The sequence below is a fragment of the Moschus berezovskii genome, chromosome 27 (assembly GCF_049115385.1).
Source record: "Moschus berezovskii isolate FMDL1 chromosome 27, NW_MosBer_1.0, whole genome shotgun sequence".
In the NCBI taxonomy this organism is placed as follows: Eukaryota; Metazoa; Chordata; class Mammalia; order Artiodactyla; family Moschidae; genus Moschus; species Moschus berezovskii.
In genome coordinates, this window is record NC_142486.1 from 26838932 (window position 1) to 27127289 (window position 288358).

The 288358-nt window shown below is 43.1% G+C and overlaps 1 protein-coding gene across 1 annotated transcript; it reads left to right on the forward strand.

Moving 5' to 3' along the window:
* The first annotated feature begins 207177 nt into the window (after window positions 1-207177).
* Window positions 207178-207647, forward strand: LOC148773679 (26S proteasome complex subunit SEM1). The gene has a single exon (XM_088832958.1). The coding sequence runs from the start codon at window positions 207285-207287 to the stop codon at window positions 207495-207497; it is 213 nt and encodes a 70-aa protein (XP_088689084.1). The 5' UTR covers window positions 207178-207284; the 3' UTR covers window positions 207498-207647.
* The last annotated feature ends 80711 nt before the right edge of the window (window positions 207648-288358 follow it).

Genomic DNA, 288358 nt, shown 5'->3' on the forward strand with positions numbered 1-288358 from the left:
TTTTGCTGCAATAGCAGAGAAGTATTTGGCCTGAGGCTTCTACTTCTGTGGTTCCACATGACCTTGACATTTCTGTTCTCTGTTCCTTGAACCTTCCTTCAGTTGGATGAGGGGGGCCCGACAGCTAAAATAGTAACTGTTTATTTTCTTTTCTTCCTTGATTACCCATTTCCTGAGATTAAGCTGCAGACTGTAGAGCTGGGCTAGATCTGGGAGTTGGCTATGGAGAAGTCAGGCCCTTACCCTGCTGGGGATTTTGCTACAGATGAAGCAGCATCTTTTACTTCTTGAGGTAGTCAGGGGATTTCTGTTAACTTTGGAAAAAGTAAGCCTGCCAAGAGACATGGGCAGATATTGTTTCCTTTGGCGTGTCCCAACAATTTACAAGGAGCCAGGCCATCTCCTCCCCAACTGACTCACTCCTGGTGCCAAATGAGATCCAGCTGCTTCTGCAGCCATCTCCAGTCACCCGCCAGCTCTGCAGTGAACAGCCCCCTGGGAAACTGAATCCTGAGCCTGGTGTGTGCATCCTCCTGACCTGAGGGCTCAACAGATCTCCTGCCAGATGCCCCCTTGAAGCAGCCAAGGGACTGGGAGTAAAGCCACCAGGTGCCCGTTGGGGTGACCAACCATCCCAGTTTGCTGAGATGATTTTGATTTTAGCACTGAATGCTCCATGTTCAGGGATTCCCCTCCATCCAGGAAGAACTGACTATGTAATTTTGCAGGGCCTGATGCAAAACGCAAGTCCAGGGCCCTTGTTCAGAATGTCTGAAGAATTTCAGGACTGTGACTACAGGGCATTAAAGGAAATGTGGTCTCCTTCTGAGTGTGGGACCCTGCATATGTTTCAGGCTCGTGAAGCTGGCCCTGCTCCCAAGCAAACCACGACTGCTGGTTACCTACTCCAGATGCGGAGTCCAGACAAGAAAACGTAGTGTTATTTCCACAAGGTTGTTAGTTTCTCATAGCAACCTGTGCTGTTGAGACAACAGAACCTTACACTTCCTGAATTTTCTGAAACAGACTTCAGCCCTTCAACGCCCTCCCGTCTGTCTACAATATTCTCAAATGTGAGTAATAATGATACTACAAAAATTGCAGACTCCTAGTATTGACCTAAATTATGTTTACTATTATATTGTTGTTTAAATATGTACCAACATAAAGCTTGGCATATAGTCCACATGCTAATAGCTCTTATACAACAAAAGCCAAATTTGTACATTAAAAAAACATAAGACCATGAAACCCATAACATTTAAATTAACAACATTAATTTAATGGGATGGATGATGTTGTTGTGCCAAAACTAAAGTGCCCTTGGCAGAGAGATTACGGCACCCTGCTGGCTGCGGTGATGTAGACTCTTTCTCGTGGAGATTCTGCTTTGTGCTCTGGTCCTGAGATGGCTCAGTCCTCCCATCACTTTCCTCTGTATGAACAAGATGGAGCACCTTTTTTGAACACCATACCCTGACACTATTGGAACCTCACCTGCTACAGAAACACCCTTGATGGATAAAATCCACCTTTGTTCTTTCCCCGTTAATCCACGATGATGAAAGATATGCTAAGTGGTGCCAGTGGGATCAAAAATACTAATGCAAACACAGGTATTGTAATCCCATTGCTGTCCCAGGCTATAAGTGGTCCACCCAAATGACCTAAAAGTGCCACCCAGATTCATTTTTTAAACCTCACTGAACTAATAACGATAACTGGAATTTATTGAGCAACTATTATGTGCCACGGAGAAGGCAATGGCAACCCACTCCAGTACTCTTGCCTAGAAAATCCCATGGATGGAGGAGCCTGGTAGGCTGCAGTCCATGGGGTCGCTAAGGGTCGGACACGACTGAGCGACTTCACTTTCACTTTTCACTTTCACACATTGGAGAAGGAAATGGCAACCCACTCCAGTGTTCTTGCCTGGAGAATCCCAGGGACGGGGGAGCCTGGTGGGCTTCTGTCTATGGGGTCGCACAGAGTCGGACACAACTGAAGTGACTTAGCAGCAGCAGTAGCAGCATTATGTGCCAAGCTCTGTTCTTAGTACTTGCCACATAGTAACTTATTTGATCCTTAAAACCCAACAAGGCAGGTGCTATTATTATTGTGTTAATGGCCCAGACAACCAGGATGGTGTGGTCACTCACCCAGAGCCAGAGATCCTAGAGTGAAGTCAAGTGGGCCTTAGGAAGCATTATTATGAATAAAGCTATTGGAGATGATGGAATTCCAGCTGAGCTAATTCAGATCCTCAAAGATAATGCTGTTAATGTGCTGCACTCAATAAGTTAGCAAATTTGGAAAACTCAGCAATGGCCACAGGACTGGAAAAGATCAGTTTTCATTATAATCCCAGAGAAGGGCAATGCCAAAGAATGTTCAAACTACCACACAATTGTGTTCATTTCACATGCAACCAAGGTAATGCTCAAAATCCTCCAAGCTGCACTTCAACAGTATGTAAACTGAGAACTTCCAGATGTACAAGTTGGATTCAGAAAAGGTAGAGATCAAATTGCCAATGTCTGTTGGACGACAGAAAAAAAAAGGGAATTCCAGAAAAAGATCTACTTCTGCTTTATTGACTACACTAAAGCCTTTGATTGTGTGGATCACAACACACTGTGGAAAATTCTTAAAGTGATGGGAATGCCAGATCAACTTACATGCCCCCTGAGAAACCTGTATGCAGGTCTGCTGCTGCTGCTGCTGCTGCGTCGCTTCAGTCGTATCCGACTCTGTGCGACCCCATAGACGGCAGCCGACCAGGCTCCGCCGTCCCTGGGATTCTCCAGGCAAGAACACTGGAGTGGGTTGCCATTTCCTTCCCCAATGTGTGAAAGTGAAAAGTGAAAGTGAAGTCGCTCAGTCGTGTCCGACTAGTAGCGACCCCATGGACTGCAGCCCACCAGGCTCCTCTGTCCATGCGATTTTCTAGGCAAGAGTACTGGAGTGGCTTGCCATTGCCTTCTCCGCAAGAAGCAACAATTAAAACTGGACATGGAACAATAGACTTGTTCAAAATTTGGGAAGGAGTACATCAAGGCTGTATATTGTCACCCTGCTTATTTAACTTGTATGCAGAGTACATCATGTCAAATGTGGGGCTGGGTGTTTCACATGCTGGAATCACGATTTCCAGGAGAAATATCAACAACCTCAGATAATGCAGATGATAGTATTCTAATGGCAGAAAGTGAAGAGGAAATTAAAGAGCCTCTTGATGAAGTTGAAAGAGGAGAGTGAAAAAACTGACTTAAAACTCAGCATTCAAAAAACTGAGATCATGGCATCCAGTCCCATCACTTCATGGCAAATAGATAGGGAAAAAATGGAAACAGTGACAGATTTTATTTTCTTGGGCTCCAAAATCACTGCGGACAGTGACTCAGTTCAGTTCAGTTCAGTCGCTCAGTCGTGTCCGACTCTCCGCGACCCCATGAATCACAGCACGCCAGGCCTCCCTGTCCATCACCAACTCCCGGAGTACACTCAATCTCATGTCCACAGAGTCGGTGATGCCATCCAGCCATCTCATTCTCCGTCGTCCCCTTCTCCTCCCGCCCCCAACCTTTCCCAGCATCAGAGTCTTTTCCAGTGAGTCAACTCGTCGCATGAGGTGGCCAAAGTATTGCAGTTTCAGCTTTAGCATCAGTCCCTCCAATGAATATCCAGGACTGATCTCCTTTAGAATGGACTGGTTGGATCTCCTTGCAGTATAAGGGACTCTCAAGAGTCTTCTCCAACACCACAGTTCAAAAGCATCGATTCTTCGGCGATCAGCTTTCTTCACAGTCCAACTCTCACATCCATACATGACCACGGGAAAAACCATTGCCTTGACTAGACGGACCTTGGTCGGCAAAGTAATGTCTCTGCTTTTTAATATACTATCAAGGTTGGTCATAACTTTCCTTCCAAGGAGCAAGCGTCTTTTAATTTCATGGCTGCAATCAGCATCTGCAGTGATTTTGGAGCCCAAAAAAACAAAGTCTGACACTGTTTCCATTGTTTTTCCATCTATTTCCCATGAAGTGATGGGACCAGATGCCATGATCTTTGTTTTCTGAATGTTGAGCTTCAAGCCAACCTTTTCACTCTCCTCTTTCACTTTCATCAAGAGGCTTTTGAGTTCCTCTTCACTTTCTGCCATAAGGGTAGTGTCATCTGCATATCTGAGGTTATTGATATTTCTCCCAGCAATCTTGATTCCAGCTTGTGCTTCTTCCAGCCCAGCATTCCTCATGATGTACTCTGCATATAAGTTAAATAAGCAAGGTGACAATATACAACCTTGACGTACACCTTTTCCTATTTGGAACCAGTCTGTTGTTCCATGTCCAGTTCTAACTGTTGCTTCCTGACCTGCATACAGGTTTCTCAAGAGGCAGGTCAGGTGGTCTGGGATTCCCATCTCTTTCAGAATGTTCCACAGTTTATTGTGATCCACACTGTCAAAGGCTTTGGCATAGTCAATGAAGCAGAAATAGATGTTTTTCTGAAACTCTCTTGCTTTCTCCATGATCCAGCGGATGTTGGCAATTTGATCTCTGGTGCCTCTGCCTTTTCTAAAACCTGCTTGAACATCTGGGAGTTCACGGTTTACATACTGCTGAAGCCTGGCTTGGAGAATTTTGAGCATGACTTTACTAGCGTGTGAGATGAGTGCAATTGTGCGGTAGTTTGAGCATTCTTTGGCATTGCCTTTCTTTGGGATTGGAATGAAGACTGACCTCTTCCAGTCCTGTGGCCACTGCTGAGTTTTCCAAATCTGCTGGCATATTGAGTGCAGCACTTTCACAGCATCATCTTTCAAGACTTGAAATAGCTCAACTGGAATTCCATCACCTCCACTAGCTTTGTTCGTAGTGATGCTTTCTAAGGCCCACTTGACTTCACATTCCAAGATGTCTGGCTCTAGGTCAGTGATCACATTATCGTGACTATCTTGGTCGTGAAGATCTTTTTTGTACAGTTCTTCTGCGTATTCCTGCCACCTCTTCTTAATATCTTCTGCTTCTGTTAGGTCCATACCATTTCTGTCCTTTATCGAGCCCATCTTTGCATGAAAAGTTCCTTTGGAATCTCTAATTTTCTTGAAGAGGTCTCTTGTTTTTCCTATTCTGTTGTTTTCCTCTATTTCTTTGCATTGATCACTGAGGAAGTCTTTCTTATCTCTCCTTGCTATTCTTTGGAACTCTGCATTCAGATGCTTATATCTTTCCTTTTCTCCTTTGCTTTTCGCCTCTCTTCTTTTTACAGCTATTTGTAAGGCCTCCTCAGACAGCCATTTCGCTCTTTTGCATTTCTTTTCCATGGGGATGATCTTGGTCCCTGTCTCCTGTACAATGTCACGAACCTCTGTCCAGAGTTCATCAGGCACTCTATCAATCAGATCTAGTCCCTTAAATCTATTTCTCACTTCCACTGCATAATCATAAGGGATTTGATTGAGGTCATATCTGAATGGTCTAGTGGTTTTCCCTTTCTTCAATTTAAGTCTGAAGTTCGCAATAAGGAGTTCATGATCTGAGCCACAGTCAGCTCCTGGTCTTGTTTTCGCTAACTGTATACAGCTTCTCCATCTTTGGTTGCAAAGAATATAATCAATCTGATTTCGGTGTTGACCATCTGGTGATGTCCATGTGTAGAGTCTTCTCTTGTGTTGTTGGAAGAGGGTGTTTGCTATGACCAGTGCATTCTCTTGACAAAACTCTATTAGCCTTTGCCCTGCTTCATTCTGTGCTCCAAGGCCAAATTTGCCAGTTACTCCAGGTGTTTCTTGACTTCCTACTTTTGCATTCCAGTCCCCTAGAATGAAAAGGACATCTTTTTTGGGTGTTAGTTCTAAAAGGTATTGTAGGTCTTCATAGAACCGATTAACTTCGGCTTCTTCAGCAGTACTGGTTGGGGCATAGGCCTGGATTACTGTAATATTCAATGGTTTGCCTTGGAAACGAACAGAAATCATCCTGTCATTTTTAAGATTGCATCCAAGTACTGCATTTCGGACTCTTTTGTTGACCATGATGGCTACTCCATTTCTTCTAAGGGATTCCTGCCCACAGTAGTAGATACAATGGTCATCCGAGTTAAATTCACCCATTCCAGTCCATTTTAATTCACTGATTCCTAGAATGTCGACGTTCACTCTTGCCATCTCCTGTTTGACCACTTCCAATTTGCCTTGATTCATGGACCTAACATTCCAGGTTCCTATGCAATACTGCTCTTTACAGCACCGGACCTTGTTTCTATCACTGGTCACATCCACAACTGGGTATTGGTTTTGCTTTTGCTCCATCCCTTTATTCCTTCTATAGTTATTTCTCCACTGAGCTCCAGTGGCATACTGGGCACCTACCGTCCTGGGGAATTCCTCATTCAGTATCCTATCATTTTGCCCTTTGATACTGTTCATGGGGTTCTCAAGGCAAGTATACTGAAGTGGTTTGCCATTCCCTTCTCCAGGGGACCACATTCGGCTGTGGTCCATGTGATTAGATCAGCTAGTTTCCTGTGATTATGATTTCAGTTTGTCTGCCCTCTGGTGCCCCCTAGCAATACCTACCGTCTTATTTGGGTTTCTCTTACCTTGGTCGTGGAAAATCTCTTCACAGCCGCTCCAGCAAAGTGCAGCCGCTGTACCTTACCTTGGACGAGGGGTATCTCCTCAAGGCCACCCCTCCTGACCTTGAACGCGGAGTAGCTCCTCTCGGCCCTCCTGCGCCCGCGCAGCCACTGCCTGTTGGACGTGGGGTAGCTTCTCTCGGCCGCCGGCCCTGGCCTCAGGCGTGGGGTAGCTCCTCACGGCCGCACCTCTTTGCGTGGTTCGTTGCGCCGGGGCCGGCGTCTCTCGCGTCGCGTCTGCGCCGCCGGGGCCGGCGTCTCTCGCGTCGCGTCTGCGCCGCCGGGGCCGGCGTCTCTCGCGTCGCGTCTGCGCCGCCGGGGCCGGCGTCTCTCGCGTCGCGTCTGCGCCGCCGGGGCCGGCGTCTCTCGCGTCGCGTCTGCGCCGCCGGGGCCGGCGTCTCTCGCGTCGCGTCTGCGCCGCCGGGGCCGGCGTCTCTCGCGTCGCGTCTGCGCCGCCGGGGCCGGCGTCTCTCGCGTCGCGTCTGCGCCGCCGGGGCCGGCGTCTCTCGCGTCGCGTCTGCGCCGCCGGGGCCGGCGTCTCTCGCGTCGCGTCTGCGCCGCCGGGGCCGGCGTCTCTCGCGTCGCGTCTGCGCCGCCGGGGCCGGCGTCTCTCGCGTCGCGTCTGCGCCGCCGGGGCCGGCGTCTCTCGCGTCGCGTCTGCGCCGCCGGGGCCGGCGTCTCTCGCGTCGCGTCTGCGCCGCCGGGGCCAGCGCACACACACAGCCATGAAATTAAAAGATGCTTGCTCCTTGGAAGAAAAGCTATAACAAACCTAGATAGCATATTAAAAAGCAGAGACAACACTTTGCCAACAAAGGTCTGTATGGTTTTTCCAGTAGTCATTTATGTACGGATGTTGGACATAAAGCAGGCTGAGCACCGAAGAATGATTCTTTCAAACTGTGGTGTTAGAGAACTTTTGAGAATCCCTTTGGACAGCAAGGAGCTCAAACCAGTCAGTCCTAAAGAAAATCAGCCCTGAATATTCATTGGAATGACTGATGCTGAAGCTGAAGCTCCAATACTTTGGCCACTTGATGGGAAGTGCTGACTCGCTGGAGAAGACCCTGATGCTGGGAAACATTGATGGCAAAAGGAAAATGGGGTGGAGGATGAGATGGTTGGATGGCATCACTAACTCAATGGCCACAAGTTTGAGCAAACTCCAGGACATAGTGAAGGATAGGGAAGCCTGGCATGCTGCAGTCCATGGAGTTGCAAAGATTCAGACATGACTCAGCAACTGAACAACAAACAACGGTGATTATTATTGTCATATTACAGATGAGAGAAATGACGCTCAGAAAGGGGACATTAACTTTTCCCTAATTATCCCACCAGAAATTTTCTAAGAAAAATTCTCAAAGTGAACTCACAGACCTCTGATCAAGCATAAGGGATCTTTAGGAGTTCCTGGACTCCAGGCTGGGAACATTAGTTCAATTACTAGTTGAATGAAGTTCAGACTTCTGAGTTTGCCAATAAAGGGCCTTCTTTATCTTGCCTGTTGACCTCATCTTAACCTCTTGCTGTTCCATCTCATAGCATGTCTTAACTGCTGGGCTAGTGAAACTCCAAGAGGGAATCAAGCTCTGCCACACTTTCTGTTCCTTTTGTTTAAAGGTCTTCCTTCTGGTACCAAATCTCAAGTCTATGTGTCTGATGCACAGTGAGGCCCATCAATACTAAAACACTAGCATCTGGAGCAGAGAAAGGTTTGTTACAGATTTAAACAAGGAGATGGGTGGCTCATGGCCTAAGAACCCCAAAGTTACTGAAACCTTTTGGCAAGCCCCTTTAAAAGCAAAAGGTGAGGGTGGGCAATAGTGGCAACTGTCAGTGAGGAGCCACTGGGGAAGTGATTCAGTCAAGGGTCAGTGTGTGGTGGTCATCAGGTGGATAGTGATGTTAGCGGCAGATTCAGGCCTGCTCCCAGAGGCTCTCCAGCTCATGCAGCCTTGGGCCAGTGGGTGAGCTGGAACAGACTGGGGACTACATCCTGCAGGGCTCCAGAACCCTCACTAAGGCCCCCCACTACTAGCCTTGGCCCAGGCCTTGAGGCAGCGGTCAACTTCTCCTTCACTCCTAGCTCACTCCTGTTAGTTGTTGCTAACTTCTTTGGTGTCAGAGCCTTTGTTCTTGAGGTCAGGTCATGGTCAGGTAATGATTTTCCTATAAATTTCTACAAAACCAGTGTTATTCTCTGTTCTGACCAAGAAAGGACAAAGTCCCAAAGCACAGCTTTCATCCTCCAAGGTCCCAGTCCTGGTTAAGTGCAGGCAGATATCAACTGGCAGCTCCTTCAGGGCCAGGTTCCCACCTCCTGCCCAGCTGTCATCCCTGAGGGAGCCAGGCGCCCAACCCAACTGGCCCTCAGTCTCCTCAGGCCACCTTAATGGGGAGACTGGTTTCACAGACTGAGACCCAGGCAGATGGCCTCTGCTATTAGGTCACAGAGACAGGAGTGAGGGACAGGTTCACCGCTGCCTCAAGGCCTGGGCCAAGGCTAGTGGAGGGCCTTAGTGAGGGCACTGGACCCCTGCAGGACGTATTCCCCAGTCTGTTCCTGGGCCCTCCAGCTCACCCACTGGCCCAAGGCTGGGTGAGCTGGAGGGCCTCTGGGAGAAGGCCTGAATCTGCCTCTAATCTCACTCTCCACCTGATGACCACCACACCACTTACCCTTGACTGAATCACTTCCCCAATAGTCCCTCATTGACAGTTGCCGGTAGGCAGGGCCCACTGCAGCGCTGTCCAATAGCTGAGCAAGACAACTAAGGGTCGCTGATTGACAGGTGGCTGCTTTTGGGCGGGGTGCACTGCGGCACTGACCAATAGCTGAGCATGACAAGTAATGGTCGCTCATTGACGGTTGGTTGCTTGTGGGCGGGGCCCACTGAGAGACCAAGCAATGGCTGAGCAAGACCTATTGCCAAGTAATGCAGTGTGGAGTAATGAGGCGTGCTAAGGGCGGTGCTCATCTTGCTCTGCTACACTTCTGCCTGGAATGCTCTTGCCCTCTCCCTCCTGGAAACCCCCGGCATGTCTTCAAGATGCTCAGTCTCACCTCTCTGTCATGCTGTTCCCAAATAAGGCAAGGCAGATGCTCTTCTTTTGGGTTCCCACAGCACCAAGGTCTCCCCTTCCCAGAGGCACCATTAACCTCCTCACAGCCCCTGCACTGACAGCCCTAGGGAGCCGAGGAAGCCAGATCCTCTTCCTCCTACCCAGAGATTTAAAACTAATGAGGACTTGAGGTCAAGGCAATGCTGTGATAGCAGCCAGTATGGATTTATTTAGTGCTTACTTTGTGTCAGTTCCTGGTCTAAGGCCTTTTGCACATTTCGCCTTATTTCAAACTCACAGCAATCCTACACGGTGGGTACCACTGTCTCCCTATTTTACAGACTAGGAAGCTGGTGCACAGAGTAGGACAACATCCCTACCATTGTATTAACAGCAACGGTGACAGTACCACTATGTGAGTCTGGCTCCATGCCCTGAGCCATGGTGCCTCTTTTACTCCAGGAGACCTGGGGCTGGGGCTGGCTTCGTGGTGAAAATCTGGACAAGGTGAAAATAGAGAAGGATTAGGAACCAGTGGGAAAAAGGAGAAGCCAGTTCATAGGGCCAGAGAAGGCAATGGCAAGCCATTCCAGTACTCTTGCTTGGAAAATCCCATGGACGGAGGAGCCTGGTAGGCTGCAGTCCATGGGGTTGCTACGAGTCAGACATGACTGAGTGACTTCACTTTCCCTTTTCACTTTCACACATTGGAGAAGGAAATGGCAACCCACTCCAGTGTTCTTGCCTGGAGAATCCCAGGGATGGGGGAGCCTGATGGGCTGCTGTCTATGGGGTCACACAGAGTCGGACACGACTGAAGTGACTTAGCAGCAGCAGTTCATAGGGAGTCGATAGAGGCACAAATAGGGCAGCAGCCAACATCAGGGAGACAGGCAGAGAGTCCTCTTTCCTCAAACTGCTGATGCCCCAGCTGCTGCTCATGGAGACCTGCCGCACAGCTCATCCTGCAGTCCAGGAGTTTCCCAAGTACATTTTCCACTGATGTTTTAAAAATCTGACTTAGATGGGGTGATTTTTTTCCTTTGCTAGCAATACTAAAAAAATAAAAACACTAGAAATCCACCCACCTTGTGAAGTCTAAGTTCCTTAGAGCTGATATGCATTTTTTGCTGTACCTAAAAGGACGTTCCCCTGTTAATTCACTGTGTGATATTTGGGTCATACTTATACACATTTTTCTGAGCATAAGTATATCTCATGCATCTATATTTAGAACATATTATACTAAAAACTTACTTGTTTATATGAAATTTAGATGTAATGGGGTGCTCTGTGTTTTAAGGGCTTCCCTAATAGCTCAGCTGGTAAAGAATCCGCCAGCAATGCAGGAGACCCTGGTTTGATTTCTGGGTGGGGAAGATCCCCTGGAGAAGGCAACAGCTACTCACTCCAGTTTTCTTGGGCTTCTCTGGTGGCTCAGCTGGTAAAGAATCTGCCTGCAATGTGGGAGACCTAGGTTCAATCCCTGGGTCGGGAAGATCCCCTGGAGAAGGAAACGGCCTCCCACTCCAGTATTCTGGTCTGGAGAATTCCAAGGATTGTATAGTCCATGGAGTCGCAAACAGTTGGACACGACTGAGTGATTTTCACTTTCACTTTTCTGCGTTTTATCTGGGAACCCTAACCTAGAATCATGTGAGAATTGTAGAATCTCATCCCTCCCTGGATCTCCCAAATCAGAGTCTGCATTTTAGCATAAGATTAGTATGTACATTAAAGTTTGAGAAGTCCAGCTAAAAGATGAATTAAAGGCAGTCTGAGGTCTTCCAGAAGTTCCGGGTCATCAGGGACCCAAAGTCTTCCTATTTTTTCACTCTGACATCCTTATCTAATTACTGGGCCGGCCCCGGCGGCGCAGACGCGACGCGAGAGACGCTGGCCCTGGCGGCGCAGACGACGGGCCCGGCGCAACGAACCACGCAAAGAGGTGCGGCCGTGAGGAGCTACCCCACGCCTGAGGCCAGGGCCGGCGGCCGAGAGGAGCTACCCAACGTGCAACAGGCGGTGGCTGTGCGGGGGCAGGAGGGCCGAGAGGAGCTACCCAACGTCCAACAGGCGGTGGCTGCGCGGGCGCAGGAGGGCCGAGAGGAGCTACTCCGCGTTCAAGGTCAGGAGGGGCGGCCTTGAGGAGATACCCCTCGTCTAAGGTAAGGTACAGCGGCTGCGCTTTGCTGGAGCGGCTGTGAAGAGATTTTCCACGACCAAGGTAAGAGAAACCCAAATAAGATGGTAGGTATTGCTAGGGGGCATCAGAGGGCAGACAAACTGAAATCATAATCACAGGAAACTAGCCGATCTGATCACATGGACCACAGCCGAATGTGGTCCACTGGAGAAGGGAATGGCAAACCACTTCAGTATACTTGCCTTGAGAACCCCATGAACAGTAACAAAGGGCAAAATGATAGGATACTGAATGAGGAATTCCCCAGGTCGGTAGGTGCCCAGTATGCTACTGGAGCTCAGTGGAGAAATGACTATAGAAGGAATAGAGGGATGGAGCAGGAGCAAAAGCAAAACCAATACCCAGCTGTGGATGTGACCAGTGATAGAAGCAAGGTCCGGTGCTGTAAAGAGCAATATTGCATAGGAACCTGGAATGTTAGGTCCATGAATCAAGGCAAATTGGAAGTGGTCAAACAGGAGATGGCAAGAGTGAACGTCGACATTCTAGGAATCAGTGAATTAAAATGGACTGGAATGGGTGAATTTAACTCGGATGACCATTATATCTACTACTGTGGGCAGGAATCCCTTAGAAGAAATGGAGTAGCCATCATGGTCAACAAAAGAGTCCAAAATGCAGTACTTGGATGCAATCTTAAAAATGACAGGATGATTTCTGTTCGTTTCCAAGGCAAACCATTGAATATTACAGTAATCCAGGCCTATGCCCCAACCAGTAATGCTGAAGAAGCCGAAGTTAATCGGTTCTATGAAGACCTACAAGACCTTTTAGAACTAGCACCCAAAAAAGATGTCCTTTTCATTATAGGGGACTGGAATGCCAAAGTAGGAAGTCAAGAAACACCTGGAGTAACTGGCAAATTTGGCCTTGGAGCACGGAATGAAGCAGGGCAAAGGCTAATAGAGTTTTGTCAAGAGAATGCACTGGTCATAGCAAACACCCTCTTCCAACAACACAAGAGAAGACTCTACACATGGACATCACCAGATGGTCAACACCGAAATCAGATTGATTATATTCTTTGCAACCAAAGATGGAGAAGCTGTATACAGTTAGCGAAAACAAGACCAGGAGCTGACTGTGGCTCAGATCATGAACTCCTTATTGCGAAATTCAAACTTAAATTGAATAAAGTAGGGAAAACCACTAGACCATTCAGATATGACCTCAATCAAATCCCTTATGATTATACAGTGGAAGTGAGAAATAGATTTAAGGGACTAGATCTGATTGATAGAGTGCCTGATGAACTCTGGATGGAGGTTCGTGACATTGTACAGGAGACAGGGACCAAGATCATCCCCATGGAAAAGAAATGCAAAAGAGCGAAATGGCTGTCTGAGGAGGCCTTACAAATAGCTGTGAAAAGAAGAGAGGCGAAAAGCAAAGGAGAAAAGGAAAGATATAAGCATCTGAATGCAGAGTTCCAAAGAATAGCAAGGAGAGATAAGAAAGACTTCCTCAGTGATCAATGCAAAGAAATAGAGAAAAACAACAGAATAGGAAAAACAAGAGACCTCTTCAAGAAAATTAGAGATTCCAAGGGAACATTTCAAGCAAAGATGGGCTCGATAAAGGACAGGAATGGTATGGACCTAATAGAAGCAGAAGATATTAAGAAGAGGTGGCAGGAATACGCAGAAGAACTGTACAAAAAAGATCTTCACGACCAAGATAGTCATGATAACGTGATCACTGACCTAGAGCCAGACATCTTGGAATGTGAAGTCAAGTGGGCCTTAGAAAGCATCACTACGAACAAAGCTAGTGGAGGTGATGGAATTCCAGTTGAGCTATTTCAAGTCTTGAAAGATGATGCTGTGAAAGTGCTGCACTCAATATGCCAGCAGATTTGGAAAACTCAGCAGTGGCCACAGGACTGGAAGAGGTCAGTCTTCATTCCAATCCCAAAGAAAGGCAATGCCAAAGAATGCTCAAACTATCGCACAATTGCACTCATCTCACACGCTAGTAAAGTCATGCTCAAAATTCTCCAAGCCAGGCTTCAGCAGTATGTAAACCGTGAACTCCCAGATGTTCAAGCAGGTTTTAGAAAAGGCAGAGGCACCAGAGATCAAATTGCCAACATCCGCTGGATCATGGAGAAAGCAAGAGAGTTCCAGAAAAACATCTATTTCTGCTTCATTGACTATGCCAAAGCCTTTGACAGTGTCGATCACAATAAACTGTGGAACATTCTGGAAGAGATGGGAATCCCAGACCACCTGACCTGCCTCTTGAGAAACCTGTATGCAGGTCAGGAAGCAACTGTTAGAACTGGACATGGAACAACAGACTGGTTCCAAATAGGAAAAGGTGTACGTCAAGGTTGTATATTGTCACCTTGCTTATTTAACTTATATGCAGAGTACATCATGAGGAACGCTGGGCTGGAAGAAGCACAAGCTGGAATCAAGATTGCTGGGAGAAATATCAATAACCTCAGATGTGCAGATGACACTACCCTTATGGCAGAAAGTGAAGAGGAACTCAAAAGCCTCTTGATGAAAGTGAAAGAGGAGAGTGAAAAGGTTGGCTTGAAGCTCAACATTCAGAAAACAAAGATCATGGCATCTGGTCCCATCACTTCATGGGAAATAGATGGAAAAACAGTGGAAACAGTGTCAGACTTTATTTTCTTGGGCTCTAAAACACTGCAGATGCTGATTGCAGCCATGAAATTAAAAGACGCTTATTCCTTGGAAGGAAAGTTATGACCAACCTTGATAATATATTAAAAAGCAGAGACATTACTTTGCCAACCAAGGTCCGTCTAGTCAAGGCAATGGTTTTTCCCGTGGTCATGTATGGATGTGAGAGTTGGACTGTGAAGAAGGCTGATCGCCGAAGAATCTATTCTTTTGAACTGTGGTGTTGGAGAAGACTCTTGAGAGTCCCTTATACTGCAAGGAGATCCAACCAGTCCATTCTAAAGGAGATCAGTCCTGGATGTTCATTGGAGGGACTGATGCTAAAGCTGAAACTGCAATACTTTGGCCACCTCATGCGACGAGTTGACTCACTGGAAAAGACTCTGATGCTGGGAAAGGTTGGGGGCGGGAGGAGAAGGGGACGACGGAGAATGAGATGGCTGGATGGCATCACCGACTCTGTGGACATGAGTTTGAGTGTACTCCGGGAGTTTGTGATGGACAGGGAGGCCTGGCGTGCTGTGATTCATGGGGTCGCGGAGAGTTGGAAACGACTGAGTGACTGATCTGATCTGATCTGATCTGATCCTCAAGGTCACTTCATGATCCAAGAGAACTTTGGGGGGCGGGGTTGGGGTTCCCCTCACAAGTTTGGCCTCCAGATGGAAACGAGGATAAAAGATCAAGAGTCTTTCTCTAAATCTCACCCAATGGCCTCCACTCCCTTCTCATTGGCTGCTCCTTCCTGCAAGGGAAGTTGGGAAATGTAGTTTTTCATCTGGGTCCAGGGTCCTCCTGTGACTTAGAGGGGGGTATGTGTGTGTGTGTGTGTGTGTTGTTGAGGGGTGTTATTCAGCACGTAGCTCATCTCTGCTATTCCACTCTCAGTTAAACAGATCTGACTAGGTTGACAGGAGGCTCTGACCAAGTCAAATGGGCAGGTGAGAACAAGACACCTGAAATTAGATTACTTTAAAGAAAGGGGAAGTCCTAGCTGCATTATAGCTCTGAGATCATTATAGTTCTCAGCTCAACGATAGAGTCTGTGGTTTGATAAAGAAGAGCTATTTTGGGTATAGCCTTGGTAGGTGCAGTAAGCTCCCACCGACTCAGACACCCTAATACCATGCTCTGTTCCTGATGCCAGTGGCTGATTTCTGGAGTGTTAAAGAGATGCAGTTTTACAAAACTGAGCACAAAACTCCATTGGCTATGCTGAACCTTTCAGAAGTGGGGTTGTTTTTCCTCAAAGAACCACTGAAGTTCTGTTGGGATTTGCATTCCAACGTGGAGCATCTCGGAGCTGTGCAGAACTGATCTTCAACAGTGCTATCTTGTAGCTGCAACAACAGCGATGGCCTAAGGAGGCTCCAATACTCTGCTCCTTGTTGAAGATGCTTGACTCCATTTGGATTGGATAAGCTGCCTAAGTTTTAGGACCACTGAGGTTGGTCCTAAGTGGAGCAAAGGTGTGCAAGTGTTTAACTGCAAACAAAAATGAGATATGGACTTATTGGCCCTCTGACAAACAGAGAGAATTAGTGTGTTATTGTAATGAGAAAGGAGATATTTTAGTGAGGAGAACTTTACATCCTCATAAAGTCTCACCAAACCCAAGGACTCATTAAGGTGGACAAGGCCAAACTCAAAGCTACTCTCAAATCTTTTCAAGCCAGATTGCTCTCAAGTAATGCCAAACTGGATTGAATCAGGATTTTTGAATGTCTATTATACTATACACTCTGCCAAAATACACTTTCCAAGTGCAAAGAAATGCAAGAAGCATTTCTCTTCAAGCAGCAGTTGAGCACGCTGGCAAATGGTGACTTGTTCCACACTGTGCAGCCTTGTTAACACACCACTTCTCTTTAAGGGACATCCCCTTTGAGGTAATTTACAGAATAAAGATAAAAATCCCCAAATTACAAAATCTGCCAAATTATAGCTTCTCCCAGGAGAACCACAAGCACCCTCGCCTACTGTTTGTTGTGGGTCCGGCAGACATGGGACTGGAAGGGTGAAAGATGGAGTGAGATGTCTTTCTCCTGGCAAGGAAGGGGACTGATTGGACAAGAAGCCAGTTTGGAGGTTGTGCCAAGTGGCATTAGTAGGAAGAGGAAGGTAGGGTCCTATCTGTGTGTGTTAGTCGCTCAGTTGTGTCCGACTCTTTGTGACCACATGGACTATAACCCGCCAGGCTCCTCTGTCCATGGAGTTTGCCAGGCAAAAACTGGAGTGGGTAGCCTTTCCCTTATCCAGGGGATCTTCTCAACCCAGAGATGGAACCCAGTTCTCCTGCATTGCAGGCAAATTCTTTACCAGGTGAGCCACCAGGGAAGTCTAGGTAGGGCTCTGGTTGGCCAAAAAATAAAACAACCAACACACTTTCTATCTCTGCATGTAAGAAGAATATTTATAAGAAGAAGGAGGAGGAAAAAGAAAGAAAAGGAAGGAGATATTAGGATAAAAAAAGCTGAAATAGCAAATGAATTATGTCAGCATCTGTGACTCACCGGTGCCACATGGCTTCAATTTCCTTTGAAATCCAGATGTGTTTGAAAGGAAGGCAGAACCAGGGCAGAGTGAAGGGGAGCCTGAGCCTCACAGTTTCCCTCAAAATCAGGTTTTTGGTATTTTGGGTTGCCCCCCACCCCGGGTCCTTGGTGCCAGTCCATCGTCTGGAGAGAAAGGGTTGGCAGATATTGGACCATGGGCCTCAGGTCCTTTAAGGTGAGCAGAGATTGCAACCAACTGGATTCTGCCTTTTCAGGGGCTCTAAATTCAGATTATCTGGAGACTACATAAGGAACCCTGCTCACCATACAACTTGTCAATGTTGTTACCAACTGCGTAGGGCTCCGAGCAAACATGCCAGCACCTGTAATTTCCTTTAGTGCTGTTGGTCCTAAAGCTGGTTTGAAGAATGCGAGCTTTGTTCTTGACCGCCCACAGCTCAGTCTTTCTAGAAGTCAGATTGAATCAATGCCTTTACTGTGAGCTCCTTCATCTCTCTGACCTCACCTCCCCCATATTCACTCCAGACACGCTGATCTCTTCATAATCTCTTGAGCGTGGCAGACAAGCTCCCACTTCAGGGCCTCTGAACCTGCTTCAGGGCCTCTGAACTTCTGCTGAAAGTTCTTTCTTTAGACACATTCTTGCTCCTTACATCCTTGCATTTCCTGGGAAAATCACAATCTTCCCCAATCTAAAGTTCTCAACTGCCTATCTCTTCCCAACCCCCTTGTCTATGTTATCAGATTTTCTCCCATGCACTTACTCTTACCTCATATAGTATATAATTTATTACTTTTATGTATGTCTCGTCTCTATCTCCTCCCAGTAGGAATGAACACTCTACAAGGACAGGTATTTGGTTTGCTTCCATTTACTGCTCAAAGCCCAGTGCTGATGAGAGAGCCTGCAACATGGTAGACCCATAATGAACATGGGTTAAATGACTAATGAAAGAATAAATGGGAATGAGCATTTAGGCAATTCTAGAAGCTGAGAGCCCCGCAGAGTCTGGAGCTGGGCAGTCAGTGGAGGCCTGGGACTCATGTTCACTCAGTTTCATTTCCATGAAGAACCACCCAGTGTACCTGTTATAATGCGCCCAGACTGGTCCATGGCCAATGCCAGAACCTCCCTGGTTATGGCACGTCTGTCCCCCATTGTGCCATGCCTTGCTTGGCCAGAGCCACTGATGGGTTCTCCAAGGCCATTTGCTTCAACCTGGCATTCAGGGCCCTCCCAAGCCTGGTACCAATCAGCTTTTACGTCCGTGTCTCCTATACTTTTCTATTTAATGTTCATTCACTAGACAAGATGTCTCAGGGTTTGTCTTTAAAAAAATCCATCCTAAGGTTGCTTTCAACTCCATTGTGGAGAGTTGCCAGTAGAATATTAAAATGATATTTTTGCTGCCAAAACTCCTACTTGTAACTCAACTTCTCCACCTTTGCTCATCTAAATGCAGTGTCACAGTATCTCATAGATTCAGGGATTCAGATTTTCAACATTTAGGGTTCTTGACTATACTAAGCATGGCTGAGTTTTCTTTGCTGGCATTTGTAAGCAACCCATAAAACATAATCTTGGAGGCCAGGCAAAGGCAACATCTGCTGGTCATTTAACCCATAATGCACGTCAGCACTGACATACACACAGGCCTGAGGATCAGACACATACAAGGCACAATCATTGTAAATACATACGTGGTATAGACATATATGAGGCAAACATCCATAAACACATTGCATTTCTTGGTCTAAGTTCAAGTAGGATTTCAATTCCCTCTTTAGACTGTCCTGGAAGATAAAACTGAATGATTTCAATAGCTTGATGCTTAATAAGAAGAGGTAAGAATTTTCACCCTCATAGGTAGGTCTATTCGTTTTTATCTTCCTAGAAATGACTGTCTTGACCAAATCGAACTTTTGACTTGGTTTTGTGTTGAAATAACCATAGCCCGACCTATACCAGGGCTTTCCCAGGTGATGCATATAGTAAAGAACCCCCCTGCCAGTGCAGGAGATGTAAGAGATGCGCGTTCAACCCTTGGGTCGGGAAGATCCCCTGGAGGAGGGCACTGCCATGTACACACACTCTAGTATTCTTGTCTGGAGAATCCCATGGACAGAGAGGAGCCTGGTGGGCCACACAGTCCATAGGGTTGAAAAGAGTTGGACACGACTGAAGTGACTTAGCACACATGCGCACAACCTATACCAGGCTATTCTGATATGCCCTTACTTAGCTAAATTGTTAAATAGCATATATTAAGGAAAAGTGTTTGCACTGGGTGTGTGCTGCAGATACAGTAAGAAATGACTATATTCGGGATTCTGCTTTGAGAAGCAATAGATAATCATAGGCAGGGAAAAATCAAAAGAGGGACATTCTGTAACCCTTTTTATTTTTTTGATCCTTGAAACTGGGGCAGATGTTCTAAGGATGGTTTCCCTGATAGCAAAGTCACCATAACCGATCTGATAATGGAAGATAAAAAAGGAAACATGTCTGTTTCAGGGGAATCAGGAATAGCTTTGCCCTCTCACTCGCTCTAGTCTCTTGTGTCCTTCACCTCTTCTAGCTGTTTCTTGCTGGAAACAATCTCAAAAGGCTTTCTCTGTTAGGTACAGAATTATTTATCACAGTTTCATAACTCTGGGATAAAATGTACCCATATCCATATGCACACACGTGTGTGCATATAAAATCTGGGGTGCTGAAAAGGTTCCGAAAAGGTTGTGTTTTTTTTTTTTTTAATGAAAAGCAACGCAGCATTGCTTCCAAACTTGTTGATAAGAGGAACATCCATCTAGTTGTGAGAACTTTGTAAGGAAAGAAGGCATTATTCTCATTAAGCCCTAAAAGAGTATTCTTTTCCATTGATCAGCCAAACCAATTTACTCTATGTAGAATCATTGTGTTAAAAAAAAAAAGAATTAGCTGTTGATACCATTCAATTCCAATTAGATGGATTTTTCCCTCAACATAAGGTGCACTTGTAGTTTTCCTCAATCTCATAATTAAAAGAAGGTGATAAGCTATGTGTTCTGAATCAATTCACTTAGATTTCAAGGAGCATAATGGAACGCCTGTTGTTCCTGAAATAAACAACAAAATCTTAACAATTCAGTCAGCCTACCTGAGCGTTAGTCTCTCAGTCGTGAATTCTTTACAACTCCACAGACTGTAGCCCCCCAGGCTCCTCTGTCCATGGGATTCTCCAGGCAAGAATACTGGAGTGGGTTGCATTTCCTTCTCCATGGGATCTTCCCGACCTAGGGATTGAACCCGGGTCTCCTGCATTGCAGGCAGATTCGTTATTGTCTGAGACACCAGGGAAGCCTAAGAGGGTAGGCCTAATGGATATCTGTCCCAGCAAGGGTTCTCACCTCTGGACCACTGACCCACGATATCTGTGAATAGAATTCAGGAGTCTGCGCATTGAAAGAGGAAGTTTTACATATCAGTTTTAACTAACTTCCACTAAAAATTAGCATTTCAATCAGTTATGAATACAAACAAAAATGATAATGGTATGAGTAGTATCTGTGACTTTTACTTACAAAAATCATGAAGAAAGTGAAGGTTGCTTGGTCATGTCTGACTCTTTGTGACCCCATGGACTATATAGTCCATGGAATTCTCTAGGCCGGAATACTGGAGTGGGTAGCCTTTCCCTTATCCAGGGGATCTTCCCAAACCAGGGATTGAACCCAGGTCTCCCACACTGCAGGCAGATTCTTTACCAACTGAGCTATCAGGGAAGCCCTATAAAAACCATAGCTTATGTCAAATTATAGGCTTCTTTTGTAATCCCATGTAGTCTGTCTATGCATTTAAACACATCATTGTAAGAAGGAGTCATAGGCTTTCTGACTGCAAAGGGGTCCATGACTTGCAGGGTGAAGACCCCTGTTCCAGGAGACCTGGGTCTTGAATAAGGGTCAGAATCTGGCACAGCTGGTGGAGGTGCCCAAGATCTCATTAGGATACTCTTACCTTTGGGTATCGAAAGCTTCTCAACCACCTGCAACATGCTCTTCCTAACACTCCAGGGTTGAAGGTGTTGTGAGGTATTTGAGGTTTTCTGGAGCTGCACCAGGGGTTCAGGGGAAGGAGAAGAAGGAGCTTTGTACCCGTTCCCCTTCCTCTGCATATTTGAGAAATGAGATCATGCTCTATATCAGTATTTTGTAAACTTCTTGACCTTAATATACTGATAGTAAACCTTGATTTGAGAGCTGACTCTGTTCCAAGCACTTGAGCTGTGTAATCTCATTTGCTTCTCACAACCACCCTTTGGGGAGTTAACTGTCATGAACTCTTATAAATGTTGGCTAAATGAATCATCGTTCTTACATATTGAATACTTATGATGTGCTGGGCACTGCTCTCAGAGCTTAACACATAGTCTCATCTACTCTTCCCCCAAGAGCTTTTATTATTATACCATTTTACAGAGGATAGAACTAAGGTGCAGAGAGAGGAAGTGCCCTGTCCAAGATCACATAGCTAACAGGTCACTGGTGGAACATTCTGGACCTCAGGGGAGGCACTTGCTCTTAACCAGCATACAATCACCCCAATGCTGAACTTTGGTCATAGAGATTCTTTGAGCATAGTTTAACTTTTACAATTGCTGCATCATTTCTGGAATTGGATGCAGTTTTTTCTTTCATATGAGGTGTTGCAGAAAGGTGAGTCTGCCCTAAACAGAGTACCATTTCTTGAGAAAAAGCCGAGAAACAAGGCAGTGATATTAGCAGTTTCTCTTCTGTTAGTCTGTAATCAAGGCCATGACTTTAGGCTGCAGCTCAAATACCTGATTTTTTTTTTTTAATTCCAACAGCTTCTAGTCTAGGATACCCACTCAGCTTTGCTTCCTTCCTAGGAAGTCACCCACCACCTTAGTGATGAAATGCACCTCCCCTTGGCCCAGAATGGAGATCAGAGAGGAAATATCAGGTCAGATGAGGCTGAGCACTGCCCCCCTTCCCATGCTGATAAAGTAGAACCACTGCACTCAGCATGTGAGTAAGGTATCTATACCTCCAGTCAGTCTTCTCTGTGAACATATCTGGATGCCTGATGGAATTATTTCATTGGCACATCTCGCTGAGTAGGTGTAACCACAGCCAACACTTCAAGTTCAGCTTTTCCCAACAAAACTAACCTCCCAGGGAGAAAAAAATGCATAAACATAACACACTTGTAATTTGCTAAATCTAAATTATTCTGATAAGCATATTGCTCTTTTTATTGAGACTTTCTGTTTTATGCTACGCACTGTGCTAAATATTTTGCATACAGACTCTCATTTGTTCTTGTTTTTTTTCTAGCAGCTCTGAGAGCTAGAGATGAAACTATTCCTGTGATGAAACTGAAGCTCAGGGAAGCTAAGACATTGATAAGGCTCTCACAAATGGCGTGTGACAGAACTGGGAGCTGAGTGCAGATCTTTCTGACTTTGGGAGATTTTTACTCCCAAAGCCTGGAGTAGACTTCTGTGCTATACTGCCTCAACCACACACACACACATACACACATACGTATGGGCACAGGCACATGCAAGAACATATATATGTTTAAGAATATAAAAGATCAGTTATTTAAGCTATCGTGTATACTGCAAAGTAAAAATATAGTGCAGTTGCTAGGAGGATAAGTTAGTTATATGTAGGCAGAAGATAGAGAGCCCCTGTTCATTACAATGTGGCTACAGTGGATTTTTGAGGATTGACTTTTATTAAAATGTTAATTTAAATCAGCAAATACTACCAAATAGAATCTAACAGCATATTAAAAAGATTATATATCATGGCCAAGTGGGATTTATCCCAGGAATGCAAGGGTGGCTCAATGCAAGAAAGTCAGTCAATATAACACATAAAACTGATAGACTGAAGAAAAACATGCAATCATCTCAGATGATAAAGAAAAGGCACTTGATAAAATCCAACACCCTTTAATGGTTAAAAAATCTCAAAAAACATAGGATAAAGGAAACTTCCTCAACATAATAGAGGGCATTCTTGAAAAACTTACAGTTAACACATTCAATGGTGAAAGACTGAAAACTTTTTCTCTAAGACTAGGAATGAGACAAGGATGCCTGCTTTTACCACTGATGATTAACATTGTACTGGAAATTCTCATCAGAGCAATTAGATAAGAAAAAGAAATGAAAAGCATTCAAATTGGAAAAGAAGATGGAAAATTATCTCTGTTCACAGACAACATGACCTTATACACAGAAAATCCCCAGAATCTACAAAGAAGCTACTGATGAGCTGACATGAAATTGATCAAAGTTGCAGGGGACAAAATGAACACAAATTGAATACATACACCTGCAATGAACAACCCAGAAAGAGAATTAAGAAAGCATGCATGCCTGCTAAATTGCTTCAGTTGTGTCTGACTCTTTGCAACACTGTGGACTGTCCATGGGATTCTCTAGGAAAGAATACTGGAGTGGGTTACCATGCTCTCCTCCAGGGGATCTTCCTGATCCAAGGATTGAAGCTGAGTATCCTGTATCACCTGCACTGCAGGTGGATTCTTTTCCACGAGTGCCACCTGGGAAGCCCAATCCCTTGTATAATAGCATTTAAAAGAATAAAATATCAAAGGAAAAAATTTAACCAAGGAGGTAAATATTTATATCTTGAAAACTACAAAAATGTAATTATTTTAACTACTGAAAGTAATTAAAGAAGACCTAAATAAATAAAAATATATCCTGTGTTCATGGACTGGAAAACTTAACATTGTTAAGAAGTCAATATATAGAAGTGATGTACAGATTCAGTGGCCTATGAGTTTTATAATGGCCTTTCTTGCAGGAATGAAAAAGTTGTCCCTCAGATTCATATGGACTCGCAAGGGGCCTGAGTAGCGAAAATGATCTTGAAAAATAATTATGTTGGTGAACTCATACTTCCCCATTCCAAAACTTATTACAAAGCTATATTAATTAAAATAGTGTGCTTCTGACATAAGGATATACATATAGACCAATGGAATAGAATTGAGAGTCCAGAAATGAATCTATATATCTATGGCCAATTGATTTTTGACAAGGGTGCCAAGTCTATTCAGTGGAGAAAGAATTATCTCTTCAACAGCTGGTGCTGCGACAACTGGATTTCCATGTGCAAAAGAATGATGTTAGATCCCAACCTCACACCACAGACAAAGTTCAACTCCAAATGGATCAAAGACCTAAATATAAGAGCTAAAACCATAAAAACCCCTGGAAGAAAGCATAAAGGTAAAACTTCACAATCTTGGCTTTAGCACCAAATTCTTAAATATGATACCAAAAACATTAGCAAGAAAAGAGGTAAATTGTGTGTGTGTGTGTGTGTGCATGCATACACATATCTCCAGGACAAGGGGAGGACAAACAACAAAAATAATAACTTTTAGAGCACCTCACCCAGGAGATGAGTCACAGCTCAGGTGTTAGACAATGTCAAGAATATGTGTAGATCATTTTCAGTATATTGACATCTTAACAATATTAAATTTTCCAATCAATACATACAAGATGTTTTGGAATATGTTCAGTTCAGTTCAGTCGCTCAGTCGTGTCCGACTTTCCGCGACCCCATGAATCACAGCACGCCAGGCCTCCCTGTCCATCACAAACTCCCGGAGTTCACTCAAACTCATGTCCACAGAGTCGGTGATGCCATCCAGCCATCTCATTCTCTGTCGTCCCCTTCTCCTCCCGCCCCCAAACTTTCCCAGCATCAGAGTCTTTTCCAGTGAGTCAACTCATCGCATGAGGTGGCCAAAGTATTGCAGTTTCAGCTTTAGCATCAGTCCTTCCAATGAACACCCAAGATCGATTGGAATATGTTAAGATACTGAAACCCAGACAGAATAGGTGATTTATTCAAGATGAAACAAACACATATGGGAAAATATCAATTGGAACCCAGTTGAGTTCTCTTTCCCAGGGCTCAAATTTGAGTTCTCTCTTCCAGGGAGTGCTGGGATAATTATTAATTTGTGATTTGTTACAATTCAGGCAAAGGGTTGGTCTCGGGTTTCCCCAGTCTTGAGAAATGTAAACAGCAAGGAGGAAAGGCTGCAAAGAGAATGCCTGAACTACTTAGAATCAAATTGCTTTTAAGCATACTTCAGACTTTAGAATAACCCATTTATATATTAAGAATGAGTATGCTAATTGCAAGCCATCCTTATGGGTCCTTGAGGGATCTCTATTGCCATCTTTGGGTGTCCTTGAGGGATCTCTATCGGGCAAGACTCATTTGAATTACTCTCTTCCTTTAACAAACATCCATACTTGAGACTTACTGATTTTTGGTATTGAGCCTGAATCACCAAGATTTTTTTTTTTTTTGTAAAGGCAAAATGATGAAGGTAGAAGGGGAAGGGAACTAACTGTGGGTTGCCATTCCCTTCCTGACCCAGGGATTGAATCCAGGTATCCCGCATTGCAGAAAGATTCTTTACTGTCTGAGCTATCAGGGAAGCCCAACTAGCATTTACTGAACCTTGAATGTGCCAGGCAAGGGAGCACTTGTCCTCAGCTCTTGCCTTAAAGCCCCCTAAAAACAAATGGATCCAACTCCCCAGTGCAGTAATAAGAAAGTCTCATAGGCGGTGAAGGGAGAGATTTTATATCAGATATCACATACAGCATGGAAATCCATTTCAAAAACCTGTTTTTATTTTTCTACCAAAATCTTCTCTTCTTGCCAGTTGCTTCATCTTTCTCTCGCCTCTTTCCCTAAAGCATTACAAAGAATGTCATCTGTCGTCCTGAGCAATTCAGCTGTGCCTCTAGACTGTAAACATCACTTGGGAGGACAAAAGCCAGGTTGTTCACTGAGTACTGACAATCAAAACTATTTGTAGGGCATGTGCCTGCACATGTGTTTACATGTTTGCTGGGTGATTCTCACTTCACCTGGAATCACTTAACATTGTCTCCTTTGCTCTTTAAAAAAACCCTAAGGGATTTTGTTCCATTTTATAGGAGAAATAATTTAGTAACTTGTCCCTGGTAGCTCAAATGATAAACAATCTGCCTGCAATGTGGGAGACCTAGGTTTGATCCCTGGGTCAGGAAGATCCCCTGGAGAAGGGAATGGCAACCCACTCCAGTATTCTTGCCTGGAGAATCCCATGGTCAGAGGAGCCTGGTGGGCCATAGTCCATGGGGTCATAAAGAGTCAGATGCAACTGAGTGACTAACACACATTCATGGCTGCCTACTTTGTCTGTGGAGGAAGCTGTAATAGATGACAGGCTTGATTCCAACATTTATGATGTGAAAGACTTCTCCCAGAAAAGGAAGATCATGGAGAGGGCTTTCTTGATCGCCACAGCAGTGGGTGAATTCTCATCTCTACTCTATTGGACCTTCTTCAGTGGGCCCTTAGTGAGTGGTGGCCAGCCTCATAGTAGTAAGGTTATTCCTGAAACTTGTAGTTTAAACAGGATTTAGAAAACTGTAGCCAGTGGACCAGCTCCAGCCTGCTGCAGGTCAATAAAGTTTTATTGTCAATATGAGGCCTGTTCCTTTACATGTTGTTTATGACTTTTGCACTCCAATGGCAGCGTAGAGTAGTTGTGACAGAGACTGAACACCTCCTGGAAAAGGCAGCATGGGTTCTCTGTCTCAACTACTGAATGGGGCAAATGTCTATCATCCGGCCCTTTGCAGGAAAAGGATACCACGTCCTCATCTAGAGAGTCGACTGACAAGCTGGAAATTAACACCAGAGCATGAGGGAGGGGGCAGAGAGCTCAGCAAGCTATGGTGCTTCTCATGAGTGGAGCTTTGTTGTAAAACCACTCACAAAGGATCAGCAGCCCTCAATTTCCCCATTCTCCACCATCTTCTTAAGACTCTGAAAATAACCAATTAATTGATCAAGTCAACACAGTAAGTACTTGCTATGTGCCTAGCTCTGTCATAGTGCTGTGGATGGACTGTTAGCCAAACAAGACTTAAAAAGGCGAGTGAAATGTGGGAGGGACAAAGGCCCAAGCGATGGGAGCCAAAGAAGAGTTTGGAGCAAGGTACTAGATAAGGAGGTGGTGTGGAGGACAGAGCCAGGTCTTGGAGGCTTTTGGGGATTTTCTGTCAAGTAGAGTGGGAAGCCACGGGGAACTTTAAGCATAGTGGAAGTTGGCATGATCTGATTTAAAGTGATCTCTCTAGCCACTCTGTAGTGAATGGATATTGAAGGTTGAGAGTGGGAGCAGGGAGAACAAAGAAGTTGCTTTGTGCTAGCTCTTGAGGCGTGAAGTAGGGGTAGCTTGAGAAGGCTGGAAACATGGGAAATAGAACTGTTTGAATTCGGGATAGATCTGGAGCTAAAAGCTTAGCAGACTCAAGGATATTTAAGAGACAGAGTGGATTCTAGTAAAGAAGCTTGAAGCTTGATAAGGCTCTCCAAAGAACTGAGGATGGTGTGGCAAGTTACAATGGGATTATGGTGATTCCACCCGAATGGCAGGGCGGAAGCAGAAGGCAGCGCCCAGGGGCCCTTGGGGTAGAGGACTCCATTTTGTTCTCCGCAGGCTCTTCCGGAGCCCGTTCACTTCCCCACAGCAGACCCGGGCAGACGCAGCATCAGAATAAATGAACCCCCTTATGCCAGGCAGCTGGTCTCTTTGTAAAAGGATGGATAGGACTGGTTAGAGAGAGCTTGACACTTGTGTTGCAGATCCATTAATGTCAGCCACAGGTTAATTCTGAGCAATTTCCAGGTGATCCAATAATTCATTAAAGTGACGAAAACAAATCTTTGGAAAATCGAGCTGGTGACAGATAGAAAGCCAATGATTTATTGTCTGGAGAGGAATAAGTGTCTCCTGTTCCATTCCTCAGTCTGCTGAGTGAATCGAACTGTGCAGCAAGTACAAGGGAGGTGTGAATTCCACTTAATGGGCATTGTTCCGGCCCAGCGTGGCGTGCCCTTCATAATGCTTGTTTCATCCAGTTTTTAGTTGGAGGCAAGCATGATGTATAAAGAAGACACGTACACTGAGATCAGGCAAAAGTTTGAATGCCTGATCTGCCAGTTTCTAGCTTCTGTGACCTTGGGCAAGCACTTCACATTTCTGAGCCCCCATCTGATTCACCTCTTCCATTGGAGTCATAATACATTCTCTCCTATACTCAGAGGTGATTCTCATAAGTGAAAACTCTGGAGCACAGAGCCTAGAACATTATCAGGGACTCCATATATAGCCAATATGACAGATAGTTATTGGTGATAACAAAGATGAGTGAGCTTTTTTCCTTTAGTGAACATAACACATTCAATGTGAACAGTCATACGGCTGCTGCAAGAACGTTCAGAATGCTGACTTACACCTGCAAAGACAGCAAAGTTTTCCAAGGAAAGTCATTGGGGAAACGAGGGAAATCAGAAAACTAGGAAGATGAGTGATGGGATTTGGGGTGGTGATGGAGCGCGTGAATTGGAAGAAAAGGGTCCTTTGTTTGAACAAAATAGTTAATGAGGGACAACTTGGGAGCTTCTTTCCTAGTGGCAGTGGGGAGAGTGAGTGGTGTAAAGGAAAGTGTCATACTTAGAAAATGATTTTGCAGTTGGTTTGAAGTCTGGGTAGAGGAATTAATTTTTAAACTTAGACTTAAAGCATCTTAGATGTGGAAGAAATTTCAGGAACCAATGGAAGAACTGGTGTTCCTCAATCCTTGTAGTTTTGGCTGTTCACCATCCTTTTTATTATTTGGTGACAGCATTTCTATATTCCTTTGGGGCCCACTCCTTCCAAGGTGCATACATATCCCATTTTCTCTATGTGTCCTTTGATGAAAGGACTTTACTAATGTGAAGTCTATCATAGCCATGAAAGAAAGTGAAAGTGTTAACCACTCAGTTGTGTCCGACTCTTTGGGACCCCTGGGCTATAGCACACCAAACTCCTCTGTCCATGGAATTCTCCAGGCAACAATACTGGAGTGGGTTGCCATTCCCTTCTCCAGTGGATCTTCCTGACCCAAGGATTGAACCTGGGTCTCCTGCATTGCAGGCAGATTCTTTTCATAGCAGTAGCAAGTCTAGAAAGAAATTGTAATATTACTCTGCTGAAAATGCCTAAAAGCCACAAAGATACCTGAAAAAGATGTTGTCGTGGGTTATTGTCCTCATAAATGGATACCTCCCTGCTCTAGCTAAATAACTTTAGAGATTTGTGGGATCTGTTGGAAATCTGTTAGAAGGACCCTCATTGGAGTCCATAGACCCTAAGAACCTTCAGGAGGAACTTTGAGAGTTCGCCTTCTCATTGTGTGTATAAGAAGCCTTTCACTTGGTTTGTCTTCTCAAAATTGAAAATTTGAAATCAGAGAAGACTTGGAAATGCTTGGAGCATAAGCCACCTCTACCCCACAAACAATTCAGAGATGTGTCCTTATATATTTACTAGTTCTTTCTGTTGCCTGACCCATTGATGTTACAGTTATCCTCACGACTTGCTCTGCCCAATGGCATATGAGTAGATGTAATTCAAAGCATGTTCAAAGAACAGTTTTAAAATTGTGCGTTTCAGTCAGATCTCTTTCTCTTTCCCTTTTCCCCATGATTGTCATGAGGCTTTGTTTGACAGATGCTGTTTCTTCAACCTGTATCCTGAAATGAGAATATATGTGGAATAGAGCTGAAGAAGACCTGTGACTCCAAGAATATAAAGAAATGGTGAAATAAAGCTAAGTTGTAAGCCACTGAGATTTGTGGGTTGCTTTTACATAGCATTACCTAGTAAAAGCTTACTGATACAGGAGGTGAAAGGGGTCATTAGCCAAAGAGCTGATAACTATTTTAATAGAGGCTTGGGTCAGGAGGATCCCCTGGAGGACGGCATGAGAGCCCACTCCAGTATTCTTGCCTGGAGAATCCCATGGACAGAGGAGCCTGCCGGGCTACAATCCATAGGGTTGCAAAGAGTTGGACCCAACTGAATCGACAGCGCACACACACACACAGATTAGTTTCTCATGCTAAACTTAAACTTACTCCTATGGAATATTGCTTCTGTTCTTCCCTCTGATTCACGAGTTTGGTAGCCCAGTGGATCTGACTTTTCAGGCTGATCACATGTGCGTGTGAATTGTGTGTGGTGAAGCTTCCCAGACTGAGCTCATCATCAAGCTGGACACTTGATCCTGCTTAAAGCTAGCATGGACTCAGACTTTAGGATCTGTGTTTCCCAAAGTGATTATACATAGTCAGATGTTTGTTATTCACAGACTGACTATTCTACCTCTTTCCTTCTCTTAATATACATCGAGACCAACTCATGTACACGAGCTCTATTCTTCAATCGTGAGAGCAAGAAGCTAAGGGAGAAGCCCAAAGCCACTTCTCTGCCTTCTGACTCATCACTTTGGCAAAAGGGAGCTGCCAGGCACTATCTAGATGCTTAATAGATATGATTTCGTTTAATCTTTATGGAAATCCATGAGATAAGTGGTACCACTCCCATTTTAAAGATGATAAAACTGAGGCTGAGACATTAAAGCTCTTGCCCAGAATCACACAACCAGTGGTAGAGTTGGAATACAAAATTGGACATTTGTGTATATTTTTCGTTGCTTCAGTCAGTACCCAAAGAACCCCAAACTGATTTAAATGGGAGATGAAGTCAAATGATACGAACACAGTATATATGTGCCAGGTAGAAGTTGGGCTGGAGAGCTTCTACAACAATATAATGTAAAAACTTGAAGCTAAGAGGCATGCTCACAATCCTGAGACCACAGGGAGAAGGAAAAAGATAAGCTGACTCTGAGGGCCAGTCTTTTTTGTTTTTTTGTCCACTGTATGTAAATTGACTCCTTGAGAATATCTTGCAGAAAGTGGCAGGATTGGAGGGTGAGCAGACTCTGTTTCTATTTGGGGAGATTCCTCTTTCCTTCAACATGAAAAGCAACAGCTTTTGTTTAAACCCCTAAACAAACTGTTTACGCTTATACCTCATGTGATACGAAACTGAGAAACGGGTAACAGTATACTCTGGTACTATTGTCCTCAGCCAGTGCTACTAGTGATGCGATGGAGGTATTTAATTAATTACCACTGACATATGTTTGTGCTAATTTATAAGACTGGTTAGCTTGCACATTGCATTTGAACTCTTGCCTGCTGAGAGAGCTTCCTGAATATAAAGTGATTCCTAAATTGAAGCTAAAGAAAAAATGAAAGAAATTATCTCAGAATGTTTTAAGTTTGGCAAGTCCTGATGGGCGACTGCTCCGTGTTTCTTAACCAGGAGAGAGTCTGTCCTCCACATCTATGGTTATCACAGTGGAGAAGGGGGTGAGAGGAGGGCTGTTCCTGCCATCTAGTGGGCGGAGGCCAGAAATGCCGCTCTACATCCTACGGTGCCCTGGACAGGCCCCGCCACTGGAATGTCAGTAGAGTGAGGCTTGAGAAATCCTGACCCAGCTCATTACTTCTGCTTTAACCAACACCCACAGAGGGAAGCGGGCTGACTTGAGGTCACACAGCTATGTGGTGGTAGAATTGGGCAGCAGAATAATCTGCAGGCTTGTTAGAAGCAGGCTCTTGAGTCCAAATGTGTGTGGCTCCCAATCGTGGATTTGCCTCTCTCTAACTTGGAAAACTGTGCCTTAGCTGTGCTTTTAGCTGTGCCTCAGTTACCTTGTCCAGAAAATAGGAAAGGCACCACGAGTAGGCTTTCGAGGGTAATTCAGAGGAGATAAAGCATGTATAGTCTTGGCACAGAAAGTGTGTTCTGTTTGTCGTTAGAATTCTGTACTTCTTATCAGTAACATTCATGGTAACATTAATGATTACATGTATTATTGTAATGATTACTGATACAAGACAAGAAACTTCCACGCAAACCTTGTTAGCGCCTTTTCTGTCCAGTGGTGGAGAGGGAAGATTGGAGTGGGTTGCCATTTCCTCCTCCAGGGGATCTTTGCAAGCCAGGGATTGAACCCACATCTCCTATGTCTCCTGAATTGCAGGTGGATTCTTTACCTGCTGAGTCATCGTGGAAACCCTAGATGTGTGCAACAGCTTGTAAACATTTTTCTTCTTTAGTTTGATGACCTCAGCACTCCCACTCTCTTTTATAAAGTGGTGGACAGTGTGGTGGGCTGACTGATGCCCCTTCACCCACCCAAAAATACCGAAGTCCTAACTCCTGGATCCTCAGATATGCAGATGACACTACCCTTATGGCAGAAAGTGAAGAGGAACTCAAAAGCCTCTTGATGAAAGTGAAAGAGGAGAGTGAAAAGGTTGGCTTGAAGCTCAACATTCAGAAAACAAAAATCATGGCATCTGGTCCCATCACTTCATGGGAAATAGATGGAAAAACAGTGGAAACAGTGTCAGACTTTGTTTTTTTGGGCTCCAAAATCACTGCAGATGCTGATTGCAGCCATGAAATTAAAAGACGCTTGCTCCTTGGAAGGAAAGTTATGACCAACCTTGATAGTATATTGAAAAGCAGAGACATTACTTTGCCGACCAAGGTCCGTCTAGTCAAGGCAATGGTTTTTCCCGTGGTCATGTATGGATGTGAGAGTTGGACTGTGAAGAAAGCTGATCGCCGAAGAATCGATGCTTTTGAACTGTGGTGTTGGAGAAGACTCTTGAGAGTCCCTTATACTGCAAGGAGATCCAACCAGTCCATTCTAAAGGAGATCAATCCTGGATGTTCATTGGAGGGACTGATGCTAAAGCTGAAACTCCAATACTTTGGCCACCTCATGAGACGAGTTGACTCACTGGAAAAGACTGGGAAAAGATGCTGGGAAAGGTTGGGGGCGGGAGGAGAAGGGGACGACGGAGAATGAGATGGCTGGATGGCATCACCGATTCTGTGGACATGGGTTTGAGTGTACTCCGGGAGTTGGTGATGGACAGGGAGGCCTGGCGTGCTGTGATTCATGGGGTCGCGGAGAGTCGGACACGACTGAGCGACTGAACTGAACTGAACTGAACTGAACTCCTGGATCCAGGGAATGTTCTCTTATTTAGCAGGAGGAGCTCTTTTGCTCTGGTAAGGATCTTATTGGGGAGGGAGTGATCATGGATTATCTGGGTGGGCCCTAAATGTAATCATATAGAAGGGAGGCAGGGAGGTCAGAGGAGGAACAGGTGGATGGATGGAAGCGGAGGGAGAAAAGGCCATGTGATGCAGGGCCATGAGCCAAGAATTGAGGAAGCTTCTAGAAGCTGAAAACAGCAAGGAAACAGACTCTTTCTTGGCGCCAACAGAAGAAATGAACTCTGCCGACACCTCGTCTTTAGCCTACAGGACTCAATTCAGAGGTCTGACCTCCAGAACAATAGAGAATTCATCTGTTTGAGGCCACTCAGAGTGTAGTTACCTGTTACAGAAGCAAGAGAAAACTAATACAGAGGGTTGTTACAGGGAGTAGGGCACAGCTGCCCAAGGGGCTGAGACCCCTTCTGGGGAGAAAGGGATTGACACACTGACCCCTGAGTACCTGAGGGTCAAGGTTATAGGATATCTCTGCTGATTCATGTGTTGTTGGTTTTTTTTTTTTTTTTAAGTATTTTATTTATTTCACTGTGGGGCACAGACTCTCAAGCTGTGGCTCGCAGGCTCAGTAGTTGTAATGTGGGCTTAGTTGCTCCACGGAGTGTGTGATCTTAGTTCTCTAATCAGGGATCGAACCCCCATGTCCCCTATATTTGGAAGGCAGATTCTTAACCACTGGACCACCAGGGAAATCCTAACTCATGTGGTTCTGCCTGATGTCACCACAAATCCCGAGGGATGCCCTGAGGGTGGGCAGTTGGGAGACTCACTATAGAGGGGGAGAAACTGGGCTGGGGAGGGGGCTGAGATCAGCTTGTCATGGGAGGCAGGTTGGTTCCGGGCAAGTGTGAGGCCATGACTGAAACCTTTCTAGAACCAGATGCCCTGACACTGCAGGGCTGAGTTAGGAACCAAGGCCTCGGTCATGAAAAACTTGGAACAGGTGTTGCCCTAACAGGGGTGCAATGACTATAAATGGTGGACTTGAGAAACCCTGGTCTGGGGTGGTTGGGGCCAATGACCAGTGGAAGTGTGGGGTGGACTTGCAATGGCCATACTTGAGCAACGTCACCATGAGGGCAGGAGCTTCAGTGAGACTGGGAGAAAACGGAACCACACATGATTTCCAGTAAACTATCGGGTGAAGCTGAGGCTGAGGGCAAACTCTCTTGCCACAGATGCATAGTTAGGCTGGACACCACATCATAAAAACACGAGGATGCCCACTCAAACTTAATAGCCCAGGAGGAGACGCACCAGGGGCCAGAAATGAAGACAGAGATGAAAGTAAGGGCAGGGCTTGGGGAGTGGGTGTTGAGACCTGCTTACAGGCAATAAGGGCTGGGTTGGGGTTTTAAAGCAGAATAGCAGAGGTGAACTGAGGCTGATGGAAAGCTGGGAGAATGCTACCTGAGGGTAAGACCAGCAGTGCTCTGCGGAGTAGCATTGCCCCTTGGGGGACATTTGGAGGACTTGGGAAGAATTTTTTGTTATCATGATGACTATGGAAGGGCCCTAGTCATATTTGGTAGGGAGAGGCCACGAAACAAGGCCACCAGTGATGCCTGGGGCCATCCTGCCATCCTGCACAATGTTCAGCAAGTTTTAAAGGCGAAAAATCCATTTATTACTATCCAAGTCTAAAACTGAAACTCCAATACTTTGGCCACCTTGCGACGAGTTGACTCACTGGAAAAGACTCTGATGCTGGGAGGGATTGGGGGCGGGAAGAGACGGGGATGACAGAGAATGAGATGGATGGATGGCATCACCAACTCGATGGACATGAGTTTGAGTGAACTCTGGGAGTTGGTGATGGACAGGGAGGCCTGGTGTGCTCTGATTCATGGGGTCGCAAAGAGTCGGACACGACTGAGCGACTGAACTGAACTGAACTGAACTAAACTATTGCTAAGAGAACTCTTTTAAATTTAAACATGGTATTTTTTGCACTTTTAATAGATATCAAATTTTCCAGAAAGTTAAACACTCTTAAGATACTGTGAAAATCAAGGCAAGTGTGTACTCTATATGTTCAGAACTGTAGTAAGAGTTATTCACCATCTCAGAAAACCATGTTGCCACTGGCCACACTGCTCGTGAATTTGAATCACCAACTACAAGCCCCCTAACACTTGTGCTTGCAGTTGTCACAGTCATGGTGTTGGTATTTGCAGGGTTTTGTGTGTCCATGCATGCTAAGTCGTTTTAGTCACGTCTGACTCTTTGCAACCCTATGGACTGTAGCCCCCCAGGCCCCTCTGTCCATGGGATTCTCCAGGCAAGAATACTGGAGTAGGTTGTCATCTCCTTCTCCAGGGAGCCTTCCTGACCCAGGGACTGAGCCCGTGTCTCCTGTGACTCATGCATTGGCAGGTGGGTTCTTTACCACTAACGCCACCTGGGAAGCCCATGCAGGTTTACACATTTCATTATTTCCCTAAACTTTCTAATTGCAATCATGCCTGAGTAGTTACACATTGAAATACAGAGTCTAATAGATTATTTTTGTGTAACATGACATTTTTAATAATTTTGAGTAGAGATAGGCTCTACTACGTGTGGATTTCATTTGGGGACAGTAAGGAGTCCATTAATATTACTTATTATAACAAAGGCCTTTGGGTTAGATAAAATTGGCGGTTCTTGGTCCAGAGTCTCAAAGCACTGTCCTATCCATTACAAAGGAAATGGACAGATTCTGTCAGCCAGACACAGGAGGAAAGAAGGCAGTTGGCTATCGTCTGTCTGAATCCTTTAGATGAAATCCTCAAACACGAGAAAGTCAAGCCTCCAGTCACAGACGCTCGGGCAGCTGGAGGAACTGCAGGCTGGGTAAGAACCGACTTGAATGAAGTTAAAAAATCTTGATGGGCAAGCTGTGGCCAGAGAGGGGTTGGGAGACAGTAGGACCTTGGGGCACCGTGCAGGGCTATCTGGCCTTCTGGAAGGGTTCGTGAAGTGGGGTACTGTCTCTCAGAAACATAGTTGCCAGCCTCAGAGTTCTGTGACAACCAACAGTGTTAAAGGCTCAATAGTTCAGTTCAGTCAGTCAGTCATGTCCGACTCTTTGGGATCCCATGGACTGAAGGACGCCAGGCCTCCCTGTCCATCACCAACTTTCAGAGATTACTGAAACTCATGTCCATTGAGTTGGTAATGCCATCCAACCATCTCATCCTCTGTCGTCCCCTTCTCCTCCTGCCTTCAATCTTTCCCAGCATCAGGGTCTTTTCAAATGAGTCAGCTCTTCACATCAGGTGGCCAAAGGATTGGGTTTCAGCTTCAGCATTAGTCCTTCCAGTTAACACTCAGGACTGATTTCCTTTAGGATGTACTGGTTGGATCTCCTTGCAGTCCAAGGGACTCTCAAGAGTCTTCTCCAACACCACAGTTCAAAAGCATCAATTCTTCGGCGATCAGCTTTCCTTATAGTCCAACTCTCACATCCATACAGAACTACTGGAAAAACCATGCATGGACAAAGGTCTATTGACTAGATGGACCTTTGTCAGCAAAACAATGTCTCTGCTTTTTAATATGCTGTCTACGCTGGTCATAACTTTCCTGCCAAGGAGTAAGCATCTTTGAATTTCATGGCAGGAGACCTTCTTCAGTGATTTTGGAGGCCCCCAAAATAAAGTCAGCCATTTTTTCCACTGTTTCCCCATCTATTTCCCATGAAGTGATGGGACCGAATGCCATGATCTTAGTTTTCTGAATGTTGAGCTTCAAGCCAACTTTTTCACTCTCCTCTTTCACTTTCATCAAGAGGCTCTTTAGTTCTTCACTTTCTGCCATAAGGGTGGTATATCTGCATATCTGAGGTTATTGTTATTTCTCCCAGCAATCTTGATTCCAGCTTGTGCTTCCTCCAGCCCAGTGTTTCTCATGCTGTACTCTGCATGTAAGTTAAATAAGCAGGGTGACGATACACAGCCTTGACGTACTCCTTTTCCTATTTGGAACCAGTCTGTTGTTCCATGTCCAGTTCTAACTGTTGCTTCCCAACCTGCATACAAATTTCTCAAGAGGCAGGTCAGGTGGTCTGGTATTCCCATCTCTTTCAGAATTTTCCACAGTTTATTGTTATCCACACAGTCAAAGGCTTTGGCATAGTCCATAAAGCAGAAGTAGATGTTTTTCTGGAACTCTCTTGCTTTTTCAATGATCAAGAGGATGTTGGCAATTTGATCTCTGGTTCCTCTGCCTTTTCTAAAACCAGCTTGAACATCTGGAAGTTCACATACTGTTGAAGTCTGGCTTGGAGAATTTTGAGCACTACTTTGCTAGTGTGTGAGATGAGTGCAATTGTGCAGTAGTTTGAACATTCTTTGGCTTTGCCTTTCTTTGGGATTGGAATGAAAACTGACATTTTCCAGTCCTGTGGCCACTGCTGGGTTTTCCAAATTTGCTGGCATATTGAGTGCAGCACTTTCACAGTATTGTCTTCTAGGATTTGAAATAACTCAACTGGAATTCCATCACCTCCACTAGCTTTGTTTGTTTGATGCATTCCAGGATGTCTGGCTCTAGGTGAGTGATCATACCATTGTGATTATCTGGGTCATGAAGACCTTTTTTTGTATAGTTCTTCTGTGTATTCTTGTCACCTCTTCTTAATATCTTCTGCTTCTGTTATATCCATACCAGTTCTGTCCTTTATTGAACCCATCTTTGAATGAAATGTTCCCTTAGTATCTCTAATTTTCTTGAAGAGATCTCTAGTCTTTCCCATTCTATTGTTTTCCTCTATTTCTTTGCATTGATCACTGAGGAAGGCTTTCTTATCTCTCCTTGCTATTCTTTGGAACTCTGCATTCAGATGCTTATATCTTTCCTTTTCTCCTTTGCTTTTCGCTTCTCTTCTTTTCACAGCTATTTGTAAGGCCTCCTCAGGCAGTCATTTTTCTTTTTTGCATTTCGTTTCCATGGGGATGGTCTTGGTCCCTGTCTCCTGTACAATGTCACGAACCTCCATCCATAGTTCATCAGGCACTCTATCTATCAGATCTAGTCCCTTAAATTTATTTCTCACTTCCACTGTATAATCATAAGGGATTTGATTTTAGTCATACCTAATGGTCTAATGGTTTTCCCTACTTTCTTCAATTTAAGTCTGATTTTGGCAATAAGGAGGTCATGATCTGAGCCACAGTCAGCTTGTTTTTACTGACTGTATAGAGCTTCTCCATCTTTTGGGTGTTAGTTCTAAAAGGTCTTATAGGTCTTCACAAAACCGTTCAACTTCAGCTTATTCAGCATTACTGGTTGGGGCATAGACTTGGATTACTCTGATATTGAATGGTTTGCCTTGGAAATGAACAGAGATCATTCTGTAGTTTTTGAGATTGCATCCAAGTACTGCATCTTGGACTCTTTTGTTGACTATGAGGGCTACTCCATTCCTTCTAAGGGATTCCTGCCCACAGTAGTAGATATAATGGTCATCTGAGTTAAATTCACCCATTCCAGTCCATTTTAGTTCACTGATTCCTAAAATGTCGACTTTCACTCTTGCCATCTCCTGTTCGACCACTTCCAATTTGCCTTGATTCATGGACCTACCATTCCAGGTTCCTATGAAATATTGCTCTTTACAGCATTGGACCTTGCTTCTATCACCAGTCACATCCATAACTAGGTGTTGTTTTTGCTTTGGCTCCATCTCTTCATTCTTCCTGGAGTCATTTCTCTATTGATCTCCAGTAGCATATTGGGCACCTACCGACCTGGGGAGTTCATCTTTTGGTGTCCTATCTTTTTGCCTCATAAGCCCTCTTGGAGGAGGTTGACATTAACCCCACCATAGAGCTGCCAGATCTTACACAGGACTGGGAAGAAGCCTCTTGCAGGGTACAAACAGAACCTTGTGCACCAGGACCCAGGGGAAGGGAGCAGTGACCCCACTGGAGACTCACCCAGACTTACCTATGAGTGACCAGGAGTCTCCAGCGGAGGCTGACGTGAGTTGGAGGTGGCCTGCTGCAGGGTGGGGGCGCTGAGTATTGCAGTACATGCATGGGATCTTTTGAAGGAGGTCACCATTATCTTCATCACCTCCACCATAGTTTGGCCCCAGGTAAATAGCAGAGAGGGAACACAGCTCTACCCATCAACAGAAAATTGGATAAAAGATTTACTGAGCATGGCCCTGCCCATCAGAACAAAACCCAGTTTCCCCCCTCAGTCAGTCTCTCCCATCAGGAAGCTTCCATAAGCCTCTTATCCTTCTCCATCAGAGGACAGAGAGACTGAAAACCACAATCACAGAAAACTAACCAATCTAATCACATGGACCACAGCCTTGTCTAACTCAATGAAACTATGAGCCATGCCGTGTAGGGCTACCCAAGACAGACGGGTCATGGTGGAGAGTTCTGACAAAATGTAGTCCACTGGAGAAGGGAAAGGCAAACCACTTCAGTATTCTTGCCCTGAGAAACCCATGAACAGTAGAAAAGGCACAGAAATGAAAAGGTTTGGTAGAAAGGCAAAGAAATCAGTAACTCATAAGTTCTCACCCTGGGCATGCAAAAGAGGTTCTGGTCATAAATTCGCTTCCTAGCAGGTGGGCTGGTTGCTTGACTCTCTAAATGTCATTTATTCATTTGAAAACAACCATGAGAATTACAGCTGGCATCACCGACTCTGTGGACATGAGTTTGAGTGTACTCCGGGAGTTGGTGATGGACAGGGAGGCCTGGCGTGCTGTGATTCATGGGATCGCGGAGAGTCGGACACGACTGAGCAACTGAACAGAACTGAACTGAAAGATGATTTGAAAAACTGACTCATTGGAAAAGACCCTGATGCTGGGAAAGATTGAGGGCAGGAGGAGAAGGGGGTGACAGAGGATGAGATGGTTGGATGACATCACCAACTTAATGGATGTGAGTTTGAGCGAGCTCCGGGAGATAGTGAAGGATGGGGAAGCCTAGCGCGCTGCAGTCCACGGGGTCACAAAGAGTCGGACACGACTGAGCGACTGAACAACAAATGATGTAAAGCAGAGAGACTCTCAGTGCGGGGAGACTTTGCCCCCGCACGTGGTGGGAACACATGGCGGTGTCTGGAGACACCTATGATTGCCATGACAGCAGGGGAGGAAGGGCTGCTCCTGGGATCCAGTGATTGGAGGCCAGAGATATTGCTCAGCTTCCTAGTGCACAAGACAGGTCCTCAGAAAAGCAATATTTGGCCCTGATGTCAACAGGGCTGCAGTTGAGAAAGCCTTGCGAAAAAAGCAAATGTTATGAGATCATGCTTGCAAAGAGCTGGCCTGGCTCCTGGCTCATGGAAGGGGCTCAGGAATTAGAACCTTTTTTTCTGGAGTTTTAGCCAGCTACAGGTGGCTGTTTCCAGACCTGGGGCATGAGCTGAGGCTTGGGAAGGAAGGGAACAACACTCTCACATTGCTTTTACCGCCACTGTGGTTATGACTATTGCTAGTGACTGGTGTTTGCTGAGATCCTCCAGAGCCTTGTTTCCGGTGCTTTCCGCGTAATGACTGACAACTCCACAAAGGACCTGCAGTCGATCTTATTATTACCTCTGCTTCACAGAGAAGAAAACCAAGTGCCTGTCATTGTCTGCTCAGGCTGCTGTAACAGGGAGGGAGCTCCCTGGGGTCATTATTGTATGCTCAGCGTGCTCAGTCTCTCAGTCGTGGCCAACTCTGTGGCCCCATGGACTGTAGCCCACCAGGCTCCTCTGTCCATGGGATTTCCCAAACAAGAATACTGGAGTGGGGTGCCGTTTCTTACTCCAGGACATCATCGAACCCACATTTCTTACATTTCCTGTATTGTCAGGTGGATTCTTTACCATAGCACCCCCTGGGGTCCTTATTATAAGGACACTAATCTTATTCATAAGGGCTCCATGCTCATAACGCAATCACCTCCCAAGGGCCTCACCTCCTGATGCCATCACTTTGGGGGTTAGGTGTCACCTTATGAATTTTGAGGGGACACAAATATTCAGTCCCTAACAGTATCTGTGTGTTAGGGACTGGTCACAGAAAACACTCATATGTCCGCTGCCGATACAGCCGTTCACAGGATCTCTTCCAAATCCTTTCTCTGATGATTTCAATGTTCAGGAAACAAGATCCCCTCCTGATCCATCAGTGCTTTTCCAAAAGATCATGGGGCATTCCTTTGGATGGAGAGTGGAATTTAACATCTAAGTTATAGCTCCCAGGGCTTCCCTGGTGGCTCAGCTGGTAAAGAATCTACCTGCAATGAAGGAGACCTGGGTTCGATTCCTGGGTTGGGAAGATCCTCTGGAGAAGGAAAAGGCTACCTGCTCCAGTATTCTGGCCTAGAGAACTCCATGGACTGTATTGACCACGGGGTCACAAAGAGTTGAACACAACTGAGCAACTTTCACCCACATAGCTCCCAGGGTTCAAAGAAGTTAAGCCCTATGCCTCAGGTCACAAAGCTGGTGAGAGAGCTCTGCCTCTGACCAGTGAGACAAATTCCACTCTAGAAGCCGTAAGAAGAACTGCTGATGTTCTGTTTATCCGGGGCCTCATTTCTCAGAGGAGGGAGGCAAGGCTTATGCTAAGACCTGCCTGCATTCCAGCTGCAGTCCTTACTGCCCAAATCAGGCAGGTGGCCGTTAACCACACACTTCCTGTGGCACCCCTCAGGTTGTGAGGGGCTGCTTATAATTCTCATCTTAATTAATTTTCAGCTGCTGTTGGTGTTTGTTTGTTTCTTTGTTTGTTTTCCACTGTTGACAACCTGGGATTGTACATGCTTGTCTCAAATTTCCTTGGTTTCCCAGTCATGTCTAGCATATTATTGAGAAAACAGAAAGAGGGAAACTAAGCATTTATTCAGTTCTAAGTACACCCTATTTCAACACAATCTCATTATTTCCATATTCTGTATCTGCAAATTTGCTTACTCGCTGCAACTTACTTGTTGTTCACTGGCAAAGTCGTGTTTGACTCTTCGCAGCCGCATGAACTGCAGCACGTCAGGCTTCCCTGTCCCTCACCATCCCTCGGAGTTTCTTCAAACGCACGTCCATTGAGTCAGTGATGCCATTCAACCATCTCATCCTCCGTCGTCCCCTTCTCCTCTTGCCCTCAATCTTTCCCAGCATCAGGGTCTTTTCCAATGAGTTGTTTCTTCGCGTCAGATGGCCTAAGGATTGGAGCTTCAGCTTCAACATCAGTCCTTCCAATGAATATTCAGGGTTGATTTCCTTCAAGATTGACTGGTTTGATCTTGCTGTCCAAGACAATGTACCCGTCATCCCCAAATCAAAACTTGCAATACTTTGGTGATCCTTCACAGCCATGCACAGAGTTGCAAAAAGTTCCAGTCACTCCATGTGCATATTCCAGCTGATGTACACAGCTTTGACGAAACAGCCAGGTTTTGTCGTTTCAGTTCTTATACTGTAAGCAAGTGCTCTTTTTGAAGCCTGTTTAGCACCACTGCTGTTTGCAGCTTTGCACTTTTTATTGGGGATTTTACTGTTTACAGTGATCCCCATGTGTCGAGCTGGGGTGCTGTCTGGTGAGCAAGAAGGTATGGATGCGCCTTATGGAGAGAATGGCTGGATTACACGCTGGGGTCACAGTGCTGTCGGCCCTGAGAGCAGCATTATTGGATCACCATTAATATTAAAGTGTTTTTAAATACACACACTGAAAACAAAAGGATACATTGATGGTTTGATGAAAATGCCGTGACCAGAGTCTCACAGGACCCTAATCTGTTTCCCCTAACGGCAACGGTTCAGTGTTCACTGAATCGGTTTCCTTACAACTTTATGGCACTTGACTCTTGCAAATAATGAGAATCACCTGGAGACACATACACACACCCCTCTTGGTCTCATTTTATGTTCCTAGTAGCCTGCAAGGTGGGTACCATTCCACCCACGTGACGGTGGAAGACAATGAGTCTCCAAGAGCAAGAGGGTTAGCAGCTTGCCTGTGGTCACACAAAACTCGAAGTCCAATGCAGCTCTGCCAGAATGAATCATCCATGCTCTTTCTATACAGTTTTGCTGAGTCCAGAATTTTCTGGTTGAATTGAATCATATTGAACACTTGAAAGCGCCTCATTTTTAAATTGGGGTTCGGGCATACCTTGGAGATACGGTGGATGCAGTTCCAGACAAATGTAATAAAGTAAGTATTTCAATAAATTGAGTCACATGAATTTTTTGGTTTCCCAGCACATACCAAAGTCATGTTCCCACTATACTGTAGTCTATTAAGTGTGGGAAAGCATTAGGTCTAAAATAGCCCCATGCTGCTGCTGCTGCTGCTGCTAAGTTGCTTCAGTCGTGTCCGACTCTGAAAGACCCCATAGACAGCAGCCCACCAGGCTCCCCCGTCCCTGGGATTCTCCAGGCAAGAACACTGGAGTGGGTTGCCATTGCGTTCTCCAAAAAAAAAAAATCCCATGTACATGCCTTAATTAAAAAATACTTTATTGCTAAAAAGTGCTAACCATCACCTGAGCCTTCAGTGAATTATAATAAGATCACAGATCACAGGTTACTACAACAAAGATAATAATAACAAAAAAGCTTGAACTGCTTTGAGAATTACCAACCTGTGACCCAGAGATGTGAAGCGAGCAAACGCTGTTGAGCAAATGGTGCCAATAGACTTGCTCAATGCAGGATTGCCACAAACTTTCAGTTTACAAAACAAATAAACAAGCCATCTGGGAAGTGCGGTGAAATGATGCTCAAGGAAACAAGGGATCCCTGCAGCTTCTTCTTGTTTCTATCTCTTCTCATCTCAGAAAGACGTCAACTACAGGGTGATGAGCCCAGGCAAAACAAGACACCCTCAGACAAGACTAAGTGCTTATAATATTTTTTAACTTTACAATATTGTATTAGTTTTGCCATATGCTGACATGAATCCGCCCCGGGTCTACATGCATTCCCCATCCTGAACCCCACTCCCATCTCCCTCCCCATCCCATCCCTCTGGGTCATCCCAGTGCACCAGCCCCGAGCATCTTGTATCATGCATCGAACCTGGACTGGCGATTCGTTTCACATGTGATAATATACATGTTTCAATGCCATTCTCCCAATATATCTTTTTAGGAACTTCCCTGGCAGTCCAGTGACTAAGACTCTGAGCTCCCAGTACAGGGGGCCCGGGTTCGATCCCTGGCCAGGAAACTAGATCCCACGTGCTGCAACCAAAGATCCTGCATGCTGCAACTGAGAACCAGAGCAGCCATATAAATATACAAGTGTTTAAAAAATAACGCTAAAAATAAGTAAATAATACCTTATTTATATAGAAAGGAAAGTGAATCTTAAATCAGTACAGCCAGTGCATTCTTGCCTTTTATATTGATTTCTTTGTTTCAGTTAGCAGGAATTTTTTTTTTAAGTTAGTTAGGCTCTAAGTTTTTAGGTTGAGATTTTTATGCTTTCACTTACTTTGTTTTGAGCACCTAATGTCTTCTTTTATTGTCTTTTATGTCTGACTGCCCCAAAGAATCATACGAATGGTCCATAAACCATTTCCTCCTGTGATCCATGTATTGCAGTGTGAAACGTTACAAAGGAAAGGGGCATGTGACTCACAATTCATCTGAGAACACCCTGCCCTGTTTTCTTACTATTGAGACAAACCCCCACTCCCACCCCGAAGCCCAACCTGTTCCCACACTCAACTGGAAAATGCAACCTCCACTCCAAGATTTCTGCGGATTCCAGGGTCATATATTCTTAGCTTATCTTTGAAAGTGAGTGACAGTGTTAATGGTTCAGTTGTGTTTGACTCTGCAACTCCATGGATTGTAGCCCACCAGGCTCCTCTGTCCATGGAATTCTCCAGGCAAGAATACTGGAGTGGGTAGCCATTCCCTACTCCAAGGGATTTTCCCGACCCAGGGATCAAACCTGGGTCTCCCCCATTGCAGGAAGATTCCTTACCATCTGAGCCACCAGGGAAGTTACCTCTACTTACCTGTTAATCTCATCACAGTCTCACTCTGAGGATGACTCTGCAGATATGGACGCTAGAAACTTTTCCGAGGCCTGGCGTGCTGTGATTCATGGGGTCGTGGAGAGTTGGACATGACTGAGCGACTGAACTGAACTGAACCCACAATTCACAAAAGATGTTTATATGGTGTGTAGACATCTAAAAAGAAAGTTTAAGGTGATGGATGATTTATACCCAGCACACAACTTGAAAATTGACTTTCAGGCACATGTGATCTAAAAAATCCTTAAGTTATGCCTATCTGATTTTTTTAATTGGCCATTCCTGGATTCTCTTCAGGATTTCTTCTGTGATTTTTCCCATTTCTTCTCTCTCTCTCAGTTTTCCCAACTCGAAATGTCTTGTGTACAAGCTTGGTCATCTATCTCTCTTTTTAAAATTGTCCTTCTACAGTTAAAGCTTATCAAAATGTTTTTCCAAAAATGATAGGATCCCCTAAAGAGTATTTTAGTACCTGCTATAAAAATAACATGTCACTCCTTTTTATGGAATAGAAGCTTCATAGAAGGGAAAATGTGGATGTGTTTATCCAAAGAATTTGGGATTCTTTGGGATTTAAAGAATCAAGATTATGAAAGTAAGTAAAAAATCCTACCAGTGGAGAGCAATTGGATTTTGCATCTTTGACATTCTGCCCCCTGCAGGTCAAACACTAACTGTTCACTTTTCTCAGAAGAATGTAGGCCCCATTCCCAGTCTTAGGTGCTGTTGCTATTGAAGAAAGATGGTCACTTTCTTTGAAAATTCACTTCAAAATGATGGGATTACATAGAAAATGTAAGCAAGTAAGTACTTGAGTGGTTAGTCCATTTGAGGCATGTGCTTTCTCACCATTTCCCAGAGAAGTGGGACAGATTTCAGTGGAGAAGATCTGATCCAAATAACAATTAACAATATTATTCCAAATAACAATATTAACTCCAATAATCACCAATGCTTATGTAGAGTTTATGAGTGTTTCCCATTATTCAATGATTTTATTTCACTCATTTGATCTTCACCGGGAACCAACAAAAAAGGAAAGTGAAGTCGCTCAGTCGTGTTTGACTCTTTGCGACCCCATGGACTGCAGCCTCCCAGGTTCCTCCGTCCATGGGAATTTCCAGGCAAGAGTACTGGAGTGGGCTGCCATTTCCTTCTCCAGGGGATCTTCCTGACTCAGGGATTGAACCTGGCTCTCCCACATTGCAGGTGGATGCTTTAGTAGGTGCTATTTTCATCCCCATTTTACAGATGAGAAAGCTGAGGCAGAGAAGTCACCCACGGTGGGTACAAACCAAGGCAATTTGGCTTCAGAATCCATGTTCCTATCTGCCATGCTGTTCCATCTCTTTCTGATTTTACAAGCAGTCATGCCAGGGAACTGCTGAACCCAGTGGCCCAACACACAACCATTAGAATACCAAGGTCATAGGCTAAATCCTGCCAGATCCTTCCAGCATCAGCTCAGATGCCACATCCTTAGAGCAGTCTTCCCTGGCTCCCACACTGGACCATGTACTGTTTGGTGTCCTGCACCATAACTGTTAAGTAATTATTTGTGGAGTTACTTTTTCCTCCTCATCTTACAAATACTCTCCATAAGAGTAAGGATCATCTCTTGGTCACTGCTGCCTTTCTGACATGCAGCAGAGTGTTGGGCACATAGTGTGGTTTCAACAAATATTGGTTTAAAGGATGCGTGTGTGAGTAAGAGTGGACACGGGAGTGCACATTGCCAACTCGTTGCACAGCAGGGCTTCTCAGATTCCACACTACTGACATCTCAGCCAGATAGTTCTTTGCTGTGGGGGGCTGTTGTACACATAGTAGGATGTTTAACGGTATCCCTGGCCTCCAGCCATCAGACGCTGGTAGAAACCTCACACGCAGTGTGACAAGCTGTCCCCAGGCATTAGGACTGCCTGCTCATCCACAGCTGATCACAATGCCCTGTCTTATTCTAGGGAAGCAGAGAAAAGAATGATTGAATTTTACTAATACCACCAGCCTTTTTGGTTTTATTTTTTTTGGTTGCACTGGATCTTTATTGCTGCAATTGGGCGTTTTTCTAGTTGCGGCGAGTGGGGGCTACTCTTTGCTCCAACGCTCGGGCTTCTCACTGTGGTGGCTTCTCTTGCTGCAGAGCATGGGCTCTAAGGTGTGCAGACTCAGTAGCTGCAGCTCGTGGGCTCAGTAGTTTGGAGCTCCTGGGCTCTAGAGCACAGACTCAGTAGTTGTGGCACACGAGCTTAGATGCTCCGTGGTATGTGAAAGCTTCCCAGATCAGGGATTGAACCTGTATCTCCTGCATTGGCAGGCAGATTTTTTACCACTGGGCCATCAGGGAAGCCCCTCTTGCTGCCTTATTTTTACACCTTATTTCTTCATTTATATTCATGGAAAGTCATCTGAAGACAGAAGCACGGATCCTTGCACCTAGAGCAGTGCCTACCACTTAAAGATGTTTGTTGAATAGATAGATGGTTAGAAAAGCCTTTCCCACTCTATTGTATGTTGTTAAAAGAAAGTTCCCATTGTTTATTAAAGGGTATGTCTATTCTTTTCTATGTATTGTCTGTTTCTAAACCAAGCAGTTGAGCCAAGTCTTCCATCACTGGAGATTCTGTAGTCTCATGCCTTCCACCCTTGCCCTTTATATCTAAAATATTTACCAAGATATTTTCTCCAAAATGAGACAGTCTTCTCCCAACTAAGGCAAATTCATACATCCCACTCCTCACACACACATTCTTTCACGCAGTTGAGGCATCTGCCCCATTTTAACAATGGAAGAAAACAAAGCTGGCCCAGCATGTCTTCTAGATTCTCAATAGACATATATATATATATATATATTTGCAGTAAACTCTTTTCTGTATTTCCTTTGCAAGCCACGGAAATGAGATATGTAGATGTCTCCCAGCAGTAGGGGGCTTCCCAAGTGGTGCTATGGATAAAGAACCTGCCTGCCAATGCAGGAGACAGAACAGATATGGATTCCATTTTTGGGTCAGGAAGATTCCCTGAAGGAGGGCATGGCAACCAACTCCAGTTTTCTTGCTTGGACAGAGGAGCCTGGTAGGCTCCAGTCACGTGTAGAGTCAGACACACCTGAAGCAACTGAGCACACACCTAGCACACACCTAGCCGGACAGTCAGGATGTTGCTCTCTGATGGTCTTGGTTTCCTCTTGTGGTGCAGATGACGCTCTGAGATGTCCCTCCCCGCCTGATTGCTGCTTCAAGACAGCGGGTGTGAGCCAGGAAAATCTACTCAGCCATTTGTTAGCCCCAAAAATGGCATCAGTGAGATAGAAGGCCTCCAGCTACAGGGCCCCAAATGTGGATCTGAACATTCTGGTGCTTCTATTTTCAGAGGTGGAGCGGAGTAAATGGCACCCATGAGGGTCTGGATAGAAAATCTGCAAAAGAACAATGAAAATAGCTCTTGCTGTTGTCCCCTCCCCCATCCCTAATTCCAGCCTGGGCCGGGGAGGGACTTAAGTGAGTGAGGAGGAAACAGAGGCGTCACCAGAGGACAGGAGCTTCTTACCCTGAGCGGCCCCACGAGGCAGGAGGTGTTCTTTAAGCGACTTACTCCTGTGACGAAATTAGCACAGATAGACTACTCTCTCCAAAGAGATCTCTCTGAGCTGAACACTTCTAGAAGAAAGTAAGCCACAAAAGAATACAATGACAGTGTCAATTCTCTGCTCCCTGGCAGTAAAAACCTGCATTTGAAAGCTATAAAGTATAGTCTTGGGAGCTTGCACAGAGCGCCTGAGTATCATTTGTAAGTTGCAAGAGTGTCTGATGAGTATAATGTCTGTTTGGGTACTTGTGCCCTTTCTGGAAAACAGGGTCATTGGGAGAAGAGGCTCTGGCTTGCTCATTTTAGAATCAAAGTTGCACTGAACACAAGGGCCAGATAAATAGGATGTGGTCATCAGGGAGGGAGGGCGGAGGCAGGGAGAAGGACCAGGTTTGCAGAATCATTCTGGGCCTGGCTCCTCTTCAATTTTCTTTGTTGATTCTTCAGCCATTAAACCAGAAAACTGAGCCTTTTTTTTTTTTTGGAGGCTTGGACCTCTTTGGCAGGCAGACAAAGCTTGTGGATATCTTTGCAGAATAATGATTAAAAAAAATCCATAAAATGCATTGCCTTTGCAAACAAACTAATTTCATTTAAAAATAGTTACCAAAATATTTAATGAAACAAATGTGTGAAATGGTAAAATATGGGCTTCTTTACTAACACATTAAAGGAAAAGATTCAGTGGCAAGTCTAAAGATTTCCTAATTTTTAAATAGTGATAAGTGTGAATGATATTTTGAAATATTGGTAACACTAGTAACATGATAATTAGCTGTGATTCCTATTGGCAACATGGTCACTAATACTTAACGCTGCTGTGTTTTTTTCCCTCATTCATAATTGAGGGGCACATCAAATTTCAGTTAGGAGTCAGTGGAAATGAAGATGCATTTTATTTTCCCCTTCTGAGTTCATGGCCTTCCTGGCAAGAAGCCTCTGCTTTTAGCACTGCAGTGGTCCAGGGAGCAATTCCTCAGAGCTTTTTTCTTCTTTGTCTGACTTCATCCAGTCCACGGTATCTTCTAGTCTCAAGGGTTTCAGAGTGTTTGTTTGTACATTGTTGCCGTCCAGTCGCTAAGTCTTAAGTCATGTCCAGTTCTTTGCGACCCCATGGACTGCAACATGCCAGGCTTCCCTATCCTTCACTATCTCCTGGAGTTTACTCAAACTCATGTCCATAGAGTCGGTGATGCCATCCCACCATCTCATCCTCTGTCATCTCCTTCTCCTCTTGCCCTCAATCTTTCCAATGAGTCAGCTCTTTGCATCAGGTGGCCAAGATGTATATACATTAATGGTTCTCAAGTTTCTGCTTCCAAATCTGGATGTCTCTGCCAAAATTCCTTCAGGAGCTCTGCAGGTGCCTTGTTGGCAGCTCACACCAAGTGGTCAAATGGGTTCCAATCTACCTGCTTCCCACCTGTCTAACTGTAGCCTCTCCCATCACCGAAAACAAGGCTCCATCCTTCTGGTGGTCCAGGCAAAACACGTGGGTCTCCTTGTCTCTTCCTTTCCTTTGACCCACATCCAACCAATCAGCAAGTCCTCTCAGCTCTACTTTCAAAACCTTCCTATTCTACCTGGCTACCTGCCACCTACTACGGGACTGACACCTTGGCTCAGGGCACCTTTATCCCTTGCCCAGATTCTGGCAACAGCTTCATAACCAGTTCTCTTTCTCTTCCTTTGCCTCCCTGAATTCTGCTCTCAGCATGGCAACCAGAGTAATCTTCTAAAAGCAAGAGTGATGCAATCTGTATCACCCTTTTGTTCAAAACTCTCCAAAATCCCTTCCATTGCACCAAGAATAAAATGCATGTTTTAAGCACAGACTATAAGACTCATCCTCCCTGGCGGTCTCTCTGACCTCATTGCTCAGTCAGCTTGAGTTGCTCTTGTCTCCTGTTCTTCAAAGTCACCCGGTCAGTTCCTACCCAAAGCCAACCCTTGCTGTGACTCTGCTGGAAGACGCTTCCCAGTGTCCACATGACTCCTCACTTCCCTCAAGTTCCCATCACATGTAATCATATGAATGAGGCCTTCCCTAACCTGTCACAGACTGCATGGCATAGACTCAGATTCATAGACTGACATTCTAACCCGCAGGCCCTCAGCATGCGACTGTGTTCAGAGATGAATGCAGTTAGAATGAGGCTGTTAGGGTGGGGCCGGCCTAATCCAGTCTGACTGGTGTCCTTATAAGAAAAGATTAAGGCACCAGAAGAGACCTCAGGAGACATGTGATGGAGAAGCAAAGGGCCACCATCCACAAGCCAATGAGAGAGGCCTCAGGAGAAAGCAACGCTGCCGACACCTTGATTTTGGACTTTTGGCCTCCAGACCGTGGGAAATAACTGCGGTTTAGGATCCCCAATCTGAGGTGCTTTGCTGTGAATATAACACAGTATATACGTAATAATTCCACTCTCCCTCCTAAGACTCATCTTTCCCACCTTATCCTGCTCTATTTTCCCCTGTTAGGACCCATCACCATCAAGTCCATTAAATATTTATGGTGTTAGTTACTAAGTCGCGTCTGACTCTTGGCAATCCCACAGACCGTAGCCCATCAGGCTCCTCTGTCCATGGGACTCTCCAGGCAAGGATGCTGGAGCCAGCTGCCATTCCCTTCTCCAGGGGCTCTTCCTGACCCAAGGATCAAACCTGGCTCTCCTGCATTGCAGGCAGACTCTTTACCGTTTGACCTGAGGCATGTTCTTTCTTACCTAGTCAGATAGCTGAGGAGCTATTTCTAACTGCTAATGATACTATTTTCCTTTTTTTGTGCATGCATTCATATTTACATAGTTCTTTTCTATACTTTTAGTTTAATCCTCTCTCCTACGTCTCAGAAAAAATTGCTTATTAACTCAATATTTGCATACAATTTTATTCATACTGTGAGCAGAGCACTTTAAGTCAGTTATGTGTTTATTTACCTCTTCTGCTAGTCTGTGAGTTTCTAGAAGGGAATGTTTGTATTCTCAGTGCTGAGTGTAGTGCGTGGCAGATACCAGGTACTGGCTGAATGTTTGTTGATGGTACTATTATCTAATGTTTATTGAGTTGTTCCAATTTTGTTATATTAAAATAGGGATATTATCAACACCTCACAAGGTTGCTGAGTTTATGTAAGTAAACCACTGAGAATATGTCTGGCATCGAGTAAGCACTCAACAAGGGCCAGCCATTGTTGTCCCTGGTGTTGGTAATGGTGCCATTTAAGCATCTATTTCACATACTAAAGTGTTTTCTTTGCAACAGTTATATGAGATGATAAACAAGCCATAATCATAACAGTTAACAGTTATTGGGCATTAAATAAATGCCAAATTTGAGGCAATCTATATATTAAAAAAAAGCCTTATCTAATTTTCACAGCAATCCTATGTCGTGCATATTCTTGAGGCTCAATTTAGAAAAGTAGGAGCAGATTCAGAGGAGTTAAGTGACCTGCCCAAGGTCACACAGCAGAGAAGTGGCAGAGCTGGGATTTGAACCTGAACCACACTGACTCCAGGGTCTTAACCACTATGTTGTGGTGAGAGTTACAGTTCTCACTGCAGGAAAAAAGAGAAGTAGCGAGCTCAGCTAAGCAAGCTTGTAGGCATCAGAGCAGAGATTTGAGATGGGAGAATTTCCTCTGAATTGGTGGGCGAGGGTGCTGGCTGGGGTTCGGAGTGCCCTTCACAAGGACATGAGATGACTCAGGGGGTGGTCAGATGTCTGGGTGGGCCCCAGGAGTGTGTTAATTCAGGGCTGTTAGATAAGTCTTAACTCTGAAGGCAGCCTGAGCACACCAGGCATGTCTCCCATCCTAATGGGACATTGCACAACTGCCTACACGATTAATTATTTAAATACAGAGTGATAAGTACTCGAAGGTGTACGGGGCTCTGAGAGGTCAAAACAGGAAGTCCTGACTGAGGCTGGATCAGAGGAACCACAGCCATGAGGAGCAGGGCTTGCAGAGGGAGGCTGGCGGTGCTCTGCACAAACCTGGCTCCTGGGGGCGGGGGTGGGAGGCAGAGGAGATGTATCTTCCCTGGGAAACAGACTTTGGAGAATTGAATGATCCCTTGCATTGCCTCTCAACCGTATGATTTAATTACTAGGAAATGCCACATGCATCTTTCTGTATGGACAGATGTGTGGAAAGAAAGGCAGGCAGGTTTAATACTTTTTCTTCTGGTTTATGAGTTTCATTGATTTTTCTAGAAGGAAGGGTGTCCCTTTGACCTTGCTCCCACAAAGCAGGTTTGTTTGCAAGGAGGAGCCTGGCAGCCACTCAGAGATGGATGACCCTGGCTCCATGTCCCAAGAGAAGTCAGGAGGCAGCCAAGCAGGAGGGTGAAGGTAGAGACAGCCCTGCGTGTCTGAAACTGTCTCACCTGCTCCCCAAGCTCCCCATTCAACCTGTCACTGAGTCCTGTCAATTGGACTCCCAAACCTTCCTCCTATCTGCCTAGCCCAATGCGGTCTCCCCAACTCAAGCTGTCATCTTTCCCTGAAATAGACTCTTAACTTGACCTTCAACTTTCACTCTTGTTTCCTTCCAATAACTTCTCCTCAGAGCCAGCAGAGTGACTCTCTTAAATGTAAATTAGATCACTGTCACCCCATCTTCCTGAAACTATCCAGTCACTCCCCATTGCACTTGGGAGAAACATCAAAAATCCTTTGCAGGTGGAAACAACCGAGATGTCCCTCAACAGATGAACAAAGAAAAATGTGGTATAGGCAAACATCACTGTACTGTTCAGCCTTAAGAAAGAAGGACAATGTGCAATTCTGCAATCACATGAATGAACCCTGAGGATATGGTGCTAAGTAAAATATAAGCCCATCACAGAAAGACCACTTATAGAAGAGACATCAAAAGAGGCAAATTCATAGACTCAAGGAATGGCATGATGGTTCCAGGGTGTGTGGGGAAGGACACTGCTGCTGCTGCTGCTGCTAAGTCGCTTCAGTCGTGTCCGACTCTGTGCGACCCCATAGACGGCAGCCCACCAGGCTCCCCCATCCCTGGGGTGCTCCAGGCAAGAACACTGGAGTGGGTTGCCATTTCCTTTTCCAATTCATGAAAGTGAAAAGTGAAAGTGAAGTCACTCAGTCGAGTCCGACTCTTCGCGATTCCATGGACTGCAGCCTACCAGGCTCCTCCGGCCATGGGATTTTCCAGGCAAGAGTACTGGAGTGGGTGCCATCGCCTTCTCCGGGGGAAGGACACAGGAAGTTGCTAATCAGCGGCTCGAGGTTTCAGTGAAGTCACGTGAAGCAGCTCCGGAGACCTGCCGTGCAACGTGGCACCTGTAGTCGACCATCCTCTGCTGTACATTTAAATTGTGTTAAGAGGCCAGATCTCACTTTCAGTGGTCTTCCCACCATAAAATACTTTATTTATTCATGGCTGTGCTGGGTCTTCACTGCTGCGCTCAGGCTTCCTCTAGTTGCAGTAAGTGGGGACTACTTTTCGTTGTGATGCATAGGCTTCTCACTGCAGTGGCTTCCCTTGTGGCGGGGCACGGGCTCTAGGCGCTCTGGCTCAGTAGTTGCAGCACACAGGCTTAGCTGCCCCACAGCATGTGGGATCTTCATTCCTGGACCAGGGATCGAACCTGTGTCCTCTGAATTGGCAGGCGGATTCTTAACCACTGGACCACCAGGGAAGTCTCACCATAAACATACTTTAAAAATATTAAACCAAATGTCACCACAGCTCGTTATTTTAAAACTGACATTTAAGATGAACGACCAATGTTTTGTGTGCTTCAGTTCCTCTGAGAAATAGATGCTAATTCATTCCAATAATGAGATAAGCTACGTGAACATTATGAATAAATGCTGGAAAGGTATTATTGATGTGATAATTTGATAATCGATGTTTTCTGTACGTCAGGATTATTGGACTAAATTTATTTAAAACATACACCACGTGTGACACAAGTGGACATTTTTAACATGAAAAACATTCACTTTTTATATTAAAAAGAAAAAGCCTTCCCACAGTCTTCCAAGCCCCTGTGGCCTGGCCCCTAGTCACCTCCCTGCAACCCCTCCATCCCTTCTCCCTTCCTCACTGTATTGCAGCCCCAATGCCTCTTTTCCAGCTCTTAGGAAAAACTCAATTTCTTCCCCTTGCGTGGCCTTGAGGGTTTTAATATACATGAGTGTCTTCCTCAGGGAGCCCTAGTCTGACCTCTCCTTCCACATTCTAAATTAGATCCTGTGTTACACTCCTCACAGCATCTGCTAATTCCCTTTGCAGCATCCCCCACACTGTCCAAGCTTAAATGTCTGCATTTGTTTACTGAGTCTCTTGAGCTGGAGTTGGTAAACCAGAAGCGTAGAAGGGGCCATTCTGTCCTGGTCACCACTTTATCTCCTGTGCCTTGAAGGCTGAGTTTTTTTCCATGAATATTTATGGAGTTCTTAGGAGGTGCCAAAGGCTGTGCTAGATGCTCAGTTCACAAAAGGAGTAAGAAGTAGTCTCTGACCACCATCTACCTGGACAAACAGGTCTCTACTGAGATACAGGTACCGTGGTGGAAGAGACAAGACTGGATGTGCTTTCTGGTACACAGACTATTTGAGGAAGGAAGGAGAGAAGGGGGAAGGAAGACTCTGAAATGTACATGGAAACAGTACCACCTGTGGAAAAGGAGGAGGGAGCTGTGAATTTTCCTGGGAAAACTGAGATGGATTCTCAAAAGACATGGTGATTAATTTTTGGCCCTAAATGCTCCTAAAGGTTGAATAAGCATTTGTCAGATGCACAGATTGGGAAGGAACATTATAGCACAGAGGCTGCTGAGTGGGAGATAGTCTGGGTGAGATTGGAGGCAGGGAAGCTGGTTAAGTATCTGAAGCAAAGGCTCAGGTGAAAAGACGAGCAGATCTGAAATGGCAAGGAACAGAGTTTGGTGAGGAAGAGATAGCTTCTGGGAACATTACAGGGGGATTGAATTTGAAAGAGTTAGAATTCTGTTTGGCTATAAGTAATAAAAAGCCTCTTGATGAAAGTGAAAGAGGAGAGTGAAAAGGTTGGCTTGAAGCTCAACATTCAGAAAACAAAGATCATGGCATCTGGTCCCATCACTTCATGGGAAATAGATGGGGAAATAGTGGAAACAGTGGCAGACTTTGTTTTTTTGGGCTCCAAAATCACTGCGGATGCTGATTGCAGCCATGAAATTAAAAGACGCTTACTCCTTGGAAGGAAAGTTATGACCAGCCTAGATAGCATATTAAAAGCAGAGACATTACTTTGCCAACCAAGGTCCGTCTAGTCAAGGCTATGGTTTTCCCCGTAGTCATGTATGGATGTGAGAGTTGGACTGTGAAGAAAGCTGATCACTGAAGAATTGATGCTTTTGAACTGTGGTGCTGGAGAAGACTCTTGAGAGTCTCTTGGACTGCAAGGAGATCCAACCAGTCCATTCTAAAGGAGATCAGTCCTGGGTGTTCATTGGAAGGACTGATGCTAAAGCTGAAACTCCAGTATTTTGGCCACCTCATGCGACGAGTTGACTCACTGGAAAAGACTCTGATGCTGGGAGGGATTGGGGGCAGGAGGAGAAGGGGACGACAGAGAATGAGATGGCTGGATGGCATCACCGACTCAATGGACATGAGTTTGAGTGAACTCCGGGAGTTGGTGATGGACAGGGAGGCCTGGCGTGCTGTGATTCATGGGGTCGCAAAGAGTCGGACACGACTGAGCGACTGAACTGAACTGAATAGAATTCTAATCAACAGTTGCCTAAACAATGTAAACATCCCTTATCGCACTAACAAGAAGGCTGGAGGCAGACACTCCTGGTTTGTTTCAGCAACTCAATTATGCCATTAAAGATCCAGATCTCTTCCAGTACGGACTCCAGTCTTTAGCTTATTGGTTTTTTATGCTCATGTTTGTTGTCTCATGGTTGTAAAATGGCTGCCACAGCTCCAGGCACTATGGCTGCCTTCCAAGAGAGAAACAAGAGATTAAGATGGGTGAGCCAGGGTATTGAGAGAGGATCATTCTTTCTCTTTTTTTATGAAAGAGGGACTATTTTCCAGTTTTCCAGCAGATATCTGCTTATGTCTCCAGAACAGTGTCTAGGACAGTGTCTTATGATCACTCCTATTTGCAAGGTGAGCTGAGAAATCAGGTATCCAGTAAAGGCAAAAAGGGGTACCTGAATGGCTTAGACCAGTCATGATTCATGCCCTGGAGCTTGCAGAATGCCTCCCTTCAACAAAATCAAGATTCTGTTACTAGGAGGCCTAGCTTTGAGCAGTATCTGTCATAAGGTGGGAGGTGGGTTTCAGTTTTATGTAAACTGTCTCCACCTGGAAATGAAAAATGGCAGCTCCCCCTTGGCTTCAGCGCTGTGAAAACGACCTCTTGTTCCAGCTGAGCCTGCTGTTCTTTGCTCATACATCCCCAAGAAGATGATTATGCAGAACAGTGAGAGCTTTCTTGTTTCCCCGAATATTCTCCAGAAATAAGACTGCATTAATAATTTGTTTTCTTGGTATGGGCCATTCGGTTGCAAAACGACATTCCAGTCATAGCACGATACTTCCCTTCCTCATTTACATTCACCGTTGGTTTAATTATGCTTTTCAGTCAGAATACTTATTAATTTTATAGACCTACCTGAAAATTAAATTGGATAAATTCCTTTTGGTCGGTACCTTGAAAAATACGTTTTTCCAAGCTGCTGCTGGAGCCCACTTCGGCCCTGTGCAATTTTGTTCCTCTTTAAGTTCATTTGCAAACAACACTGTGTTGGTTTAAAGGGTATTCATCATTTCTGAGCAGGAGAAACACTGCAAAATGCAGCCCAATTCTAAGCAAAGTCGGAGGACAATGGAGACAATGGTCAAATATTTTATTTTCCCATTGAGGGGAATGCCGGGGGTGAGGCATGAAATCTCCCTTCAGATTCAATGAAGTTGGCTTGCTTGTGAGGCAAAAGACCTCTATGTGTCTCTGAAAAAAGCCAGTGAAACCCAAAAAGGACCTGGAGTGGCCCTTCTCTACTAACTGGGGCTAAAGCGGCAAAATGTGATGACAGCAGGTGGAGCATTAACCGTTTACCAACCTGCACTGTGTCTCTGACACCACAGGGCCAGAAACACAGTGAAGACAAGTTACCTCACTCAAGCCACTCGCTGTTCACAAGACGGACTGGTAAATAGATGCTGATGATGAAACACGGGGAGTGTTATGGCAGACAAAGCACAGAACACTGGGAAAGGCCAGAAGCAGGGAACCAGACCCCTGGGATCAGACCTGAGCTCTAGGGGCTGGGATTCCACTGCCCTGTGTATGAATGCTCAGTGACTTGTTGTTGGGGTGAATTGGATTCAAATGAATCAGACCCAGTGCCGTGTATTGATTAAGGTCATATTAGCTGCTGTAACAACTAAGCCCCCAGATCACAATGGCTGTAACAGAGTAAAAGAGCGTGTGTGTGTGTGTGTGTGTGTGATCTCTAGCTTGCTGACTGCCAGTCTTAGGACTTCTCAGCCTCTAAAATTGCATGAGCTAATTCCTTATAACAAATTCCTTTATAAATGTATCAGTTCAGTTCAGTTCAGTCACTCAGTTGTGTCCAACTCTTTGCGACCCCTTTAATCACAGCACGCCAGGCCTCCCTGTCCATCACCAACTCCCGGAGTTCACTCAAACTCATGTCCATCGAGTCAGTGATGCCATCCAGCCATCTCATTCTCTGTCGTCCCCGTCTCTTCCCACCCCCAATCCTCCTAGCATCAGACTCTTTTCAAGTGAGTCAACTCGTCGCATGAGGTGGCCAAAGTATTGGAGTTTCAGCTTTAGCATCAGTCCTTCCAATGAACACCCAGGATTGATCTCTTTTAGAATGGACTGGTTGGATCTCCGTGCAGTCCAAGGGACTCTCAAGAGTCTTCTCCAGCACCACAGTTCAAAAGCATCAATTCTTCGGCGATCATATATATATATATAAATTTATATACATGTGTATAGATATAACATCACCATGCTGTTGGTTCTGTTTCTCTGGAGAACCCTGGTTAATATGAATTGAACAAATGAATTGACTTTGCTTAGTGACTAATCATAAGATGACAAGGTTATACTGATCATAAAAAAATGCTGTATTTGGGAGAGGATAGCAGGACAAGTGGGGCTTACTGGTGGATCAGTGATTAAGAATCTGTCTGCAATGCAGGAGACCCTGGTTCGATCCCTGGGTTGGGAAGATCCCCTGGAGGAGGGCATGGCAACCCACTCCAGTATTCTTGCCTGGAGAGTGCCATGGACAGAGGAGCCTGGAGGGCTACAGTCCATAGAGTTGCACAGAGTCGGACACGACTGAGCAACTAAGCAGTAGCAGCAGCAAGACAAGTGAAGTAAAAACCAAAAAGGTAACTGGTTCCACATCTTGACTTTCACCCAAACCCTGAAAATCCCTAAGAAGGTATTCAAGTCTATGAAGTCTAAGTTATGCAGCATGAACGAGTTCTGGAAATCTAATGCAGTGCATGGTTACTATAGTTAACAATACTGCATTGTATATACTTTATATTTTAATTGTTCTCACCAAAAAAAGGGTAGCTGTGTGAGGTGACATGATCAGTCACTCAGTCATGTCCAGCTCGGACCCCATGGACTGTGTATCCCACCAGATTCCTCTGTCCACGGAATTCTCCAGGCAAGAGTAATAGACTGAGTAGCCATTTCCTTCTCCACATGTGAGGTGGTGTATATATAAATTAGCTGCATGTAGTAACCATGTCATATTGTATACGTTTATCAAATCATCACATTGTACACCTTAATTATATGCAATTTGTATTTGCCACTTATACCTCAATAAAGCTGAATAAAGGTAATATTTGTTAAAAAAAAAAAAAAGAAGAAGACACAAGTAGCCCAAGATTCTAATCCTGGCTGTGCCTCTGTATTATTTGTCCAAGGCCCAAAGGTGATCAGACTTCCATTTCCTCTGTGTAAAATTAAGGAACTAAATCACATGGTCTCAGATGCCCCTCCAGTTCTGAGAATCTCTCACTCCTAAGGAGTTTATGATTTTTCACAAAGTGTGGGTGGGTCCTGTCTACTGAATGAAAGAAATCAAGTGAATTCTTGTTTGTGGTGGGACTCAGGGGACGGGGTGAATCCTGCCGGGGGTCCCAGCCTGGCTCCATCACTTTGTGGCATTAACTTTGAGCAATTTACACAACTTCCTCATGCCTCAGTTCCCTCAAACATAAAATATTAGTAGTACCATTAAGATAATAACAACATCTCCCCCATGGTGGGGGTTGTAAAAATTAAGTGAGATGATGTTCGTAAAGTATCTATGGCAGTGCCGGGCACAAGGTATGGGCTCAGTAAATGTGAGCCGTTATGACTGCTACTGTTACTAATCTCATGACTAGATCCTTGTTTAGAAAGCTTCATGGTTATCAGTTTGGTTTTTAGTCTATTTTTTTTGTTGTTGTTGTTTATCCTAAGTATTTTATCTTTTTTGAGGTTGGTCATTTTTAAAAATATTATTTCTTTTTGGCTCCTTGGTCTTCATTGCTGTACACAAGCTTTCTCCAGTTGCATCAAGCTGGACCTGCTCTCTAGTTGCAGTGCTCAGGTTTCTTACTGAAGCGTCTTCTCTTTTTGCAGAGCATTGGCTCTGGGGCACTAGGGCTTTGGTAGTTATGGTGCATGGGCTTCGTTGCCCCACAGCATGTGGAATCTTTCTGGACCAGTGATTGAAACCATGTCCCCTGCATTGGCAGGTAAATTCTTAACCACAGGACCACCAGGGAAGTCCCCACCAACTATTCTATACGTTACTCAAGCTGGGGAATGATGTCGTACATGCGGGGTGGTGGTGATGGGGAATAAAATAAAATACAAAAGTAGATTTCTAGATACTTTGAAAACAGTAGAAAGGAGGCATAACCACAAGCTAGAATAAAAAAAAAAAAATAAGGGCACTGTTGTATATCATTCTCAAAATGTCAAAATTATTGTGATGGAAAACCAATCAGTGGTTGCAGGTGATTAGGGTTCAGGGTGTGGCTGGAAAGGGTAGTGAGGGAATTTCTTTGTGCCAATGAAACAGTTCTGTACCCTGCTTGTGGTAGTCACATGGACTTATTCACTTGATGAAATTTCATAGGTCTACACACACACATGAATGAAAACATATAAAGATGAACAAAATCCAAATCAAATAATACCTGTGGTCTTATTGACAGTATTATACCAGAGTCACTTTCTGGATTTGGATGGTGTAGTCTGCTTATGTGAGATGTTACCATTTGAAGGGTACACAACAACTCTTTTTACTACATTGCTGCTTCTTATGAATCGAAAATTGTTTCAAGATAAAGGTTACAAAATTACAATAGCAGTAGAAAGCTTTAAACTATCCTTTTAACAGGAACAGGTGAATATAAGATATAACAGAAAGTAAGTGCTCAATTTTTCCAGTAGATTTGACACAGACTCGGAATGGGCTGGGTCACAATGGAAAGGAAACTGATTACCTTATGTTATCGAGTGACAGACTTGATAGGCATCAGAGTGGCAACAGACACCGAATGCCACCTGCGGATTGCCAGAGCAGGGCAGTCGTCCAAGAAGCAAGGCCTGGGGGAGTGGTTCTGTGGGACCTTTCTGGGATGAAGCACGTGGTCCTGCTGGAGACGTGAGGCAAATTTGGGCGGAATCAGAACAGGAAGCAGAAAGGAGAGGGCTTCAGATTTTGCATAAGCATCCAAGCCAAAGTGTGGGTGTTGGAGACGGTGGGGTGCTGCAGGAGTCTCTCCCGGCGCCCCGGCGCAGGCTGCGTGCACCACCAGGGCTTGCTGACTCCCTGCACCGCATGCCAGCATCTTTGAGGGACTGGGTTTGCACGGGGATCAAAGACACGGTGAACGCTTTCACTCCTTTGCTGTGCGTGGCTGTTAAACGATGTGGATGAAACTGATGAGGGCACCAAATTCAGAAATGGTGCAGGTGTGCCTGGTAGAGTTCTAAGCACACTGCGTATTCCTACTGATTCAATCCTCACAATCACCCCCTGAGAGTGGGTACTATTATCCCCATTTTAAAAGCAGAGTCACTGAGGTTCAGGGAAGCAAAATACATTGCCCAAGGCCATACAGTTTACCGTTGACACCATTGAGTTTACTCTCATCTAAGCCTAGAAGGCAGGGCTGGGGGACCACAAGGATTAGAAAGCCTGATTAGCAACCTAAATGGTTGGCTCTTTGCATTTCAACCTTTTTATGGCTCTTGCTTCCTCCAACTCTTTTCTGCATTCCTTAAAAGGTAGAGGGTGTCATTGTATGTAATGAAGAGTAAAATAAAGGAAAACATAATGTATTAATTAATGTAATTATAATGGATTACATATTAATATATTACAGAGTAAAGATAAGTTTAAGGATACTTTAAAAATAAGTAGACATAACTGGGAAACAGGCATAACCAAAAACTAGCATCAGATACAAGCACACCATTTGCAGCAAATGGGTGTATCTAGAGATTATCATCGGAGAAGGCAATGGAAACCCACACCAGTACTCTTGCCTCGAAAATCCCATGGAGAAGCCTGGAAGGCTGCAGTCCATGGGGTCGCTGAGGGTCAGATGCGGCTTCACTTTCACTTTTAACTTTCATGCATTGGAGAAGGAAATGGCAACCCACTCCAGTGTTCTTGCCTGGAGAATCCCAGGGATGGGGGAGCCTGTTGGGCTGCCATCTATGGGGTCACACAGAGTCGGACAGGACTGAAGTGACTTAGCAGCAGCAGCAGCAGAGATTATCATACTAAGTGAACTAAGTCAAACAGAGAAAGACAAATACTATGTGATATCACTCATATGCAGAATCTAAAATGTGACACAAATGAAACTGTCTATGAGACAGAAACAAACTCACAGACCTAGAAATTAGACTTGTGATTGCCAAGGGGAAGGGGACTGGGGGAGGGAAACAATTGGGAGTTTGGGGGTAAATGACAAGGTCCTACTATAGAGCACAGAGAAATATATTCAATATCCTGTGACAAACTATAATGGAAAAGAATATTAAAAAATGAATGTATATATATGTATGTATATATAAAGTTATGTATATCCATATACATGTACAACTGAATCACTTTGCTATACAGCAGAAATTAACACAAAATTGTGAATCAAATATACTTCAATTAAAAAAGTATAAGGGCACCATGTATATGACATTCTCAAAATGTCAAAATTATGCTGATAAAGAACAAAATCAGTGGTTGCCAGGGGCTAATAAACCCATGTGAACTTCCTGGGTAAAGATGAGAATCTCAACTCCTTCTCTCAGTCACTTAGAGCACTCAATCCAGTAAGTGCCTAGCCCATATTCTGTAAAAACTGGTTAAAAAAGGAAAAGAACAGAAAACTGAAGCAACTTTAAATCCAGCAACAAGAAAGTAATTAAAACAGAGTACTGACTTTCCAAAGCAAACAAAAGCTAAAAGAAACCCAACCCAACCTCTTCACAGAAGTTCATAAAAATTCCAATGTACTCCAAGACTTAGAGGATTTTCAATTATAAATGAGATGTTAAAAGGTAGACAGAAGCCCCAGAGTCTGCACACACCACGAAGCATTGTGTCGGATGGAAGGAAAACTGTCTGCCTGTATCGACAGTGTATTTATAATTGAAGAGTTGGAGAATGCAAATGCAAATGAATCACCGCCAACAGCTATGCCTAAAAGATGTAGGTGAGAATTACAGCAATTAAGAACATTGTTGCAAAGGAAATTAGACTGTCCATTAATTACTATGCCTTAAAGGGAAAGAGGGACCAATGAAATGCAATAAATTAAAATATCAAAAAGAAAATTAGTGGGAAGAGAAGATGGAAGTGCCAACAAGAAGCTAATCACAGAGGTGGTGATAAGGATGTTTGTCTTGGATGTGATAATTTCTAAGAGCCAATGACAAACTAGGAGAAAATTAGAATGTGCCTTAGGCCCTCCCTAGCCTACTGCTGTCTGATCGTCTCTCCAAACTTCACCCTTTAAACCAGCTGCCAGGATCACCAAGGTGAGCAGAAGTCACCAGGCTGTCCCAGGTGATTGGGTTCCTGATGTCCCTTACTTCAAGTTTTCAAAAATTATGTGTATTTCCTTGTCTCCTCAGCTTGGTAGTGAAAAGCAAGAGCTTATGTTTTACATATTGATGCTAATTGATAGGGATTGATATTCGGGTTTTTTTATATTGACCTAGACCCTCTGGACGTGGTGTCCCCTCTACTCTGGACTTTCTCACTCTGACTTCACCCCTTGGAGACTAACTCCCTTTGTTCCAGGCAGGAATTATGAGTCCTCAGTTCAGTTCAGTTCAGTCGCTCAGTCGTGTCCGACTCTTTGCGACCCCTTGAATCACAGCACGCCAGGCCTCCCTGTCCATCACCAACTCCCGGAGTTCACTCAAACTCATGTCCATAGAGTCGGTGATGCCATCCAGCCATCTCATCCTCTGTCGTCCCCTTCTCCTCCCGCCCCCAATCCCTCCCAGCATCAGAGTCTCTTCCAGCGAGTCAGCTCTTCGCCTGAGGTGGTTGGAGTTTCAGCTTCAGCATCAGTCCTTGTAACCTCTGCATTCTCAGTCCTCATCTAGGACTCCATAAAACATTCTTAAGTCTCTCCGTGATAGAGATAGTTGCTTTCTGTAATGAAAACTGTCCAAACTTTAATTGTTCATGATTTTTGCTACAAATACTTATCACCCGCAGGGTGATTTATTAATATGGCTCTAAGAAATTGCATTATATTTTAGAGTATTTAAATACTGTAGCCTCATCTGAGGCAGTATTTAAAATATTTAAATATTTTAGGCTCATCTGAAGTAAAAATGGGCTTCCTAGGTGGCACTAGTTGTAAAGAACCCACTTGCCAATGGAGGAGACATAAGAGATGTGGGTTCAATCCCTGGGTCAGGAAGACTCCCTGGAGGAGGGCATGGCAACCCACTCCAGTATTCTTGCCTGGAGAATCCCATGAACAAGAGGAGCTTGGATGCTACAGCCCATAGGGTCACAACAGAGTCGGACATGACTGAAGCTACTTAGCATGCACACACGAAGCAAAAATATCTGAAACCAGGGCTTTGTTATACTAACTATGTGTACTTTTTCTTATAAATATTAATATAAACCCATGATGACTCAACCTTAAAATGCCCGTCCAGGGGCCACTTGCCTCTCTCTATAGGAAACAAGGTTGGGGTGAGAAAGCATGGGCTTTGAACTAATTACAATCAGATTTGGCTTCACCACTTGCTCTGGGACCTTGGGAAAATTTCATATTCTCTCTGAAGCCACTGCTTTTCCATCTGTACATAGGGTGATCTTTCTAAGGGCTGCTTTGAGGCCCTGATGGATGTATTAGGCTGTATGTTTATTTCCTTGATCGGAGCTTCTGTCTCTCTACCCTCTGTGTTCAATTCGTTGAGAAGCTTGGATAAACTTTGACACAATTTTTATTATAAATATTGATCAAATGTCTATCTCCATATAGCATGCTTATTTCTGGTGGCTCTTGGTAAAGAATTCACCTGCAATGCTGGAGACTGGAGTCGGGGAGATCCCCTGGAGAAGGGAATGGCAACCCATTCCAGTATTCTTGCCTGGAAAATTCCATGGACAGAGAAGTCTGGTGAGTTACAATCCATTGGGTTGCAAAGAGCTGGACACGAGTGAGTGACTAACATAACACACACACACACATATTCAGTGGAAGAGATGAGGACATTTGACTTTCTTTCATAGTAGAACATAAGCTTCTTGATACATGGGCAATATTTCATAATTCTTTGCATCACCTGGTGCCACGCATATGGCAGTGTTCCATCAATACCCGCTGACCATGTTGACTGATTTCTCATCCTGGCCAGAACCCTGAATATTACCAAGGTGGGGCTCTGCTGGAGGTGTGGCAGTGAGGTGGTCCAACTCACGTGTTCCCTGTAACAGTTCTGGCTTTAAGACAGGGCCATAAGCAGATTCCCCAGCTCTCTCCCGGGCTTGCCAACTCCGGTACCATTTCCCATCTGTGTTTCTATTTTTCCTGCAAGAGTAGCTTTATTGATCTCATTAATTCTCTTTTCCATCTTTGGCATCGGGAGGTGATACTACTCATGCTTTAATGCCCCCTGTGTTCTGAAAATTATAAGACTATGATGGCTAGAATGACAAGAAGTACTGTTTTCACCAAATCACAGTGAAAACCACGAACTGCCCTTCATTTAAATGGTGGGAAATAATCTGTCCTGGGGGCAGAGGGTGGTGTGTTCACCAAAGCGGGAGGGCTACAAACACAGATGTAGAATTTCTTCTCAGCTGAGATATTTCCAGGCAAAGCCAAGCAACAATTCCTTCACTTGAAAATTTTTATTTTTGAATTCCTAAGGCAGATATAGATTTCCTAATAAGGGGATTTCTTTTCTTTTACAGAAATTACATTTGGGTATTTTTTTTTTCTTCCTTAGATTGAAAATCAGTTTGAGGATGTCTTAAAAGGAATTATCTGAGGGATGCTGGGGCTCATGATTTAGAGCTCAATAAGCACTTTATAAAAAAGATTTCTCTCCTCTGCTGTAAAGACAAGAAAAAGTCTCTCTTATGCAAGTCCTTTTAGTTCGATAACTAATTAAAATCACAGCTACCACCAACAGAAAAGTTTCTCCTGATCTTATCGGGTTACTTAGAACTCTTTGCAAAAGAAGGAGAAAGAAGAAAATCAGTAGCTTCGCCATAGACTGGGACCTCAAGACCAGGGGTTCCTTCAGTTGTATGGGTCTCCCCAGAGCTTAGTATGTAGGGGGAAATGGCAACCCATTCCAGTATTCTTGCCTGGAAAAATCCCATGGACAGAGGAGCCTGGCGGGCTACAATCCATAGGGTCTCAAAACTCAGACACTACTGAGCACACATGCACTCAGAGCTTGGTAGGACATCTAGAATAAAATTGGCTTCTAGTAGATATTGACTACAGAACAAAATGAAAAAACTTTCCTTTAAAATTTTTTATTGAGGTATAATATTGTATATACTCAAACAGGCATGCATCCTAAATGTACAATTAAATGAATTTCTACAAACTTTGAATTCACCTGCATAGCCAGAGCCCAAATCAAGAAACAGAAGAGTTCTGTGATCCCAGAAGTCTTCTTTATGTCCCTCTCTCATTGTTTTTCTCCAAATATGACCACCATCTTGACATCTAATAGCACAGATAAGTTTTGCTTATTGTGAACTTTATATAAATGGATCACAGAGTGTGTCTTCTCTTATGACTTCCTTCATTCAACATTATGAATCTAAGATTCATTCCTATGGATGTATGCAGTTACTACTTGCTTATTCTGTGATGGAATGTTCTATATGGGTGCTTTGGAATCAATACATGGTTTATGCCCCTGCTTTATACATTGAAGCCCTTATCCCCAGCTTTATGGTAATTGAAGGTGGGGCTTTTGGGAAGTAATTAGGGTTGGATGAGGTAATTGAGAGTGGGGCCTTCAGGATGAGACTAATGTCTTATGAAAAGGCCTCAAGCCTGAACAAAGAAAGGCCATATGAAAATATAAGAGAAGATGGCTGCCTGCAAACCAGGAAGAAGGCCCTCCCCAGACACCAAAGCTGTCTGCATCTTGATCTTGGACTTCTCAGCCTCCAGAATTGTGAGAGGTAAATGCTTGTTGATTAAGACACCCGGATTACGGTGGCTTGTTAACGTAGCCCACACTGAGGCATGGGATATACCACAACTCACTTATCTGTTCCACTCTCAATCCATTGGGCGGTTTCCAGTTTGGAGCTATTATGAAATGTACTGCTTCAAATCATCTAATATGTATGTTTCTCTTTTGGATTATATTCCCAGGAAGGGAAATGCTGGTTACATATATTTCAGCCTAGGTAGAAACTACCAAAAAAATTTTCAAAGTGTTTGTATCAGTCCATACACCCAGCAAGTGTGTGATTCCAGTTGCTCCATATCCTTGCCAACCCTTAATGTTGTCTGTCTTTTTAATTTTAGTCATTTTGGCAAGTGTGTAGTGGGATCTCATTGTGTGTGTGTGTGTGTTTCTTTTATTTTGAGAAAATGGAAGATTCACTAGCAGTTGCAAGAAAGAATACAGAGATCCCACATATTCTTTACTCATTCCCCGCAGTGGTAATATTTCTGTGATTATAGCACAATATCACAACCAGAAAACTGATGCTGGTACAACTTTACATGGATACATTTGTCAAATGTCACCAGTTTTACATGTACTTATCTGTGTGTGTGTGTTGTCTAGTTTTATGTACTTTTACCATATACATAGACTCAGTGACCATCACCATAGTCATAACACAGAATAGTCTATCACAAGGATCTCTCTTGCTGTCTTTTATGTCCACTGCTGCCTCCCTCCCTTTCTCACACTCCCTCCCCTGCAACCATTACTTTGGTCTCCATTTCTTTATTTGCTATTTCAAGAATGTTATATATACCATGAAATTAAAAGACACTTGCCCCTTGGAAGGAGAGCTATGACAAACCTAGACGGTATATTAAAAAGGACAGACATCCCTTTGCCCACAAAAGTCCATATGGTCAAAGCTATGGTTTTTCCAGGAGTCATGTATGGAAGTGAGAGTTTGACCACAAAAAAGGCCGAACACTGAAGAACTGATGCTTTCAAATTGTGGTGCTGGAGAAGACTCTTGAGAGTCCCTTGGACTGCAAGGAGATCAAACCAGTCAATCCTAAAGAAAATCAGCCCTGAATATTCATTGGAAGGACCGATGCTTAAGCTGAAGCTCCAATACTTTGGCCACCTGATGCAAACAGCCGACTCATTGGAAAAGACCCTGATGTTGGGAAAGATTGAAGGCAGGAAGGGAAGGGGACGACAGAGGATAAGATGGTTGGATGGCGTCATCAACTCAGCGGACATGAGTCTGAGCAAACTCCAGGACACAGTTAAGGCCAGAGGAGCCTGGTGTGCTACAGATGGGGTTACAAAGAGTCAGACACGACTCAGCGACTGAACAACAGCAATATACATAGAGTTATACAGTAGGTAAATTTTGAGATTTTAGAAAAATCTTTACTCATTTATTTTGGCTGCATTGTGTTATAGTTTCGGCATTTGGAATCTTCGTTGCAGCACATAGGTTTCTTCTCTATTTGTGGTGTGCTGACTCCAGAGTGCGTGGGCTCAGTAGTTGTGACATGTAGGCTTAGTTGCCCCATGGCACGTGGGTTCTTAGTTCCCCAACCAGGGATTGAACCCACATCCCCTGCATTAGAAGGTGGATTCTTAACCACTGGTTGTTGTTATTGTTCAGCGACCCCATGGACTGTAGCCAGCAGGCTACTCTGTCCACGGAATTTTCCAGGCAAGAATATTGGAGTTGTTAGCCATTCCCTTCTCCAGGGGATCTTCCCAACCCAGGGGTTGAACCCGAGTCCCCTGCATTGCAGCCAGACTCTTTACCTTCTGAGCCACCAGGGAAGCCCCTTAACCACTGGACCACTAGTTTTTTATACTTAGCATAATTCTCTTGAGGGCCATCCAAAGTATTACATGTATCAGAATCATTCCTTTTAATTGCTGAGTAGCATTCCACGAAAGAGCTTTTGAAAAAAGAACAAGCATTCTTTCCCAAACAATCATAGTAGCTTAATTAATTTCTTTTATATTCAAGGGACAATAAGCTAGGCTTTCACATGTTCTTTCGTTTGTTTGTTAATTCAACCAATATTTTTTGAAGTATCAACCGCATGCCAAGCATTGTGCTAGATCCTGGGCATACGAGAGACACAAAAGGGCTCCACCTTGTAGGGGATTTTCTAGAGTCTGCATGGGGAGACAGACATACATTTAATGAGACAATACAGTATTACAGATGCCAAGAGAGTTGTATATGTATTTTATTTAGGAATGAAGAAGGAAATCACTGACTTTATGAGGGTGGGGATGGAAGATAAGCCTAGCAGATATTTTGAGGGGCATGACACATAAGCTAAGTCTTGGAAGATAAATGGTTTCCCTGATGGCTGTTGATAAAGGAGGAGGGAAGAGAAAAAGGACTGTCAGAGCAGAAAGAGCCGCTTAGGAATAAAATGGAGGTGATAAGTCGTCTATACTCACTTCCGATCTCAGCACACCGTGACTAGCTAAGCCTGAAAAGTGGGTGAGGGTGTTGAAGAGATGGAGAGGTGAGGAGTATTACCATCTTTCAGGAGCACAGTCTTAAGGCAGACAGTCCCAAGCTGATGCCTGAAAACCATCAGAAGAATCCTGATACTTCACGATCTGTCGACTCCGGCCACGCTGACTTTGCAGTCCCTCAAAGACCCCTGCGTTAGACGTGGCCACACACCTTTTATACCTCTGTCTCGGGAACACTTACCTCTCAGTGGTGCATAGCAACATGAAACACGCATACACACATCCATCCACCTACCCTGATGTTAAACAGTAAGCTTCTTTTTATCTCTTTGCCTGAAGTGGAAGTGAGGAAGATTCTCTGAGTAATAATCATATAGGTCTTCTTGCTGCTCCTTCTATAGGACGGGTGCTGCCCCATGCCTCCCATCTACTCCCTCCCCCAAGTAGCCCTCTACTCTAAGGTAGGCATTGCCATTATGCCCAATTTTTAGACAAGAAACCTGAGGCACAGTGAGGTTAAGTGAATCGGTCAAGGTTACAGAACTTAGAAAAGCAGGAAGTGAAAGCCGCTCAGTCGTGTCCGACTCTTTGTGACCCCATGGACTATACAGTCCATGGAATTCTCCAGGCCAGAATACTGGAGTGGGTAGCCTTTCCCTTCTCCAGGGGATCATCCCAACCCAAGGATCGAACCCAGGTCTCCCGCATTGCAGGGGGATTCTTTACCAGCTGAGCCACCAGGGAAGCCCATATACATGATTAGTCTCTGGAGTTCAGGCTATAGGCAGCCTTGGGGGAAAAGGGCATGGGAGCTCTTCCTGAGAACTGCGAGGTCTCTAGGGCTCTGGATTCAGCCAAGGTGGGGACAGTTCACCTGGCAGGAAGTGCTGCCAGGATGAGAAATCCAGAGACACATACTATTGCATCAAAGCAAGCTCAGTCCTCCTTTTAAGAGGCTAATAGGGTGAAAACACAGCTCTCACTAGTCTATGCATCTAAACCAACACACTTGAACCAATCCTCCTGCTTTCATGACAGTATTCAGCCTACAATTATTTCTCAGTCATCTAAAGGGAGTCCATTACTTGTATATAGGAGTGAGGCAAAACATACCCAAGGGGCGTTTCTGAATACTGGCACATGCTGGCCCTACCTGGATTGCTCTGCCTTTCCCTCACCCAGTTTCCTCTGACCTCCTTAGGATCCCAGCCCATGTCCACTGCAACCCCCTTGCCCCCCAATATTTACCTTGATTCCCCAGGCTTGTTCAGAGCTCCTTTATATGTGTTTGCAGAGTATATTTTTCCCTCTGAGTTCTGATCATAATTTATAACATTATTATCTACTTAATAAACATCTTTTCAACTAAAATATAACTGTAGTAATGCTGAGACAGTGTTTAGTTTTGCTTATCATTGTATATCTGCGGTGCAGAGCCTGGCACATAGTAGGCACTCAATAAATGTCTCCTGAGTGAATGAATGGAAAACTGAGGGAACGAATAAATGAGTTGGCAAAAGCTTCACCCAAAAGGACCAGGTGTCGGGTAATGACGTCAGTTCCCTGCAACATCTTGGCCACTTTGATGCTCTGGCCTGCCTGGACACCCAAAGCACGATCTTTCAGACCAACTCATGAGGTTCCCAGGCTTCTGGGAGCCCAGCCAAGCCCAGTCCCACTGGCCTGGCAAGCCTGTATTTCAGTTCCTTGGTTTGATTTCCATCATCATCCATTGCAAGTGGGAGTTGTTGATTTTCTTTAATTAAGGCTGGAGGGATGGCTTCCTGAGTGGGTAATATATTTCCGGAGTTCAGCATTTCATCCGCACAGCCCACATTTCACTCAGAAATGGGGCAGATGCATTAAAAGAATGGCCAGACGGCTTCCTCTTTGGTTGCTTGTTTGCCTACGTTTAATGAATGAATAAATAACGTGCCTATTCATTACCAACTTTTGAGTGGAAATAATTGCTGGGTTCCCTCATCTGCCTGGAATAATGTTCTTTGCATTTGGAGCAGCTTCTGCCATTGGTCGCTGCAGTATTTCCCCATCAATGGGCCACAGGCATCCTCCAGGGGCTGACGTTCACCTCCAGCTCACCTCTGTGAGAAGCAATCGCTCTTCCAGCCCTCCAGGGTCCCATTTGGTTGCACTGGGAATGCTCATTTGTGGAAGGAGACCCTAGGACCCTAAGAAGTAAATGAGACCGGTAGGTCCATTGATTCTCTGAGCACACCCTGGGGGTCCCTGGGGCATGATAGTGTAATTACTACTGAGAAAGTCTAAATTCCTGTGTACTTTGCCAAAAAGCATTTTCCAGACAAGAAAGTACTCAGCTGTGTCCTGCCTGTGACCGTGTGCTTAACTTTGGCTACAGGAAGCCTAGAGGGTGGTCATGGTGACCCTTGATTGATAAAAGGGGCAAGTGACCCCTGAGACTTCATCATGCATCTCAGTCACTGAAAATTATCGGCCAAGTGCCTACACCAGGCATGGAGTAACGATTACTAGATCCAAATGGTGTGAAGGATTTACAGGGCAGTGATGGAGAAAGAGACTCAGAGAATAGACCTATGGACAGGGGAGAGGGGAGGGGAGGCTGAGATGTCTGGAAAGAGTGACATGGACACTTACATCACCATATGTAAAGTAGACAGCCAATGGGAACTCGCTGCATGTCTCAGGAAACTCAAGCAGGGGCTCTGTGTCAACCTAGAGGGGTGGGATGGGGAGGGGGATGGGAGGGAGGTTCAAAAGGGAGGGGATATATGTATACCTATGGCTGATTCATGTTGAGGTTTGACAGAAAACAAAATTCTGTAAAGCAATTATTCTTCAATAAAAAATAAATCAATTAAAACAGAAAAGATTCCCGGATCCCTCATCTCTATCTGGGTCTGTGCTGCTGCTGCTGCTAAGTCGCTTCAGTCGTGTCCGACTCTGTGCGAACCCATAGACGGCAGCCCACCAGGCTCCCCCGTCCCTGGGATTCTCCAGGCAAGAACAGCTGCTCAAAGGGGCTCCCAGCCTCTTCACAACTTTGCCACTTTTATTATCTTCGTGGATTCAAGGTGGTCTTTCAAAAACACAGGTATCATCATCACAATCCCCTGCTCGATTTCAGGATTCAGGACAAAGTCCTTTGCACGACCCACAGGCTCTCCATGAGTAATTCAGCCCTCACCCGTTCTCCAGCTTCTCGTCTGCCTCCTCTCTGTCTCACTTTGTCATCTGCCTGCCCCATGAAATGACATACAGTGCCTTGAAGGTATTCCATGTTTCCCACCTCTAAGTTTCTGCCTACACATTATTCTCCACCTCTGCCCTGTGCCCATCATGTATGCTTTGAGATGCTAGATCAAAGACTACTGATTCAAATCCCTAGAGAGGATAGGCAAATCACGTAACTTTATGATGGGAGTCATGCGTAAGGTGATAGGGAGTGGTGGGGAGTGCGACAAACTGGAAAGTGCCTGCCCTTTCTAAAAGGCACAGCTCCCACTCTGCCACATCTAACTGCAGCACACTGGGGTGTGGACCCAGTGTTTTCAGATTCATGATTTTTCAAGAGAAGTTGGGAATCTGAATTGTTATTTGAAATGTTCCAGTTTTTTAAATGTGGGAAACTAATTCTTATTAATTTAATTTTTAAGATTGTGGGGGGGGGTGAGGGGCAACCAGAGTGGATTGGGGCTCTAAGCATAGATCACAGAGGTTAATCCTTGACTCTTACCCAAAACTCTTCCTTGTCGTGGAAAGTTAGTAACAGGGAGCCTCCTTAGTGAAGCCACTGCTTCTTTGTGTATGCCTTACAATTTATAGCTCAGTTGAGTACTCCACAGGCCAATCTTTGTGCCTCTGGAAGTTAGCATCCTATATGGTGTATGCCATGCTCAGTCAATGTAGGATGGATAGACAAATACTTGAAAGAACAAACGAATAAAGACATACTTTTTCCCATCTGTAAGCTTATAAGTTACACCCACTTCAGAAAGACTGAGGGATATTGTCATATCTTTTTTAATGGTCAGGAAAAGAACAGTCTTATACAACCAACCTTCAACTCTGGTCATAAAAGGAGCTGGCACCCATCTGTGAAAAGCTATTTGAGAGAGAACACTCAAATCCCACTGCTAAAAATATCTACCATCTTTTGGATCTGAAATCCCACTATTAACACCCAAATGATTGCACCATAGAATATTACCTTCGGAGGCCTCCTTGGGCAACTAGACCTTCCCTGGCAGGAAATGTGGGAACTATGGTCTGCTCCTGAGAGCTAATATAAAAATGTTCGCCATCCTTTTCCCACTTATGTCTCAACTCGTGGTGTGACCTTAAACAACCTTCTTCCCTTCTTATGACCAAGTTGCCCATCTATAAGGAGAAAATTGAGAACAGGTATTGTCTGAGGTCTCTATTATTCTTGATGTTTGATGTGAAATGAGATAAGTGCTAAATTAGAAACTCAAAATCAAGAAGGAATTGGGTGAGTGAATGACACGGGCTGGGCGTGGAAGCCAACAGTCCTTGATTTTACATAAAATATATCCATTGTTTAGATGTCAACAACTAAACATTTAAACAAGCCAACAAATCAAAACAGTTGTAGCAAACAAAATGTGGATATTGATAATATTGCCTCCATCTCTGAACCAGTCACTGGGGGTGCGGGGGATGAAAGCTGATTGGCTAAACCTGCACTGCAGGTCCACTTCTCTTGAGATGATTCTCTAAGTCCAAATCAGGAAAAATTAGACAAAAGCTACAGATACTTTCTATAAGCCACAAACTGAAAAGAATAATATTACCAGGCTTCCTGAAGGTTTTGTTCTTCCTAGAGTCATGGGTTGTTTGGCTCAAAATGGCTTGATTTGAAGAAACCCATATACCTATTTTAAGTGGATCTTTCCTTCCCCACAGAGGATTTCTGCAGCCTCTTTTCAAGGAGGCGGTGGTCCTTAATGATCCACGTACCCTCACTGCTAGAACTGCCAGTCACGGAGCAAGTCTGTTCTGGGAGACTCTGGTTCACTTCTCAATTATTCTGGGAACTAGCTTTTGTTTATTTTCTTCTCTCCAAAGCATCTATATTTCACTCCTGCAACTTTTCCATATCAGCACAATCTGTGGTACTAGAACCAGATTCCTCTCGTGTACTGCCTCCTTCCTGATTAACTCTATTTATACTGATATAATTTATTTTGGTTGCCTGTTTTCCATCTGGGAGATCAATACACATACAAATGAGAAGGGAGAGTATTTGCAGCCACATCAACTGTTGAACAGACACAGGGCCCGCTGCTTGGTTCGGTCTTGCAGATGAGCCCTCAGTGGGATTGTCTGGATCTCATCTTCCTACAAAAGGGGAGAGATGGAGAGAGAGGAAGAGAGGGAGAAAGGGAGGAAAGAAAAGAGGGAAGCGGACAGTAAGGAGAAAAGGAAAAGAAGGGGGGTGTGTAAGGAGGGAAAAGAACAAAAAGGAAAAGGAAAGGAAAAGGTGGCCAGACTAGCTTTCCAGTTTTCTTGGCAAATGCTGAGCACTTCTAGCCTTTGGTTAAACTTCTATCCAGGTTGTTGTTGAGACCTGACAGAGGATGAGATGGTTGGATGGCATCACTGACTTCAGTTCAGTTCACTTCAGTTCAATTGCTCAGTCGTGTCCGACTCTCCGTGACCCCATGAATCACAGCACGCCAGGCCTCCCTGTCCATTACCAACCCCCGGAGTTCACCCAAACTCATGTCCACAGAGTCGGTGATGCCATCCAGCCATCTCATTCTATCACTGACTTAATGGACATAAATTTGAGCAAGCTCTGAGAGTTATGGACAGGGAAGCCTGGTGTGCCCCAGTCCAAGGGGTCACAAAGAGTCAGACACGACTTAGTGACTGAACAACAATCCGTAAATGCCTATATGCTTGTCCCCGGTCCTAGCCACTGGTTTTCCTAATAGCTATTGAACCAATGAGACGTCGATTCCCCCATGAATGGTAACCTCCTTCTATCCCCAGTAGTGAAGATTGCTGCCATGTCCTTGCGCTGTCCGCCATGCATGGTGGGGTGTCTCTCCAGGAACTGTGATTTCGACGTGTAAGATTTAGATATGTAAGGCATGTAATACTCGTTCAATAAACTGTTAATGTCTCTGTTGCTGTCTCCTGGCTCCTCCTGCAGATTCAAGGCTGGGCAACTACATAGGACTTCGGGATGCAGTCCTTCAGATGATCTCAACAGTGATGGGTTTGAGGGCCAAGTCCTCCTGACTTGGACCAAATCCTGGGTACCTGGGGGTTGTGGGGAGACAGGCCTTTTGCTTAGACTCAATGGTCCTCTTTCACTTAGTTCTCACTCTAGACACTGCCTGCTTTTGAAAGAGGAGCAGATGGTTGTAGCAGGCATTTTTCCAAAGAGAAGCCAGCCAGGTCTAGCACATGTGGTCAATCAGAGGAGTGAGGAATTCAGAGTCATGGTTTGACTCTGCTTCTCCGAGCTTCCACCCAGGCCTGTGATTCTGTCCTCAGAGTTGGCTGTGGCATTTCAATTGATGGGGAAGTTATGGTTAATTTAATCAACGGAATTGTATATTTGGTGCTCCATCTGGATGAAAACACAGCTTCACACATCAAATCAGATATAGAAATCAATTCTGAATAATTGAATATGTAAATATATAAAAGAAATCGGAAAGAAAATAAGAGACCATATGTATAAACTTGTGATGCGAGAGACCTTCTTAAGCTAGACAGAAAGTCCAGAAGATGTAAAATAGATGATAGAAAAACAGATTACAATTTTTTTTAAACCTGTTCAACCAAAGACCACATGAAAACAAAAGGCAATATTAGATACAAATTGAACGTTTGCAATACACGTGACTGATGAAAGGTGAATATTCCTAACAGCTAAAGGGCTTCTATAACCCAGTAAGAAAGAAGGTAAACAACCCAGTTTAAAACTGGGCAAAACACATGAACAGGAACAAGCAAACTGTGAGCAGGAGGCCATTAAACCTACGAACATTGGCTCAATCCCACTGATAATCAGAAAAAGGTAAATTAAGATAACCATGTGGCATCATCCTTCTCCTATTTGTGGTGTAATTGATAGATCGATATGTGCCAGTGTTGGTAAGGGTGTGTGTGTGTGTGTTTAACCACTCAGTCATGTCCGACTCTTTGCAACCCCATGGACGGCTGCCCACCAGGCTTCTCTGTGCATGGGGATTCTCTAGGTAAGAATAATGAAGTGGGTTGCCATGACTTCCTCCAGGGGATTGTCCCAACCCAGGGATTGAACCCAGGTCTCCCGCGTTGCAGGCGGATTCTTTACCAACTGTGCCACCAGCTGGTTAGGGTGTGGAGGAATGCAATTACACAACCCCACGTGCAACTCATTGGAAAAGACCCTGATGCCGGGAAAGATTGAAGGTGGGAAGAGAAGGGGACGACAGAGGATGAGATGGTTGGATGGCATCACCGACTCGGTGGACATGAGTTTGAGCAAGCTCCAGGAGTTGGTGATGGACAGGGAAGTCTTGCGTGCTGCAGTCCATGGGGTCGCAAAGAGTCGGACACGACTGAGTGACTGAACTGAACTGATGTACAACTGGGGGCTTCCCTGGTGGCTTAGATGGTAAAGAATCCACCTGCATTGTGGGAGACCTAGGTTCAATCCCTGGGTTGGGAAGATCCCCTGAAGGAGGGCACAGCAACCCACTCCAGTATTCTTGCCTGGAGAATCTCCCTGGACAGGGGAACCTGGTGGGCTACAGTCCATGGGGTCACAAAGAGTCGGACACGACTGAGACTAAGCACAGCACATTTACAACTGGTTGAAACTGTATAAGTCTTTTGCAATATAATTCTAGCAATATTTATTAAAATTCAGTATGTTTTACCATTAGGGCCAACAATTCTTTTCTGGAAGTACATATTCCAGAAATAAAAGTTGTACAAAGGCTCATTTGTAGAAGGACACAGAGGCAGATGAGAGAATGAAACAGAAAGGCTGAGAACTGTTCTGAAAGTCTATCAAAAGGAAGAAGACTTAATAAAACATAGTAAACGCTACAAAACAATATGATAATAGTCACTTAGAAGAATGAGTCAGATCTATAACAAAAAGCAAAGAGGAAACGATTTATTTAGCTTAGTTCCTGATACTGAAGGTGGAGGTTCGGAGCCAGCCCACCTGGATTTGCTTCTCTCCTTCAGCATTGATGGCTCAGATGGTAAAGAATCTGCCTGCAATGCAGGAGTCTGGGTTCGATCCCTAGGTTGGGAAGATCCCCTTGAGAAGGGAATGGCAACCCACTCCAGTATTCTTGCCTGGAGAATCCCAGGGACAGAGGAGCCTGGTGAGCTCAGGCCCTGAGGTCACAAAAGAGTTGGACACGACTGAGCAGCTAACACTTTCACTTTGCCATTTATTAGCTTATAAGGTAATTAGCATCACTGTGCCTAGGTTCCCTCTGTCAGCTGGGAAAACTACTGGGGAGATCAGAAGACTTATTATGCAAATTGCTTAGAACTGTGTCTGGTACCTAGTAAGCTTCAACAGTTGTTAGGTATTATCATTCATGACGCATGACTCCACTTTTTGTGATCCAGCTGAAAAAAAAAAAAACTACCCATAGATATATATGTTCCTAGTTGCAGAAGGAAATGGCAACCCACTCCATTGTTCTTGCCTGGAGAATCCCAGGAACGGGGGAGCCTGGTGGGCTGTCGTCTATGGGGTCACACAGAGTCGGACACGACTGAAGTGACTTAGCAGCAGCAGCAGCAATGTTTGAATGAGGAGCAATGTACCAGATTTAGGACAAATGAGATTTAAAGGGGAAGATGAATCACTTTATCACTATAGTCTCACTTTGAAATGTTAAACCAAGACGGTTGATATTCAGGTTAGGCAACCTTTGGGCTATAGCAGTTGAGAAAATACTGAAATATTTTTGTACCAGTCAGGAAAGAACATCCCTGCTATCCTGACCATGCAGGGCCCTTTCCTAGAGTCTCTCCCTGCAGCCTTCCCCGTGATCCAGCAGGGAAAGGGTTACTGCTTTGTCTGCCAGATCCCTGCTCCAGTCTCAGACTTTGAGCCCGTGTCTATCATAGTTGTGTACTCTGAATATTGCCCTTAAAGACAGAGATGTGTTTAATAATGTAATTTAAAAATAAATCAATAAACTGTAACATGGGACACGGTGCAAGCCTCCATTTCTGCATCTTGGTGATCTTCACCAGAGCCCAGGCTGACTTGTGTGATTTGCAAACTGCTCTGCTCTCCACCCTCAGTTCCTCCTGACAGTGATATTCAAATTACTCTCCACCTGAAGCTAGCATGGTAAATAATTGAACCTCTGAAAGAATATTAAAGAACTTAAAAAAAAAAAACCACCTTAACTATTACCTTCACACGCTTTTACTGCAACCTACAGGGTGTCTTCCTGAGATTCACTGCTCAAAATCTCTTGAGCCCCAGAAGTCTTTTAGAATAATACCAGGAAATGAATACCTACCTGGTAATGCATTATAATTTCTAGGTCTGGCTGTGGATGGAAGCCAAGCCCAGGTTTGTACAAGTTGGAAAAGGATGAAATGTCCCTGGCTCCAAATAAACAGCAGTGCCAATAAGAGATTTTAATGTGCTTTATCCCCAGAAGCCTTGAAGAAGTGAGCAGAAAAATTAGATAATCAGTCTGAGAGGGCAAAGCAAGCCCCTCTAAGCTGTCTTTTTGTTTGGGGGTGGTGAGCAGTGGGAAAGAGGGGAAAGCTTCTGTTTAAAAGCACTGGCGACACCGTTTCAATCCTGGAAACAATGTGTCAGGGCTTCTGAGGATACTCTGAGGGGACCCATTTCACAGATGTGGAAACTGAGGTAGAAGGAAGGTAACTCTCTTGCCAACAGGTCTCAAAAGCAATACACCCTGATAGGCAGGATGTGAAAGCTGTTGCCTCTGTCACTGAAGTCTGCACTCATCCTCTAAAAAGGTGTTTTCGTCTCCAGGAAATAGAGAGCCACAGAAATGATGGCGAGACAGGTAGGTCTCTGAGATGTTTTAGGATCAGGTTCATTTGCTGCAGTCCCTGGATTAAATCTGTCTAGTCAAAGTTATGGTTTTCAGTAGTCATGTATAGATGTGAGAGTTGGACTATAAAGTAAACTGAGCGTCGAAGATTTAAACTGATGCTTTTGAACTGTGGTGTTGGAGAAGACTCTTGAGAGTCCCTTGAACTGCAAGGAGATCCCGTCAGTCAATCCTAAAGGAAATCAGTCCTGAATATGCATTAAAAGGACTGATGCTGAAGTTGAAGCTCCAATACTTTAGCCACCTGATGTAAACAACTGACTCACTGGAAAAGACCCTGATGCTGGAAAAGTTTGAAGGCAGGAGGAGAAGGGGACGACAGAGGGTGAGATGGTTTGATGGCATCACTGACTCTATGGCCATGAATTTGAGCAAGTTCCGGGAGTTGGTGATGGACAGGGAAGCCTTGAGTGCTGCAATCCATGGGGTCACAAAGAGCCGGACAAGACTGAGTGACTGGACTGAACTGAACTACATTAAAAATTAGTCCACTTCCGGGTGAAGATATTTCTAGCTCATGATGTGTCTAAGTTAATTCAGGGCTGGCTGATTCATTTGTTTATTTGGCAAAGCTTAGTCCTCCCCCAGGAGCACACACACATACCAGCCTTGTTCTGGCCATATTTACCTGCCCTTTGCCACTGCGTGTGCGGGGGAGTGACTTTGCATTGAAGATACCACAAGGACACCAGGAGTTCCCACCGTGGGCTCCAGTGTGAGATTGAAATGAGAGGAGAGGAGGAAAGATCCCGTGGGCACCTGGTGCTCCTTGGAAGAGATGTACCATGATTATATTTCTATAGGACAGTAATTCTTCACCTCCTGAAATGCAACACAATCTTAGGCAAAAGTTCATTTGTATGCTCCAATTTCTTAGGAGAGATCTTTCCTGGGGCTATATTTCCTCAAATTCTCAAGGTGATCTGTAGCCCCCTAGAGGTTAAAAACCAACTGTTGTGGGGTCTCTCAATCAAATATTAGGACATTTACCTCCATTCAGTCCTCTTTTTTACCTTAACAGATATTAATTCTTCCTATGAGGGAGTCCAGGTTGGGTACAAGGATTATTATGGGCCATCAGACTGATGCTCCCTCTTTTATGGAGCTTGCATGTGAGTTAGAGAGACAGACATTAAGTGATTCACCTGGTGGCTCATTAACATGATGGTGTGAAGAGCTTCAAAAAATAAGGACAGAGAGCAATGGGGATGTTTCCCGGTCTAGTCTGGTTAGGGATGGATTCCTTGAGGCGGTGATATTTAAGCTGAGCTCTGAAGCATGAATAGTTGGGAGATGAAGGGAGAGCTGAGTAAACAGTGCTCTATATTCTGGCTACTCCAAATGTGGTCTTCAGACCAGCAGCATCACCTGGGAATTGGTTAGAAACGCAAAATCGCAAGCCCTTTTCTGGAGGCAGTAAATAAGAATCTGAAGTTTTTAACAAGATCCCCAGGTGATTTATATTTGCATCGAAGGCTGAGAAGTGCTGCTCTGAAGAGAATGAACAGCATCTGAGGGACTGCAGGAAGGTTGGGTGTTCCGAGAACTTGGAGAGAAAGAATTGGTGGTGATGGCAGAGATGAGGTTAGAGAGAAGAGGCGAGGGCAGACTCCATCAGATTCTCGTAGCCATCTTGAGGAAAAAAAAGAAATATTTGAAGGCAAGTAAATGATTAGGCTTTGGGCAAGAACTTTTGAAACCCTAATTTGGCAGCTTGAGTGATGGGGCTGTAGTGGAAAATAGTGAATACTGTGGTCATCCATCTTCCCTACCATACTTACCACACATCACCAGTTTCCTCATCTGTAAAATGGGGATAAGAAAGCCTTCACTTTGGGGTTATTGGTTTCCCTGGTTGTTCAGACAGTAAAGAATACGCCTGCAATGCGGGAGACCAGGGTTTGATCTCTCGGTTGGGAAGATCCCCTGGAGAAGGAAATGGCTACCAACTCCAGTATTCTTGCCTGGAGAATTCCATGGACAGAGGAGCCTGGCATGCTACAGTCGATGGGGTCACAAAGAGTTGGACACGACAGAGCGACTATTTCACTTCACTTCACTTTGGGATAGTTTAATGGATCATTGCCTACCACATTCAGATGAGGGTTTGATGTACAGAAAGTATTTCACAAATGAGTTTGTTTCTCACTGATTCAACAGATATTTGTCCTGGTTCTTCATCTTAAACCCTTGAAATAGGAGCTGAAGATGCATCAAGGAACAAGATGTGACCTATAGCCTCAGGGAGCCAGCATCACGGTAGGGTAACTGGGACTCAAACAGGCAATTAGGATAGAGTGATAGGCATGCAGGCAGGAGAGCAGAGGGGGCTGGAGGAGTGAACACGAGATGGATAACACAGACTCCAGGGAGCTTGTGCACTGCCTTGCGGAGGAAGGGATGTCTAGGCTGAGCCTGGAGAATCCTGGGGAGCTGGAGTCAGGTAGCCCCAAGAAGAGGAGGTGAGCATGAGACCTGGAGAGTCACTGACAACGTCCAGAATCAACAAGGGAACCCAATGGAAAGATGCAAACAAAGAAAGCAAGCCCATGAACAGAGGCTTCAGACAACGAGAAACCTGAATAGCTCTGTGATTGGAAGCAGAGCTCAGACACTTTCCTATCTAGAGAAATGCAAAGTGAAGCTGTGAGCTGCCACCTATCCATCAGAACGGCAGCACAGTAAGACAGGAGGCAAATGCCAAGGAGCATGGAGCTGGGAACCCTCCTTTCTTCCTGGTGGGGATGTCAACTGGCCAAGCCATTCAGAAAAGCTGTCTGGTGGGATTTGGTGAACTTAGGCATGCAGCCTATCACCTGTGAATCTCTCCCCTATGTGTACACCCTGGGAGAGTTCTCACATAGATTCACAAAGGGATGAGTTTATAGCATCGGGTTTGTTTGTACTATCAAGAAACTTGAGGGAACCCAGGTGTCCATCATTAGGAGACTGGGTAAATAAAATGTGATAAATGCACATTACAAAAAAGCATACAGCATAAGGAATTCACAAGCTAAATATATAGAAAGCAATACAGATAGATCTTAAAACAGTGTTGAGTGAAGAAAGCCTCAGGATGTGGGGTATAACACAATGCTATTTATGCTAATTAAAAACACATTCACAATCAAAATAACTCTGCATATTTTAGAATATTTGCAAATATCTATCAAACAGATGAGAGAGGCAAATGATATTGGGGACTAGGTGTGCAGGGGAAGAAATAAATGAATAATACAATAAGACAGGGGCCATCCATTGACCAAGTATGATGATGTGCCATGGGCTAGAGAATATGATTAATTCAGCTCTGAGCTCCTGGGATCCAATAAACAAACAATCAGTCAATAAAAGGAAAAAAAAAAGGATGGGAATAAAGTGTTTCAGGCAGAGAGAATAACAAGTATAACACAAGTACAGTTTCCAGAGGTGGAATAGAATGTGATGCGTTCTGGACGCAGAAGAGCTCGGTAAGGCTGGAACAAACACTGTAAGGAGAGACCAGACTGTGGAGGGTCCCTGAAGCCATGCTAAATAATCGAGATTTATCTCAAGGTCACAGGGTATCACTGGAGGATTATAAGTTATATGATTCTGTTTTCAGTCCAAACTCTAGCAACAAGAGAACAAGGCATTCAACTTGAGTCAGAGGCTCAGAGCATTTATTTGTATTCACGTGGTGTATCTATCAAAAGTTAATGAAACAGGCTTTGGGAATCTTAGCATCCAAACTATGGACTTAACTTTTTCCCACTTTTAAACAAATTATGAGACAGTTGTTGACATTTACATGAGTAGCAACACAGAAGAGGCAATGCACAGAGTCATACTTATTATGTGACCTTGAGCCTAAATAAGTTGCTTAGAGAGTAAGGACAGCAACAGGACACAAGCATGTCCTACCATCCAGTCACTACTGACATCACGTGGACATTCACCCTAAATCTCCACAAGAACCTTATGAGATGGATATCATTTCCATTTCATATGAACAAGAAACCAAAATGGAGACAGAGGTATTAAGTGACTTGCCCAAGGTCACTAACATGAGCTAGGATAGGCCGAAACAAGCAATTCCATTATTAGGCTGTTTAATATCTCATTATACTACCCTTACATGGCTCACTTCAGGGTTTAAGCCTTGAAACAGTTCTTGCTATAGTCTGCCTGGCACAATAGAATCCAGAATTCTAGAACGAATGATCTCTGGGCTCTACTGGAACTGTACATGTGTTTTATTCACCCTGAATAGTATTTTTTTTTAAATGTTTTTGTATTGATGGTCTATATTTGAAATCAGATTTTACACAATAATCCAGAATTTTATTTTCTTGTAAAAAGTTAGAAAATTTGGCAGGATTGGTCTCTGGAAAAATCAGTGAGAGCTGAGTAGCAGCTACTTATTTATCAGGACACACACTTTCCAATTTCCCACATTCTTCACTCTTCCCTAGTGCTCCAGTAATATTTTCTCATTCTCTTTAACCACCTATCAGTAACAGACTTTGACATTATGATGTAGGCAATAACTGATCTAATCATAGCGCAGATAAAGTAGTCCATGATTTTAAAAATCCAAAGACTGACCTATCCTAAAACGTGAAAATTGAAATCTTCCTGGAGACTTACTTCCCTGGTCTCAACCCATATTGGTCATTTTCTCTTTGGCCTTAATTTCCTCTTTTATAAAACAGCCAAGTGCTACAACAATAAGTATCATCCAAGCATGAGCATTGGAATTGTTCCTTTAGAAGCTGAATGCTAGGCTCAACTTTCCCAATAACTCCCTGTTCATTCAAGTCTAATTACAAAATGATTTTTAATCATTGTAAAATAAATTCACTCTTCATGTCTGGAAATGTTAAAGCCCTAATTTAACAGCAACAACCAAAAAAATACCTTTTAATGGATTTGCACTAAGAAACAGAACATGGCCTGTGTTGTCAGATGTTCAATAATTTAACTGCAAATGAAGTGTGCAAAATACAATATTTGTGTCATAAACCACCCGGCTTGTCACATAATAGATTTTTGAAGCGTCACGTTTCATGACACTGAACCATGTTATGTTGGAACAGTGGAGTAGCCAAATTGAGGTTTATAGGTTCCATTTGCTTATGTAGAAAAGGATTGAGTCTCATTTCATCCAGTGGCAAGGAGCATGGAAATGCAATATTTCTCTGGATCCTGGCATTTGAAAGCAGTGGCTGGAATCTTTCCAAACAAATTGGAAAATGTAACTCATGTTCAAGCTTTCCTATATGATGAGATGTGGTTTGGGTTACCTTTACAAGTCTAGAAGGATTTTGTGGTTTCTTCGGTATCACTGACTGTGGTTGGCAGAGTAACAGTCCTCCCAAAGATGCCCTAGTTTTAAACCCTGGAACCTGTAATTATGTGAGGAAGTGGAAGTGAAAGTCACTCAGTTGTGTCTGACTCTTTGCAACCTCAAAGAATTCTCCAGGCCAGAATACTGCAGTGGGTAACCTTTCCCTTCTCCAGGGGATCTTCCCAACCCAGGGGTCAAACCCAGGTCTCTTGCATTGCAGGCAGATTTTTTACCAGCTGAGCAACACGGAAGCCCAAGAATACTGGGGTGGGTAGCCTATCCCTTCTCCAGGGGATCTTCCCAACTCAAGGGTCAAACCAGGTCTCCCGCATTGCAAGCAGATTCTTTATTGACTGAGCTACGAGGGAAGTCCTGCTAAGTCTATAGCTGGAGGTATTGTCACAGCAGCAATAGAAAACTAGTACACTGACATTAAAACCATGCCCATAGAAAGAATAATAGAGGAACACACAGTCTCCTTTCACTCAAAATTAGTAGATTAGTCCCGGGTGGGTCAGTAGTTAAAGAACCCGCCTACCAAAGCGGGAGACGTGGTTGCATCCCTGGGTCGGGAAGATTCCCCTGGAGAAAGAAATGGCAACCCACTCCAGTGTTCTTGCCTGCGAAATCCCACGGACTGAGGAACCTGGCGGGCTGGTGTCCATGGGGTCGCAAAGAGTCAGACACGACTCAGCAACTAAACAACTACATACAAATATTACCGTATTTCCTCAATTTTGCAATGCCTATTTTGTTTTTCAAATTTTAGCATTTCTCAAATTAGGATATATCTTACAATGGAAAAATACAGTTGCTGCTGCTGCTGCTGAGTCACTTCAGTCGTGTCCAACTCTGTGTGACCCCATAGACGGCAGCTCACCAGGCTCCCCCGTCCCTGGGATTCTCCAGGCAAGAACACTGGAGTGGGTTGCCATTTCCTTCTCCAATGTGTGAAAGTGAAGTCGCTGAGTCGTGTCCGACCCTTAGCGACCCTATGGACTGCAGCCTACCAGGCTCCTCCATCCATGGGATTTTCTAGGCAAGAGTACTGTTAATAGAGGGTTTTTCCCCAAATCTTTCTAACAAAATTGAAAGATGTTATTAAATAGATTGTACATTTTAAAATCTTTAGCACCTTAAAATCGTACAAAGAGTAGTCATTTCATGAAGCAAACAGGTGGAATTCAATTCAACAAGCATTGATTGAGTATTTTTTCTGTGCAAAGCATGTTGCTAGGCACCTAAGTGGGCTGGACCTGAAAAGAGGACCACTCCTTTCTCCAAGATTTTCTCACAAAAATGGAAAAAATGACCTCTGCATGATTAATTATACTAAAACACAGACTCATATTTATTATGGCTTCAAACATAAAATGCTAGGCTCAGGGACCAGGCCTGGCTAGTTTATCTCCAACTCCCTGGATCTAGCCTGGGGTCCTAGCACAGAGAAGATGCTCCTTTGACTGACTACCTAAGTGTTTTAGAGCAGCAGTCCAAAACCTTTATGGTGCCAGGGACTGATTTCTTGGAAGATAATTTTTCCACAATCCGGGGTTTGGGGGTATGGCTATGGGACAATTCATGCACATTACATTTATTGTACACTTTATTTCTAATCTAATGTCACCACTGACCTTACAGCAGGCACTGGTCTGCAGCCTGAAATTTGGGGACCCCTGCTTTAGATGCATCATCTCATTTTCCCACCAGGTGGATTACACTGTGTCTCCATTTTACTACTGAGGAAATCAAGGCTTAGGATGAGTAACTAATTAGCCCAGACACACAACTGCTAACAGCTTATTCCAGGGTTTCTCAGCCTCAGTACTACTGATACTTTGGGCTAGAGAATTCTTTGTGGCGGGGAGGGGCTGCCCTCTACATTGTAGTATGTTTAACAGCATCCATGGCCTCTCGTCTTGGGCTGTCAGTAGCAGCTTGGGCTTCCCTCCACTTGTGACAACCAAAAACGTTTCCAGACACTGACACATGTTTCCTGGCAAAAGTCTCCCAATCAGGGACTTAAAAGGACACCAACATGAAAGTAGGAGAAGCCTTAAGAGATTAACATGTTCCCCAGATCTTTCACGCTCTTCCTTTAAAGAGTGGGAGTCTAATTCCTACCCTCCTGAGAATGGGGAGAACTTAGTGACTTGCTTCTCAGAAACGGAAATATGGTGGACATCATAGGGACGTATGAGGTTAGTCATAGAAGCCACTTTGGGATCCCCTTTGTTCTCTGAAATTCCTTGCTCTAGGGGAGGCTGCCTGCTATGTCAGGAGAACACATAGGCAGCCCTATGGACAGTGAGGAATGGGACCTCCAGCCTACAGCTAGTGAGGAGTTAAGGACCTAGTTAATTGCTTTGGAGTGAACCGTCTTGCAGTTAGGTCCTTCAGCCCCAGTCAAGCCTTCAGGTAACTGAAGCCTCCGCTGACATCTTGACGACACTCTCTTGAAAGACCCTGGGTCAGACTCACCCAACTAAGTCAGCCCAGGATTCCTGACCCTTGGAAACTCACTGAGGTAATAAATGTGTGTGTTTTAAGCTTTGCTAAGCTTTAGACTATTTGTTATGTGGCAAAAGTTAACTAATACAAAACCAATGACATGTTGAGGGAAGGAGGAGATGGTCTAGAAGGTCTAGTATTTGGGGTGCCTAGCAGAGGGGGGTGGAAAGAAGGCAAAGAAGAGAAATTGGAAAGGCAGAGAGAAGTCAGGTTGTAAAGGATCTTGAAATGCGTGCTTAGGAACTGACCTCCTTCTGATGGCAACCGGGACCACAGGTCTTGTGCATTTTTCATCTGTGGTAACACAAATCTGGACACTCTTCTGTTTGTCTCCCAAAGGCATCTCCTTGCTTTAAGCATGGAAGATAAGCACTAAGTAAAGTCGGGAGGGCCTTTCATTTTCTTTCTCCTAACAAGTCAGCCCAATCTTCTGCCACTCTGCTGCAGTGTCGTTCCCATCTGAACACACACACACACACACACACACCCCAGACACTCCGTCTTGTACCCCTTCCACACTTTCAGTTCTCTTATATATTGGTTTCCTTTCTGTTCTTATATCCTTGGGCCTGGATACCTCTCCCTGTCTCTTTCTTCTGGATTCTCTGGACCAACTGTCCCTGTTTTGAAACCCTTTACTGTCCTTCCCAGTCTGGGGAGGTGTCCCCCAACCCCCTGCCCCCAAACTCCCGTACCCTCCCATTTTAGTCTAGGCAGATCATTCTCCCAGTCCTTCTGCAACTTTTCGGGACTAAATGGGTTACAACTTATCCCTTTCTGTAATTCTCTCCCCTACCTCGACTTGACATGGTCATTGACTTCATTTTTTTTTTTTAAATCTCTGAAGAGGGTAGGTGTTTAATAAATGTTTGTTGAACGAGTGAAGAGATGACAGCTGAGTGTTGCTGACTGCTGCGTCTGGAGAAATCTGTGTCCTTTGGTAGCTGGGTGATTTGTCTTTGATGGCTTCTGAAGAAAAATAAGTCCGGTATTAAGGAGTCTTATCTTGCCCAATGGATGTATGTACCCTGTATTTGTGCTGGACATAAACACGGATATAGCAATTGCAGGCTCTTTCTCCACAAATCACTGGACCAGTTCCCCTCAGAGCAGACCAAGAGGCATTACCCTCACTTTGAAACATGACCTAATTTCACTGACTCATGGGCAGAAATCCTGAGATTCTGGTCCCTTTTCACCAATGTCCCCAATTTTTCCTCATATGACAGGGGAAAAAAAACCCAACAACCTACCCATAACCTGATCATTTTCAAACAAGTTTGTTCCTATTAACTCTTTGTTTAGTTGCTGAGTTGTGTCTTACTCTTTTGCGACCCCCGTGGACTAGAGCCCACCATCTCTGTTCATGGGATTTCCCAGGCAAGAATACTGGATGGGTGCCAGTTCCTTCTCCATGTTAACTCTTTAGAGTCCATTAACTGTTGTGGGGTCTGTACACTGGATTTGTTTCTGTAAACTGGGTTTGGCTTTAGGATATGAGTTGGGAGAGGCTCTGAAGTGCAATTAAGTGCTATTAAGGCAAATTGGTGAGCCCAAAATTTGAGAATTATGTAGGACAGAGGTCAGCAGACTAGTACACAGGCCAAATCCAGCTCTATTTTCATGACCTTGAGCTGAGTGAGTTTTGCATTTTTTTAATGGTTACATTTCAATGATTATATAAGTACCCATGAAATAGCTTCAATTTTACCTCTTTGCTTGCAAAGCCTATTTACTATAGATGGCCATTGAAGAAGCAGCTTATTGATCCCTGATGTAGGAGAGAGAAAGATTCCATCAGAGACAGAATTTGGGGAGTAGACATGTATGTCATGGATTTTGAAGTTGTCTACAATAGGTGTACCATGTAACACCCTCTTTGTCCTCTAGGGAATCTGTGTTATGTCTATACAGTAATTCCCTTACATGTGAACAAGGCCCACTCCAACAGCATATCTGTGAGTCCAGTTTGTTAGTAAGTCCAATAAAGTTAGCCTAGGTGCCTGACTAACACGATCAGCTTTATAGTTCTGTACTACAATAGGTTTATAATACTTTGCACACAAATAATACATTAAAAACAAACACACAAAAAAAAAACAAAGAAAACAGTTTTAATCTTACGATACCTTGAAAAGCACACTAGTGTGGTACAACAGCTGGCACACAGGGGCTGGCACATTCGCATCTTTAAGAGTTCACAGCTTGAGTGTTTATATGTAGGGGATTTATTGTGCTGGTCATTGAGACTTGTAAGTTATGGGTTCTTTGGTGGAGGGTGGGGGGCACTCGATGAATGCATCTGAAAACAGAGATGGGGGATGCAGAAGCAGAGGCTGGGGTACCAGAGGGTAGCCATCATCTGGTCACTTACAGCCTCCCTGTTTAGTGTCTGTGGGGTCTCCGATCAGGCTTGGAAGGAATGACACAGACTCATCACCTTTCTCTTCTTCCTACTGCCTATGGGGGCTCCAGCTTGCTGGGTCTCCATGACACTGTCCTTTGAGAGGGTGTGTCTGGCCTCCACTTAATCACGGGGCCCTCTCCTCTCCCAGCAGCCCATCATCCAAGCGCACTGCCACTTCTCACAGAGAGCCCTCTTACCCATCAGGGGACGATAATGCCTGGCAATCATTTTGGCTTTTCCAGACTTAATGTTCTCTCTCCTCAGGTCCTTCCTGCCCCAGTGGAAAGCGTAAGCATGCTATTTTAAGACATCCTTTAGTACCAAAATACCACTTTGAGACACTCGTGTCCTTCCTTCCAATAATGTCTTTTGTTTAAAGCATAAAGAACTTATCAGGCAGGGGCGAGTCTTGGCTTCCTACGGGAAGCTAGCCAAAGGGCAGGTGGAGCCTCTGACCGGATTTCTGCTGCTCCAGGGCATCCAGGCTTCCCATCGCAAATGCTCAGGGCAGTGGAGATCCTTTGTCTTCTTCAATTGCTCATTCTCAGCTTCACAGACTGAGGACTAAGGGGAGGGCGTCCCTGGGGACCAGGCTTCCTGTGGGTGGAGCATCAAGGTGAAAAAAGGCAGACTGGCGATAATGCACCAAGTGGGCACTCAGCCTGGCCACAGGGAAGGAGCTGGAAAACATGAAAAATAAGCGAGGCCAGGCCATATAAAGAGGTTTTTCCTACAACACCAAAGACTATTGAGACTATCTGAAGGTAACATGAGTAGTGGGGGTCCAGTGACATCATACAAACCAACGGCTATTTGGGAGAATGAATTACAAGCAGAGATCCCCACAGTTTGAAGTCTTACTTCCAACACTGTATTCCCCACTCTTCCTGGTAGCTAATATTTATTGGAGTTTCAGCTTTAGCATCAGTCCTTCCAATGAACACCCAGGATCGATCTTCCTTAGAATGGACTGGTTGGATCTCCTTGCGGTACAAGGGACTCTCAAGAGTCTCCTCCAACACCACAGTTCAAAAGCATCAATTCTTCGGCGATCAGCTTTCTTCACAGTCCAACTCTCACATCCATACATGACCACGGGAAAAACCATAGCCTTGACTAGACGGACCTTTGTTGGCAAAGTAATGTCTCTGCTTTTTAATATATTATCAAGGTTGGTCATAACTTTCCTTCCAAGGAGTAAGCGTCTTTTAATTTCATGGCTGCAATCAGCATCCGCAGTGATTTTGGAGCCCCAAAAAATAAAGTCTGATACTGTTTCCACTGTTTTTCCATCTATTTCCCATGAAGTGATGGGAAAAGACTCCGATGCTGGGAAGGGTTGGGGGCGGGAGGAGAAGGGGACGACCGAGAATGAGATGGCTGGATGGCATCACCGACTCTGTGGACATGAGTTTGAGTGAACTCCGGGAGTTGGTGATGGACAGGGAGGCCTGGCGTGCTGTGATTCATGGGGTCGCGAAGAGTCGGACACGACTGAGCGACTGAACTGAACTGAACTGAATATTTATTAGCTAATATGCTAATAAATACTTATTAGCTAATCAATATTTATTAGCTACCTATGCTAACTATGTGTCTAACTATTGATGGTTTTGAACTGTGGTGCTGGAGAAGACTCTTGAGAGTCCCTTGGACTGCAAGGAGATCAAACCAGTCAATCCTAAAGGAAATCAACCCTGAATCTTCTTTGGGAGGACTGATGCTGAAGCTGAAGCTCCCATACTTTGGCCATGTGATCTGACGAGCTGACTCATTGGAAAAGACCCTGACTCTGGGAAAGATTGAAGGCAGGAGGAGAAGGGGGCGACAGAGGATGAGATGGTTGGATGGCATCACCAACTCAATGGATATGAGTTTGAGCAAGCTCCAGGAGATGGTGAAGGACAGGGGAGCCTGCTGTGCTGCAGTCCGTGCAGTCGCAGAGTTGGACACAGCTGAGCAACTGAACAACAACTCTGTGTCAGTTACTATGCTAATCCATTTATAAGAGTCAGCTTACTTACTGCAAACAACAATCCTACTGTGTAGGATTTATTGTTACCCATATTTATAGAAGAGGAAACCAAATCTCAAGAGGTTAAGCCACTTGCCCATCGTCACACAGCTCATGGTGGCAGAGCTCAGGCTCACATCCAGCCCCGACCCCAGAACCTGAGCTCTGGATTTCTCCGTGAGATCAGCTTTCCCAGGGAGTTTGCGTCTAGGATCTCATCCCCTGTGTGAGCTAGGCACCAGCATATGCTTTGGAGGAACCAACTCCCATAGACAGCTGTCTAGATGGTGTTGATATTATAAATGGTATTGTAAAAAATCAGGATATGGCTTATAAATCAGGCAAAGGGAAGTTATGATTCTTCTGGACACTCTAATCTATCTCCCTATAATTGCTTGTATATGAAACGCCTGCATGAGGTTATCGGAGCCTTCCCCGAATCGTCTGCGTAGGTAAGATTGCAATTTCAGCAACCCTTGTTACACAAACTAAAGCAATCTGTTCTCCTTTGACACTCTGACACCACTGACTTGCAAAAGGGTTGGAGCCAGGGATGGAGAGGAATTTGTTCACGTTCCTGTTTCCAGCGAAAGTATGAAGGGTTAACTATGGAGCATCCTCTCTGCAGGTGAGGGCTCTGGTTTCTCAACAAACTAAGGAAACAATCTTGGGGATACTTAAGAAGAAAGCCACAGCTCCATTTCTTTAAAACATCTTTAACCTTTAGTTCTAGGAACTCTAATCAAAAATCAATTCTGTTTTTTGCAGTCAATTTGACAGTAATTCTATCTCAATGGCAATGGCAAGAGAAATAGTATGTCAGATAAACTCAGCAGCAAAATGACATATTCATTAGCAATTTACTGGGTGTGAAATTTCCACCATGAGAAAGTATTCCTGAACAATACAGGGTCACCATCCCCCTAGGGCGGGTGACCCATTCTACTAATTAATGGGGAACATTGGTGGGATTAAATGTCTGCTACCCAAATTATTTGAGTGTTTACAGCAGGGTTATTTTGTAGACACCTTGCGCTCCGAAAATAAGTCAGGACCTAAAACAATAAACAAGCTGACATAACAAGATGATTGCAGCCTATTGTAGCCCAGAAAAATCTAATCTGGTCTCCTAACAGCATCGCAATCTTTATTGAGACTGTATGTGCCCCAATCCATCAGCCCACTTCGGCAAACTCTCCCTGCCCGCAATCACTCACTTTCAGGGTAGCCTCTGAACAGGTATCGACTTTGGAGCCTGGCAATCCATCCCCGCTTCTGCATCCCTCCATCAACATTCTTTGACAGTCTCTGAAGCAAGTTGGGAGAGAAAAATGTGGCCTCTACAGGCAGGACCTCCGGAGAGACTCTGGGAGCAAGGAAAAAGAGGGCAAGCAAAATTCTCCAGCTCAGTGCAAGGGGAGGACAAAACACTGGTGTCATATCTTGTCACTGTTAAAATCCCAACAACAATGCCTGTGATCTACAGATCAAGTGGAATCATGAAATATCAGGACAAAAATGTATACAAGGGAGAGATGCTTATGTTTAATGAAGGCCTTCAAAATCACTGTCTCATTTCAATCTTACATCCAACCCAAGATATAGACACAATTATTAACCCCTTTTCCAGATGAGGAAACTGAGACTGAGGGAGGTAAAGAGATTCACACAGGCTAACAAGTGACTTTTAAACAGATTATTTAAACTAGCAGTTTTCCAGCTTTTTTAATTGAGGTAAAATTGGCATGAGATAAAGTTAACCATTAACCATTGGGAAGATCCCCTGGAGGAGGGCATGGCAACCCACTCCAGTATTCTTGCCTGGAGAATCCCATGGACAGAGGAGCCTGGTGGGCTACAGTCTATGGGGTCGCAAAGAGTTGAATACGAATGAGCGACTAAGCACAGCACACACAGGGTCCATCCAGCAGCTTTTGGTGCATTCACAGTGCTGTGTAACCATCACTCCTATAGGGCTTAAAATATTTTCATCGCTCCCAAAGGAAACCTCATGCCCATCCCCCATTCCCAGTCCCTGGATCCATTAGTCTGTTTTGTGTCTCTATAGATTAAAAAACAAAAACCCAATCTACAAAACAAAAGTTGTTACTGTTCAGCCAATTAGTCTTGTCTGACTCTTTGTGACCTCCACAAAAACTGCAGCATGCCAGACTTCCCTGTCCTTCCCTATCTCCAGGAATTTGCTCAGATTCATGTCCATTGAGTCAGTGATGCCACCCAACCATCTCATCCTCTGTCCCTCCTCCTGCCTTCAATCTTTCCCATCATCAGGGTCATTTCCAATGAGTCAGCTCTTTGCATCAGGTGGCCAAAATATGGGAGCTTCAGTTTCAGCATCAGTCCTTCCAATGAATATTCAGGACTGATTTCCTTTAGGATTGACTGGTTTGATCTCCTTGCTGTCCAAGGGACTCTCAAGAGTCTTCTCCAGCACCACAATTTGAAAGCATCAATTTTTTGGCGCACACCCTTCTTTATGGTCCAACTCTCACAACCATACATGACTACTGAGAAAACCTTAGCTTTGATTATATGGACAGAATAAAAGCAGAGCTGCTAATAGGAATTGGGGGCAGCATCTTGGAGCGTTATGCCTTTAACCTTCCCAGACTCTAGTGGGGTCCCACTCTGAGCTCTAGAGGACTATTTTGGGGGACTCTTGGGAAAATCTGCTATAAGGGTTTCTGTCACAGTGCCATAATTATTTTTCCCTCAAGGGAACAGATGAGACCATTAGACTGTGCGAAGTGTTGTTAAGCTGAGACATGGCAAGGTTTGCTGCACCCCTGCTGAGCAGGAGCCCACACATCTCCACTGGGGATAGATAAGTGACACCCCAGGGTGTAGACCTCAGTCAAAACACCATTTTTAGGAATCCTGCTGGTCTGCTTTGATTTTTATACACATCTCAGTGGACAGACGGGGAAGGAACTTTGGGTCTTACTTAGATAAGACAAAAGGAAGATTTCATTGGATTTTGCCATGGACTCAACATCTGGGCCACAAAAAATGTCAGAATATAGCCCTCTTTCTTGCTGGAAAGGTCACCTGATATTCCAACCCGTCGGGTTTGGAGTTGAAGTTGGTGCAACTCTGTGCGATTTCCTTCCCGCCTGTATTTATTAATGGTGAACAGGAGTCATTCATGTAGCCCTAATATTGACCACGTGGTATGCTGTACCTCCCCAACTCTATCTCTTGGTGAGCTTCCACTGAGCCTGCTGAGTGGAAAATGACCCTTGCATCCTGCCCCTTGACTACAGATTGGGCCAAGGGTAGACATAAATCTAAGTCTAAATTTGGATAACAGCAGCATCGCTTGGGGATTGAGAATGCGGCTCAGTCTAAGTAATAAAACAAACAAATGTACATAACAAAACAGAGACAGACTCACAGACACAGAAAACAAGCTAGTGACACCAGTGGAGGGGAGTGAAGGGGGAAGATAAGGTAGGGGATTAAGAGATAAACTACTATGTCTAAAGTGGATAAACAGTGACAACCTATTGTGCAGCACAGGGAAATACAGCTATTATTTTGTAATAACTTCAAATTGCGTGTAATCTGTAAAATATTGAATTACTCTGCTGTACACCTGAAACTAATGTGATAGTGTAAATCAACTACATTTCCATTTTTTTAAAAAAGCATGTGGCTCAGGAGCTCCGCATTGTTGCTGTCATGCACTTGAATGAAGAGCCGCACGATTCTGAAACCTGCCTCAGAAAGACAGAGCTGCTACCAGAGAGTGAAAGAGGAGAATGAAGCAGACAGGCCTGTAGAAAGACACAGGGTGAGAAATTTGGGTCCCCATCCAGGGGAGACGGGCCCCTGGGAGACGAGTCCCTGGTCCCAGTTCCAGGCCCCTGGAGACACGGCTGAAATTCCTGCTCTTCGTCCTGCATGATGCCCTGCCATTTTAGCCAGGGTTGCTTTGCTTGCAAGTGCCAGAAACACAACTCAAACTCACTCAAGCATCCAAGGAGGCTGTTAGCTTACGGAGCTGCCAAGACCAGGCACGAGGGCTGCGGTTACCAGGACAACGTCGTCAGGGCGCTCCTTCCCCAGCTTCCAGGTCTGCTTTCCTCGAGGTAGGCTCCATTCTCTGGTGGGTTCACCAAAAGCTCCCAGATGTTCTGGCTGAGGAATGGCCATGGAGGAACTGCTCACATTCCCAGGAGGTTTAGAAAAACTGGGGAGCTGATGCCCATTGGATGGTTTTGGTCATAAAAGCACCAGGAAACCAATACATTGACACTGAGTTATATGTTAACTCATCAACCCATCCTTAGAACTCACCGTGAGGTAGAATCAGACCCACCCAAACCTTGAGGACTAAGGGAAAGAATGCAAAGGGATGCCACTCAAAAGGACATTAGGATGCTGTTCCAGAACATGGGTGCTAGGCAGCAAAAAGAGGGAACCTCTGCCATACCCTAGTCTCCCTACCAAAACACTCCCCACAAAAAAACCTGTTTTAAATTAGTCCAATAGGTTTCTGTTTCTTGTCATCAAACAGCCCTTGACCAAATATCTAGAAAAATATGTGGGAAATAAAAATTATTAAGACAGATTTCAGCTTGTCAAGGACCTTATCTTTTTATAAGGAAGGTAAAAACCAGTGTATACAAATTGTACATCACAAGTAAAAGTTGATTCCAGAGGCACAGAGAACCCTAGAATTTCAAAGGCAGTGATATCGGCTAAGATAAGCAGGAAGTTCCTTATGGTATTTATTTGGCTTGGGGTTTAAGTGAAGACCATAAGGTTTCAAACAGACAGTGTATTTCTCGTTAGAGACAAGGGTGTCATCAAACACCTAGAGGCTGACAAGTACAAGGTGTAAAGAGAGATGGTCAAGTTTATCTCCTAAATATCTCTTACATCTATTTCTCCCCAGTTCTCCTACCTCCTGCTCAGCCTAATGTCTCACCCAGATTCCTGGGGCAACCACTTTTGCTCCATTCTAAGCCATTCTCCACTTGTCTGCTAGAATGATCTTTTTCATCTGTTGATGACATACCCTACTTGCCTTCCAATAAGTCTTCCATTGCTCTAGGCTAAAATTCTCCTGCCTCCTCTCTTTGCACTCCAGTCCACCATGCTCTCTGAGTTATATGAATTCTCCAAAACTTCAGATGTGCTGGGAAGGCCATCATGTTGGGGAAATGCTTTCATCCCCACCCTTCGTGTGGTGATTAATTTACACCCTACCTTCAGATCTCTAGCTGAGGAAGACCACTTCAGCCAGGCCGGTTCAGATCCCACTGTGATGCACACTCAGTGTCACCGAGTATTTATCATTATTGCCCTTATTTCAGTGAGTAAATAAAACTTCATTTGAGTGATTATTTCATCAATGCCTCTGCACTCTACAGCAAGTTTCTCGGTCTTGGTTCTATTGACATTTTGGACCAGATCATTCCCTGTTGTGTGTGGGGGAAGGGGCTGCCATGAGTGTCGCAGGATCTTCAGCAGATCCCAGGGCTCTGCCAGCATCCCTCAACCTTGAATACTCATTGGAAGGACTGATGCTGAAGCTGAAACGCCAGTATTTTGGTCATCTGATGCAAACAGCCAACTCATTGGAAAAGTCCCCGATGCTGGGAAAGATTGAAGGTAAAAGGATAAGAGGATGAGATGGCTGGATGGCATCACCAACCCAATTGACAGGAACTTGGGCAAACTTTGGGAGATGGTGAGGGACAGAAAGGCTTGGCGTGCTGCAGTCCATGGGGTCACAAAGAGTCAGATATGACGGGGCAACTGAAAAACAACAACTGGCCTCTGCACCCTAGGTAACAGGAGCACACGCTTCCCACTTTAGTTGGAACAACCAAAAATATCTCCAGACATCACTCTAGGTCTCCTGGGTAGGTGGGTGGGTGGGGACCAAAATAGCCCCCCATTGAAAACCACCACTGTACAGTCTAGTCCTACAGACTCCATGAGGAAAGAACCAATCCAATGCCTGGTAAATGTATCTATTTGGTTTTCAATACCAGAATTTCACTTAGAGAGCTCTAAAAATTAATAATATGATTCATGATCTGACCCCCATACTAAGTAAATAGGAATCTCTGAGGGGATGAGGTAAAGGGATTGAGATCCAGGCATCCATAAAAAACGGAAAACTTCCCAACTGAATCTCTTGTGAAGTGGGGGTTGATAATCACAGAAGCTGGTGACCATTGCTGAAATCTTGGCTTACTGAATGGAAGGGCGGGATGGAAATAGTGAGAGAGGAAGTGATGGAAGGGAGGCGGAAGAAGGGGAGAGATGAAAGGATACAAGGAGAAGAAGCAAAGGAAGTAGAGAAAGGAAGGAAAGGGAAAGACACTCTGGTTAGACTGCGATCACAAGAGAAATCGGGCTTATTGAGGCTGGAAATCTAATTTGGACTGTATGTGAAGAGCTACGAATATTATTGTGCTGTTTTGGCCTGTAGGCGATAGGAAGCCAATGAACATTTCAGAGCAAGGATGCTTTAAGTTCAAAGCAATGTGTTAAGAAGTTGAATGGGCCATGCAGCACAAGCGGAACTGGAATGGGGAGACCCAGGAACCAGCTGTATTGTATCAAAACATTTGAGATGATGATAAACGGAAAGGAAATAAAGAACACCAAGGAAGGTGATGTTTTCCACGGGAAGAAGAATTAGGTGATTATAGGTGCCAAGTACTGGGCTGTATTTGAGAATATGACAGCCATGTGCCCATCATTCTGCAGTCTAGTGAGGAAGATGGACGTGGAAAACCAGTCCTAACGTAATGTTACAAAGGGAAGCAGAGGGTGCCCCTTGAAGCACAGAGAATGTGCCTAATCTGGTCTCAAGGAGCAGACACACTTCTCAGCGGGAAAGCCCTTGATGCTCAGATCTCTGGGGTGAAGGGGGTTGGGGTGGATGAGTAAGAGTAAGAAGGAAGGGAATTAAGAAAATATAATTAGGTTGGGGTGGGCAAGAGCAAAGCTTAACAGTGGCAGGTGAGGCAAGAGAAGACGTGGATGATCCTGGAGGGCCTTGTAAACCATGGCTCAGGATTTTAGACTTTATTCTTAGGGTCAGGATAAGCCATAGAGATAAGTGTTTCTTAAATTTTTATTTATTTTATTTTTTATTGGAATATAATTGCTTTACAATGTTGTGTTACTGTCTGCTGTACAATGACGTGAACCAACCGTTTGTTGTTCAGTGGCTCAGCCGTGTCCAACTCTTTGCATCCCCATAGACTGCAGCACGCCAGGCTCCCCTGTCCTTCTCTGTCTCCCAGAGTTTGCTCAAACTCATGTCCACTGAGTCAGTCATGCTGTCCAACCATCTCTTCCTCTGTCACCCCATTCTCCTTTTGCCTTCCATCTTTCCCAGTGTCAGAGTCTTTTCCAGTGAGTCAGCTCTTCGAATCCAGTGGCTAAATTATTGGAGCTTCAGCTTCAGCATCAGTCCTTCCAATGAATATTCAGGGTTGATTTCCTTTAGGACTGCTGGTCTGATCTCCTTGCTGTCCAACGGACTCTTAAGAGTCTTCTCCAGAACCACAGTTCAAAAGAATCAATCAACCATATGTATACATATGTCCCCTTCCTCTTGGACCTCCCTTCCACTCCCCCCATCACCCCTCTAGGTCTTCACAGAACACCAAACTTCCTGGGCTTCATAGCAGGCTCCTACTAGCTATCTATTTTACACATGGTAGTATATATCTGTCAATCCCAATCTCCCCATTCGTCCCACTCTCGCATTCCCCAGCTGTGTCCACAGGTCCATTCTCTTTGTCTGCATTTCTATTCCTGCCTTGGAAATAGGTTCATCTGTATCATTTTTCTAGATTCCACATGTACGCATTAATATATATTTCTTGTTTGCGGAGAAGGCAATGGCAAGCCAGTACTATTGCCTAGAAAATCCCATGGATGGAGGAGCCTGGTAGGCTGCAGTCCGTGGGGTCGCTAAGGGTCGGACACGACTGAGCGACTTCATTTTCACTTTTCACTTTCACACACTGGAGAAGGAAATGGCAACCCACTCCAGTGTTCTTGCCTGGAGAATCCCAGGGATGGGGGAGCCTGGTGGGCTTCCATCTGTGGGGTCACACAGAGTTGGACACGACTAAAGTGACTTAGCAGCAGCAGTCACTCTGTATGACAGACTCTAAGTTCATCTATGTATCTGCAAATGACCTTATTTCATTCCTTTTAGAGACTGGATAATATTCCATTGTGGATATGTACCATATCCTCTATCCATTTATCTGTCCTTGAACATTTAGATTGTTTCCATGTCCTGGCTATTGTAAATAATGCTGCAATGAACATTGAGGCGTATTTGTACTTTTAAATTATGGTTTCCTCAGGGTATATTCCCAGTAGTGGGAATGCTGGGTCATATGGTAGTTCTTTTGTTGTTGCTGTTCAGTTGCTAAGTCATGTTCAACTCTTCATGACCCTATGGACTGTGGTAGTTCTAGGTTTACTGTTTTTAAAATATTTATTTTTTTGTTGTTGTTGAAGGATAATTGCTTTACAGAATTTTGCTGTTGTCTGCCAAACCTCAACATGAATCAACCATAGGTATATATATATATCCCCTCCCTATTGAAACTCCCTCCCACCTCCCTCCCCATCCTACCCATCCAGGTTGATACAGAGCCCCTATTTGAGTTTCTTAGCCATGCAGCAAATTCCTGTTGACTATCTACTTTACATATGGTGATGTAAGTTTCCGTGTCACTCTCTCCATACACCTCACCCTCTCCCCCTTCTCCCGTGTCCATAAGTCTTTTCTCTATGTCTGTTTCTCCACTGCTGCCCTGCAAATAAATTCTTCAGTATCATTTTTCTAGACTCTGTATATATGCATTAGAATACAATATTTATCTTTCTCTTTCTGACTTACTTCACCCTGTATAATAGGTTCTAGGTTCATCCACCTCATTAGAACTGACTCAAAGGCATTCCTTTTTATGGATGAGTAATATTCCATCGGGAGAAAGCAATGGCAACCCACTCCAATACTCTTGCCTGGAAAATCCCATGGGCAGAGGAGCCTGGTGGGCTACAGTCCATGGGGTCGCTAAGAGTCAGACACGACTTAGCGACTTCACTTTCACTTTTCACTTTCATGCATTGGAGAAGGAAATGGCAACCCACTCCAGTGTTCTTGCCTGGAGAATCCCAGGGATGGGGGAGCCTGGTGGGCTTCCATCTATGGGATCACACAGAGTTGGACATGACTGAAGCAACTTAGCAGCAGTAGCAGCAGCAATATTCCATTGTGTATATGTACCACAACTTCTTTATCCATTCATCTGTTAATGGATATCTAGGCTGTTTCCATGTTCTAATTATTGTAAATAGTGCTGCAATGAACAATGGGATATATGTGTCTTTTTCAATTTTTGTTTTCTCAGGGTATATAGGCCTAGTAGTGGGATTGCTGGGTCATATGTGGTTTTATTCCTAGCTTTTTAAGGAATCTCCATACCATCTTCCATAGTGGCTGTATCAATTTACATTCCCACCAACACTGCAAGAGTATTCCCTTTCCTCCACACCCTCTGCAGCATTTATTGTTTGCAGACTTTCTGATGATGGCCATTCTCATCAGTGTGAGGTGATAGCTCATTATACTTTTGATTTGCATTTCTTTAAGAATGAGTGATGTTGAGCATCTTTTCATGTGTTTGTTAGCCATCTGTATGTCTTCTTTGGAGAAATGTCTGTTTAGGTCTTTTTCCCACTTTTTCATTGGGTTGTTTGTTTTTCTGGTGTTGAGTTGTATGAGCTGCTTGTATATTTTTGAAACGAACCCTTTGTCAGTTGTTTCATTTGCTATTATTTTCTCTGATTCTGAGTGTTGTCTTTTCACCTTGCTTACAGTTTCCTTTGCTGTGCAAAAGCTTTTTATTTTAACCAGGTCCCACTTGTTTCTTTTTGTTTTTATTTCCTAGAGCCAGACATCTTGGAATGTGAAGTCAAGTGGGCCTTAGAAAGCATCACTATGAACAAAGCGATTGGTGGTGATGGAATTCCAGTTGAGCTATTTCAAATCTTGAAAGATGATGCTGTGAAAGTGCTGCACTCAATATGCCAGCAAATTTGGAAAACTCAGCAGTGGCCACAGGACTGGAAAAGGTCAGTCTTCATTCCAATCCCAAAGAAAGGCAATGCCAAAGAATGCTCAAACTACCACACAATTGCACTCATCTCACACGCTAGTAAAGTCATGCTCAAAATTCTCCAAGCCAGGCTTCAGCAATATGTGAACCGTGAACTTCCAGATGTTCAAGCAGGTTTTAGAAAAGGCAGAGGCACCAGAGATCAAATTGCCAACATCCACTGGATCATGGAGAAAGCAAGAGAGTTCCAGAAAAACATCTATTTCTGCTTCATTGACTATGCCAAAGCCTTTGACTGTGTGGATCACAATAAACTGTGGTAAATTCTGAAAGAGATGGGAATACCAGACCACCTGACCTGCCTCTGGAGAAACCTGTATGCAGGTAAGGAAGCAACAGTCAGAACTGGACATGGAACAACAGACCGGTTCCAAATAGGAAAAGGAGTGCGTCAAGGCTGTATATTGTCACCTTGCTTATTTAACTTATATGCAGAGTACATCATGAGGAACGCTGGGCTGGAGGAAGCACAAGCTGGAATCAAGATTGCTGGGAGAAATATCAATAATCTCAGATATGCAGATGACCCTACCCTTATGGCAGAAAGTGAAGAGGAACTCAAAAGCCTCTTGATGAAAGTGAAAGAGGAGAGTGAAAAGGTTGGCTTGAAGCTCAACATTCAGAAAACAAAGATCATGGCATCTGGTCCCATCACTTCATGGGAAATAGATGGAAAAACAGTGGAAACCGTGTCAGACTTTATTTTTTTGGGCTCCAAAATCACTGCAGATGCTGATTGCAGCCTTGAAATTAAAAGACGCTTACTCCTTGGAAGGAAAGTTATGACCAACCTTGATAATATATTAAAAAGCAGAGACATTACTTTGCCAACCAAGGTCTGTCTAGTCAAGGCAATGGTTTTTCCCGTGGTCATGTATGGATGTGAGAGTTGGACTGTGAAGAAAGCTGATCGCCGAAGAATCGATGCTTTTGAACTGTGGTGTTGGAGAAGACTCTTGAGAGTCCCTTGTACCGCAAGGAGATCCAACCAGTCCATTCTAAGGGAGATCGATCCTGGGTGTTCATTGGAAGGACTGATGCTAAAGCTGAAACTGCAATACTTTGGCCACCTCATGCGGCAAGTTGACTCACTGGAAAAGACTCTGATGCTGGGAAAGGTTTGGGGCGGGAGGAGAAGGGGACGACCGAGAATGAGATGGCTGGATGGTATCACCGACTCTGTGGACATGAGTTTGAGTGAACTCCGGGAGTTGGTGATGGACAGGGAGGCCTGGCGTGCTGTGATTCATGGGGTCGCTGAGAGTCGGACACGACTGAGCGACTGAACTGAACTGAACTGAACTGAGGAGGTGGGTCATAGAGGATCTCACTTTGATTTACGTCATCGAGCGTTCTGCCTATGTTTTCCTCTAAGAGTTTTATAGTTTCTGGTCTTACATTTAGGTCATTAATCCATTTTTAGTTTATCTTTGTGTATAGTGTTAAGAAATGTTCAAATTTAATTCTTTTACATGTAGCTGTCCAGTTTTCCCAGCACCATTTACTGAAGAGGCTGTCTTTGCCCCCATTGTATATTATTGCCTCCTTTGTAAAATATAAGGCACCCATAGGTGTGTGGGTTTATTTCTGGACTTTCTATCTTGTTCCATTGGCCTATGTTTCTGTTTTTGTGCCAGTCCCATACTGTCTTGATGACTGTAGCTTTGTAGTATAATCTGAAGTCAGGAAGGTTGATTCCTCCCGCTCCATTCTTCTTTCTCAAGACTGCTTTGGCTTTTCGCGATCTTTCGTATTTCCATATGAATTGTGAAAGTTTTTGTTCTAGTTCTGTGAAAAATGTCCTTGGTGATTTGATAGGGATCACACTGAATCTGTAGATTGCATTGGGTAATATAGTCATTTTCACAATATTGATTCTTCCTACCCAGGAACATGGAATATCTCTCCATCTGTTTATGTTGTCTTTGATTTCTTTCATTTACTTCAGTTAAGTCGCTCAGTCATGTCCGATTCTTTGCGACCCCATGAATCACAGCACACCAGGCCTCCCTGTCCATCACCAACTCCCGGAGTTCACTCAAATTCATGTCCATCGAGTCGGTGATGCCATCCAGCCATCTCATTCTCTGTCGTCCCCTTCTCCTCCTGCCCACAATCCCTCCCAGCATCAGAGTCTTTTCTAATGAGTCAACTCTTCAAATGAGGTGGCCAAAGTATTACAGTTTCAGCTTTAGCATCAGTTCTTCCAATGAACACCCAGGATTGATCTCCTTTAGAATGGACTGGTTGGATCTCTTTGCAGTCCAAGGGACTCTCAAGAGTCTTCTCCAACACCACAGTTCAAAAGCATCAATTCTTCAATGATCAGCTTTCTTCGCAGTCCAACTCTCACATCCATCCATGACCACTGGAAAAACCATATCCTTGACTAGACAGACCTTGGTTGGCAAAGTAGTGTCTCTGCTTTTTAATATGTATCTAGGCTGGTCATAACTTTCCTTCCAAGGAGTAAGCGTCTTTTAATTTCAAGGCTGCAATCAGCATCTGCAGTGATTTTGGAGCCCCAAAAAACAAAGTCTGACACTGTTTCCACTGTTTCCCCATCCATTTGCCATGAAGTGATGGGACCAGACGTCTTATAATTTTCTGTGTATAGTTCTTTTGTCTCCATAGGTAAGTTTATTCCTAGATATTTAATTCTTTTTGTTGCAATGGTGAATAGGATTGATTCCTTAACTTCTCTTTCTTATTTTTCATTGCTAGTATACAGAAATACAAGTGATTTATATGTATTAGTTTTGTATCCTGCAACTTTGCTAAATTCACTGAGTAGCTCTACTAGTTTTCTGATACTATCTTTAGGGTTTTCTGTGTAACAGTATCATGTCATCTGCAAACAGTGACAGTTTTACTTCTTTTCTTATCTGGATTCTTTTTATTTCTTTTTCTTCTCTGATTGCTATAGCTAGGAATTCCAGAACTATGTTGAATAATAGTGGGGAAAGTGGTCATCCTTGTCTTGTTCCTGATCTTAGGGGCAACGCTTTTGGTTTTTCATCATTGAGATTAATGTTTGTTGTAGGCTTATCATATATGACCTTCACTATGTTGAGGTAGGTTCCTTCTATGTTCATTTTTTGAAGAGTTTTAATCATAAATGTGTGCTGAATTTTGTCAAAGTTTTTTTCTGCATCTATTAAGATTATCAGTTCAGTTTCTCAGTCCTGTCTGACTCTTTGTGACCCCATGGACTGCAGCACCCCAGGCTTCCCTGTCCATCACCAACTCCTGAAGCTTACTCAAACTCATGTCCATTGAGTCAGTGATGCCATCCAACCACCTCATCCTCTGTCGTCCCTTTCTCCTCTCACCTTCAATCTTTCCCAGCATCAGGGTCTTTTCAAATAAATCAGTTGTTCACATCAGGTGGCCTAAGTATTGAGATTATCATCTGGTTTTATCTTTCAATTTGTTAATATGATGTATCACATTGATTGGTTTGTGTATATTGAAGAATCCTTGCATCCCTGGAATAAACTCAACTTGATCAACTTTTTGATGTGTTGCTGAATTCTCTTTGCTAAAATTTTATTGAGGATTTTTGCATCTATGTTCATCAGTGATATTGGCCTGTGGTTTTCTTTTTTTGTGTTGTCTTTGTCTTGTTTTGGTATCGGGGTGGTGCTGACATCATGGAATGAGTTTGGAAGTGTTCCTTCCTCTGCAATTTTTTGAAAGAGTTTTAGAAGGATAGGCAATAGCTCTTTTCTAAATGTTTGATAGAAGGCTCCTCTGAAGACATCTGGTCCTGGGCTTTTGTTTTCTGAGAGGTTTTTGATCACAGCTTCAATTTCATTGCTTGTAATTGGATTGTTCATAATTTCTATTTCTTCCTGGTTCAGTCTTGGAAGATTGAACTTTTCTAAGAATCTGTTCATTTCTTCAAGTTATCCTTTTTTATCCATATAGTTGTTCATAATAGTCTCTTATGATCCTTTGTATTTCTGCATTGTCTGCTGTAACCTCTGCTTTATCATTTCTAATTTTGCTGACTTGATTCTTCTCTCTTTTTTTCTTGATTAGTCTGGCCAAAGGTTTGTCAGTTTTGTTTATCTTCTCAAAGAACCAGCTTTTAGTTTTGTTAATCTTTACTATTGTTTCTTTCATTTCTTTTCATTTATTTCTGCTTGGATGTTTATGATTTCTTTCCTTCTATTAATTTTGGGGTTTTTTGTTCCTCTTTTTCCAGTTATTTTAGGTGTGAAGTTAGGTTGTCTATTTGATGTTTTCCTTGTTTCATGAGGTAGGATTGTGTTACTATAAACTTCCCCCTTAGAACTGCTTTTGTTGCAACCCATAGGTTTTTGAGTTGTCGTGTTTTCATTGCCATATTTCTAGAAATTTTTTGAGTTCCCTTTTGATTTCTTCAGTAACCTGTTGGTTATTTAGGAACGTATTGTTTAATCTCCATGTGTTTGTGTTTCTTACATTTTTTCCTTGTAATTGATATCTAGTCTCATAGTGTTGTGGTCGGAGAAGATGCTTGATATGATTTCAAGTTTCTTAAATTTACTGAGGTTTGATTTGTGATCCAAGATGGTGTTTATCCTGGAGAATGTCCCATGTGCTCTTGAGAAGAAGGTATATTCTTCTGCATTTGGATGGAATGTCCTGAAGATATCAATAAGATCCATCTCATCTAATGTATCATTTAAGACTTGTGTTTCCTTATTAATTTTCTGGTTTGATGATCTGCCCATTGGTGTGAGTGGATGTTAATGTCTTCTGCTATTATTGTGTTACTGTCAGTTTCACTTTTTATGTCTGTTAGTGTTTGTCTTATGCATTGAGGTGCTCTTATGTTGGATTCATAGACATTTACAATTGTTATGTCTTCCTCTTGGATTGATCCCTTGATCATTATGTAGTGTCCTTCCTTATCTCTTGTAATATTCTTTATTTTTAAGGTTTATTTTGTCTGATATGAGGATTGCTACTCCAGCTTTCTTTTGCTTACCATTTGCATGGAATATATTTTTCCATCCTCTCACTTTTGGTCTATATGTGCCTTTAGGTCTGAAGTGGTTTTCTTGTAGACAGCATATATAAGGGTCTTGTTTTTTTATCCATTCAGCCAGTCTGAGTCTTTTGGTTGGAGCATTCAATCCATTTACATTTAAAGTAATTACTGATATATATCTTCCTATTGCCATTTTCTTAATTGTTTGGGATTAATTTTGTAGATCTTTTTCCTTCTCTTATATTTCTTGACTATATATGTCCATTTAATATTTGCTGTAAAGCTGGTTTGGTGGTGCTGAATTCTCTTAACTTTTGCTTGTCTGAAAAGTTTTTTATTTCTCCATCAATTTTGAATGAGGTCCCTGCCAGGTACAGTAATCTTGGTTGTAGATTTTTTCCTTTCTGTACTTTAAATATATCCTGCCATTCCCTTCTGGCCTGCAGAGTTTCTGCTGAAAGATCAACTGTTAAACGTATAGGGTTTCCCTTGTATGTTACTTGTTGCTTTCCCTTTGCTGCTTTTAATATTCTTTCTTTGTGTTTAGTCTTTGTTAGTTTGATTAGTATGTATCTTGGCGTTTTTCTCATTGGGTTTACCCTGTATGAGACTCTTTGCACCTCTTGGACTTGATTGACTATTTCCTTTTCCATGTTGGGGAAATTTTCTTTTTATTTATTTCTTTTATTTTATTTCTTTATTATATTGATTGGTTTTGCCATACATTGACATGAATCCACCCCGGGTATACATGAGTTCCCCTTCCTGAACCCCCCTCCCACCTCCCTCCTCCCCTTATCCTCCCTCTGGGTCATCCCCGTGCACCAGCCCCGAGCATCCTGTATCATGCATCGAACTTGGACTGGTGATTTGTTTCACATATGATAATATACATGCTTCAATGCCATTCTCCCAAACTTTCAACTGTAATCTCTTTAAAATTTTTCTCTTCTTCTGGGACCCCTATAATTTGAATGTTGGTGCATTTAATATTGTTCCAGAGGTCTCTGAGGCTATTCTCAGTTCTTTTCATTCTTTTTACTTTATTCTGCTCTTCAGAAGTTATTTCCACCATTTCATCTTCCAACTCATTGATTCGTTCTTCTGCTTCAGATATTCTGCTATTGATTCCTTCCAGAAAGTGAAAGTTACTCAGTCGTGTCTGACTCTTTGCAACCCCATGGACTATACAGTTCATGGAATTCTCCAGGCCAGAATACTGGAGTGGGTAGCCTTTCCCTTCTCTAGGGGATCTTCCCAACCCAGGGATCAAACCCAGGTCTCCCACATTGCAGGCAGATTTTTACCAGCTGAGCCCCAAGGGAAGCCCAAGAATACTGGAGTGGGTAGCCTATCCCTTCTCCAGAGGATCCTCCTGACCCAGGAATTGAACTGGGGTTTTCTGCATTGCAGGCAGATTCTTTACCAACTGAGCTATGAGGGAAGCCCGATTCCTTCCATAGAATTTTTAATTTCAGTAATTGTGTTGTTTGTATAATTCTTCCGAGTCTTTGTTAATTGATTCTTATATTTTCTCTATTTTGTTTTCAAGGTTTTTGATCATCTTTACTATCATCATTCTGAATTCTTTCCCAGGTAGTTTGCCTATTTCCTCTTCATTTATTTGGACTTCTGTATTTCTAATTTGTTCCTTCATTTGTGTAATATTTCTCTGCCTTTTCATTGTTTTCGTTTAACTTATTGTGTTTGAGGTCTCCTTTTCAAAGGCTTCAAGGTTGAATTCTTTCTTCCTTTTGGTTTCTGGCCTCCTAAGGTTGGTCCAGTGGTTTCTGTAAGCTTCCTATAGGGTGAGATTTGTGCTGAGTGTTTTGTTTATTTGTTTTTCCTTTGAAAGGCAAGGCTGAGTGAGGTGGTAATCCTGTCTGCTGATGACTGGGTTTGTATTTTTTGTTATGTTTGTTGTTTAGATGAGGCGTCCTGCACAGGGTGCTACTGGTGGTTGGGTAATGCTGGGTCTTGTGTTCAAGTAGTTTCCTTTGTGTGAGTTCTCACTATTTGATACTCCCTATGGTTAGTTCTCTGGTAGTCTAGGGTCTTGGAGTCAGTGCTCCCACTCCAAAGACTCAGGGCTTGATCTCTCTCTTTTTTTTTTTTTCTTTAGTGCTTAATCTGGTTTCACTTGCTAATGCAGAGGCCTTGCACCCAGCCCTTCAGATCAGAGCTCCTTCTGGAAAATGGCCAAGTGGACACCCCAGCTCATATGTTTACTTTTTTAAGGGAATCTCCATACTATTCTCCACAGTGGCTGTATCAATTTACATTCCCTCCAACAGTGCAAGAAGCAAAGTAGGGACACCAGGCAGATTTGCAGTTTTTCAGCTCTCATTTTTGTTCTGGGGTGCAAAATAGAAATTTGGTAAAGAAAGAAGTCAGCAAACAATTTCCGAGGCTTTGGACCCAGGTGAGTGGGAAGGAGAGTGGCCATATTAGCAGCAGAGGGGAGAAGAAACCAGGAACAAGAATTTCGGGACGAAAGGTAGTTGAGCATTCTCTTCTGTTATTTTACAAAAACGGTAGGTTTCCAACATGGAGTTCCCATGTTAAAAAGAGGGAAGTGGCCTGGGATGAAGTAGGTCCTGCAGACTGCAGGTGCTCATTTCAGTAAGGAGAGCCTGGTTTGAATAGGCCAGGACTTCCTTCCACTCTGGGCAGTCAGGAATTTCTCCTGGGCAGTCTCTGTGTCTCTCAAGGATCTCAACAAAGAAAGAACATGGGCTACAAAGCCAGAAAAGCCAGAAAAATCCAAATTCCAATCCCTGCCCCATAGCTGATCAGTTGGACCATTTTCTTTCCTACTCTGAGCCTCAGTTTCCTCATTTATAAAATAGGGTAACAATCCTCACTGTGTGGCCGTGAGCATCACATTTGCTATGTTATAACAGATAATAACAAGTGGACAGCACCTAGAAAAGTGGTCAGCAGTGGACAAATGGTGATTTTCCTTCCTCTCTGAATGGAGTCTTCCAGATCATGTGGATTCATAGGCAGCCTGGGCTATTTGCTGCCACAAACTGTTACACCATGGACTGCCATTTCCACAGAGGAGCATTAATTCAAGCATCTGAACCCCTGCTTTCAGTCTGAGATTCTTTTCTAGGAAAGGCTTAGGAGAAAGACTCCCCCGTGTTCAGAAGATGGAGGAAAAATTTCAGGAGTCCAGGCAACAGAAATATTTGAATAACGACAGAGTCAGAACATTTGTAGCAGGTCAATAGACTGCTCTTCTCTCTCCAGTAAATTCTCCATCTTGAGTTTCTATAATATTGGCATCTTTGTTACAAAGCGACTTCTGAGCTATTACTCTTATGAAGGTGTATTGAATGCATTTGAAGGAGAACGTTGCTTTATTACAGACCAAGGGCCTTGTGTTGATGATTTACAGTGTGGCAGTGTACGCCTGCCTGATACCATCCACAGAAGTGACAAATCAGGCAAAGGGAATGAACTTATCTTGATGCCTGGCCTGTGTGTTCAGCCAGGACTCTGTTGACTGCAACTGACAGACACACAACTCAAAACAGTTTAAGGAAAAATGGAATTATAAGGATCTGGAGGGAATCTCATGAAGAACGGATGAATCAAGCCCAGGAAAAGGCAGGAATGCAGGGGGACCTCAGGAACCATAAAACTAAGTTTCAGACACACTGAGATTCTTCTTCCATTTCCTATAGCATCTGTCTGCTTGTTTCCTTTTTTCTTCTATCTCATTGTACATGGGTTGTAGCTGCACAGCAAAAAACACAGCTCCTGCTCTTTGAGGAAAACGTAGGTCGCTGCTGCAGCGGAGCCCCAGGCCGCCCGCTCCTGTTCCTGACCCACCACTGTTCACTCTCCCTAGGAACAAGTTGGTCAGGAAGCCTCACCTCACCTGTGGCTTTTAAAGATACTGTAAGTTGGAGAAGGAAATGGCAACCCACTCCAGTGTTCTTGCCTGGAGAATCCCAGGAATGGGGGAGCCTGGTGGGTTGCCGTCTATGGGGTCACACAGAGTCGGACACGACTAAAGTGACTTAGCAGCAGCTTAGCAAGTTGGTGCAGTGGTAAGGAATCCGCCTGCCAATGCAGGAGACATGGGTTCAATCCTTGGGTTGGGAAGATCCCTGGAGGAGGAATTGGCAACCCACTCCAGTATTCTTGCTTGGAAAATTCCATGGACAGAGGAGGCTGGAGGGCTACAGTCCATGGGGTGTAAAGAGTCAGACAAGACTGAGCGACTGAACACACACACACACACACACACTACTCTGTGGAGCCAGTGGTGGTGATTCACCAGATTAGAATCACCCTCAGCCGCAACATGAGTTCTTTGGAGAAGGTTAGTGCTGAGCTGACCAGAGGTGTGAAGGAAAAGAATCTCAAACTGAAAGCAAGGGTTCAGATTTCTACTGAGACTCTGAGAATAGCTACAAGGATCAAGGAGGACTTGGAAAAGGTGGTTCTAAGACTTGGAATTGTTTCCAGGCAAGGATCCACAAGGATGCACATTCTGAGATTGCCAAACAGATCACTTATCATCACTGAGTCAAGAAGTCGAGGTTGAAGTCACCATTGCAGGTGCTTAAATCAACCTTTTTAATAAATTGATAAAGTGAAAGTGAGAAGTGAAATTGTTAGTCGCTCAGTTGTGTCTGGCTCTTCACGACCCTGTGAACCGTAGCCTGCCACTCTCATTCCTCTGTCCGTGGAATTCTCCAGGCAGGAACACTGGAATGGGTGACCACTGCCTTCTCCAAGGATCTTCCCAACCCAGGGATGAAACCCAACTCTTCCATGCTGCTGGCAGATTCTTTTACCATCTGAGCCACCAGAGAAGCCCCCAATAAACTGATAATCAGTTGTTTAAAAAAAATGGCTCCTGCTAACTCCTGAGTTTTCTACTTATGATGTCAGTCATTCTAGAGAACTCATTCCCTCAATGCTAGTCCAAATGTCCTCATGAATGGACTCACTGGCTTAGCAGGGGTCAGGTACCCCTTCTTTGATCACCCGATTGTTTCCGGTGCAGAGAAGTATGCTCTGATGGGCCCATTCTAGATCAGATGTCTGCTCCTGGACCAGCTACCAGTGACAGGAGATGCAGGGTCATTTGAGAACATGGTCCCTCTAAAGGAAAACAAATGGATATTATAGGTGGAGGGACGATTTGGAGAAAAAGAGCCAGGCTGGCCAGACAAAACCAAAGATGGAATTTACCCTTCTCTTCTGGAAGTAAACACAGGAAGAACTCATTTGTTTCAAGTTTTACTCACTTATTTACTTCTCTTCCCTTATGCATTAATTCATTCAAACGCTAAACACTTGTTAGAGCACTGTCTGTCAGGTCATGATCATTTTCTCGGTTTAGAGTAAAGGAAAGATTCCTCCTCCTACTGTGGCTACGTTCCCCTCACACTTTTCTGTCTCTGCTAGAGAAACTCTTACCCCACTTGCCAGCGAACAGCAGCTTCTAGACCACTTCAAGTCCATGACTACCCCCAAGTCAAGCAGTCTGTTCTCTTTGAAACAGCCTGTAACGGGCAAACATCACAACAGATCTTGCCAGTGTCTCAATAGTCACACAGATGCACATACATATACACAGACAGACAGACACACACACACAGAGGCCAGGATGCAGTACAAGAAGCTGAGAAATCACTTTGTTTTCCTCTGGTGAATACAGCATTTTGTCAGCCACATTCAGTTAATTGTATTTATTTGCCTCCTATAGGAGGCCTATAGGCTTCCCAGGTGGCGCTAGTGATAAAGAACCTGGCTGCCAATGCAGGAGACAAAAGACATGGGTTCTATCCCTGGGTTGGGAAGATCCCCTGGAGGAGGGCATGGCAACCCACTCCAGTATTCTTGCCTGGAGAATCCCATGGACAGAGGAGCTTGGCGGGCTACGGTCCATAGGGTCACAAAGAGTTGGACATGACTGAAACGACTTGACCTACACACACACACGCGCGCGCGCGCGACCTATAGCATAAAGAAACTCTGAACTCAGGGAAGACTCACTGGGTTTCTTTGAACAAGAGTTACTATCTCTTTGTCTTCAAATTTTCTCGTCTGAAAAGTAAAAAGATTAAATATGAAATAAATCCTTACAGCCAGTTTTGGGAGAGGAAAAACTAGGTCCTAAATTTTCAAAACTCTGAGTCTCACAAAGGAGTCTTTCTGATATTCCAGGCTGTGTTGGGTGGCCAAGTTCTACTCTGGCTTTTCCTTCCTTCCTTCCTTTTCTTCTTTCTTTTCCTTTGCTTCTTTTTTTCCATCATTCTCTGCCATATTCGCTTCTCTCTCTGTGTGTGTTCTCTGCCACACTGTAACTTCTAGAAGACCAGGACCAACACTTATTCATTGTATCCCAAATGCCTAGGGCATAACTTGGCATATAATAGACACTGAATAAATGTTTATTGGGCTTCCCAGGTGGCACTAGTTTTAAAGGACCCACCTGTCACTGCAGAAGACTTAAGAGATGTGGGTTTGATCCCTGGGTCGGGAAGATCTCCTGGAGGAGGGCATGGCAACACACCCCAGTATTCTTGCCTGGAGAATCCCATGGACAGAGGAGCCGGAGGGCTGTAATCCATGGGTTGTACACAATCAGGCACAACTGAAGTGACTTAGTTTGCACGCAAATGTTTATTTAAAAAGGATGGATAGATACGAGACATACTGTGCTGGTCAGCCTCACTTTTCCACAGAGGTATCTTATCCTGCTGTGAGCAAGACGTGTGATTACACTGACTATTGTGAGTGTACAGATTAGGAAATTTAGGCTATCGGGTCACACAAAAGCCACCAGAATTCACATCTCCTTAGATGTTCTTCTAACCTGGATCCAGAGACAATCCTGGTCTAGCGGGTACAGCAGAGACCCATGAGCATACATTCAACCCACTATTAATGAGAAGGGTCCAGGCTGCTCAGATACTTTTTAAAAAGAAATCTTATTAACAGTTACTGAGCCCTTACTATGAGTCTGGCACCATCTAAAAGCCTTGACAATATTATCAAACCAGTGGGTCTTATTCAGAGTGACTTTGCTTCCAGGCACGATGGGCAAAGGCTGGACACAAGTTTGATTGTCACTCTGGAGGGATTTGATGCTGGTACGTAGTGGGAGAGGCCAGGAATCCTGCTAAACATCCCGTAATACATCAGACAAACCCCTACAACAAAGAGTCCATCCCCAAGTCAACAGTGCCAAGGGTGAGAAATTCTGATCTAAATGAATCCCATTGACAACATTATTATTATTATTTTCCTGATTAGACTAAAGAGAAATCTGATAAATATGTTATTTGCCCAAGTACCAGATCTGGAATTTGAACCTCAGTCTTTTGGGTTGAAACCCTCTGCTCTTACTGTTGAGCCTATAACTCTTGGCCGGTCTTACCTACAAGGAAGAACTAAACAGGGAACTTGACAGTGACAATCGTGAACCTACTTAGCATGCTGGGCCTTGAAGATCACCCACTGCTCCAACAGCAGATTTTTTACCTAGTTTCACTGAGGAACTGAAGATGGTATTTTGGCCAGACCTGGGAGTATCTTTAAATTGAATCCAGTTCCTCCTATTGAAACATAATAACTTTCAAACTAATCTAGTCTCTTCATTACCAGTGCTATAGCCAGTTGTCGAAATCTCTTTTGAGTTAGTAGTTAAAAGGCCCAGCCACACATCCGTAACATTATTGTTGCTGGCTAAAATCCTTTGCAACAACACAAACATCACTCAGAATCAAATTATCAGATGTGCCGACAAGATGCTTCTCGATTTAATAGTGTGGTAAATGATGGCTGGGAGATGTTCTTTGAAGCTGTGGAGGCAAATGTGAAAGCTAATTCAATTCTCAAATGAATAAAAGTGAGAAACTGTTCTTATAAACCTGATATTACCAGAGATAGGGCCAGAGTCTGCTGCTGCCTTGCATGGGGGAGGAGAGAAGTGTAGAATTTACTTTATTTCTGATAATAAAGAGTTGGGCTCTGCGACCACACAGCTTTGACCTTCGTCCCCGGCAGAGGACTTGAGCAGGAGTGTGGGCTCATTTCCAACTCAGTTGAGAGGAGGGCCTCATCTGTCATCAGTTCCCCTGGGGCCTCTTCAGAGAGGAAGGGGCCCCCTGAAGCGGCATCCAGGGCCTCGGGGAAATCACATCCCTGCTTATTGGACTTGGAGAGTATATAATAGGATTTCCTGAGAGCAAAGGGGATCTCAGATCACCGAGGCCACTGACTCTCCAATTACTCACCAGGGCCCTAGGTTTTCACATAGGCATCTCAGGGATAAGGAGAAGGAATCTTTGGAAGACACTTGGGGCCTGGCATTTGCTTTAATTTATTATACATACAGCTGACCCTTGAACAACATAAGCTTAAAGTGTGCAGGTGCACTTAATTGTGGGTTTCTTTCTGCAGGAAATCAATTCTAAAACACTGTGTGATCTGTGTTTGGTTGAATAGCTGGACATGGAACCATAGATGTATGTGGACTAGAAAGCCGTATGTGGATTTTTGACTGTGTGGGGGTCAGCACCTCTATGGCCTGCTTTGTTTGAGGGTTGGGTGTATACATATTGGACTTTGTTTCCAAGTCACTCAGTTGTGTCCAACTCTTTACGACCCCATGGACTGTAGCATGCCAGGCTTCCCTATCCTGTCACCTCCTGGAATTTAGGCAAACTCATGTCCATTGAGTCGGTGATGCCATTGAACCATCTTATCCTCTGTCGTCCCCTTCTCCTCCTGCCTTCAGTCTTGCCCAGCATCAGGGTCTTTTTCAATGAATCAACTCTTCACATCAGGTGGCCAAAGTACTGAAGTTTCAGCTTCAGCATCAGTCCTTCCAATGAATATTCAGGACTGATTTCCTTTATGATTGACTGCTTTGATCTCTTTGCTGTCCAAGGGACTCTCAAGAGTCTTCTCCAACACCACAGTTCAAAAGCATCAATTATTTGGCGTTCAGCCTACTTTTTAGTTCAACTCTCACATCCACACATGACTATTGGAAAAACCATAGTTTTAACTATATGGACCTTTGTTGACAAATAATGTCACTGCTTTTTAATATACAGCATCTATTTTGTCATAGCTTTCCTTCCAAGAGCAAATGTCTTTTAATTTTATGGCAGCAGTCACCATCCACAGTGATATTGGAGCCAAGAAAATAAAGTCTGTCACTGTTTCCATTGTTTCCCAATCTATTTGCCATGAAGTGATGGGACCATATGTCATGATCTTTGCTTTTTGAATGCTGAGTTTTAAGCCAGTTTTTTCACTCTCCTCTTTCACCTTCAACAAGAGGCTCTTTAGTTCCTGTTCCCTTTCTGCCATAAGGGTGGTGTCATCTGCATATCTGAGGTTATTGATATTTCTCCCCTGCAATCTTGATTCTGGCTTGTGCTTCATCTGATAGACAGAGTGTCTGAAGAACTATGGACAGAGGTTCGTGACACTGTAGAGGAGGCAGTGATGAAGAACATCTCCAAGAAAAAGAAATGCAAAAAAGCAAAATGTTTGTCTGAGGAGGCCTTACAGACAGCTGAGAAAAGAAGAGAAGCTAAAGGCAAAAGGCAAAAGAAAAGATATACCCATCTGAATGCAGGGTTCCAAAGAAGAGCAAGGAGAGATAACAAAGCCTTCTTCAGTGATTAATGCAAAGACATAGAGGAAAACAATAAAGTGGGAAAGACTGGAGATCTCGTCAAGAAAATCAGAGATACCAAGGGAACATTCCATGCAACAATGGGCACAATAAAGGATAGAAATGGTATGAACCTAAAAAGGCAAAAGATATTAAGAAAAGGTTGCGAGAATACATGGAAGAACAATACAAAAAAGATATTAATGACCCAGATAACCACAATGGTGTGATCACTCACCTATAGCCAGACATCCTGGAATCTGAAGTTCAGTGGGCCTTAGGAAACATCACTAAGAACAAAGCTAGTGGAGGTGATGGCATTCCTGCTGAGCCATTTCAAATCCAAAAAGATGATGCTGTGAAAGTGCTGCACTCAATATGCCAACAAATTTGGAAAACACAGGAGTGGCCACAGGACTGGAAAAGGTCAGTTTTCATTCCAATCCCAAAGAAAGGCAATGCCAAAGGATGTTCAAACTACTGCACAATTTCACTCATCTCACACACTAGTAAAGTAATGCTTAAAATTCTCCATTCTTCAACAGTGTGTGAACTGAGAACTTCCAGATGTTCAAGATGGATTTAGAAAAGGCAGAGGACCAGAGATCAAATTGCCATCATCTGTTCGATCATATAAAAAGCAAGAGAGTTCCAGAAAAAAAAATCTGCTTTATAGACTACACCAAAGCCTTTGACTGTGTGGATCACAACAAATTGTGGAAAATTCTTAAAGAGATGGGAATACCAGACCACCTTACCCCCTTCCTGAGAAATCTGTACGCAGGTCAAGAAGCAACACTTAGAACCAGATATGGAACAATGGACTGGTTCCAAATTGGCAAAGGAGTATGTCAGGCTGTATATTGTCACCCTGCTTCTTTAACTTATATGCAGAGTACATCATGTGAAATGCCAGGCTGGATGAAACACAAGCTGGAATCAAGATTGCCGGGAGAAATATCAATAACCTCAGATATGCAGATGATACCACCCTATGGCAGAAACTGAACAGGAACAACCTCTTTATGAAAGTGAAAGAGGAGAGTGAAAAAGTTGGCTTAAAACTCAACATTCAGAAAACAAAGATAATGGCATCTGGTCCCATCAATTCATGGCAAATAGATGGGGAAACAATGACAGACTTTATTTTCTTGGGCTCCAAAATCACTGTAAATGGTGACTGCAGCCATGAAATTAAAAGATGCTTGTTCCTAGATAATTGCCCACCAACACAAACAAAAGAAGAAGATATAGGGAATTTACCTGATAAAGAATTTCAAATTTTGATGGTGAAAATGATTCAAAATCTTGAAAGCAAAATGGAGTTACAGATAAATAACCTGGAGAAAAGGATTGAGAAGATGGAAGAAAGATTTAATAAGGACTTAGAAGAAATAAAAAAGAGTCAATATACAATGAATAATGCAATAGATGAGATCAGAAACACTCTGGAGGGAACAAACAGTAGAATAACAGAGGCAGAAGACAGGATAAGCGAACTAGAAGATAGAATTGTAGAAATAAATGAAACAGAGAGGAAAAAAGAAAAACGAATTAAAAGAAATGAGGACAATATTAGAGACCTCTGGGACAATGTTAAACGCTCCAACATTCGAATCATAGGAGTCCCAGAAGAAGAAGACAAAAAGAAAGACCATGAGAGAATACTTGAGGAGATAATAGTTGAAAACTTCCCTAAAATGGGGAAAGAAATAATCACCCAAGTCCAAGAAACCCAGAGAGTCCCCAACAGGATAAACCCAAGGCGAAATACTCCAAGACACATATTAATCAAATTAACAAAGATCAAACACAAAGAACAAATATTAACAGCAGCAAGGGAAAAGCAGCAAATAACACATAAGGGGATTCCCATAAGGATAACAGCTGATCTTTCAACAGAAACTCTTCAGGCCAGAAGGGAGTGGCAAGACATACTTAAAGTGATGAAAGAAAATACCCTACAGCCCAGATTACTATACCCAGCAAGGATCTCATTCAAATATGAAGGAGAAATCAAAAGCTTTACAGACAAGCAAAAGCTGAGGGAATTCAGCATCACCAAACCAGCTCTCCAACAAATGCTAAAGGATCTTCTATAGACAGGATACACAGAAAGAGTGTATAAACTTGAACCCAAAGCAATAAAGAAAATGGCTACAGGATCGTACTTATCAATAATTACCTTAAACGTAAATGGGTTGAAATTTTCAAAAAGGCTAGGAAACAATTCTCATAGCCATCAATAGTTCAGTGTTGAGTTCATGAATAGTTTTTCAAGTTTGGGACAAACTGTAGTATTTGCTATTTGAAGTACTATTTGTAATTGGCATATTATGATGTAACATTGGTCTTCATTTCCATCTTAAAATGCCTAAAAATGCCTAACAGGTTTTTAGATTTGTGAATTTTAGTTGAAATGTATTTTACGATGTTACTAAACCTGCAGAAATATTGAAATATTTCAGAGAACTTATTCACTGTACATTTAATTTATTTTATTTATAAAAGTTATGAACTGTAGAAAGTTTTACTTGTTGGGTCAAATGCTTGTTGCTTCAAATGCTTGTTGCATTTGAAGTGCTAGTTACAAGAAAATCAAATACCTTCAATGTATAAATGCTATTAAGGTTTTAAAGGACTCTGGAGTATAAGTAAGTTTGTTTAAAGAAATTTAGTCTGTTCAACTTGAAAAAAATAAATAAATAAAATTGGAAAAAAAAAAAAAAAAGATGCTTGTTCCTTGGAAGAAAAGCTATGACCAACCTAGACACCATATTAAAAAACAGAGACATTACTTTGCTGACAAAGACCCATCTAGTCAAAGCTATGGTTTTCTCAGTAGTCATGTGTGAGAGCTGAACCATAAAGCAGGCTGAGTGCTGACAAATTGATGCTTTTGAACTGTAGTGTTGGAGAAGACTCTTGAGAGTCCCTTGGACAGCAAGGAAATCAAAGCAGTCAATCGTAAAGGAAATCAGTCCTGAATATTCATTGGAAGGGCTGGTGCTGTAGTTGAAGGTCCAATACTTTGGCCACCTGATGTGAAAAACTGACTCACTGGAAAAGACTCTGATGCTGGGAAAGATTGAAGTCAGAAAGAGAAGGGGCCAACAGAGGATGAGATGGCTGAATGGCATCACCAACTCAATGGACATGAATTTGAGCAGGCTCCTGTAGTTGGTGATGGATAGGGAAGCCTGGTGTGTGGCAGTCCATGGGGTTGCAAAAAGTTGGACATGATTGACCGACTTAACTGAACTGAAGCAGGGTGACAATACCAAACCTTGACATACTCCTTTTTCAATTTTGAACCAGTCCATTGTTCTGTGCCCAGTTCTAACTGTTGCTTCTTGACCTCCATAAAATCTCTCAGGAGGCAGGTAAGGTAGTCTGGTATTCCCATCTCTTTAAGAATCTTCCACAGTTTGTCGTGATCCACACAGTCAAAGTCTTTAGTGCAGTCAATGAAGCAGAAGTAGATGTTCTTCTGGAACTCTCTTGGTTTTTCTATGATCCAATGGATGTTGGAAATTTGATCTCTGGTTCCTCTGCTTTTTCTAAATCTAGCTTGTACATTTAGAATTTCTCCATTCATGTACGTTGAAGGCTAGCTTGAAGGATTTTGAGCATTACCTTGCTAGCATGTGGGCTTCAGGATAAGATATTATCTAGAGAAAAAGATATTTTGCTGCTTAAAGTCATAAACTCCACTAATCTCTTCACTTAGATGAGAAAAACTAGGCCCAAGGCCACTAAGCCAGTCAAGGGCTACACTCCAACACCGGTTCTCTGACAGCAACTGGGTGTCCAATGATTCAGCTCAAGTTTGATACTAACTGCTTGGAATTTGCTCAAACTGCTGATGCCGGCCATAAATCCCAAGAGCCACCCACACATCTCCCTGACCAATGTGGCTATAAATTTGGTGGTCCCTATGATCCCCTGTGAAGGACAGGGAAGCCTGTGCGCTGCAGCCCACGGAGTCACAAAGAGTTGGGCACGATTTAGCAATGGAACAACAACAATGATCCCCCTCCAGGTGTGATGATTACCTGTTAACAGAAGGACTCGAAGATCAAGAAGTAACGTTTGCGATTATTATTTTAATATAAAGGATAAGAATGTATGGCCAGATGAAGAGATTCATAAGATAACAAAGTTTGGAAAGACCCCAAGTACAGGAGGTTCTGTATCTGTGAAGTCTGGGGATGTACCATCCTACCTGTACAGCCACAACCAGGAAACCTCGGTGTCTTCTTAGAGTTTTTGTCCAGGTTTTATTGCTGTTGCTGCTGCTGCTGCTAAGTCACTTCAGTCGTGTCCGACTCTATGCGACCTCATAGATGACAGCCCACCAGGCTCCCCCGTCCCTGGGATTCTCCAGGCAAGAACACTGGAGTGGGTTGCCATTTCCTTCTCCAATGCATGAAAGTGAAAAGTGAAAGTGAAGTCGCTTCAGTCATGTCTGACTCGTAGTGACCCCATGGACTGCAGCCTACCAGGCTCCTCTGTCCATGGGATTTCCCAGGCAAGAGTACTGGAGTGGGGTGCCATTGCCTTCTCCGCCAGGTTTTATTAGTTAGGTGCAATTGATTAAGTCATTGACCATGTGATTGAACTCAACCTTCAGCAGATCTCCCTTCCCAAGGAGGTCTGAGCAGAATGGGCTGAAACTCTTGAGCACATATTTGGAGAAAACTCTAATTTGAAAAGATAAATGCGCTCTAATGTTCATAACAGCTTTATTCACAATAACCAAGACATGAAGACAACGTCAATATTCACTGACAGATGAATGAATACTGAAGATGTGGGGTGTGTGTGTGTGTGTGTGTGTGTGTGTAAATGGGTGCTCAGTCACTCAGCTGTGTCTGACTCTGTGTGACCCCATGGACTGTAGCCCGCCAGGCTCCTCTGTCCATGGAATTCTTCTGGCAAGAGTACTAGAGTGGGTTGTCATTTCCTGCTCCAGGGGATCTTGCCAACCTAGGGATCCAACCCATGTCTCCTGGGTCTCCTTCATTAGCAAGCAGATTCTTTACCAGCTGGGAAGCCTACACACACACACACACACACACACACACACACACACAGTGCAATATTATTCAGCCACAAAAAAGAATGAAAAAAAAATCCATTTGCAGCAACATGGATAGACCTGGAGATTATCATCCCAAGTAAATTAAGTCAGATAGAGAAAGACAAATATCATTTAATATCCCTTATGGGTGTGCATGCTAAGTCACTTCAGTCGTGTCCAACTCTTTGTGACCCCGTGGACTGTAGCCCACCAGGCTCCTCTGTCCATGGAACTCTCCAGGCAAGAATACTGAAGTGGGTTGCCATGCCTTCCTTCAGGGGATCTTCCCCACCCAGAGACTGACCCCGCATCTCTTACATCTTCAACGTTGGCATGAGGGTTCTTTACCACTAGTGCCACCTGGGAAGCCCAATATCACTTATATGTGGAATCTTAAAAATGATACAAACTAACTTATTTACAAAACAGAAACAGACTTACAGACCTATAAAGCAAATTTATGGTTACAAAAGGCAAGCGGTGGGAGAAGAGATAGATTGCGAATCTGGGATTAACAGATACAAACTACTATACATAAAATAGTAAACAACAAGTAAACAAACAGGGACCTACTATGAAGTACAGAGAATTATGCTCAATGTCTTATAATAACCTATAATGGAAAAGAATCTGGTAACGAACACAGACACACATGCATATGTAACTGAATCTCTCTGCTGTACACTTGAAACTAACCCAGCATTTTAAACTAAATTTTAAGAAAAGAAAAATAACAGAGTGGGGCTAGAAGTTCCAATCCTCTAATCTTACACACAGTGTTTCTTGTGTGGCCAGATCCTCCCTTGAAACTGAAGGGAAACTATCTAGCTATCCTCCATGAATCACCTCTTTACATAAACTCAGGTGCACTCAAAAGGGTGAATAACAAGGTTCTCCTGCCACTTAGGAAATTCCAAAGGTATCTGAAGCTCTGTGCCAGGAATCAGAGACAAGGACTAGATTTTTCCTCTTTATAATCATACCCCCAGGGCAGAGTTTGACACCATCACTCTTCCTTTCTCTCACCCCAGATTTCCCCCTGAGAACTGGCTGAATGTTTTTCAGAGTGTAGTGATCTGTTGTTTTACAGAGGAGTGAAAGAGACCGAGAGACGCTGAGACCTTCGTGGCTAAGCTGGTGTGAAACTTTGGTCTCTAAATCTGAATTCATGAGATTCTCTGGAGGGTTCCATGTTTGTCTCCCATGGTTACTCTAGCCAGTTATCACAAACTTAGTGACTTTAAAACACATTTATTAGCTTACAGATCTGAAGGCTGGAAGTCTGAAATGAGTCCTCAGGGCTATGTTCCTTCCAGAGGTTCTGTGAGAACCTGTTTCCTTGACCTTTTTGTCTTCCAAGGCTCTTTTGCATCTTTTTATTCATGATCTTCTTCCTCTGTCTTCAAGCCTGCAGTGTAGCATCTTCAAATCCTTTCTTTCTCTCTCCCTCTGTTGCCATCATGACATGACTTTCTGTCTAACTCTGACTCTCCTGTACCGAGTAATTAGCCTCCAATAAAAAATAAAAAAATAAAAAAAATACAAACATTAAATCCAAAGAAAAAAAAAAAAGACATTGTGATTGTATCAGGCTCACCAGAGCTTCCCTGGTGGCCCAGATGGTAAAGAATATGCCTGCAATGCAGGAGACCTGGGTTCAATCCTGGGTTGGGAAGATCCCCTGGAGAAGGGAATGACAACCCACTCCAGTATTCTTGCCTGGAGAATCCCATGGACAGAGGAGCCTGGTGGGTTACAGTCCATGGGGTCTCAAAAGAGTCAGATGCGATTGTCTAACACTTTCACTTTTCACTTTCATAAGGATGATCTTCCATCCCAAGATCCTTTACTTGATCCCCTTTGCCTTATAAGGTAAGATGTAGTTTCCGTGCAAGAGGACATAAATATCTTTAGGAGGACACTATTCAGTGGACCATGGTTCTATGCTTCCACCATCATGGGCTTGAATTTTTTGGCCTCAGCCCATTTTTGTTGCATCACAGATGATGCAACCACTGTTGCAGAGGAGGGGACCTTGTCTCTTTTCTCCAAGTTTGTTTCTCTGGCTGGCCCATTCCAAGTTTTGCTAAGTGGTAAGGATCTCTCACTTGAAGGGAGAGAACTTCTTTCAATGCTAATGTGCTCTTCCTTTAACTCCCCCAGACTCTGTGTTGCTGGTCTGGGTTGCATTCCTGGACATCCCACGTTGTAGGTGGGATAGGATGCTAAGAAATATTGTCCAGTCATCCTGAATCTGCTAGCTCAGCCCTCACTGGAGTGTCCTGCAAAACATTTTTGGTATTTTTCTGACTAAATCAATTGGTGATTTATTTCCTACTTGGACAAAGTCTGGCCCAAATGGTTAACTGCCCAAGCAGCGTTTGCAAACCCATTTTTTTCCCTCTCTCGTCATCCATTGATTTGCTGTGTGAACTTCAGGAATTTCCTTCTTCCATTTTTCGAAGAGAAAGCTGTAGTGAGAGCTCATGAGAAATGCTTTTACTCCCACGGTTCTGCAGAGGTCAGTGGTTTTTGACTCCCAGGGGGTTTTGCATGCCCTCCCTGCCCAGGGGATATTCGGCATTGTTTGGACTCATTTTGGTTGTGATGACTTGGGGAGGGGGTACTCTTGGCATCTCGAGGGTAGAGGCCAATCTGACAGTGGCAGAACAGACCCCACAACAAAAGAATTATCTGGTCCAAAATGTCAGCAATGCTGCAGGAGGAAAAAAACATATCCTGATAATTTCAGTCTGTGTGGATTTACTTGTCCTCTCCATGGGAGGGAGTGAGTAACCCTGTTTGTCAGATTATCAGACAATTATTGAGGCACATTAATAAGCAGGCAGGGTCTTTGGGCTCCAGAATCTTCAAAACCAAGAGCCAGGCTGTCTACTTCCTCTGATCTCATCTGCCCCCAGACGCAGTAAGTCTTCTTTCTCCAGTCCTGTTGCTGACCCCTGCAGTGAAAACAAGAAGCAGGGCATCGCTGCGGAAGACAGCGGCTGAGGGAGGAGCCTGCGTTTCACTGGTATCTGTGAGTGTGGACTCCAAGTCTGTTCGGTATGTTTTGCTTTCATACACAGAAATCATGTCCCTTTCAGGGTTTAGATTTGGGGAGGGGGGGTCCATGAGCCCCTGTCTGAGCCACTTTCTAGAATACAGTTTTATCGAATGATGAGGATTGGGTGATGATGGGAGTGGGAGAGTGCAAACCATCCATGAAGCTCATGGAAACTATACTGTGTATAAAGCTCATGGTCCCAACTCTTCATGTCAGTTTTCATTAACCTGGAGCAGAGGGAGGAAGGCACTTGAATCCCTTGCATTTGGGTGTCTTGGTGACTTTGGTGTGAGGCATAAAGAAGGATAAGTACTCAGGGTTATTTATTTGTTTTTATTCCCCAGGCCCCAGCGAAGGCAAGGCTCTGAGCAGAGTCAGGTAAAGCTCTCCTCCAAACAAGCTTTTTCTCAAGCGAGGCTATAATCCTCATGGGCTAGGAGAAACCAGCAGATTCCAGCCAGGCAGACTTCCTTGGTCTTTGTCTCGGCTTGAACTGTGACTACTATCCAGGGAAGTCAAGTCCTTACTCAGCTAGCAGAAATATAAATGGTCAAGAGGAATTTTTACATTAGATTGAAGCAGAACATCCTTCCTTCTACTGATGACAGAAAGAAAAAAAAGGGAGGAAAAAAAGATAGGCCACTGCTATTTAAAAGATAAGTTATGTTGTCACACAAGCTATATAGTTATAGAGGATTTTAATTCTTCCTTTAAATGCAAAGGAAAACAATAATTTTGAAATGGCTTCATTGATCAGAAAATAACTACCGGCTGCAAACATTTATTCCCACTACAAAAGGCACAATCCTCCTTTATCTTAACAAGAATATTATCTTGTTACAGTTAATAGTTATTGAACTGCCGGCTATGTCCCAGGCACCGTTTGAGGGTGCTGGGAAAATAATATCTAATTGAATTTTCACTCTAATCCTTAGCCATAAGTGCTGTTATTACCTTGATTTTATAGATAAGGGAACTGAGGATCAGAGAGGTGAAGCAACTTGTCCAAGGTCACATAGATGGAAAAGTGTCAGAGAAGGACTTTTGAACTTAGACTGCGCTGAGAGAATGATCCCTCTTAATCATTGTCTTATAGAACTTTTATCCAGACTGCTGTTGTTTTTCAGTCACTAAGTCATACGTGACTCTGTGACCCCACTGACTGCAGCCTGCCAGGCTCCCCTCTCCCTTATCATCTCCCAGAGTTGGCCCAAGTTCATGTCCATTGCCTCAGTGATGCCATCCAACCATCTCAGCCTCTGTGATCCCCCTTCTCCTCCGAACTTCTATCTTTCCCAGCATCACGGTCTTTTCCAGTGAGTTGTCTCTTCATATAGGTGGCCAAAATATTGGAACTTCAGCATCAGTCCTTCCAATCATTATTCAGGGTTGATTTAACTTTAAGATTGACTGGTTTGATCTCCTTGCTGTCCAAGGGACTCTCACAGGTCTTCTCCAACACCACAGTTCAAAAGCATCAGTTCTTGGGTGCTCTGTCTGCTTTATGGTCCAGCTCTCACATCTGTACATGACTACTGGAAAGACCATAGCCTGGGCTATACAGATCTTTGTCGGCAAAGTGATTGATGTCTTTGCTTTTTAACGCACAGTCGTCTTCTCATTTCACGGCTGCAGTCACCAGTTATCCAGGTTGGTCCTCCATATTTTCACATTCAGACTCTGTCTTGAGAGTGATTAGAACCTCACTCCATGATTTTGTTTTCTTGTAATGTCTTTGGTAAAGTTTTGGTGTCAGGGTAATATTGGACTCATACAGTGAATTAAGAAGTGTTCTTAAACTTTTCAGAAGACTTTGTGTAGAATTGATATTATTTCCTTCTAAAATGTGTAGGAGAATTCACCAGTGAGGACATCTGAGTCTAGAGTTTCCATTGTGAAAAAGTTTTTTAAATTAATGGATTAGTTTTATTTTTGGTTGCGTTGGGTCTTTGTTGCTGTGCATGGGATTTCTCTAGTTGTGGTGAGTGGGCTTCCCACTGGGGTGGCTTCTTTTGTTGCAAAGCACAGGCTCTAGGGAGTTGGGGCTTCAGTCGCAGCATGAGGGCTCTAGAGAGTGGGCTCAGCGGTTGTGGCCCACAGCTGGCTTAGTTGCTCCACAGCATGTGGAATCTTCTGGACCAGGGATTGAACTCATGTCCCCTGCCTTGGCAGGCAGACTCCTATCTACTGTACAACCAGGGAAGTCCTGTGAAAGTTTTAAGCTATGATTTCACTTCAATAGATATCACTATTTACGTTACCAATGTCATCTTGAATGAGCTTTTCTAGTTTGTGTCTTTCAGGAAATTTGTCCGTTTCAACCAACTTGGTGACCATATGGACATAAAACTGTTCATAATAATCACCTTCTTACAGAATCTGTAATGAGGTCACTTTTCTCATTCCTGATAGTGGTATTTGTGTCTTCTTTCTTTTTCTTGATCAATCTGGCTAGATGTTTATCAAATATTTGATGGCCTCAAAGAATCAGGTTTTGCTGTATTGGTTTTCTCCCCAACCCTTTTTTTTCTGTTTTCTATCTAATTTGTCTCTGCTCTCATATTATTACATCCTTCCTCCTGCTTACTTTGTGTCTAACTTGCTCTTAATTTTTATTTTAAGGTGGAAACTGAGTTCATTGATTAAGACTGTCATAGCTTTCTAATGAAGGCATTTAAATACTTCAAATTTCTCCCTAACTACTGCCTTAACAATATTCAATATCTTACCATATGTTGTTTTCACTTTCATTCAGTTCCAAATACTTTCTAATTCCTTGTTTTTATTTCTTTTTTGAACCATGGGTTATTTAGATGTATGCTACTAAATTTCCAAGTGCTTGGAGTTTTCCAGAGATCTTTCTGTTATTCTGTTAATATCTAATTTAATTCCAAGAGAGTCAGAAAACCTATTTTGAATAACTTGAATCCTTTTAACCATATTGGGACTTGTGCTTTGGTTCAGGGTATAGTCTATATTGCTAAATGTTCTGTGTGGACATTGAAAACAATGAAAAGAACATGAGCTCTGCTACTATTGAATGTTCTGGAAATGTTAATTCAGTAATGCTGGTTCGGTGCTGTTCAAATCTTCCATTTCCTTGCTCTATCAATTATTGAGAGAGAGTTTTATTTTTCAGACTATAATTGTGGAATTCTTTATTTCTCTTTGCATTTTCCTATTTTTGCTTTGTGTCTTTTAAAAGTCTGTTTATTGGGTGCATAGAAACGTATGTCCTCTGGAGTAATCAACCCCCTTGTTACTGCAAAGTAAACTTCTGTATTCTTTGCTCTATTTTATCTGATAATAATAAAATTGCTCTGGCTTTTTATAAAGATAGGGTTAGCATGTTATATCTCTTTCTATATTGTTACTTTTAACCTATTTATGTATCTACATTTAAAGAACATTTATTGTATTTGCAGCATATAATTAGGTTTTTTTTTAAAAATCCAATCTGATCTTCTTGCCTTCTAATAAGGATTCTTAAGCCACTTAAATTTAATGCAATTATTAATACAGTTAAGTTCATGTCTAGCATCTTGCCATTTATTAGATCCATTTGTATATATTTCCTTTCTGCTTCTTCCCTTTGTTGGGTTAATTGAGTATTCTTTACGATTTCATTTTTTAAATCACAGCTTTATTGAGATATAATTCATATACCATAAAACTCAATCTTTTAAAGTGTGCAACTCAGTTCAGTTCAGTTCAGTCGCTAAGTCGTGTCCACTCTCTGTGATCCCATGAATCACAGCACGCCAGACCTCCCTGTCTATCACCAACTCCCGGAGTTCACTCAAACTCATGTCCACAGGGTCGGTGATGCCATTCAGCCATCTCATTCTCTGTCGTCCCCTTCTCCTCCCGCCCCCAACCTTTCCCAGCATCAGAGTCTTTTCCAGTGAGTCAACTCGTCACATGAGGTGGCCAAAGTATGTGCAACTCAGTAGGTTTTAGTAAATTTAGAATTGTTCAACCATCATGACTGTCTAATTCCAGAACATTGTCATCATCCCCCAAAGAAAGCCAAAACCCATGATGTAGTCACTCCACACTGCTTACTATCCCCAGCATGAGGCAACCCCTACTCTACTTTCTGTCTCTATGGATTTGTTTGTTCTGAACATTTCACATAAATGAAATCACAAAATATGCATCCTTTTGTGATGGGTTCTTTCACTTTGCATAATGTTTTCAAGGTTCACTCATGGGATAGGATATATCTATATTTCAGTCCTTTCTATAACAGAATAATATTCCATTGTATAGATATGCCACATTTTACTTCTGCTTTCATAAGTTAATAGATACTCAAATTATTTCAATTTTTTGGCTAATGTGAATAGTGCTGCTATCATTGTTTATATACACATTTTTACATGACTGTATGTTTTCAAATCTCTTAGAGATATACCTAAGAGTAGAAATGCTGTCATATAGTAAATATATTTAACATTTTGTGAAATTAGCAAACTGTCTTCCAAAGTGGCTGGAATCTATAATCTCACCAACAGTATGTTAAGGTTCATTACTCCAGATCCTCACCTACTCATTATTGTCTGTCTCTCTGATTATAGCCATTGATGTAGGTATGAAGAAGTATCTCATTATGGTTTTGATTTGCATTCCCTAATGATTAATGATAGTTAGCATCTACCCATCCATGTACCTGGTGGTCATTTGCTTATCTTTGCTGGAGAAATGTCTGTTGAAATCCTTCCTTCATTTAAAAAAATTTTTTTAATGTTGAGTTGTAAGACTTCATTACGTATTTGGGACACAAGGTCCCTATGTGATATAAGATTTGCAAATATTATTTCTTAATCTGAGTACTGCCTTTGAACCTTTCTTCATGCTGTCTTACAAAGCACAGAGTTTTTTTTATTTCAATGAAGTTTGATTTATCTAATTATTTTTTGGTTACTTTTGTTTAATGTCATATCTAAAAGACTTTGCCAACATAAGATTACAAAGATATACCCCTATTTCTTCTAGTGGTTTTATACTTACAACTCGCACACATAATTTGAAATGTTTTGAGTTAATTTTTGGTGTGAGGTAGGGACAGAGCTTCACTCTTTTACTTGTGAATATCCAGTTATTCAGTATCATCTGATGAAAAGACTATTCTTTCCCACATTGAATTGTCTTTGTACCTTTGTCAAAAATCAATGGACCACAAATGTGAGGGTTTATTTCTGGACTCTCAGTTCTATTTTCTTGATCTATATGTCTAGCCTTATGTAATATCACACTGTCTTGATTCTGTAGCTTTGAAGCATGTTTTGAAATCAAGAATAGTAAGTCTAACTTAGTTCTTCTTTTCAAAATTGTTTTGGCTATTCTAGGATACACACATTTTCATATTAGCTTGGAAGTTCCTGAAAAAAGTCCAGCTTTGACAGTGATAAGTAATGAATTAACTCTGTGGATCATTTTAGAGAGTGTGGTAGGCATAATAATGACCCTCCAAGAAGTCAGCCATGTGGTAGGCATAATAATCTTAACCTGTGAATATGTTACCTTACACAGCAAAAGGGACATTGGAGATGTGATTAAGTTAAGGATCTTAAGATGAGTGATACTGGATTATCCTGGTGGGTCTAATGTCCTTGGGCAGGAAGGAGGGTCAGAGTCAGACAAGATGTATTGTTGGAGCAATGGAGTCACAAGCCAAGGTCTGTGGGAAACCACCAGAAGTTGCCTAAAATGTCTTAAATTGGGCTGGAAATGGAGGATAGGGAGGTGAGCAAAAATAAACAACAAAACAATCTACACCCTAGTGGAGCTTAATCAAATAAACTTATCTATTTACAAAGTGCTTGCAGGGGAAGATAAGAGTTTATAACAACTGTCTTGGATTTAATATGTTGGGAGAAGGCGGTTGGCCTCAGAGTTAGTTGCCCAGAGGAAATACGAAAGAAGAGGAGGGGCTAACCGATGGAGCAGGTGAGGGGCACACTCCAGGCAGAAGAAACTAAACATGCAAAGAGGCCAGGAAGCAAAAAGCAGACTTCAGCTCTGCCCCCAGGCTTTCATCTCAGAGCGTGTTGTAGCAAGAGCTACTCCTTGGCTTCGTTTTGCTTCATCACCTTGGATGCCCCAGCAATGCTGGAGTGAGCTAGGGGCTGGCTTGCTTGCTTTTGGAAGACAAATGTCTCTTTCCCTACCCTCTTGTGACACCCCCTACCCTAAATCACTTTCTGCTGCTCACAGGGTCCCACAAGCACCTGGCTTCCAACACGCCGTGTGAACTGACGGAGGGTCCTGCGTGTTATTTCTTCTCTAATTAGCTAGTGCACCTGTGCTCCCGGAGACTTCTCCTGAGCCAGTGAGGCCACCAGAGGTCGCATTAACAAGCTCGCTCTAATAAGTCTTTGCCATGAAAGCTCAGGGTAATTAATTCTAACACTGGGAAGGGCTCAAGACTAATTCCACTAAACTGTACTGTGAAATCAGGGCACACACACTCACACACAAATCATACTGTCACTTAGCAACTTCTTACTTTTGATGCTTTTTGTTACATATCTTCCTTTTCTTCCTATAATCAGCCCATCCATTAGGTACAATAGTATTCATGGCTCTTCTTGTTATACAGATTCTAAGAAACGAAGGCCCAGAGAGGTCTCTAAAGTCACACAGCTTCAGTGCTGGAGTTGGGATTTCATCTCAGTGCTAAGTTATTACCAAACTCATGTTCTTTCTAATATCCTCCATGAGCTATGGTTTTGGTACTTTGAACTATGTTTTACATTCAGAACTTAACTACTAACCCTTCCTATTACAGAGAATTGATGCAGCAGGCTCTTGCAGTTGTGCATATATATATATGTTTAGTTGCATGATGTCTGTCTAAATAAAACCTTTTGGCCTACTTCATGTCCTGGCACTGCTGAATGTCTGATCCAGGGACAGACCCTTGGAGTCTCTGTCCAAAGCCTTCTGCCTCTCAGAGACCTAACTAGGAAAAAATGGTAACAGAAAGTAACTTGCTGATCCTAATTGCTTTGCCCGCTCTACATGTCTCAGATCAAATACCATTTTGTCCTCTTTTTCCCCTTTAGGGGGGAATTAATTAAGCTCTAATTACACTGACAGAAAAAAATAGAAGCTACAATAAAATTTTTTTTTTTTTTTTAAAAAAAGCTATTAACAAGGTCTGTGCACAGAGCTTGTTATAACCCAGGGAATGAGTCTCATTTGAATTTTATGGCCTTTCCATTTACATTTTTTTATTAAACCTTTTCTTACAATCCTCAATATGTCTTCCATGGTATAATCATCCTTGGGAATTTTCAGGTGTTAAATTAGATACCTAGGGGCTCCCTGACTCCTCCTGCCTTTGGTCAGAGCATGTTGTATTCCATGAGGCAGATTAATAATAATTTTTTAAAAACTGATTTAAGAGTTCACACCAATTTTTTGTTTTCCAACTAGAAGGAAGTCTAACTTGCAGAGCCCCTCTGGTCCAGGCAAATTAGATGGGAGTGAACGTTTTCCTTGTCAGAGAGAAACTTTAGAAGTGGATTGCAATCAGGACATGCCACTTTAAGGGAGGAACACAATCCTTTCTCTCCCTCAAAGGGAAGCCAGCCATGCAGACAGGGCTGGGCTGCTGTGAAAGTGGGAAAGAGCACCATGCTTCACAGCACTTTCCTGAACATCAGAGCTTGAAACATAAACCATCCCAGAAGGAGATGTGACCCACCAACTGACCCAACGAAGGGTAGAACTGTGACTCAACACTAGACCTGGACCCATCCTGTGGTTTCCCTATCACATGTGGCTGGGTCACTGGGGTAAGGTCTTCAGAATTCGGACTGTCAGTCCCAGGTCTCCATCTGCTGAATCAGAGCATCTAGGATTGGGGTCTTGGAATCAGTATTTTTTCAAATGCCTCCAGGCAGATTCTGATGACTAGTCAGACATGGGAGTCATCTGATTAAAATGTCAAGTGTTAATCACTCAATTGTGTCTAACTGTTTGTGACCCCATGGACTGTATGTAGCCCACCAGGGTTCTCTGTCCATGGAATTCTCCACGCAAGGATACTGGAGTGGGTAGCCATTTCCTTCTCCAGGGGATCTTCCGGACCCAGGGATTGAACCCAGGTCTCCCACATTGCATGCAGATTCTTTACTGTCTGAGCCACCAGGGAAGCCCTCTAAAATGGCAAGAGTAGATGAAAAACACAAGCTTTCAGGGAAGAGAAACACACTACATGTCTCAAATATCAGAGAAGAATGAAACACAGTCCCAAGAAGTTGGAACTTTGAGCCTAGACATTCCCACAGGGGAATTTCTTTGAAACTTTCTCCTTTATCCTAAGAATGATATAATTTTGGATACTACTTTAATACTAAGAATTATATACATATATGCATATCTTCATGTGCATATATACATATATATGTATATATGCATGTATATTCATATCCCAGATATTAGCTGGCTCCAGAATATGTTACCTTTCCTAGAATAGCCCATGCTCTAGCCAATGCACACACACAGACTTTCCTCAGATTTCTAAAAGTCCCTAGTGGGGTAAGGATGGGTGCTTACACCCTTAGGTTCATCTCCAGGCTCTAAACTCCTTCTTCCACTAAATTCATTTCTGGACCCTCTCACCATTCCGTGGTCATCATCTCTACTTTTTGATGCATGTAAAGTGACCCATATTTGATTTCCACTAAAATTAATTCTCAGAGGATATTGGTCTGTACAGTACATGCTGCTAATAATGATTATTTGGGAAAGAACAGGGGCAAAATACAAGGGAGGAGGAATAGTGATGTGCAGGAGAAGACTCATATAAGCTCACAAGAGCCAGCTATTAAATTTTCAGGATTTTTGCGATTGGTTGGTAAACAAGTTCAGTTCAGTTCAGTCACTCAGTTGTGTCGGACTCTTTGTGACCAAGTCATTATTAAAAATTAAATTATATAAACTTATAATTAAACTATCCCAAACAAATTACCTATTATTCATTTCACTACATTTCATTATTATCTATAGCACTGAAGTTGTCTACTATACTTGGGTGGCAGAAATATTATAAAATTAGCTGGTATCACATCTCTTCCCAATTCCATGTTTAGTGGTTACATTGGTAGAAAGAAATTGGCCATGGTGAGAGTCCTTATACCACATAAATTGGCAAATTCAATAAACCAAATTCTGTTCATTATCTAGACTTAAAAATTCATGAATTCTATATTAATAAGGTCAATTAAACTTAAAATGTATTGTATGTGTGACTCACATAAAAGGCTGAAGAAATTTTTTGTCAATATTTGAAAACTATTACTTGTGTCAACAAGTAGTCACTCATGTCACTGACAAATGAGTGAAGTTCTGACAGGGCTGTTACCCTTGTTTCACTTCCATCTTATTCATCAACATAAATGAAAATATCAACCAACATTCATGTCAGAACTACACTTGTAATCAAGTATTTATTTTTAGCCTGGTTTTGTCGAATCATGGTTGAATTGCAACCATTGATCAGCTAGAGATACAAGAATTCTACAAAATTCGTGAACGCATTTTGTGAGAATCAAGTGGTTAGATGGGAAAGAATAGCCCATATTTTGTTCTCATTTGTAAATTGTGCTCTACACATCCTTCATATCAGTAAAGATTTGAATAAGCTTACATGTTTCCCCAGAGAGCTAGTTGTTAAACATTTAGCAGCCCACCATAATAATATAAACACATTGAATAGTGAGTGTATATATATATATATATATATATATATATATATATATACACTCTCTCACCTCAAAAATAGTTAATTTTTCTTCTCCCTCCCTCTCTATCAGATACAAAAACTAATTGCTTCTTTATCTTCTGCAGAACTATTTAATCTTCTCTTTTATTGGGGTTCCCAGATGGCTCAGATGGTAAAGATGCTATTTCCTGCTTGCAATGCAGGAAATGTGGGTTCGATCCCTGGGTTGTGAAGATCCCCTGGAGAAGGGAATGGCAACCCACTTCAGTATTCTTGCCCAGAGAATCCCACGGACAGAGGAGCCTGGCGGGCTATAATCCATGGGGTCCCAAAGAGTCCCACACGACTGAGCAACTAATACTTTACCTTATTAGATATTGGGTGTTTGTGGGTTACCACCCCAACATCCATGTCCCTTTCCCCATCAACAGCCTATTACATTTTCAATGCAGAATGCACCCCTCATCCAATCTCGGTTTTATGTGAGAGAATAAACCCTTCCCCAGCTGCAGGGATTGGCTCTGAGAGACTTAGCCAATCAGCATGTCCCAGCTTCCTGGCTACAGTGATTGGTTCGGAGTTGAATATGACCCAATGCAAGCCAATGACAGAGAACGAAACCCAGGTCTTAAGGAGGTGATATTAGAAGAGATGAATTCCTTTTCTCTGGATGATGTATCTTGAGATAGGAACTACTTCAGCCTCTTTATTATCCCAAGGAGAGAACTCAGAACTGGGGGATGAGAAACTACCAGAATTTGAGGGTGAAGCCGGACACCATGGAAAGTAAAGTGTGTGTGTGCGCACGCGCAAAGGCAAACTCAACCCCTCAGTCATGTCAGACTTTGTGCAACCCTATGGCAATGCCAAAGAATGTCAAACTACCGCACAGTTGCACTCATCTCACACGCTAGTAAAGTCATGCTCAAAATTCTCCAAGCCAGGCTTCAGCAATATGTGAACCGTGAACTCCCAGATGTTCAAGCAGGTTTTAGAAAAGGCAGAGGCACCAGAGATTAAATTGCCAACATCCGCTGGATCATGGAGAAAGCAAGAGAGTTCCAGAAAAACATCTGTTTCTGCTTCATTGACTATGCCAAAGCCTTTGACTGTGTGGCTCACAATAAACTGTGGAACATTCTGAAAGAGATGGGAATACCAGACCACCTGACCTGCCTCTTGAGAAACCTGATGCAGGTCAGGTAGCAACAGTTAGAACTGGACATGGAACAACAGACTGGTTCCAAATAGGAAAAGGAGTACATCAAGGTTGTATATTGTCACCCTGCTTATTTAACTTATATGCAGAGTACATCATGAGGAACGCTGGGCTGGAAGAAGCACAAGCTGGAATCAAGATTGCTGGAAGAAATATCAATAACCTCAGATATGCAGATGACACCACCCTTTTGGCAGAAAGTGAAGAGGAACTAAAGAGCCTCTTGATGAAAGTGAAAGAGGAGAGTGAAAAGGTTGGCTTGAAGCTCAACATTCAGAAAACTAAGATCATGGCATCTGGTCCCATCACTTCATGGGAAATAGATGGGGAAACAGTGGAAGCAGTGTCAAACTTTATTTTTTTGGGCTCCAAAATCACTACAGATGCTGATTGCAGCCATGAAATTAAAAGATGCTTACTCCTTGGAAGGAAAGTTATGACCAACCTAGATAGTATATTAAAAAGCAGAGACATTACTTTGCCAACAAAGGCCCATTTAGTCAAGGCTATGGTTTTTCCCGTGGTCATGTATGGATGTGAGAGTTGGACTGTGAAGAAAGCTGATCGCCGAAGAATTGATGCTTTTGAACTGTGTTGTTGGAGAAGACTCTTGAGAGTTCCTTGGACTGCAAGGAGATCCAACCAGTCCATTCTAGAGGAGATCAATCCTGGGTGTTCATTGGAAGGACTGATGCTAAAGCTGAAACTGCAATACTTTGGCCACCTCATGCGACGAGTTGACTCACTGGAAAAGACTCTGATGCTGGGAGGGATTGGGGGCAGGAGGAGAAGGGGATGACAGAGGATAAGATGGCTGGATGGCATCACCGACTCGATGGACATGAGTTTTAGTGAACTCCAGGAGTTGGTGATGGACAGGGAGGCCTGGTGTGCTGTGATTCATGGGGTCGCAAAGAGTCAGACACGACTGAGCAACTGAACTGAACTGCACTGATGGGCTGTAGCGGCTCCTCTATCCATGGAATTTTCCATGCAAGAATACTGGAGTGGGTTGCCATTTCCTCCTCCAGGGGAATCTTCCCAACCCAGGGATGGAACCTGGGTCTCTTGTGTCTCTTGCGTTAATAGGCAGATTCTTTACCACTGTGCCACCTGGAAAGCCCCCACACTACACTTGATCTCAGCCAAAAGGCAAGAAAGCAAAGAAGATACACAAAATCTGGGTCCTTGGTAAAATTATTTGAAGATCAAGCTTTATCCAAAACCAAATTTTCCTGACTTGTAGGTATAAGAAGTAATAAATTCCCTCTGTTTTTAATGCCAATTTGAGTTCATTTTTCTGTCACTTGAAACCAAAAATATCCTTCATTGTTATATTTGTTTTGACTCTTTACTTCAGGGTCCTTACTTTCTACCCCAGGAATTTCTTCTCTAAGCGAAATTCTATTCAAGCTAATAAGATTAAAAAAAAAATAACTTCAGTACATAAAAGTAGTGTTTCTAATAACATTGTCAAGCAAAATTCACATTTGGGAAAGTTGCACCATATTTATTCCATGGCTTCTGAGTGCTTGTTAGCAGAATTGTATCCTAAGGGACATGCACACTTCAATTTGAGAAGCCTGGTGCTTAAGCATTAAGACACCACTTACATCTCAGAGAGTCAACTCTTGGTTGACTAGTCATGTGTGTCATGTCAGTCACAGAGTAGGATGTTGAGAGTTGGATGTACAATGCAGTAATTTGAGGAAGATGAAGGATAATGATTATGATAATAAGAGCAAAAACTTACATAGCTCTTGCTTTGTGCCAGGTTCTGAGTCAAGTTCTTTCCATGAATGAATCCTCACTGCCATCCTAGGAGGCAGGCATTTCCCTCCTCAGTTTGTAGGTAAAGACATTAAATGGTCTCCCAAGTTCACACACTTTGGCTCCTGGGCCTGTACTCTAACCACTAGGTTTCTCCACTGTGCACTTGGAAGAAAATGAAAACATGTCTAGACCCAACTCACAGGAATGGGTGAGCCCAGTAGGGATCTGCCTTTGAGGCTCTGTGTGTCGTTGTGAAGTCCCAGCACTCACAAATGATGCATAACCAAAGCCAGCACTGAGACCAATGTAATTCATACCAGAAGGAAGCAGAAGGCAAATCAGCGAGGCAGCCAAGAGCACAGTTTCCATGGAGCAGGTAAGGCCATCAACAGTCCAGGAAGAAAGGTGCGGGAGATGAAGAACATGCCAGCAAGGAGAACAGGCAGGTTGAAGACACTGATTCAAAATGGAGACCATAAACAATGAAATGGCAGCAAAGGATGATTTTTCTGTATCAAAGCAGAAAGCGAAGAGGCAGTAAGGAGCCTCTTAATGAAGGTGAAAGAGAAGAGTGGAAAAGCTGGCTTGAAACTCAACATTCCAAAAGCTAAGATCATGGCATCTGGTTCCATTACTTCATGGCAAACAGAAGGGGAAAAAGTAGAAGCAGTGACAGCTTTTATTTTCTTGGGCTCCAAAATCACTGTGGATGGTGACCACAGCCATGAGATTAAAAGAAACTTGGTCCTTGGAAGGAAAGCTATGACAAACCTACACAATGTATTAAAAGCAGAGACATCACTTTGCTGACAAAGGTTCTTAGAGTCAAAGCTATAGATTCCCTGATAGCTCAGATGGTAAAGAATCTGCCTGCAATGCAAGAGACCTGGGTTTGATCCCTAGAGAGGGGAATGGCAATCCACTTCAGTATTCTTACCTGGAGAATTCCATGGACAGACCATGGGGTCGCAAAAAGTCAGACACAGCTGAGTGACTTTCACACATGGTTTTTCCAGTAGTCATATATGGATGTGAGAATTGGACCATGAGGAAGGCTGAGTGTGGAAGAATTGATGCTTTGAACTGTGATGTTGGAGAAGACTCTTGAGAGTCCCTTGGACTGCAAGGAGATCCAGACAGTCAATCCAAAAGGAAATCAACCCTGAATATTCATTAGAAGGACTGATGCTGAAGCTGAAGCTCCAATATTTTGATCACCTGATGTGAAGAGCTGACTCACTGGAAAAGACTCTGATGCTGGGAAAGATTGAAGGTAAAAGGAGGAGGCAGCAGAGGATGAGATAGTTGAATAGCATCACCAACTCGATGGACATGAGTTTGAGCAAACTCCAGGAGGTAGTAGAGGATACGGGAACCTGGTGTGCTGCAGTCCATGGGGTCTCAAAGAGTCAGACACGACTCAGAAACTGAACAACTGAAAAGGTCCAAAGTTGAAGGCCATGCACTTAATATATAGTTAATGTCAAAACAACAATACATCCCAAACAATGCTAAAACTCAGTTTCATATAGTAACAAGTATTTATTTCTGATGCAGAGATTTGTGGGCCAGCTAGCTATACCAGTTACAAACTAGTAAAGGTGCAATGTTAGTGGTGATTGATAGATGAACTAGGCCAGGGGTCCCTAACCTCTGGGATCGAGTTCCTGATGATCTAAGGAGCTGATATAATAGTAATAGAAATAAAGTGTTTAATTAAACATAATGTGCTTGAATCATCCCCAAACCATCTCCCCACCCCCTTTCTGTGGAAAAACTGTCTTCCACAAAACCAGTCCCTGATGCGTAAAAGGCTGGGGACCACTGTTCTAGGTTACACTCTGCTCCAAGCTAGAAGCTGGGTTCAGGTCAATTCCACACATCTCTCATCCTCTTTGGAGGGGCAGGTGAGCCAGGGCAGGTGTATGTCATGACAATGATTAAAGCATAAGGCAGCAAGTGTAATCAATCACAAAAGCACAATTCAAGTCTCTGCTGGCACTTTTTATCAACCCACTGGCCAAGGCAAGTCAAACGACCAAGCCTGAAGGCAGATGGTAGGGAAACACTGTCCACCAGGAAATCGCGGCAAGGAGGTAGGTGTCTAAATACTGTTCCAAAGGAGGACATAATTAAGACCAATAATTAAATCTACTACAAGCCCCAAAGATAAAACTTGCCTAATAGTGATATAAGGATCTGCCCCCACCAAAAGAAACAAGTGATACAGTGTCCTTGTCACTGGATAAGGACAATGGGGAGGGGCCCATAGAGTGGCCATGTTTATGAGAGACTAGAGGAGGGTCTGGGGGCAGAGATTGCTTTTCTCAGACCCTGATGATCATAGGCAGATGAGCCATGGCTATTTGGAAGGTTTCCCAGTGTAAAGACCCACTCAAGACTTATCGATCAAAACTGTGCTTAGGCCACTTAAAAAATTACTAGTTTAAGGTGTAATGTTAGTGGTGATTGATAGATAGATGGTTTTTGTTTCTGAGGATTTGCAGCTCACCTTACTGTGGACCAAGCACAGCCAGCAGAACAGATGGTTAAGTCTGTGCTCAGAAGGTTTCTCTCTGTCATGCTGGCTGCATTAGATCTGTTTCCTAGAGGAAGCATGCAGTGATACACAGTGGTTGCATTTCCTTGCCAGTTTCTCCTCTTCCTTGTTGAACAAGTCTCTTTCAGTCTTTTCACCCCACCAGAGAATGCAGCTATGGCCAATGGCAGGTTCCCCATTAGAAACCTTCTCCCAGTGAATCTGCATTTGTTAAATGAGCTTTATGATGATTTTTTTTCATCTCTTTGAATCTGAGACCACACCCAGTATTCCTTGGGGATCAGGACACCCTAGCTAGCTTTTTCTGGAACTCAGAGTCAGAAAGGGTAAGGTGTCTACATTTACATAAACATCAATCTCTGGTTTTTATTTTGCACTGGCAGCCACAAAAAGCCCCAAAGGAAACAATTTTAGAGCAGTGGTGCCCAAATCTGAACTTCATGTTAAAGTCTCTGTGGGAGCTGTGAAGCCCAGAGATGCCTGGCCTTCCCTAGTAGCTCAGATGATAAAGAATCTGCCTGCAATGGCTTTGATCCCTGGGTTGGGAAGATCCTCTGGAGAAGGAAATGGCAACCATTCCAGTATTCTTGTCTAGAGAATTCCATGGACAGAGGAGCCTGGTGTGTTTGGTGGCCTACAGTCCATGGGATCACAAAGAGTCAGACACAACTGAGCAACTAACACTTTCACACTTCCCAGACCAAATAAGTCACAATCTCTGGGTAGGGAGAGTGCCTGGACATTGGGTGTGTGTGTGGGAGGTGGTTATTCATTTTTAAGCTCTCCAGATGTTTCTAATGTGTTCAATTCAGTTCAGTTCAGTTGCTCAGTCATGTCCGATTCTCTGCGACCCCATGAATCACAGCACGCCAGGCCTCTCTGTCCAGATGCAACAGATCACTCTTTTAAAGTCTCCAGTTTAATCAGCATAGTGTTGTTTTGGTCTGGTAATTCCTGTTATAAAATTCACTGTGAAAATATGTTCATATTCATTCTGTGTTCAGTCTTGGAAAAAAAAGCTAACTTTTTCTGAAGAAGGTCATTTTCTTTGTTCTGAAAGTTCTGCTCCAGTCTTCAGCCAAAAGCAAGGTGGAGGAATGTTTTTTTAACCATAATGTTAATAATCAGGAACCATGGTGTTCACAAGCGGGTTTTATAAAGTGTTGGGGTGTTTTGGCCAACCATGCTCAGATAGAATGTTGTTTTTCTTTCTCCTTAGAAATTTATGTTCACCTGTTGATATACATGGGCTTCCCAGGTGGCACTAGCGGTAAAGAACCCGCCTACCAATGTAGGAGATGCAAGAGACATGGGTTAGATCCCTGGGTTGGGAAGATCTCCTGGAGGGGGACACAGCAACCTATTCCAGTATTCTTACCTGGAAAATCCCATGGACAGAGGAACCTGGTGGGCTACAGCCCATAGGGTTGCAAAGAGTTGAACAAGACTGAAGTGACTTAGCACACACGCACACAATGATATACATGGAGGCTTTTGTTTTTTAATCAGGGAAGAACTGGAGGCCAGAATGTTGTTCTGTCAAATGGAGAAAGGGAACAACCATGCAGGGGCCTGCGTGGTATCTCCCTTTCCCTGGCTCTGGGACTGCTCTTCTCTTCTATGAGCTCTAAGTTTACAAACTGTCTTGTCTTTAGACTTCGTGGGTTCTGAGTTCTTTGGGAGCAGATGACAAAGTGTAAAGTAAAGCTGGAGGAGGACCATCCTCCCTTCCTCTGAACTAAGCTCTCTAGAGTATCCTCAGTCAGCAATGATCATTCCCATTTTACAGTTGAGACTGTGGAGGCACAGAAAAAAGTAAGAAATTTGCTCAGCTTCATTCAAGAGAGAGAAGCTGAGATTTGAACTCAGATGTTCCAAACTCCAAACTCTTTGCTGATTCTAAGATAGAAAACCATGGTACTCGAGGGAGCTAGATACAGGAAAAAGAAATATATATATGACGTTGTTCAATCACCCAGTCAGGTCCGACTCTTTGCGACCCCATGGACTGCAGCACACCAGGCTTCCCTGTTCCTCACCATCTGCTGGAATTTGCTCAAGTTCATGTCCATTGCATTGGTGATGCCATCCAGCTGTCTCATCCTCTGACACCCTCTTCTCTTTCTGCCCTCAATCTTTCCCAGCATTAGGGACTTTTCCAATGAGTCTGCTGTTGGCATCAGGTGATGAAAATACAGGAGCTTCATCTTCAGCATTAGTCCTTCCAATGAATATTCAGGGTTGATTTCCCTTAAGATTGACTGGTTTGACCTCCTTGCTGTCCAAGGGACTCTCAAGAGTCTTCTCGAACAGTTCGAAACCATCGATTCTCTGGTGCTTAGCCTTCTTTACGCTCCAGCTCTCAAAACCATACACGACCATTGGGAAGACCATAGCCTTGACTATACAGACCTTTGTCGGCAGGGTGACATCTCTGCTTTCAACACACTGTCTAGGTTTGTCATAGTTTTCCTGCTAAGAAGTGATCGTCTTCTGATTTCATGACTGCAGTCACTGTCCGTGATGAATTTAGAGCCCAAGAAGAGGAAATCTGTCACCACTTCCACCTTTTCCCCTTCTATTTGCCATGAAGCCATAGGGCTGGATGTTGTGTTCTTAGTTTTTTTTAATATTTAGTTTTAAGCTGGCTTTTTCACTCTCCTTCACCCTCATCAAGAGGTTCTTTAGTTCCTCTTCACTTTCTGCCATTAGAGTGTTATCATTTGCATATCTGAGGTTTTTGATGTTTCTCCCGCCTGTCTTGATTCCAGCTTGTAACTCATCCATCCTGGCATTTCTCATGACGTGCTTAGCATATAGGTTAAATAAGCAGGTGACAACAGGCAGCCCTGTCATACTCCTTTCTCAATCCTGAGCCAGTCCTTTGTTCCATACAGGGTTCTAACTGTTGCTTCTTGATCCACACACAGGTTTCTCAGGAGACACTTAAGATGGTCTGGAATTCCCATTTCTTTAAGAGCTTTCCACAGTTTGTTATGATCCACACAGCCAAAGGCTTTAGTGTAGTCAATGAAGCAGAGGTAGATGTTTTTCTGGAATTCCCTTGCTTTCTCTGTGACCCAACAAATGTTGACAATTTGATCTCTGGTTCCTCTGCCTTTTCTAAACCCAGCTTGGACATCTGGAAGTTCTTGGTTCAAATAATGCTGAATGCCAGATTTTAAGCATGACCTTACTAGCATGGGAAATGAGTGCAATTGTCCAATGGTTTGAACATTCTTTAGTACTGCCCTTCTTGGGGACTGGGATGAGTATTGACCTTTTCCAGTCCTGGTGGCCACTGCTGGGTCTTCCAGATTTGCTGACATACTGAGTGCAACACTTTTATAGCATCATCTTTTAGACTTTTGAATAGCTCTACTGGAATTCCATCACATCCACTAGCTTTATTGACAGCAGTGCTTCCTAAAGCCCACTTGACTTCAAACTCCAGAATGTCTAGCTCTGGGTGACTGACCACACCATAGTGATTATCCAGTTCATTAAGATGGTTTTTTGTACAGTTCTTTTGTGTATTCTTTCCCTCTGTTCTTGATCTCTTTGGCATATATAAATATATGTATGCTTCTGCATATGTATTTATATATACATTTATATATATATATATAAATATATATCCTGTGCTGTGCTCAGTCATGTCTGGCTCTTTTTGACCCCATGGACTGTAGCCCACCAGGCTTCTCAGTCCATGGAATTCTTTAGGTAAGAATACTGGAGGCATGCCATTTTCTCTTCCAGGGCATCTTTCAGACCCAGGGATCAAACTCATGTCTAATAAATATATAATATATTTTATCTTTAGTTAATAGCTCCCTGACATCAGTTGCTCTAGACACTTATGGTGACTTCTTTTTGAGAAATCCCTTTGAGTGATTTCTAAAACATCAGCAAATCTTATGACTTCATTTTCTACCAAAAACTCACTGCTGTGGAAAGAATGAAAATATTGGGTTCACTATTGTATGAAAATATTGGGTTCACAAAGAATGGAAAGGCTTCCTTACTGTAAAATATTTTTGTCTTTTAGTTTTCTCCACCAGAAAGTAAAAGCGGAAACACAGGAAGCAGAGACCTAGGGGATCAATGACCTTTCTCTAACAAGACTGCTGTTCCTTAGGGTCTGGAGGCTGCTTTGGGGGCCACCTCCACAATAAAGATGCCTACAGTATATGAGGGCTTCCTGGGTAGCTCAAATAGTAAAGAATCTGCCTGCAATGTAGGAGACCTGGGTTTGATCCCTGGGTTGGGATGATCCCCTGGAGAAGGGCAGGGCAACCCACTCCAGTAGTCATACTTGGAGAATCCCATGGACAGAAGAGCCTGGTGAGTTAGAGTTCATGGGGTTGCAAAGAGTCAGACTGGACTGGTAGACTAACACTTTTTCACTTTCACTCTTTTTCCCCCTACAACAAATAGCCACTGCATCCATTTTCCAACCAGGAGGCTCCTGGATGGTTTGAAATTTGTCCTGAATAGCCAAGTCGAAAAATTTATTTTCAAAGCTGACCTCAACTTGGAAATCTTGCAGCCGAGACTCTGGGAATAGTCTGGTTGCTTGCATCTGCATTCTTCACTGATCTCTCTCTCTCCTGCTCTGAGTTGGCTTGGTTACAGTTTGACTTTTTATTTTTCCTCTACGTCTCCCAAATGGAGCCTTGGCACACTCTCCTCTATTAAAAACCTCATTTTGCCATAATCAGGGGTTAATTAGTTAGACATTCTTAGATTGTGCTGCAACACCCCGGTCAGTGGACTTGAGCGGGTGCCAAGGGAGCTAGTGGGTGTGCCAGTGGTACAGAAAGGCAGCTCTGCCTCAAACACGTTCAGTGTATCACCCTGAGTTTCTTATTGCTTTCCTGAAGCACAAGAGCAGTATGGGAGACGATACATACATTCCAGAAAGGAAAGGTGGGGGTGGGGGCAGAGCCAGCCTTCCCGTGATGCTCCACCTTGCTGATTTACCTGAGAGATTATTCTGCATTATCTATATTATTGGAATGGAGCGTCAAAAATATTTCTTTTCCTCAAACATGTTAGAGGTTTCAAAACTTATTTCCATTGAAAATACATGGCCATGATTTCTCAACTAAGGAAATAACCCATCTCTAAAGTTATCTGTGGAAGTCAGGGAGCCAATAATGTTTGGCTACTGTGACGTTTATTTCGCTTAATGGGTTCCTTCCTGAGAATTTAATGTCTTTTCCACATGTGGCGGCTACAATGGAATTGAAACTGACATACTTCTACCCGCAGGTCCTTTCTTCTCTTTAAATTATTTGAAAAATGAGCCCAATTGCAATTCTTTTGTTATGTTCACTCATCTAACATTGAACAAATGTCTCCTAGAGGACCCCTAGTCTGCTGAGCTCCCCATTTTCTCTTTCTGCAATGACACTGATTTCTTGTCTTCCTGAGTCCCTGGTAGTTGGTCCCAGGCTTCCCAAAGTCCACCCTGCTGTACCACCTCCAGGAATTGGTCTGGGTCATATCTGCTCTGTCTCCTGTCTGTGCAGGCTCCTTCTTCCAACACACATGAGAACAAAACTCATACAGTTGAGATTAAAAAAAATAAACAAAAAACCTCAGTTTAATGAATATTTGACTATGCGTAAGGTCCCGTTTACAATGAAAAGATGTGTCAGTCATCTTTCCTGACTTCCAGGGCAGATGATCTCAAGAGGGAGATGTACTCATGTACACGGTGATACTCAAAATCCTTGATAACAGGTATGTTTGAGCACCCACAAATCAGGACATGCAATGGCTTCAGCATTGGCATAGACCCTTGAAGACCCTGAGTGAGCTGGGAACAGCCCTCTATTAGCTGGAGTTCTGGTCAAGTGGCTGGGATGGTGCAGGAGGAGGCTGGGACACCAGAGATTGGGGTGAGCACATTTCTACCAGTCAGGATGGAGATGCACTGATGTTTCACTGATTTAGGTAAGTGTGCCAGGGTACACCAGCAGCCCTACGTGGACAGAAATAGAGGGTGTAAGCCTGTCTGCACATCACACACCTCCTGGAACACTTAGTAAAAATTCAGAATCTGGGCCCTTAATTCGGGTTCTGCTTCAGTGATTCTAGGGTGAACCTGGGAATATGTATTTTAACAAAAATCTTAGTGACCATGATGGACCAGCTGGTAGACCTGGATCTGGAAATGGTTGCTAGTATGCTGGACAAGAGGGAAGGCCCTGGGGGCTGATTTATTGTTGTGTCTGACTCTTTGTGACCCCCTGGACTGCAGCACGCCAGGCTTCCCTGTCCTTCACTATCTCCTGGACCTTGCTCAAACTCATATCCATTAAGTCGGTGATTCCCTCCAGCCATCTCATCCTTTGTCACCCCATTCTTCTCCTTTCCCAGCATCAGGGTCTTTTGCAGTGAGTCAGCTCAGGGGGCCAAAGTATCGGGGACTGATAAGTCTGGGTTAAACTGTCTCCGTTTACTCATTTATAAAATGGTGCTAAAGATGGTGGTCACGAGGGTGAAATGAGAATGTGGTTTTGAAATGCTTAGTCCAGACCTGGCCCAGAGAAAGTGCTCTGTGGCTGTACGCACTTCCCACCCAAAGCAAAGTGGAAGGAATGCTCTCAGCTAAACCTTCTAAAGTATTTCGTGGGGATGAAGGGTCCTGGAATTCCTCCTGTTGGAATAAAGTAATATTTCTTAGTGGGAGAATCTACGCTTTTAACAAGTACCCCCACATAATTCTCATGCTCAGTAAATTAAAAACAAATGTTCTAGTTGGAGAAAGGATAAACAGTAGTTTCAGATCACAGAAGTGGCTTGTCCTGCTCTGCCTGCATATGAGGGGCATCTGAACATGGCCAACATGAATGATTTAGGCCCTGGAGGATTGGGGCTCCTGTATCCGGGCTGCCTGTCACTACATTTTCTGCATCCACTTCCCTCTGGGATGTTTAATCTTGCTCCAATATGGATATAAGCTCCCCCTCCCACACAGCGTGAAGACAAGATGAGCTAATGGGGATGCAGTATCTGTGCTGAAGAAAGCATTTTAATTAATAACACAAATCCATAGTCCCTTTGGTTGAGTGGGAAGCATCAATTTGTCTTCTCCTTTACATTTGACTAGTATTTGCTTTTATTTACCACTCTTTGTCCAATTATAAAAAATACTAGAACAATTGTGGGAAACTGGAAAATACAGAAAAGCATAGAGTGGTTAAAAAAAAACTTATTTATTGGGGTACAGTGACTACATTACCAAAAAGCCTTACCTGCTAAATCAAAGAAGATGGGTGTGTCCCTACACAGTGCCTTGAGCAGAATGGAATGGAATGACGGGAACAGTCTGGCAGACGGTCATGGGAACAAGCTGTGGTGTGAGGTTCAATGCTAGAGGTGTGACTTTGGCCAACTTATTTAATTTCTCCTTGCCTTGGTTTCCTCATCTATAATGTGGTGATAATGCTATTCCCTGCTACATGAGGTTATCACAAGTATTAAATAAAATGAAATGTGTAACACTCTTAGCCTACTCAAAAATCACTGATTTATTATTTGAATTATATATTTTGATCAAGTGAGAAAAATCAGGTCAAATAATGACTAAATCTGATTTTCCATTCAGTTCAGCTCAGTCGCTCAGTCATGTCCGACTCTTTGCGACCCCGTGGACTGCAACACGCCAGGCTTCCCTGTCCATCACCAACTCCCAGAGCTTACTCAAACTTATATCCATTGAGTTGGTGATGCCATCCAACGATTTCATCCTCTGTCGTCCCCTTTTCTTCCTGCCTTCAATCTTTCTCAGCATCAGGGTCTTTTCCAGTGAGTCAGTTCTTCACATCACATGAACAAAGTATTGGAGTTTCAGCTGCAGCATCAGTCCTTCCAATGAATATTCAGGACTGATTTCCTTTAGGATGGACTGGTTGGATCTCCTCGCAGTCCAAGGGACTCTCAAGAGTCGTCTCCAACACCACAGTTCAAAAGCATCAGTTCTTTGGCACTCAGCCTTCTTTATAGTCCAACTCTCACATCCATACATGACTACTGGAAAGACCATAGCTTTCACTAGATGGACCTTTGTAGGCAAAATAATGTCTCTACTTTTTAATATGCTGTCTAGGTTGGTTATAGCTTTTCTTCCAAGGAGCAAGTGTCTTTTAATTTCATGGCTGCAGTCACTATCTTCAGTGATTTTGGAGCCCCCCAAATAAAGTCTCTCACTGTTTCCCCATCTATTTTCCATGAAGTGATGGGACGGGATGCCATGATCTTAGTTTTCTGAATGTTGAGTTTTAAACCAACTTTTTCACTCTCCTCTTTCACTTTCATCAAGAGGCTCTTTAGTTCTTCTTCACTTTGCCATAAAGGTGGTATCATCTGCATATCTGTGGTTATTGATATTTCTCCCAGTGATCTTGATTCCAGCTTGTGCTTCATCCAGTCCAGCATTTCTCATGATGTGCTCTGCATATAAGTTAAATAAGCAGGGTGACAATATACAGCCTTCACGTACTTCTGTCCCAATTTGGAACCAGTCTGTTGTTCCATGTCCTGTTCTGACTGTTGTTTCTTGACCTGCATACAGGTTTCTCAGGAGGCAGGTAAGGCGGTCTGGTATTCCTATATCTTTAAGAATTTTCCACAGTTTATTGTGATCCACACAGTCAAAGGCTTTGGCGTAGCCAATAAAACAGAAGTAGATGTTTTTCTGGCACTCTCTTGCTTTTTCTATGTTAGATGTTGGCAATTTGATCTCTGGTTCCTCTGCCTTTTCTAAAACCAGCTTGAACATCTGGAAGTTCATGATTCATGTATTTTTGAAGTCTGGCTTGAAGAATTTTGAGCATTACTTTGCTAGTGTGTGAGATGAGTGCAATTGTGTGGTAGTTCGAACATTCTTTGCATTGCCTTTCTTTGGAATTGGAATGAAAACTAACCTTTTCCAGTCCTGAGGCCACTGCTGAATTTTCCAAATTTGCTGGCATATTGAGTGCAGCACTTTCACAGCATCATCTTTTAGGATTTGAAATAGCTCAACCGGAATTCCATCACCTCCTCTAACTTTGTTCGTGTGTTGCTTCCTAGGCCCAATTGTCTTCGCATTCCAGGATGTCTGGCTCTAGGTGAGTGATCGCACTATCGTGATTATCTGGGTCATGAAGCTCTTTTTTGTACAGTTCTTCTGTGTATTCTTGCCACCTCTTCTTAATATCTTCTGCTTCTGTTAGGTCCCTACCATTTCTGTCCTTTATTGAGCCCATCTTTGCATGAAATGTCCCCTTGGTATCTCTAATTTTCTTGAAGATATCTCTAGTCTTTCCCATTCTGTTGTTTTCCTCTATTTCTTTGCATTGATCACTGGGGAAGGCTTTCTTATCTCTCCTTGCTATTCTTTGGAATTCTGCATTCAGATGGGTGTATCATTCCTTTTGTCCTTTGCCTTTAGCTTCTTTTTCTCAGCTATTTGTAAGGCCTCCTCAGACAACCATTTTGCCTTTTTGCATTTCTTTTTATTGGGAATGGTCTTGATCACCACCTTCTGTACAATGTCACAAAGTATGGACAGAGGTCCATAGTTCTTCAGGGACTCTGTCTATCAGATCTCATCCTTTGAATCTATTTCCATGGTATAATCATAAGGGATTTGGTTTAGATCATACCTGAATGGTCTAGTGGTTTTCCCTACTTTCTTCAATTTAAGTCTGAATTTGGCAATAAGGTATTCATAATCTGAGCCATAGTCAGCTCCCGGTCTTGTTTTTGTTGACTGGATAGAGATTCTCCATCTTTGATTGCAAAGAATATAATTAATCTGATTTCAGTGTTGACCATCTGGTGATGTCCAAGTGTAGAGTCTTCTCTTGTGTTGTTGGAATAGGGTGTTTGCTATGACCAGTGCATTCTCTTGGCAAAACTCTGTTAGCCTTTAACCTGCTTCATTTTGTACTTCAAGGCCAAATTTGACTGTCTAAGGCCAAATTTGATTGTCCATAGGTGTCCTCCATTCTGATTGGTCCATTTACAAGTATGTCAGCTTTCACCTCTGGAATAATGGCAGTTGTGACTCACATTATTGAGTATTTACCACGGTCAGCCACTATTCTAAATGCATCACCACATTTAACTCTCAACCAAGGTCCCCTTCATGGATCATAGCCTTGTGGCCAAGGGGCTTTGGTAACTCAGTGAAGCTATGAGTCATGCTGTGCAGGGCCACCAAGACAGACAGGTCATAGTGAAGAGCTCTAACAAACTGTGGTCCACTGCAGGAGTGAATAGCAACCCACTCCAGTATTCTTGCCACAAGAACCCCATGAACAGTATGAAAAAACAAAAAGATATGACACTGGAAGGTGAGCCCCCTCCCCGCCCCCAGTTCTGAAGGTGTCCAATATGCTACTGGGGAAGAGTGGAGGGCAATTCCCAATAGCTCCAGAAAGAATGAAGCGCCTGTGCCAAAGTGGAAATGACGTTCAGTCGTGGATGTGTATGAAATGGTCAGTTAGCATCTCTGACTCAGTGGACATGAATTTGAGCAAACTTTGGGAGACAGTGGAAGACAGGAGCCTGGCATGCTGCCGTTCAGGGGTTGCAAAAAGTTGGACACAATTTAGTGGCTGATCAACAACATAGCCATTGGAGTATAAAGGAGTTGGTGTTTTATTTATTTTATGTCATTTTATTTCATTATTTTTATTTCATTTTCCCTTTCATATCTGAAAATGTCACCTGTCATAGAAATTTATCCAGGCTTAAGTCACATCACCGCCATCCAGGTGAGCACACCTAGAGGTATATTTCAATGCCTGCTGTTGCTTTGAAGGAGTGATGTCTGAAAAGGCAGCTTCTGATTGTTTGCTGCATGGCTAATTTTAAATATTTGTTTTATATGCAAATGATACCTCCCAGTGACAGCTTGGGGAGAACTGTAGATGTCTTTCCCTCAAATTGACACAGCCCCACCGCGATTTCCACTCAATTACTGACACTGCGCTACTTCAATCCTGGGCTCTGACTTACCCAACTTGATCGCCAATGACCTGACTTCAAGCAAGGCCGTTGCTGACATGTACCTTTGTGAGAATGAGAAAATGGCGCCCCTCGAGACTGTTGAGTTAAGAGAACACACCATAACAGTTTCTACCCACCCAGGGAGATAATTTGAAAAGGCTATTTCTACCTCAGTGGTTGACCCAGGGAGAAGTACCCTAACATCAAGGGACACACAGCTTGGAGAGTGGAGAACCGGCTACCTTTTGGCCCCTACTTACTTTCTCAGCCAGACACCTTCGAGCACTGCACAACTCACAAAACCTTATATGGTGGGCTTAACCTGGAGTCCAAAAGACCTTTGTACTTCTGAGTTTCCCCCACTTTGTGGAATAAAAAATGTTTCTTCAACACCAGAGACTCTCGAATGCTGGAACCATGTTTGATTAGGAAAATACTTAATGGGCTGCTGCTTTTGTGTGGGAAGGTCTTCCATGTGGGATGAGAGAGATGAAAAGTGAGAGGAAAGGAGGGAGAAGCAAAGGGTACTGAGTGACAGGTGGGAAAATGGAGCCTGCTGAGAAACATGTGAAAGTCGCTCAGTTGTGTCTAACTTTTTGTGACGCCATGGACTATGCAGTTCATGGAATTCTCCAGGCCAGAATACTGGAGTGGGTAGCCTTTCCCTTCTCCAGGGCATCTTCCCAACCCAGGGGTTGAACCCAGGTCTCCTGCATTGCAGACAGATTCTTTACCAGCTGAACCACAAGGGAAGACCAAGAATACTGGAGTGGGTAGCCTATCCCTTTTCCAGTGGATCTTCCCAACCCAGGAATTGAACTGGGGTCTCCTGCATTGAGGGCAGATTCTTTACCAACTGAGCTATCAGGGAAACTGAGAAACATAATCAGTGATACATTCCTAATGGCGAGGGGTCAGTTCAGTTCAGTTCAGTTCAGTTGCTCAGTCGTGTCCAACTCTCCGCGACCCCATGAATCACAGCACGCCAGGCCTCCCTGTCCATCACCAACTCCCGGAGTTCACTCAAACTCATGTCCGTCGGGTCGGTGATGCCATCCAGCCATCTCACCCGCTGTCATTCCCTTCTCCTCCTGCCCCCAATCCCTCCCAACATCAGAGTCTTTTCCAGTGAGTCAACTTGTCGCATGAGGTGGCCAAAGGATTGGAGTTTCAGCTTTAGCGTCAGTGAATGAACACCCAGGACTGATCTCCTTTAGAATGGACTGGTTGGATCTCCTTGCAGTCCAAGGGACTCTCAAGAGTCTTCTCCAACACCACAGTTCAAAAGCATCAATTCTTCAGTGATCAGCTTTCTTCACAGTCCAACTCTCACATCCATACATGACCACTGGAAAATCCATAGCCTTGACTAGACGGACCTTTGTTGGCAAAGTAGTGTCTCTGCTTTTTAATATGCTATCTAGGTTGGTCATAACTTTCATGTCCAACTCTTTGTGACTCTATGGAACATAGCCCAACAAGCTCCTCTGTCCATGGAATTCTCTAGGCAAGAATACTGGAGTGGGTTGCCAGGCCCTTCTTCAGGGGATCTTCCTGACCCAGGGATTCAATCCTAGGTCTCTTGCACATCTCCTGTACTGAAGGCAGATTCTTTACCCTTGAACCACCAGAGATGCTCCCTAAGCTAATCTAATTCCACGAAGAAAGAAACACAGGAGAATGACCAGAGAAACATAGATCTGATCCAAATCAGGCCTGTGAGAGTCCTTGAGAGAGAGATGAAAAGGGGCAGTGACCCTTCCACCATGTGTGGGATGAAGGAGAAGCCAGTGTCTTTGGAATTTCAAAAGACAAAACAACCAAGTGGACATCAAGGACACACATGTGGGTGATGATCATAGACTTTTGGCTCTGTTTCCTCTCTCTGTTTGAATCATGATGAATAATTAGAGTTCATGGCTACTGTGTCTAATAGGTACCAGGGGCTGAATATACATGATTTCAAATTTAAAACTTAGCCAAGTAAGTATTTAGGTCTACCTTTTAGAGATCAAGGACTTCCCTGGTAGCTCAGACAGTAAAGAGTCTATCTGCAGTTCGGGAGATGCAGGTTCAATCCCTGGGTCAGAAAGACCCCCTGGAGGAGGAAATGGCAACCCTCTCCAGTATTCTTGCCTGAAGAATCCGATGGATGAAGGAGCCTGGCGGGCTATAGTCCATGGGGCTGCAAAGAATTGGACACCACTGAGAGACTTCACTCACTTCACTTTAGAGATCAAGGAACATGATAATCAGATCCAGGTAAGGACTGGGAAGGGAAATTCTTCCCCCAGTGACAATGGAGGGCTTACTGAGTCAAGATCCTTTCCCAGAACCTGCATTCCCTCAACTCTAGGAGCACATGATTCAGTGTTGTGAAGAGAGGAATTGAAATCACTTTTACTTTGAGAAAAGCATGTGTCTTACACCTAACTGCCCTGCAGCATGGCAACGGTGACACTCTTACAGAGCTGTGGGATCACCTTGGTTAGAAGTTGATGTCAACAGGAAGTTCCATTCATGTGTGCTCAGAGGTCATGATTTTAAATCACGTTGTAGTGTGGTTGCAATTAAAATAAAAGTTAGTGGGAAATAGGCTACGTAGCAATGCCAAGGAATGGGAGAAGGAAACTACTTTTTTCTGTGTGCCCAGCACCCTGTGGTAGAGAAAACAAAAAACAAAACACCTGTGGCTTTTCATTTGGATTGCCAGAAATATGGCAACATTTTTAACCATCCCGCTCTCTAGAAGATGCTATTTCCCCTCCCTATGAGTATTATTGTATGTATTGCATGAGGGCCTTCAGGGAGAGGGCCAAAGGGAATCTGGGCATACCCTAATACGTTGCAAACAGTAGGCCAAGGAGATGCTGGGAATGTGGGTCATAATGACATTTCAGAGAGAGAAAATAAAGGGAGGTTCTGATAATGTGACATTCCTAAGAAAGAGAGCATCAAATTAGATTCTGGGAGTACGGTAAGCTGAATGAGGCATCTTTCTGGTCTACCCATGAGTCTAAGGAATAGACGTCTGAAAGTGAAAGTGAAGTCGCTTAGTCGTGTCCGACTCTTTGCAACCCCATGGACTGTAGCCTACCAGGCAAGAATACTCGCGTACTCAATGGGTTGCCATTTCCTTCTCCAGGAGATCTTCCCAACCCAGGGTATGAACCCGGGTCTCCTGTATTGTAGGCAGACGCTTTACCATCTGAACCACCAGGGAAGTCCAATAGACATCCAGTTGTAGGTAGAAGCAAATGAAGCCTTGGAATCTGCTTCAATCCTTCCAGACAGAACCGGGGAAGAGATTTCTTCTCCAAAGGATGGATGAGCCCTATAGCTGCAGGACTGAGAGTCCTAGAGAGTTATGACTTTCTGGGAGGCCACCATTGGTCTGTAGTGATATGCAAAGCCCCCTGGAGGCCAAGAAAGAGATGAGCAGAAGGGATGGGCTCTCTTGATCCCAAGACAGGGAAGTTCTTGGGTATTAGAGAGTCTTTCTCTAGGTACCTTCACAGGGACTGGCCTACCTAACCCCCTCCTCATCTTCATCCTACAAGGGTAGAGATTATTTCACTGTCATTGATGGGATTGGAACACAATGTATCTGAAAAATTAACAAACTATCACTAATAATAGCAAATGCTTAAATAGCTCTGGCTTTGTGCCAATCACTGTTCTGAGTACTTAATGTATATTAGCATTTTTACAAAATTAAACATTTTATTTTTAGATAATTGTAGATTCACATGCAGTTGTAACAAATAATAGAGAAATTCATGTGCCTTTTACTCAGTTGCCCCCAGTGTCAATTCTTCACAAAGCAATTGCATGATATCACAACCAGGCAACTGACGTTCATACAGAACATTTCCATCACAAACAGGGCCCCTCATATTGTCGTTTTCTAGTCATGCCCACTCCCTACCTACCCCACCCCCTCTTTATCTTCTGGTCATTACTAATCTGTTTCCATAATTTTTCCATTTCAAGAATATCATATAAAGGGAATCATATAGGATGTAACCTCTTGAGACTGAATTTTTTCCATTAGCATATTTCTCTGGAGATTCATTCTGGTGATTTCATGAATCAATTTTTTGATCCTTTTCATTGCTGAGTTATATTCCATGGTATGGATATATTTCATGGTATGGACTGTTTAACCATTTGTCCCTGAAGGACATCTGAGTTGTTTCCAATTTGGGACTTTTAGGAATAAAAGTATTACATGCATTTGTGGACTTAAACGTGTAAACATACATTTCTCTGGGATCTATGCCCAGGAGTGTAACTGCTGGGTCATAATGTAGCTGCATGTTTAGTGTTTTTGGAAATTGTCTAACTATTTTCTAGGCTGGCTGTACCATTTTATACTCCCACCTGCAGTTCATGGGTGATCCTGTGTCTTGGCATTCTCGCCAGCACTAGATTGAACTTGGCGTGCATGACAGAATCAATATGCCATCCTTGGGCTGAAGCAACCAGCTTTCCAGAAAGCCCTCATTAGAATGTTCCTAGAATGAAGAACAAGTTAGTCCACAGATGTGTTTGTCAGGTTAGCAAGGCAGAGAAAATTCGGAAAGAACAGATCACAGGAGCAGTGAGTCTTGATGGAGATACAGGGCAAAGAGAAGGGCTCCTTGGTTGCCTCGGGCTGTCACAGCACAATTACCAGAAGAGCTCTGGGCCTCTTGATGGGAAGAACTAAGGTGTGAAGTTTGAAAAAAAAAAAAATAGAAAGCAGCCAAAAGCAAACTTCAGGAACTCTGAAAACCCAGCTCAAACTCAGGGGTCAGTTCCCCATAGTCCACTCAATCCTACTGTTTGCAGATTTCTTTCAATCGATAGCATAGTAAACATGAGACTTCATTACCCAAACACTCCACTGTTAATCAACTGGTGACCCAGTCTCTCCACTGCACAGGACTTGCCCACGCCTGTCTTGCTCCTCCTCTCCTCACTTCAACGATACCTTGCTCCTCTCTCTTGAATACTGTCATTCTCATGGAGACAGCAGACCTAGTGGTCTCTGTTCCGTCCGTCCCTCCCGTCGCTCAGTCGTGTCCGACTCTTTGCAACCCCGTGGACTGTAGCCTACCAGGCTTCTCCGTCCATGGGATTCTCCAGGCAAGAATACTGGAGTGGGTTACCATTTCCTTCTCCAGGGGATCTTCCCGACCCAGGGATCGAACCCGGGTCTCCCACATTGGAGGCAGACGCTTTAACCTCTGAGCCACCAGGGTTGCATGGCATATTTTCCTCCATCAGTCACCTTCTCCATTCACTCAGAAAATTCTTTGTTCTTGTGCTTCCAAATTGTTTCTCCATATCATCTTCTAAAACTTTAGTTTTAGCATTTCTATTATGACAAAGAGTAGCATGGTAAACAATAGAGATCTGGATGAAACTATGAAAGGATGGATAGAGTATGGTTAAACAAGGAGATATAAAAAAAAAAGTGAAGGGAAAAATGCCATAAGACTTTTCACTCTGGGGATATTAAGGTTACAATTAATTTTTACTGAGGGCTCATAAATGTGCCAGGCATTGTGTTAAATATTTTATCATATGCAATTCTCAGAACACCCCAATAAAGCATGTTCTTTTCTCACCACCTCTGAAAGTGAGGAAAGTAGATTTGAGAGATTAAATTACAAACTCAAGGTCACAGTACTGACAGTAATGGAGCCAGGATTCAAACTCAGGCAGTCTTATTCCAGAACCCATCTCCAGTCCATGATAGATCAACTAAGGAAAAAAGCAAGTATGCCAGCTCAGAAATTGAGATGAGTCTTGTGAAGCTGGAGACTCTATTATAAGAGAAAAAGGCAAGGCAAATATGACTTGCCTGTGTGTAGATCTAATCTAGGCTCTGAGATTGGATCTGGCCTCCTTGATCTTGTTATATGCTCTTGGATGCCACTACTTGGTCTGGACAACCAAACTTCACTAGGCATGGCTCCTGATACCCAACTGAAAGAAAGATGAGCAATTCTTATGACTGACAAGAGTGACAGTATTTCCACAAAAGCCTACATAGAATAAAATCATGTTGAACTTCCATTTCTGACCAAAAGGAAGGCCAATATTACCACTGAAAAAAAATCTAAAAATGCTGATGGTAAAGAATTATCAAACCAAAATCTAAGAGATGGCAGAAATTCAGAATGGTAAGCACAGTATTGAACCATTTTTTGCTGAAAGCATTTCCCGAGACTTTTAACTTAGGCTTCAGTTTTCACAATCTCATGGGGCACAAGGAACTAAATACCAAGCCTATGGCCATCCCAGAGTACACAGAAGAATTATACAAAAAGGTCTTAATGACCCAGATAACCATGACAGTGTGGTCACTCACCTAAAGCCAGACATCCTGGAGTGTGAAGTTAAGTGGGTCTTAGGAAGCATTACTACAAAGCTAGTGGAGGTGAAGGAATTCCAGCTAAGCTATTTCAAATCCTAAAAGATGATGCAGTGAAAGTGCTACACTCAATAGGCCACCAACTTCTGAAAACTCAGGGATCTCTATAGGACTGAAACAGGTCAGTTTTCATTCCAATCCCAAAGAAAGGCAATACCAACAAAATGTTCAAACTACCGTACAATTGCACTTATTTCACATGCTAGCAAGGTAGTGCTCAAAATCCTTCAAGCTAGGCTTCAACAGTATATGAACCAAGAACTTTCAGATGTACAAGCTGAATTTAGGAAAAGCAGAAGAACCAGAGATCAAATTGCCAACATTCACTAGATCACAGAAAAAGCATGGGAATTCCAGAAAAACATCTATTTCTGCTTCATTGACTGTGCTAAATCCTTTGACTGTGTGGATCACAACAAACTTGGAAATTCTTAAAGAGAAGGGAATACCAGACCACCTTACCTGTCTCCTGTGAAACCTGTATGCAGGACAACAAGCAACAGTTAGAACTGGATATGGAACAACAGACTGGTTCAAAATTGGGAAAGGAGCACATCAAGGCTGTATATTATCACCCTGGTTATTTAACTTCTATGTAGAGTATGTCATGTGAAATGCTGGGCTGCATACATCACAAGCTGGATCCAAGACTGCTGGGAGAAATACCAACAACCTCAGATATGCAGATGATACCAACCTTATGCAGAAAGTAAAGAGGAACTAAAGAGCCTCTCGATGAGGGTAAAAGAGGAGAGTGAAAAAGCTGACTTAAAACTCAGCATTCAAAAAACAAAGATCATGGCATCCGGTCCAATCACTTCATGGCAAATAGAGGGGGAAAATGTGGAACCAGTGACCAGTTTTATTTTCTTGGCTCCAAAATGACTGTGAATAGTGACTGCAGCCACAAAATTAAAAGATGTTTGCTCCTCGGAAGAAAAGCTATGACAAATCCAGACAGTGTATTAAAAAGCAGAGACATGACTTTACCAACAAGGGTCCGCCTAGTCAAAGCTATGGTTTTTCCAGTAGTCATGTATGGATGTGAGAGTTGGACAATAAAGAAAGCTGAGTGCCAAAGAATTCATGCTTTTGAAATGCGGTGTTGAAGACTCTTGAGAGTCCCTTGGACTGCAAGGAGATCCAACCAGTCCATCCAAAAGGAAATCAGTCCTGAATATTCATTGGAAGGACTGATGCTGAAACTGAAACTCCAATACTTTGGCCATCTGATGCAAAGACTGACTCATTGGAAAAGACCCTGATGCTGAGAAAGATTAAAGGCAGGAGGAAAAGGGGACGACAGAGGATGAGATGGTTGGATGGCATCACTGACACAATGGACATGAGTTTGAGTAGGTTTCGGGATTTGGTGATGGACAGAGAAGCCTGGCGTGCTGCAGTCCATGGTGTCGCAAAGAGTTGGACACGACTGAGTAGCTGAACTGAACTTAACTGAAGCATGCAGGAAGTAAGACATAATTAGGAGAAAGTAAGAGAAAGAAACAACTGTGGGGTTCTCAGAAGATGGAAGCAGTGGCAGTTTACTTTTTAGTCTCTTCTAATCCCCACACAAAAACAGAGCAACTAGATAACAAAGCTAGAAACACATGAACAACATTTCAAAACAAATCTACAAAGATAGGAGGGTGCGGACAGACCACTAACAGATAACAGGAATGCTTGGTACTGAAGTCTGTGGGGGAGGACTAAGAGGGAAGGAACGGAGGCAGAATCTGATTGGCTTGAGAAAATAGAATCCCATTGTAGGTGTTAGAAAGAACTAAAGAAATGATGCCTTAAAGATGCAGATGATGAAAAGAAAGAAAAATTCCACAGTTAATAAGAAAAAAAGAGCACAAACCAGTCCTGACACCCATGTTCACAGCAGCATTATTCACAACAGTCAAAAGGTGGAAGCTATCCAAAAGTTTATCCACAGAAGAACAGATAAAATGTGATCAGTCCTTACCATGAGATAGTATGGGAAACATTCTGCCACATGCTGTAGTGTGAATGAAACTTGCAGATAGTGAAAGAAGTCAATGAAAAAAGAACAAATATTGTATGATTCCACTCATATGAAGTACTTGCTGCTGCTGCTAAGTCGCTTCAGTTGTCCGACTCTGTGCGACCCCATAGACGGCAGCCTACCAGGCTCCTCCATCCCTGGGATTCTCCAGGCAAGAACACTGGAATGGGTTGCCATTTCCTAAGAGTAGCTAAATTCATAGGACAGAAAGCAGAATGGTGGTTGCCAGGGACTGGGGAAAGTAGAAAATAGGAGTTGTTCTTTAATAAATGCCAAGTTTCAATTTTGCAAGATGAAAAACATTTTAGAGATGGAAGGTGGTGATGATGGCATAACAATGTGAATGTTACTTAATGACACTGAACTATACACTTAAAATGGTTAAAATATGAAAATTTATGCCATATGCATTTTACCACAATTAAAAAATAAAATAAATAAATGCAAAGAAATTTTAAAAGAGAATATGAAGAGAGAAAGCATTGAAGTATTGAAAGTAGGCAAAAAAGATTGAACACATGGATGATAGGAATTTCTGAAGAAGAAAACCCAAGCAAGGGAACAGAAGAAATACTAAAAACCTTAATTTAAAGAAAACACTCCTGAAGTTGAAAAATAATAATTTGCATTACATTTTAAAAGAGCACCACACACACACAAGAACATTTGACCTAAAATGATCACAATCAAGACATCGTCTAGTCAGAAAGTGAAAGTGAAAGTCGCTCAGTCATGTCCAACTCTTTGCAAGCCCATGGACTATACAATTCTGGAATTCTCCAGGCCAGAATACTGGAGTGGGTGGCCTTTCCCTTCTCCAGGGGGTCTTCCCAATCCAGGGGTTGAATCCAGGTCTCTTGCATTGCAGGCTGAGCCACAAGGGAAGCCCAAGAATACTGGAGTGGGTGGGTAGCCTATCCCTTCTCCAGCAGATCTTCCTGACCCAGGAATTGAACCAGGGTCTCCTGCACTGGAGGCAGATTCTTTACCAACTGAGCTATCAAGGAAGCCCACTATTCTAGTCTGATCTGGGATTTTAAAAATCCTTTTAGCATCTAGCAAGAAAAGCATGTGACTTTTAAGGGAAAGTTAGATTGTTATTAGGCATTGAAAGCCATGCTTTATGTCAGGAGAAAATTGAGTAATATATTTAAGATACTCAAGAAGCAGAGCACCAGGGATTTTATATGCAGCAAAATTGATTTTTTTAAGTACAAAGGGCATAGAGAAACTTATCAAAACATAAGAACTCAAGAAATATTGTTCCCACAAGCCCCTTCTGAGTAATCTACTGTGGAATGAGTTTTAGAAAACCAAAAATAAGGAGCCAGTGACATAATGACTGCTAATGAGCATTAAACAATTAGCAACTGAGAGAAAACCAAGACAAATGAGGACCCATAACAGGAATGTATTATGAAATGGCTACATGCTCTAGCCATGTAGATACAGTACAATTATTAAGATTTGGGGGGGGGGGTCATCTTTATACGTTTGTCAAAATTTAGAGAGCTGTGCCCCTAAAACAGGTAACCTTTGCTATAGGTAGGTTTTATTTCAATAAACTTGAAAAAAGGAGGGGGTGTGAAAAGACTATAGACCAAAATTTCTTAATATTTTCAACAATGATAATGAGGTGATATGAGTAATGTTATTCCACGATTGTCGTATATTAAAAATTGTATAAAATGGATGAGAAATTGAATAAAACAGACACAGATGAGAAATTATGACATATTCTATCACCTCGGGTGCACTTGAAAGCTAGTATTCTTGAAATGGAAGAGGACATGTTGGTGTAATGGGAAGAGTTTATATGAAAGAAGTCTTCACTTGAAACTGGAAATATTAATATGAATCCATGAGATTATATTAATTCTCCGAAGACTCCTGAAAACAACAGTCAACTCAGCAGCAATAAGCATCCTTAGTACCAGCACTATTGTATGTATTCAAATAGGAGATCAGTAACCCATATGGAGCCAGGGCCTCTAGATCCAAGCACTCTTAAGTCCTGCAACTTAGAGTCAGCATATTCTGCAACAAGGAAATGATAACCTATCTAATATTCTTGCTGGGAAACCCCATGTACAGAGGAGCCTGGTGGACTATAGTCCATACGGTCGCAAAGAGTTGGACATGACTGAGTGACTAAGCACACTGCATACAAGACGGAAAACGTGCAAACATGCCCATGCACACACAACTTTCCTTCCCTTCCTTATCGTAGAAAGTGGGACAGAGTGGAGTGATAATCATTGTGCAAAGTCCCACTTGATGCAGGAATATGATTCCTTAGACTGGGACTAGTTCTACTTAGGTAGCCTCTTTGTCTATCAGCACCAACAATTAGATACGTAGAGACCGTCAGTGGGCACCCAAGGGCTGCCTTGTTCAGAGTACACAGTTGCTTACTGGCTGTAGCACAGGCGAAAACAGGATACAGGCAGATGCCTTTGTCCATACCATCTCATCAAAGGGAAAAGCATTAATAGATGTTTCAGCTCTCAGCACCAGTGAACACAGAATGCCAGAAATGCTAGATCAGAAGCCTTTCTAAGATTTTTTCATCTTGGATCTCCAGAACCACCTTTGCTATTCTTTTCTGAGTCAGTGCCATAAAGAGATCATTGGTTTTGCATCTATCTGTGCTTTTGATGACTTCGATTATTGGCTCCATTACTCTTCTCCTTCACTGAATCTTGTCCAGGTCCACTCCAGTCCTTTCCAGTAAAGCTTCATAAGTAAAATAATCAGGGGCAACTATTTTGGGAATGCTAGTATCTTTCCTCCCAGAAACCTCCCAGTTTCCATATGCAAAGCAGCCTCCTATTTGCAAAGAAAAGTGTATAGGTAGCTCCTCTGAGTCAAACCAAAGGCCTCATCATAATAGTTTTATCTGAGTCTGTTTGGAATATATCTACATATTGAAGAGAAATCATAAACGTCTGCTCTAAATTGACTTCCTATACCCACCAGAATGAGGAGCATCTAGCAGCTTCTTTTAAAAAACTTAATTAATTTATTTTAATTGAAGGCTAATTACTTTACAATATTGTAGTGGCTTTTGCCATACATTGACATGAATCAGCCACCGGTGTACATGTGTCCCCCATCCTGAACCCCCCCCACCTCCCTGGCAGCTTCTTTAGGTAAAGAAGGAAAATTTTATGGTTTGGCTATCTCACTCCACAAGGACACAGTATAAACCTATTGCTGGAATCAGAAGGAAGCTTCTACTAATGAGGCTTATGGGTGAAAACTGAAAATAAGCATGCAAATGTCTTACTAGATATTGTAGGACATTCTTTCTTCCTGTATCTCCTGGTTCTTCCTGCACACATCTTTTCTAAATGCCAGTCCCCATAATCACCAGCAGCTTTGGGACCAGATATATACAACTTCATCTCTAAAGAAGAAAGGAGACTTTTCCTACCACCTTTCCATATAAAAATTTAGTTACGTTTCTCATTGGTTCAACTAGGATCCAATGTGACCAAGAGGAATGGAAATATTGACTGTCCAATCTTAGATCATCATATGTCCTCTAGTCAAGAAGCTATGCTTCCTTCTTTATTTTTCAAAATTTGTTTCATTTATTCATTTAGTTGCACCAGGTCTCAGTTGCAGCCTGAAAACTCCTAGTTGAGGCACGTGGGATCTCAAACCAGGACCCCATGCATTGGATATGCTTCCTTATTGAAATACTTGTAATATACAAATATAGAGTTGTAATGAGGAAGGAATACACTCTCTAAAGACTGTGTTTAGGGAGGGTGTTTTTTCCCCAAAGGATATCACTGGTTTTGAACAGTCACAAATTACACAAGTCCTCCAATACAATCCCAAGCCCAAGAGAAGCCAGGCTACCAGGAACCAGTCTTTCCTATGTATCTTCATAAAATGCACCACCAAGACTGGTTATATTCTATAAGAAGCAATTGTAGAACTGGTGCCTCAATCTGATCCTCTGGCTAGCCAATTTTGAAAGCATATAGAGTTGAAAATATTACTATCTCTGGTTCTATATTCTCCATTGATTTTTTTCACAATCAATGATGGGAACAGGGTCAGTGCCTGGCAACCAGGAGGGCTTCAATTTATCAAAGGATTTGTCACTTCAGACAGCTGCTGCTTCTGCTGATTTGGAATTTGCAATAGATGATGACAGAACAATGAACAATGGCTTTGCTATGGTCATCCCTCACTACTGCCCTTCGAGCAGCACTCCAAAAAAATAAAAAAGAGTCCAAGTTCTCCTGCCTTGTTGTTCCTGATCCTGAAGTAGCATAGAACCTAGAACCTAGGTTTTATAGCAGTTGCTTCCTTTAGTGGAAGAATGAATGTGATTCAACGCTTGTGCAGTATGAACTTACTGGACCAGGAGGAAGGAGATATGACTTAGCCACTCAGCCTACATTCATCCTTTTTCTATTGAGAGTAACCAAGTTTTCCTCCAGGGAACACTCCCTCTGACCCTTAGCCCATGTGCTTCAGGTTGAGTTGAATCTACTTCCTGTTCCAGGGATGGGCCTGTGGCTCAGACTAGACCCATCAGAGCACACATTATGGTGGCTATCCTGATTCAGGGACAGTCACATGACTCAAGTTGAGCCAATGAGACATAAAGATACAGTTGAAGGTAAAGATTAGAGGCCCTGGCTCTTTATAGCTAGACTTGAATTTGGAGTTAAGCTTGGAAATGCCGGAAGCTGTTTTGCCGCCCCATGGAGCCTGACTATGAGGCCAAAATGGAAGCAAGCATTCTGACGGAGGGAGACTTCATCATGATGACATGATTTGAACACCAGAGTCGGGTCCCACCTGAACCTAATTCTGATCCTCAACTTGTCATTTATAGGAATCAAAGACAGTTTGGGTTGGGTTTACCTACCATCTTAAACAAACAAAAAGAAGAGTTCTATAGTTAGGGTCTAGTTCCAACTCTGCCACAAAGTAGTAGTGTGACCTTAGGGAAGCTTCTTTATCCCTCTGAGTCTAGATTTTTCTAAGCTATAAAATGAGGTCATTGTTTGAAACATATTTTTTGCTTGGTCATTCTAGGGCATTTGACTGAATTATTGTGTTAAACTTGGATTTTCATAGAAGACAGGCAACCTTCTGAATTCAGACACTTAGGACAAGTAGATGGATTAGCACACATGCCCTGGGAACGTTCTCTAGAAAGGGAATAAAGTATCTGAAGTGTTCAAGAGGAACAGGTTCTCCACACCTATTCCAGTAATTAAAGAGCTAGTGTAGCAGTGTGTGTGTGTGTATCTGTGTGTCTGTACCTGTGTTAGGAGTTCATGTGTTTGGAAAATCTCCTGGGGAGAGAGGCCTGTCGGGCTACAGTTCATGGGCTTGCAGGGTCCGACACGACTTAGCAACCAAACAACAAACAAAGCAACAAGTAGCATATAGTTAGATGTCCCTTAGGAACATCCTAATAGTGTTAACACATACCTTTCAATGGTTTGAGTTTCTTTCAACTACCAAGTTTGACTTTTTAATCCAAAATTAATACTAATAATATGAGAATAAGGGTTTAAAGTAACTGTGGTCCTGGCCTGGGACATAACCTGAAACTAATAGATTTTATTAGTTTTCAAATGCCTGACATGACCTTGATTTCTTATCATTTTAACTCAGATAACACTAGAATCTCAGATTTTTTTTTTTAATGAGTGAAATTTTCAAAATGATTTAGTAGCTAACCTAAGCTTGACATATCATAAAGCAAGGGTATTTGAATATAACAAGAATAAAAAATATTGGGAAATAATCTTTAAACAAAGAAAATCTTCTCTTAGAAAAGATAGTTGAAGCTAATTCAATATTTATAGCTTTCTCCAGCACTTTATTGCTATTCTTTATGGTTTATTTAAGTTTTCCTTGACTGTAATGAAAGAAATGCAGGTTTGATCCCTGGGTCAGGAAGATCCCCTGGAGAAGAAATGGCAACCCACTCCAGTATTCATGTCTGGAAAATCCCATGGATGGAGGAACCTGGTGGGCTATAGTCCGTGGGGTTGCTAAAGAGTCAGACACGACTTAGCAACTAAACAACACAAAACAGCAAGTAACATGTAGTTAGATTTCTCTTTGAAAAATCCTAATAATGTTTGTCTTTTAATAGGAGAAATTGTTATTTATTTTTACTGCAATCACTGTATGTTTGATTTTATTTCTATCATCTTAATTTATGTCATCTATTTTTCCTCTTTTCTTGAGTTTTTCCCTTTCCAGATTCTAGCTAACTGACAAAATAGTCTTACTTTTATTTGTCCAGTGAAATAAAGGCCTAATTTCCTTTCTAAAATACTGCATTTTAATTTATGTATATTTTTTACAAAAAAAAATATCTTTCAAATACTGTTTTCTTCAGTTCAGTTCAGTTCAGTCACTCAGTCGTGTCTGAATCTTTGCAACCCCATGGACTGCAGCACACCAGGCTTCCCTGTCCATCACCAGCTCCCAGAGCTTACTCAAGCTCGTGTCCATCAAGTTGGTGATGCCATCCAACCATCTCATCCTCAGTCATTCCCTTCTCCTCCTGCCTTCAATCTTTCCCAGCATCAGGGTCTTTTCCAATGAGTCAGTTCTTCTCATCAGGTGGCCAAATTATTGGAGTTTCAGCTTCAGCATCAGTCCTTCCAATGAATATTCAGGGTAGGATCTCCTTGCAGTCCAAGGGACTCTCAAGGGTCTTCTCCAACACCACAGTTCAAAAGCTTGAATTCTTCAGCACTCAGCTTACTTTATAGTACAACTCTCACATCCATACATGACTACTGGAAAAAACATAGCTTTGACTAGACAGACCTTTATAGGCAAAGTAATGTATGCTGTCTATGTTGGTCATAGTTTTTCTTCCAAGAAGTGAGCATCTTTTAATTTCATGGCTGCAGTCACCATCTGCAGTGATTCTGGAGCCCCCCAAAATAAAGTCTCTCACTATTTCCATTGTGTCTCCATCTATTTGCCATGAAATTATGGGACCAGATGCCATGATCTTAGTTTTCTGAATGTTGAGTTTTAAGCCATTTTTTTCACTCTCTTCATTCACTTTCATCAAGAGGATCTTTAGTTCTTCTTCGCTTTCTACCATAAGGGTGCTGCCATCTGCATATCTGAGGTTACTGATGTTTCTCCCGGCAATCTTGATTCCAGTTTGTGCTTCATTCAGCCCAGCGTTCCTCATGATGTACTCTGCATATAAGTCAAATAAGCAGGATGACAGTATCAGGCTCGACGTACTCCTTTCCTGATTTGGAACCAGTCTGTTGTTCCATGTCCTGTTCTAACTGTTGCTTCTTGACCTGCAAACAAATTTCTCAGGAGGCAGGTATGGTGGTCTGGTATTCCCGTCTCTTTAAAAATTTTCCACAGTTTGTTGTGATCCACACAGTCAAAGGCTTTGGCTTAGTCAATAAAGCAGAAGTATATGTTTTTCTGGAACTCTTTGCTTTTCTTAGCAACGTCAAAAAGTAATCAGTGGTCTAAGACCTCCTCTCTGAAAAGACGATCCTTGCAGTCTCCCTTCATTCCTTCCACTCTCCTACCTGCCACATCCAAGGTCTTATTACATAGTATTTTGGTCTAGGTACAATATTTTGATGAAGATATGCATGGATTTTTATATATTTGCCTTTGTTTCATGTTTCTTTTATTTTACTAACTCCTGTTTTAAAGTTGTTCTGAAATTTGACACCTGTATTTTCAGCATTTACACTTTGTCCTCCCTATTTCTTCAGCTCCTTCATTAGATCCATTATACCCTTACTCTCTTTCTAGAATCATCCCTTGATGAGAATCAGGACTGTCGGATCTATCCCTATGCCAACCTTTCTGCTGTCCTTGTGTTATTACCCTGTGGGTTGGTGTAATATCCCAAATCCCTAAGTCAATCCTTTAATTTTTAATTCTGCCATTTGGCCCTTCTATTTAGCTTTTAATCATATTTTATTTTCTGAAGTTTAGTTTGTATTATTAAAGTATTCTTATGACTAGCCCCAGACTGATTGTATGGATGGTACTTCTCAGATTTGAGGGTACTAGTCAACATTCTTTAAGTCATCTTCTCTTTCTCTATATTAACTTTGGTCAAGATTTAGAAACCTCATATGCTCAGTTTTATGTCTCTTTTTGATATCATTTAGTTCCCTCCAATGGGATGATGCAACTCTTTGCAACTATAGAGGAGAACGTCAGAGAACACGCCGTCCAACATGGCAATGACTTCATTAGCCATATGGTGTAGCCATTAATGACATGTGGTTATTTCAACTTCAATGTAAATGAGTTAAAATGAAATGAAAATGCATTTCTTTGGTTGTACAAACCACAGTTCAGGTGCTCAGTAGCCTGGTGTGGCTAGCAGCTGTGGGAGTGGGCAGCAGTTTCATAAAGTAATTTCTTTCTTTTTTTTTAGTTATTTTAGTTTTTACTTTAAATGGCAATAAAAAAACCACGTAACAGAAAATATACCATCTTAACCACTTTTAAGTGTGCAGTTCAGTCGTGTAATGCTGTTGTACAATGAGTCACCAGAAGTTTTCATCTTGCCAAACTGAAACTTTACACCCATTAAACAACTCCCCACCCCACCCCCCCCACCACTTCCTGGAAACCACCATTCTTCTTCCTAAAATTCATAAAGTATTTCTCATTTTTTTCAAATACTAAGAAAATTTTACTGACGTATAGTTGCTGTACAGTGTTATATGTTATGCTTCCCTGGTGGCTCAGTCCGTAAAGCATCTGCCAGCAATGCAGAAGACCTGGGTTTGATCCCCGGGTTGGGAAGATCCCCAGGAGAAGGAAATAGCAAACTACTCCATTATTCTTGCCTGGAGAATTCCATGGACAGAAGATGGTGGGCTACAGAATTGCCTGGATATCCTGGTGGGCTACAGTCCATGGGGTCACAAAGAGTTGGACATGACTGTTACATGTTATAGGTATATGATAAAGTGATTCACAATTAGTAAAGGCTATACTCCCTTTACAGTTAATATAAAATATTGGCTACAGTTCCCATGTGTACAACATATTCTTATAGCTTATTTACTTTATTTATATTATTTTTACTTATTTTTATTTATTTTATTTTTTTAAAAAATTATTTAATAAATGGTACAAAGCACAATGCCAAAAACAGTAACAGTTAAAATTTCACCAAATGAAAAAATACTATAGAATACACAGTTGTAAAAAGCTACATTAAGTTATTTTACAACTGCCTCAAGCTGCAAAAAGAAAAAAAACCCAAAGCAAAGTGATACAGTCATATATATATATATGAATTAACAAAAGCAGTTCCCATCTTTTGATGGGGTGCTCATGGTTTATAACATAAATGGCATTACTTTGAGAGAGGGATAACTTAGGTATGGTAGTGGGTTTTTTTTATTTTTACTTATTTTTAAAATTTTATTGGAGTGTAGTTGATTTATTGTATAATGCTGTGTTAGTTTCTCTAGTTTCACTCCAGTATTCTTGCCTGAAGAATCCCCATGGACAGAGGAGCCTGGTGGGCTACAGTCCATGGGGTTGCAAAAGTCGGACAGGACAGCAACTAAGCACACTGTTAATTTCAGGTGTACAACAAAGTGAATCAGTTACACATATACATATGCGTCCCCTGACATACATATATCCAGCCTTTCTTAGATTCTTTTCCCATATAGGCCACTGCAGAGTAGATTCCCTGCCTATTAGAGTAGGTCCTTATTAGTTATCTATTTTATACATAGTAGTGTATACATGGGGATTCCCAGGTGGCACTAGTGGTAAAGAACCAACCTGCCGATGCAGGAGACATAAGAGACTCGGGTTTGAACTTGGGATGGGAAAATCCCCTGGAGAGACATGGCAACCCACTCCAGTATTCTTGCCTGGAGAATCCCATGGACAGAGGAGTCTGGCAGGCTACAGTCCATGGGGTTGCAAAGAGTTAAATATGACTGAAGCAACTTAGGACACATGCAGTGTGGATGTGTCCATCTTAATTTCCCAATTTATGCCTCCCTCATAAAGTATTTCTATACCTAAATTGTTCCACTGTACAGTGCTGGTCTAGCCTGATTAGTGTTAGTGGCTAAAATGGCTTTCCTCTGAACAAGTGATAGGCACCGTCCCCTGCTTGACGTGGAGAAGAGGTATATCCAGTGGGCTTCCTTTCATGACGTGAAGGAGAAAGCATGACTTCCAGTTGTGGGTGCTCTATCTTGCTTTGCTCAGCAAAGGGCACCCATGTCTCTCTCTAGCCACCTAAGCTCCAGTCACAACTTTATACCAAAAACTGACTCTGCAGTCAACCTGGGAGTAAGTGGAGCAGCCAGTCTCTTTTGAATGAAGAATTTGTGGAACTGTTCTGTTGTTCTTCGATTTATCACTAACAGACCATTGTTTCTCCCACACTGCTCTCTCTCTGATTTAGATTTTTTTCTCCAGAGTTCTTGGGAGAACTCAGTTTTACAATTGTCTCCTCTTTTATCTACTTGGGGTTATGGTTTCCTAAAGGCTGTTAAGGAACGGCCATTAATCTGATGCCATATATTTTATCTCTTCCACACATTTCTCAACATTTTGGGCCTGCTTATGGCAACATTCCCCGTTTTCCAGCACGACCATTGATTTATTCTTGCTCTTTTATTTATTCTGTCAAGATGTGCTCAGTCAGCCATCTTGAACTGAAAGTCATAGCCTGATTTCTCATGCCTTTTGTGTCTACAGAATAAGTGTTATTAGTAATCATAAGATGTTAGGGATAGAGAGGAAATGTGAGATCCAGTCCAGTCCATCATCTCATGGATGGACAAGGTGAGAATTACATAAAGGAACTTGCTTGCCCAAGCCTCTACAGCATGGTGGTAGCAAGCTGGGACAAAGAAGGACCTCACTCACCCTCTACACTGGCCGCTGGCTGTTCATTGTCTTCTGCTCCAAGAACCCTAAGAAATTATAAGAGAAAGTCTGTGTCTCCACCCACCTGTACCTTAGGCTTAGCACAATATTTGCCTGTTGATCACCTTTTAATACAAAGTAATTGTATTATTTAGGCTCCTCTTAATACAAAACAATGCAGGAGTTTCTAAAAGAAACTTTTGACAGAACTGAATTAATTTAAGAGGATCTTTCTCTTAACCTATAAATTCATCTTCTCAGAACTGTCCTTTCTCCAAGCACAGTGAAAAACCAAGGTTATACCTGAACTTGAAAGAAGAAAGGAGCTTAGAAAATGCAAACAGGTCTTGCTTAGAAATGAGCATGACATTGCCAGGGATGGAGAGGGGGCATATGTGAGAAATAAGCTTCTCTCTCCCCCGCAGAAAGTTCTGGGGTGGGAGCTTATGGTCCATCTCAGTGAAATGTTTCACCTCGAGCATCTGCCTAATTGTACTGATCTACAATCTGCTTCCAGTGAAGCAAAGTAATTAATTGTTTTAAAATGCTTTTCTAGACTTTGGAAAACTGACCTAAGGTTAATGGTTCATAAACCTCATTTGTGCTTCTAATAGAGAATTTAAAATGTGAGCTGATCTGCTTCTGGACTAGAGAGGAGGAGAGGGCCTCAGAGACCTGTGTGAGACTTGTAGCAATGGCAACAGCTATGGAGTTGTTCCTCTTCTGGCATATTTAAGGAAGAGAGAGAGCAATGTGGATGCCAAGACATTGTCCTTTAGAGGGTGTGATTTACTGATGATGTTGTGTCAAACCTGGAGAGAGATAGTACACTTTATCTGTCCTGGAAGCTTCGTTTCCTAGCCTTGTACATATTATAATGGGGTTCTGAGCCAGAGTTTACAGTCCTAGCTGGGATCCTGCTCCTGTACATTTCCAGACAAAATACCTTAATCCCTGTACTTGGCTTCACAGACTGTGATTTTTCTAGGGACACCAAGAAAGCCTATCAATATCTCTTCTGCTATGAGCAATTCATTCCTGTGGCTCACAGAGGCTTAGTGTGGGGATCATAAACTCGAGTGCATCCAGACACCAGACAGGTAACATAAATAAGTCAGGAAGGAGGGCAGAGGCTAGGGGAACAGGAGGAGACACATCCCTTCTAAAGGGGGTGGGCAACTACTTTTCAGTTCCAGCTGGGAGTTGCCATGCAGAAATGTGTGCACACGAGTTTCTGCCAAGGAATCAGAAATCCACAGAATAAATGAAGTCTGAGTTTTACTTGGCGCTGATAACTAATCAAAAAACAGGGCCACTTCCGGGTGCAAATCACACACACCTGTGGACAATCTGCCTTATGGACCCCTGGGTTGAGCTCTCTGGTTTGGTACTCTCAGAAATCACTAGCAAAATGTAAAGATGAAAGGATTAAAGGAACGACCACCTCTGGCTACCAGACAGTCTGTGGTTCTGCAAAACCTAAACACATGCAGCTAGTCTAAAGATCCCCCAGTCCATCCATCCCACCGTGGCTACCAGGGTTTCCTTTGTGACATGCCGACTCCTTCTTCTGAATTCTATGTCAGGCTACATTGGTAGTCATTTCAAGAAAGGGAGAGTCTACAAGACTGTGGGTGTTGCTGGGGTATTCCCTAGGGCACAGGTCCTAAGGGGGCCAAAACGATTGAACTTCAGAAGTATACACTATTGTAACTATAGAGATTATAATAAATAGCTCTGATCTACAGAGTGCATGTCAAGATAACTGATTTACAGACACCATCTTATTTCATTGACACTGAAAACCCAACAGGTACTACAATGATCTCCTTTCAATAGAGAAACAGTCAAGAGTCTGAGAAAGCAGACTCAGAGAGATTAAGTAATTTCCTCTGGATCTCACAGTGGTTAAGTTCCAAATTCTGTCAGAAAATGAGCTCCCAAGGTCTATGTGTTTTGCCTCCCTTGAGGATACCAAGTAGAAATTCAACATAACGTTGAAGAGATTTCCCCTCTCAACTTGTAGTGATTCCAAGAGTAGGCTTAAAAGTATGAGAATAGATAGTTGTTGGGTGGTGCTATGTCAATTTCCTTAAAGCCTTCAAAGGTATATCAGAAATACACAAAAGCAGATTTGGATAATCAGAAAAATGACCATGCTCTAAGAAATGAAAGAGATGGTTCTCTAGCTTCCAAGATACATATTATTATGGGAACTCTGAGACCATACACATAATATCAATTTGTTAAGCTTGGTAGGATAAGGAAGGCAGGACCACAAAGGCTTTGAGAAAGAGATTGGTGGGCACTGAGGGCAAGGGCATGGCCAGAGACAATAGACTGCCTGTGTTGGTTGTTGAGATTTTCAAGAACAGCTTTGTTGAGATGTAATTCACATAGCATACAATTCACACATTTTAAGTGTATAATTCAGTAGTGAAAGGGAAAGTGTTAGTCGCTAAGTCATGTCCGACTCTTTTGCAACCCCATGGACTGTAGTCCACCAGGCTCCTCTGTCCACGGAGTTCTCCAGGCAAGAACACTGGAGTGGGTTGCCGCTTCCTTCTCTGGTTTTTAGCATTTTCACAGGTATGTGCAACCATCAGCACAATCACTTTGAGAACATGTTCATCATCTCAGAAAGCAGCTATCACCTGCCTATTCCCTCATCTCTTCAGCCCCAGAGCAACCACTAATCTGTGCAACCACTGTCTGTCTACATAAGTTTCCCTGTCCTCAACTTTCATATGAACGGAATCCTATAATACGTGGTCTCTTGTGAGTGGCTTCTTTCATTTAGCATAATGCTGTTGAGATTTGAATGGCTTTGAAAACTATCGTCGTCCCCTCAATGGGTTACTTTGGCAGATTCCTTCTTCCAAACAAGTCTTTGAGCCGACTGGCACTGTGGACCACACCAGCAGTGTTCCTGCCTGGAGATCTTACCAGAAACAGTTGAGTATTACATGCTTTTCCTTCCTTGAGATCTCCAGCGAAACTCTGGACTGAGTTCCTCCTGGAATTTCCTGCTTGTTCAGTCGCTGAGTCGTGTCTGACTCTTTGTGACCCCATTGACTGCTGCATACCAGGCTCCCCTGTCCTTTACTGTGTCCCAGAGTTTGTTCAAAGTCATGTCCATTGAGTCAGTGATACCATCTAACTATCTCGTCCTCTGTTGTCCCCTCCTTCTTTTGCTTTCCATCTTCTCCAGCATCAGGGTCTTTTCTAATGAGTCATCTCTTCACATCACGTGGCCAATGTATGGAGCTTCATCATCAGTCCTTCCAATGAATATTCAGACTTGATTTCCTTTGGGATTGACTCATTTGATCTCCTTGCTGTCCCTGCTGTCTCAATAGTCTTCTCCAGGAGCACAACTCAAAAGCATCAATTCTTTGGCACTTAGCCTTCTTGGTGGTCCAACTCTCATATTCATACATAACTACTGGAAAAACCATAGCTTTGACTGGATGGACCTTTGTCAGAAAAGTGATGTCTCTGCTTTTTAATATGCTGTCTAGGTTTATCATAGCTTTCCTTTCAAGAAGCAAGTGTCTTTTAATTTCATGGCTGCAGTTACCATCTACAGTGATTTTGGAGCCCAAGAAAACAAAATCTGTCACTGTTTCCACTTTTCCCCTTCTATTTGCCGTTAAGTGACAGGTCTCCAAAAGTCCTCTGCTGACTCATTACATAGAATCAATAGCATGAGTCAAATACTCAAGTCTCTGCCTCTTTCTCTCACTCTTAACATTTGCAAGAACTTAGCATGGCCAGTGCCTGGCTAGATTTTGGGAAAGAGTTAGATTTATAAACAGTTTACTCAGACATTACCCAAGAGGTCTCAATGGTTAAAGCGAAGTCTACGTGTAGAAACTAATGCCCTGGATCTTTCTCCAAACAGCGTCAAATCACTACTGCTTTATATACTTCACAGCTTTTTGTCCTATTTTCCACATTATCTTGAACGGACAAAAATACAGGAAATGAGCGATTGTTCAAAACAGTGGTGAGACTGGTTATTCTTATTCTCAAATGATGTCTCTTAAGGTTGTTGTTGTTTTAGTCATTAAGTCGTGTCTGACTCTTTTGCGACCCCTTAGACTATAGCCCCACTAAGCTCCTCTATGCATGGGATTGCCCAGCAAAGAATACTGGAGTGGGTTGTCATTTCCTTCTCCAGGGGATCTTCCTGACCCAGGTATCAAACACGTATCTCCTGCATTGGCAGGTATGTTCTTTATCACTGAGCCATCAGTGAAAACCTATCAGCAAACTGGAAGCACTAGGCCTTGTAAAGTATGCAGAAATTTCAGTCTAGTGCAGATGGAATATGTGTTGTAAGTGGAAGGAAAATTATGTGAATAGAACATGTTCTTTAAAATCAAACCAATCTGGTTCAAATCTTAATATTACCACTTACCAACTGTGTGACATTGAACAAGCAAGTAAGATTCTCTGAGCCTCAGTCACCTTTTCAATAAAATAGAAATAATGTTATCTACTCCATAGGATGCTTTTGAACTGTGATGTTGGGGAAGACTCTTGAGAGTCCCTTGGACTGCAAGGAGATCCAACCATTCCATTCTAAAGGAGATCAGTCCTAGGTGCTCATTGGAAGGACTGATGCTAAAGCTGAAGCTACAATACTTTGGCCACCTCATATGAAGAGTTGATTCATTGGAAAAGACTCTGATGCTGGGAGGGATTGGGGGCAGGAGGAGAAGGGGATGACAGAGGATGAGATGACTGGATGGCATCACCAACTCGATGGACATGAGTTTGAGTGAACTCTGGGACTTGGTGATAGACAGGGAGACCTGGGATGCTGTGATTCATGGGGTTGCAAAGAGTCGGACATGACTGAGTGACTGAACTGAACTGAACTGAACTCCATAGGATGTTTTGAGATTAAACAATAAACACAACAACTACTGCTAGTACCGTGACCACCATCACTACCATTTATTGAGCATCGATGCTTTTGAACTGTGGTACTGGAGAAGACTTGTGAGAGTCTCTTGGACAGCAAAGAGATCAAACTAGTCATTCCTAAAGGAAAGCAAGCCTGGATATTCACTGGAAGGACTGTTGCAGAAGCTGAAGCTCCAATTCTTTGGCCACCTGATGCAAAGAGTCGACTCACTGGAAAAGACCTTGATGCTGGGAAAGACTGAGGGCAGGAGGAGAAGGGGGTGACAGAGGATGAGATGGAGATGAGTCTGAGCAAACTCCAGGAGATAGTGAAGGACAGGGAAGCTTGACATGTTGCAGTCCATGAGGTTGCAAAGAGTCTGACATGACTTAGCAACTGAAAAACAACAAAATATGTCAAGAGAGTGTTAGGCACTTAAGCTTTGGGGCACTTTCCTTAAGGTGTTATTTTTCTAACCCTTTCAACAACCTGGCTAGGTATATAAGATATTTTAATCTTTGCTTCAGAGATGGAAAAAAAAACTGGTTTAGACATGTTTATTGATTTCCCCCAAATCATGCAGTTAATGAGTGGTAGAATTGTCAAAACCAGATTTATTGGTCACAAAGACGACATTGTACCCTTCATTGTGGCTGTTGTGGCTAACAGAATAGTGAAAGTAAGAATCAAGGACGTGAAAAGAGACATTTTTCACTCAGAAGCTAGAAACCTATCCTAAAAGTCACGCAAACACTGTAAAATTTAAAACAGGCAATTTCACATTTTCATGACTGTGTTTAAAACTAGGCAATCTCAAGTCCATGGTTTAAATGCCAGCGTAAGGATGAGAGACTATGTCTAGACATCTGGTATACCAGCTCCAGTACATCTGCCTGTGGTTCACCCCTCCACCCCACAGGACAAGTTGAATTTTTAGGAAGAGACACTGTTCAGTTCTACTTGAAAGGGGCTCCCAGAGCATAACCTCCCATTCCTGAACTATCTTGTGACATCTCAGGTAGAGAAACTCTGTTTTCTCCTCAGCATCAAATACTGGGATTTTCCCAGTTTCTTGTCTTTGAGTTCTTGCAAAGTCACTATAATTTGAATTTTTATAAATCAAATCCCATTTAACATGCAACTGAGGAACTTGCACTTTAAAAGAATTCTGTCTTGAATCCTCAAGAACATGGAAGGCTGCCTTTGGAAATGAATAGCTAATTCTGAAATTATCCATTTTGTAAATTCAGAAACTCATTCACAGCTTTCTGAAAACAACCTTTAAACTTTGAAACCAATTTGAAATTCAAGTTTGTGACTGGGTCTTGTGGGCACTCCTTATTACCTTTGCTGATAAGCATTTAAATATATTCATTAACAAAAATAATTGTTGTCACAGTTAACTACATTAGCACCATTTAATTGAATTAGAAATTAGATGGGGGTCATGAATATTTCACTAAGGCTCACTGCTAGCCATCCCAATTTCCATCTTTCAAAAAAGAACCCTCACATAACCATAAACAGGTGGATGTGCAATGTTTGTATTCCAGGCCCTTCTCATACTTCTGCCATTAAACTCAGCCTATTGTCAAAAATAAATCAAGAAAGAATTTGTTGCTTTTTTTGCTGCTCTTCTGTGCTTCCAGACACGATGCAAGGAGTCTTCTGTCCTCAGGAAACTTTAAATGAACATTTACTCAACACAAACCAGAAGCCATCAATCCATTCACTTAGAGTACAGTAGAAACTTTTGAGGTAGAGTCCAAAGTTCACAACCATGGTACAACTGACATTTAGAGTCAGGAAATGCTGTGTTGTGGGCAACTGTCCTGTCGTGGTAGGATGTTTAGTGGGAGACCCAATGAATGCCAGTAATATCACCACTACACACACACACACACACACACACACACACACACACACACCAGTTGTAATCATCAGAACTGTCTCCAGATAATATTTTCCCCCAAGGGGGAATCTTCTCCCAGTTGGGAACCACTGATGGAACAATATAGTTTCGATTACCAGCCATCCCTCTTATGTTTGACCTTTCTCTGGGCCTTAGTTTTGTATACATGAAATAGAAGCAGTCATACTTATTTCATTGGGTTGCTAGGAGACTACACAATATCAACAGAATAGAAGGCATAGCTGGATGAGTGTTCATTAATTATTAGCCGAAGTAGCAGTAGTAATCATAGTAGGAGCATCAGCAACAGTAGCAGAACCATCAAGACCTGAGGGATGGTTTTCTACTTACTCTCCACCCATGGAAACAGCATGTTATTGGTCTGGGCCAGAGTTACCCTCCTTGCCTGAAGGAAGACCCCAGCTGGTACCACTGAAGTCAGCAGTGGTCCCTCTTCTTTGAACCCCTAAGCTAGTCAGACTTACCTTTTATACCACTTGTCCAAAGGGTGGTCCCAGATCTTTTCACAGTAGACATGGTGAGATTTGAAAAAAGTAGGGTCTGGAGTTAGGCAGACGTGAATTCCAAACTTGAGTTCTGATTCAAGACCTTAGGCAAGTTTCTTAATCTCTGTGAGGCTCAGATTCCTTGGCTTTAAAAGAGAATCATGAGAACTATCCTATAGATAAGTTTTGAGAATTAAATGCCATAATGCATGGAGACAGCCCCTTGTGCCATGTTTGGCACACAGTGGGTACTCGATAGTCATCAGTGATTAGAACTTTTGTGGTGAAAAATATCCAGAGCAGGGTTTCTTAACCTTGGAACTATTGACACTTGGGGCTGGATAATGCTGTGTTGTGGAGGCCTTCCCGGTACTTTGTAAAATGTTAGCAGCATTTCTGGCTGTTAGATGCTAGTAGCACTGGTCACCAGTTTTAACAACCAAAATCGTCTCCAGGCATTGCCAAGTGTCCCCTGGGGGCAAAGTTGCCCTGGTTGAGAGCTACTGTCCTACAGGAAATGGATCCTGACCCAATCTACTTGGTCACTCTTCCTTGAATTAACATCGCCTCTTCTGGGAAGATACCCAGTCTCCCTTCGGTCAAATTAGCCACTGCCTTCTTTGTCTCATAACTCTTCGCTCATCTGTCTGGTCTGCTAGGCTGGGAGCCCCTTAAGGGCTGGCTTCATTTGTAACTGTATCTATAGTTGTCACAGAGTGGAGCCAGCAGATAGAGCAGGGTCGGGAAGAAAGCAAACTACTATTTACTGAGCACTTCCTATCTACCAGATGGCGCTAGTGGTCAAGAACCTGCCTGCCAATGCAGGAGATGTAAGAGATGCTGGTTCAGTCCCTGGGTTGGGAAGATCCCCTGGAGGAGGGCATGGCAACCCACTCCAGTATTCTTGCCTGGAGAATCCCATGGACAGAGGAGCCTGGAGGGCTATAGTCCATAGGGTCACAAAGAATTGGACACGACTGAAGCGGCATCACCGACTCTGTGGACATGAGTTTGAGTGAACTCTGGGAGTTGGTGATAGACAGGGAGGCCTGGCATGCTGTGATTCATGGGGTCGTGGAGAGTCGGACACGACTGAGCGACTGAACTGAACTGAACTGAACTGAAGTGACTTAGCATGCATACATATACCAAGCACAAATCTAAACTGCTTGCATATATAATTTCCTTCCATCTTCTCAATAGATTTGTAAAGTATGTATCATGGTGTCTATTTTGCCAGTGAAGAAACTGAGCCTTAGAAAGAAGGAACTCACTTAAAGATACACAGCAAATATGTAAATAGACTTGGGGGTTTGAATCCAGTCTGAATGTCCCCCAAACTTATCCCCTTCTTCACCAAGCAGAAAATGAGGTACCTTCTTCCCAAGCTGTGCTGTACCCTAGCACCCCCCCTACCCTGGACAGAAAGGCATTCTTTCTCCTCTCCAATGAATCCCTTGCCTACAGATGAGATCAGAAAATTGGGGTGGTGTGCCAAAGGTCACGAAATGAGTAGAAATGGCTGACCTGCTTGAAGAAACAATCCATTCTGGACCCGAAGATGAGGCACTGAACATTTTTCACTCTTATTGAAAAGGTCAGACTGGAGGCAGCAGGACCCAGAGTGAGACCTTTTGGCAATTTCAGAAAGTTCAGCCTGCAGCTTGGGGGCAGAGCCGAGGCTAATGCCCACGTGGCCCTAGCCTCTGGCTCCACCTCCAGCTCGAGACACCAGCTGGCACCAGACTTACCTCATCAACATCAGCCTGCATGGGCCACAGGTCCTGGGCTCAGGAAGGGGGCACCTCCTCGCCCCAGACTTCACCACTCCCGGTTCATTGGCATCTCTGGGTCAGAGAGTCTCATTATTTTAGAGATTCTAAGAAACACTGAAAATACGCTAAGGAGGTCGTACAAAGTGGGCGGCAGGCTCCAAAAGGTTAACATCTTCCTTTCAGATGATCCTCACAGTTGCTATGGTATCTCCTACAGGAGGCTTTGTTAATTCCACATGAAGGACCTGAAATTAATAAACTCCTTTGAACTCAGAGGAAACAAACCAGGTTGGGCTGCAAATACTGCAGCCTGTTTATTCCTTACATGGACAAGAGGCCCAGGTGTGCAGGTGTGTGTGTGCAGGGTGTTTGGAGCAGCAGTCACACACGTGCCATTGGGTTTATGCTTTTGTTTGATCTGTGTGCAGGTGTGAGGGGGGTCAGCAAAGGACCAGACTGTCTGCATATCTGTAAGGGCAAAGATTTATCTAAAACCACAGAGCAAGATATTGGGGTCAAGGACTGCGTCCATTCAATTCTGACTGTCAAGTGCCTCCCTGACATCAGCGTCTTATTGCACAGTCTCATCTCTGAGTTTAACACACACTTTTGAGTATCTTCTTTCAGCTAGGCACTGTGTTATGGACAGAGGTGATTACCACAGTAAACAGGGTGGAGAATCCCTTTCTTTTGGGAGCTAGAGTCAGGGAGGTGATGAATGGGCTGACGGGTGTAGAAGATCCCAAGTGGAACGTTTTCCTTTGGTTGACATGCATCTGTATTTGTGCACATGTGTTTAATAATAGTCAAAAGAATCCTTTGAAAAATCAGTGTCAATGAAGGGAAGATTCAGTTCAGTTCAGTTCAGTTCAGTCGCTCAGTCGTGTCCGACTCTCCGCGACCCCATGAATCACAGCACGCCAGGCCTCCCTGTCCATCACCAACTCCCGGAGTTCACTCAAACTCATGTCCACAGAGTCGGTGACGCCATCCAGCCGTCTCATTCTCTGTCGTCCCCTTCTCCTCCCACCCCCAACCTTTCCCAGCATCAGAGTCTTTTCCAGTGAGTCAACTCGTCGCATGAGGTGGCCAAAGTATTGCAGCTTCAGCTTTAGCATCAGTCCCTCCAATGAACATCCAGGATTGATCTCCTCCAGAATGGACTGGTTGGATCTCCTTGCAGTATAAGGGACTCTCAAGAGTCTTCTCCAACACCACAGTTCAAAAGCATCGATTCTTCGGCGATCAGCCTTCTTCACAGTCCAACTCTCACATCCATACATGACCACAGGAAAAACCATTGCCTTGACTAGACAGGCCTTGGTTGGCAAAGTAATGTCTCTGTTTTTAGTATACTATCAAGGTTGGTCATAACTTTCCTTCCAAGGAGCAAGCGTCTTTTAATTTCATGGCTGTAATCAGCATCTGCAGTGATTTTGGAGCCCCAAAAAATAAAGTCTGACACTGTTTCCACTGTTTTTCCATCTATTTCCCATGAAGTGATGGGACCAGATGCCATGATCTTTGTTTTCTGAATGTTGAGCTTCAAGCCAACCTTTTCACTCTCCTCTTTCACTTTCATCAAGAGGCTTTTGAGTTCCTCTTCACTTTCTGCCATAAGGGTAGTGTCATCTGCATATCTGAGGTTATTGATATTTCTCCCAGCAATCTTGATTCCAGCTTGTGCTTCTTCCAGCCCAGCGTTCCTCATGATGTACTCTGCATATAAGTTAAATAAGCAAGGTGACAATATACAACCTTAGATTAGCAGGATAGAAAATACAGAACGTGGGTTTTGGAGTCAGAATCTGGACATTTGAGTCCTGCTTCTGTTGCTGACCAGCTCCCTGCCCACAGTCAACCAAAACATCCGTTTCCCCAGACTGTTCATTCCCGGAATACTCTATTTGCACACCTACCAGATGTACTTCCTAGGCTCTGGGGACACAGGACGGAGCAGAGCAGACAGAAAGCCCTGCCTTGTGGAATAATTGTACTGCAGCACAGTAAACGTCATGAAAGAGATGGATACACATACAACAGGAGCGACGGCAAGAGGCCCCAAGGCAGCCCGGAGAACCAGGGAAGGTGTCTGAAAGCAGCGACCAGAGTCCAGGACATGCAGATGACAAGTGGAAGGAAGAGGGTCCTAGGCAGAAAAAATAATGTGCACAGAGTTCTCAAGCAGAGAGCAGGGGTGGCCTGTGCAAAGCAGTGGAAGAAATTAAATATGGCGGCAGCACTGAGGGTGAAGGGGAAAAAAGGCTGTCCCTGTTGAGTGGACATGTGTGTCCTTGTACCTGCATGTCTATATGAGTGTGTCTGTGTGTGTCCAGGCATATGAGCATGGGTGAGTGTGTCTGAATGAGTGTGTGCCTGGATGTGCTTGTGTGTCCATGTTTGTGTTTGTGTATGAGTCTGTCAGCCAGTTCAGTTGCTCAGTTGTGGCTGACTCTGCGACCTTATGGATTGCAGCACGCCAGGCTTCCCTGTCCATCACCAACTCCCAGAGCTTATTCAAACTCACGTCCATTGAGTTAGTGACACCATCCAACCATCTCATCTCTATCATCCCCTTCTCCTCCTGCCTTCAATCTTTTCCAGCATCAGGGTCTTTTCAGATGAGTCCATTTTTCGCATCAGGTGGCCAAAGTATTGGAGTTTCAGTTTCAGCATCAGTCCTTCCAGTGAATATTCAGGACTGATTTCCTTTAGGATGGACTGTTTGGATCTCCTTGCAGTCCAAGGGACTCTCCAGAGTCTTCTCCAACACCACAGTTCAAAAGCATCAATTCCTCGGCTCTCAGCTTTCTTTATAGTCCAACTCTCACATCCATATATGACTACTGGAAAAACCATAGCTTTGACTAGATGGACTTTTGTCGGCAAAGTAATGTCTCTGCTTTTTAATATGCTGTCTATGTTGGTCATAATTTTTCTTCCAAGAAGCAAGCATCTTTGAATTTCATGGCTGCAGTCACCATCTGCAGTGATTTCAGAGCCAAAGAAAACAAAGTCTCTCATTGTTTACGTTGTTTCCCCATCTATTTGCCATGAAGTGATGGGACCGGACAACATGATCTTAGTTTTCTGAATGTTGAGGGTTTTTTTTTTAATTTATTTTTTTTATTGAAGGATAATTGCTTTACAGAATATTGCTGCTTTCTATCAAACCTCAACATGAATCAGCCACAGGTATACATATATCCCTTCCCTTTGAATCTCCCTCCCATCTCCCTCCCCAACCCACCCCTCTAGGTTAATACAGAGCCCATGTTTGATTTTCCTGAGCCATACAGCAAATCCCCGTTGGCTATCTATTTTACATATGGTAATGTAAGTTTCCAGAATGTTGAGTTTTAAGCCAGCTTTTTCACTCTCCTCTTTCACTTTCATCAAGAGGCTCTTTAGTTCTTCTTTGCTTCCTGCCATAAGGGTGGAGTCATCTGTGTATCTGAGGTTATTGATATTTCTTCCACAATCTTGATTCCAACTTGTGCTTCATCCAGCTCAGCATTTTGCATGATGTACTCTGCATATCGGAGAAGGCAATGGCACCCCACTCCAGTACTCTTGCCTGGAAAATCCCACAGACGGAGGAGCCTGGAAGACTGCAGTCCATGGGATCGCTGAGGGTCGGACACGACTCAGCTACTTCACTTTCACTTTTCACTTTCATGCATTGGAGAAGGAAATGGCAACCCACTCCAGTGTTCTTGCCTGGAGAATCCCAGGGACGGTGGAGCCTGGTGGGCTGCCATCTATAGGGTTGCACAGAATCGGACACGACTGAAGTGACTTAGCAGCAGCAGCAGCACTCTGCATATAAGTTAAATAATCAGGGTAACAACATACAGCCTTGATGTACTCCTTTTCCTATTTGGAACCAGTCTGTTGTTGCATGTCTTGTTCTAACTGTTGCTTCTTGACCCGCATACAGATTTCTCAGGAGGCAGATATGGTGGTCTGGTACTCCCATCTCTTGAAGAATTTTCCATAGTTCGTTGTGGTCCACACAGTCAAAGGCTTTGGTGTAGTCAATAAAGCAGAAGTAGATGTTTTTCTGGAACTCTCTTGCATTTTTGATGATTCAACGGACGTTGGCAATTTCATCTCTGGTCCTCTGCCTTTTCTAAATCCAGCTTGAACATCTGAAAGTTCGCATTTCACATACTGTTGAAGCCTGGCTTGGGGAATTTTGAGTATTACTTTGCTAGTGTGTGAGATGAGTGCAATCGTGTGGTAGTATGAGTCTGTATGTGTGTCTGTATGTGAATAAGGGTATGACTGTGAATGTGTTCCTCTGAATGTGTGTGTGTGTACATGTGTTTGCATGTGTGTCTAGGCATATGACTGGGTGAGTATATAATCCTCACAAAGAAACTTATAGATACCATGGTCAGAAAGCCACAAAGAGTGGAATAAGACTTCCCATGGGAACTCTGTAACCACACAGCAAAATCAATAACCTAACTGAATTGCTTTTATAGATAATGCATCATGTAAGAAAGGTTTTAATTAAAGTGTGGCCTCTAAAAATGTGCCTTGGGTACACCCGGGACGGATTCATGTCAATGTATGGCAAAACCAACCAATATAATATTGTAAAATAATTAGCCTCCAATAAAAATAAAAATTTAAAAAAAAATGTGCCTTGGGCTTGCAGACCTTGGGGCCCTGCTCAGGCAGACTCAGGGCAGGTGGGGGACAAACCAGGGCCACTTGACAGAGCAGTCCTCCTGCTCCCTGTCCTTTCCTCTTGGGGGCCACTCTCCTCTGCCTTTTTGGAAAGTCACAAAAGAAGAAGGTATGTAGGAAATGCTATTAATCAATAAATGAGTATTCCATCAAACCATCCAAACACACTGGGCAGTCAAAGACACACTCAGAGACTAAAAATTAATACTTTTTTGCATAAAAGACTAAAAATATATTTAAAAATCATATTTAGTTCTCCCAAGGGCTTCCTTGGTGGCTCAGATGGTAAAGAATCTGTCTGCTAATGAATAAGATGTGGGTTTGATCCCTGGATTGGGAAGATCCCCTGGAGAAGGGCATGGACGCCCACTCCACTATCTTTGCCTGGAGAATTCCAGAGACAGAGGAACCTGGTGGGCTACAGTCCATGGGGTCACAAAAAGTCAGACACAACTGAACGACTAACACAACAGTTATGGCAAAGGTGCAGTATGTTGGGCATGTTGGTAATAGAAGTAGAAATAGGTCCATCTTTTCTGAAGGGCAATTGGAAACATATATATCCGAAACCTTAAACTTTTACATACTTTTAGATTCAGCATTTCCAGAAACTTAGCCAAAGGAAATAGTCACTCAAACGGGCAGGTTAAACATAAAAAAGTTGCTCATTGCATCATCGTTTGTAATATGAAAAGCTTGTTATGATGATGTAATCTTTGCTGAGTTCTTATCTTTGGCCTGTAATGGCTGAGATGGAAACAGTAGTAAGCATCCCATACTTTAACTACGGTGACCAAGTGTTGGATGGGTGAGAGGCGATGCTAAGCTGATAAATGTTAAACAATCGGCTCTGGGGTGGGGGTTGGGGGCAGTTTCTCAGATAATGCCAATTTCCGTGGTGTAAATATTCCCACCAGGGCTGATTTGCAGCTACCAGTGTGCCTTCCCTGACGTGGAGTTTGGAGGAGATACGAACAGCTCATGCTCACAAGCCCAGGTTGGCAGATCACCCCACAGAAAATACAAAAAGACAAGGAGGGAAGAGCCAGATCACCTTTTGGAGATGTCTCCCTACCTCTTCCTACTTCTCCAGAGGATCTACTCCCTGTAAGCAAATGAAGTAGTCATCGGGAAAGCATTCCTTAAGTCTGGAGCTATCTGAAGAAGGTCCCACCCTGCTTGTGGACCAAATCTAGAGCACCCTGAGCTGAACGAGGAAGTGTCAGATACTGTAATGGTGCAGACTGACCATCGGGGGAGGAGGCAAGAACCACCTTGCTCTCTCAAGTCCCAGAGTCCTAAGATGGAAGAAGGGGAGGGGCTTTAAATAGCATATGAGATTGAGATTGTGAGATGACCAAGACATAAACTTAAAAATGTGTCTGTCTGATCTAGGTCAGGGATCTCCTGGAGGAAGCCCTCTAGGTAACAGGAAAGGGGAAATGAAGGGCAGAGAGAGTTAGTGGCAGCTACTGGAAAAATAAAATTCTTCTGTTTTCCCATAAATGACTTGGGACTTATGAATTATATGAATCACACTTTTGAGATAACCTAAGGATCCATCAAAGAGAAATAAAATACAGTGTGGTACATCTGTTTAACGGAACAGCATATTCAAAAGTTTTAATCCCGTTGTGTGTGTGTGTGTGTGTGTGTGCACGCGCATGCACGCACATGCAGGCTACATTCACATAATTCAAATAACATACAATAATCACCAGTATGTGCTTCTTTGGGGGTCTTTAAAACTTCAATTCTATGTTTGCATTTTAAATAGACAGTCAATAACCCTGTAAGTTTAAGAAAACCTCTTTCCCGTTGGTCTACTCTGATGTGCCCAGCACCAAAGAAACCCCAGGATATTCTTCCTTCTATAGTGACCAGCATGTAAATAGGACCACAATAAATTGGTCAGTGGGAAGAAAATGTGATTCTCAAATTATTACGGACAATACAATCATGCTTTCATAAAATAATCTAAAAGTCTATAACCAGATGTATAGATAAATGTCTGGAAATGCACATATTAAATGGGTGATTGTGTTGGGTAGTGTATCAGTTCAGTTCAGTTCAGTTCAGTCGCTCAGTCGTGTCCAACTCTCTGCGACCCCATGAATCACAGCACGCCAGGCCTCCCTGTCCACCACCAACTCCCGGAGTTCACTCAAACTCATGTCCATAGAGTCGGTGATGCCATCCAGCCATCTCATTCTCTGTCGTCCCCTTCTCCTCCTTCCCCCAATCCCTCCCAACATCAGAGTCTTTTCCAGGGAGTCAACTCTTCACATGAGGTGGCCAAAGTATTGCAGTTTCAGCTTCAGCATCAGCCCCTCCAATGAACACCCAGGATTGATCTCCTTTAGAATGGACTGGTTGGATCTCCTTGCAGTCCAAGGGACTCTCAAGAGTCTTCTCCAGTACCACAGTTCAAAAGCATCAATTCTTCAGTGATCAGCTTTCTTCACAGTCCAACTCTCACATCCATTCATGACCACGGGAAAAACCATAGCCTTGACTAGACGGACCTTGGTTGCCAAAGTAATGTCTCTGTATAGAGATTCATTTAATCACCCCTCAGCCTTGCTACTATTTTGCTAATGTTTATGAAGTTCTGAACACGAATCAGAGACACTCTGCTAGGCACTCATACTTTTCAGTTTTATCTAGTAATCTGCGTATGTGTGTGTGTTGTTAACATTCAGTCGCTAAGGCGTGTCCAGCTCTTTGCGACCCCGTGGCTTGCAGCATACCAAGTGTCTGTGTCCTCCGCTGTCTCCTAGAATCTGCTCAAATTCATGTCCATTGAGTTGGTGATGCTGTCTCACCATCTCATCCTCTATCACTCCCTTCTCTCGCCTTCCATCCTTCCCACATCAGGGTCCTTTCCAGTGAGTGGGCTCGGCATGGCATATGTGTATGTATACCTTTCCCTACCATTAGCATTATTATTGTATCCAGAGCAAGGAAAGAGGGAACTTGGAAAAATGAAGTACTTTGCACATAGCACTTGGAACCTAGTGGGTGCCTGGTCATGGTGGCCACTATTTTATTAGGATGGAATCTTGGGTCTTACCTACCACAACTTCTTGAGCAGCTGTCATGAAAACAATAATGACAGCAAGTCTTTACACAGTATTGATTATTACCTACAGTAAAATAGACATACCCTATGTATGCCCTATGGCCTTCCCTGTGGCCCAGACAGTAAAGAATCTGCCTATCAATGCAGGAGACGTGGGTTCAATCCCTGGGTTGGGAAGATCCCCTGAGGAGGGGATGCCAACCCACTCCAGTATTCTTACCTGGAGAATCCCATGGAGAAAGGGGCCCACTGGGCTACAGTCCATGGGGCTGCAAAGAGTCAGACACAACCGAGCAACTAAGCATAGCACATATATGCCATGTACTATAGCAGTGCAGGCATTTTCCTGATACTCATCTTTCCTTGTCCTTATGGTAACTATGATAACTATGGTGTAGCTATTATTATTCCCATTTTACATGTTAGCAAACTGAGTCTCAGAAATACGCTCCCTGGAATACTGGGTTCCTCCTTCTACGTCCTCAACCCAGCCTGGGACTCAGGCCAGTTTTCCTCACCCTCTCTGTCCCAGGACCTGCTCTAATGCAAACAGTGGAAACAAGTGCACAGGCCCGCACATGCACAAGCAGGCACACGTACCCAGAAATGGATGGGGCTGGGGTTGGCTGGGGTTACTGTGGGTGATTCAGATGGTCAGAGGAAAAGGCAGCATAATGCAGACAAATGGGAGATAATAAGTCTGGAGCCAATGAACCGAGAGAGAGGGAGAGCACATATTAAATAAAAAGTCATGAGTCCCTCCAGCCTGGAAAGGGATTTAGAGGTTACTATAAAAAAAAAAATCGTGAAGTTGCCAGCACCTTGTACTGCTGGAGTCAACTTGGAAGCAGGCAGCCCTGTTTCCTTTCCTGCGTTCCCCTCCCTCATGGAGAGGAGCCAGGAGTGAGTAGGTCCAGTCCTTCCATCCTGGGGCCGTGCCAGGGCCAAGACGGGCCGCTTCTGAGCTGTGGGGAAATGCTGATGCCAAGTCCAAAGTGAGATCTTGAGTTTGACTGACAGGAGTTTGTACCTAGGCACAGCCCAGCAGGAGGGAGGTGGCATAAGAGAAGAGAACCTCAGAGTGAAGAGTCTCATGGCAGCTGGAGCAATGACGGAGGAAGGTGAGAGGGTGTGAATTGCAGGTTGTCAGGGTGAACTGGATGCTCATGTCGGAAGGTCACAGCTAAACAGGACGGATGACAGAAAGAGGGCAGGCTGCTGAGGCAGCAGTTCAAATTTCCATACTTCATTCTTAAGACTCACGAAGCTTTACGTCTCAAGTGGGAGATAACCTGAGGTCTTGAGGGAAAGAGGACTCTGGTGCAAAACACACCAGGTCTGAGTTGTAGCCTTTCCATCAAAGATCTGTGTTGGCTTGAGTGCACTATCTTGCCACCCTGAGTCTCAGCCCCTTCATTTCTAAAGGTAGAGCAGACAGGGGACTGAGAGGAGAGTCCAGTTGAGTTGAGCCTTCTGTCACCTTCACTGGACTGCAGACGTGTGGGGAGGGTTGGATGGAAGATTGATTAATGAAGAGCAGGAATGGTGTAGAAAAGCCTCCCAGAAGACAAAGGAAAAAGGGGCAGCTGCAGCCAACATCTTCTATGGGTGAGGGAGTAGACACCTGAGCACAGTGTGAGGCTGGAAGCACATCAGGAGGCACTCCTGAATCCAAAGAGCAAAGTGAGATCATATACACAACAACAGCAAACTCAGCCTTCACACTTGGGAGGTTAGAATTATCCCCATTTTACAGATGAGGAAGCTGAGGCACGAGGAGGCCAAGTAACTTATGTCTGGTTACCCACCCAGTAAGTGGCAGAGCTGGGATCCAGACCAGTCCACCTGGCTCCATCACACATGCTTGTAACCATTACACCTATGTCTCCACCATTAGACAGAAATAAAATGTGTTTATAAGAAGGGCTCCAGGATACAGTAACATTTGGGGCCAAACAACATTGTCTGGACCCACTTCTGAGTAAAGTAAGTCCCCTACATATGAACGAGTTCCATTCCAAGAGCATGTTCCTAAGTCCAACAAAGTTAGCCTAGGTACCCAACTAACACAATCGGCTATATAGTACTGTGCTACAATAGGTTTATAATGCTTTTCACACAAATAATACGTAAAAAACAAACACGACAATAAAGAAAACATTTTTAGTCTTACAGTACAGTCCCTTAGAAAGACAGTGATACCAGCTACACCACTGCTGCTTCTACACTTGCTTCCAGACATTCTGGGCTTGAAATAAAGCTTCTGTACTCTGTATTCTATATAGTACTGTGTGGTAAAGTCCACAAAAGCACAACTACTTGTAGCGGATGCATGCACGTGACAATGTATATGAGACATGTGAACTAACGTGATCAGACATGCCAACACTTGTTCGCATCTTTGCAAGTTTGCAACTTGAAAGTTTGTATGTAGGGGACTTACTGTATCAAAATAAGGTCAAGAGGAGGGACTAATTCTCTCATAGACCACAAGCTAGCTTTCGTTTGATGCTAGATCACATACTAGTATCTAAAGGCTTAGGATGACAACCATCAGAGCTGGAGATCCTCTGGTGCCTAAACGAGAGGCAGAGACACCAAGGAGGAGAACCCTAGAGCAGGAGGGACTAATGCCCACAGATCAGCACAGGGGCACGTGGGTGCCATGGGAGGGAACACCATCTAGAGCAACCAAGAGAGACCACTGCAGGGTCGGAGCCACCTGGGGAGAAATTTGCACAAGGCCAAGGGGGCTTCCCTTGTGGCTCAGATAGTAACGAATCTGCCTGCAATGCAGAAGACTGTGGTAAGATTCCTGGGTCAGGAAGATCCCCTGGAGAAGGGAACGGCAACCCACTCCAGTATTTTTGCCTGGAGAATCCCATGGACAGAGGAGCCTGGCAGGCTACAGTCCATGAGGGTGCAAAGAGTTGGACACAAATGAGCAACTAACACACACACACCTTCTAATGTAAGCAAGTGGGGCTGGAAGATGCTGGGGTCTTCAAATTGTCCAGCTGGGGAGCTTGCAGGAAATATAAATATTTTCCTCTTTTTAGTGACTTGTTCCAGAGGGGTGAGATACAGTTTTCTTGGAAAAGGAACAAGGCTGAGCACATCCATTTTACCCAGATTTCAAGAATGTTTCTATTAGGGAAAGGAAGAGTTGAGATGCTTTGAGCAGGGAAGAGATTTCAAGGTGACCTTGCGGAAAGAGCCGACATTATGAAATGTTTTTGATCGACTGGAACAAGATAGGCTTGTTCGTGTCAGGGTTCAAAGCCCTGGACACCAACCGAAATAAGAAAATTCAATTTCTGACATAAGACTGTGTTTGTTCTGCCTTCTAGAAGAATATACACATCCACCCCTCCCATCCCCTTCATGAAAGCAGTGTTCCTCGGTGGTGATTCTGACATCGCTAGGGCTATAAAGGCAGGTTTGGGAGGCACAGGTGATGCTGCCTGCAGGTATCTGGAAACAGGACTGCTGTTTCAGTCCAAGCTCTTCCATGGAAACTCTCATATGACCTGGGGTCACTTCAATATCATCTTCTCTTTTGTTCTCCCAGAAAATCGACACAGAAAACTCCTCCACGTTTATCCAAAACAGCACTTTGCAGCAGAACTTTCTGTGTGGATGAGAACGTTCTAAATCTGTGCTGTCCAATATGGTGGCCACTGAGCGCTTGAAAAGTGGGGAGTGTGACGGAGAAGCTGAGTTTTAAACTTTCTTTCATTTTGATGAATTTAAATAGCCACACGTGGTTAGCGATCACCTCATTGGGCAGCACAGTGCTGAAAGATTCAGCAGAAAAAGCATGACCCTTGGGACCACCCAGGGCAGACTTGAATTCTGCCCCTACCATTTACTAGCGGTGTGACCTTGAATAGGTATCTTAACCTCTCTGATCCCTGGACTCCTCATCCAAAAAATGGGGATGATGATATCAACATTGCAGGATTGTTGTGTAAATGAGTTACATATACAGACTACATGGCAGGCCACTCGTGTTTAGTAATCACAGCCGCAGTTATTAAGCAAGAAGCATGATTCATGACTGGCCGGGAATTTCTCAGTTGTGAACCCAGGGTCTTGCTGACAGTGATGGGGCAGAATGAAGTTGAGGAGTGAGGGGCTTATCTGTATTTTTCTATGGAAAAGGCATTGGAGAGTGGGAAGTGATGAGGATACCACAGAGGGCTAGACAGCGGGACAAGTTCGGATTCTGGGACCCCCACCATAGGGAGCAAGTGGGTCCAGGGCGCTGGTGGGTAACTGTGAGTGGCGTAGGCTGCCATTCTCCAGCCCAGGCCTGCCCACCGCTGACGGCGTCCACGGTGAGAAGAGACCCTGCTCCTAGACCCTGTGCGCACCCCTGGGAAAGGCAAGGATGGGGAGGAGCTTGCTGAGATGCTGAGAGCTGGGGAAAGGAGAGGAGAGAAAAAGAAACACACAGAGGGCAGAGAGCCAGAGGGGAAAGAGAGACGAGCACGAGATGGAAATGGAGAGAAGCAGGCTCATCAAAGAGGCTGCAAAACAGAAAGGATGACACGCGCACAGACGGGTGTCAGAGAGTCAGAGCTGGGACAGAGACAGTCAGGCGACGGGGAGATGAAGAGACGGCAAGACACAGAGACAGGGCTGGAGCGAGCCTGAGCGCCGGCGGAAAACGCAAGTGACACACCACCTGAGGGAGACAGGCTGGCAGAGACGAAGCAAAGCAGAAAGAGAGACATGAAAAGAGAGAAAGTGGACGAGGAGAAGCCAGGCAAGGCACAACCAGACGGGCAGAGCTGAGATGGCAGCTCAGAGAAGAGTGGACAGCAGGGCGCAGACACAACGCCAAAGCGAAAGCCAAGGAAAAGGGAGCCTGGATTATGCTGGAGCATCAGGGAAGGGCGGGAGATGGAGTGCACACCCGGGCGGGGGCACAGGGCAGGGAAGGAAGTTCAGATGGGGATCCCAGCAGCAGGGCAGGTTGCAAACAAACCCCACACCCCATCTGGAGCCGGGGATGTTTGCTGTCCAGCAGCTTCCTTTGTTCTGGCCTCCTCGCCATCCGTGGGAGGCTGGGGCAGCAAAGGTTTCCCGAGCCCCTGCTCGCCCGCTCCCTCCTCCCTCCGTCTTTCTCCAGAGTCGTTAATCTTGGAGGACAGGTTGGTCTTTTATTAGCTATCTCCAAGGGTCAGCTTAGAAGTATCTGTGGAGATACTGGTTCAGAATGTCATTTGTCATCGGGGGCCTGACGGGAGCAGCATTGATTAGGCCCCCCTCCTGGCCTCCTGTTCAGTTAGGAGGCAAAGCGGCTCTTAACCTTTTCCCTAAATGGAGCTTTAATTCCTCTCTCCTTCTCTTTGTTTACGCATCAGGGCAGGGCAGAGGGGAGAATAGAGGGGCAAAGATGGGAGGGGCGGTGAGGAGGATGTTTCCCTCCTAGGAAGGCTGGAGGTGTGTGTTCCTGCTCCCTGCCTTTCCCTTTTTCTGACTCCTGGTTCTCAACCTTGGCTGTAGGCTGCACTCTCCTGGGAGGCTGTTAAAAATGTAGGGGTCTGGGCTCGCCCACAGAAGTGCTGCCTGACTTGCCCCAGGGTAGGGGTCAGGCATTCCATTTCCTAAAACTGTCCTTTGCTGTTGGTGTCCAGTCACTAAGTTGTGTTCAACTCTGTGACTCCACGGACTGTAGCCCACCAGGCTCCTCTGTCCATGGGATTTCCCAGGCAAGAATACTGGGGTGGGTTGCTATTTCCTTCTCAAGGGGATCCCAATGCAGGGATCGAATCCTTGTCTTCTGCATTGGCAGGCAGATTCTTTACCACTGAGCCACCTGGGAAGCCCCCCAAGCTGTCCTTAGGCAATACTAATGAGCAGCTTAGATTGAGAACCACTGAGATAGATGGTCCCTTGTCTGTCTTCTTATCAACCTTGAAGTCTTAGACCAGAGATACCACCTTCGAGAAGTCTTCCCTGATAACCTCCCCACTGAACAACTCTCCAAATACCCCATTTGCTTTCTAGAAAGCATCGTTGCCATCTGACATAGTATTGAAGAGCCTGGACTCTAAAGCCAGAACATGTGGGTTCAGATCTCTGAGCTGCCCTCAATAGCTAGGAGACCTCTGCACCTCCATTTCCTCTTCTGTAAAAATGGGAATGATAACACTAACTCCCAAGAATTCTGGTGAGGACTAAATGAATTCATCAATGTAGCCTGCATACGAGAGGCTTGCACAGAGTAAGCGCTGGATTGATATTCACTACTATTACTCAGTAATAGTGTGATTCATGGGGTCGCGGAGAGTCGGACACGACTGAGCGACTGAACTGAACTGAACTATATTCCTCAGTTCGGTTCAGTTCAATCGCTCAGTCGTGTTGGACTCTTTGTGACCCCATGGATCTGCAGCACCCCAGGCTTCCCTGTCCATTACCAACTCCCGGAGTTCACTCAAACTCATGTCCATTGAGTTGGTGATGCCATCCAGCCATCTCATTCTCTGTCGTCCCCTTCTCCTCCTGCCCCCAATCCCTCCCAGCATCAGAGTCTTCTCCAGGGAGTCAACTCCTCACATGAGGTGGCCAAAGTATTGGAGTTTCAGCTTCAACATCAGTCCTTCCAATGAACACCCAGGACTGATCTCCTTTAGGATGGACTGGCTGGATCTCCTTGCAGTCCAAGGGACTCTCAAGAGACTTCTCCAACACCACAGTTCAAAAGCATCGATTCTTCGGCATTTAGCTTTCTTTATGGTCCAACTCTCACATCCATGCATGACCACTGGAAAAACCATAGCTTTGACTAGATGGGCCTTTGTTGGCAAAGTAATGTCTCTGCTTTTTAATATGCTATCTAGGTTGGACATAGCTTTTCTTTCAAGGAGCAAGTATCTTTTAATTTCATGGCTGCAGTCACTATCTGCAGTGATTTTGGAGCCCCCAAAAATAAAGTCTGACACTGTTTTCATTGTTTCCCCATCTATTTGCCATGAAGTCATGGGACCGGATGCCATGATCTTAGTTTTAGTATTACCTTGTTTTTAATCATCTCCCCCCTGAGTGTAAGCTCTGTTACAGACCCAGCCACAGTTTTACAGATCCTCATCATCTTCCCCATTTTACAGGCATGGCGATTGAGGCACAGAGAGAGTATGAGACTTAACCGGTGGACTTGGTTTATCTGGGACAGTTTAATTTCATGACCAGTAGCTGGAGAGGGTCAGGAATCTGTGCAGGAAGCTAGACATTGGCAAAGCAGTACTTCTGTTGAAAGCCATGCAGTAACTCCAGGAGATGCCAGCCAAGGGGAGGGCATTCAACTTGGAGGGGACAGGGAAAGGAAAGAGGCGGGGCTTCCAGGGAGGGTAGGAGGTTCAGGGTGGTGTGGGCAGCCCAGGAGGGAGTAGGGAGAAGCGAGGAAGAAGCATAAGCAAGGCCAGGATACAAGGGTTCTGGAGGGAATGTGAAAAGCTGAGGTTTTACTCAGAATTTTATTCTCTGTCTATGTGGAGACGGGGAGCGACTAGAACTCAAGTCTCCTGAAATCCAGTCCTTGGTCCTGATGCCCAGCTTGCAGACTTTTAGAACCAGGTCTTTCAATGACTAAACCTTTTTAAAAGTAAGTTTATCTTTCACTCATCTCTCTCCAGAATGACTGACTAGCACTATACTGACCCCAATATACATGTTATAAGGAGGTTGCGTGATAGCCAAGTGGGCAAGGGGGTCACCTTCTAACCATAAAAATATTAAAATCATGTGATGTTGCTAAAAGTCATTCTGAAAAAGAATTCTTTGGAAATTCCTATTATTCAGATCTTTGGGGCCCATTCTTTGAAACCACGGGCAGTTGTGACCTTGTGTCTGAAGCTAGTTGGGTGAGAGGGATCTGGGGTCGGGCCTTCTGATCTGGGTTAGAAGTGTAATTCCTCCCCCACCATCCAGTGGCATGACAAGGGGCAAGCTCCCAGTCTGTTGGTTTTCTCAGGTGTAAATGGAGGTAACAGAACCTCCCCAAAGGGCCAGTGAGGACTGGCTGAAATAAGCACACACAAAAAATCAAGAATCCCCTGCCTCTATGAGGGCTTCCCTTGTGGCTCAGCTGGTAGAGAATACGCCTGCAATGCGGGAGACCTGGGTTCGATTCCTGGGTCGGGAAGATCCCCTAGAGAAGGAAATGGCAACCCACCCCAGTATTCTGGCCTGCAGAATTCTGTGGACTGTGTGGTCCACGGGGTCGCAAAGAGTCGGACACGACCGACCGAGACTGAGTGACCTTCAATTTCACTTTCACTTTTCACTGCCTCTACGAAATAAACACTTGCTATTGGTGTTGACATTGACCACTCCTGCATGGCGGCGGCACAGAGAAGGAAGAGAACCAGTAGGAATAATTCCTCCTGGGATGAACAGGGAGGGAACGAGGGGAAGAAAAGTGACCAGAAATCCTGGGTTCCACACACTGAGGAGTCTCCTAACCTATGTGACTTTCAGTGGCAAAACAGGAAAGTTTCAGGCAAATTGGGATGAGTTATTCAACCTAAAAGGTCTCTGTCTGTGGGTTAGTAGCTCAGTTGTGTCTGATGCTTTTCGATCCTATAGACTGTAGCCCACCAGGCTCCTCCATCCATGGGATTCTCCAGGCAAGAATTCTGAAGTGGGTAGTCATTCCCTTCTCCATGAATCTTCCCAACCCAGGGATAGAACCCAGGTCTCCTGCATTGCAGGCAGATTCTTTACCATCTGAGCCACTAGACAAACCCCAAAAAGGAAGGTCTAAAGGAGTAAAATTTAATTCTTAAGAAAAATCAGCCAAAAAGAAAATGAGGAAATAGATTCAAGCTGCAGCAGAACTAACTGAAGTGAGATCTCATGCAGGACTTCCTGGTTGCTGAACAAAAGACAAGGCTGGAACTCGGGAGGAAGCTCAGGGCCCTGGCGGGAGCCAGGAGAAAAACAAGAGCATCTTGCTCTGGATGAAACGTCTGTGTCGGCTGCTGGTTGCTCCCTGTGAGGGATTCAGTTCAGTCTCTGCTCACCTGTGACCATCATCCTAGACAGAGGCAACTGCACATTTCCAGACCCCAGACATCAGCGGCTTATGGAGGATGCTCAGCCCGATTCTGACTGAGCAGCTGAGGGGATGGCATATGCTTGGTGGCCCACGGCCTAATCTCAGAGAACGTGTTCTGATAGAAAGAATCATGATAGCCATCCGGGCTGCAGACACAAGGTCTTAACTTGCAATTCCAAGAGCCCTGCGGCATACGCTTCTACCTGCCGAATGGCTTTGCATGGGCCTTAGATGGGGCAGATTTACAGCCAATTATCTGCAAACGAATGTTGCAGCGGACTTCGGTGCTTCAGAGGGAAAGAGGGGCAGTTCAGAAAGGGAGGCTGCAGGTGATTCTGAGCCTCTTTCTAACCTGCTGGGCAGACTGAGATACAGGGAGGGGCGAGGATGACCCTGCAGCTTTGTCTACCACAGGGTGCTGACCCCTGCAGGGGTGGGGAAGTGCAATGCAGCACGCCAGGGTGTTTCAACAACGCAGAGGCCCCTGCATAAGCTGAGAGAGACAGGAACTCTCACTGCTCCAGAAAGGGCTGATGCCACGACCCCCAGGCTGCACCCATGTCCTTAGGTATGCGGACCACTGTAGTCCATGGTCTGCCACCTGAAGACCCTGCAGTGGTACACGAGGCGCCATTAGGGGACAGACTGGGAGTGCTCCCACCTTTCCATCTGACTGCAGGCAGCAGGCTAGGCTGTGAAGAGCACGGCTCTTGTTTTATTTTCCTTGACTTGATTCTATGCACATTTTCAAATGTCCAGAAAATTTGCAAAAGCAGTGTAATAAAGACTGCCTAGATTTGACACCTAATGCTTCGTTATGATTGTTCTATCACTGATCTGTCCAGCTGTCTATCTATCATCTATTTGTATGCATTCCTGCTTTTTTTTCTGAACTATTTAAAGTTTCAGACATCACAGCTCTTTGCCATTAAATAGTTCAGTCTCCCAAGAGCAAGGCATTCCTGACACAATGAAAACATCATGATTAACCTAAGAAAAGGAATGGAGTCCAGAACATATAATATCTACACTCCAATTTCCTGGTTTGCCTCAAGAAAGCATTTTAAAACTGTTTTTAAACACTCTCCAGTCAAGATCCATGCACTGTATTTTTTACTGTCTTTTAACCTAGACACAACTCTCCCAGAAACATATACACACATATTTGTATGACACTGACTTTTTGTAGTCTGTAAGAGTTGTCTTGTAGAATATTCCACATCCTGGATTTGTCTGATTGCTTTCCCAAGTTGTTATCTGTTTTGTGTCTTTGTCCCCTGTATTTTTGGTAAATTGGAATTTGGGTATAAATTAGATTCAGTTAAATTAGATTATGGTTAATTTGAATTAGATTCAAGCTTTACCTTTTCAGGGACAAACATTTATAGACGATGCTTGTCCTTCACAGTTAACCACGTCAGGTGGCATTAAGGGGTCCCACCATCAAGGACCATCAAGGTATCAAGAAAATCAGAGACACCAAGGGAACGTTTCATGCAAAGATGGGCTCAATGAAGGACAGAAATGGTATGGACCTAACAGAAGCAGAAGATATTAAGAAGAGGTGGCAAGAATACACAGAAGCACTGTACAAAAAAGAGCTTCATGACCCAGATAATCACGATGGTGTGATCACTCTCTCTAGAGCCAGACATCCTGGAATGTGAAGTCAAGTGGGCCTTAGAAAGCATCAATACAAACAAAGCTAGTGGAGAAGATGGAATTCCACTTGAGCTATTTCAAATACTAAAAGATGATGCTGTAAAAGTGCTGCACTCAATATGCCAGCAAATTTGGAAAACTCAGCAGTGGCCACAGGACTGGAAAATGTCAGTTTTCATTCCAATCCCTAAGAAAGGCAATGCCAAAAAATGCTCAAACTACCACACAATTGCACTCATCTCACATGCTAGCAAAGTCATGCTCAAAATTCTCCAAGCCAGGCTTCAGCAATACGTGAACCATGAACTTACAGATGTTCAAGCTGGTTTTAGAAAAGGCAGAGGAACCAGAGATCAAATTGCCAACATCCGCTGAATCATGGGAAAAGCAAGAGAGTTCCAGAAAAACATCTACTTCTGCTTTATGGACTATGCCAAAGCCTTTTACTGTGTGGATCACAATAAACTGTGGAAAATTCTGAAAGAGATGGGAATACCAGACCACCTGACCTGCCTCTTGAGAGAAATCTGTGTGTAGGTTAGGAAGCAACAGTTAGAAATGGACATGGAATAGCAGATTGGTTCCAAATAGGAAAAGGAGTACGTCAAGGCTGTGTATTGTCACCCTGCTTATTTAACTTATATGCAGACTACAGCATGAGAAACACTGGGCTGGAGGAAGCACAAGCTGGAATCAAGATTGCCGCTAGAAATATCAATAACCTCAGATATGCAGGTGACACCACCCTTATGGCAGAAAGTGAAGAAGAACTAAAGAGCCTCTTGATGAAAGTGAAAGAGGAGAGTAAAAAAGTTGGCTTAAATCTCAACATTCAGAAAACAAAGATCATGGCATCCTGTCCCATCATTTCATGGCAAATAGATGGAGAAACAGTGGAAACAGTGTCAGACTTTATTTTTTGGGCTCCAAAATCACTGCAGATGGTGACTGCAGCCATGAAATAAAAAGACTCTTACTCCTTGGAAGAAAAGTTATGTCCAACCTAGACAGCATATTAAAAAGCAGAGACATTACTCTGCCAACAAAGGTCCATCTCATCAAAGCTATGGTTTTTCTAGTAGTCATGCACGGATGTGAGAGTTGGACTATAAAGAAAGCTGAGCGCCAAAGAATTGATGCTTTTAAATGGTGATGTTGGAGAAGACTCTTTCTTGTCCCTTGGACTGCAAGGAGATCCAACCAGTCCATCCTAAAGGAGATCAGTCCTGAATATTCATTGGAAGGACTGATGCTGAAACTGAAACTCCAATAATTTGGACACCTGATGCGAAGAACTGACTCATTGGAAAAGACCCTGATGCTGAGAAAGACTGAAGGCAGGAAGAAAAGGGAATGACAGAGGATGAAATCGTTGGATGGCATCACCAACTCAATGGATATAAGTTTGAGTAAGCTCTGGGAGTTGGTGATGGACAGGGAAGCCTGGCGTGTTGAAGTCCACGGGGTCGCAAAGAGTCAGACATGACTGAGCGACTGAACTGAACTGAACTGAATCATCAAGGAAAAGAAACTATCCTTCAGTTAAGATTGTAACACCAGATAACCCATTGTGAAGGCACCCACTTAAATGGTGTCCATGGCTGAAGTATTGGCATTGGGCAAAATTTCTGTTCCCCAGTAATCTTCCTCTTGGAGGTGGTAGCATCCTTTGCTAATCCCTGCCTGCAATGATTATTAAGTAGGAAATTTAAGAACGGTGTTTTTTCTAAGTCATTCTGCTATTCTGTCTATATTGGCTGGTCTTCTTAAAGAACCTCTTTCTGTTTCTTTCTCTGTCTCCTTCCCCTCTCTCTCGCTTTCTCCCTCTCCTTCAAGACTCCATATGACCTCATGGAATTTTAGTCATTCATTGTATAACAATCAACTTCTGTCATTTCTCATGCTAAAATTTTCCCAAATCTGGCCATCACAAGTCGGGCTCTTTTGACACACCTCCATCATTTTTGACAGCTCCTTGCTTTCTGGGACAAGTAGATGACCCAGGCTTACCTCATACTTCCATGCCCCAGACCTGGAATCAGCCATTTCTCCAAGGAAGGTGGCACCTCTCAGCTGAGAGCTGAATTTTTAATCCGTGATCAGGGCTTGAATGCTAGCTCTTCCACTTACTAGCTGTGTGGCCTCTGGCCAGTCACCTCATCTTTTTGTGTCTCAGTTTTCACATCCATAGAATGGAGATAATAACTATGTATCCTACCTTGTAATGTTATTAACAGAATTAACAATGTACATATTTGTTCAATTCAGTTCAATTCAGTCGCTCAGCCATGTCCGACTCTTTGCGACCCCATGAATCACAGCATACCAGGCCTCCCCGTCCATCACCAACTCCTAGAGTTCACTCAAACTCATGTCCATCGAGTCGGTGATGCCATCCAGCCATCTCATCCTCTGTCGTCCCCTTCTCCTCCTGCCCCCAATCCCTCCCAGCATCAGAGTCTTTTCCAGTGAGTCAACTTGTCGCATGAGGTGGCCAAAGTATTGCAGTTTCAGCTTTAGCATCAGTCCTTCCAATGAACACCCAGGACTGATCTCCTTTAGAATGGACAGGTTGGATCTCTTTGCAGTCCAAGGGACCCTCAAGAGTCTTCTCCAGCACCACAGTTCAAAAGCATCAATTCTTCAGCGATCAGCTTTCTTCACAGTCCAACTCTCACATCCATACATGACCAATAGAAAACCATATCCTTGACTAGACGGACTTTTGTTGTCAAAGTAATGTCTCTGCTTTTTAATATACTATCTAGGTTGGTCTTAACTTTCCTTCCAAGGAGTAAGCTTCTTTTAATTTCATGGCTGCAATCAGCATCCACAGTGATTTTGGAGCCCAATAAAATAAAGTCTGACACTGTTTCCACTGTTTCCCCATCTATTTGCCATGAAGTGATGGGACCAGATGCCATGATCTTTGTTCTCTGAATGTTGAGCTTCAAGCTAACCCTTTTGCCCTCCTCTTTCACTTTCATCAAGAGGCTTTTGAGTTCCTCTTCACTTTCTGCCATAAGGGTGGTGTCATCTGCATATCTGAGGTTATTGATATTTCTAGCGGCAATCTTGATTCCAGCTTGTGCTCTTCCAGCCCAGCATTCCTCATGATGTACTCTGCATATAAGTTAAATAAGCAGGGTAACAATATACAACCTTGACTTACTCCTTTTCCTATTTGTAACCAGTCTGTTGTTCCATGTCCAGTTCTAACTGTTGCTTCCTGACCTGCATACAGGTTTCTCAAGAGGCAGGTCAGGTGGTCTGGTATTCCCATCTCTTTCAGAATTTTTCACAGTTTATTGTGATCCACACAGTCAAAGACTTTGGCATAGTCGATGAAGCAAAAATAGATGTTTTTTTGGAACTCTCTTGCTTTCTCCATGATCCAGTGGATGTTGGCAATTTGATCTCTGGTGCCACTGCCTTTTCTAAAACCTGCTTGAACATCTGGAAGTTCACGGTTCACATATTGCTGAAGCCTGGCTTGGAGTATTTTGAACATGACTTTACTAGCGTGTGAGATGAGTGCAATTGTGCGGTAGTTTGAGCATTCTTTGGCGTTGCCTTTCTTTGGGGGAATGAAGACTGACCTTTTCCTGTCCTGTGGCCACTGCTGAGTTTTCCAAATTTTCTGGCATATTGAGTGCAGCACTTTCACAGCATCATCTTGCAGGATTTGAAATAGCTCAACTGGAATTTCATCACCTCCACCAGCTTTGTTCGTAGTGTTGCTTTCTAAGGCCCACTTGACTTCACATTTCAGGATGTCTGGCTCTATGTGTGTGATCATGCCATCGTGATTATCTTGGTAGTGAAGCTCTTTTTTGTACAGTGCTTCTGTGTATTCTTTCCACCTCTTCTTAATATCTTCTGCTTCTGTTAGGTCCATACCATTTCTGTCCTTTATTGAGCCCATCTTTGCATGAAATGTTCCCTTGGTATCTCTAATGTTTTTGAAGAGATCTCTTGTTTTTCCTATTCTGTTGTTTTCCTCTATTTCTTTGCATTGATCGCTGAGGAAGGCTTTCTTGTCTCTCCTTGCTATTCTTTGGAACTCTGCATTCAGATGCTTATGTCTCTCCTGTTCTCCTTTGCTTTTCACTTCTCTTCTTTTCACAGCTATTTGTAAGGCCTCCTCAGGCAGCCATTTTGCTTTTTTGCATTTCTTTTCCATGGGGATGGCCTTGGTCCCTGTCTCCTGTACAATCTCATGAACCTCCATCCAGAGTTCATCAGGCACTCTATCTCTCAGATCTAGTCCCTTAAATCTATTTCTCACTTCCACTGTATAATCATAAGGGATTTGATTTAGGTCATATCTGAATGGTCTAGTGGATTTCCCTACTTTCTTCGATTTAAGTCTGAATTTGGCAATAAGGAGTTCATGATCTGAGCCACAGTCAGCTCCTGGTCTTGTTTTTGCTAACTGTATAGAGCTTCTCCATCTTTTTCTGCAAAGAATATAATCAATCTGATTTTGGTGTTGACCATCTGGTGATGTCATGTGTAGAGTCTTCTCTTGTGTTGTTGGAACAGGGTGTTTGCTATGACCAGTGCGTTCTCTTGGCAAAACTCTATTAGCCTTTGCCCTGCTTCATTCCATGCTCCATGGCCAAATTTGCCTGTTACTCCAGGTGTTTCTTGACTTCCTACTTTTGCATTCCAGTCCCCTGTAATGATAAGGACATCTTTTTTGGGTGTTAGTTCTAAGAGGTCTTGTAGATCTTCATAGAACCGTTCAACTTCAGCTTTTTCAGCATTACTGGTTGGGGCATAGGCTTGGATTACTGTAATATTGAATGGTTTGCCTTGGAAACAAACAGAAATCATTCTGTCATTTTAAAGATTGCATCCAAGTACTGCATTTTGGACTCTTCTGTTGACCATGATGGTTACTCCATTTCTTCTAAGGGATTCCTGCCCACGGTAGTAGATATAATGGTCACCTGAGTTCAATTCACCCATTCCAGTCCATTTTAGTTCACTGATTCCTAGAATATCTACGTTCACTCTTGCCATCTCCTGTTTGACCACTTCCAATTTGCCTTGATTCATGGACCTAACATTCCAGGTTCCTATGCAATATTGTAGAGCTGTTTAAATAGTACCTGACACATCATGAGTGCAATATAGATGTTTGCTAAATATATGATGCCTCACAATTTATGCAGATGGAGGCAGAGAGTGAAAAAGACCCCTGCACATCCAGAGATGGGGAGAGAAAATTGTTCTTGAAAGAATTATTCTATTAAATGAGAATGTTCATGCATGCTTAGTCGTGTTCGACTCTTTGCAATCCCATGGACTGTAACCTGTCAGGCTCCTCTCTCTGTCAGATTTTCCAGGCAAGTCTACTGGAGTGGTCCTCCAAGAATCTTCCTGACCCAGGGATTCAACTTGCGTCTCTGGCATTGGCAGGTGGATTCTTTACCACTGAGCCACCTGGGAATCCTTATTCAGTTAGAACAAGCATAAGTAAAAATAGTATTGTACTTATACTCTTGCCTTCTATTAATGACAGCTGATAGCTGATAGTAATTTGATATTTGAAGTCTTGCAATGAAGTTTTCTTTTTAAAAAAGTAGGTAAATTTTATTGAAATAAAACACAAATGTAATACAAAAATTCCTTTTAAAATTGATGTGCTTTACATGTATATTATCATATGTGAAACGAATCACCAGTCCAGGTTCGATGCATGATACAGGATGCTCGGGGCTGGTGCACGGGAATGACCCGGAGGGAGGATATGGGGAGGAGGGAGGTGGGAGGGGGGTTCAAGAAGAGGAACACATATATACCGGGGCAGATTCATGTCAATGTATGGCAAAACCAACCAATATAATATTGTAAAGTAATTAGCCTCCAATAAAAAAATAAAAAAAATAAAGATATGCCAAACTGGGGGTCAAACAAATAAAATAAAATAAAATTGATGTGCTTTAAAAAAATCCAATAAGCCAATTCTTAAATGACTGATTTCTAATCACCACAGAATGCAGCTATGTCAAAAACTAATGATGATGGCATGAAAGTGGCCACAGTTTGGGCAACACTGTAATAAAGTTGCCTGGGGAGACCCTATACTCCCATTGATTAGAATGGTTTTAAATTGAAGTAATTTTAATATTCTCTGGATGCTTGAACTATGATGTCCCCTAACATCCAGGCCCCTCGGGGCTGGTGAATCAACTGAAGAGTATAAATGATCTCCATATGAAGACAGAAACAGAGCTGAAGAGTTAAAAATTCCTGACTCTGCTTAACCACCTTAATCACATTCTCTCTACCCACTTTTCTGTGATAAAGTGTGAGTGCATGAACGTGAAAGTCGCTCAGTTGGGTCTGACACTTTGCAACCCCATGGACTATACAGTCCATGGAATTCTCCAGGCCAGAATACTGGAATGGGTAGATCCCCTTCTCCAAGGGAATCTTCTCAACCCGGGGATTGAACCCAGGTCTCCTGCATTCAGGCAGATTCTTTACCAGCTGAGCCACCAGGGAAGCCCAAGAATACTGGGCTAGAATACTAGCCCCCTTCTCGAGTGGATCTTCCCTACCCAGGAACTGAACCAGAGTCTCCTGAATTGCAGGCGGATTCTTTACCAGCTAAGCTACCAGGGAAGTATAAACAGACACTCAAATCCTTGCATAAATACTCACGTGGCACTAATGAAAAATGAGTGAAAGTGTTAGCTGCTCAGTTGTGTCTGACTCTTGCAACTGCACAGACTATATCTTGCCAGGCTCCTCTGTCCATGGAATTCTCCAGGCAAGAATACTAGTGTGGGTAGCTATTCCCTTCTTGAGGGGATCTTCCCTACCCAGGGATTGAACCCAAGTCTCCCGCATAGCAGGCAGATTCTTTACCAGCTGAGCCACCAGGGAAGCCCAAGAATACTGGAGTGGGTAGCCTGTCTCTTCTCCAGTGGATCTTCCCAACCCAGGAATTGAACCAGGGTCTCCTGCATTGCAGGCAGATTCTTTATCAGCTGAGCCACCAGGGGAGTGGTGTGAATGGAAGGAGGGCTTCAATTTTGAGGCCGGATGCTCCTAGCAGAGGACCATATATACTCTGCTAGGGCTTCTTGGCATCCAAAAATGTTCTTCTTAAACACAGCAGTGGAGGCCATAGGTTGTCTGCTGCTGAGTTCTCTGTGCATGGAATGGAATCTCCCTTTCTAGCCATAGTGGTCGTTGACTTCTTTTTATTGCTCCCAGGATTCCAGCACTTCAGCTGAGCCCTGAAGATTTGATGCTTTCTAACTGTGGTGCTGGAGAAGACTCTTGAGAGTCCCTTGGACTGCAAGGAAATCCAACCAGTCCATTCTAAAGGAGATCAATCCTGGGTGTTCCTTGGAAGGACTGATGCTAAAGCTGAAACTCCAATACTTTGGCCACCTCATGCAATGAGCTGACTCACTGGAAAAGAGTCTGATGCTGGGAGGGATTGGGGGTGGGAGGAGACGGGGACGACAGAGAATGAGATGGCTGGATGGCATCACTGACTCGATGGACATGAGTTTGAGTGAACTCCGGGAGTTGGTGATGGACAGGGAGACCTGGAGTGCTGTGGTTCATGGGATTGCAAAGAGTCGGACACGACTAAGCGACTGAACTGAACTGAACTATGGTTTCTAACTCCTTGGAAGGAAAGTTATGACCAACCTAGATAGCATATTAAAAAGCAGAGACATTACTTTGGCAACCAAGGTCCGTCTAGTCAAGGCTATGGTTTTTCCCGTGGTCATGTATGGATGTGAGAGTTGGACTGTCAAGAAAGCTGATCGCTGAAGATTTGATGCTTTTGAACTGTGGTACAGGAGAAGACTCTTGAGAGTCCCTTGTACTGCAAGGAGATCCAACCAGTCCATTCTAGAGATCAATCCTGGGTGTTCATTGGAAGGACTGATGCTAAAGCTGAAACTCCAATCCTTTGGCCACCTCATGCAATGAGTTGACTCACTGGAAAAGAGTCTGATGCTAGGAGGGATTGGGGGCAGGAGGAGAAGGGGATGACAGAGAATGAGATGGATGGATGGCATCACCGACTTGATGGACATGAGTTTGAGTGAACTCCGGGAGTTGGTGATGGACAGGGAGACCTGGCATGCTGTGATTCATGGGGTCGCAAAGAGTCGGACACGACTGAGCGACTGAACTGAACTGAACTATCGTGTGGAGAAGACTCTCGAGAGTCCCTTGGACTGCACGGAGATCCAACCTGTCCATCATAAAAGGAAATCAATCCTGAATATTCACTGGAAGGACTGAGGCTGAAGCTGAAGATCCAGTAATTTGGCTACCTGATTCAAAGAGCCAACTCATTGGAAAAGACCCTGATTCTGGGAAAGATTGAGGGCAAGAGAAGAAGGGGGCAACCGAGGATGAGATGGTTGGATGGCATCACCGACATGAGTTTGGGCAAACTCTGCAGAAATAGTGAAGGACAGGGAAGCCTGGTGTGCTGCAATCCATGGGGTCACAGAGTCGGACACAACTGAGGGACCGAACAACAGGGACTCCCAAGAGCCATGACTACCAAAATGGGGTTCATTGACCAGTAAGCTCACAGAGATCTAAAAACGAACTTAGGGGTAGAGTCAGCATAGAGGCGGCCGCGGCAACGGCGGAGGCGACTGCGGTGCGGAAGAACGAGGGTTCGAACTTTCTTACTGGCCTGAGAGCTTTGGGGCTCCTGGGGTCACGATGTCAGAGAAAAAACAGCCGGTAGACTTGGGTCTCCTGGAGGAGGACGACGAGTTCGAGGAGTTCCCTGCGGAAGACTGGGCTGGTTTAGATGAAGATGAAGATGCACATGTCTGGGAGGATAATTGGGATGATGACAATGTAGAGGATGACTTCTCCAATCAGTTAAGAGCTGAATTAGAGAAGCATGGTTATAAGATGGAGACCTCATAGCATCCAGAAGAAGTGTTGAAGCAACCTAAACCTGAACTGTTTACTAAATTCTAGAACAGAGAACCCAGGATGGGATACTTAAAAATGTTCATTTCATTACCTGCTTTGATTTATTTTTGTTTTTGTAACACACAAAAATAAATGTTTTGATCTAAAAAATAAATAAATAAATAAAAACGAACTTAGGCAAGAGCCCAGGATAGAAAGGAGCAGGAACTAAGGGTGGCCACGCTCAAACAGAGAAAAGTAAAAGAAACTTAGAGTGGAGTCGGTATGTGAGGTTTGCCTCTTCAACTCAAAAGACTCAGTTTAATGTTTTGACATTCAGCTCATCAGTCCTTTGATGAGCCTCGACTCTGTGCCAAGCACTGAGATCTAACGACACAAGACACCGCATGAACCTGGTGATTCCAGCTGCTGGGAACACCATTAACTGCAGGGCTTCTGACAGATGGCCTTGGTTAGAAATAACCAAGTTTTAAACAGGTGGCCATTTCAAGATCTTTAGGAAAACATCCCATAGGGCAGGAATTTGAAATTTGGAGATCATTAAAGTTGGAGGGCTCCTCTAGCCTCCCCTTTCACCCTCTTCCTTTTTCCTTCCTTTCTTTCAGTTCCTTAACCTATTTGCCTGCCATTTCAGAAGGTGGAAGGTCTCTCACTGGAAACGTGATCTAATCCAGCTGGGCTGGGACCCTCCCCAGAGTATATTATCCAGGCAAGAATACTGGGGTGGGTTGGCATTTCCTCCCCCAGGGGATTTTCCAGACCCAGGGATCGAACACATGTCTCTTCTGCCTCCTGCATTGGCAGGTGGGTTTTTTAGCATGAGCACCACCTGGGAAGCCCATTTCATTGTACAGTAAATGTAAAGAGACAATGTTTCCTGAACCAAAAACTGGGATGCACAATCTGCCAAAAATAAGTGCCTGTGGGGACACTAAGATAGTCTATTTTCAGTTGGAACTCCCCTAGAGAATCTGGGGTGCGGGCTTATGACTACAGCTGCAGGGGCTCACTCTAGTATATTCTGCACAGTGACTTTAACGTCTGTCTTTGTGCATTTCTGACGGGCTCACAGCATCTGCCAGCAATTGTGTTTGCATGTGTTTTGTGATAGACGAGGATGGGGATGTGAACCCAGGAACTCCTTGGTATGCATGGAATATAGAACTTCTGGGCGTAAACAAGGAAGGCAGAACTCTGGAAAGAAGTGGGGGATTGAGTGAGATGACCTGGTATTCCCTCCTCTCACCCCTCTACTGAAATAATAAGAAGATAACCTTTCAAGCCAGAAGCCTTTGTATAATGGTACCTGCCTGAAGAAATTTTTAACTTAAAAATTTTAAATTTTCTTAAAAAGGCAAAATAATTAAGAAAGGTATAGTATGACTATGGAATGAGAACCATCAAACTGGGGGAAGTATACTTCTATATTAAAAGTCACTTGCTCCTTGAAAGCTATAACAAACCTAGACAGCATATTACAAAGCAGAGACATCACTTTGCCAACAAAGGTCTGTATAGTCAAAGTTATGGTTTTTAAAGTAGTTATGTACGGATGTGAGAGTTCACCAAATAATTGATGCTTTCAAATTGTGGAGCTGGACAAGACTCTTAGAGTCCCTTGGACAGCAAGGAAATCAAACCAGTCAGTCTTAAAGGAAATCAACCCTGAATATTCATTGGAAGGACTGAGGCTGAAGCTGAAGCTCCAATACTTTGGCCCCCTGATATGAAGAACTGACTTATTAGAAAAGACCTGATGCTGGGAAAGATTGAAGGCAGGAGAAGAAGGGGATGACAGAGGACAAGTTGCTTGGATGGCATCACTGACTCCATGGACGTGAATCTGAGCAAACTCTGGGAGATAGTGAAGGACAGGGAAGCCTGGCATGCTGCAGTCCATGGGGTGGCAAAGAGTTGGACACGACTTAGTCACTGAACAACATACTCCTATCAGCCTCATGAACAACCAGGGACAACTTAAGGGCATCCAGGCCCACTGGGAATGAAAACTGTGACATCAGGATTGGGGGGCCCTGTATCTCCAAGTGAGCATTCAGTAAAAATCAGTTGAATGAGTGAATGAACTCTGCATAAATTATAGATTGTGACCTCTATATTTTATCTATGTATTCTACTTTAGAATCTTGAAAAACAAATCTGATTGGCCCAACCCAGACAATATATGTATAATGGACTGATTCATCTTGAATCAAACAGACTTGCCCTGGTCCAATCAGCCGTGGCCCCCAGGGTGGACATGCTGTACAAATACCACAGTACAAATAGCACTATGAGATAGGGTCTGTGGCAGGTGGATACCACCAAAGACCATCTGGATTAAGCAGGCACCCCAACTTGATTTCAGCCTTCAGTTCCTCTTTGCTAAGGAGGTGACAAAGATACCTCATCAGTGTGGTTAAGAGAATGACCCCGGCCTGTTTAAATGCTCTTTAGGGATCCCACATCATTTTATTCTATGTTGGAATAGTCATGTCTCACTTTTAGTCTAAAGCCCTGGTTTTATTCTAAAGCCTGTAACTTCACTTTTGAATTCACTCATAGTAATGGGGGGTCGCACAGAGTTGGACACGACTGAAGTGACTTAGCAGCAGCAGCAGCAGCAGCAGTACTTCTACAGCAAATGCTATTTTTCCTCCCAATGTAGTCTGCTGCAGCATTTCTCCTCATTCATTCAATCCCTCTCTCTCTCTTCCTCCTTTTCTCTCACTGCCCTTCTCTCCATTCTCTCTCTTTCTCCTTCACCCAAGTGTCCTGCTGCTGCACTTTTGTCCTTATTAACTTTACGGTCTTTCCCGCAAAATTAATAATCCTTCTGTGGAACTCAGTGAGGGCTACTTACCGTGTTTGGATGAGAAGAGTTAGTTTTTCCTCTTTCAAATATGAACTGTAAATAGCTTCCCCATTGCATAAGAAATGTAGCCTTTCTGGATAATGATACTTTCTATACAAAGCCATTACATTCCCCTAGCCCTGGAAAGAGCAGTTAATGGGCATTACGGTTTAATCACTCCCTTTGCATTGTTATGGCACCTGTACTTATAAATGAGGGACTTAATATATAGGTAGTTATCTGTATACCATTTAGTCCTGACAGTGAGAAATGGGTCTGAGGTCTCACGGATGTAAGCGTGTACCAAGTTCATCAGATACTGCTTTCCACCAAATGCTGCCAGCTCTCTCCTAGGGCATACAGAGAATTACACTTCCTCACTCTCTGGAGGTTAAATGTGGGCCTGTGACTTATTTTGTCAAATGATGCTAGCAAGAATAGAACATGTTACTTTGGAGTGGAAATTTTAAGAGCCAGAGTGTGATTTTTCTACACTTTTCCACTCTACCATGGTGCTAGCAATACTCCTGAGGCATGGCTCCTGGGTCCTGGAGACAAAAGGAGAATCCCCAGCTGATCCATGATTGCTTTCTGTTGAAGCTATGGAAATGTGGAGATGTTTGTTACTACAGGGTAACTTAACTCATCATGACTGATACACAGTATATTTGTGTGACATAAAACAATTTCTCTCATGAGCTGATTCATCTATCCATCCATCTGTTCAAACATATATTGTTCACTTATGATGCAAAATATATTTAAGTTAGAAAGAAATAGAACTGATTGAAAGAAGTTGTATCCAATAAGGCATATGATTATACACACACAGAGGCTTGTAAAATAACAGAATTGAGTTCTGATGATGGGTAAGGCATAGTTCTAAGCATGCAAATTAGCTTATGAAGGTGTTTCTTTTAAAATTAGAACCATTTTACAGTTTAGGGAGGGAAATTCAAGGCTCACAGAGGTTCTGGCACTTATCCAACATCACATAGCTAATAAGTAGCAGATTTGGGTTTCAAACTGAGGTGCTTCTGCCTCACAACTGCTTAACCACCACATTATATCACGTCTTTCCAAACACTGAGATAGTTCTGCATTTCTTCAAAGAGTTTCAAGCAAGCAAAGAAAAATAAAAACTCTGCCCTTTCAGATCCTTGCAACCAGCCAGGCTCTCAGGTTTGCTCTGACAGGTTGTCTTCCCTTCAAAATGAAAAGAGAAGCAGCCTGGACAGAAAGAAAGGCCAGATGTTCAGTAGAGCGAGACACCTATGTGGCCGCCAGCAGAGCCCAGCCTATTAATTCAGGAGTCCCTGGAGTCAGCAGTTCTGCTCAGGGCTTGACTTGACCCACCCTGGGTGCAGCCGCTTGGGCTGCATCTGACCTGACCAAATAAGAAGAATCTCCACAAACAGCATGTTTTCATACTGACTTAGGAAAATGCGAGGGATTATAGTCAGAACAGACTGATACCATCATTAATCAACAACCAGGGAGAGAAAATGAAAGGATGAAAAGGCAGGTTCTTGTATTAGGGGAAAAGATTAGAAATATTGAGGAGCTGGAGATTTGTTTTTTGCAGAAACTTTACCATTCTTAAAATTTTTAAAGTTCTGTAGGGTTTTCCTGGCCATGGGGAGAGCCAATAAAGGCAGTCCCAAGACATCCATCCATTCATCCATTTGAAAATTAATTTTGGAAATGCTCACCGTGTAGGCGACTGGGATGTGAATGAAGGTAAACACAATTTTTTTCCTTAACGAACACATAGTAGTTTTCTTATCTCTGTGCCAGGCCTTGTTCTAAGCACTTTGTGTGTATTAACTCATTTAATGCTCACAAAACCCCAAAGGAGTAGGTACTCTTATTATTTCTCTTTTGCAGAAGGGGAAGCCGAGGCACAGAGGGGTTTGATTTTCTTGTCAGAATCATGCAGCCTTTGGGATCTGGACCCTGGCGAGTCTGCCTCCAACACTGCCTGCTTTACTGCATTGTTGCTCACTGGGTCTTTCCCCTCTAGCACACAGGTCAGCAGAGAAAAGGAACTTAGAAACCAAACAGTCTTCTTTAATAGTGTGAAACCTCTTTAGATGGAGAGATCCAGGGAGAAAGAATTGAATTCTACTTGGGGACATCAGGGAGAGCTCTACTGAGAAAGAGACTCCGCAGCGCCTTCATGCACTCATAAGCCACGTGGGTGAGCAGAGGGAAGGGGTCCCTAGGTGGAGGCACTGATTCGAGTAAATGCACCGAGGCGTGAGCTGGCTGGGCTGATCACAGGAGTGCCAGGCATATGGTGCATTGGGAAGCGTGGGAGCAGATGAAGTAAGGAGGGTAGACCAGCAAGATGAAGGCAGCTCCAGTATTCCAACCAAAGCATTTTTTGCGATAGGGTGTCTGCTTTCTGCAATACTGATACACATTGGGAAAAAAGCAACAGGCTGCTTGACAGATCCCTCCCCAACTGTACTTTAAGAAGGTGCCTGGCATGGAGGGATGGCTGGGAGAGAAGGTAGCAGATCAGTTAAGAGAGAGAGGCTGTTAGAATCAGACAGCTCTGAGCTTGACTCTGAGCTGTCAGTTACTACCCGTGTGACCTTAGGCAGCTGACTGGACCTCCCAGAGCTTCAGCTGCCAAACAAGTTTCTGCAAAGACCATATAGGAAGTGGATGTTCTGTTGCTGGCATGCTTTTTATTGGGTCTGGTTGTGAATATACAATCTAGGAGGATTATCACACACTAGCTGAAGGGGGAAATATGACACTATTGACCTGTCATGAGCTGGGTTGTTGCTCCCACCCCTTGGAGGGAAGGATTTGTTTGCAATGATTCATCCCACACCAGGATTCCTTCAAGACCAAATGCAAGGTTACGCTGGTCTGTTGTCAGCAGACCTGACACGGGAAACCAACTCATACTCTTGACTTCATAATCAAGGGCTGTAAGCCAGCACCACTCAATTTTAACATGCACACATATCAACCCGAGATCTTGTTAGAAGGCATCACAAGAAAAAAAAAAATAACAATGTTTGGTAATGGATGCTGACTTAATGATAGACTTATGGTGGTCATCATTTTGCAATATAAATAGAGAAACATTATGTTGTACCTGAAACTAATAATGTTACGTGTCAATTATACTGGAATTTGGGGGTGAAAATATAAAAAATATAATGGGCTTCCCTGGTGGCTCAGGGGTAGAGAATCCACCTGCCAATGCAGGGGACTCGGATTTGAGTCTGAGTCCAGACTGGGTTGGGAAGATTGCCATGGAGAAAGAAATGGCAACCTACTCCAGTATTGTTGCCTGGGAAATCTCATGAAGAGAGGAGCCCAGGGGGTTACATACAGTTCATGGAGTCACAAAAGAGTCAGATATGATTTAGTGACTAAACAACAAAAGTAACAGCATAAAAATATAGTAATATTAAAATTAAAATTTTTAAAGGCAGATTCTCAGTAGCACTATGGTGGACTTGAGCTTCTTGGCCTACCTTAGAGCACCCTACACTAGTAAAGCCTCAATCCACTGAGATCACCATCATCCCAAGACCTTAGACCCAAACCAAGAGTAAGAACACAACCCAATACCCTGCTTAATTGGCTTATTCACTCATCCTCCCACTAAACATTCTGTAGCTACCTACGATATTCCAGGTCTTGGGAAAACAATGATATACATACCATAGGCCCTGTACTCAATGAGTTTGCCCCGTACAGAGATAGAGAAGGAAAGGAGGTTACTGGCCATTTTTTTGTAGCCCACGTCACAGCCTTCATCTTATTTGATTCTCCCAAAGTTTCTAAGAAATTGCAATCACCCACTCATGCTGGGGTGTAGGGAACTATAGTTTAAGGAATAAGGGTCGCTTCCCCCCAGATTGATGGCACTGGAATTTGGAATCAGGTCTTTGGGATTCCACTGCTTCATTTATACTTTACAACCATAAGTTGATTGCATTCTGTTTTTACTTACTTTGAACTTGACTATGTCTTTAGGTTGAGAAAGTGAAGTTTTTTTCCCTCATAAATTTAATTGCTGACATAAAGGGGAAAAAATCCTGATGTAATTGGACAAGAAGATGTTTACAACCCTCTTCAAGCCATAGAGCTGCTAGCTCACAAAATTTATAACAGCTAAGAGAGGGGAAATGAAGAGACAAAAACAGATGCAGCTTCGGAAATGTCGTGTTCATGTATGGGTTGATGTCCCGACACTGGCACACTTAGTTGAGTAACTTTTTGGAGACCATTTAACTGTCTAATGAAAATTCACTTAACAAACTCTCAAACTTGCCAGAGCTGGACTTCTAAAAACAACCCTATAAATTACAAAGAAGGTGGCATGTGGAAGAGTCACAGCAGTTATTTAAGGAGAGAATGGAAATGCTGGAGTTATGAAGGCCATGGTCTGGGTGTCTTGCAGCAGTCACTGAAGGGCTTGGAGCCTTTCAGAGGGACAGCACCCATGTTTTCACCCAATCCAGATAAATGCATACAGATGTTCCTTGAACTTGATCAAACTCTCTTCTCAGCGTGAATACAAAATTGATTGGGCCAAATCAGCTTGTGCCAGTGAAGGCTGGCTGCATACGGAAATAAAATCAGCCACCTCCCATTTACTTAGAAGTCTCCAGCTTAAAATACACTGGAGGAAAATGTGCGCTTCACTTTAGAGCAAGAGCCAAATTGCACAGCGACAAAATTATTCCCGTCATGACAGCCTCAGCCAATCGCTCCCTTTTTTAATGTACTGAAAGGAGGCAAGTTGGCATCATTAAAAGTATTTTTTTTTCCAAAAATACATTCTGAAATATGGAGAAACTAGAAACAGAAGAAGGGGGGCCCACACTTCAATCTAATTCTGAGACTGGACTCTTGAGTAACATCTGCTCTGGGCAAGCTCCAAAGGTCCTGAGGAAAGAGGCTGTATTTATTGCCTCCCACTTTCCTTGGTGGGCCTAGGTTGGCACGGACATGGATGTTTGTCCTCCAAGTCAGCTCCTATTTTTCAAGTAGAGTCCCTTTCCCTAGATGATTGTCCCCAGTAGCCTTTCATCTTTATACTTGCTTGATGAACTTCATTTGTATCCCATCATTTTTTAAAAAAAATAAATGGTTTTATAATGTATTTGGCTGGGCTGGGTCTTAGTTGTGACATGCAGGCTCTTTCGCTGTGGTGTGTGAACTCTTAGTTGCAGTTTGTGGGATCTACTTCCCTGACCAGTGATTGAACTTGGGCTTCCTGCACTGGGAGCACAGTCTTAGCCACTGGACCACCAGGAAAGTCCCTGTATCACATCTTTTGATGTGGTCTTTCTTAAGTACCTAGTCTAGGAGATAACAGATGTTGTGTCCCTTCATTTCCTCTTCCCAAATTAGCCCAGTGTTCCTTCCTCCTTCCCCCATCCTTTATTTCCCAATAAAGTTCCAAAAGCCAATCCAGGATGTTTTGATATTAAAATCACCTAAATGGAAAGATTAGCCCAGCTAGTGCTCATCTAGCCTGGATGCCTTGACAAAGCATCCCAGTTCTTGGACTATGATGTGAGGCCTCTTCACCCCATCTTTGTCCTTCATTTTCTCCCTCTGGAGAAGGATTTTTACTCAGCCCTAGCGAGTCAGCATGCTCCTTGCTCAGTTTCAGCAATTCTGATGTCCAGATGTCTTATGCCCTTTTAATATCTGTTTCAGATTATCATCCTGACTACTGAGAAGTGACAGCACGCATTTTTTTTTTCCTCTGCTGAATCGCATTTTGTTCTTTTTTTGGATTTCATCCTTGGAAATTAGATTTTGCTATCTTCAGTTGTTTCTAGTACATGACTAAGATTTTCTTTCCAGCACATTTACTTAACATCCCTTTCCAGAATATTACTTAAGGAGAAAGGAGTAAATTCTTCATATATACCTGAAAGAACATGTCCCACTGTTACTTTAGAGGAAATCAGTCACCACTGATTTTAAGGATGAAAGATGCACAAATGCACAAATGAAGGGAAACATCCAAATCAAAGCCCAGTAATCCAAGGACAATCATAAATTTCACCTTTCAGTTCAGTTCAGTCGCTCAGTTGTGTCCGACTCTTTGCAACCCCATGAACCGCAGCACGCCAGGCCTCCCTGTCCATCACCAACTCCCAGAGTCTACTCAAAGTCATGTCCATCAAGTCGATGATGCCATCCAACCATCTCATCCTCTGTCGTCCCCTTCTCCTCCTGCCCTCAATCTTTCCCAGCATCAGGGTCTTTTCCAATAAGTCAGCTCTTCGCATCAGGTGGCCAAAGTATTGGAGTTTCAGCCTCAACATCAGCCCTTCCAATGAAAACCCAAGACTGATCGCCTTTAGGATGGACTGGTTGGATTTCCTTGCAGTCCAAGGGACTCTCAAGAGTCTTCTCCAACACCAGAGTTCAAAAGCATCAATTCTTCGGTGCTCAGCTTTCTTACATATCAAGTCAAATCAATTGCTGCTGTCTCCTGGCCTGCTGTGGTGAGAAAGATCTGAGGCTGAGTTCAGACTGGGTGAGAAAATATAGTGGAGTGGATCAGTAGTGTCTCCCATGGGCTTGGTATAGAGATATAGCAGAACATTTACTCACTTTTAAAAATATTAACTCAGATACAGGACAATCCACATTTTCCCTGGTATACATACTAGATAAATTTATAAAGTTCAAGAAAAAGAAAAAAAAATTCTAGGGAAAAATATCAAGCGATATTCTAACAAAGCTATTTCTTCTGTCAAAAAGTTTTATTACGTGTGCCAACTCTGATTAACTAATGATTGCCAAGACTGCTGGGTTAAGTTCAATGATTGATTAGCAATGTCTGCCATGGATTAAGGAGTGTACCCTATATTTTGCTTTCCTGGTTTTAATATGCCATTTACTCTTTCTTGGGATGGCAATTAAGCAGTAAAGTCTTTGAAAGTATCCCACAGTGTCAGGGCATGAGTTAGAGGAGAAGCAGAAATTAGTTGAATTTGGCAAAGCATTAACAACCCTATACTCCAGAATTAGAGAATATTCTCTCTTCCAGCCCATATGGAGTACTTACAAATAGTGACTGCATATTGGTCACAGAGTAAGTATTGATAGCATTTAGAACACCTTTTAAAACCACTTAGGAAAACAAATGTAAAACCTCCAAACAATTTGACAGCCACATGAAAAACTCACCACATATTTGCAAATTTAAAAACATGCTTCTAAATAATGCAAGTGCTACCTGACATGATTTATTCCTGTGTATATATTTCTCTCTCTTTAAATGAATACAAGTTCCATGGGGCTACGTTCAGCACACTACTCCTAGCACATACATAGTACATTGTATGAGTCATAGTAGGGGCATGTTGAATGAATGAGTGAATAAATATTAACACTTAAGGAATTCTATTCACAAAGTTATCTAAGAGAAATGGGTACCTTAAATGTATTTGTTACAAGAGAAGAAAAATAGAATGTGAGCTAAACACTTGTTAGAAAATAAATAGCGACTTCAAAGAAAGTAGAAAAATAAACTTTTAAATAAGCAGACTGTAAGGAACTAGAGAAAAAAGGAATGAGAAGCAGAGAATAAAACAATTTTCCAAGTGATATATAATTATTTTCCTATCAGTTCAGTTCAGTTCAGTCGATCAGTCGTGACCGACTCTTTGCGACCCCATGAATCACAGCATGCCAGGCCTCCCTGTCCATCACCAACTCCCGGAATTCACTAAAACTCATGTCCATCGAGTCGGTGATGCCATCCAGCTATCTCATCCTCTGTCGTCCCCTTCTCCTCCCACCTCCAGTCCCTCGCAGCATCAGAGTCTTTTCCAGTGAGTCAACTCGTCACATGAGGTGGCCAAAGTATTGCAGTTTCAGCTTTAGCATCAGTCCCTCCAATGAACATCCAGGATTGATCTCCTCTAGAATGGACTGGTTGGATCTCCTTGCAGTATAAGGGACTCTCAAGAGTCTTCTCCAGCACCACAGTTCAAAAGCATCAATTCTTCGGCGATCAGCTTTCTTCACAGTCCAACTCTCACATCCATACATGACCACGGGAAAAACCATAGCCTTGACTAGACGGACCTTGGTTGGCAAAGTAATGTCTCTGCTTTTTAATATACTATCTAGGTTGGGCATAACTTTCCTTCCAAGGAGTAAGCTTCTTTTAATTTCATGGATGCAATCAGCATCCACAGTGATTTTGGAGCCAAAAAAAACAAAGTCTGACACTGTTTCTACTGTTTCCCCATCGATTTCCCATGAAGTAATGGGACCAGATGCCATAATCTTTGTTTGCTGAATGTTGAGCTTCAAGCCAACCTTTTCACTCTCCTCTTTCACTTTCATCAAGAGGCTTTTTAATTCTTCGTCACTTTCTGCCATAAGGGTGGTGTCATCTGCATATCTGAGGTTATTGATATTTCTCCCAGCAATCTTGATTCCAGCTTGTGCTTCTTCCAGCCCAGCTTTTCTCATGATGTACTCTGCATATAAGTTAAATAAGCAGGGTGACAATATACAACCTTGATGTACTCCTTTTCCTATTTGGAACCAGTCTGTTGTTCCATGTCCAGTTCTAACTGTTGCTTCCTGACCTGCATACAGGTTTCTCAAGAGGCAGGTCAGGTGGTCTGGTATTCCCATCTCTTTCAGAATTTTTCACAGTTTATTGTGATCCACACAGTCAAAGGCTTTGGCATAGTCAGTGAAGCAAAAATAGATGTTTTTCTGGAACTCTCTTGCTTTCTCCATGATCCAGCGGATGTTGGCAATTTGATCTCTGGTGCCTCTGCCTTTTCTAAAACCTGCTTGAACATCTGGAAGTTCACGGTTCACATATTGCCAAAGCCTGGCTTGGAGAATTTTGAGCATGACTTTACTAGCGTGTGAGATGAGTGATATAGAACATTTAAAAAAGATTAAAAGAAGACGGCAGTGTGATTTTATACAGCTAATACAATACTTGATATCCAAACCAGTTAAGGAAAGTTATGTCCATCTCATTTATAGGTTTAGGAAAAAAAAAAAAACTTTTAAAGTTTAGTAAACAAAACTTAGTAGCATACAAAGAAATGTACAGCCATAAACAAGTAGAGTTTGTTCAAGGAATGTTAAGGATGGTGTAACATTAGAAAATCTATTAATATAAGTTGCCACATACCACCAAATCAAAGGAGAAAAATGATGATCATTTCATGGAGCAAAATAACATTCAATAAAATTTCACACACATTCATATATTTTTTTAAATGTTAGCAAACTAAGAATAAAGAAAAATTCTTAGCATTGGAAGAAATATTTGTATTTGATATGATTATCTACATAAGAAAATGAAGGCACTATCTAAACAAACTATTTCATTTTTTAAAATTACGGATACAAAGTCAAATAAAATTAGTGTATATGAACACTACCAACAATAAGTTAGGGCATGTACTCTAATGTCTTACTCCAAGCAGGTAACAAAAAATAACATTCCCTAGAATAAATCTAGCAAAAGATCTGAAAATTCTTTATGAGGACAAATATAACACTTTATTGAAGGATAGAAAAGACTGGTTGAAGAGATATACTAGGTTCATGGATAGAATCAGTTCAGTTCAGTTCAGTTCAGTCGCTCAGTCATGTCCGACTCTTAGCAACCCCATGAACCACAACACGAAAGGCCTCCCTGTCCATTACCAACTCCCGGAGTTCACTCAAACTCATGTCCATCCAGTCGGTGATGCCATCCAGCCACCTCATTCTCTGTCGTCCCCGTCTCCTCCTACCCCCAATCGCTCCCAGCATCAGAGTCTTTTCCAGTGAGTCAACTCGTCACATGAGGTGGCCAAAGTATTGGAGTTTCAGCTTTAGCGTAAGTCCCTCCGATGAACACCCAGGATTGATCTCCTCCAGAATGGACTGGTTGGATCTCCTTGCAGTCCAAGGGACTCTCAAGAGTCTTCTCCAGCACCACAGTTCAAAAGCATCAATTCTTCGGCGATCAGCTTTCTTCACAGTCCAACTCTCACATCCATACATGACCACGGGAAAAACCATAGCCTTGACTAGACGGACCTTGGTTGGCAAAGTAATGTCTCTGCTTTTTAATATGCTATCTAAGCTGGTCATAACTTTCCTTCCAAGGAGTAAGCGTCTTTTAATTTCATGGCTGCAATCAGCATCTGCAGTGATTTTGGAGCCCCCAAAAATAAAGTCTGACACTGTTTCCACTGTTTCCCCATCTATTTCCCAAGAAGTGATGGGACCAGATGCCATGATCTCCATTTTCTGAATGTTGAGCTTCAAGCCAACCTTTTCACTCTCCTCTTTTACTTTCATCAAGAGGCTTTTGAGTTCCTCTTCACTTTCTGCCATAAGGGTGGTGTCATCTGCATATCTGAGGTTATTGATATTTCTCCCGGCAATCTTGATTCCAGCTTGTGCTTCTTCCAGCCCAGCGTTCCTCATGATGTACTCTGCATATAAGTTAAATAAGCAGGGTGACAATATACAACCTTGACGTACTCCTTTTCCTATTTGGAACCAGTCTGTTATTCCATGTCCAGTTGATAGGATAAAGCACTGTAATAAAGATGGAAATGTTCAAGGCTAATCTATACAATCAATGTAATTTCAAAGATTTTTGATCATAAAACTTCACAAGCAGACCTTAAAATTCACCAAGAAATGCTGATGACAAGAATAAGCAAGACGATTTTGAATAAGAACAGGGATGAAACATCTGTAAGATGTGAAGACTGGTCATAAAACTTAATAAAAGACTGGGTTTGGTGGAGAGAGAATTTTTTTTATTTTATTTTATAAGTGCCAGTAAAACTTTATTTGTGGACACTGAGATTTGAACTTCCTATCATTTTCATAAGTTACAAAGCATTCTTTTGACTTTTCTCCACCATTTAAAAATGTAAAAACCATTCTTAGCTCAAGGGCCAAACAAAAACAGGAGGTGTGGGTGATTCTTGGCCAGTGGACAGTAGGTTTGCCAATTCTTGACTTAGAGGAAGACCAAGAAAAAAAAGTTACTTGTGAACACAAGTTGGGTACAGTTTCTCTACCTTAACAGTTTTATAGATTCTGAATTTTTTTTTTCTAATTGAGCATTTTATATTTGGGCTAATTTTTTTTTAAATATTATTGCCAGTTGTGGTTCAGATGGTTCACAGTCAGCTCCTGGTAAATACTTAATTACCTCCTGTCTGCTATTGTCTCTTAGTACACACCCTCTGGTCCAAGCTGGTTAGCTATCTGAAACGCTTGCTTTCTTCCTCTTAAAGAGAATTTTTTTAATGTAAAAATATATTTACAAAACAATCCAGAATTTGAGAGATAATATTCACAATGATTAAAGCTAAAATACATTTAAAAATCTCCTAAAATCAATAGAAAAAAAATGCAAAATTGAGTAGAAAAATTACAATCGCAATTTACACTAGAGAGAACACAAACTAACACAAACATTTTGAAAAGGTTTTGAGGGACCTGCAGAGTTTTTTAAGCCCTGTCATCAAACTAACAAAGCTTTTGTAAAGATATGATATATTTGAATGTGTATATTGTTAGTGGGTATTTGAATGTTTATATTGTTAGTGGGAGGGGAAGGTTTTACAACCACTTTGCAAATGAGTTTGGAGGTATCTGATGAATTGCGTTGATTCTAAGACGCTTCTCCTTGACCTCCACTCCCACCCCTATGTTTCAACATTTCTGAAATCCAAATCCATCTTATAATTGTTGATCTCTTAAGATTTTGAATGATAGCATTTTGAGTATAATTTACATTAAATGGCTTCATGGCTTTAATAAAATATGCAAGAAAGGTGAAGATGACTCCACTCTTTGATCCTGCAATTAGACTCAGACATATTTCTGTAGAAACTCACACCTATACACAAAGGTATATCATTGCAGCATTTTAACTTGTAAGAGTTTTATTCTAAGAAGCTTGGCTTCCCAGGTGGTACAGTTGGTAAAAAATTTGCCTGCTAATGCAAGAGACACAAGAGGTGTGGGTTTGATCCCTGAGTTGGGAAGATCCCATGGAGGAGGGCAAGGCAACCCACTCCAGGAGTCTTGCCTGGAAATCCCACGGATAGAGGAGTTCTGCGGGCTGCAGTCCATGGGGTCACAAGAAGTCGGACACGACTGAGTGCGCGCGCACACACACACACACATTCTAAGAAGCTAGTGAAGTTGGTTTCTCTAATTCCTGTATCTGTAAGATATTTAAGCCATCAATAAACTGGCTTAAATAGAGAAAAATGTATTTTTCCCATAAGAAGTCTAGGAGAGCTGCTTAATGTTTTGACTCGATGATGACCGCAAGAACCCATATTCTTTCCATTTCTCTTCCGTGCCATGGTTGGGTTTCTTACCTCTGCTCTTAGATTTGTTCATTTCCTGGTTGCAACATCTCGTCTTTAACAATAATGTCTCGTGCTCGCTCACCCAGTTGCTCGGTCATGTCCACCTCTTTGTGACCCTATGGACTGCAGCCTACGAAGTTCCTCCATCCATGGAATTCTTCAGGCAAGAGTACTGGAGCGGGCTGCTATTTCCTTCTCCAAAAATAATGTCTAGGGGCTTCAGATAATTTCTAGGAGCTTCAAATTTACTCTTTCTTCCTGATGTTTCTTTTTGCTTCAATTTTTAATTAAAAAAATATTATTGGAGTACAATTGCTTTACAATATTTTGCTACTTTCTGCTATACAACAAAATAAATAAGTTATATATATACATATATCCCCTTCCTCTTGAGCCATCTCACCCCTCTAGGTCATCACAGAGCACCAACCTGAGCTCCCTGGCTGTACAGCAGCTTTCCACTAGCCACCTGTTTCACACATTGTGGTGGGTATACACCACTGCCCCTCTCCCAGTACAGCCTCCCCTCCCCTCCCCTTTGTGTCTACAGGTCCATTCTCTACGTCCGTGTCTCTGTTCCTATCCTGCAGATAGGTACATCTGTACCATTTTTTAGATTCCTTACATATGCATTAATATACAATGTTTACTTTTCTCTTTCTGAGTTAATTCACTCTGTATGACAGACTCTAGGTCCATTCACATCACTACAAATGATCCAATTTTGTTCCTTTTTTAAAGTTGAGTAACATTCCATTGGGGCATGGAATGGATGGTAAAGAATCTGCCTGCAATGCTGGAGACCCAGGTTTGATCCCAGGGTCAGAAAGATCCCCTGAAGAAAGAAATGAATATCCACTCCAGTATTCTTGCCTGAAGAATTCCGTGGACAGAGGAGTCTAAAGGGCTACAGTCCATGGGGTCTCAAAGAATCGGACCCGACTGGGAAACCAACATATTATGTACCATGTCTTCTTTGTTCATGCATTTGTCCTTGTCGATCTTTAATTCTGAAATAGTTACAGATGCACATGAGATTTCATAGATCATACAAAGAAGTGTTGTTTCTCCCAAAGGTTATACTTTATGCAACTTTAATACAATATCAAAATCAGGAAATTGACATGTGTTTGTGCATAATTCTATATAGTTTTATCATATATGGAGATATGCAAGACTACCACTACAATCAAGATAGAAAGCTATTCCATCACCACAAAGGTTTCCCTTATGATATTCTTTCTAATCCCACTCCCCTTATTCCTTCCACCCATACCTAACTCCTGGGAACCACTATTTTATTCTCCATCCTTAACACTAGCTTGAATAGTGAAATACAAGCATTTTTTTTTTGCAAAGCATAAAAAAATAAGATGAATGAATGGGGTGATAAGGCAAGTATAATAAAATATTAATTACAGAATCCGAGTGGTGATATATGGTTCCTCACTGCACAACTCTAAATTTGTCTGTATGGTTAAACCTTTTCATAAATACAATGTTGGAATAAAATCAATCTAAATTTCACCAATAGGAGAATAGATAAGTAAATTAGTATATTTCTACAATAGATTATTCTATAGCATTTAAAATGAAGGAGATTTTATAGATAAAATATAGATAAATCTCAAAAAGAATATTTGAGTAATAAAAAGGTAAGTAGCAGAGTAAAGCATATGATGCAACTTAAGCTAATATTCACACAATATCACAGGGATAACAACCATTCTGAAGCTGTTTTTTCCGATTTATTTTCATAATTGTGTGGTGACATCTACATATCATGGAGTATATGGGTGCATATTGTATTCTTTTTATTTTACATATTTACCTTATTATTAAAGAAAATCTGAATTTAAAAAATGGCACAGAGGCCTGCATACAATGGAAGGTACTGGCTCAGAATTATGCCGCAGAGAAGCACGAGTCACTTTATACACGTGTCAGTTTCAGTTTCTCAAACTGTAGGACATAGTTGCCAATCACTACTTTAAAGAACAGGGTACTTCTGGGAGAAAACCCATTATCCTGAAGTGACCTCAATCACTTCTAGCTTTGGATGCTTATAGAGGCCCCATGACAGTATCAGTAAACAAGGAACCAGGTAAATTTAACACACATTTAGCAATTATTTCACATGCTAGCAAGGTAATGCTCAAAATCCTTCAAGTTAGGCTTTCACAATATATGAACCAAAAACTTTCAGATGTACGAGCTGGATTTAGAAAAGGCAAAGGAACCAGAAATCAAATTGCCAACATCTGCTGGGTTCAAAGAAAAAGCAAGAGTATTCCAGAAAAAATATATATTTCTGCTTAATTGACTATGCTAAAGCCTTTGATTGTGAAGATCACAACAAACTGTGGACAATTCTTAAAGAGAAGGGAATACCAGATCACCTGACCTGTGTCCTGAGAAACTTGTATGCAGGTCAAGAAGCAACATTTAGAACAGACATGGAGCAATAGTTCAGTTCAGTTCAATTCAGTCGCTCAGTCGTGCAGGCCTCCCTGTCCATCACCAACTCCCGGAATTCACTCAAACTCATGTCCATCGAGTCGGTGATGCCATCCAGCCACCTCATTCTCTGTCGTCCCCTTCTCCTCCCGCCCCCAATCCCTCCCAGCATCAGATTCTTTTCTAGTGAGTCAACTCGTCACATGAGGTGGCCAAAGTATTGGAGTTTCAGCTTTAGCATCAGTCCTTCCAATGAACACCCAGGACTGATCTCCTCTAGAATGGACTGGTTGGATCTCCTTGCAGTCCAAGGGACTCTCAAGAGTCTTCTCCAGCACCACAGTTCAAAAGCATCAATTCTTCAGCAATCAGCTTTCTTCACAGTCCAACTCTCACACCCATATATTACCACTGGAAAAACCATAGCCTTGACTAGACAGACCTTGGTTGACAAAGTAATGTCTCTGCTTTTTAATATACTATCTAGGTTGGTCATAACTTTCCTTCAAAGGAGTAAGCGTCTTTTAATTTCATGGCTGCAATCAGCATCTGCAGTGACTTTGGAGCCCCAAAAAATAAAGTCTGACACTGTTTCCACTGTTTTTCCATATATTTCCCATGAAGTGATGGGACCAGATGCCATGAGCTTTGTTTTCTGAATGTTGAGCTTCAAGCCAACCTTTTCACTCTCCTCTTTCACTTTCATCAAGAGGCTTTTTAGTTCCTCTTCACTTTCTGCCAAAAGGGTGCTGTCATCTGCATATCTGAGGTTATTGATATTTCTCCCGGCAATCTTGATTCCAGCTTGTGCTTCTTCCAGCCCAGCGTTCCTCATGATGTACTCTGTATATCACAGACTGGTTCAAAACTGGGAACAGAGTACATCAAAGCTGTATATTGTCACCCTGCTTATTTAATTTATATGCAGAGTGCATGCATGCTAAGCTGTTTCAATCGTGTTTGACTCTTTGCAACACTATGGACTGTAGGCACTTCCAGGTGCCTCTGTCCATGGGATTCTCCAGGCAAGAATACTGAAGTGGGTTGCCATGCCCTCCTCCAGGAGATCTTCCTGACCCAGGAATCGAACCAGTGTCTCTTACATCTCCTGCACTGGCAGGCAGGTTCTTTACCACTAGCGCCATCTGGGAAGCCCCTATATGTAGAGTACACCAAGAAAAATGCTGGGCTGGATGAATCACAATCTGGAATCAAGATTACTGGGAGAAATATCAATAACCTCAGGTGTGCAGATGACACCACCCTTATGGCAGAAATCAAAGAGGAACTAAAGAGTCTCTTGATAAAGGTGAGCAAAGAGAATGAAAAGGCTAGCTTAAAGCTCAACATTCAAAAAACAGAAGATCATGGCATCGAGTCCCATCACTTCATGGTAAATAGATGTGGAAAAAATGAAAACAGTGACAAACTTTATTTTCTTGGGTTCCAAAATCACCGCAGATGGTGACTGCAGCCACGAAATTAAAATACACTTGCTCCTTGGAAGAAAGGCTATGACAAACCTAGACAGTGTATTATAAGCAGAGATATAATAACTGACAAAGGTATTTGCTGACAAAGGTCTGTATAGTCAAAGCAATAGTTTTTTCTGATAGTCATGTATGGGTGTGAAAGTTGGACCATAAAGAAGGCTGAGCAATGAAGAATTGATGCTTTTGAACTGTGGGGCTGGAGAAGATTCTTGAGAGTCCCTTGGACAGCAAGGAAATCAAATCAGTCAATCCTAAAGGAAATCAATATTAAATATTCATTGGAAGGACTGATGCTGAAGCTGAATCTCTAATATTTTGGCCACCTGATACCAAGAACCCATTCATTGGAAAAAGACCCTGATACTCGGAAAGATTGAGGGCCAGAAGAAAAGAGGGTTACAGAGGATGAGATGGTTGGATGGCATCACTGACTCAATGGACATGAGCAAACTCCAGGAGATAGTGAAGGACAAGGAAGACGTGCTTGCTGAAATAAATGGGGTCATAAACAGTTAGACACGACTGAGCAACTGAACAACAACAACGCAATTATTCCTGGGAGGATGGCCTTACCATTGCAAGTGTTGGTTATCATTATAAATAAAGCTTGTAAAGCCTCTTTAAAATTAAGCAGACTAAGAGCTTGGATTGTGCAGTTAACAGACATGTACAGAATAAATTAAAACCAGAAAACTGTTCATGCTCTTCTTATCACAAAGCCTAAAACAGTGTTACCTCCAGTGAGGAGAAATGAGTTTTGATATTTTGAGTATCTGGAAATATTCTTTTTCTCTGTCTGGGTAGCTTTGACAAAGGTGTTTAGTTGATAATTATTCACTGAACCATTCCTGTGTTTTATGAGTATCTCTGTATTTTTCTATGTTTCATAATAAAAGAAAAGGTGTCCTAAATTCATATAAATTAAGACTGATGGCTTAGAATAAAGTGTTTTGCTGCAGCATCATATGTGAAATCAAAAACTGATGTCTCTCAATACTTTGAGTGGAGGTGAAGCTGGCTTGCTCGGGGAAGCTCTGAAATGACTCAACAGTGATACCAGTCATGCCAGAGGGAATCATGTAGGAAATGCTCATGAAAAGTTTGAGTGAAATTGTTTCCTGAAATGAAAGAAAAAAGAAGCCTTATTTCTAAAGTATAATTCTATATATAATTTAAAATAAATGTGTAACTAAACAATAAACTCCGTATTCTACTCGGTTGGCCAAAACATTGGTTTGGGTTCTTTTTCCATAACAGAAAAACCCAAACAAACATTTTGGCTGACCCAATAATTAAATGAGCCACTTTTCTGTATTTTGCACAACTGTAAGTTACAAATGTAAATTGGCTAAAATTTTTGGAGAGTTGAGAAATCTTATCAGAGAGAAAATGGATCACTATGTATTGGGTTTTTTACAGGTATATATATCATTTTTTGTAACTAAAAACCTTTCTCTCTTAAATGGTGTGCACATCTGCATGAGACTTATAAGAAATTACACCTGAAAAGGGCTCTACAAATCACTTAGTCTCACAGACTCTTAAGAAGTTATATCTGGAAATATCTTTACAAACGATCCAGTTTCTCCCCATTCTCTCACGTAGAACATGGGAAGGAGAGAGAGTTGGCTGCTTTCTGAAGGAAAGATTACCCCCCAAAGACCCAGAGATAAAGAAAAATAATAGAGTTGTCAAAAAGATTTCACTCTCCCCGTGGTCTTGATAGATATTTGTCAACTCGTCAGAGTGGCTTGTCATTCTAAGGCTTCGCTCTTTCCTGAAAAAAAAAGAAGCTTCTAGCTCTATAGCACAAAAGCAATGATTGGATAGAATCTGCACATTCCTAAATCACTACAGAAGAGGGAGATATGGGAGGATAAATCAGGGTTGAAATCAGAGCTACTGTTCGATGAGGAAACATTTATTGTGGGTCACTGTTGTATCATTTCAGGATCCTTATGTGGGGGCGAAGAAAGGTGATAAGCAAATTCACTTTGTCACAAATGAAATTTCAAAAAATACTTATAACTCACTCCAGGACGATAGCCAAAGAGTTTAAGTCTTGGGACGGTTACAAACTACCTTATTTCACACAATGCCTTTAAAGATCAACAAGAACAGCAATAAAAATGCACCACTGAGTTTGTGAAACAGTTTTTAAAAGGTGCTGTTTATTTGAAAGCACAAAACAAATATAAATTGAGTGTGTAGATGGCATATTTGCATAACCTATTCTTAGGCTGCCCTTGAATGATATCCAGAGAAAAGTTCCTTCCAGTATTGCTTATATGACTTTGGTATCTGACTATAAGACAACTAGTCACAAGGTATGAAAGTGAGGTGAGGTCTACTCCAGGCACCTGGGGTGTTTACTATGGCTGTTGTGGAAGCACGTTGTCAAAACGTTGCTTAGAACTTTCTGAAGACCTTAGTCACACAAGAGATATAAGAACCATGTGTGGGTCCAGAGATCAAGAGTGTTGACAGTAAGTAGTTGGGTGGTTCAAGAAATTAAGACTATATGTATAGGTTCAGTAAGTTCAGTCGCTCAGTCGTGTCTGACTGTTTGTGACCTGATGAACCACAGCACGCCAAGGCCTCCCTATCCATCACCAATTCCCCGGAGTCCACCCAAACCCATGTCCATCCAGTCGGTGATGCCATCCAACCATCTCATTCTCTGTCATCCCCTTTTCCCCCTGCCCTCGATCTTTCCCAGCATCAGGGACTTTTAGGATGAGTCAGCTCTTCACATCAGGTGGCCAGACTATCGGAGTTTTAGCTTCAACATCAGTCCTTCCAATGAACACCCAGGACTGATCTCCTTTAAGATGGACTGGTTGGATCTCCTTGTAGCCCAAGGGACTCTCAAGAGTCTTCTCCAATACCACAGTTCAAAAGCATCAATTCTTTGGTGCTCAGCTTTCTTTATAGTCCAACTCTCCACTGGAAAAAGCATAGCCTTGACTAGACAGACCTTGGTTGGCAAAGTAATGTCTCTGCTTTTTAATATGCTGTCTAGGTTGGTCATAACTTTCCTTCCAAGGAGTAAGTGTCTTTTAATTTCCTGGCTGCAATCAGCATCTGCAGTGATTTTGGAGCCCAGAAAAATAAAGTCAGCCACTGTTTCCACTGTTTCCCCATCTATTTGCCATGAAGGGATGGGACCAGATGCCATGATCTTAGTTTTCTGAATGTTGAGCTTCAAGCCAACCTTTTCACTCTCCTCTTTCACTTCCATCAAGAGGTTCTTTAGTTCTTCTTCACTTTCTGCCATAAGGGTGGTGTTGTCTCCATATCTGAGGTTATTGATATTTCTCCCGGCAATCTTGATTCCAGTTTGTGCTTCCTCCAGCCCAGCGTTTCTCATGATGTACTCTGCATATAAGTTAAATAAACAGGGTGACAATATACAACCTTGACGTACTCCTTCTCCTATTTGGAACCAGTCTGTTGTTCCATGTCCAATTCTAACTGTTGCTTCCTGACCTGCATACAGGTTTCTCAAGAGGCAGGTCAGGTGGTCTGGGATTCCCATCTCTTTCAGAATGTTCCACAGTTTATTGTGATCCACACAGTCAAAGGCTTTGGCATAGTCAATGAAGCAGAAATAGATGTTTTTCTGGAACTCTCTTGCTTTCTCCATGATCCAGCGGATCCAGGGACTATAGCCATACATATATGTACTTCCCTGGTGGTTCAGTGGTAAAGAAGCCACGTGCCAGTGCAAGAGACCAGAGTTTGATCCCTAGGTCGGGAAGATCCCCTAGAGAAGGGAATGGCTACCTACTCCAGTATTCTTGCCTGGAGAATTCCATGGACAGAGGTACCTGGTGGGCCACAGTCCATGGGGTCGCAGAGTCAGACACAACTTAGCAACTAACAGTTTCACTTTCATATATACATATATATAGATAGGGTAGGTGGTCAAAAATATTTATTGAATGAAGGAGGTAGATTAGATGGAGGTCTGAGAGTAGGCCACTCAAGTTCAGAAATACACATGAACCCAAGTCTGCAAAGACTCAGCTGGCTCCTGGGAATGAGAAAATTCTGTTCACTCCAGAGAAGGGGAAGAGAAGCCCAGTCCAGTGAAGTGCTAAAGTCCAGTGCTAGTATAAAGGTAGAATTTTCAAATTTTGAGAATTCCATTCTTGGATTAAAAACACTCAGTCGTTTCCCACTTTTCTTAGAAGGTTCTAATCCTTACTCCTCCCTGACTTCCTTATTTCTCCCGTACTCCTCCTTCCTGTTCTACTCAGGCCTCAACAGACTGGATGAGGTCCACCCACATTAGGGAGGGCAACCTGCTTTACTCAGTCTACTATTTCAAATTTTAATCTCACCCAGAAACATGCTCACAGACACACCCAGAATAATGTTTAGCCAATTATCTGAGCTCAGTCAAGTTGACACATAAGATTAACCATCACACTGCTCTGATTACCGCACTCAAAATAAATGTTTAGAGGATGCTGACCCAAGAAACCTCTTGAATGATGCTGGCCAGGAGAGGTAAGATGCTGAGTTCTGAAAGCAGTGCCATAGAAAGGCTACAATTAACTCTTTCAAAATAGGAGCTTTTTTTTTTTGGTTCTCTCCCTTGCCACAGTGAATGTTGACTTTTAAAAGCACCAACTGGCTTTCTACTTTACTGAACTCCAGAAGTCAGAGGAAAAGATTGAGGCCTTTATACCACAACATGGTTTCTCAAAAGAGTCTGTATCACCTTCAAATGGGGGAAGGTGCAAAACAATTTTAAAGCTTTCTGTGCAGGAAGATGCATTATACATACAGTAACAATTTTAAAGCTTTCTGTGCAGGAAGATGCACTATACATATAGTAATATATATGTACAGTATATTAATGGTGCTAAAATTTCTTGAGGGGATAATTAGGGGGAAAAATTTCTAAAAAAATCTTGCAGGAAGTGGAAGCAAGAAGAGGAAGAAGGAGGAGGAGGAGAAGGGGAGGGTGGAGGAGCAGAGAAACACCACGCTAAAACCATAGACACCTATGGTTGGAAAGATGCACCTCCTCCATCTAACATCTTAAGACAGCACCTGAGGGACCCGGATGTTCAGAACTGCCCAAAGCTTACACAGGGGGTTAATGAAAGAGCTTCACGTGGACCAGGATTTGGGGGGATCCTAGACAAATGTATGTTCCATATTTATCATGCAAAAATAAATATATCAGTGAGAAGATCCCAAATCTCCACATCTCCTTAACCCACATTCCCCAGTGAGGTGACACTTTGAGGGTAAAATAAATGACCTATGTGATAAAACTACATAAACATGGGATCCTTAGGAGGACCTTGTCACCCAGACAACCTGTGATGGCAGAGCAGAAGTGTAGAACCAGAGGAAGGGAGGGCTGGAGGAGTGGGAAGAAGAAATACACTGTAAGAAACAGCATCCTGTCTGACTCCGGCCCATCCTTCGTGTCTAAAACTGGAGTCTCTCACCACTTAAAGTCCACCCAGAAAACTGAGAAGATAGGATAGCCAAAATGGAAAAAAAAAAAAAATCGAGTGACCATTACTACAGTTTTATCATCTGATAATTCAGTGACTTTAGATTCACCTATGTGACTGTCAGCTTCACAATTTCCCCCAGGGTGTGTTTCATTCACTCACGCAATGGTTTGTTGAGCACCTACTATGTGGCAAGAATCTCCCTAGGCATTGGAGTTAGCAGTGGGGGAGCACTGACACGAAGCAATAAAAATCAGATGCTGCCCAAAACCCAGGCAAATATTTTTATTAATTTTATTAATGTTTTTATTGGAGTATAGTTGCTTTCCAGTGTTGTTAGTTTCTGCTGTATAGCAAAGTGAGTCAGCTATATGTTTACACAAATCCCCTCTTTTTTGGATTTCCCTCCCATTTAGGCCATCACAGAGCATGAATAGAGTTCCCTGAACGATACAGTAGGTCGTCACTCATTATCATTTTATACACAGCACTGTATGCATGTTGACCCTAATCTCCCAATTCATCTCCTCCTCCCTCCTTGGTATCCAATGTTTGTTCTCTACATCTCTGTCTCAGGCTAATTTTAAATTTCACAGTGGAGCTAAGTACCCAAGACAACTACACAAACCGACCGTTTATTAAAGTCACCCTCCACTCCGTGGCTCGTGTCATGAGCGTGTTTTCTGACTATGGAAGAGGGAGAAGCACTGTCAGACCTAGGAGTCCTGCCCTCATCTGGCAGGCTTCTTCATCCATGTTTAAGGGCAGTTGGGATGAAATGAAATTATGGGAATGAAAAACCAGGAAAATGCAAAAAATAAATAAATAAACGTTTTAATTGGCCAACTCTGATCTCCCCACTGAGATTGTATCACCGAGTTGGCAGCTTGTCACTTGTGGTTGCTAGGCAACCCTGTGCAGTAGGGTGGACGTGTCAGCCGTGTTTTCCATCTTGTGATCTGAGTCTCCTGGCTGCTGGGGCTGAAGTCTGGCTCCCCTTCCCCCTCGACAGGGCTGGGGATGCCTAATGTGGCCCCCTAAATTAGCCTCTGACCCATTGCTCAAAACTGTTGGATGGATAAAATTTCAGCCCTTATTCAACGACTTAACATCCTGGCTGTGACTTTGCTGAAAGGACCCCAGAGAACCTGGCCAGGCCTTTCAAGCCCTCCTCCGGTACATCAGTGGAGCAGGTGTCAGAGCAGAGTCAGGAGAAGCCAAATGCTAGGATTCTTCTTCCCAGGTATGCTCTGTACTGTGGGAGCCTCACTCTGACGCCATCTTTGATATTTGTGTTCATGGAGCCCACAGGGTATGGGCTTTGTAGACAGACAGAGCCGGGTCTGACTGTCACAGTTATGTTGTGCAACTTTAGGCACCTTGCTCAGCCCCTTTGCGCCTCCATTTCCTCACTGCTAAAGTGGAGATGACACTGCTTCTACCTCCAGGGTCTTGTTGAACATTTCCTCAGCCAATACCTGTAAAATGTTTGGTGTACAGTTAGTGCCCCACAAGGTTTAGCAGTTGTTCTACAGGCTTCCATGAAGTACTCTGAGGCATTCATAGTCCTGGAATTAGAACGGAAGTTAGTGATCACTGAATGTCCTCATTCAGTAAGGAATCTGAGACTCAAAGAGTCAGAGAAACCTGCCTAAAGCAGCGCAGCTGGGACTGAAACTAGGGGCTCAGTCACCACCAGGAAACTTTACTAGAAGGAGATACAAAAAGAGTCCTCCTGTGTTGAAAACATCTTGCAAGCAAATAAGCACCAGGGTTTGTGTTGGGTAATCAGAGGCGCACTCAATAGACACAGCTCCCCAGAAAAGAGCTTATTCATCCTGAGCAAGTATTATGTGCTTCAGGCAGGGTCAATGCCTTATAGAAAACAGCTCATATTTCCTTGGTGGATAATAAAATAAACTTTGGAAGAAAGTCCACCCTCCTTACTAAGGCATCCAAGACTTCTTGCCTTGGCGACTGTTCCCACTTTAATCCAATTCTTCCCCTCACTCCACTGATCTCAGTCACTACAGGAAGGCCACTGCCTTAGGGCCTTTGCACAAGCCACTGCCTGTGCTGGGAACATAGATATCCACATGGCCCTCTCTTTCACTTTCTTCAGGTCATAGTTTGAAGAAGACGGTCACATCCTCACTGAGGCCTTTGGTAATCTGTGTGTTTAATACAGCAAACCCCCGCCCTCAAGCACTGCCTGCCCCTCTTCCCTGCTTACAGGATTTGTCATCAACTGACATGTTACTGATGTGTTAGTTTGCTGTTTGTGCCCAGCCCCAACCACTACATGGAAAGACGCTCCATAAGGGTGTGGGTTTTTGTCTTTGGTTCATTGCTGTATTCCCAGAGCCTAGAACTGTGTCTGGCCCACATTAGGTGCTCAGCAGACACTTACTGAATAAATGATACCTCTGTCTCTTTACATGGGAGGTTTCCTCCGCCCTTCCCTTCCTCACTTTTTCCTTCCTAAATCCTATTCATCTTTCATGAGACAGCAACAAGCATCACCTCCTTTTGGAAACTATTCTTCACCTCCTCCAACTAGAACAGAGGCATTTCCATGCAGGTACATAGAATCTAGCACTTCTTCCTATATCACAATTCTCTGCTTACCTGGAGTCCCACCAGAAAGGTGTCTGTTTCTACAATTAGAGGAACAATGAAGTAAAGGGGGGCCTTCTTTGACCAGTTGTTCTGCATGGCTTCCAGGTTCCAAATCCCCTGTTTCACTCACCAATCCCAGAGCCTCATACTATCTTCTCCTCCAGACTGAGCCACTTGAGGACAGACCCTGCATGTGATTCACCTCTTTATTCCCAGAGTATTGTGTAATTCCTGGCACAGTGTATGTTTACAAAACTGTTGTTGAAATGATAACAGCCAAGGTTTTTACTGAGTCCTTGCTGCTAGCCACGAATCCATCTATCTAGTCTATCATGGCTTCTCAACCTTAGCACTCTTGACATTTGGGGCGGGATCCTGGGTATTCATTGGAAGGACTGATGCTAAAGCTGAAACTGCAGTACTTTGGCCACTTCATGCAACGAGTTGACTCACTGGAAAAGACTCTGATGCTGGGAAAGGTTGGGGGCGGGAGGAGAAGGGGATGACAGAGAGTGAGATGGCTGGATGGCATCACCGACTCTGTGGACATGAGTTTGAGTGAACTCCGGGAGTTGGTGATGGACAGGGAGGCCTGGCGTGCTGTGATTCATGGAGTCGCAGAGAGTCAGACATGACTGAGTGACCAAATTGAACTGAATTCCTTGTTGGGGATGGGGGGGTTACCCTGTAAATTGTAGAATGTCTAGCATGGCCTTCACCCATAAGGTCAATAGCACACACCCCAGTTGTGACAACCATGTCTGTAGACATTACCACATGTCCCCTAGGAGGCAAGCATGCCCTTGGTTGAGAACCACTGATCTAAATGTTTACTGTGAATTAATTAATTCAAACCTCACAGCAACACTGTAAGGAGGTATTGTTACTAAATCTATATTTACAGATAAACAAAGTAAGGCTCAGAGAAGTCAAGAAGCTCACTGAAAGTTACAAGCAGGGGATTAGCAGAAACAGGGTACAAACTGGGCAGTCTGGCTCCCAAGCCTAGACAGTTAAGCACCTAGGAGTTGAGGGTGAAAGGGAGAGGGTGACGGTATGTGGATGGGGAAATGGGGCTAATAGCCGCTGTTTATTCTAACCAGGCGCTATTCTAAGTCCTTCTGTGGATCACTTCATTTAATCTTATCTAGGCTTTGGAATGGTCATCGTTATTTCTAACACTGTACAGAGGAGGAAACCGAGGCATGGAAAGTATTCAGCTAACTGACGGTAAAGCAACCGCTATTCAAACCCAGTCTGGGCTTCCCTGATAGCTCAGTTGGTAAAGAATCCGCCCGCAATGCAAGAGACCCTGGTTCAATTCCTCGGTCGGGAAGATCCTCTGGAGAAGGGATAGGCTACCCACCCCAGTATTCTGGCATGGGGTCACAAAGAGTCAGACACGACTGAGCAACTTTCACTTTAACTAAGTCTGACTCTAAAGCTCATGCGATGGAGTGTGGATTCCTGCTCTGCTCCCAGTCTGTGCAAAGTCACACCACCCTTCACCCAGCATTCCCTGCCAGGCAAGCCTTGGCACAGTCCCCACATGCCCTCTGAAATAGTCTCATTGCTCCTCACTCAAGGTGCCTGACTCTCTGGGGTGCCAAGCCCTGAGGGTTTTGCAGAGCGCTTTCATGTTCCAAAGCGGTCCTACACACAGAATCAATTGTGTGGGGAGAGTGCCAGAGGCTTCCCCCAGGCTGGGACCAAAATTGGGGAAGCCTTCATCTCCAGCCAAACCAGGCTCAATAGAAGAGCATGAGGAGGGTCTGGTGGGGGGAACTTGTGGCTGTTTCAAAATATTATGAGAGTCTCTTCTTGCAAAAAATAAAGAAGGACTATGGGATACCTTCCTAATTCTCTGCTTTTCAGTAATTACCAAAGCAGAAATAGTGTGTTTCAGAGGTGTCTCCTGCTATGACTGCCCCAGTATTTAAAATAATGATCAGATCATTTTGCCACAGCCATTTCATCCAATGAGTCCAAATAGGATTATTGAGAAATTGCAAGGTCTTGCAGGAAATATCTTTCCTGACCTTGGGCATTGTTAGTCAGGCTGACTCAGAGAAAATAAGATCCCCTTTCATTGTTAGAGATGACACTTCTGCAGCTTCTTCTCCAAGTAAGGGTGACCCCAAGGTGATGGGGAAGAACCACTCTGAATGGAAGAAAATGGATCACCTGTGCACCCAGACACAGCCACCAGCTCTGCCCAAGGGAAGGGAGGACGCTGCGTGTGGGGGTCCAAGTGCGACTGTTTTTGTGATTCTCCACAGTGAAGCAATGTTAGCATCACCAAGATGCAGGGGAAAGATTAGAGTAGGCAGAGCACAATTGATTGTGCTTTTAAAGATTTTTTTTTCTTAAAAGCCCAGTTTGATAAGTAGATGAGAATAGTGAAGACAGACCTCAGGAGAAAAGAAGAATGAGGGAAGATGTGCACCGTCAGATACTGAACTGCATGCTAAAGCTAGGATAATTATCATGATAAATATGCATGTGCAGAAACTGGTACAGGATCAATGAATCAAAACATATAGCCCAAAACAAATAGCACACATCCCTTCCTATTCTCTCTCTCCTTGTTAACAGCACACACACACACACACACACACACACAAACACACACACACACACGTGGTACTGCAAATCAGTAAGGAGAGGAAGATATGTCAGTCAGTGCACATATAGGAAAACAGAAAGCCTTCTAGGTGTTTCAAGCAGAAAGGGACTTAATACAGGGAATTCATTACAAATGAATAGAGAACCCAGAAGAATAAAGGAGAGTAGGTCATATTGCCCAGAGAGGAACACTACCTCTGCTAGGGCTAGAGAACAGGGAAGGTGGTGTTATCAAGAGCCTAGGAGTCTGCATTCCTGCTGATACTATTGTCACAGCAGAAAAAGAACTCCTACATTTCTCCCACCTGCTAATTCTTTGTGACTGTCTCCTATTGGCAGACACCTCCAATACTTTGGCCACCTCATGCAACGAGTTGACTCACTGGAAAAGAGTCTGATGCTAGGAGGGATTGGGGGTGGGAGGAGAAGGGGACAACAGAGAATGAGATGGCTGGATGGCATCACCGACTTGATGGACATGAGTTTGAGTGAACTCTGGGAGTTGGTGATGGACAGGGAGGCCTGGCGTGCTGTGATTCATGGGGTCGCAGAGAGTCGGACACAACTGAGCGACTGAACTGAACTGAACTGAACTGAACACCAGCTGGCAAAGGACTCTGGGAAATGTAGTTCTCAGGTTCACAGTCATGGTATAATAGAGGCAGATATGGGGCTGAGAGTCCTCAGAAAATACTTGGCACAGAAGTGTTACTTGCTAATGCTTTGAAAGGGAATTGATTAGCAGCCGAGCAAAAACAAACATTTCTACTTCATGCTGTACAGCAAAATAAATTCCAAGTGGTGCAAAGGTTAAACATACACCAAATATCAAAATACTCAAAGACAGAAATGGAAAAGAACAACAAAACAGAAGAACATAATGAGGAAAAATTCTATTTAAGGGTAACAGAGAACTTTCTACATTGAGTCAGTGAAAGGATCCCAAAAGGAAAGGATTTATACACTAGAATAAAAATAGTCTCTAATTGTCAGAGAGATGCTACATAAAATTAAGAAACAAATAACCTGGAAGTTATATTTAAAACATATATGAAAATGAGCTTAAGACCTAACTTATTACCAAGTAAAAGTGAAGTTTCTACATGACCAATGACTCACCACCTCCACTAGAGATACATGGGCATATGGTGGAATGCTCTTCAGTAGCAGAAAATAATGGGTATTTGAGCCCACATCAACACAGTTGACTATCAGTTTGGGGTGAAATAAGCCACAGGTTAATATTTAAATCATTTATTCCATGTTTATAAAGTTCAAAAACAGGTAAGTTCTGGAACTCCCCCAGTGGTCCACGGGCTAAGACTCCATGCTCTCAATGCAGGGGGACTGGATTTGATCTCTGGTCAGGGAATGAGATTTCACACGCCACAACTAAAGACCCCACATGTTGCACTTATGACCCGGCGTGGCCAAATAAGTAAATAAATATTTTTAAAAAACAGATAAACTTTGTTTTAGGAATGCATGAATGGGTAGTAAAATTGTAAGGAAAATCAAGAAAATAATTACCACAAATGTTAGAATTATGGACATTTGGAAGTAAGGCAGGAGGAAAATAAACTTAGGAGGGGCAGCCCAGGAGACTTTAAGGTATAGAAATGTTCTGTTACATAAGCTGTATAGTGGATAAACTCGTGTTTATTGTATTATTATGATGATGACTTAAATTATACATACACACACTTTTGATACATGTCACAATAAAAGTTAAAAATTGGGCATGCAGACATAAATAAAAATTTAAAAAATGAAATGATCTTAATAAATATTCAACCAGATTTTGGGTCAAAGAACTGTACATTTAAATAATGAGGCAATTTTGGGGGGTAATATTTTTAAAAATCATATTAACACGGATTCTAAACCTACAATTCTCATTGCTAACATGAGTGTAGTAAAACAGTTTCATTCACTTAGTGGGAGTATAACTTGGGTAAACATTTCTGAAAAGCTATTTGGCAATGTATAGCATTAGCCTTAAAAAATACCTTAGCTAAATGACTAGAAATTTGGATAAGTTCCATAATGTGAAATTGTGGTCATCTTACCATTTTCATAATTGTGAGAAGTTTAGAAACAGTATGGGAGTATGTAAATCATGATAGATGAAATGATGCATTTAATGATGATTGTATAAAGAGATTGTCATTCTCAGCCATTCTCATAGGAAAATGCTTATATTATATTCTTTAGTTAGAAAAGAGAACTACAAAACTTTATACCCAATATGATTTCAGCTATTAAAACAAAAAAAAGCAAGAAGATTGGAAGGATATACAACAAGGCATCAACAGCAGTTACGTCTGGATGCCAAGATTATGGATACTTGCTTTTCTTTATTTTTTTTTTTCTGTTTTACGATTTCCTAAAATAAACAGCTATTATTTTTATGATAGGGTGGGAAGGCTGGGGAAATTAATAAACAAATAAAATCCAGTTTGACTCATGTTTTCTTCCTTCTCATCATATCACATCACACTTTGGCTTTGAGCTTGGCATTGTTCCAAGGACATTCTCTTGTGGCAAGAACACAGGCGGTAAGGTCATTATCAACTACTATCCTTCATTTCTACCTTGACAAAGGGGAACTAATGGTTATTGAGTGCTGTCTTGGGCACCATTTCATTCCTACGTATTATTCCCGTGAGATAGAAAATATCATCCCATTTTTAATGTTGAAGAAACTGAGACCTAACGAGTTTGAGGCACCTGCTTGAGAGCACACAGGTGGTAAATAGCAAGGAAGTTTACCTGGTCTCTTAGTTGTTTCACTAAATTCCCCTCCTTCCCATAAGATGGAGGTGCCCATTAAGGCTGCTTGTTCTATCACAACCTAAATAACTTGCCTCAGGGATCGGTCTGTGTGGGCTGAGATACTACCTCCACTGTGGGACTTCAATAAGTTTTATTTAAGTCTTCTTTGCCTCAGTTTCCTCATCAGACAAGTGGGACTATTAATGGCATCTTCATAAGTTTGGTTGTGAGAAATAAATAAGATGATGTGTTAAAGTGTTTAGCATAGTTCCCAGCACTCAGTAAAAATTAGCTAACACGGTTTTCTCTAAGGGGATCTGAGCAGATAATACAGACTGGTTTGAGGTCATTTACATACCCTTCAAAGTGTTAGTTGCTCAGTCATGTCTGATTCTTTGTGACCCCATGGACTGTATAGCCCATTAGGCTCCTCTGTCCTTGGGATTCTCCAGGCAAGAATACTGAAGTGGGTAGCAATTCCTTTCTCCAGGGGACCATCCCAACCCAGGGATTGAACCCAGGTCTCCTGTATTTCAGGCCAATTCTTTACCATATGAGTCACATACCCAGTGCCCCCAGTGGAATATCATCAGAGATTATCTGGTCCAAAATACATTTTCACAGATAGGGACACTGGGGAGCAGAGAGACAGGGTGATCCAGACCCTCCAGGGGTGAGTGATCAAAGGTACTACTGTTAGTCCCATAGCCCTTCAATCATTGCACACAGCATCTCCCTGAGTCTTGACCCCTGTGACCAACAGCAGAGGTGGCCAGAGTACAACCTGGAAAAAACAATCATCTATTCTCATAAACACTATTCCTTGTGTACATATTATCAGTTGCTCTCTCAGCAACCCTTAGAGGTGAGCAGGGAAGTATGAAAGTGAGGAAATTATCTCAGACAGCTTAGGTTGGTTTCCCCTGGTCTCATAGCAGAGCTGAGACAGAACCCCTGGAGCTCTTTGCAAACACCATGTTGCCTCAGAGTTTTGTGTCTTCGCTGCATCACAGAACCAAACTCAGATCCGTGTCTCTTCCAGGCAGAAAAGAAACTGGGCTGGCCCACATGCTTACCTTGATTTCTCTCACGAGCCCTACAGTGCCGCTGTGACTCCCCAGCATCTCATGGTTGGGGAGGCAGCTTCATCCAGCTCTTGACCAGTGGGCCTGACCCCCAAGTCTCTCTCTCACAGCCAGTGGACATCTCACAATGAGGATTGTTACAGAGACTAAGCCAGTGAACAAAGAGATGTCCCCCTTCTTCCCAACCCATGCCTTCTGCCTGCAGCCTTAGGGTTAAAATACCTGCCTTACTTATGCATGACGTTAACCTTTGATGCCTTAAAAAACCTGACAGCAACTAGAATTCTTAAGAGCATGCACGTGTGCTCAGTTGCACAGTTGTGTCTGACTCTTTGCAACCCTATGGACTATAGCCTACCAGGTTCCTCTGTCCATGGGATTTCCTAGGTGAGAATATTGGAGTAGGTTGCCATTTTCTCCTCTAGAGGATCTTCCCCACCCAGGAATCAAACTCATATTTCTTGTGTCTCCTGCATTGGTAGGTGGATTCTTTACCCATGAGCCACCTGGGAAGCCCAAGAGCTGCTGGGGGTATATGTTGGCACAGGATCTCTGGAAAAAAAGCCTGGAAGCATCTCTTAAAGCTAAACATTTACCTATCCTATGACTTATTACTTCTTGCCTAGGTTCAAAAGAAAGAAGTGTTTATGTCCGTCAAAAGACATCAGTGAAAATGTTTATGACAGCTTTATTAATAACAAGCAAAACAGCAAATAACCTAAATATCTATCAATAAGAAAATCAATAAAAATCTGGCAATATTCACACAATGGAATTTTATATGGCTATAAAAAATGAAAAGCTCCTACTGTATAACAGTGTGAAAAAACTCACAAATCTAAAGGTGAGATAAATAAGACAGACAATGAAGAAAACACATTGAAACAATTCCATTTATGTGAACTTCAAGGCCAGGCAAAACTAATCCGATATAAGCTGTATAGTGTTTATCATTGCAGGGGGGTTGACTTATTATATGGCATGAGGGAAACTTCTGGGGTGATAGAAATGTTCTGTAACTTGACCATGAGTGGTGCATGCACGGGTGTGAACATATGTAAAAATTCATCAGGCTTTACACCTAAGAAATGCACTCTTTGCTCTATGCATATCTCAGTAAAATATTTTATAAAACAAATCTTGTCCCCAGAGTCACTAAGGATTCATTCAACAGAAACTCAGAATAACCCCTAAGCAGAATCCCTTAATACAAGATTATTTTTTTAAGTTTTTATTTTATATTGGAATATAGCCAATTAACCACGTTGTGATGGTTTCAGGTACACAGTAGAGTGTGTACTCAGTCATACATGTACATGAATCCATTCTCCCCCAGACTCCCCTCCCATCCCATCCAGGTCCTTTTCGGTTATCCATTTTAAATATAATAGTGTGTACATGTCCATCCCAAACTCCCTAACTATCTCTTTCCCCCATCCCTCCCCACTGGCAACCATAAGTTAGTTCTCTAAGTCTGTGAGTCTGTTTCTGTTTCATGAAGAGCCTGAATACATAGTATACTCTTTTTACTCAAAGACCCAATCCCCAGGCTGGGATAAATGTCTATTCCTTAGGCTGCCACTGGCATTGAACTCACCACACTAATGCTGGGTTTATCTGTCTCCCTATCAGACTGCAGAGTGCAAGGCCAGGGGCTGTGTATCATTTATCTTCTTATCTCAGTACCTAGCTAAGCGCCTGGCTTAGAGTAGACACTCAGTTAACTATCGATGGACAGTTTAAGGACGGAGGGAATGAAAGAACAGAACGAATGTACACAACACGCAAATATGATCTATGACCACAATCTAGAAAACTGATGCTGAGCTGTGATCTGTAGAAGCATTCTTCAGGCAGCACGATGTAGGTCAGTTGTTCTCAGTCTGGGGAGATTTTGCCCCCCAGGGAACATTTGCCAACGTCTGGGCATATATGCTATGTATCCTACAATGAACAAAACAGTCCTGTCTCCCCAACACACACACACACTCACAATCACCCAACACAACATGACAATAGTGTCAAGGCTGTGAAATCCTGGTGCAGGGGAACAGGTACTAAACACAGGAAGAACGTCTCGAGCTCAAATATCAGCTGGTAACTACTCATCAGCTGTATGGCTATGGGTAAGTTATAAAATTTTTCAGAGGTTTCTCCCTTGTACAAACAGAGCCGATGCTACCTTAAAGGTAGTGAAGAGGATTACGTGAGCTAAGCTGTGTGAAGTGTCTGCCTCAAAACGAGAGCCTGGTGAGATTAGTTTCTCTTCCCTTCCTCACTTGCCGTTTCTGATCCCCTTCCCCAGAGGCAGAGATGGGTGATTTTTAATAGGAGAAACAGCCGTCAAGCATTGCTTGTTCTCCCTCTGCTAAAGAAACTACTGAAGAGTGAGGCTGCCTGTGAAGAATGCATTTCACTTGCCAGGTACATCAATAGTCCCTGTTCCTAATGAAAATCATTATTAAAAGATAAAGTCAACACATTCAGAACTCAGGCCCAAGTTGCATCCCGATGTAATCTGCCATTCTCCTGGCATTGCAGGTGTCCTGTAAGACTGCCTCTGAAACATGCCTCTGATTTCCCCCACTCTCCCTTGCTTTTCTCTAAGCCCATACAAACACTCTGGGTTCCCGGGAGACAGCGAGCAGTGCCTCATACAAAGCCAGAATTGTCTGCAAGTGGCAGAGACACCACAAAGAAAGAGCCTAGCCTTGTACTTTGCAAATGTGAAGTGGAATTTCCCACAGGGCTCAATCTAAGGCTTGCTATATTTGTCCTCCTTCTGTTTATGTATTTATGAGAGGGACTGGGCCCTAGGCAGTCCTACACTGGAATCTTGTGTGTGCTAATTATTAATAGTATGCAGTTTTCTGTCCTTGGTGCTGAAAAAGTCTCAGATTCCTAAGGGTTTCTGAGTCACTCTAGCTTTTCCATTACTCATATTGACTAGGGAATGTGATATGACAGGACATTAATATATATTTTAACATTATTTTAGCAACTTGCTAATATGGAATACACTGAAACACATAGAATAAATATGATAATAAAAATGGCTAATATTTACTGAGAGTATGCTACTTTCCAGGCATTGTTCTTTATTTTACCTCATGAAGTATGTAGAGTATATTCACTATTTTTCAGATGAGGAAAACTGAGGCAATAACAACTCCACTACCCTGACCTTCAGTGACAGACACATTGACAATGGAAGAAGAGTGACCTCCTTCAAAGATCAACCCCTCACCTTGCCTCTGGCTCCCATCTTCTTTCATCTTCTCAAAGACTTGCCCTATCTTGGGTCCTGGCATAATCAGTACTCCCGCTCCTTGGCATCAGTTTTCTCTCTTTATTTCACCATTCCCACTGGCACACAAACATGTCCTAGTACTTCCCATCTTACAAAAAAGAACAGCGCTTGACCTCTGAACATTTCCTTATTCCCTTCTTCCTTTTGAAACTCATGAAGGAACAATTTTGAGTTACTATTCTACCTCTTTACTTCCCATCGTTCTCTAGACCACTAATCCAGACTATGGCCCTATTCTAAACATACAGCTGTCATCATGTTGATAAAACCTACAGTTATTTCTCCGAGTTCTTGTTTTCTTTCCCAGCAACAGTTGGCACAGATAATCACTTCCTTCTCAAAATACATAATTTTTGCCTCTTGATTACCATGTCATCAAAAACCCTAGTCTTCCTCCTATCTACAGCCCAGATTCTTCATCTCTTTTCTGAATCTCCCTTGTCCTCCCAACTTAAAATATTAAGCATCACAGGGCTCTGTCCTGGGAAGCTTTCATTTCTGCACTACACCCCTCAGCCAATGACTAATCTCATTAAATCCCATGACTTTAAAAACCATCTGTATGTTGGTGACTCTCAAATTTACATCTCTAGGTCCAATGTCTACTTTGATCTCCAGACTCCTACATTCGATTGTCTATCTGATCTCTACTTGAACATCTTTATCATCTCAAACTTAACAGGATTTTAAAAGACTTCTGTGTTTTCCCCCCAAACTACCTCTCACACCATCCCTCTCCAATCCAAGAATTATCACAGTCACTCAGTTTCTCAAGCTAAAATACTAGAAATCATCTTAGATTTGCCCTCAAAGCTCAGAAGTAATCTTCACAGTCAAATTCTATAGACTTGGACTATAAAACACATCCTAATTCTATCAACTTCCCTCTGCCTACAATGCCACTGTTCTAATATCTCCATTATCTCGTTCCCAAATTCCCAAGAAACCCCATCTTCTATTTTAATTTTGTTTAAATAGATAATAGATCTGTTCAAAAATCAAGACATATAAAAATATGTACACTGCTGTGTTTCACTGGCCCATTTACATACCTATGTATCATAGGTAATAGATTTTTAGATTTTCTGAGGTGTCCTCACAGACTCTTTACCTAAATATGAGAGAGTCCTCTTTCTTTATCAAGTTGCTTAGTATTCTATAACAGAATTTATTTAACCAGTAAACTAGCCTTTGAAAATAGGGTTACTTCCAGTCTTCTGCTTTCTCAAACAATACTGCAACAACCTTATATATAGTATTTTCATATCTGCAATTATAGCCATATGATAAATTATCAAATATAGGTTTGCTGAATCACACTTAGTTGGTTTCTATTTTCTATCTTGACCCCTACACTATATTTATAAATGCACTTACATGGGTATTTTAATACATAAATCATTTTAGGTCAATAACTACCTCAAAGACCTCCAAGGCTTCTCACTGTATATATGAGATTTAAATGCCTCAATCTGAACATGGCCAAGATAGTAGAGCAGAAAGAGCTTGATATCACCTCCTCCCATGGGATCACAGAAAATACAACTATTTACAGAACAACTATTGAAAAGGAAGATCTACAGATAAGCAGGAAAAATCTTCTACAACTGAAGATGTAAAGCAGGAACCACAACAAGATGTGTAGGAGGGTTGGAGACATGGTAGAGATAAGACCACATCCCTGGGTAGGCCACTCACACATGGGAGGATTATTACAATTACAGAGGTTCTCCCCCAAAAGTGAGGGGTCTGAGCCCCATATCAGGCCCCATCCTGAGGGTTCCACACTGGGAAGAGGAGCCCAGAGAACATTTGTCTTTGAAGGCCAGCTGGACTTACTTTCTAAGAGGGCCAAAGGACTGCAGGAAACAGAGACTTCTCTCTTAAAGGGCACACACACACACACACAAATCTCATGTGCTCTAAGGCCCAGGATAGGAACTGTAATTTGAAAGGAGCCTTTGTCAAACCTACTTGCTGATCTTGGAGAAGCTCCCAAAAAAGCAGGAGGCAACTGGGACTTAACCTGGTGACATAGACACTGGTTGCAGTCATTTTGGGGTACTCATTCAACCATGAGGACACAGATACTGGCAAACACCATTTTGGAGTCTTCCCTTTACTATTTTGGTACCGGGAACCAGGCCCACCCCTCAGCCAGTCAACAGCAACCTTGGGACCAACAAAGCCAAGAAGTCAGCGATACATGGACAGAGAGCCACTCACCAGTAGGTTGGCATTAGCCATAGGCCCTCCTGAGCACCCCAGCTGCCCTGGAACCAACCCCACCCACAAGAGGGCTCAGAAGCCAGTCCTGCCCACCAGTGGGTTGGCATCAGGACTGGTAGGCATCATGCTGGCTGCATGAGGATCCAGATCACCCACACTAACTATCAGCCTCTGCGGTAGACAGGGCCTGTCAACCAACTGGGCTAGAAGCTTGCCACACCTACCAGTGCACCCAAAGCAGTCAGCCCTACCAAAACAGACAGGCTCATTCAGCCCTCATAGTGGGCACCCCCAGAGCATACAGCTCTGGTGAACAGAGAGAAATGTGCTATTGGGCCTCATACGATATCTCCCATGTAAGTTCACATCTCCAAATAAGGAAATGCAATGTCTTTCCTAATACTTGGAAATAAAGACAAAATCAGAAAATCAGACAAAATGAGGGAATAGAGGAATATGTTCCTAATTACAAAATAAGACATAATTCTCAGAAAAAGGACTAAACAAAGTTATGATAAGCAATCTACCTAGTAAAGAGTTCAAGGTAATGAGTATAAAGATGCTCATCAAACCCAGGAGAAGAATAAACATAGTGAGAAGTTCCAAAAGAGTTGAAACATATAAAGAAGAACCAAACAGTGCTAAAGAACACAGTAACTAAAATTTTAAAAATACACTGGAAGGAAGTAACTGTAGATTAGAAGATAGACAGAAACAGATCAATGAATTGAAAGACAGAGTAGAAGAAATCACTCAAACTGAACAGTAAAAGAAAGGGAACCATTTTGTTTTTTAATGAGGATAGTTTTAAAGGTCTTTGGGGTAACATCACTCATACCAACATTCACATTATAAGGGTCCCAGAAGAAGAAGAGCAAGAGTAAGGAGCAGAGAACATATTTGAAGGCATAATAGCTGGAAACTCCCCTAACGGGGGTCAGATCCAGAATGCACAAATAGCTTCATGCCAAGGCATGTTGTAATTAAAATGGCAAAAATTGACAAAAAGAGAATCTTAAAAGCAGCCAGGAAAATATAAGGGAACTCCCACAAGGCTATCAACTGAAATGCGGCAGGTCAAAAGGGAGTGGTATAAAATATTTAAAGCAATGAAAGAAAAAAAAAAAAACCTGCAACCCAGAATACTCTACCAAATAAAGCCACCATTCAAATTTGAAGGAGAAATAAAGAGTTCTGTGAAATGGCAAAAGCTAAAAGAGATCAGCACCACTAAACTTTATTTCAGTTCAGTTCAGTTCAGTCGCTCAGTCGTGACCGACTCTCTGCGACCCCATGAATCACAGCATGCCAGGCCTCCCTGTCCATCACCAACTCCCGGAGTTCATTCAAACTCATGTCCATCCAGTCGGTGATGCCATCCACCATCTCATCCTCTGTTGTCCCCGTCTCCTCCCGCCCCCAATCCTTCCCAGCATCAGAGTCTTTTCCAGTGAGTCAACTCTTTGCATGAGGTGGCCAAAGTATTGGAGTTTCAACTTTAGCATCAGTCCTTCCAATGAACACCCAGGATTGATCTCCTCTAGAATGGACTGGTTGGATCTCCTTGCAGTCCAAGGGACTCTCAAGAGTCTTCTCCAGCACCACAGTTCAAATGCATCAATTCTTCAGCGATCAACTTTCTTCACAATCCAACTCTCACATCCATACATGACCACGGGAAAAACCATAGCCTTGACTAGACGGACCTTGGTTGGCAAAGTAATGTCTCTGCTTTTTAATATACTATCTAGGTTAGTCATAACTTTCCTTCCAAGGAGTAAGCGTCTTTTAATTTCATGGCTGCAATCAGCATCTGCAGTGATTTTGGAGCCAAAAGAAACAAAGTCTGACACTGTTTCCACTGTTTCCCCATCTGTTTCCCATGAAGTGATGGGACCAGATGCCATGATCTTTGTTTTCTGAATGTTGAGCTTCAAGCCAACCTTTTCACTCTCCTCTTTCACTTTCATCAAGAGGCTTTTGAGTTCCTCTTCACTTTCTGCCATAAGGGTGGTGTCATCTGCATATCTGAGGTTATTGATATTTCTCCTGGCAATCTTGATTCCAGCTTGTGCTTCTTCCAGCCCAGCGTTCCTCATGATGTACTCTGCATATAGGTTAAATAAGCAGGGTGACAATATACAACCTTGATGTACTCCTTTTCCTATTTGGAACCAGTCTGTTGTTCCATGTCCAGTTCTGACTGTTGCTTCCTGACCTGCATACAGGTTTCTCAAGAGGCAGGTCAGGTGGTCTGGTATTCCCATCTCTTTCAGAATGTTCCACAGTTTATTGTGATCCACGCAGTCAAAGGCTTTGGCATAGTCGATAAAGCAGAAATAGATGGTTTTCTGGAACTCTCTTGCTTTCTTCATGATCCAATGGATGTTGGCAATTTGATCTCTGGTGCCTCTGCCTTTTCTAAAACCTGCTTGAACATCTGGAAGTTCATGGTTCACATATTGCTGAAGCCTGGCTTGAGAAATTTGAGCATGACTTTACTAGTGTGTGAGATGAGTGCAATTGTGCAGTAGTTTGAGCATTCTTTGGCATTGCCTTTCTTTGGGATTGGAATGAAGACTGACCTTTTCCAGTCCTGTGGTCACTGCTGAGTTTTCCAAGTTTGCTGGCATATTGAGTGCAGCACTTTCACAGCATCATCTTGCAGGGTTTGAAATAGCTCAAGTGGAATTCCATCACCTCCACTAGCTTTGTTTGTGGTGATGCTTTCTAAGGCCTACTTGACTTCACATTCCAAGATGTCTGGCTCTAGTTCAGTGATCACGCCATTGTGATTATCTTGGTGATGAAGATCTTTTTGTACACAAGAAATGTTTAAGAGACTTCTCTCTTTTTTTTTTTAAGAGACTTCTCGAAGTGAAAAAGACTACAACTCTCCAGAAAGTTAGCATAGAAGGAACAAACCTCAACATAATAAAGACCATATATGACAGACCCACAGCAAACATTATTCTCAATGGTGAAAAACTGAAAGCATTTCTTCTCAAAGAAAGAACAAGATAAGGGTCCCCACTCTCACCACCATTATTCAACAAAATTTTGGAAGTCCTAGCCAAAGCAATCAAAGAAGAAAAATAAATAAAAGAAATCCAGATTGGAAAAGAAGGATTAAAACGCTGTTTGCATATGACATGATTCTCTACACAGAAAACCCTAAAGATGCCACCAGAAAACTGTTAGAGCTAATCAATGAATATAATAAATTCATAGGATATAAAATTAATACCACAAAATCCCTTGCATTCCTATACAGTAACAATGAAAAATCAGAGAAATAAGGAAACAATCTCATTCACCACTGCAACAAAAAGAATAAAATATTTAGGAATAAATTTACTTAAAGAGACAAAAGACCTGTATGCAGAAAACTATATGACACTGATGAAAGAAATCAGATGACACAAACAAATGGAGAGATAAACCATGTTCTTGGACTAGAAAAATCAATATTGTGAAAATGACTATTCTACCCAAAGCATTCTACAGATTCAATGAAATCCCTATCAAACTACCAATGGTATTTTTCAAAGATCTACAACAAATAATTTCACAATTTGTATGGAAACACAAAATAAACCCCCAAATAGTCAAAGCAATCTTGAGAAAAAGAATAGAGCTGGAGAAATCACGTTTCCTGACTTCAGACTATACTACAAAACTACAGTCATTAAGACATGGTTCAGTTCAGTTCAGTCGCTCAGTCGTGTCCGACTCTCCGCGACCCCATGAATCACAGCACGCCAGGCCTCCCTGTCCATCACCAACTCCCGGAGTTCACTCAAACTCATGTCCACAGAGTCGGTGATGCCATCCAGGCATCTCATTCTCTGTCGTCCCCTTCTCCTCCCGCCCCCAACCTTCCCAGCATCAGAGTCTTTTCCAGTGAGTCAACTCATCGCATGAGGTGGCCAAAGTATCAAGACATGGTACTGGCACAAAAATAGCTTTTCAATTAAAAAGCATTTTTTAAAAAAAGAATGTGGAGAAAAGAGAACCCTAGCAACATTCTCTGTTGGTGGAAATGTCAATTGGTGTATTTACTATAGTACTGCCATATGATCCAGTAGTTCCACTCATGGGTATTTACCTGAAGATTTTGAAAATACTCATATGAAAATATATTTGCCCATCTATGTTCATTGCAGTATTATTTATAATAGCAAAAACATGGAAGCAAACTGAATGCTCATCAACAGATGAATGGACAAGGAAGATATGGTATATCTAAAATAGAATATTTCGTTCCATCACTCAGTCGTGTCCGACTCTATGCGACCCCGTGGACTGTAGCCTACCAGGCTTCTCCATCCATGGGATTCTCCAGGCAAGAATACTGGAGTGGGTTACCGTTTCCTTCTCCAGAGGATCTTCCCAACCCAGGGATTGAACCCGGGAGGCAGACGCTTTAACCTCTGAGCCACCAGGGAAGCTCCCTTACTCAGCCATAAAAAGAATGAAATCTGGTCCTTTTCAACAATGGCCCTAGAGCAGTGGTCCCCAGCCATTTTTAGCACCAGGGGCCAGGGGAAGAGAATTTTTCCATGGAAGCGGGGGTGGTTGTGGCAGTAATGTGAGTGATGGGGAGATATGGGGAACCCCATTCATGAAGCTTCACTCACTCACCTGCCACTCCCCTCCTACTGTGCAGCCTTTTGCTAACAGGCCTTGCTAACAGGTACCAGCTTGCTGCCTGGGGGCTGGCAACTCCTTCCCTAGAAGGTATTATAGTAAGGGAAATAAGACAAAGACAAATCTTACAAGATTTTACTTATGTGTGGAATCTAGATAACAAGACAAAAGAACAAACAACACAAAACAGAAACTGAGTCATACGTACAAACAGGTAGTCGTCAGAGGAGGGGGGTGGGCTAGGAGAGAAATAGGTGAGGGGGGTCAAGAGAGTGCAGTTGCAAAATAAATGAGTCAGGGGCATGAAATATACAATGGAAGGAATGCAGTCAATATTTACATAATATCATAATTGTGAAATATTTATGTGACGGATCATAAGTAGACTTATCTTGGTGATCATTTTGAAATGTATAGAAATAAAGAATCATTTTTATATTAATATAGAATTATAATTATGTTAATACACAATTATGTTGTGTAATAGGAACTAACATAGTGTTGTGGGCCAGTTATACTTCAAAAACAAAGTCACACACACACAAAAAGAGATCAGATTTGTGGTAACCAGAGGCAGAGGGTGGAGTAAGGGAGAATTGAATGAAGGCAGTCAAAGGTACAAACTTCCAGGTTCAAGATAAATAAGAATTGAGGGTGTCATGTACAACATGATAAATACAGTTAATGCTGCTGAATGTTATATATGAAGGATCTTAAGAGAGTATATCCTGAGAGTTCTCATTGCAAATTAAAATGTTTTTCTATTTCTTTAATGTTGTATATAGATGAGATGATGGATGTTCACTAAACTTGTATTAATCATTTCATATTGTAGATGAGTCAAATCATGATGCTGTCCATAGACTTCTACAGCACTGCATGAAATTATATCTCAATAAAACTGGAAGAAAGATAAATAAATATTTTGTTCTGGCCTCAAAGAAGCTTCAGCGACACTCCATCTGAAGCCCTCCAACATCCCCCTCAGTGATAACTTCAATTAGGACATTGAAAAGTGAAAGTGGCCGATGCTTTGCGACCGCATGGACTGTAGCCTTCCAGGTTTTTCTTGTCCATGGAATTCTCCTGGCAAGAATGCTGGAATGGGTAGCATTCCCTTCTCCAGGGAATCCTCCAGGCCCAGGGATTGAACCCAGGTCTCCTGCATTACAGGAGGATTCCTTACCATCTGAGCCAGCGGGAAAGCCCCATTCAGGACATTGCTATGTTTTATTTCTTTATAACTCTTACCACTACTATATAGTCCCTTAATATTTTTGCCTTCCTCCTACTAAAATATAAGCTTCTTTCGGGGCAAGGATTTATCTGGTTCATCACTGTAATCTCTGGTTCTAGAGCAGTGCCCAGAAAGGTAATGCCTGACAGCAAATGTTTATTGAATGACTATTAACATCCCTGTATATTAACTTCCAGCATCTTTCCCAAAATGCATTTTCACATAGGTAAGGTCTTATGATACATATAGCTTTATATCATTACTATCTATTCTAACATTACATTGACATATTTTCCCAGGATATTAGAAGTTCTTTGCAAACCTTCTTTTTTATGAATTATTTGTAGTTTATCTTAGGGAGAGATGATAACTATTTCAATCATTCATTTTGTTAGACGTTTTGGTTGTTTCTACAGTTTTTTGTTATCTGAATTAACACAATGATAAACAAACATATTTAAGCATAAACATTTGTCTGTAATTTTGAATGTTCCCTAAAACTGGATTTATTAGGTTAAAAGGGTAAGATCATTTTACGTCATCAGATACTTTTACGAAACAGCTTGTCAGAAAGATGGCAAAAATTTAAACCCTTCCCAGCAGTAAATCACCCACCCTCAACATCTTTAATGTTATGTTTTAGCATTTACTAGTTTGAGAAATTTCATTGTTCTCTTTTACAACTAAGGACATGGAATATTCTCAGAGGACATATTTTACTGATTATAATAGCATTACACCAATGCCCATTTCTACATGTTGAGGACGAGTTTGGCTATACTGAAGCTCAGCCCATAATGTAATCTGACTGTGGATTTTCTGCAATGAAAAAAAAAATTAAACAAACTTCAGCATTACCATATAAGTACTACTTGCTTTTCATCTACTTTGGGGAAAGATGAACCTCCTCTATAGTGCAATTTCCAGGAAATGCATTACGCTCCTGTTGTTTTCCACATAGGTTGTAATTTCCAGCATCATTGCTATATCTCACAAGAGCCAGGCAGTTTTAAATCACTGATGGATATTCTGAAGAGTCCATCAAGAGGGTTCCATTGTAGGAGCTTTTGTTTTGCATTTTCTCAGACCATGCCTTTGTTCATAATCCACCATCAATTTTGATAATTTAATTTTACCCCTTCCCAAAGATGGAACCCATGCAAGTGTATCAGCAAAGTAACATAACACAGCATCTCTTTTCTTTAGCTTAAGCTAACCTTTAAACTAGTCTTCAAATTTTCAATAACTGTCTTCCAAAACTAGGCATCTTATCCAATAATATCAAATTAGCATGTTATAAGGGGTGCTGCACAAATCGCTTACATTGATTCACAGATGACTTTAAAAATTCAGTGAGCCAAGAATCCCACAGTATTGATTCATGCTAGCAAAACGATGAAACACAGCTAATCTCTACAACACATGCTGGGCAGAATGACATTTACAAATGCAGACAGACAGAAACCAATTGGATATAATTCTTTAAGGATTAAACTTCAATTAGATGTGAAAACACCAACAGTCTCACAGCTGGGAATTGAGACTTAGCCTCTGGAGTCCAGGTCTAAGTTGGCCTTGTCCTTGTTTAACCATGTTATCCTGGTGACCAGCTAGTTGAGTGGAACTTCCCATGACTACTCAGGTTAATTAAATTGGTTTGTAAAGTAGAGTGTGTTACCACTTGGACTTCCTCTTGGACTTTTAATCACAACTGCTTCAAGGGAGGCCTTGCTTAGAGTTGTCACAACCGGATGCTATCACCACGAAATACCAGAAGAGCCCACCAAAGGGCTTGCTGGGACAGGCTTATGGATACAACCCTTCTCATCTGATTCCCTATGAGAATTAAATACCATGAGTTTGCAAGCTGGGGAACTGTCTGAATCTTGATTTGTTTTCTTTCTTTTTAAAGAAATCCTCAGGCCTGACTCTGCAGATCTCAAGATCTAGAGAACAGCTCTGTCTGCTCTTACTGAGTAGTTTCAAGGTTAACCTGATAAACATCACCGAAAAGAACAGAAAATCTACTTGATAACCTTCAAGATAACTCTGATCATCTTAAAATTCATAACAACTCTGCTTATCAGCAAAGGAGAATAGTGATGGAGGGAGAAGTGCTTTTTGCAGCCATGGAATGTAACAGAGAGCTTCTGTGTTTGAAAATCAAATCCCATTCCTGGCACTTGCCTACACAGTAAGGGTTCGATACATGTTCCTGTTATGTCCTAGCTTCCCCATCCCACCTATTATCCAGCAGGGTTATTCTCAGGCTCTATTGAGATGCCTTAGAGACGTACCTCCAAAGAGTATAAAACAGAATCCACAAACTGTAGTCTACATTTTATTGTTTCCTGGGTCTCTCTTCCCAATCTTTCGAAAGCAATTCCTACTCTCCACTGGGTTTTCCCACGTGGCTCAGCAGTAAAGAATCCACCTGCAATGCAGCAACCACAGGAGATATGAGTTTGATCCCTGAGTGGGGAAGATCCCCTGGAGGAGGGCGTGGCAACCCACTCCAGTACTCTTGCCTGGAGAATCCCATGGACAGAGGAGCTGGTGGGCTGAAGTCCATGGGGTCGCAAAGAGTTGGACACAACTGAAGTGACTTAGCATGCACACACGCACGCACACACACACTCTCTCTCTCCACTATGCACTTACGTTTGGGGAGCCAGCAAGATGATACCCAAAGAAAAATTCTGAGAGGATGATTTTAGAAACATGTTTTCATATTTCTATAATGATTAGGATTCCTTCTGTTGAAAGTGAGCAAAAAAGCAAGCAAATAAAAAGCTTGAATAATCCTAAGAAAAGGAAGTAAGTATTGGGCACATAGAATACAAGCATTGCCCAAAGAGCATACAGCTTCCTTAGTCTCAAGCGCAGAGAGACTGCGCTTAATAATTGTAAGTGCAATTATTCAGTTTAACAGAAGCAGAGGAGACTGATGTTGTATTTACTAGTTGTGGCAGTGTGGAGAGCAGAAATTCCTTAACTTTTGAAATCTGACCTTAAGTCAAATTCAATCTCTTGTACTGATGGACTGTGGAATTTGGGACAATGAATCTAACCTCACCCAGGCGTGGTTTTCTCATCTCTGAAACAGAGATAACAGTGACCATGAAGTGTGTTCCCTGATGGCTCAGATGGTAAAGCGTCTGCCTACAATGTGGGAGACCTGGGTTCAATCCCTCGGTCGGGAAGATCTCCTGGAGAAGGAAATGGCAACCTACTCCAGTATTCTTGCCTAGAAAATCCCATGGATGGAGGAACCTGGTAGTTAATGAGGCTGCAAAGAGTCGGGACACGACTGAGCGACTTCACTTTCTTTCTTTCTATGAAGTGTGTTAGTCGCTTAGTCATGTCTGTCTCTTTGCAACCCCATGGACTGTAAGCCTGCCAGGCTCTTCTGTCCATGGAATTCTCCAGGTTAGAATACTGAAGTGGGTTGCCATTCCCGTCTCCAGGGGATCTTCCCAACCCAGGGATCGAACCCGGGTCTCCTGTATTGCAGGCAGATTCTTTACCATCTGAGCCACCAGGGAAGCCCTAACAATGACCATGCTGCTGCTGCTGCTGCTGCTAAGTCGCTTCAGTCATGTCCGACTCTGTGCGACCCCATAGATGGCAGCCCACCAGGCTCCCCCATCCCTGGGATTCTCCAGGCAAGAACACTGGAGTGGGTTGCCATTTCCTTCTCCAATGCATGAAAGTGAAAAGTGAAAGTGAAGTCGCTCAGAACAATGACCATAATCATGACTAAATTAATAGATCAAATGATGTCATCAGAATTCTATCTCTCTCTATCTTTCAACCCTACCTTTTTCTGTGCACATTTCATTCTTGGGATCTGGGCTAGCTCCAGTTTCTCCAGCCTCTTACTGCATTTAAATCCAGGTGAAAGGAAGAAGTATCCTGAAAAGTCTTGATGCTTATCGATTGCCCAGGAGAACCTAGGTGCTGATAGAAATCTGAGGGTTCTGCTTCATCCAGAATCAATCATGGAGTCAACACCTCCAAAACTGCATGAATGGGAAAATGGAAGTGACAGATTCTCAAATAAAATAGGGGGCTGTGCTCAGCTGAAGATGAACGGTAACACCCTCCATGCCAGTGATTCATAACGTTGGTGGCAGATTGGAATCATCTAGGGAGATTCGTTTTTAAAAAAGAACGTCTAGACTCCAACCCCAGAGAAGTTAAACCAAATACCCTGAGTGGGGATAAGACAGTGGTATTTTTTTTAGAGCACCCCAACCAGTTCTAATCTATGTAGGCATGTACAGATATCAGGTCAGTTCAGTCGCTCAGTTGTGTCCGACTCTCCGCGACCCCATGAATCACAGCACGCCAGGCCTCCCTGTCCATCACCAACTCCCGGAGTTCACTCAAACTAATGTCCACAGAGTCGGTGATGCCATCCAGCCATCTCATTCTCCGTCGTCCCCTTCTCCTCCCGCCCCCAACCTTTCCCAGCATCAGAGTCTTTTCCAGTGAGTCAACTCGTCGCATGAGGTGGCCAAAGTATTGCAGTTTCAGCTTTAGCATCAGTCCCTCCAATGAACATCCAGGATTGATCTCCTCTAGAATGGACTGGTTGGATCTCCTTGCAGTATAAGGGACTCTCAAGAGTCTTCTCCAACACCACAGTTCAAAAGCATCGATTCTTCGGCGGTCAGCCTTCTTCACAGTCCAACTCTCACATCCATACATGACCACGGGAAAAACCATTGCCTTGACTAGACGGACCTTGGTTGGCAAAGTAATGTCTCTGCTTTTTAATATACTATCAAGGTTGGTCATAACTTTCCTTCCAAGGAGCAAGCGTCTTTTAATTTCATGGCTGCAATCAGCATCTGCAGTGATTTTGGAGCCCAAAAAAACAAAGTCTGACACTGTTTCCACTGTTTTTCCATCTATTTCCCATGAAGTGATGGGACCAGATGCCATGATCTTTGTTTTCTGAATGTTGAGCTTCAAGCCAACCTTTTCACTCTCCTCTTTCACTTTCATCAAGAGGCTTTTGAGTTCCTCTTCACTTTCTGCCATAAGGGTAGTGTCATCTGCATATCTGAGGTTATTGATATTTCTCCTGGCAATCTTGATTCCAGCTTGTGCTTCTTCCAGCCCAGCGTTCCTCATGATGTACTCTGCATAGAAGTTAAATAAGCAAGGTGACAATATACAACCTTGACGTACACCTTTTCCTATTTGGAACCAGTCTGTTGTTCCATGTCCAGTTCTAACTGTTGCTTCCTGACCTGCATACAGGTTTCTCAAGAGGCGGGTCAGGTGGTCTGGGATTCCCATCTCTTTCAGAATGTTCCACAGTTTATTGTGATCCACACAGTCAAAGGCTTTGGCATAGTCAATAAAGCAGAAATAGATGTTTTTCTGAAACTCTCTTGCTTTCTCCATGATCCAGCGGATGTTGGCAATTTGATCTCTGGTGCCTCTGCCTTTTCTAAAACCTGCTTGAACATCTGGGAGTTCACGGTTTACATACTGCTGAAGCCTGGCTTGGAGAATTTTGAGCATGCCTTTACTAGCGTGTGAGATGAGTGCAATTGTGCGGTAGTTTGAGCATTCTTTGGCATTGCCTTTCTTTGGGATTAGAATGAAGACTGACCTCTTCCAGTCCTGTGGCCACTGCTGAGTTTTCCAAATCTGCTGGCATATTGAGTGCAGCACTTTCACAGCATCATCTTTCAAGACTTGAAATAGCTCAACTGGAATTCCATCACCTCCACTAGCTTTGTTCGTAGTGATGCTTTCTAAGGCCCACTGGACTTCACATTCCAAGATGTCTGGCTCTAGGTCAGTGATCACGTTATCGTGACTATCTTGGTCGTGAAGATCTTTTTTGTACAGTTCTTCTGTGTATTCCTGCCACCTCTTCTTAATATCTTCTGCTTCTGTTAGGTCCATACCATTTCTGTCCTTTATCGAGCCCATCTTTGCATGAAATGTTCCCTTGGAATCTCTAATTTTCTTGAAGAGCTCTCTTGTTTTTCCTATTCTGTTGTTTTCCTCTATTTCTTTGCATTGATCACTGAGGAAGGCTTTCTTATCTCTCCTTGCTATTCTTTGGAACTCTGCATTCAGATGCTTATATCTTTCCTTTTCTCCTTTGCTTTTCGCCTCTCTTCTTTTCACAGCTATTTGTAAGGCCTCCTCAGATATAGACCTTCATATAAACTACATGTCCAGATGGGATGCTCGGGCATGAGACTTTCTTTTGAAAACAGTTCTATAGGATTAGTCAGAATTCCCATCTACGAAGACTGAAAGACCACAAATTTAGAAGGTCTTGTCAATGTCACTATTTCTCAAGTAATTACAGGCCTTCAGAGTTTTGAACGATGTGGGTTATTAATGAGTTGCAGTCTCTGCTCAAATTATGAATTAGCTAAAATCTATTCTGATGTTGTCCTGTTTTTTCTTGCATAGCTCTAATGATTGTGAGTGCTTCCCTGGTGGCTCAGATGGTAAAGAATCTGCCTGCAATGCAGGAGACCTGGGTTCCATCCCTGGGTCAGGAAGAACCCCTGGAGAAGGGAATGGCTACCTGATCCGGTATTCTCACCTGGAGAATTCCATGCACAGAGGAGTCTGGCAGGCTACAGTCCATGGAGTCTCAAAGAGTCGGACACAACTGAGTGACTAACACTTTCACTTCACTTTCAATGATTGTGAACTCACAAATTTGTGGGGGAACAGGGTCCAAATTCAGAATTTTTTCATAGTCTTGACTTCCTGGAACTAACATATCATTTAGAATTCTGATCCAAAAACTCCACAAAATTACTCCCAAACTGTTCTCTCTCCCTCTCTCTCGCCCCCCACCCCCCATTTTCTCCCCATCCCTCATTTTTGCATGAGAAGCTGCTCCTCAACATTTCCCTCAGGCCAGTTTCCTCATCTAATCCTCATGTAAGCATATGCTGCAATTTTTACAGGGGCCACACTTCTCTGGATGCACTATCAGTAATTTATATGACTCTTGGACACAATGCCCACAGCTTGTTAGAGAGCTGGAGGTTGATCCAGGCTTATTTTTAACTACTTCATTATTATGCTACCTATCAAAAAAATAAATAAATAAAATGAATGAAAGTGCAGCTGATGAAACTGGGAAAACAAAGTGATAGGAGCAAATGTAAACAAAGGTTTTACAGCAATAAATGTACATCTTTTAAGCTTCTCAATTAAAGTCAGGAACTCTGTGAGACTGGGTCAAAAATTTAAATGCAACCTTATGACTCAGACAATAAAGAATCTGCCTGTAATGTGGGAGAACCAGGTTCTATTCCTGGGTTGCGAAGATCCCCTGGAGAAGGAAATGGCAACCCACTCCAATATTCTTGACTGGAGAATCCCATGGACAGAGGAGACTGGCAGGCTACTGTCCATGGGATCAAGAGTTAGACACGAATGAATCACTTTCACTTTATGCTGTTTACACTCGCCAGTTCTAAAACAAAATTATATATCGAGGTTACTTGCGAAAGAATTTGCAAAGAGGTGCCAATATAATACGAACAAAAGTTAATCCCGGAGCTGCAAAAATGAATATTAGACACTTCTAAATTCAAGTAAAATATCCTAAAATAGAACAACAAAATTATTTTATACTGGTAAATATGCAATTCACAAGGCAGATTCAACAGTCATAAATGTTTATTTGATGAAATCATTAAATACCTAGAGCTAAAATTACCAGCAATACAAGAGACAAATGACAAAAAATTTTAATACAGAGTGCTTGACAGATTGAGTAGATAAAAATAAATATGGATATAAGAGATCTGCATAATATAATCAATACTGATTGAATGGAGTCTCAAACATCATGTCAAGAAGATAATGGAACTTCTTTCAAGAGATCAATTAATACAATTTTCAAGATTTATATAATATTAGGTCCTACATGCTCAAAATATGAAGAGTTAGTTCAGGTCACATTCTCTGGGCATATACAGAAAACACTAATTTAGAGAAGTATACAGAAATGTATACAAAATACTCTTTTGTGGGAATATATAATAGGAAATACTCCTCCAAATATAAATAAACAAATAAGCAAACTAAACCTAGAGAAATCCAAGCCTTTACAAATTAAAAATCTCTCTCCTAAATAATGCATTTGTCAAAGAGAAAATTAAAACACTGGTTATAGAGTATTTAGAAATTAATGATCTGAGAAAACACAGCATATGAAAATGTGATGGTCCAAGATTTCAGCCTGAAATTTTATTATTAAACAAGAAATGATGAAAAGAAATTAACTAAGAAAGGTACATTAAGATTTTATTTTCAGAAGCAGCAAATGAAAACTAAGAAAAGTGTAAGAAAGAAATGAAGGATACATTTTTAAAATCCCAACGATGGAAGGAAGAAAACGAACACACTGGATAGTTAACATGTAATCTGAATGCTATTTGTCTTTGCAAACACAATTATTTAAAAAAATAGAAAATTGGCTAATATGATTGGTATGTGCCTGACAGTGGCTAAGGTGTTAACAATGCTCCAAAAGGAGGGTAGTGTTATTATTCCCATTTTACAAATGAAGAAGCTGAGGAAGACAGGAGAGAACTAGTGATCACCCAAGATCACCCAAGTGTCAAGTGGCAGAGGTGGGTTAAAATCTTGCCATTCTGCTCCTTGACTGAATTCTAATCCATGCTTTATATAGCTTCTCAATACTAAGAAGTAATAATAGAATAAAAACTCACACACTGATCATTTAAAAGATGTGTGCGTGCTCAGTCGCTCAGTCATGTCTGACTCATTGTGACCCTATGGACTGTAGCCCACCAGGCTTCTCTGCCCACAGGGTTTTCCAGACAAGAATACTGGAGTGGGTTGCCATTTCTTCCTCAAGGGGATCTTTCCAACCCGGAGAGCTTCTGCATCCCCTGGATCAGCAGGCAGATTCTTTATCCCTGCGCCACCTGGGAAGACCTATTTATAAGAGAAGGCAATGTAGAATAAATATATCAATATAATCACATGCAAATAAATTTGGAAGTCTTCACGATACTGGTGGTTTTCTAGAAAAATATAATTTATAAAAATTGATGCAGTGGGGATCTGAGTATAACACTAACTTTGGTAGATTTAATAAGTCATATAAAAATCATCACTGAAGAAAATAGTAGGCATAAATTATTTTAAATGTTAGTTATTTCAAAAAATTGAAAAATAAGTAATTCCCATGACATGTAAATATTTAGGAAAAAATTAAAAGATAAAATGTGTCCTGATTTCTTTAGTGGGGTTGACAGGAGCCTGTTGGTAAGATCTAATAACAATAGCCAAAGAAGGAGAAAAATATTATTTATTGATATTGATATAAACATGCTGAATAAAATACCAGCAAGCCTAATTCAGTTTGCTTCAAAGAGTAATTCGCCATGACCAAAGAGATTTTATTCCAGGAAACCAAGGATGATTTAATATAAGGAATAATTTAATGTTTAGAAATTTATTAACATAATTTATCATGTCAGTGGGTCAAAGGGGAAAGACAATAATCAAATACCAAAAAGGTTTTCAACAAAATTCAATATTCATCTCTGACATTAAAAAAGGCAAAAGTCTTGGAATAGAGGAATACTTAGCTAACCTTGTAAAGAGGAGCTCTCACATATCAACAGCTACACCACACTTTATCCAAGTGGCACAGTGATAAAGAATCTGCCTGCCAATGCAAGAGACACAAGAGATGTGGGTTTGAGCCTCTGAGTAGGAAATGGCAACCCACTCCAGTATTCTTGCCTGGAAAATTCCATGGACAGAGGTACAGTCCATGGGGTTGCAAAGAGTCGGACACAACTGAGCACACACTTTATCCAGCTATGAAAGAGCAGAAACAGTCCCATTAAAATGCTGGGGGAAAAAACAAGGGTCCTTGCTTTTTAAAAGTTCAGATATTCAAGTAGAAAAGAAAAAATTAGTTTAAAAATAAAAACTACAATGAGCTATCACTTCTCACCTTTTAAATGGCTGTCATCAGGAAGGCAAAAGATAGCAAGCGTCAGAGAGAATGGGGAGAAATTGAAACCCTCGCACACGGTTGGCAGGAAGGCAAAATGGTGCAGCCACTATGAAAAGCAGTATACCAAAAACTAAAAATAAAGCTACCGTATGATCCAGCAATCTTATTTCTGGACACACATCCACAAGAATTAAAGTCAGGATTTCAAAAAGGTACATGCACCCTCACGTCCATTGCAGCGCTAATTACAGTAGCCACGATATGGAAGCAACCTGTGTCTATCAACAGATGAACGGTAAAGAAAATGTGGTATATGCGTGGTAGAATCTTATACCGCCTCAAAAAAGAATGAAATCCTGCTACAGGCAACGACATGGATGAAGTTGAGGACATTATGCTAAGTGAAAATAAGCCCTTCAGAGAAGGACAAACACTTCATGGTCCCACTTACTTGAGGCATCTAAAGCAGTCCAACTCACGGAAACAGAGAGTAGAAACTTGGTTTCCAGGGACGGGGAGGAGTAAAGAGACATCAGTTCAATGGGTATAAAGTTTCAGAGTTGCAAGATGAGTAAGTTCTAGCAATCTGCTGTACAGCATTGTTCCCTATAGATAACAGTATGATATTGCACACTTAAAAATCTGTTAAGAGGATAGATGTCATGTTAAGTGTTCTTTCCACAATGAAAAGATAATCCCCTGTTTGATAAAAGAAAGTAGAAATTCTCTGATGCTTTGACTTTCAGTACAAAGATTTAGAATCAAATATAAATTATTTAAATGTTAAAAAAAAATCACATTAGTTTAATGCCAGGCTGGACACACACACATTGGCCTCAGACCTGGGTTTGGATTCCTGCTGCTTCACTCACTAGCTGTTGAACACCATTTTGGCAAATTTCTGAGCTGGTCGGGGTCAGCTTCTTGGGTATAGTCAGCCCACAGCATAAAGGACAGAGAGGATTACACAAGCAGACACAGGCAGAGCCCTTGGCGTGGTGCCTGACACATGGCAAAGGTGGAAGTCATGACAGCTCTCATGATTAGCTGCAAACAGCATGAGCATATATCTAGAAAACCCAGGGAGTTCAACTGAAAAATAATTAGAAGCCCGGAGAGTTCAATAAGATGGCCAGAGGCAAGTGAAGACATACTCAGAGTCGTGAGAATCAGTTCGAAGATGGAAGTGCCGGGAAGTCCTCCTGCTTGCAGGTACTCTGCATATACTGTCATCTCCGCTGGAGGACCTGCTCGTTCCCTCTTTGCCCATCCCTGCTGGGCAACAACATGTAATTACCACTGAGATTTCAAAGCAGTCATCACCTTCTTGTAGAAGCTTTTCCTGACCTCCAGGTCAGATCCCCTGCCATGTACTCTTCACTGGAGCATTTCCTTTGCAGCATTTCTCATGGCAGGAATTCCATATTTATTTGGAGTATTATTGGATTAATGCCTATTCTCCCCTTGAGGCCTAAGTTCTCAGACTATGCAGCTACATGTTGAAAATTATGTTTACATAAAAGAATTTAGTCTTTACATGCTGTTTCTATCATTTTAAAATGTATCCTGTAAATCAGTATATAACATGATATACGTATACATAAAGGAATAAAAAGATATGCAACAGCATATTAACATATTACAGAGATACTGTTGTGTTGTGCTTAGCCACTCAGTCCTGTCTGATTCTTTGCGACCCCAAGGACTGTAGCCCGCCAGGCTCCTCTGTCCATGGGGATTCTCCAGGCAAGAATACTGGAGTAGGTTGCCATGCCCTCCTCCAGGGGATCTTCACAACACAGGGATTGAATCTAGGCCTCTTGTATTGCAGGTGGATTCTTTACCTTCTGAGCCACCAGGGAAGCCCAAGAATACTGGAATGGGTAGGTAGCCTATCCCTTCTCCAGGGAATATTTCCAACTCAGGATTCAAACTGGGGTCTCCTGCATTGCAGGTGGGATTTTTACCAGCTGAGTTACCAGGAAAGCTCCACAGAGATAATACTTTTCTAAAATTTTTAAAATCTTTTTGAAATATTCAACAATACTTTTGAATGTTTAGTATAAAGTAATGCTTTTTTCTCCTTTAGATGACACATAGAATTTAACAAATTTCTCAATTTCCAAAGAAATTGCAAGAGATACTTTTCTATTTTTATACCATCCATTGACAGACATTGAGATGACCATTCATCAACCCATGACCATGTTTAAACACATGTGTTGGGCTTCCCAGGTGGCACAGAGGTAAAGAATCCACCTGCCAATGCATGAGACACAAGAGTTCAATCTCTGGGTTGGGAGGATCCCCTGGAGGAGGAAATGGAAACCTGATCCAGTATTCTTGCCTGGAAAATTCCATGGACAGAGGAGCCTGGAGAGCCACTGTCCACAGGGTCACAAAGAGAGGGACACAACCACGTGAGTGAGCACATGCACACAAATACATTTATTATCTAAAAATGTCTTCTTTGAAAGTTTATCTTCCTAGCCAATCAATTAACACTCATAAGGAAGAGAACAAAGGACTGAGTACATAAAGGAAGAATCAACAATGACGATAATAGCTGAAGAAATACTTCAGTCTCTCAAATATAAGAATGAGCCCACATTTCAGCTCCTACAGAATCACATACCCAGCACTCCTTCAGTTACACACACACACACACACACACACACACACACATACACACAAATTGCCAATAAGTCATTGAGTTCACACTGAGCATCTACCACATAGCTCAGTCCAGTGCTAGCTGCTCCCAGGGCTTATTTCCTGTCCTCAATAAAGTCACTGGCAACTGAGACCAACATATCAAGAAAAGGGAACCAATAGCATAAAATGGGATACGAATGCTAACAAACAAGTGGTAGACAGTAGCTTTGCACATTTTCAGAGCTAGACCTTCCCACCCATCACGGGCTGCCAGCAGGACTCCCAGCATAAATGTGAATCAACCCCTCGCTCTTTCTACTGCAGCAGCATAAATAGAAGGAGGGCAAGAGGATCTCCCTGTGCTAAGAAACGCATTCAAACTCCTGAATCCAGTCCCACCCTCTTGCCAGCCTCCCACATGGCACAGTGCCCTCTAGTCTCTGACCATGGCGCTGTGTCCACACCGAGCATGCCTTGAAGGGCATTTCTCCTTCCATAGCTGGCATTTGGCTGCTTTCTCCCCCTGCAGGATGTCTTCTGACCCCCAAGTCTGAGTCAAGAGCCCATCCTCTGTTCTCCCACAGTCTCCAGTGGTTCTTTGGTTACTGTCCTTGTCACCCTATATGTACTTTCTCCTCAACTTTTCTGATTAGCCACTTGATAAAATTCTTTGAGGTCATGTTTCCAATGTCTTGATAGGCCCAAGTCCTAGTTCTGTGACACAGAACACACTCTGTGCTCAGTAAATATCTGTCACTTTCAATGAAGGAAGAGAAGAAATACACGTCACTTTCAACAAATGGATGAAGGGAAGCATGAATAAATGAAATTCAGCTCGGGTCACTTTTACAACATTGAACTGCCTTTGCCACTCACCTGAGATGTCTTTCCCTTACTAATTCCCACATGCTCTAATCCCCCTCCTTGAAGGTTTACGACAAATGCCATCTACACCACGAAGTCTCCCCCTGGTCACTCAGCAAGCAATGACCTCTCCTTCCAGTTTCTATAGTTCTTTAGCAGGATTTCCCACACCATCCTACCCAGATTGAGCGATGTTTGTGAACATATTTTATACACCCCCCTCATTAATTGATGCACTCTTGATGACAGAGGCTGTGTGTCTCCTCAGTCTTTGGGACCCTTCAGCGATAACCACAGGGTAGATAATAAAGAGATTGAGGAAGGATAAATGGATAGATGCAGGATTTGAAATTGTTAGTCCAGTGGTTACTCTCCTGTGGTCAGATTTCACAACTTTGAGCAGAAGGGGAAGTGGTAAAGACAAGTTCTTGGATCTTATTCAGAGCTCAGCTATTCTCATCACTGCCACCTTTTCTGGGATGAGTTCTAACTCAGCCTTGCAGGAACTATGTATGGTTTCCTGTAAGCATCTGAATGAACTTAAGGTGTCAAAAGAAACGTGAGACTGTCATCTGGGGGAATGTCACTGATGAAATTTTTTCTGGAAATCCATCCTCCCAGGAGAGGGATGCAATGCCATCTGTACACTGTCTCTAAACACACCTCTGAAGAGATACCAGTGGGTGGACCCAGGTGAGGGGAGGGTTGTCTGTGCTCTCCTCTAACTTTGGGGCTCCCCAGAAACACTGTCTCTTCTCCTGCCTGGGTTGGAACTCAGTGGCTCCTGCAGCAACAAGGGGAGTTATTTTAGGGAGACAGTTGATACTTGGCGAGTCCTCCTACAGATCAGTGATAGCTGCTTGAAATGTTAAATGCCTCCCAGATGGAGATACTTAGCATTTGTAGGAGGAATAATTTGGAAGAGAAAAATGCATTTGTCTTTTTGGCATCCTGTGGATTCCGTTTGAGAAGACAGAGAACACTGTGAATCTTGCTGTCCACATGTCAGTGTTTTCTTGGGATTTTGCAAGTCCCAATGACAGTGTGGCGTCTTCTTCTTAGGAGCACAAAGTTTGGGGATGTGCCAAAACTCAAGGGAAAAGTGCATGGAACTGAGTCTCAGGGGTCAGAGAGTTGCCAAAGTTGCCAGAGTTCCCAGGAAACGTTCAGGTTCAGCCTCCCATCTGCTACTGGCAAATGCTTCAGTCAGGTAGACCAGATGGTTGAGTGTGATCTTTTTATGTATAGGGAAGGTTGAAAGCATAGATTAGCAGACGCACCAGGGGCCTTGCATTTGCAACTTTCTTTATGGCCAGGGACAAAAAACCCATCTTGCCTCACAAAGCCTTAGTTTCCCCAATTGAGATGAAGGGACTGGAGTAGATAATCTTTCAGTTATCTTAAAGAACAAAAGTGGCATTGCTCTAGGGGAACATGGAGTTGTGCTTCAATGTAAGCTCCAAGGTGCTAGAAAGGGAACATGGCATTAAAGTGGCCATCATGCCCACTTTTCATGGCAGGGGTAAAGAGGCTCATTCACAAAAAGACTGAATAAATGACCTTTTTTCACTTATTCACTTTCTGGCATGTATGGCATCTCCAAGGCTCACCAAGGAGCCTCACTAATAAGTAATGCCTGTGTGTAAGCAACTGCCTTTGGCACTAAACTGAATTAAGGCAGATGGACAGTGCAACAATAGCACTTAAAACTTATAATCAGGTTGCAAATGTGTTCTTACTACATTTGTGCAAAGGAGGTATGCAAAGATACGTGCACCTTAGTTATCTTTTATGACTTGTCTTAACTTCTTTAAGAATTCTCTCTTTTGCTTTGGTGGGTAAACGAGAGTTGGGGTGGGGGTTGCTAAGGTTCATCCAAATACACTAAGCTTAGTCCTGTTTAGGGCTTCCCTGGTAAAGAATCCACCTGCAATGTGGGAGACCTAGGTTCGATCCCTGGATTGGGAAGATCCCCTGAAAGAGGGCATGGCAACCCACTCCAGTATTCTTGCCTGGAGAATCCCCATGGACAGAGGAGCCTGGCAGCCTGCAGTCCATGGGGTTGCAAAGAGTCAGACATGACTGAGAGACTAAGCACAGCACAGTGTTGTTTAATGTTGTCAACAATTTCTATAGGAAACTTCTGCATTTCTTTTTTTAGTAATGTGAGTTTTCCAACTTCCTTCCTCTCTTCCTGATCATGCCCGAGAGATATCCAGGCATTGGGAAGAGAGGAAGGAAGAGGAGGACTCTGGGAGGCTGACATACTTCTGATCCCTCTTTCTCTATGGCGCTGTGCCCAACTGCTCACTGGTCAGCATCAGGATCTGATGGAGAAGCCTGGGACTGCTAAATTCATGACCTGTTTCCCCATTTTGTCAGGACCCACATTCTGACTCAACCTCATGTTAGCTGTTGGAAGGGCTGGCTATACTTGATTTTAATGTGACCCCAGGTCTAGGAATGCCATAGCTCCCAGTAGCAGGGTAACTTGTCTCATCCTGGTAAACCCAAGATAATACTATTAGCCACAATTGTCCTCTCCCATCATGATGGATGGGAAAGTGTCTTTGTCCATTCTACATCAGGCCTCTAGGGTGACTTGACTGACATGGCCTCCCACTTGTCCTCCAATCTTGCTGCCCCACTTTGATATGGAAGTCTACCTATTGGTGTAGGGGCAGCTTGGCAGGTGTCTAAGTCCCCAGATCCCAAACTACCTTCTGGCTTAATCCTGAAAAGAGATGATAAGAACCTATGTGTTTCCCAATATCTTTTTTGTCCTTAGCTCAAACCATACTGAGCTAGAAAAAGAGAGGAGGGGATTCCACTTTTTCCTGTCATGTGAGGATTTCTCCCATATTTTATCCTGCTCTTTTCTGGGGTAATTTTTTCTTTTGTCTTCCCTCGGGCTCTAATGATATAAGGGCTGTCTTGATTCTTGTGGTAGAAGGTGAAAACAAATAAGCAATATTTTAAAACATTATTTCCATTACCAAATTACTTCTCCCAGTGCTGAAAGGAATTTCCTTGACTTGGAAGTGATTTACTTACCCTCTGTGAACCTTCCCACTATCAAATGAGCTGGTTAGACCTTATCCATTAAAACCCCTCCCAGATCTTGTGTCCGAGTTTCACTGTAGCCATGACTCGAGCTCACAATGGTCTGGAAAGTCAGCCTTCACGTTTAAAAACTTGTTAGGGTACAATTTAATTTCTTGGGCATTTCAGCTATGAAAGCATTAGCTCATCAATCTTTTGCCTACCTAAACTCTACCATGTGTCTTATGCTTTAACACCTTACACTTACTGTTATTTCATGAAAAATATAGAAGAGAAACAAGATGAAATCCAACAAGAGAAATTAACTTCCCTTCTCACTGTCTAAAGCCTAAGGCTGATGGCTTTTCAAAAGAAGAAAAGGAAAAGGATTGCAGACATGCCACCACACAGAGTTCCTGGTATACCCTGTTATAACAAGGGCAGAAAATTTTCCTAATAAATTGTAATATTTGGAAAGCTGAAAGACTGAATACAGTGAAATACACACAAAATCCATTCAGAGAAATGGTTCAGTGGCCATGGTTGAGGGAATGATGGTTGTTCTCCAGGTTGAGATTGTCTTAATTATTCCAACATATATGTGTTATCCCCACTTTATGCACAACTCATATACGTTGTCTAGGATTGTTTTAATAACAAAAGTTTTTGATACTATGACACAAATGAACATACTTATGAGACAGAAACAGAATCACAGACATAGAGAAATCACAGATGTGTGATTGCCAAAGGAGAAGGGGTTGGAGGAGGGATGGATTGGAACTTTGAGATTAACAGATGCAAACTATTATATAGAATGGATAAACAATAAGGTCCTACTGATATATTTAATATCCTGTGACAAGTCATATTGGAAAAGGATATGAAAAGAGTATAGATGCTTCGTTGCTCAGTCGTTTCTGACTCTTTGTGACCCCATGAACTATAGCCCACCAGGCTCCTCTATCCATGGGGCTTCTCCAGGATACTGGAGTGGGTTGCCGTGCCCTCCCTCCAGGAGATCTTCCCAACCCAGGGATCAAACTCAGGTCTCTAGAATTGCAGACAGATTTCTTGACCAGCTGAGCTACCAGGGAAACCTACGCAACTAAGTCACTTTGCTGTACAACAGAAAGTAACACAACATTGTAAATCAACTATATTTCAATAAAATATATATATTTCTTTAAGTTTGTGGTAAGCATGAATGTCACATTTGAGCTTTTCTAAGGAAGGATGGGAAGGTGAACCCTACCTCTCAGGAAAACAAGGAAACATCTTCTTGGGAGAATGTACTGTTGAGTTATGATATTCCATTCTCTTGGCCTATCAGGAAATATTTATTAAGGCTGCTTGTTGTGTGCCAGGTAATCTGCCAAGTGATGAGAGACTGTACTGCACAAATGTAGGCCCTAACCTTGCAAAGTTTACAGTAAACTAGGCAAGGTAAAAAAATAATCCTAACTTAAGTGCTAACATAGAGGGTGTGTGCATGCATGCTAAGTCGCTTCAGTCGTGTCCAACTATTTGCACCCTATGGACTGTAGCTCACCAGGCTCCTCTGTCCATGGGATTCTCCAGTCAAGAACACTGGGGTGGGTTGCCATTTCCTCCTCCAGGGGATCTTTCTGACCCAGGGATCCAAACTGAGTCTCTTATGTCTCCTACATTGGCAGGTGGGTTCTTCACTACTACCGCCGCTAGAGGGGGCTTCCAAAGAAGCCAAAAGCTGGACACCTAACCTATCCCATGGTGTTAACTGTGGGCAGCCAGAGGAGGCCTCCGAGAGGAAATGTGTGCTTAGTCACTGAGTCGTGTCTAACTTTTTGTGACTCCATGGACTGCAGCCCGCCAGGCTCCTCTGTCCATGGGGATTCTCTAGGCAAGAATACTGGAGTGGGTTGCCATGTCCTCCTCCAGGGGATCTTCCCGACCCAGGGATCAAACCCAGGTCTCTAGCATTGCAGGCGGATTCTTTATGGACTGAGCCACCAGAGAAGCCCCAAGAGGAAACAGCCTTTGATAAACAGAGCCAGTATTTCAAGCTGACGTGGATGGGGTGCTTTCCTCCAAAAGGAGACAACAAAAACCTCTCACCTTTGGATTCCCCAATCTCAGCTCCACCTGCATTTGAGTTGTCAGAATCAAAGAAGTAGGACACAGCGTGTCCTCCTCAACCTCTTTCACCCTCCTCATTGATCAGCCTCTATCTATAAACATCTAGATTAAACTTCCAGCAGCCCTGCACTGCCGCCTTTAATGGCAGCACACAAAACAAGAGGCTGGCATTCTTTGGGGTTGCCTAAACTGTGAAAACTCCTGCTAGCTTTTGAAAAAACAACTCTTGCAGACTTGGATTTCTGGCATTAAGCCCATTTTATTTATTTATTTTTTAAAGGGAAGGAGATTTTGTAAAATCTCTGAAAGAATGCCTTAAAACTCTCCAGGTCCCAATGCAGTCAGACATCAATAATGTATTTCAAGGCGGCGTTTTTTCCATTTCCTGCTGTCTTCCAGTAGTCCCTGGGGGCTGCCATTTTGAGTTTCAGCAGTAACAATCTTAGCCACTGTGGAGACCATGCCTAGAATTCCGCAGTGAATAGCTGGTCACATCCTGGACCCTCAGTCTCATTCCCTTAATGAGGAACTTGAAAGAGTTTACTGCACCACCAACTCACTCTAACTGACCTTATAGGAGGCTCGTAAGAGGAATATTACCTGCTGATTTTCTTTAACCAAATTTACCTTGCAAGCAAAGAATCACTCATGAGGAACAGGGATGCCCTTAAGTTCTAAGATAGACACTGTGCTGTGCTTAGTTGATTAGTTGTGTCTGACTCTTTGCAACCCCATGGACTGTAGCCTGCCAGGCTCCTCTGTCCGTGGAATTCTCCAAGCCACAGTATTGGAGTGGGTTGCCATTTCCTTCTCCAGGGGGCCTTCCCAACCCAGGGATCGAACCCACGTCTCTTTCATTGCAGATGAATTCTTTACCGTCTGAGCCATCAGGGAAGCCCTAAGATAGACACTTGTGGATTCAAGTCTGACTCTGTGATTTACTTGCTGTGTGATGTTGGCAAGTCATCTAACCTTTCTGAGCCTCAGTTTTACTCATCTGCTCAAGGAAAGTGTTCCTACCTTGTAAGAATATTGTTTTAAAATTAAATTTTATATCTGCCAAAATAAGGCACACAGATTATCTGTTTTAATCAAAGAGCACTAAAAGTCTTATAATGAAAATCAATATTTTCAAGCCTCCCTACTCCTGAATCCTGATCTCTGGGGGCAGCTACTCTTTACCACTTAATCTGATTCCTCTAATATTTACCTCCACGTATTTAAACACCGCAGGTTTCTTCTGTTCTCCCCTGGTTCGGGTCTTTCTCTTTCAGATTGGAGATTCCCCACCCTGTGTGGTGGTCAGATTTTGGAAAAGGAGAATGCTAGGGAGCCCTCTGTGACTTCTGTGTGTGTGTGGCGGGGGTGGGGGGGTGTTGACTGATGGAATTCTTTGCTGGGTAATGAGGCGGTGAGTCAGCCTATTCATTTGGGAACCATAAATATTTCAGTATCTTGATGTCTTTTCTCATGGATCTGTCAGTTCCTCCAGATAAAAATCCCCCAAGCCTGTGGGTGAGGGGAGAAGGGAGCAGTCCCAGTGTTTGCCATCTCTCTTCTCAATGGTTTGCTGTCCCTGTTGACACCCAGAGTCCTGAGGCTTTCTTATTTATTACCACAGAAATCCCACTTCTGTGTGGCAGAGGTGAAAGAAGGGAAGAGAGATAGCTGTCTGACTGTGTCAGGTGGGGGCATGGGGGGGAATCGGAGAGTCAACAGCTGCATCTAAGTGGCTAATGCCACTCAGCCCCATCTTCTCTAGCATCCTGTGGCTAGGATGCCTGGATTACAGCCATCGCCACCTCGTGATCCCACCCGTCACGCCTTCCTCTGCTCCCTACCTTCCAGAATCATCGAAATCTCTCTCTTCGTCTGCTCTCTCCTCTCCTGCCCTCTGCCACTGTAAGTTCAGTTCAGTTCAGTTCAGTCGCTCAGTCGTGTCCGACTCTTTGCAACCCCATGAATCACAGCACCGCCAGGCCTCCCTGTCCATCACCAACTCCCGGAGTTCACTCAAACTCATGTCCATCGAGTCGGTGATGCCATCCAGCCATCTCATCCTCTGTCGTCCCCTTCTCCTCCTGACCCCAATCCCTCCCAGCATCAGAGTCTTTTCCAGTGAGTCAGCTCTTCACATGAGGTGGCCAAAGTATTGGAGTTTCAGCTTCAACATCAGTCCCTCCAGTGAAGCATTGTAGTGGGCGCCTCCTTTTCTCCTTGTTTCCCTGTTTACCCTCCTTCTCCCTTTCTTGCTTTCCTCTTTGCTCCCTCTCCAGGAGGGTTTCAGGAGAGAAAAAGATAAACTCTTGTGGCCAATCTGCTTTCATCCCCTTACTTTACAGATGGAAGTTCTGTTGGAAGACCCACCTGAGAAAAAGAATGTGAAGTCTTTTGTTCAATATCTGGCGTGTTTGAAGGCTCCATAGCTGCACAATGCCTTCCAGATTTACCTTGGACAGCCCCTGACACCCCCTCCAAAAGGGTCTGTGGTGGGACAGTTGCAAGATTTTAGGCCAGTGCTCCCCAAACTTTTTGACACTAGGGATCAGTTTCATGGAAGACAATTTTTCCATGGACGGGGGTGGGGGGACAGTTTGGGGATGATTCAAAGACATTACATTTATTGGGCACTCTATTTCTACTATTATTACAACAGCTCCACCTCGGATCATCAGTCATTAAACCCCAGAGGTTAGGGACCCTGTTTTAGGAAATTCCTAGAATTCATGGTGCATCCCAGAAGACGAGGGGGAGCCTGAAATGCTCTGTTTCTTCAGGTCAACCAACTCTGTTAACTTAATTAATCCTCAAGGCAGCATCATTAGGCAGCTATTTCTATTATTATTTCCATTTTATGCCCATGGTTTTAAGATGTAGGCACTATAGGCCTGGAGCAGCCTCTTGTTCAGGAGAAAGAAAGAAGAGAAACATCCCTTGACCCTCTGTCAGTGACCAGACATTAAGGAAATACATCCACCATGCCCTATGAAAACCCTTCCGCCATCAAAGACAAACACAGCCAGACATTAGTTAAAGCAGTGAAAACAAGTATTATTCAGTAACTACTGACAGCAGGGGGGAAAGCTGAACTTTATTCCAGTTCGTGCAGAGGTGATTCAAGCGTTTTAAAGGAAGGATGCGGGGGCAGGGGTTCAGTAGAGTCAGAGGAGAGAAAACCTACAATGTGTTGATCAGGGTAAATGCGATTAGGCAGCTGTGTCTGCCAGCTGGCAGCCGTGGAAGCTGGGATTCCATCCTTCCACAGAGACGAGAAGCCGGAGGCCCTCGCCTCTCTGATGAGTACATTTCAAATGAAAGGCTTTCAGGTCCTTCAGAAAAACACTTGAGATGTAAGCGATACATATTCACAGTGGTCAGACCTTTTCAGTCAATGGTCAGGAGTTTATTATCAGGTACTGGCTGGAACAAACAGCACTTTCCTAGTAGCACTGAGAGTTCTCAGGCAGGCATTTTAATTGCAGAGCTGGGGTCACCCTAGGGATGTGGCCTGTGGCTGCAAGAAGCCATGTTTGGATGGAGCTGTTATATTATTTTGTGCCCAGAGAATTGCATTTCTCCTTTCCGGGTCCAACGAAGGTCCAGAATTGTCCTGGCATGAGGACGCGTGCATGCACGCATGCGCGCGCACACACACACACCAGAGAGAGTGGTAACTAAGAAGCAAAAATGTGATCCCTGGGTGTCCTCCTGCCTGAGCTCTCCTGCAGGGCCCCCAATCGATATAAGGTTGGCTGTCTGCAGCCAGCTGAGTTACTAAGATTACAAATGAAATAAAGTCCCCAGAGGGTGCGCCAGTTGCTGTAGCACAGAAGGAAAGCATAATTCCTGCTCACACTCGACTTTGTGATCAGTTTCTCCCCTGGTCCGGATTCTTGTAACTTCTTTTTAGGGCTTCCAATCTTACAAAACCCACATGCACAGAGCACACAGCACAAAGTCTGCAGGTCAAACCTTTCCCATTCAGTTCATCGTGTTGGTCTCTCTCTCTCACTAACGCAGAATATTCTTTCTCTGTGGCCGTTTCAAATGGAAGAGCTCTTTTTATAGTGTGAAAATCTATTGAATCAACAGTGACAACAGTGACAATAGTCATTATTATTTCTGTGTTGATTGCTGTAATTTCCAGTTCCTATGTCCCAACTCTGCGTCAGATACTGTGCTAAGCACTATGTAGGTATTATCTGTAACCCCCACCCCCCGAAACCATGCTGCTCATGCGTGGATGTCCTTTTCTGATACATAAGGAAATAGGCCTCAGAGAAGGTAAATTACTCAAGGTCACACAGACAGATAAGAGGGACTGAAATCTAGGTCTATCTATCCAAAGACCGCAGGTTCTACCATGACAATGAGATCTTGATAGGAATAGATGGAAGGGATAGGATGAGCTGGTTTCTTTTTAAGTTTTTAAAAAATAATTTTATTTAGTTATTGGCTGTGCTGGGTCTTCACTGCTGCACAGGCTTTTTCTCTAGTTGCGGCCACCCTCCTGTTGTATTGTGTGGGCTTTTGATTGCAGTGGCTTCTCTTGTTGGCTGTGCACAGACTCTGGGGTGTGTGGGCTTCAGTAGTTGTGGTTCGTGGGCTCTACAGCACAGACTCAATAGTCGTGGCACACACACTTAGTTGCTCCATGCATGCGGTATCTTCCTGGACCAGAGACTGAACCTGTATCTGCTGCACTGGCAGGTGGATTCTTTACCAGTGAGCCTCGAGAGAAGGCCTGAGAGCTGGTTTCTTAATTCAGCTTCATCAGTATCAAGGAGGACTTCCTTGGTGGCTCAGACAGTAAAGAATCCACCTGCAATGTGAGAGACCTGGGTTCGATCCCTGGGTTGGGAAGATTCCCTGGCAACCCACTCCAATATTCTTGCCTGGAGAATTCCATGGACAGAGGAGCCTGGTGGGCTATAGTCCATGGGGTCACAAAGAGTCAGACATGACTGAGCGACTAAAGAAAGCAAGGACAGAGGTTCAAAATTCCATCAGATAAGGATGCTATCATCTGAAATCTCCAGATTTATCTTATAAATAAGATAGATAGATGGAAGGAAGTAATGACACCAAGCTATCGCCAAAGAAATAATGATTTTTCCTGATGATTCAACACAATGCCCTTCTGCTGCTGCCCCTCACAGAGTGACCCTCAAGAGGGAATCTCCTCTACGACATCTCTGGCAGATGGGCATCCTTGTGATAATTCAACCTCTGAAGTCTAGAAGATTGACAATCTGAAAAGATTGTCTTTCTGAGTTCTAGGAATTTTTTAAAATGTTTTCTAATCTGATGAGCAAAAGTCTGCCTTTCTCTTCCTTATACTTCTCAACAATAAAATAATACCAGCTGAGATTTATTTACAGTTTTTCACGTGTCTTAAGTACTTTCTGAACTATTTGACTTAATCTTCAAAACAGTTCTTGAATGTGAGTATCTTTTTTTCCAGAAGTTGAGGAGACAGACTGAGTGCAATGAATGATCTCCCAGAATCACATGGATAAAAAGTGGTGCAGCCGGGATGAGGCCTGGGTCTATGAAGCTCAGGCCAAAAGCATGGAGCAAGCGCAGTCTTTTCCTCCACCTACTGCTCTTTGGATTTCTTAAGAAAGAGCTCATGCATTTTTTTCCCCCTCCTCCCCTCCGTCTTGGCTCTTTCAACTCTCCATTTTTCTGAAAGGATTGGCAATAGAGATAATTTGAGTTCCACATGCTAAGATGAGGCATGAGAATGGAAAATCCAGGCTTATTTTTATAGCACCTTAGTGTTTTACTTGAGATGGCAAATGGAGAATGTCACCCATCTGGTCCCATCTGGAGGAAGAACATTTTGCTTTGAGAGCCCTGGGTTCTTTGGATGGGAGGAGAACAATCCTGTGGCTACATCTAGCTTCTCATCCTGTGAATCTCAAGGGCAGGTGAGAGGTGAGGCTCCACCCTCTAGTGTGGCTTGGCAGGGCCAGGGGATGGGGGCTTGCATGAAGGTGAGGTTGTTGTTTGCTTGATTAGTTGCTAAGTTGTGTCTAATTCTTTTGTGACCCCATAGACTATAGCCCACCAGGCTCCTCTGTCCATGGGATTTCCCAGGCAGGAATACTGGAGTGAGTTGCCATTTCCTTCTCAGGGGATCTTCCTGACCCAGGAATCAAACACATGTCTCCTGCATTAGCAGATGGATTCTTTACCACTGAGCCACCTGGGAAGCCCAGGGTGAGGTTAGGAGACCAAACTGAGACTTAAACAGAGCAGAGGGCAAGTGAGTAGGCCTAAGTGAAAGTGAAAGTCGCTCAGTCGTGTTGAACTCTTTGCAATCCCATGGACTACATAGTCCATGGTATTCTTCAGGCCAGAATACTGGAGAGGGTAGCCTTTCCCTTCTTCAGGGGATCTTCCCAACCCAGGGATCGAACCCAGGTCTCCTGCATTGCAGGCAGATTCTTTACCAGCTGAGCTACCAGGGAAGCCCTGAGCCACCACGGAAGTAGGTCCAAACAGGTTTGCAAAATCAGACCGACGGATCAAGTTAGAGCTTGAGCTCTCCCACCCTCGGTCTCAGTTCCTGTAACTCAGCACAGCCCCTCCCACCTCAGGACTCTGAACACGCCATTCCCTCCGTAGGGAATGCTTTTCCTTCCCTTTGCCTCAATGACTTCCGTCTGTCCTTCAGACTTCAGCTCAAGTGTTCCCTGACTTTCCAGACCAGCTGAAAGCCCTATAGTTTACATTTTCCTACCACTATACGCCTCTCCTTTCTGTGATAATCATATTTGCAAGTTTATATTTATTTCTGAGTTTGTTGTTTGGTCACTAAGTCCTGTCTGACCTTTTGCGACCCTTTGGACGGTAGCCCAGCAGGTTCCTCTGTCCGTGGGATTTCCCAGGCAAGAATACTAGAGTGGGTTGCAGTTTCCTTCTCCAGGAGATCTTCCCAACCCAAGGATTGAACTCAGGTCTCCGACATTGCAGATCTATTCTTCAGCGCTGAGCCATCTGACCTAATATTTCTCTTCCACATTAAGAATTAGCTTTATAAGAATAGACCAGTCTGTCGGTTTTTCACCAATGTTTTCTCAGTCCCTAAGAAAGTGTCTGGAGCAGAGTAAGGGCTCAAAAATATGTATTTGAATTGGAAGATGAATTAATAGAAATGGGGAGAAAGGGTGGGTGCCAGAGAAGCTGGAACAAGCATCAGAGACAACTAAAGTGACCAGACACTTCCCATGGGGCTGTCACATATGGTCATCTAATGTAATTGGTACCCCCTGGCTTTGTACAGTGCACAACCCCAACAACTGTAATTGGTGGCCTTGTCAGTGTTTCCAAATGACGCAGAGATGCCAAATCCATTTAAAAGTCAGTGACAGAAGAGGTACATTTCATCATTTGCTACCACTTTAAAGCAATTCCACTCCAACTACCGTATTGGTTCTCACCGGTTTAGACAGCTCTACAACCCTCACTTGCAACAGTAAGCAAGGGGTACGTTCCACAGAAACCAGACTGTCTTCATGGATTAAGTTGATGAATCCACCTCAGAGATGATCATCTTTATTTATGCCTGCCTTCCACCATGCTGCTTGGTTTCTGAATCCATCATCCTCAAATAAAAAGCCTATTGCCTTCCCTCTGGGAAATTCACATCTTTTAAGAGGGTGATGAATGTCCCTACGTTTTCCATCCATATGAGACACTGTCAGAGTTCTCCTTCACGGGCCCATTCTATGCCCCACTGACCTTGTAGTTCCCTGATGTATAATGCAGGGAGGAAGGGAGCCTTGCTCTCTCCTTAAAATTAGATTCATTAAAAGACAAAAATAAAACTTTGAAACCAGTTCAGGAGAGGAAGACCAGGCTATATTGTTTCTCCCCCACCCCCACTATAGACTCTCCCTAGTGATTTACTTTTAAAATCAGGCAGCATTCTCTTATAAGTGGCAGGTCTAACAGGACATGCCTTGGCAAATCCATATAATTCATTTGAGGATGCTCTCAGCTACACGTAATAGAATGGCCGAATAACAGATAGGTCCCTCCTTCAAATAACAAGATTGTTGACACTGGTTCAGTGGTCAAGAGTCTCAGACCAGCATCTCTGCAGGTCTCAGCTTTTCCCTCATGGACTGCTCTGTTCCAGCAACATAACCAAATGCAGGTAACACCAAGCAGGAAATGTGTACACATGAGCATGATTGTGTGTGTCTGTGTGTGTGTTTAGTAATGGCAGTAGTAAGAGTGATGGGTTAACTTTCAGTTACAAAGTAAATGAGCTACACTTATGAAATGCGCAGTGTGGGGAATAGACCCAATAAGTAATACCTACATATGGTGGCAGATAACCACTAGACTTATGATGGTGACCATTTTGAAATGTATAGAAATATCAAATCACTATGTTGGTATCAGGGACTAGTAGAGTGTTTTAGGTCAATTATACTTTAAAAAAAGAAGCCTCACATAAAAATATATCAGATTTGTAGTAATCAGATGAGGAGGGTAGGGGTAAGGGAATTGGATGAAGGTGGTCAAAAAGTACACATTTTCAGTTATAAGATAAATGCTAGGGACATAAAGTGCAACATGATAAACATAATTAACACTGCTGTATGGTACATATGAACAACAGACTGGTTCCAAATAGGAAAAGGAGTACGTCAAGGTTGTATATTGTCACCCTGTTTGTTTAACTTATATGCAGAGTACATCATGAGGAACGCTGGTCTGGAAGAAGCACAAGCTGGAATCAAGATTGCCAGGAGAAATATCAATAACCTCAGATATGCAGATGACACCACCCTTATGGCAGAAAGTGAAGAGGAACTCAAAGGCCTCTTGATGAAAGTGAAAGAGGAGAGTGAGAAGTTTGGCTTGAAGCTCAACATTCAGAAAATGAAGATCATGGCAACTGGTCCCATCACTTCATGGGAAATAGATGGGGAAACAGTGGAAACAGTGGCAGACTTTATTTTTTTGGGCTTCAAAATCACTGCAGATGCTTATTGCAGCCATGAAATTAAAAGACGCTTGCTCCTTGGAAGGAAAGTTATGACCAACCTAGGTAGCATATTAAAAAGCAGAGACATTACTTTGCCAACCAAGGTCTGTCTAGTCAAGGCTATGGTTTTTCCCGTGGTCATGTATGGATGTGAGAGTTGGACTGTGAAGAAAGCTGATCGCCGAAGAATCGATGCTTTTGAACTGTGGTGCTGGAGAAGACTCTTGAGAGTCCCTTGGACTGCAAGGAGATCCAACCAGTCCATTCTAAAGGAGATCAATCCTGGGTGTTCTTTGGAAGGACTGATGCTAAAGCTGAAACTGCAATACTTTGGCCACCTCATGCGACAAGTTGACTCACTGGAAAAGAGTCTGATGCTAGGAGGGATTGGGGGTGGGAGGAGACGGGGACGACAGAGAATGAGATGGCTGGATGGCATCACCGACTCGACGGACATGAGTTTGAGTGAACTCCGGGTGTTGGTGATGAGCAGGGAGGCCTAGCGTGCTGTGATTCATGGGGTCGCAAAGAGTCGGACACGACTGAGCGTCTGAACTGAACTGAACTGAACTGATGGTGCATATGAAAGTTGTTGAGGGTAAATCCTGAGTTCTCATCTGAAAGAAAATATATATATATATATATAATTTTTCTATTTCTTTAGTGTCATCTCTATAGGAGATGATGGATGTTCACTAAACTTAATGCAGTAATCATTTCATAATGTATGGAAGTCAAACCCTTATGCACACTGTAAAGATATATAGTGCTGAGTGTCAATTATATCTCAGTAAAACTAGAAGAGAAAAAGAGAGACAAGTTAAGGGACATCGCTCCCCTTTTATCAAGAAAGCAGAGACTTTCCTGAAGGCTCCATCCAGCAAACTGTTTTCGTCTTCTCAGTTCAGTTCAGTTCAGTTCAGTTCAGTCGCTCAGTCGTGTCCGACTCTCCGCGACCCCATGAATCACAGCACGCCAGGCCTCCCTGTCCATCACCAACTCCCGGAGTACACTCAAACTCATGTCCACAGTGTCGGTGATGCCATCCAGCCATCTCATTCTCCGTCGTCCCCTTCTCCTCCCGCCCCCAACCTTTCCCAGCATTAGAGTCTTTTCCAGTGAGTCAACTCGTCGCATGAGGTGGCCAAAGTATTGGAGTTTCAGCTTTAGCGTCAGTCCCTCCAATGAACACCCAGGATTGATCTCCTTTAGAATGGACTGGTTGGATCTCCTTGCAGTATAAGGGACTCTCAAGAGTCTTCTCCAACACCACAGTTCAAAAGCATCGATTCTTCGGCGATCAGCTTTCTTCACAGTCCAACTCTCACATCCATACATGACCACGGGAAAAACCATTGCCTTGACTAGACGGACCTTGGTTGGCAAAGTAATGTCTCTGCTTTTTAATATACTATCAAGGTTGGTCATAACTTTCCTTCCAAGGAGCAAGCGTCTTTTAATTTCATGGCTGCAGTCAGCATCTGCAGTGATTTTGGAGCCCAAAAAAACAAAGTCTGACACTGTTTCCACTGTTTTTCCATCTATTTCCCATGAAGTGATGGGACCAGATGCCATGATCTCCATTTTCTGAATGTTGAGCTTCAAGCCAACCTTTTCACTCTCCTCTTTCACTTTCATCAAGAGGCCTTTGAGTTCCTCTTCACTTTCTGCCATAAGGGTGGTGTCATCTGCATATCTGAGGTTATTGATATTTCTCCCGGCAATCTTGATTCCAGCTTGTGCTTCTTCCAGCCCAGCGTTCCTCATGATGTACTCTGCATCAGCCAAACCTATTTCACTCACCTACTCCTAGCTTCAGAGGAATCTAGGAAATCAGTAGTTTTAGTTCGCTACATTTGGACCCTGAACAAAACTGAAGTTCTTTGAATAAGGAGGAAGAGTAAATCAATGTGAGGCTGTTATCTTTCTGAAGTCTCAGAGCAAAACATCTTGGGTATCCTGAATTATAGTACTCTCCAGGCATTAGAGCATTCTGCAGGGACTTCTTCCTATCAAGGAAAACCGCCACATTCTCCTTGGGAACTTCCAAGCAGCAACAATGGTGGATGATAGTGAGATACACACAAATTTTTGTTTTTGTTCTTTAAAGATTTTCTTGATAGGGACCATTTTTTAAGTCTTTATTGAATTTGCTACAAATAATGCTTCTGTTTTATGTTTTTTGGCTGCGAGGCATATGGGATCCTGGCTCCCCAATCAGGAATTGAACTTGCAGCCCCTGTATTGGAAGTCGAAGTTTTAACTGCAGTGCCAGGGAAGTTCCTGTATGAATTGATAATCAGGGTTCATACTCTCTGACTTTTCTCTAGAAATAGATAAACAATGTACTTTTCTTGGCAACTGAAATCTGATTTGTGCACCTGACGGTTTAAATAAATAATTCTGCCTTAGGACATATCCGTTACCTAGCAGGTAAATGGAGTTCAGCTCTGTCTTGGTGAGATTAGAAATGGGAGAAACCGCCCTCACATACATGTGCATTCTGATTCAGCATCTGCCTTTCTGGGTCTGTCTGCCTGAGCTCTTATAACAAGTCTGCTAGAATCCTTCATCTCAAAGATTCTACCCATGTTCCACCCAGAACTCTGGCTAAGACAAACAAGAATGTGGACGAGAATTTTAAAATCAGCTTGGTATTTAACAAGCAGGGGGTGGAATCCTGGCTTTGTTTGCTTCCTTGCTTTGTTACACTAGGCAACTTATTTGGGCCTCACTTTCCTCAAATGGCCACCGGGAACACTGATACTTACTTCAAAGTGTGATTTTTGCAAGTTATATAAGGTAATGTTCGTAAAATATCTAGCACAGCCCCTGGTACACAGCAGATGTTGAAGAAATGTTACTCCTGCTAGTATCTCTCTAAGAAAGCAGAATTATCCAACCAGTCCATTCGAAAGGAGATCAATCCTGGGTGTTCATTGGAAGGACTGATGCTGAAGCTGAAACTCCAATACTTTGGCCACCTCATGCGACGAGTTGACTCACTGGAAAAGAGTCTGATGCTGGGAGGGATTGGGGGCAGGAGGAGACGGGGACGACAGAGAATGAGATGGCTGGATGGCATCACCGACTCGATGGACATGAGTTTGAGTGAACTCCGGGAGTTGGTGGTGGACAGGGAGGCCTGGCATGCTGTGGTTCATGGGGTCGCGGGGAGTCGGACACGACTGAGCAACTGAACTGAACTGAACTGAAGACATTAAACTCTAATTTTCATCAAAATCTGGCTGAACCAAGACTCAGGTTTCAGAGAAAAGAATGTGGTCTTCGGAGTCCTCTAGAAATCAAGTTCAGATCTCTTCTCAGTAACTGGATAAACTTGGGTAATCTATTTCACCTTCTTGAGTTTCAATTTTCTTATCTGTATAATGGGAGAAAAGAATGCCCACCTTACTTAGTTGATTATTCATTCAACAAGCACAAATATGTTCTTACTATGTGACAGACACTGGGAATATAAATATTGAAAAGTAGTTCCTTTCCCTTGGAATTTAAAGTCTAGTGGATGAATGTGCAGTGTTTTCACTTATTGAAAATGTAATAGATGCTTGATGCTTTAATCACATAATCTTATTTGAATTCACAAAACTTCCCAACGAGATGTAGAATGTCATCCCATTTTACAGGTAGTGAAACTGAGTTCAGAGAATGTAAGGAAACCACCCAAGAGTGCACAGTAAATGACCATATGAAGATCTGCACACAGGTCCATGGAACTGTGGCCCTGGGCCCTGGAAACTGAGCATGTGGCAAATGCAATCTATCTCACTGCAGTCCAGGGAACTGAGGTTGCATTTTCACTGGGGTCCTGTGAGCAACTTCATTCTCATGCCTAGGTGAAGAGCTGCGTACAATCATGACGACTGCTTTCACCTCTACCTGCCTTCTAGACGCAGACGCACATGGGTTTGCTTTAATCAGCCTTGTATATGAGTTGCAAAAATGACCAAGTAGCAGAGGCAGGCCTTCTACAATAGCAGAACAAACATAAATAGCCTGTGAGAACAGAAGCCTGGCATAAATTACTAGGGGTCCTTGGAAAGCACAGCTGTATCTAAAGTGTATGGTTGCACAGATACACACACTGAACCCATCAAGAATGCATGATGACTGTCTTCAAAGTTCCCTAACTTAGAAAATGGAAATTTCCCCAATAGAAAAATGGGCCTAAATGCTGCCAAGAAAATGAATAATGGTAATGATAATAATTCCATGTATTGAGCAATTAATAGATATCATGCACATTACTAAGCAATTTATACACATTCTTATTTTCCTTGTCAACAGTCATTTGAGTTGGATACCACAATCATCCAAACTTTACAGTTGGGGGAGCTGGGGTTTGGAGAGGTTGAGTCACTTGCCTAAATTGTCCACTTAGTGGCTGGCAGAGCTGGGGTTCAAAATAAGGCCCTTGGGAACCCCAAACTCTAAATGTCACGTCTTTATAAACATGACCCCACCCATACCTTCAAGTACGGAGACACTGGAGAGCCTCAGTTCTCCCCACACCTATCGCCACCTCTGCCCCCATTCATGCCCACCCCATTTGCCCACTGTGCACCTTCTTCCCTATCCATTCTCTATTCCCACCACCAATGGCCACATCCCAAAAGAGAGTGACTTTCCTGCAGTGTGCCCCCTGATCATGTGCTCCCAAAATGTGTTGAAAGTGTACCCAGGCTTTTTCACATCTTTATGTCTTTGCAATCCTTCCCCTCCAGAGGAATCAAATCAGAAAATCCTTGGCTCAAATCTAGGCTTCATGCCCCGCTGCTGTGTATACTAGGGCAATCATTCAACCTCTCTGAGTCTCCTTGTCTTCATCTATAAAATGAAGACATCAATATCTATTTCCTGGGGGTCTTCATTAGGAATAAATTAAATGAAAATGTTAGGCATAAACCCAGAGGATGAGATGTTGGATGGTATCACTGCCTCGGTGGACATGAGTTTGAGCAGGCTCTGGGAGTTGGTGACGGACAGGGAAGCCTGGTCTGCCTCAGTCCATGGGGTCACAAAGAATTGGACAAAACTGAGTGCCTGACCTGAACTGATGAAAATTGGAAACACGTGGAAGTGCCTAACAAATAAGAGGCAAAATAATTGTTCTTCTTCTTCCCTTTACTTCTTATGAGGAACCTAAATCCTTTAAAACCCAAATTGAAGCCTCTTCGTTTTGTATACAGGTAGATTTTGTCATTCCATTTCTGTGTTCTGGGAACCCTTTGCATCTCTTTCTAATTAGCCCTTCTCACATTTAAAAAAATCTGTTTACCAGACAATCTTTTCTATCAGAAAATGAGTTCCTCCAGGGAAATGGCCTTCTCTTATTTCTGTGTGTACCCACAGGGCCTAACGCTGTCCCACCACAGGACAGGATGATCCACTGTTTGCCAAGTGAATGCATTAAGCTGTATTAATACTCACTTATCCACATAACCACCTGGAGGGGGTGGGCACATCTTGGAGAGCAGACTCGCTGGATTTTGTTTTTCTTTAGTTTTATGGATTGTCGCACACACAGCATAAGAGCATCTGTACGAACCTAAGAGAAACCAAGCATAATCGAACAATACAGCTTCCTTCTGAGCACCTGTCTTATGCCTTGCACTGGCTGTTTTACATACATCATCTCTAATTCTCACGGTGCTCTTTACAAGGTTATTTGAACAGGGGCTTCCCTGGTGGCTCAGATGGTAAAGAATCTGCCTGCAATGCAGGAGACCTGGGTTCGATCCCTAGGTCAAGAAGATCCCCTGGAGAAGGGAATGGCTACCCACTCCAGTATTCTGGCCTGGAGAATTCCATGGACAGAGGAGCCTGGTGGGCTACAGTCCACGGGGTCTCAAAGAGTCAGACATGACTGAGTAACTAACGCTTACACTTTGAACTGGAATGAGAGAAAGAGATGTTCAGTTATGCTTGCAATCTGTCTCCTCCCCACTCTCTGCCTCTTAAGGGGGGAAAGTTTTTCTCCAGTACATGGTTTTTGGTCTACCCAGCAGCATGAGGGTTAATTTAACATGGCTGGGCCATGAGTTGCCCAGACATTTGGTCAAACACTCTGGAGATGTCTATGAGGGTGTTTTTCAGTGAGATTAATATTAGAATCCACAAACTGAGTAAGGTAAATTGCCCTCCCCAATGTGGTACCCTTTGTCCAATCAGCTAAAGGCCTGAATAGGACAGAAGAGCAGATCCTGTCTTTTTTGTTGTTGCTTTTATTGGAGTATAGTTGTTGCATAATGCTGTGTTAGTTTCTGCTGTACAGCAAAGTGAATCAGCTTTATGCTTACATATACTCCCCTTTTGGCATTTCCTTCCCATTTAGGTATACCCCTTCATGGATCACTGCCTTGTCATGACAAAGGGACTTGTGTAACTCAATGAAGCCATGAGCCATGCCGTGCAGGGCCACCCAAGATGGTCATAGTGGAGAGTTCCGACAAAACTCTGGTGGGGGGAATGGCAAACCACCCCAGTATACTTGCTGTGAGAACCCCGTGAAAACCATGGAGTCATAAAGGACAGGACATGACAAGGTGACTGAACAACAACCCATTGAGGTCACCACAGGGCATCGAGGGGCAGCACTCCCTGTGCTATATGGCAGGTTCTCTCTTAAATAAGAGGAAACTCCTCCTGGCTGACTGCTCGAGCTGAGAGAATATTTTTTTTCTGGCCTTTGAACTTGTGAAACAGTGGTTCTCCTTGGGTCTCGAGCCTGCCAATGTTTGGACTGGAACTTCCATGGTAGGATTTCCTGGATCTCAGGCCTTCAGACTCAGACTGGAACTGTACCATCAGCTCTCCTGGGTCTCCAGGTTGTCTACTGCAGATCTTGGGACATCTTAGCCTTCATAATTGTGTGAACTGATTCCTTACAACCTCTCTCTCACATATATATTAATATATGCATCATTGGGATTTTGCCAAACAAAATCACTGGTTCTGTGTCTCTGGAGACACCTGACCAACACAGGCAGTATCCAAATCATGCTAAAATAAGGAAGAAAACTAAAGAAATAACAGAGGTTTGTGTGATATACCTTAAAATAACCTTAAAGTACAAGAGCAGGAAGAGAAGGAAGAAAAACAGAAAGGGCTCCTAGGTCAAATATCAAGAATATTTGGGGCAATAAAGAGGAATAAGAAAGTTTGGTAAGGAGTCATTCCTAAGTATGAGAGAGGCTGAAACAGAATAAAAGAAAAGTTTTAAGAAATAGGTAGGAAATCAGAATTTATTCCCTTCTTTGTCATTTTTCAAGAGTCTGAATCAAGCTTTGGTTTGTTTTCAATTATATTTTCTTTTTTTAATTAATTTATTTTAATTGGAGGATAATTACAAAATTGTGATGGTTTTTGCCATATATCAACATGAATTGGCCATAGGTACGTTGTGAAAGACAGGGCCACATAGGGCTGTACTTATATGTAGGCTGCAATGTGTATTCATATTCCCATGTATAAGGTAGCATTTAAGGTGAATTATGATTTGTGAGAATCTCTCCCTTTATAAATATATATACACACACATATATATACATACGAGAGGAAAAATATATGTATATAATTTCTTTATTCCTTCTTTCCCTCCTTTACATCCTCTGTCCTACTCGATGTAACTAACTTTTTTAGGTAAAGATGCAGAAACAGGGGCCATTATAACTTGTCTCACTTTAGCTTCCTTTGGCCCCTAAATTCTCTGAAAGTACACATTTATATGCACCAGGTTTGAAAAGTTTCATTCTTATAAGACTTAAAAATTCTTGATTTTTATATTCTCAGGTGCATATCAGAACCACAAATAACTTGCACTGACAAACTATGGTTTTCCATTTAATGGCATTTTTAAAACAAAACTATTTCCTCTTGGTTCTCAAACCCAAATCAGTATTGGTCAGGCCATGCCCTCATGAGGAGGTAATGGGGGAAAAAAGCAGAGTCAGTT

What these genes read in the sequence shown, in the direction of transcription:
- LOC148773679 (XM_088832958.1), top strand. Translation starts at nt 207,285, where the DNA reads ATGTCAGAGAAAAAACAGCCGGTAGACTTGGGTCTCCTGGAGGAGGAC.